At 38.6% G+C, this 288358-nt stretch overlaps 2 protein-coding genes across 4 annotated transcripts; one reads left to right on the forward strand and one right to left on the reverse strand.

The window, feature by feature from the left end:
- The first annotated feature begins 36035 nt into the window (after positions 1–36035).
- Positions 36036–206344, forward strand: FBN2 (fibrillin 2). 2 transcript variants are annotated; one of them, XM_086479915.1, is made up of 66 exons: positions 36036–36271; positions 37112–37194; positions 40902–41000; positions 41581–41676; positions 44068–44163; positions 74492–74689; positions 83920–84045; positions 94238–94363; positions 96389–96541; positions 97311–97544; positions 98394–98531; positions 105813–105932; positions 106461–106586; positions 107242–107364; positions 108453–108575; positions 117395–117547; positions 118434–118487; positions 122295–122420; positions 125321–125446; positions 134828–134947; positions 140025–140162; positions 141395–141445; positions 141939–142064; positions 145035–145262; positions 147811–147936; positions 151295–151423; positions 152935–153060; positions 153748–153873; positions 154700–154822; positions 154941–155066; positions 158940–159065; positions 160133–160255; positions 161669–161791; positions 163456–163581; positions 166279–166401; positions 166777–166899; positions 170385–170546; positions 171609–171677; positions 172323–172448; positions 173565–173690; positions 174253–174405; positions 179221–179289; positions 179826–179951; positions 181373–181498; positions 181917–182042; positions 183654–183770; positions 185703–185831; positions 186149–186268; positions 188504–188629; positions 188868–189020; positions 189602–189667; positions 189960–190085; positions 190192–190311; positions 191059–191181; positions 191617–191748; positions 193120–193245; positions 195540–195746; positions 196395–196520; positions 197124–197246; positions 197398–197514; positions 198172–198300; positions 199906–200025; positions 202493–202724; positions 203402–203565; positions 204396–204403; positions 205970–206344. In XM_086479915.1, the coding sequence occupies exons 1-66, from the start codon at positions 36036–36038 to the stop codon at positions 206342–206344; spliced, it is 8721 nt and encodes a 2906-aa protein (XP_086336041.1). The 2 variants fall into 2 exon arrangements, with proteins under 2 accessions (XP_086336041.1, XP_086336042.1); XM_086479916.1 differs by lacking the exon at positions 204396–204403 and adding an exon at positions 205398–205405.
- Positions 206345–222015: 15671 nt separating this feature from the next.
- SLC12A2 (solute carrier family 12 member 2) lies at positions 222016–269364 on the reverse strand. 2 transcript variants are annotated; one of them, XM_009949393.2, is made up of 26 exons: positions 269251–269364; positions 266839–266914; positions 266127–266222; positions 264190–264329; positions 262498–262608; positions 259369–259477; positions 258803–258930; positions 258631–258715; positions 253264–253412; positions 248263–248370; positions 247134–247257; positions 245610–245711; positions 244223–244378; positions 243022–243121; positions 239008–239119; positions 236725–236865; positions 236410–236516; positions 234330–234409; positions 232826–232966; positions 232102–232149; positions 230384–230506; positions 230082–230193; positions 229486–229572; positions 227171–227306; positions 225929–225996; positions 222016–224974 (listed from the first exon to the last, which is right to left on the reverse strand). In XM_009949393.2, the coding sequence occupies exons 2-26, from the start codon at positions 266903–266905 to the stop codon at positions 224839–224841; spliced, it is 2766 nt and encodes a 921-aa protein (XP_009947695.2). In that variant the 5' UTR covers positions 266906–266914; positions 269251–269364; the 3' UTR covers positions 222016–224838. The 2 variants fall into 2 exon arrangements, with proteins under 2 accessions (XP_009947695.2, XP_086336122.1); XM_086479996.1 differs by lacking the exon at positions 232102–232149.
- Positions 269365–288358: the final 18994 nt, after the last annotated feature.

Consider the following 288358-nt stretch of genomic DNA (forward strand, 5'->3'; position numbering starts at 1 on the left):
TTCCGGACTACAGTATTCAAGAATTCCACAAGTTTACTCTGAGTTCATGAACTATTTTCCTCTTTATAATTGAAGGCATTATTACAAAGATAGCAAGTTCAGTTATGTACCGGTAAATTTAATTCATCAAATTGTTCATCATCTCATGAAAAAGCAATTTAATATACTACGTATATCCTTCAGGTTGGAAACCTGATTTATTGCAGGGGGAGGATAGTGTGAATTTCTCAATTTCTTTTAAACCTGCTTTGCACCTTTCTTTCCTCTGAGTATATAAAAATTCACTGCTTATGAATTCTCTATTTGGGCTAAATAATTTAAGCTCCTTACAAACACTATTACAGTAAGAGAAAAGACACCATAGGAATCCTTCATTAATTTATTGCATTCCCAAAATTAATTTAGGAACCTGACACCTCCGTGTGATATTAATTTGTAATAGGGAGAAGGCATCCATTTCCAGAGTGTTCAGGTAGCTGATTGCTTGTTTTCTCTCTTTTTGGGTTTCCCCAAATATATCTTTTCTTGCTTTCACATCTGGTCCTGATTATCCATTCTTCTTTGGGAAGGAGTGGTACGCACTTCACAGTTTCAGACCCAGATATGGCTTCTTGAAAGTCTTTACAAGGCTGAATCAGAATCTGCAGTTTCAGATAAGAGAGTCAAAAGCACTATATAGCTTTTCTGCAATCCTGTTTCTACTACACTGAATTTCTGACGATAGTGCTGAGTCGATCCACAGTATCATAGGTACAGTCAGTCTACATTAATTATAGTATCTGCTACAGAGGAATTATAAATATTTAATTTATTATCTTCAAATGTTATTTGTAAGATTGTAAGTATCTAATTCCTATGTCTTGGGATTATTGAAATTAAATTGCAATAAAGTGAGGAAAAGGTGAGCCTATTACTATCCAGCAGTGTTCAGCACAATGCTCCTGGGCCTGTTTAAGCACTTGGCCCAGAAAAATAGATAGAAATCCTCTAGCTTTTATCCTCCAGGGAAACAGCAGCATGGGAGAAACCACTCTTTCCATCACACTTTCTGACCCTGCATTAGATCAGCTACTTCCAAGCCAGAACACAAATAACTCTGATTATGGGAACAAGAGGCACTTGCTTTCTGAAGTTCATGGTCCAGCTGATCTATGGCTTCTTGTCTGTTTTTGATGGTGAGGCTAGGAGGAACGGATGCTATAGATAGATTGAGTGTGTCTCTGTTCTTCACACACAGGATGTTCTGCAGCTTTAGTGGGGTCTGCCTAATGGTGGTGAGGAAACTCTTTGAGTCTGTACCTATGGTGTGGCATTTCAGACCTCTGTTACACAGTGTGGGTTGTAGCTCTCTTCTACTTTCTATCGTGCAGTACTGTGGCTAGCAACAAGTCAGGGTTACAAATTGTATTTGGAAGTGTTACTGAAGAACTTTTAAGATGCTACACTTCAGTCCACAATTAATTCTTGTAGGGGAATTTGTTAGGTGCACTTGGTCATCTTTTTAATTCCTTTGTGAATTCACAGAAGTCTTTTTTCTGGCTCATTTCATAGGCTGTAACTGTTGATACTATAAACAAAGTTTCCTAAAGACAAATGTCTGTGGGACTCCACAGAAAAAGGAAAAAAAAAATTCTCAGATTCCTCAGTATGTCTTAGCAGCTGCAGTAGTTGGCACTGACTGTGAAAGCTGTGCAACATTAAGTTTTACGGTTTTGTAAGCATTTCAGGTACCATTTTATACAATTCCATTGCATCAAGATTTCCATTATTTTTGGCAGTACATCCTAAGGAATGTCTGCTTCATTCAAAAGTAGAGCTCATGCCAGCCTCAAACTGAGGTGAAAAAAAGAAGATGGGTGTATGGTGAACTGTGTATGAAGGGGATACCACATTCACAAATCACCCTGTGCTTACAGAGGTGCTCACCATGTTCACCAATCACCCCATGTTTAAGGAGATCCTAATTTTTATGGCATGTTGAAATCACTTGGGAAATCCAGTGACTTTATTTGTCAGAATTAAAGGTTTTACAGAAACATTCATTCATATAATTGCTTTGCTTTTCTTTGTTGGCTAATATGCTTGTAGGAGTCTAAGCATCATTTAGAGATGGAAAACTGGCTTCACTCAATTTAAGGAAAGGAAAAAAAAATATCTTCGAGTATCTCTTTTACTGAAGCACCTGTTTTGGGCAAAGCTGCGTAGTGTAAGATTTTGGCTTAAAGTGTTTTGTAACCAACCAAACTGTTGGTTTGGATGATGTTAAAGAACTTCTTTAAAGATGCTTCTTAGTTTTATGTCTAGACTTCAGCTCTGAGGTCACTAAGCAGCTGTATTTAGTGGCTGTTGGCACACTTTTGTACTTCAGCAGAGGTCTGAATAAGGAAATCTGAATGTAGTGTACTGCTGATGCTACTTTAACACACTGTTCCTTTGCTCAATAAAGGGTTAATTGTGAAAACCCTGCAACAAGCTATGAAAACCTTTCTTCAGCTTAGTTACACAGTTGCCTTCGTAGAAGAGCAGAGAAACCAAGTCCAAGATCCTTCTTCTGGATTAGCTGTTCTCCTGGGAGGAACTAGAAGCTGTGTACACTTATCCATGTTTAAGGTTTAAATGACCATTAAAAGGTACATTTGGGTGGGGAATGGGCAGGAGAGGGATGCACAGTTGAGGGCACAGAGTGGTGGCTGTTACTATCCAGAAAGGTTCATAACTTGTCACTTTTCTTCATGCTATTAGTGTACTCCAGGAGTAATCCTGTTGAAATCATTATGACTTCTCATACGATTATAGGTCAGCTTGTGTCAGTATGTCAGCACCTGACCCAAAGGAAAGGGAAAGATGTCAATAAGACATTTTTCATTTCAGTCATGAGCAAGAAAAAGGGTGGTCTTGCAGTTAGAGTAGGGTAAGGACTACCACTAAAGTAAGCAAGGGTACAGTTGACTATTGTCTGATGAGGGCAGAGTCCTTGTCACCTGCAATGGACGAGACAGAGCCTAAACAAAGATCAGATGCGACTGACTCTATTTTTCCTTATATCTGTTCCCCATACTTTACTGAAGTTATGGTGATATAAAGGAGAAATACATTATAAATTGTTCTGTCTTAAAAATCTCAAAACTCCACTTGGTATGTACAAGCAAAGATTAATATTAATTTGAAAGGCAACATGGATTTGTCAGAAGCAGAAGATTTACCTGTGTTTATTCTTTCCATAATGGATATTCACTTCATTCGCCTAACTTCAGGATCTGAAATAAAGGCCTCCAGCAGCTCTCCTGTTTCAATTTAATCTCCGAAATGCTGATTTCAATGGCAATTTCATGTATCTTCAATACTCAATTACAATTTTACATATTTTAAATAATTTATTTTTCAAGCTAAATAGATATATTGTGAGGAACTGTGGAATTTTGAAATACTGACATGTTTTGAGTGATCAATCCTTCCAAAGCATAGATCCACCCCAGGAAGAGCAGAGTATTTTTATTTAAAACTTGTCCCTTCAAAAAATATGTAGGAAAATTTAAAATTCGTTGAAGATTTTTTTTATTATTGAAAACATTGAGACTTTCTATTAAAATAATAGTAATCTGAATGCACAAATCTTGATTTAGAAGTACTGGAATGTTACCTTCTAAAGAAAGGCCGTAGTTCCTTCATTTAATATCTCAGTTTTCATTTTTGTTAAGAGTCCTGTGTGTAGCTGTGCTGTTGTATCTCCCACATATGGTATGCTATGGCCAGGGCCTTTTGATTGTGTCAGCTGTCCTGTTCATGAGTACAGAGGGATAAAAACATTCTAGAAATATTATTGCATTATATTCAGTTAAATATAATTTGGTATCTTAACCCTTGCTGAACTATTTGAAGGTACATTAAGAAAAAATATGGGTATAATCTGTAAATATGAGTAACATTTTCTGTAGGACAAGAAAATAAGAATACTCTTTTTCCCAGCTCCGTTACTGTTAGCTGTAATTTTGGAAGTGTTACTCCCGTGTTAATGCCCACATCATGCTTCAATACAGTGTTGTTGGCAAAACACAGCACACAATATTGAGCATACTGAAGACAATTTTCTTGATACAAGAGTTTGTATGTGGTCATTATTTGATAGCTGTCTCTTAAAGTGACGTATCCAGGATGGTTAAAGACTTGAAATTACTTTGGTGTATGATACCCACATGCATGACTGCATTTATTTTAGACAGAGTTTTTATTTAAAACTTTTGGCAAAGGCATGTATAGATAGCACAATACAAATCTGAGGCTGTGCAAGTATGCTATAGCCTGTTATTGGGCATAGAACTTTGACACATAGAACATTGACACATAGGAAGTGTCTCCTCACAGGTACAGCCTAACTTGTTGAACAGTTATGTATGCAAGTTTCTCCGTTGGAAACAGGTAAATCATTTCCTGGGTTTTTTTTAACACATGCATAAAAGCAAAGTTTCAGACACTCAAGACCTTGAAGACTTAAATGAATCCAAATATTTTGTATGTCAGCTACAACAATGTTCATCAACAACTAATCCCTAAATTCCAAACAATATGCTTCTTACATGGCGAAGATTATGTGTACTGGTTTTCACTGGGACACAGTTAATTTTCTTCATTGTAGGCCATAGAGTGCTATGGTTTTGATTTGTGACCAAAACATTGGTAACCACCCATGTTTGAGTTGTGGCTTAGCAGTGCGTCCACAGCATCAAGGCCTTTTCTGTTTCTCATGCTGCCCCACTGGTGAGTAGGTTGGGGGTACACAAGGAGTTGTGAGGGGACACAGGTGGGACAGCTGACTCAAACTGACCAAAGGGTTATTCCAGACCATATCACACCATGCTTAGCAATAAAAAGCAGAGGGGAAGAGGGAGGAAGGGGGAACATTTGGAGTTATGGTGTTTGTTTTCCCAATTAACAAGTGGTGAAGCCCTGCTTCCTGGAAATGGCTTAATAGCTGCCTGCTGATGAGAAGTAGTGAATTTTTTTTTGCTTTGCTTGTGCAGCTTTTGCTTAGCCTATGAAACTGTCTCTACCTCAACCCACAAGTTTTCTCACTTCTACCCTTCCTATTCTCTCTCCATTCCCACTTGGGGGGAGTGAGTGAGTGGGTGTGTGGGGCTGAGCTGCCTGCTGGTGTTAAACCACAACATTATGGAATCAAAATGTTGCAGTATTAGCTACACAGTCGTTTTTCAGATTTAATAGCCAAAGGTACTTGAACTTCACTTAACCTGGATAATTAACTTAAATTTTGGACCAATGGCTCCTAGATAATTTGCACCAACATCATTCTTAAACCTCAGTATTTTTCATGCATCACTGTCCAGCTTTACACTGCAACTAAAGTCAATCAAAAGTAATTAACATCTAGGCATTTTAGTGCTTACAGTAGTTCTGTAGGGCAGCCACAAACTAGTTACCATCGCTGTACAAATCAAGTGTGGGAATCACAGTTCTAGACCAATCTAGAGAGTTTTTTCATATTAGGCTTTAACTCTTCCCATATGAGACCTGGAGTCCACTTTTTAACTGCATCATTTAATCAGTGCAAAAATCCTCACTGATAAAATTTAAAATCTTCTTCCACCTACAATTTAGATAACACCATACATACAGGTTTTATGGTTAAAGCAACATGCAAGCATATTTTAGATCAAGAGCAAGAGCTACATTGCTTCTTTGAGTTTCTCCAACACTCCATTTCCATTCAACATTCTCATAGATAAATTTGTGCTTAAGTTAAAGTCTACCATTCCACCTGTCCTGCAAAAGGAAAACAGCTTATGTTCTCTACGCACACAATCTGTAGTATGGATGGACAGAATGTGCTCCAAAATAAGGAAATGCAAAAAACCAAGCTCTACTTGCAGTAAAACAATACTATAAGACTCTGTCTGAATTATTTCCTTTTAGATTAAAGCAAAAAAAAAAAAAAAAATCAAAAGTCTCCATGAAAGTGATGTATTTCTATCCTCAGTTATATTGAATCAGCTCAGAAAATTCACTTTAACATTTAACAAGACAGAGGTCAGTGGAAAAATATCTCTTTGGCAACCTGTAGCAACATAATTTGTGCTTTTCACCTGCACGTGAGCTCTTTTCACTGGAAGATTCAGACCAAACAGCATGTAACTAGGGGTGAAGAAGTAGCAGGGACCAAACATGAGCTGGAATGGCGAATGCATTCTTAATGAGCTTTGCTTAGTGGCATTAAATGAAGTGTGATATCCAGGTCATCTTTCAGTCCATGTTCCTGGTGAACCAGACTCTGATTTGTCTAGCAGAAGGCAGTTTTTGCCCTGCCTGACTTTCACAATTTTCTCAGCTGCAGGTTGAGGAATTGCTAGAACTTGTTCTTTGGGATACATGCTTTCCTGCTCCAGAATTCTCAAATAACTCTCAGGACAAAATGCTAATAATTGTCAAAAAAATTTTTGGTCTTGTATTGTATCTGCCTTGTCAGGGCAATATCTTCTTGTTAGTCTGTTGTGCTCAGGAGGTATTCTGCCATGCAGCTGTAGGCAGCAAAGTTTGTTCACATGACTGCAAAGGTAAGACAAAGTACAAGCAAGATTAAATGCAGAGGAGAGCTTTACTTTTCTTTTTTAGTGAAAATTTAATTACCAAACGCAAAAGTGGTCTGATGTGTCAGCCTCACAAGACACTCTTAGCCATATTCCTTTCCATTTCCTAGGGACAAGTGTTTGGTATACAACAGAAATACTCATAGTGTGGAACAGAGACTTAGCTGATGCTTGTATATACCAGGCTTGAAAGAAGGCACAAGAAAACCAGGGAAGGTGGCTGTTGTATTACGAGTAAGGATGTGACGTTGCCTGTCAGAGTCCTCTCAGGGACTTTGACTGAGGCAGTTTTGCGAAGCCACGTGTTGGAGTTAATGTTTGCCTGTCAGAGCCCTCTTAAGGACTTTGACCAAAACAGTTTCGCCAAGTTGCAAATACAGGTAATTTATCGAGGCGACAGATATAATGAGTACAGAATTGCCGTTGACAAACACACTTAGTGCAATAGCACTAATATAATACTGGCTAAGTTTTCCTGGGTATTCTTCACCAGGGAGAAGGCATGATACTCACCGAGAAGGCGTCCTTATCTTGGCCGGAGGAAGAGAAGCGAGAAGCAGAGCCCGTTGACCATCTCTTCTAGGTCTTCAGTCCTCTTCTCCCAATTTTTACTCCTTATTCACCCCCCCCTTTTTTTTTCTGTAATTCTTTGTTTCCCTTCCCATGGGTTACCTATAGCATGATTTAAGTGGAGAGCTGAGTAACAGTCATATATGTATAGCTAGATAATCAAGCAAAGGTTTCACTCTAGGCATTGTGGTCTCCAAAGTTTTGTGCTGAATGTGTTTTCCTGCTTGGTCCCTCACTCTTTAGCCAAAACACAGCCGTCTTGCCACCACAAGGCTCCATCTTTCAGCTGTTATCTCCCCTTGAAAGGTTTGTAGAAGGGAGAAGCAGATACCAGCATTCTTAACTTTTTGCTGGTTTTGGCCAGACAAACAAGCTGCTCAGCTCTCGTCCTTGCTCCATCCAGGGCATGATAAATACATTGCCTTACATTGCTTAAGTCGAACCTTACAAGCCTGGCATTCCTCCACAGCAGCAAGGTCACATTATTGGTGGATTCTGGTTAGCTTTTGCTGGTGATCTATTTCGACTGACTGTGAAGTTGCCAAACTAGGCAATATATGACAGATCTGTAATCAGTTGTACAACTGACTTGAGTATCTGCTCCACAGTGTGCATTTCACCCATTCCAGAAGTTCCATTTGTCCTTGTTCAGCGTCTTTCTCAATGTCCATCAGTGAATTCCCATGCGTTTAGCATGTGTGTTGAAAAGTATTGAATGTTGCTGACTCTAGAATATTTGAAATGCTGATTTCAATGCAGTCAGCAAGACCAACAGTTACATTACACAATACACTCCTTAATTTCTTTTAATCATGTCAAATTTTCAGAATTTTTACCCATGGGGGAAAAATGTGCGTTTGTATGTCCCACTGTCGTTTGCTTAGTTTTGTTGTTTGTTGAAACTAAAGGAAAAAAATTTGAAGAAATTGTCACATCTATTTACAATAAAAGTACAGAAAGCTTCAAATAAATATTACATATCTTTTTACCATTTGAGACTAAATGAATTTATGTAGAGATGGGTGGAAAAAAATGGAATTTTGCTACTTACTAGCTTATAGAACACTTTTACCACCTGAGTTTTTGTTTCCTGTCAGAAGGCAGAAACTAAGTTTTCAGTTTGCAACAAATGAACAAACGAATTAGTCCTCCCCAGAATCTGTTGTAGTTTTTTAAGCTCTTCTTCTTCAAGTGAAAGAGAAGTTTTATGGAAAATTCCTGGACACAAGTTGAAGTCAGTAGCTCACAGTTAAATAAATTTGCAAACTTTATATGTGTGATACATCTTAATCTAGCCATTGGGAATGTGATCTACATCGCTAACTGCACGCAATTTAGTAGCTTCTGTATGCTATTCTTCCAAACAGGTGAGTGGCAAATTCCTAAGTACGGTTGTTTCAGTATCATATTAATTATATTTTTCCATCATACTAATCTAGTGCCCTATGCATCTGCTCCTGATTGCATAACCATAACATTGGAACAGGCTGCCCAGGGAGATGTAGAAGCCCCACCCCTGGAAAGAGGGGCAGCCCTAAGTGCTGGCCAAGCCCTGCTTTCGGCAGCACCTGGGGTGTTCTTCTAGCGCGGCCGGTGGGGTGGCCTCTGGTTCGGAGGTGAAGAGGCCTCAGGGCTGCCAGCCCTCCTCTTTGGTGGTCACCGGAGCCCCCCAGGGGAGGGTTCCGAGCTCTAGCTGGCAGTAGATGGATGTGCCATGGCCTCCTCAGGCTCCTCCTGGGGCTCTTCTTGCTCCCCGTGGATAGGAATGGGGACAGAGGAAGGACCTCCATGAAAAGCAGCTGCGGAGGTGGTGGGGATGTTGTCCGCATTGGTTCCTTCAGGGCTGCTGGAGGGGTCTGGGCCAGGTGGGGGAGACCCTTCTTGGGAGGCAGCAAGGCCACAGGCAGCCACAGGGCTGCCCTCCTGCCCCCCAGCAGCATGGCTGTCCTCCTGCACCATTGGACAGCAACAATTATAAGCTGGTGCACAAATGTCACTGCACGGTTTTGGAGGGAGGCTCCCAGCAGCTGCACCAGTAGGTCTTGATCCAGCCCAAAGAGGACCAGGAGGGGGATGACGAGTTCCTCCACTACGTCTGCCCGCGAACGCCCTCTCCCAAAGGTCAGTTCCGGCTCCTGACACGCCCAGGTTAGAAGGGGCTGCAGGAAAGTTGGGTGGTCCCGGAAAAGGGATGTCCAAGTGCTGGGCCAGAGGTCACCCAGGGCAGCTGGTGCTCCACAGGCTGTGGTTGTGTTACTGCAGGGCTGTGGGCAGCTGAACGGCCAGAAGCTCCTCCTGCCTGGTGGCCGAAGACTGATGGTGCTGCAAATGGTGTGACGACATGCTCCTCAAAGCTGTTGTCTGCCCGCAGCGATCGACTGCACTCTCTTCTCAGAGAGAGGGCACTGGAGCTTGCTCTCAGTAACAGAATTGGTGGAGGAATGACAGCACAAATCTGGCCTCCTCCCAGCTGTCCAGGCATATCAGACAGTGGTTCTCCAGCTCCGTGGCCATGCTCTCCCCTCACTGTGGTGGGCTGGAGGGAGTTGGGGATGTTGAGCTGCTCCCTCTCAATGCTACTGCAGCAGCCGGTGTCATGCTAGAGAAGGAAGAGAGGCCACGGTCATTGTCTGGGCTGGGGAGGGGTGGCAGAAATGCCCAGACCCCTCAAGAAGGACACTCTCCCAGCTCCCCAGGATGAGGTATCCCTGCCCAGGTCACCTCTGCTGCTGGGAGCGTGCCTCCTGGGTGCCCTGCCAGCTGCCTGAAGCTGACAGGGCAAGGGCTAATCCTCTGATGGCTCTGGCGTTGGGCACAGAGAGCTGCAAGGAGCAGCTCCCCGGGCAGGACACCAGCACCAAGAGCTTGCTCAGCACTCCAGCCTTGTGTGCTGCTCAGCCAGAGTGTGGGCAGAAACCAGCTGGGTGGGACTCAGCACCTGGATACCAACAGCGAGGAGCACCTGGTCACAATCCCTCACTCAGTGACATCGCAGTCCATGCCTTGGTGGCAACAGAAGCCATGGGCCATCCTCACCCATGGGGCTCGCCCCAGGAGCTCTGCAGCCCCAGCACACGCGTCTGAGGTTACCCCAACGCCACCGCCCCCTCCATCCCCCCATCTCTTGCCTCGTGCTCTGCATTGATGTTTCACGCCAGTCACCGAGGCCTCGGCCGTGTCTTCCCAGCGCCCGTCAGGTCACTCTGGCCATGGCAGGCCTCTCCAGGCACATGCAGCAAGAGGGTTCATTGGATAAGACCTTGTGCCTCCCTGGGAGGCTGCAGGACGAGGTCCCACAGGCTCTCCCTGCACCCCAGCACTGCTGGCCAGCCCTCTGGGCTCCCCTGCTTCCTCCCAGGGGGGGGCACTGACAGCACTTGCCTTGCTCTCACAGGTTTTCTCCTCTTTTCTTCCCTAGTCAGAAGGCACAAGGGTGATCCTCTCTGCTCAGCACCCGTCAGGCCTCATCCGGGCACTAGGGCGCATTTGGGGTCCTGGGCAGGAGGGAGGCTGACAAACCAGAGGGGCTCAGGGGAGGCAAGGAGGGCCTGCGGGGCTGGTGCTGGTTCAGCATGGAGCAGAGAAGGCGTCGGGGCACCTCACGGCACACCCCGGTGCCTGTGGGGAAGGCATCAAGGAGATGGGGACAGGCTCTTCCCAGCACTGCCTGGTGGGAGGGTGAGAGGCGGTGGCATCTCCTGAAACTAGAGAGGTTCAGGCTGGCAGTAAGGAATCAAACCCAAAATCCCTGTGGATAGGATAGGGTAGGATAGAATAGAATAGAATAGAATAGAATAGAATAGAATAGAATAGAATAGAATAGAATAGAATAGAATAGAATAGAATAGAATAGAGTAGATGTAACGCGTCTGTGTGGCAAGGTTTTGGTAGCAGGGGGGTTACAGGGGTGGCTTCTGTATGAAGTTGCTAGAAGTTTCCCCTATGTCAGACACAGCCAATGCTAGCTGGCTTTAAGATGGACCCTCCACTGCGCAAGGCTGAGCCAATCAGCGACAGTGTCTTTCGCCTCTGTGACAACATATTTAAGAGAGTGAAAAAGTTGTTGTGCAGCAGTAATTGCAGCGAGTGAGAGGAGTGAGAATATGTGAGAGAAACACCCTGCAGACACCAAGGTCAGCGAAGAAGGAGCGGGAGGATATGCTCCAGGTGCCAGAGCAGAGATTCCCCTGCAACCTGTGGTGAAGACCATGGTGAAGCAGGCTGTCCCCCTGCAGCCTGTGGGTGGTGGAGCAGATGACTGCCTACACCCCGTGGAGGGCCCCCACGCTGCAGTAGGTGGATACCGGAAGGAAGCTGTGACCCCTTAGGAAGCCTGCACCAGAGCAGGCTCCTGGCAGGACCTGTGGCCTGTGGAGAGAAGCCCACACTGGAGCAGGTTTGCTGCTAGTGACCTCGTGAGGGGGGCTCAGGCTGGAGCAGTCGGTTCCTGAAGGACTGCACACCATGAAGGAGACGCACGCTGGAGCAGTTCATGAAGAACTGAACCTGTCGGAAGACTCATGCTGGAAAAGTCATGGAGGACTTTCTCCTGTGAAGGGGACCCTACATTGGAGCAAGTGAATCATGTCAGGTGTTCTTCCCCTGAGGAGGAAGAAGCGGCAGAAAACAACAGTGTGATGAACTGACCACAACCCCCATTCCCTATTCCCCCCTCTGCGCCACTGGGGGGAGGAGGGAGAGAAATCGGGATCAAAGTTAAGCCCGGGAAAGAAGGGAGGGGTTGGGGGAAGGTGTTTTAACATTTGATTTTATTTCCCATTACTCCTCTCTGAGTTAATTGGTAATAAATTACATTTTCCTGTGGTCGAGTCTGTTTTGCCCATGACAGTAAATGCTGAGTGATCTCCCTGTCCTTATCTCAACCCCACAAGCCTGTTGTTATATTTTTTTTTTCCTCTCCCCTGTCCAGTTGAGGAGGGGGAGTGATAGAGTGCCATTGGTGGGTGCCTGACATCTGGCCAGGGTAAACCCACCACAGTAGAGTAGAGTAGATTAGAGTAGAGTATGTTCAGTTGGAAGAGACTACAACGATCATCTGGTCCAGCTGCCTGACCACTCTAAAGCTGACCGAAAGCTAAAGCCCATTATTAATGGCATCATCCAAATGCCTTTTTTTAAGATACTCACAGGTATGGGGCATGGGGTATTGACCACCTCTCTAGGGAGCCTGTTCAAGTGTTTAACCACCGTCTTGGAAAAGAAATGCTTCCTAATATCAAGTCTGAACCTCCTCTGACACAGCTTTGAACAATTCCCAGGTGTCCTGTCACTGGATCCCAGGGAGAGTAGATAAGCATCTCCCTCTCCACTTCCCCTTTTCAGGAAGCAGGGGAAGCTGCCCCAGTGCTGAATACAGCGGGATAATGACCTCTTTTGACCGGCTGGTTATGCTGTCTTTGGTGCACCCCGGGATGGCGTTTGCCCTCCTGGCTGCCAGGGCACACTGCTGACTCCTATTGACCCTGAAGTCAACCAGCACCCCTAGATCCCTTTCTGCAGGGCTGCTCTCCAGCCACTCCTCTCCCAATTTATACTTGTGCCCAGTGTTACTCTGTCCCATGTGCTGAATCTGGTATTTGTTCTTGTTAAATTTCATTACATTGATGACTGCCCAGTGCTGCAATACATCCACATCCCTCTGCAAGGCCTCTTGACCCTCAAGACAGTCAACAGCATCTCCCAGTTTAGTATCATCAGCAAACTTACCAACTGTGCATTCAACTCCTCTTCTACATCATTGATAAAAATACTGATCAGAACTGGCCCTAGAATTGAGCTCTGAGGAACACTGATGGTAACTGGTCACCAGGCAGATGTAGCCCCGTTCTCTACAACTCCTTGAGTACCGCCATTCAGGGCCATTATTTGAATTTAATATTTTAACAAGACCAAAAAACTTACCTCTCTCTTTCCTCTACTCCCATATCCAGCTAATGAAGTTTCCTCTAACTCTCAAAGAAAGGATATAAAAGTAGCAAACTTCTAATAAAGGAAATAATATATAACGAACGTGAAATAAGCAAGGAGTGGAGAAATATAACAGGAAATTAAGAAACATATCACAAAAAAGCTTTAAAATGTTGACATAAACCCCGTTATTTTTTCAATAGCTATTGCTTGAGTAAGACACTACAAATTTCTTGCCAATTATTTTTTATTCCTTCTGTCTTAAATACATGTATATTGTTTTAATTTTTCACTGATATTTTTTGAACATTTTACTTTTTTCTATTATCTTTTTTTGTACTTTTCCTCTGTTAATCTGCTTCATTAATAATTTCTTTGATTTTTCCTTTTCATCAGTTTTCCTTCATTAATATCTTTTCTTTCTCCTTTTTCTGGGCTCTAAAAAATCTAGATTATCTGTGTTTCAAGTCTTTTTGTTTCCTTTGCATCCATTTGGTGATGAGTCAATGCCTTAGCTGGAGTGAAAGGAAACAGATTAACCCAAGCATGATGTAGTATTCTTAAGGCAACTCTCTAAGAGAAAAGTATATCTAAGTACAATTCTACATTTTTAAGCCTGTATTTTGTAAATATTGAATGTAAAACAATGAAATCCTTTCAAAGAGTTCAATAATAAGTGAATTATAAGTAGATCCTTATAGTAAGGTAAGCAAATAAGATTGCCCAGTTATGAGATTAAGATGCAAAAAGATGCTTGCCTGGGAACAGACAATCAGAATGTGACAGAAAAAAGAATTATTTAAATAAATCTGGTAGATTTGTTGACTCTCTTGAATAGGTGTTGCCTTTTAAAGCTTTTCCATAAATTGATTTTAAATTGCTTTTCCTCATGATTTTTTTTCCCCTCTGGAAAGATTGAACTTACTTATATTTCTGGGTTAGTTTTTTCTGCTCAAAAAAAGACACCTTTCTCTAGGGTTTTTTTTCAGCAGAAGGGCACTTTACTTGATATGTTTGTATTAGACTATATCACTTAAAACAATAATGTCCCTTAAAACATCATTAGGAAGGATTAAAAGAAATCACTGTAGTACTACCGGCATATGCTTTTAAGTCACAATAAAAAAGGGTAATTTTATCACTTTCCATCACTGCCTGTCTTGCAAGTACAGATAATGAACTGTGCTGGAGAGAACTGTCCTCTTAGTGGCTGGTGTAAACAAAGTGTGTTTTAGGGGGTTTACTCCTTCCAGACACCGATGCCTCTTACAGGAAGAGAAAGCTTTCAATAACCCTTACGTTCTCTTAAACAAAGACTGAATTTACCTATTATTTTCAATCTTGTCATAACTGTGTGCCAGCTCTTTTTTACCCAGGAAATGCTGAATGCTGTGTACCTTGGTAAGCTGAAGTGAGTACACAAGATCCTGTATTAGCAAGATTTAAAGTTCATTATGTAGTGGATACAGTGTGAGTTTTGATTACAACTAGCAGAACTCACAGAAAACCAGTAACATTATCCGTCTCAAAGCTCTGTGTGTCAGAGTATGGCACATTATCCTGCACCACATGTAGCCATGGCATTTGTGCCGTATGGTGCCTAACACATCTTTCCCTGCTGGGGCCGTAAGACTATGCTTTTCCCCTGGTTCTGGTTCACTGCTCGCAGCACACAGAAAACTACCACCAGATCTAGCAATAATACACACTCATGTCTGCAGTCTCAGTTGAAATACCAAAAAATCCAGACATGAAAATCAAACTTCACAAAGTAGTAGAAAATACTTAGTAAGGTGCAATTCTACACTGGCAGAAGAATGGAGCAGACGATCTAATCTCCTCTCGCCTCTTTGTTACTACTTGTTACCGTTGTTACTTCTCTGCTTTTTTGAAGGGAATTGAGTTACTTTCTCACTACCAGAAGCGGACCCTCTAGAACAAGAGCATCATATGAGCAGCTAGCACACAGAAACTTGGGCTGAGTTTTACCTTTGCAAGGGCTTAATAAAGGACTACAATCTCCAGATATGTCATCTTGACCCTTTACAATCAGAGTTAAAAATTATGTGATACCATAAATTAATAGCACACAACGATGTGGTAATATGCAGTACAAATACTTTTGTAGTTTGCACCGAATTTGAAGTTTCCTCCTATGGAAATAATTTTTACATTTTGAAACTGTTAAACATGTAAATTTATAGCTCAGCTATAACATGAGACTGCACCTGTCAGTGGTCACAGCTCAGCAGCAGAGTGTAGCACTGGCAAGGGAAATGAAGGTGCTCAGCACCATCCTAGCTTACACCACAATGCAGCATTCCCAGTTGCCACTCTCAACTGCTTACAAAACTTCAGTCTCCCATAGTTTAATTCTGTATTTCTTCAAAAGTTTAGCTGACTGAAACTCAAAATCTCCATATTCTAGGATTTTGGAGGGCAGAAATACCCATGTAATAAAGGGCTATCTCTCTAAAGCAGGGGTTTTTTACACCTAAGTAGACATAAGACATTAAAAACTTACATACGTTTAATTTAATATAAGAAATAATGTATTGCTACTGGAAATTACTGATCAGAAAGACCCCCTCCTCCCCACACCCACACACTTCACTGTCTTGAGTAAAACTGAAGACGTGGGATTCTCCACTGTGTATGCAAATTTCTCTACTGAAGTTTATATATTCAGGACAGCTATTCATATTTTCTGAATTCAGTTACTGCAGCCAGAACACAGTAATGAAATCTCATCTGAACTGGCTGTGCACTCACTACCTTGGATGATTTCAAGGTCACTGAGACTGAAGTGATAAATGAGTTGCAATGACTCAAAACCAATAAATCCCGAGCTCCAGATGAGTTTTATCCAGGGTTGTTAAAGATACTGAGAAAGAAGAATGTAGACTAGTGGCAGTAATCCTGGAAAATTAAATTATTGGGAAGAGGTTTGGAAGCTACAGGAGAAATAAGACTGACATACAAAAATGTAGTAAGAAAAATACTTAAAATGCATGCAAAATACATGCAAGAAATTTGCACCTGGTACGAAACACCTGCCAAAAATACCGTTAGATAATAAATAAACCCCTCCAGAAGATGCGGCTTAGCTTAGGCCATTCAATGGCAGGCTTCCCACCCTGAAAAAAAGACTCCCTCCTCACCTTCACACACCCTCCTGCCCCCCATTTTCAGCCAATATCATCAACTGCTTCAAGAGTAGCCCGTTAAACCCTGATACAGGCTGAAAGCAGGATGTCTAGGGCCTTCCAGGATACCTCCAAGAAAATGCATTAATAAAAAGAAAGAGGAGGACCTCAGCACTGCTGAATTTCTTTGCACATTGAATTTCTCCCTCAAATGATACCGGATTTCTAGGAAAGAACATTTTAACAGCATTAGGATGTATTCTATATGTATAACACATGTGAAAATCATAGGCAAAACCATGTGGTTTTTTAGTGTCACCTGCCGTATTTCCTTCTGTAGGTTTTATTAGCTCTAACAGCAGTAAGTTTTTGATTTTTTTGAATGATTCTGATAGTCTTTGACCATTTTCTATAATTGTAGATACTAAGAAAGAACCTAGAAAATTACAGAATAATTCCCTGGTTGTTGGCCCACCTATGGCAAGGAATGGCAAGCCCTTAAATCCCATGAAGGAAATTAACAAGAAACCTTTAAGCACATGGGAGGGATGAAGTAGGCCCCAGAAATCCTGGGAATCTGCTGTCTGTGGGCTGAGGGATGCTGAGGATTGTCAGGACTCAGTGAGGAGACCAGCAAGCTAGTAGAAACAAATGTGAGCAGTTGTTTTCCTGGGGTGTTGGTGGTTTGGTTTGGGTTTTGCCTTGCTTTTGCTGCTCTCTAGGTTTTATTCTAGGCTGATGCAAAATTCAGTTGCTAAGCCACGATAAGTCTCCTGGGTTCAGTACCCTTCAAAAGACCTATCTTGCCCCCCTAGTGTGTTGCTTTCAGCATCTAGCTGTTGGTTTAGTGTGTTAATATGGTAAGACACAGATTGTAATGATAGAGAGAAATACAGAGGAAATTGGCAGTATGGAATATGAATCGATATTTAAGAGAAAATACTTATGGCAAAAGCTAGAGATAGCAGGAGGAAATTTAGACTTCATCAGTAATCAGAAAAATCCTGGCAATATTACACAGATGAGAAATGGAGGGACTGTCCTTTAAGGGGGAAAAAATAGAGATAATATACAGTGATGAGATATCGTTCACTCAAACAAACACTAAAGAGATAGATACTAAATATCATCTGCTAAAGTAGTTTTTCAAATCAGATCAGTCACAGAATGGCAGGGGTTGGAAGGGACCTTTGGAGATCATCTAGTCCAACCCCCTGCTAAAGCAGGTTCACCTACAGCAGGTTGCACAGTAGTGCATCCAGGCTTCTTTTGAGTATCTCCAGAGAAGGTGACTCTACAACCTCTCTGGGCAGCCTGTTCCAATGCTCTGTCACCCTCAATGAAAAGAAGTTTTTCCTCATGTTCAGGTGGAACTTCCTGTGCTCCGGTTTGTGCCCGTTGCCTTTTGGTTTGTGCCTGTTGCCTCTTGTCCTGTCACTGGGCACCATGGAATGAGCCTGGCCCCATCCTCTTGACATCCATCCTTTAAATATTTATAGGTCCCCTCTCAGTCTTTTCCAGGCTAAACAGACAGAGTTCTCTCAGCCTTTCCTCATAACAAGAGATGCTCCAGTCCCCTAATCACCTTTGTAGCCCTCTGCTGGACTCTCTCCAGTAGTTCCCTGTCCCTCTTGAACTGGGAGGCCCAAAACTGGACAGAGTACTCCAGATGTGGCTGCACCAGGGCAGAGTAGAGGGGGAGAAGAACCTCCCTTGACCTGCTGGCCACACTCCTCTTAATGCACCCCAGGACATCATTGGCCTTCTTGGCCACAAGGGCACATTGCTGGCTCATGATCCACTTGTCTACCAGAACCCGCAAGTTCTTCTCCGCAGGGCTGCTCTCCAGCAGATCGACCCCCAGCCTGTACTCGTGTGTGGGGTTATTCCTCCCCAGGTACAGGACCCTACACTTGCCCTTGTTGAACCTTGTTAGCTTCCTCTCCGCCCAGCTCTCCAGCCTGTCCAGGTCTCGCTGAATGGCAGCACAGCCCTCTGGAGTGCCAGCCACTCCTCCCAGTTTAGTATCATCAGCAAACTTGCTGAGGGAACACCCTGTCCATTCATCCAGGTCATTGATGAACATGTTGAATAGGATCGGACCTAGTACTGACCCTTGGGGAACACCATTAGTTATAGGCCTACAACTAGACCCAGCACCACTGATCACAACTCTCTGAGCTCCGTCCTTCAGCCAGTTCTCCATCCACCTCACTGTCCAGTTGTTTCAGACAAGATGTACCTAAAAGTTTCAACATGGTTAGCCTTGGTAATTTTTGCTACACTGAAAGAATGGGGAAAATCCAGGTATGTGGAAAAAAACATCAGTCAGTACTGCTAAAAGATCATCAGAGTATACAGTCGAGTGGATTACAGGTTTAACTTGAGAGTTAACTGAAAGTAAGCAATGTAACAGATGATACAAATTTAAAATAATGAAGACTTCCTCAGCGATATAATTAATATAGTTAGATATTATATATATGATATATATAATTAATTCCAATGTATATATTTATGTGGAAAACTCGTCAACACTATATTTTGCAGAGCTGATGGATAAATTAACTGCATGTGTAATATTTCAGCATCTATAAGCCATCTAATGTCATACTGTGTAATACTGATCAAAAGATTTAACAAGATGTAGCATCCATATAGTACAGCATACAGATTGAAGTTGGCCAACTGAAGGATCTCAAAATTCAGTGTTAATGGGACTTTTTTACTGAATGTTACTCTGAAGCTTATTTCTTCTAATGAAGCCGTGCAAAGACCAGCACCTACTGAGGACTGGTACTGCCACATTCACAGCTGGTGAGGTAGCAGCCTGGATTTCATGTAATCAGATGCTGCATGACGTCTACACACAAAGCATTTAGACACAAAGCATCTAGACCATACAGCAGGATAACTGTATTTGGGAGAGCACAAATAAGGAAGACTGTGGGAGGTAATCATATCGATACAGAATTTCTGTGTGAGTCTACGTACAAAATTCTGGCGAGAACAGGGAGACAATAGCAGTGTTTAAATGGCCCAGCTGGGGTTCTTGAAGGTGTATCTTACAATTCAAGCAGCCTAGCAAAGAGAAAACCAAGAGAGAGGGGAGTCCTGTTAGTATAGTACTGCCTAATTTCATTTTAAAAAGAGCATAGGGTGTTGAATGACACTAAAAGTTTGATTGTATCTGTAACTAACTCAAGGAATGTTACAAATGTGAAATGGAAAATATTTCAGGACACACAGTTCAACATTTTGAGGTGATAATGCCATTTATAATGTGCTTATTTAAACTGTCCATGAGTTGATGTTTATGTCCTTCAGACTATTTGCTTTACTCTGGATATTTTGTAGTTAATTTCTTTACTTTGTCTTAGTCTTTTTAATCTAGTATAGCTGCAGCTTTTGATGTGCCTAATTAGGAGAAAACAACATTTTTTAAAAAACCCCTAAAGATACTGTTGTAAAATGACAAAAAAAAAAAAAAAAAAAAAAAAAAAAAAAGTAGAGATTCAGGAATAGTTCCAATGTCTGAAATTAAATGCATTTTTTTTAAATGTATTAAATCTCAATGTGATAAAAGAACACAACTACCAAAATAGTTCAGTATAGACAAAGTACAAGGTGAAAAGGTAAAGAGTGAAAGATGCATCATATAAAAGAACAGGGTTTGAACATGAATAGATTTGTATTTTCTCAATTGTATCTCCTCAAAAGTTGTTTCTTTGTCACAGTTGGAATATGGCTCTGAATTCATCTAGTAGTTGACCAGCAGCATCCCTGTAGTCCTTATGGAACTCTTGCCAAGCTAAAGGGACCTTGTCTTCCCCAGTAAATGAACTTTCCTTCCTGTAAGATATTACAGGTCATTGTTAGGTGATTGGTCTATCTTACTACAAATAAGAGTTTCTCCTCCACTGCAGAAGCGATCAAAGGTAAAAATCACCGAACTAACTTTACTTTTGTGTACAATATATTCAGAGTTATATTAGCTCCGTGAACTTCTACCAAGAGGATGAAAAGATTGCCCTGAATGAACCTGAATAGGGATGAAGTCTGTCCTCCCTGAACTGTAGAAAATAGCCACCATTTGGTATAAGAAAATGCTATCAAAAACCCCACAATTAAAATCATTAACTTAAGAGACACAGAAAATAACCCCAAACCTAGCAGTTTATATTATTTACTAAAGCATCAATAATAAAACTTTAATAAAAAACTAGCTATCATTTCTTTATGTAATACCTGAAGCGTCACAGAATTGTTCAGGTTGGGCAAGAGCTCAGGAGGTCTGTAGTCCAACGTGCTCCTCACAGCAGGCTCAGCTCTGACGTGTGACCAGCTTGCTCAAGGCATCACACGTCCAGGCTTTAAGCCTCAAGGGATGGAGCCTGAACAACATGCTCCACTGCTTGGCTGTTCTTACAGGAAAAAATGTGTCCTTATATCCATGTCAGGGATCAAAGCACCATTATCTCCATGCAAATAATCTCTGATCTGGAAAGTGCTTACAGCCTGCTATTACAATTCTCACAGTGAGTGTAGTACATGTTGCCTCTGAATGTAGAAGACCAAAGTTGCTTATGCTGTCTTGGACAGAAATTATCATGGTAGCAGACTTCATGAGTCCAAACCTACAGTTCATGGACACTATGTCAGCACAATCATTTCAGTAAGAGCTAAAGTCCATGTCAGGAATCAACATGCCATCGTATGAATCAACTGAATGAAAAGAGTCTCTGGTCTGGAGAATTCCTGAGGCCTGTTATTACAAATGAGAAGAGGGAAGGATACTTAAACTGAATATGGGCCTTCATGGGAAACCAACAGTAGCAGGGAACTGGACCTTTAAAAGGGGTATGGTGTGACTGAAGAATCTGTTCCTTCCTTTCTTTTTGTGGAGAAATCAAGTCTTGCAGGAAGCGGACAGCTATGGGCATCCTTAGTTCTGAGCAACTTCTGAACAGCACAGTGTATCGGAAGTAGCCTCTGTCCACCTCTTTTGTTAATGCCTGTTGTGTCTTGTTCTGATACTGCAAAGGCCTCTTTAAGAGGTCAATACCGACTTTTGTCTTTCCCTTTACAGTCAAAATTTTCAGTGCTACTCTGGATTAACACGAAGACATTTCCTACCCAGATACGACTACTCAGCTAGTTACTCATAAGCCTAAAAGAGTTTGAGCTGATTTGTGTTGTGGTTTGAGCCTATCCAGCTGGCAACAAAAGCACCACACAGCCATTCACTCACCCCTACCTTGCCCTCTGAGGGATGGGGAGGAAAATATGCAACTAAAAAGGCTTGAGCATCGAGACAAAGGACAGGGAGGGCTCCCTCACCAGTTATGGTCACGGGCAACAGACAGACTCAACTTAGGGATAACAACACACATTTAATACAAACAACCACCACCATCAAGGATAATGAGAGACACAACCAGGTCTTAAATACAACACACCTTCCCCCCCACCCCCACCCTTCCGGTCTCCCCGGGCTCAGCTCTGCTCCCTCTTCCCCCCCAGCAGCGCAGGGGGCAGGGAATGGGGGTCACAGTCCGTCAGGCACAAGGTGTCTCCGCTGCTCCTTCCACCTCAGGGAGAGGGGCCCTCGCAGCCCTCCCCTGCCCCACCGCGGGGTCCCTCTCCCGGCAGACAGCCCTCCAGGAACTGCCCCAACGCGAGTCCTTCCCGCGGGGCCGCAGCTCCCCAGAACCCCCCAGCGCGGGGCCCTCCCGGGGCTGCCGCCCTCCCACCGACGGGCGGCTCCAGCGCGGCCGCAGTCGCGCTCTGCTCCGGGCCCGGGCCCTGCTCCTCCGGCCCGGGGCCCTCCGCGGGCTGCAGGGTGACCTCTGGGCCACCGCTGGGCTCCAGGGGCTGCAGGGGCTCAGCCGCCACCCCACCGCGGGCCGCAGGGGAACCTCTGCAGCGGCACAGCTCCCCCTCCCCTTCCTCACCGACCGGGTGTCCGCAGGGCTGTCTCTCTCCCATCCCCCTTCGCTCACCAACACAAACACACAAAACAAAGACAGCAATCAAGCCCTTCTTTCACTCTTCAACACTTACTCGCAGAGGTGCCATTGGTCTGGCCTTGGCCAGAGGCGGGTCCGAAATTGGAGCCGAGGGAACTTCTCAAAGACTCTTAGAGGAGGCACCTCTATAGCCCTCTCCCCCACTACCAAAACCGTGCCAAAACCCCGTCAGACACCAAACCACCACAATTTGTCTTGGCCTACCTAAAAGATATTTCAGTTTATGTAGTGATCATTTATTGAGAAATTTAACCAAATTTCCTCTTCAGTTTTATTTTGACTAGGATGATAAAGGTGATCAAAAAAGCTGCCCAGACTTTTTCATATACTGAATTGGGACTCCATTAGAACATCTCCAACTGCCCCATATCTTTATGTCTTTCTGTGCATGATGAACAGTGTCCTAGCCATCACTGTGTTTTCAGGTGCCAGAGTTTCCTTACAAGTCATTTTAGTAAACTGAGTTCAAACTCTATATAAAGTAGAGAATTATGAATTCAAAATATTAAATTTATAATTCCAATTAGAACTAATTATTCCATACTGTCAGAAAAAACATGGTATTACACAAGACGAAAACTGAGGAAAGGATCGGATACATGTGTGTTCTTACATTGTCAGATAAGCAAGACTGAACTCTGGTAATTAAATGCACAGTGATTAGAAAAACATTTTCATTTTGTTCATATTGCTATGTTGACAATACCATAAAGAATGATAATATTAGAGTAAGGGGGTGAATCACATTACAGCAGCAAAAGAAAAAGGCTTTAAACTACTTTTCATATAATCATAGAATGGTTTGGATTGGAAGGTGCCTTTAAAGATCATCAAGACAGGTGCCTGCAAAGATAAAATTTCCCACCTTCTTCCCCTAACTATGTTTAGAAGGATTGTCATCCTGCCTGCCATTCAGACCCATAGTCTCACCATCATTTGCACTTTGCATCATTTGTACTGCATACGATGCTCCATCAGTATGACTATTGCTCTTTTTCCTCTTTGGAAAAATAAATCCTAAAGGTATCTGTAAAACATCTTTTTCTTTCCCTTATTCACTCTCTATATATTTTCAGTAAATAGCTATGGCACATGCATAATGAGTCCACCTGTCAAGCGTACCAATATTTCTTCTGTGCAGACTCTCCTAGATAATCCCTGCCTCTTTTATATTGATTGTAATATTTTGCTATTATGAAACTTTAACTCATCTGTTTATCCCATGCTTGCAGAACACTGTCCTGATCCATTAATAAAGCCCCTAGATATCACTGTAATAATATAAAAAATAGCAACAATTGTAAATAGTAGATTAATTGTTTTACAATTAAGATGATCTTGAATGACACTCAAGTAATTTGATAAACAGGTGGCAATCAACAGATTAGGGAGAAAAAAAGATGTTTTGTAAGTTGCTGAACTTCAAGAATATTGGATAGATGTTGTGTTCCTTCTTCTTTTGGCATTATCTGGCTACAAAGAACATTCTAGAAAACACTTCCACAACAGCATTCTTTCAATAAAGATAACTGAACTACAGCATAATAAAAACGTATGTTATAGTGCAGTGCGTAAGACTATAATGACAAAGAGGATCTGCTGCGTGAGCAGGTGTCTGTCCTGACATCACCCACATTCTAAGTGGCCTGAAGTATCCTCACAGGCTCAAGTACAAATTTTGTTTGACTATTAGTTAAAGACCACGTCTTTTTGGCAACAGACCTCTGTGCGACCCTTGAGCAGTGATTTAAGAGAAGTTTTACTACACTATGTTTACAAACAGGAATCGTATTACCAATCGTTGAAGTGTAGCCATCACTGGCGAGATCCAGTACACACCACAGAAGAATGAACATTATGAACAAAGCAACTATGTTGAAATCTGCATTCTCTCAAAACTGAACTGGGATGTGCAACCTGAAAGTCTGAAAAGTTTGTAACAGGTTCACCCATACCAGCATATTCTGTCCTTCTATTACTCTAGTCATTCCCATCTATGGCTGGGCCAATGAATTTTCTCAGGCTGGGAAGATGGATATTGGATGTTTTCTACTGTGGCATTCACATATATTTTCCACTACTGAAAGTCTCTTTAAGGTCTGTGCCAATGGAAATCAGTGGAGAATTTGGCTTTATTTTAGCTGCTGGTCTGAAAAGCTCTATCATGGTAGTCTGAAAAGTCTTTGGTCTTATACTGCTCAAAGTACCTTCTAGGCTAAGGTAAGTATTATCACATTTTCTTTGTTCAGTTTTCTTAGCTTTAACTGGAAATTGATATCAAGTCTTTCTAAAAAATATTTACATTTTACACATATAAAACCATATTCATGTATTTGCACATATATAAAAACAAAAATATGCTTTCTTCCTAAGCTAAGGAGAAAATCTAAGAGAAAAAGCTGTTCATATTTCTGGTGTGCATTTTGAAAAAAAAAAACAAACCTGAAGCCCAAACGCTAGGTTTTCTAGACTGTTAAAAATATATGTATCACGGATATGATGCTTGAATTAGCAAACACAGGTTTTTGATTTTAAAATGCCAATGGCAAGTTAAAAGAAGACTATCTGGTCAAAGAGATCAATGACTATTTTTCTCTGAATGAAAAACACATATTCAATCTGTGAAATGTTCTACCGTAGGCTGAAGGGGAAAGGTGTGTAACTAGCATTTCCTTTTCAGTCTAAAAATTTACAGGAATGCAACAGCACATCTGTATGGAATTAGCAAGGCTTCTCTCTCTAATACATTGAGATCCATGTGACTGCAAATCTTGAGTCTATAATCTTGAGTCCAGATTTGTTTTACCTAATAAAAACATCAGGACTGGTTGTACCTTAGGGTCCAATATTTAAAAATAGTAAAATTATATGTCTAAGGAAATAAAAATATAAGCAGACTGTTTCATAGTATTTTTAAGCCTTTGCATCTTTAGATATCTGTTTAACAGGCTGTGTGTAGCAGGCTGTATACCAAACCACGTACCTGTATTTGCAGGCACTACAGCTGGGTTTGAGACCATCAGTATACTCAGAAAAATCCTTCTTTTTGGAAAGCCGCATTACAAACATTTCTGCTGACTGTCAGTTTTCTTATGGAATTTGCACTGGTATATGACCTATTCTTTTTCCTTCCATTAGTCTATACAAAGGGCATGCTGTATGTAACATGCCATAATTACTGGCATAGTGTTGCTGGCATAAGTTAATGCAAAGTTTGATTTGTTCTAAGTGGTGTCATCACAGATTTTTGAAGCATTCCAGAATGATTATATATATATATATGAAATAGATATGTAATATTCTATGTAATATTATATATTATACTTTTATAATAGAATTTATAACAGATCACCTCTGTGCCTGGGAAGATCATGGAACAGATCCTCCTGGAAGCTGTGCTATGGCACATGGAGGACCGGGAGGTGATTCAAGACAGTCAGCATGGGTTCACCAAAGGCAAGTCCTGCCTGACCAACCTAGTGGCTTTCTGCAATGGAGTGACTGCTTCAGTGGACAAGGGACGAGCTACGTATGTCATCTGTCTGGACTTCGGCAAGGCCTTTAACACGGTCCCCACAATGTCCTTCTCTCTAAGTTGGAAAGATATGGGTTTGATGGGTGGACTGTTCAGTGGATAACGAATTGACTGGATGGTTGCATCCAGAGAGTAGTGGTCAATGGCTCAATGTCCAGATGGAAAATGGTGACAAGTGGTGTCCCTCAGGGGACCAGTGCTGTTTCATATCTTCATTAATGATATTGACAGTGGCATTGAGTGCACCCTCAGCAAGTTTGCTGATGACACCAAGCTGGGTGGTGCAGTCAATGTGCCAGAGGGACAGGATGCCATCCAGAGGGACCTGGACAGGCTGGAGAGGTGGGCCCCTGTGAACTTCATGAGGTTCAACAATGCCAAGTGCAGGGTCCTGCACCTAGGCTGAGGCAAGTGCTGGTAGCAATACAGGCTGGGAGAAGACATGCTAGAGAGCAGCCCTGTGGAAAAAGACTTGGGGGTGCTGGTGGATGAAAAGCTGGACATGAGCCCTCAATGTGCACTCGCAGCCCAGAAGGCAAATCACATCCTGGGCTGCATCAGAAGAAGCATGGCCAGTAGGTAGAGGGAGGTGATTCTCCCCCTCTACTCTGCCCTGGTGAGACCCCACCTGGAGTACTGCGTCCAGCACTGGGGCCCACAGCACAAGAAAGACGTGCCTTGTTGAGGTGTTTCCAGAGGACAGCCACAAAGATGATCAGAGGGCTGGAGCACCCCTCCTATGAAGACAGGCTCAGAGAGTTGGAATTGTTTAGCCTGTAGAAGAGAAGGCTCCAGGGGGACCTTATAGTGACCTCCCAATATCTGAAAGGGGCCTATAAGAAGGCAGGAGAAAGACTGTTCACAGGGGTTTGCAGCAATAGGACGAGAGGTAATGGTTTTAAGATAGAAAAGGGTAGATTTAGGTTGGACATCAGGAAAAAGATCTTTAATATGAGGGTGGTGGATCACTGGAACAGGTTGCCCAGAGAGGTAATGGAAGCCCCATCCCTGGAGACATTCAAGGTCAGGACTGATGGGGCTTTGAGCAACCTGACCTCGTTAGAGATGTCTCTGCTTATTGTAAGGATGTTGGACTAGGTGACCTTTAGAGGTCCCTTCCAACCCAATGCATTCTATGATTCTATGATATTTATTTCTTTATGTGTTTTTAGCATGGACTTTTTTTAAACCTCCTGAGTAATGATGAGTTTCATATATTAAGACTATGCTGATTTGAACCTTACATAAATTTGGCACCCACCAGTTTCAATTTGCACTGCAGTGAAAATTACCAGCTTTGCCTTTACCAGCCTATACACTCATAGGTATGTGCCTATATAAAGGAACTGCCATGATAGTAATTTATCAACTTAACATTTCCATATGTCTTATAGCACGCAACGAATCAAAGTCTACCTCTATTTATATTCCATAAACGTATTTTAATTTGGTAAAAATAAAAGTTTGATTCTAATATGCAAAAACAATGATCTCATGTCCATCAGAGAGAATGAACACAAAGCAAACACAAGATATTGCTGTTTATTAATTTCTTCTGAATTATTTTTATTTAGATACCGCTACTGCTTAGTTTGGGGCTTACCAGAGATTCTTGAGACTGCTGTCAAGATTGCTTTACTTTTCTGATTCCACAGATGAAGTAGTATTTAATAAAAAGAGAGAGCATAGGCTTTAAGAGTGATACAGCCAGAGTCACAGTCAGTACAAAATTGCACCATTTACAAGAATGGTAGAATTCAGGTGAACTGAGATTTGGCTGCAACTCTGAAATACTCTCCCAGTTCATCCTTGTTGTTTTTACTTAAAACTTTACCTTCACGTGGGCACGCAGAGGCACTGAAATGTAGAACAGACGATGCTAAACATGACCTCCAGTTTTTCAGATTGCTAATTTGTGGTGCAACACTTATGTGCTTCTAAGCAGCAACTCCTAGAACTTCACCACTGGTTTAGACAAAGCATCAGTGCACAAAGTAACAGTGGAGATGTTAACGTACTGCATAATAAATATTGTGTATGCTTTTAGATAGATGAATAGCTAGAGGAATGTATATTTGAACATGTCATCTCAGCGAGATTTAGGATACTTGAATCCTCTTTTTTTTAAAGATGTTGTTAAAGAGAATGCTTAAAGGGACCTATAAAAGATCAAGTACTTTAAATAACACAGCTATAAAATTATTAGAGTTTTTAAATAATTAAAACCATGTAGTCCAGATGAAACTTCTCTTGAAAAACTGAGGCCTTTTATGTGCTCTACCTACAAACTCCCCAGGGTAGAGTTTCTAGAATGAAGACAAATCAAACTAATTATAACTATAGATGGCTTCCTGGAATCTGGTAAGTACTGCAGTAGCTATATGCTTTTTTCATAGACAAAACAGAATATCCAAGAATCTCTGTCGTGTTTTATATTTTATTTAACTTGATTCATTTTAAAATAGACACTGAGGTGCTTGAGCTCTACAAAGGGATGGTTTCAACTTCCTGTTTCATTTAAGACATATATACAGACCTTATTTCCATTGCTAATTCTTGCACACAAAATCTAGTTAACCTTTTCTGCATCTAGGAAAAAAAAAAAACAAGAGAGAGTGATTGGTTTGTTGGTTGTTGGTTTTTTTTCTGTTTACTCCTCTCTTGACTCTTTCCCTCTGAGAGACTTCGAAGCTTAAAGTAGGATTTCATTTCTGGTAGCTGAGATGTCTAAATTAGGATCATTTCACTTTTGTTTTTTCTCATTTCAAAAAAAGGAAAATCTGTACGGCATGGTCCACCTTACCTCTCCCATGCTAAAATGAAAAATCCTCAAATAACATGAGGTTTTGCAGGCAAAATAGTCAAACCAGTCCTGGAAGGATGTGCTAAGATATTCTGCCTTGTTTACATTTTCGTATGTATCATAAAGGTAACGTATCTGCCATCCTAAAGTTACACCTAATTTTCTCAAAAATCACACATTCAAAACTAGCTTTTCTTTTTGTAGCTTTGTAGCACTAAAAGATTTTTTGTTTAATTGCTTGGAACAGTACTTTTATGATGTGTTTCAGTACTGTGATGGCTTTTTTCCTTTTTTCAAATTGTTGTCTTACATCTTAAGTATCTTCCTGTTTTTATTTTATAAGCCCCACTTTATGGTTTCATTTCTTCTTGTCAATATGCTTCAGCTAATGTATACAATTTTTCTTGACCTGCAGTGAAAGCATTAGTTTGAAACCACTGCTAAAATAATTTTGAATTTTATAAATTATAAACCGGCAACTCCGCAAGGTGATTGGTCTCTATATTGTATACGTAAGGGACTTTATGTTGAGGTACAATATCCAAGGTCCTAACTGTAGAGCAATTAGAAGTGAATTAGTCAAAAATATAAATCGAAATTTCTTCTTAAATGGTTGTAATAGCCTTTATATACATTGAAATTTTACAGATGAGCACAAGACGGAAGTGATCATAACTATTTATTTCTTTTTTATTGAGAATAAATTTAGAGCTGGAATAAATTAGTTTTCGCTCTTTTTGCTTACCAGTTTTTTTTTGTTGCTTACCAAATTATGGGCATATACCAAATCAGAATACATATTTAAAGAGAGGAAAAAAGAATTTAGGCCAACTAGTCTAATTTCCTGGCCTGAAATAATGCTGAAAAAGAAATAATTCAAGTTTCTATATGAAAACAAGAACATCAAAAACAACCAAGAGAGACTTGTCAAAAGCAAGCAAGACACAGGCAGATTACAGGGCAGATGGATAGAACAAAAAAATAGATGTTGTCTACATTATTTTAGTAATGCTTTGGAAACAGTCTTAACTGTCATTCTTCTAAACAAGCAAGAAATCAGTGTCTTGATTAAATTATACAGTGAAAATATAGTTAATTATAAAGAAAGGAGAGCAGTGATCAGGAGCCTATTGCCAAGGACTATGTGTCAGTTTCAGACAGACTTGTACTCATTACTTTTCAATATGTTTTTTTTAAAGAGGAGATGACAGAAAATTTCTTCCATTTTCAGATTGATGCCAACCTGGAGGGAGCATAACTACACTGGAGGACAGGACTAGAATTCAAAATTATCTGATAATTTAGATAAATGACAAAAAGAAAAAAAAGAAAAGGTAAAAAAAAGAAAATGGAGATCAACAGATTGAAATACAAGTGGTTTTACTGTTTGAGTAGCACTGCTATAGAAAAAGATTTTAGTACTATAGAACACTATAAGCTAAAGTTAGTAATAACATCAGTACTGTTTTGAAAAATACAAGCAGCCTGTAGTCTGTAAACATTGTTGATTTTAGGCTGTAAAATAAATTAATTACTCCCTCCTCTCTGGTCAGCTTTGGCACATTCTCTCAGCTAGAGAATTGTCTTGAGCTTTGAGCACCTCACTTGAAAAAGGTCAGCCCAGTAGAACAAATCAAGGCAACAAGAATGAGTGAAGATCTGGAAAGCCTGGAAAAAGACATGTGCTGGTTTAGTCAGAGAAGAACAAAAAAAGGACAGAATTATATTCTTCTGCACGTAACAAGACACTGGACATAACAAGTCAATTGGGAGGTGTTTAAAATGCAGAAAGCAGGATTCCTATTGGATGTCTGGAAAACATTTTAGTGTTAAATCAATGGCATCTGTAGCAGATCACCTGCAGCCCTGCAGGTAATACAGGTTGTAGCTGGGTGGGTTTTTTTGCTTTACAGCAGAAAGTCATCTGACTTTCCAAGGTCTTTTCCAGAAATACTTTTTAAATGTTTATGTGGTGAAAATACTGGAAAAAGATACCAGATGGAGAATTGGCCCTGATTGAAAAGGTGAAGACAGGGAGCATGCATTAGATGAATGAAGATGGAATGGCTGGAAAGAATCAGAGAGATACAGAGAGCTTCTGTAGTTAAGAGACATTTCTGTCAGCAATAATTTATGTAAGGTAAGGCCAGAAAGGAGAAGGCAGCAATAAGTAAGGTGCAAAATCAGACCCATGGAATCAGTTTTTTATATGGACAGACATCACAGCTTGAACACGTACTTCTGGGGAAAGAGAGGATGTAGTAAAGCACGATATGGAAGTTACAAAACTGAGCAACAGAAAGTTTACAAGATTTGTGTTGTGTTGTTTTGTTTTGTTTTGTTTTTAATAGAGGAAGAGGACTGGCTTAAAAGGACAAGTCCAAAACCTCAATTTTTACAGTGTTTATTTTAATGCAACAACTAAACATTCACAGGAAGATGTCAAAAAGATAGCAGGACATGTTAGCCTGGCTGAAGTAAAACAGTTTGTCAGAAATGAGTGGTGTTTAGAAGTCATCAGCATACAGATAGAGTTCATTCAGATGCCTCAGTTCTTACAGAACTCCAGACCCACTCTAGCCTGTTTTCCATGGGATTTAGTTTGTGGGAGCCCAGGGTTTATTTGGAAACAACAGATAATTTGTAATTTGCTTTGTTAAAAGTGGAACAAAAAGATGAAAGAACAAAACTATTTCACAGGCATTCCATTCAACGTGTTTATAACTTCATAATTTACCATTTGTCAGTATTTTCCTATTTCTCAGTGTGCTGTGCCCCATTTAAAAAGATGTTTCTGTTTGGAATGGTCAAAAATAGCAGTGGTAAGAAGTCCGGTGAAAGCATTTGCCCTCTTGTCCAAATCAGGTATACTAAAATAATACTGAAAAGATGCATATGCTTAACAAGCAAGGAACCTGTTTATACAGAACAAATCAGTTGTGTAGGTGGAACTTGAGATGCAATTAGAGAAGAAGAAAGAAAAAGCAAAATATTTACATATTCTTGAATGACTAGATTTTTTTCATTTATTCTGGTCCTGTCCTACCTATTTTTATCAGATGAACCACTTTTTATCTAGAATCAAACTGGACCAGAGAAGAATTGAAAGAATTATTCAAGCACTTTTTCCATGGAGGAAGCAAGAAGTTGCTCATGAATGCTTCCTGTAACACTTGTTAGGGTCAAGCACTCAAGATACATCCCTTGCTACCAGTATACCCATGTAGAAGGACCAGCAAACCGCATCCTGTACCTGTATATATCCAAGTGCTTAGATCTGTGAGCTGATGACTCTGTAGTACACCATATGCTATGGTCCTAAAACTGGTATCTGGCACTTAACACAAAAAAGATAGGGCCATGCTCCTGAAACGTACAGAAGCACAAGTTCACATGTTTGTAATTATGTCGTTTTTACTGCTGTGTCTTAGTTATGAAATAAAACAACATAAAATAACCAACCAAACAACACCCCTCAAACAAACAAAAAAAGCTTTATCCTACTGAAAAACTCTTTAAGGCAAGTATATTCTTTTACATCAAGCATTTGTTGTAATATATGTGATTTATGCTTTCAATCTATGGCCTGGGGTAAACAGATGGGCCCAATGCTGCAGCCGCTTTCACTAAGTTTAAGAGAAAACTCCGTAGGACAGGACCAGTCTACAATAGATTCAACTGCTCTTAATGCTGTGGAAGGAAAATAGCAAGACGTAGCATTAAGAAGAAAAAAAAAATGGTGTTTTTTAAACCTGACATTCTCTTGTAATTTGTACTTTTAATACCTGTACTGATCTAGGCATTCACCATTGGGTGCTTTTAATGATTCAAAGTAATGAATAGCTGAGAATGTTTTTAACTGACAATCAAATGTGGCCACTGAGAGACATCATTTTTAGGACTAAAAGAAATTATTTACATTCAAGAAGTCTAGTTTAATTAGATCTTGCCCTGACAGCCCACATTTTTACTTTCTTTCCACATGCCAAAATAGTAGGAGTGCCTTTTTTAAAAAAGAACTCCCACCCTTTTTTGGGAAGAAAACGGTCAACCACATGGGAAAAATGTGGATTCTAAAATAATCCGTATTATGAGTTTTTCTCTGGGAATATTTTCTGTATGTAAATGTACACTTACCCGTTTCACGAACACCCACTACATATAACATTTTGAACTATTTTTATCAGAATTGGTCAGACTTGAAGTAGAACTTCAGTTAGAGCAATGTAGCCATCATTCATCCTTCTGAATCAGTGACATGATGTCAATATATCACAGCATCCTCCACGAAAGAAGCTATTCTATTTTGTACCAGCTAGGGACTAGGATGGGAGGCAACCTCTGGGATCATCGAATTTAAATGCTTTTTAAGAGGTGGGAGATACAGCCTATGACATCCTTCCTGATGAAATCTAGTTTCAGCCTAAAAGTACTTACAGTTTTGAGTTCTACTTTTTCTAATGCAGAGCTGTATTCCTGTCTTATTTAAGAAACTATTCAAATTGTAGCACTAATTTCAATTATCATCATTTTATACTTTTTATTTCCTTCTACAATTTTCCTTCGCTATTTTTAAAATAACTGCTGTTAACTAAAGAACCCAGACCCTTTAGCAGTGGTTTTCTTCCCTTGACTGTACTAGTGGCTTTTATGTGCAGCTAGTCCAATTTTAACATATCTTTTTGTAATGTGAACGATCAGAACATAATCACTATTTCTGATCATTGTCTTGTAACCTTAAAAAGTATTAATGCATCCCTTTCTAAGGAAGATAGATTTGTTGGTAAGTACCTCATTTGCACGCATACTTACATGGACCATTTATATCACAATCTTATCAGAATTAAGACTCCTTGTTATTGAATGTTTTGTAGTTTTGTGTGCTAGTTCCGTTCAAAATTCTAGAAAGGTGTTACCTAGTCCTGGTTTCAGTGCATCAGGGTCTTTGAGTCTTAGAAATCACTTTAGAAACCACTGGTAGCTGCTGCCCATCTGCTTTTGTTCCTGTGCTCAGTATATACAGTTTTGAAGGAAAAAACCAATAAAAAGTATATGTATCTTGGCTTTGAACCATAATTTCCCCCCCCCCCCCATTTCTAGTCCACCCCGACTGTATAACTGGTTCACTATTTTTGTTGTTTGTTTCACTGATTTTTTTTTTCCTTAAGATATTCTTGCGTTGTCCTTTTCAAGATGTAGCTCTGTTTAACTTCTGGGAATTACTTCTTTGTGCTTGCTGACATCCAAGGCCCTAAGCTTATCTCAGATCAGTTCTTTCCTTTTTATTCTTTGTAGCCTGCCTGCTTGTTCTTCGAATTTTTTCTTGAGATAATTATTCACACAAACAGGTACAGAATCCTTCTCTCTCCCTGGCTTTGCCGGGCACATTTCATCCATGACAGGTTTAACAGCTTCTGCTTTGAAGACATTCCAAACTCACCTATACTCATGAGGTTCCTGAACTCTTCTACCCAGTTGTCTTCATCAAATTGTTCCTTCATTAAATACTTCCCTTAGTTTCTCAAGGCTTTACCTTTAAAAATTCAGGTCCTCCCAATCAATCTTATTTTTGCTAACCTTCCAAATCTAAATAAATCACCTTCTGAGCAATCAGAATACGGATCTGCAAGTGGAGCCTCTGTTAGAGCCACTGGACCTTCCAATTAGGACAGTGACTTGAATAAGGGAATGGCTACATGATCTCTTAGCTAGTGGGTTTTATTTCAGAGACAACAGAACATGGCTTCTGCTTCTCATTCCACAATTAGAAGTGCCTGATAACATGGACATGGAGCTAAAGAACCTTTTATTTTTCTTTTCTTTTTTTTTTTTTTTTTTCCTTGTTTTAAAAGGCAAAGAAAAAGTTTCCTGGTTGCCGCAGTGCGCCACGGTGTATACGGTGAGGTACTCGACTGCATAGCTGTAATTCAAAGCGGTAACTCTTCCCAGATGATAGAACCAGACTGCGTACTGTTATCATCAGGAGAACCCACAGGGAGCACTCAGGGACTTTCAGCGGGGACGTGTCTGCATTGCTTTTGTTTGCTTTTTACTGGTGGCTACTCAACACATGTAGGTAAATGCATCGGTTAGAACTTAAAAAGTAAGTACGAAATTAGCCAAGCTGGGTTTTTTGCATTCCTTTTAAAATGCTTACGTAGAGAGAAACAGCAGGAGGAAAACAAGTAAAACTTTAAGGTGTGCACTTGCAAAAACTACTGCAAAAAGGTATCTGCGAACTCGCATAGCTCAAAGTCTCTTAGCTCTCAGCACTTTTCAAGCGTTCTGAAGACATTTTTCAGCTTGCTGACACAAGCGCCGACTCCGGACGCCGGCCCGACCCACACCGGGGCCCCGCGCGGCGCCGGCCGCCCCAGCGGGCGCTCCCCGCCGCGCCCCTTGCCCTCCCACGGGGTACGGGGTTCGGGCTGCTTTCACCCCCGCGCTCGGCCCCGGCCCCGGGGAGGCTCGCGGAGGGTCCACCGCCGAGCTCCGGCCTACAGCGCCGGGGCCTCATCCTGCAGCTGGGACGCGGGGCTTTCTTTCGAACCCCCGGCACCTGTCCATGGAGCGGCTTTACTTGCCGGTCTCTCCGCAAAGGGGGGACCGTATACATGTCACGGTGCTGCTCCCAGGGCCCTGGGCGGGGAGGGGGCGCCGAAAGAAAGCGCAGAATTCCTCTTCGGGTCAGCTCTACCTGCACCGCTTCCCTTCGCCCCCGCGCCCCTCCGGATCTCCGGCAGCCGCCCGCCCCTCGCTCCCCTCCCCCGCCGCCCCCTCTTCCCGGCCCCCGCCGTAGCCCCACGTGTGCGGCGGCGGCAGCAGCGGCAGCCACTCAGCTCCGCTCCGCTCCGCTCGGCCGTTTCGGCCCCGCCCGCATCGTCCGCCCCCCCGCGAAGCCGCTCGCCCCTTCCCCCCGGGGCCGCCGCAGCACCGGCCGGGAGGCACCGGCCCCGCCTCTGCCCCGTGGCCTCTCCCGCACCGCCAGCCGGCTGTGAAACCGCCCCTTGGGCTTGGCAGGGGCGTTCGGTCTCCTCGCAGTTCGTGTCGGCACATTTCTCCGGAGGCGGTCATTGTTAGCTATCATCGTGTTCTTGTTTTTCCTAGGGAAATTCAACGTGGTTCTGTTGGGTTTACTTTTTCGGGGGGGCGGGGGGAGAAAACCTCAATCAACCCTTTTTTTTCCCCCCTCTCTTTGGAGAGAGAGGAGGGGATGCAACGTGGACCCCGCTGTTCGTATCACGGTGTCCCGCTGACGGCTGCGGCGGCAGGGCAGGCTGGGGAGGAGAGAAGAAGGAGTTTCCGCGGCTGAAGCCTTCCCCCGACGAGGAGGAGCGGAGCCGTGCCCGCCACCGGCGGTGCGGGACAGGCACACCTCTCCCCGGCCTTCCGCCCGCCGCCGTTTCCCACCGGGGCAGCCGCAGGATGGGGAGATGGCGGTGGCTCTGGGTGCAGCCCTGCCTCCTGTGCCTGGGCTGCCTGGCGCTCTGCCCGCAGGCGACAGACGGGCAACAAAAGCCGCCGCCGCCGCCGCTGGTCCGCCCTGCGGCAGGAGCGGGCGGTATCTACCCCGTCGCCGCGTACCGGGAGGACAGGGCCGGCAGGGCCGGCGCCGCCGCCGGTCGGGTCCGCAGGCGAGGACAGCAGGACGCGCTCCGCGGGTAGGGACGCGCCGCGCTCGGGTCTCCACCTTTCGCAGCCGCAGCCCCTTTCCCCGGTGCCCCTTTCCCCGGTGCCCGCTCCCCAGCTGGCAGCCCCCTCCCGGCAGCCGCCCCCCAGCGTCTCAGACCCGAACCGGTAGTCTCCATTTTTGCCTTCGGTACCTCCTGCTTTCCGGACCCTTTGTATGGCAAAGGAACTGTGATTAATTGAACGGGATCTTCCGTTCTCGGCTGTGAAATATGGTCTTTTAATTAGTGCGATGATATTAAAAGCAGACATTGTGTGAGGCTCCGTTACAACTAACAGATGTACCACACTGGGCTTTTTATTCAAGCATGTTACGATTTTAAGACATTTGGCTTCTACTGAGAAACTATGCAAAAATCTCTTTTTTTCTGATGTTTGGGGGAGTTCTTGGTAGTTTGAATTGGTTTATTAATTTTTATGACCAATCATCCCTTCTCTCTCGTGTCAGAGAGCAGCATGAAGCCAATTTTTATAGCAAGACTTCTAGGACTGTATGTGAATGCAGAGCCAAACTCATCCCTTGCATATCCTTGGTAGTTCCACCGGGGATGAATATGGCCTGCTGTTTTCTAGTCTGCCTCTCCTCTTTATACTAACTAGTGGAACTAATACAAAATAAAATGGCTTGGAACAGCTTCCAGTGGAGGAAGATTTTGTTCCTTTGGGGAGGATTTTTTTTGGACATCTTTGCTGTACACTTTTTTTTGTTTCGTGCGGCTGGTTTCTCCCCTCGTGTGTACGTGAAACTTGGGATTCTGTTTACACTGATTTGTATTTTTGTATATACGTTTATTTGTTTCTCTGTGTGGCAGGCCAAATGTGTGTGGCTCTAGATTCCATTCATACTGTTGCCCTGGATGGAAAACACTCCCTGGAGGAAATCAGTGCATTGTTCGTAAGTGTCCAACTTCAAGTTTCTACTGCCCAAGGGGTAACAATAAAAATAAATATTCTTCTGTGAATTACTGCTGCATTTAGTATGAGAAGAAAATTCAGTTCTGTCTTTTCCCTTATTTTTAAAAAGGAGGAAAAAAATATGGATTTACAGGTCCACAGTTCTTGTAATTGAAAGACTGGCCAATTGCTGTATTTTCTTTGGTGTGGTCATAAGAGGCATATCTCCACTTAGTTTTTTTAAAAAGAAGAAAACAACAACAAAGGAAAAAGGAAAAATACCTTCCATAAATCAAATAATCAACTATAGTAACAGGAAAAAAAAGCACCAAAATGCCTTGATATAAAGCAAATTAGATTTCAAGTTTTGTGAAACTTCCATGCTAGGCTTGGAATTACAGACAAATGGAAAACTTTTTTACATCCAGGGTGCTTATTCTCTTGGCTGTCATTTTTCGTTGTGTTTCAATAGCTATAAAGTGTGTAGACTCAGATTACTGCCTGGTCACAGTAGGTACAGTGCCTACAGATGTGGCTGTTGACATGGCTTGGCAAAAAAAAAAAACAAAACAAGGTGGGGGGAAATCTGCTCAATACTGTGATTAGGGAATGTTGTCTACCTAGAAAGGAGATAGAGATTTAAGTTGAATTTTCTGTCTGTAGATAATAGGTGGTGTTAGTTACGTGCTTCTTACAGTCCTTGAATTTTAATGTGAGTCCGTTCCCTTTCATCCTAGCCTGTCATCATCTCTTTGCTACTGTGTATGCTCAGCCTCAGAATTCAGGTTCAAGAACGTACTGCAGTGAGGGTCTTTGTAATGCTCCATCTAACAAACTACAGGTATCCAGATCTAAACTAAGGAGGGAGTGGGTGATAAGCCAAGATCTGCCGGACTTAAGGTGACTTTTGGGCTGTTCCCTTATGATTCAGGACTATCAGCCTGTTTGCATCTCTTCATTTTATCATGAGTGAATTTGCCTTGCTAATATGTTTCATAGCTGTGCTGTGTATTGCTGATCTTCATCTAAGGTTGACCTAGTATTTTCTAGCAAAGGTTGACCCTGTCATTCAGAGGGAAATGCTAGTATCAATACTACTGTGGAATAAAAGGAGCTCCTCAAAATGTTCAGTTCACATTTATCATCTCACAGTATTGGCTTATTTGAATGTAAACCAGGGTTATTGAAATGGATTTAGGCTGCCTAATACGCTGTTTATGGGTTTTTCAAATTCAGCTGGGTAGCTAGCTCAAAGGAAGCCAGGGAGAGACAATGATTTAGATGCTTTCAGAAAACCTTATAAATTAAATTGTGACTATCAGTGCCTCTTAAGGACCTTGGTCTCAGGTCTCTTCACATCGCAGAAAAATCTTTGACTTAATTTATGTGCACAAAGGACACCTTCTAGCTCCTTTTACTTACTGACGCTCAATTGCAGCTCTCTAACATGTTTGAAGGGTGAATGATTTTGCCAGACCATCTGTAAGATTGGCTGTGACACTTTTCTGTGTGTATTTTTGGTGAAGGTTTAAGAGCACAGATTTCTATGCTTACGTAAAACATATGTTGAGATGATGGTCCCCTTAGAGCTGTTTAGCTAGACAAAGCCTGCACAGGACGATGGACAAGCTAGCAAACTTCTTATTGGAAATTCATTGATTATAATCACTGAAGATTGTAACTGGGGATTTTAAAGTATTATTTCATGAAGGGAGATCCATTCTGACCTTACAGTGTTTTCAGTTGATAATGTGATGATGGTTGTTGGCAATCTGTGATATTTATGATTAAAAGTGATCTTTTATCTGAAAAACAAGGGTCTGGTTTGGTTTACTTTTTCTTTAAATAAAATAAACTCTACTGATGAAAGCATATGTAGAATATGCTTTCAGTTGTAGGGCTTTCAGTTGTTGAAAAATTATTCCCTAACAGGAAGTAAACTAACAAAAATGGTCTAAGTGTGGACCTCGCTTAATCAGGAGATTGAGCTATGTTGGATAAAGATGGACTGAGCAGTGATATCAGGAAAACAGCCCTGTCCCCTGTGTTTGTCAAGTGCTCTAAATCTGAGTTCTACATCTGCTAATGGAGAAAGTATTACATATCAGTCAGTGGTATTTCTCTAATTTCAACTACATAGCAAAATTCCACAAACTCTGTCACCTCTCGTGCCTTCACATTTAGGGTATGGTTATAGGGGAGTTTAATGGAAAGTGTAGATGATCCACATTGCATCTTTTGATGCCCAAAGAGTGATGCCCAAAGAGTGGTGTCAGTGGACCACTAATGTGGCTTTGTCTACTTCTCTCCTGTAAAGAAAATGTGGCCTTTATGGGAGGGAGTATATCAGGGAGGATATAGGTGTACAAAATCTGGTGTGGTTTGGTCCATGTTTGGCATCAGTACAGAGCTTCTGATTTGATGGAGAAGAGGTGAAAGGGACCATGTAAATTTCACAGGACGCATGTTTGAATTCTACAATGGGGCAAGAAAGCAATTTGCTTCCTTATGGGAAGCATCTCATTTATGTATGTTTTTCTAAACCAGAAGTGAAGCACAAGCATTCTGGGAAAGGTATTACCTTGCTTCCCTTTTTTTATGTATATATGGCCATGTGGTTTTTTTTTTTTCCTTTTTCCTTTCAATGTGTGTAGACATGTTTTTTAGGTAATTGGTGTATTCTTGGCATATTATCTACCAGAGTTATTTGTTCCTTTTGTTGTCCTTTAGTGGGGATGTGCTTCCAGGTTATTTGATTCTCTCAAAACACCAGAGTTATTTTCAAAAAACCTGATTCTTCCTTGTTTTTTTGCTTTACAAGCTGTCTCTTGCACAATATGTGTTTTTTGATGTCCTCCTGTGCCGTACTGCCTCTTAACGTTTAAGGCTCTCTGGTGGTGCATTTGCTAATCCAGCAGATTATTTAGAGTCATTCATTTGGATCTCCTTTAGAATCCAGATTTAGTCTTTAACTCTTTTCTGGTTGTTCATTGTGCGATGGACCCCTCTTGGCTGGTGAGTGAGAAGGGAAGGCACGACTAGTGCATCAGGAGATAGCACAATGGCATGCATGTTGTGCTGATGTAAAATGGTGTGGATTGGCTTCCCTGAGATTATAAAGTTGGTTTCTAAATGAGAATGTGGAAATATTTGAGTACAGAAAACTATATTTAGGGAAACTACAGAAAATCTGCAAAGCCCAGCATGTGGACATTGGCTTCCCACAAAACAGCTTTGTGTAAAGGGCGGATAATCATAGACCCTACAATGCCTCTAAAATAGCAGTTGTAAGAGAGAAGCCGTACCATAAATTGACATTTATGATCTATATTGTTTATATTCATACAAATCCTGGATTCTTGGTAAGGTTTTCTACAGGTCTTGTGGTCTAAAATGTATGATTTTAATAATTTTATATTACTCGTGTAATAGAATGATATTTCTGATTAGGGAAGGACTTGATTATCTGGTTTCAGTGGTCAGACCAGTACTTGAATATGCTGTATTCAATTCAGTTTGTCGTTGAATTTGTCAGAGATACTGATTATACCAAAATTCAGTTTGCTTTATTTAAGTTCCTTTGCGTGTATATTAGCTGTGCCAGTGAAGTCAGCGTTCAAGTGTTTAGGTTTTTTTAAAAGATTTTTCCTGTAGTTTAAGACTACAATTACTGTTACTCACTGTCTTTTTAATTGTGTTCCTCCTCAGCGATTTGTAGAAATAGCTGTGGTGATGGATTTTGTTCTCGACCTAACATGTGCGCTTGTGCAAGTGGACAAATATCACCTACTTGTGGATCGAAATCTAGTAAGGGCTTACTATATTTATTTTCATTAGAGCTTTCATTTTTAGTAATTCTCTTTGAGTGTCAACTGAAGATAGCTACGGTGTAAATTCTTTTAAAATAACTTGTCATTACTGCATACATGCATGTAACTTACACTTCTATGTATCTCTGTTTTTTTGATAGAGTTTGATATACCATGTGTACATGTTTACTCTGTGTGACAAATTGAAAAAAATGTGTTTAAAGAGATAAGCAAGTTTAAATTTAAATGTGTGTGGTATTAACATTTTCATTGAGTCCATTTTCCTCAGAAATTAAGATTTTACAGCTTCCAAGATAATTAAAAGTTCCAAGTTGCTAAATATAGTAATGGAAAATGTAAAAAACCTCTTCATGGTTGCTTTTAAAATAGTGGCTGACTCTTAGCTACAGCTTGGACGGCTTTGGTTACAAGAATACCCAAGTGTACACTGAGATACATAGCATTTATTGTACAAAGCTCATGCCTCCTTTCAGATGTCTCTGTTTTTATCCACTTTTGCTTCCCAATGTGGTGTTTTTGCCTAACACTGTTGTCTCTCTGACTGGGCTCCGCTGCAGTACAACAGTGCAGCATCAGGTGCATGAATGGTGGCACATGCACAGACGACCGGTGCCAGTGCCAGAAGGGCTACGTCGGAACTTACTGTGGGCAGCGTAAGTAACAGCTCTGTGGCATCTAAAAGTAAATCCATCTAAGTCGTTCAAGTTAGCCTTCTTACTTCAGGTAGGGTGGGAAGATAAAGAAGCCAGTAGGCTGAAATACAGTGAAAGGTCTTCAAGAAATTTAATGCTGTTTCATGCTAGAGTGTTTAGCTGAAAGTCAGTTCATGCATGAAGTGCATTTGTATTCTCTAAAATTCAAATTGGGGATTAAATTCACCAAATAGTTTTGGAAAATCATTTGGGAGCAATGGCAGTATACATCCCGCTCTCCTTTTCTTACCAGATGACTACTAATTTTTCATTCTCTTTGACAAAGTTTCTCCATCTCAGAAGAACAGCCTAACTGCTAGGTTAAAGCATACTTTTTCTGTTTTCTACTTGAGTAAGGAAAAAGATTAAATACAGTTCAAAATTTTGAATACTGTTTTTGTTTGGCAGACAAGCTAGAAAGTTAATTATTTGCACAGCTCTCCCTATCACAGTACAGTGTTTACAAGCTATACGAATTTAGCAAACAATAAAATCACTAAAGGCTGCAAGGTTGAGGAAAGACACAGAGTGTGTTCTGAGGCCAGCTGGCTACTAATTAGCTGAGAAATGAATTGCCGAAGGGAATCTGAAGCAACTAGAGACAAACAAAAGGCAACTATGCAAGGAACAGTTAGACTGAATAGCGTGGAAGGCCATCCTTTTGTCTTAAGTCATTTTTGCAGATACTGGAGAGCAGTCTTATTCTTGCTTTATTTCTACCTAGATAAATTCTCTAAAATTTTAGGTAATAATTGTAATCCTAAAATGTGACCTTAGTCATAGATTTACCAGAGTTGCTCGTCCCTTCCTGCTAATTTTAAAGTACTGGGTCAACACCTGAATACTCTCATACGGGGCATATTTCCAGTGAATAAATGAAAAGAGGATTGAATTTTCAAGCAGTGGCTCTGAAGCAATCAAGAAAATCTGAACAAACTGTGGAGACTGGTCTCAGTGTATAGGATAGTTAAAATTTCAAGTAAGACTGTTTGTCTTCTAGATGCAGTATGGAATGAATGTCTGAAAATTGTAAATATGTTTTTATTTCTTTTTACTAAAATGTAATTGTGTCTTAAATCTACTGAAGTTAATTGTCTCACTCAAGTGTCATTGTTCATTAATTCAGTAAAGTTACACATGCAGATAATTATCTTCATTTTATGGACAAGATACGGTAAAAAGTAATTCAGTTTTATGGTTCTTGATAAGAAGTAAGGCTTTATCACCTTTCTACATAACAGTATATTTTATGTTCCCCATTATGACATAGGAGGTGTGTGTACATTTTTTACAGTTTGAAATACTTACCTTCTCTGGGTTGCAGAGGTTCTTTTGCGCTGGATACTCAAATATGTTACAATGCCACCTTCAACCTGGGGAGACCTGTGTAGGAAAGCAGCCCAGAGACTTGTAGACCAAAATCTCTTTGCTGTTGTTCAGAGCCACTTAAAAATGGTAGGGTTGTCCTTTGAGATTAAATACTTTGATTTGGAACATGTGCTAATTCTGAACAAGGCTATATGTCCTGGAAGCAATGAGCCTGAAAATAGACAGAATTGGTTAGTTAAAGCACTCTCTTAATGGTGTTTTTCAACCTCGCTGAAGAATTGTCTTCCTTTCAAATTGAGAAGATTTCAGTGCTTTGGCAGGAGGCTTTGTTCTTGAATCACACCATTGATAAATAGCATGAGTGGGTGCCCCTGAGTCCCACAGCTGTGAAGTACCTTCTCCATCTATATAAACTGTGGATTTATACCCCCAAAAAATTGTTTCATTTCTTGTTGGGATCTTTTAGGAAACACAGTTCTTGAAGGTACTTAAGATGAGCTAAACCAGTAATTCTTTTCCTTTGCTCTGAACATAACTTCTTCTTCCAGCAGTATCAACTCTGAGAGCTGCATTATCTCTCTCTCTCTCTCTCTAACTCCCCAGGCCTCCCTTCTTGAAAGGTTTGTTGCTGTTATGACTGAATAGCACAACTTAATATACTCAAAACACCTCAAAATAGTTGAGTTTTTGTATGCTGACTTTGGTGATGGATATAAGTTCTTACAATTACTGGCTAGAGCTGTACAACTGTTTAAAAATATATCTGAGTTAAACATCTGCTAAGAATCTGTGCTGAATTGATCAAACAGCTGCTTGCAATTAGCATTAAACAGGTGCAAATGGAATTTGACTTGAGCAGTCGTTGTTGGTGATGATGGAGTAGGAAGGAGATCAGTTTGATCTTCAGGTTCAGGAAGACTTAGCACAGTTGAGAGGAAAAAAAAAAACATTTTTGAGTATTGCATATGGTACTCTTTGAAATATCATTTCTGTAGCATTTAAAACTTTTTTTTTTAATTAAAGCTGTCTGTGAAAATGGCTGCCAGAATGGAGGACGGTGTATTGGACCTAATCGCTGTGCATGTGTCTACGGATTTACTGGCCCTCAGTGCGAAAGAGGTAAAAGAAATAAGGAAGGAAGGAAATTATGAGCAGTTATATGCAACAATGCAGTATGTACATATTTTATGCTGTGTATTTTCTGGCAGAGCCAGTAAGCTTCCAGTAAACCATTTATTGTTCATAATTTTAGAAAGTGCCTTCGTTTTTTAGTCTGATAGCCACATTTCAGATTGGCAAGTACAAACCTGTCACAACTGGTTGGAATTTAAGCTAATTTAGGCTGCTTATTTTGTTTGTGTAATAGGTAAAAGATAAGCTACATGAAAAAACTTTACAGCAAAATTGCCAATGGTGTTAGAATTGTGTAAGTGTAATTAATTGAAGGATTGTTTTTCTGTATAACACTTCTCTCGTAAGAGGAACTTGGAAGTTATTTGCTGTGGGAAAATAACTACTTATATAGGAGAAAATTGGAGAGAGAGAACAAAAATAACCAGTTACTGTAATACTGAGATCAGTCCCTAAAACGGTTCTTATTCAAGACAACATCTTAGTCATAGCTTAATTTATAGTGCTTTCATGAATTGAGGACTAAAATTTTGTGGAGAAATACCTCAGCCTTCTTTTATGGGCTTAGAGGTACTGTCAAAGTCAGTTTTAATGGTGCTGAACAAAACATTTTTAGCGTTACACTATGTGATTAGCACACAAATAATTAAGGTGCTAAGTCCATATATAGTGATTTGGAATAAACCTGCTTCCACTCTCAGAAATCTATACTTCTTGCTTTTTAGTAAAACAGAGCATTGTTTGTATTTTGAAACCAAGATTGTAGAACTACAGTAACAAAGAACTGCTCAGCATTAGGTTAATTGTAGAACGTATTCTGTGTGCATCAAACTGACTTCAAATGGATTTTTAATGAGTGGATATAGTAAGGATTGCTTATGAGAACAATAATGTTGTATGTCCTTTAACATGAAGTTTTCAAGAATAATCAAAATGATGCTGAAGAGTTTAGCAGACATACTGTGCTTTGTCTTCCTCCAAATTGGTGTGTTTGCATATGCATGTTGTCATCAGAAAGAGTACTGAAGAACTGAGCAACCGTAGTGTGAAATGCTGAATACTAGTATGCATTGTTATCTCGCTACTTTAAAATATTCAAAAGATTTTCAGTACTGAAAAGGGGGATGGAAGCTTTACATTAATAGAAAATAGAATCTCACATTCTTAATTCACACTAGCCGTGGATGAGACACCCACTCAGGGCAGAAGTAGGCTTCTTAGATTGATAACATAATTTAAATCAGAAAGGACCTCAACAGGCCATCTAGTCCAATACCTATTCAAAGTAGGTCTAATCAGATCAGCCTGCTCAGTTCCATATCCAGTCAGGTTTTCAACACCTCTAAGGATGGAGATTCCACAACATCTTTGGACAACCTGTTCTACCCTTCCACCCTCATGGTAAACACAAAGCAAAACATTCCCTAATATCTAACTGCAATTTTGCGTGTTGCAACTTATATTTCTTGCCTCTTGTCTGATTGCTGTGAGCCTCCACAGCAATCCTGTATCCTGTGAACAGGTAGTTATAGGCAGCAATAAAGACCCCTTGAAACCTTCTCAAGGCTGGATGAACTCATATCCCTTAGCCTCTCCACACAGGGCAAGTTCTTCCGCTCCCTGACCTGTTTTGTGCCTGCCTGCCACGCCCCGCCCCCCCTTTCTTCAGGATGTCCATTTTTTTTTGTTTTATTGGAAGTCTAAAACTGGACACAGTACGCTGATGCAGTCTTGCAAGTGCCAAATGGAGCTGAAGGGCCGCTTCCCTGGACGGGATGTTACACTCGTCCTGATAACAGCCCATGCAGCTGGCCTCTGCTGCAAGGGTAAGCTACTGCTTCATGTTCAGGTTGTTGTCTACTAGAATCCCCATAACCCTCTTCTTAGAGCTGCTTTGCAGGAAGTCAGTCTCCAGCCCATGTTGTTATTATATCCCAGATGTGAGACTTTCTTTGCTTTTGCTGAACTTCATGAGATAACTGCTCATTTTTTCTAAGCTGTCTGGATCACTCTGAGTAGCAGTCCTGCCCTCCAGCATGTTGACTGGTGCCCCAAATTTGATGTCATCTGCAATCTCGCTCAGAGTGTGCTCTTGTACTATGAAGACGTTAAACTGTTGTTTGTCCCAGTACTTATCCATGAGGGACTGCACTGGTTTCCTGGCCTCTAATTGGACTTTGCTGATCACAACTCTGAGCGGGCAGTCCAGCCCATTTTCCACGCACTTTATCTGTTGTTCGCTTATTCACCAATCACGATCTCTCTATGGGAGTCTGTCTCAAAAGCCTTGCACAACTCCAGCAACATCCACTGCCCTCTCCTTGTCCTCGGCACCAGTCACCTCGGCCTGAAAGCAGTGATGATATTTATCCTTGGTAAACCCATGTTGGCTGCTCCCAAACACCTTGTCATTCATGTGCTTGGAAGTGGCTTCTGAAGAGAGTCCTCTGGAATTCTCTGTTTCAGATTCAGCTCTAGAATGCTCAAAGTTGTGTATAATTGGGAAAATATCTTGCACCATTTTTTACGTCTGTTGACTGTAAACTGGAAATAATTTCCATGTAGATGAGGGAAATAACTAAACCAAACACTGAAAAAGGAGTTTTTGTTTGCTATTCCAGGCTGTTTTGTATACCCACTAGATGTCACAATCAACAGAGAAATGTAAAGGATGAAGTTGTTTCTTTGTCTCTAATTGCTTGTCGCTTTCATTCTTAAAACCTTTCTTACAGACTTCTATTCATCGCTGTTGGTTTTTGCTGCTGCATGTTACATCCAGCCCATTTTCTGTAGTTGCTTCTTACAAACCAAGCAATGTTTTATGTTTTGGTTAGTGGGGAAATAGGAAGCATTATTATGTTAAAAACTCTGTTAATATTTACAACCATTTTCAGAAATATGTCTTTGTAGAATGTACATCTGACTTCTAGCTAAAATAAGAGACTACCAAGTCTGTCAGTTTAGGATGAGTTTTCAAGGGATTGGACACATGTTACGTTGCATTATAGTTTGAGCCTTAGTTCAGATGGAGCTCACATTTGTCCAAATTCATGTCTAAACTATGTATCCAAGATGGATGGTAGTTATAGCTGAACTGTGTAACATCGTAGAATTGTGATATTGCAATTGCATTCAGATATTTTTTTAATTAGTGCCCAGACAACTTGGTGAGCTTGCTTTTTGTCCCAGACAGAAGCAATCATTCCTGGTTAAGATTTGCTTCTATTCTCTGACTAGATTCAGGACTGTGGAATCGTGTTAATACATAGGACAGGCCCCAGCTGTGATGATGGCTCAGAGTTGTGAATAATGATGCTTATACTTGAAATAGGTTGACTTGTTTAAAAAATGCTAGTACATCTGGGTATTGCAACTTAACTTTTGTGGTGGTGAAAGCATTGAAGTTTGCTTTCTTATAGTTCATTGTGAAATCTTAAGCTGCAGAATTCAAGCCATATAAAGGGATTAAACACCAGTATTTTGTCATCCACATTTCTTGGCTATCCTTGAAAGGCTTTCAATTCTATATGTAGAATGCTATTTTATATACGATTTAAGCTACATTACATGGTTATTTGGAAATTGAGTTGTTTTAATTCAAAGTTTACATTTCCTTACTTGAAATTGGTGGCAGTAAGCCAAATTTGTTTCTCTCACTGTCGCAAAAATATAACATAAATGTAACATATATAATTGCATCTCTAATTTGCATATCTAACATAATATAATATGCTTTTACAACAGTGGACAGGGCTAAGTAAGATTTCATGTAGTCTGTTATCTTTGTGTTGCCTAGATTTTCTCATAGTCAAAAAAAGTTGTTGTTAGTAATTATTGTACTATTATTCAGTTAAAGACAGATTACTCCTATGACTATAAAAAATCTCTAATATAGTAACTGTAGATGTTAATTTTTTAGTGATCTACATGAGCTGGAGTACATGAAAAAACTGTAAAAGATACCTTAAGTGCCTATTCTGTTCAATTGTAACTTACGCTTCTAAGCTAATAAGAAGTTTATGCTTCCAGCAAAGCACAAAAGGCAATGATTTCTTCATGTGTTGGTTTCAGTAGCTGCCTGTAATACTTCCCAGTAAGAAGTGCCTCTGTATTTTAATTTTAAATTGAGTTTAGCAACAGTTCATAACTCTTTAACTAACATTTTGTAGTTTAAGGTTATATGAACCTCCCTTGCAAACCATGTCAGAGTTATATTTTGTTTTGTTATTTTTTTTACATCACTGCATTTTAAATGCATACTTTTTATTGTTCTGTAAATTAAGTTCTTTTAAATTAGGTATTTTCTTTCTAATATAGAACATGTGTAGCTTTCCTTCAGATTGGCCTCCCAACCTTAGTTATATGATAAAACGTGACTGCTTGTTCAGCTATCTGGGCTCTGAGCAGACTAATTTCCGGGCTGGAGACAGGAGGCTGAGCAGTAACTAGTGACTGGCATGATTACAGTATTTAATGTGAGACTTGCTGCTGGGTTAATAAGAAAGCAGAACCTGGGGAAGGGAGCTCGTGCTTTACTCTTTCTAATGTATACAATGACCTTTTGTATTTCCTATCAAAGTCTGTTCTTTTGGTCAGCTTCTTGTCTTTGATTTGTAAACACACAAGATTCAAACATTTGATTTTTGTCTGTTTTGTTGTGGGGTTTTTTTGTTAAGAAAAAAATAGGTTTTGAAATTTTGCTGTTGAATTTTTCCCAGTGAAAAATAACTTAAAAAAAAAAGAGACAGATTGTTTAAGAGGCCTCATCCTCAGTTGTACACAGAAGCGCAGTTTTCTCTGGCATGACCAGTTCCTTTGGTTTCTCAAGACTGTCTGAGCAAATGGTGTTTATTACTGCACATGGCCTCTGCATTTTTTTTTAATTGATGATATGTAGAGGTATGAAGCTGTGGAAAAGCAATGGTGTTTTCTTCCTTCTTTATTGAGGGTTAAAGGGAGGAAGAAGCACTGGGAAAGGAGAACCCTGTCACTGATCTAAGTTTGCCTTCATCCCATGTAGAAGGAGAAAGAATAGTGCTCGCTTACACTGCACCTCAGTGACTTATAACGGGAAGCAAAAGGGTTTGGACTGAGTAAAAATGCATAGCTTGGGAAGAATATCCTTTTGAAAAAGGCAGAAGATTTCAGATAAAGCTATCAAACTTGAGCAGGTGAGAAAAGAGGAAAAATGAAGAAATACAGTAGTTGAATATAGCAGGAGAACTTCTGAAAGGGGGAAGGTTTTGGGTTGTTCTCAGGAAAATCGCTGCTACTATGTCTTAGCCCAGTGTGTTTCTTGCACCTAATATGGCCAATACAAGTGTCTAGACACTTTCTCTGACTGTCTGAATTTTGGAATTTCTGTCTATCAAAGTAGCTGAGAGCCTGTACCTCATGACAGGTGCAGTAAATCAGTAGTCAGGGCAGCTGCCTCCCTACAGGTTCTTACTGGGTTAATAGGGAAGACTCTGTGTAGATGCAGCCAGGTAGTCAGTAGAAACCCTCCTCTGTGCAAGGCAGCAATTTTCATGCCAGTTCTGCAATGCCTGCAAGAACTTGGCCCATGCAGTTGAAGAGTCCTGGAAGGGACAGCCACGGAGTAAGTTAAGTGTCCCTGGGGTTGGAGATGGGGGTGTTGCAGAGGATAGTGAAAAAGTTTGGGGCAGAGGATGTAACTGAAATAGAGGTTCATTTTCTGAGGTAGGAGAGCATACGTCTAACATCATATTTGAGATCAGTTACCTTTATCTAACCCTCCCTGACAGGAAAATAATCAGTGATGATCCTATGTCTAAGGACAATAGAAAAAATAAAAGGGGGAAAAAAAGAGGAAAAAAGAAAAAGAAGGTTTTCTTCATGCTGGGAATAGGATGAAGAAATTAATCAACAGCACAGAGAAAGGGGTAGAATAAAGCAAAAGGCATTCTCAGTGAAAGTCTTAGTAGTATATACTAATAGGCAAAAGAGGAAAGAACAAATTAAACAACTGAAATGGACCTGTACTGAAACTGATTTGCACTTAAAATGTATAAAGATATTTTTGGATAATACATATGAATAAAATAAAGCTTATTTAGTGAACTCACATGATTTTATATAGGACTCAGTACTTCTCAAATATATTTTTATTATAAAGAAAATGTACCATTCATATTTAAGTCTGTAGTGCTGCTGAAGATGCTTATGTGTCCTTAAATGACAGTGATTAGGTGTAGGTGAAGCAAGGAGGGAAAGAAACTATTCTTTCTTCTGGCAGGTATTCGAAAGATCTTTTAACTTTACACAACTTTTCCCTATCTGTTGATGGTAACAGTACCATGAGGAGAGGTATATTCAGATCTTGTATATTTGGTCTTACCCCTGTAACCTCGTAAACTGCAGGACTTCTTGCTATGCAGGCTATGGCAGGTTACATTGAAGAGGTTTCTTATTTTTGCTGTCCCCCAATGACTGTAGACTTTGTTAGGTGCTTAACAGCAAAAATGTTCTTTTGATCAATGAGCTCTTCTTTTTTTTTTTTTGTAGGAGTTGTGGGAATGTAACTTTTTAATTTTGCTGTTTTTTGCTTTATAGTGCTGCTGTAGTGGCTACCATTAGCCTGAAACGAAATAGAGGTTCTTTGTGTGCAGTAGGATGTGTGTGTGTATGTGTAAGTGGGTGCCTGCTCTGAAGAGCTAACTGGACAAAGGAAGTATTATTACTCTCTTCCCTGCCCCCAAGACAGGCTGAGGCATGCAAGGTTGTTCCTTGTTGAAGGCTAAGCAGGGAAGCTTCAACAGACTTAGCAATCAACCAAATATCCTGAGTTTCAGTCTGAGGTTTAACTGAGGGGAGTCATCCTGCCTGATTTATTAAGGTGGTGTAAGACTTGAATTTTGCGAGCTCTAGGAGTGAGTATAAATGAAATTGCAGGGCATTTTAGGAGATGGCAGGAAGAAAGGTTAAATAAAAAAATAATTACTAAATGCTGCTCTCAAATGACAACAAGCATTCTTCTTTTCTTCTTGCCACAGGGCCGTGTGTTCTGTTGTCTTTTTTTTTCAGTGCACAGTAAATGCAATACTTACCTGCTAACCACCAGTTTGATTAATTTTCAGTCTGCTTTTAGCCATTGGGAAGTAGAGCATATGGTCTTCAGATATTTTCTGCAAGTTTGTAAAGGAGGCATTCAGGGCCTGTTGAGTGAAGTAAAAAAATGAGTTCTGTAGCATGCTCTAACTACCTGGTCCTGGTTCACAGGGGGTGTTTATCACTGCTGGGGTAAACACAAGAGTTACATGATCAACTTGAAGTCTAATTTAACTAAAATCAAGTATAATCAATTTAACTAATAATAAGTTAGTGGTAGTTTAAAGCTCTACAAAATATTATTCTTCCTAAAATTTTCAATTTTCAGCATGCTTTCCTACTTACTTTATTTTCTAAATTTTCTGTTAAAAAATGCTCGTCAGCTTTTCCCACATACAGTGGAAAGTTGTTTATAAGCAAAATGCCACAGGGGTGGTGGTATTTTTAAAAAAGCTTCAGTTTAAAATAAAAGAACACCACCTCTAGTTTCTCTTGCAGATAGTAAGAGATAGCAATTGCAAATACCTGCAGCAATAAGAGGTAGAATTTTGTCTGAAAGGTAAGTACCTGATTCAGGAAAATATGTCAGATTGTCTGTGTTAGAAGAACCTGCTGGTTGTTTTCGTTGTTGGCTTGAGACTAAAGGTGTCATCAGATATTTATAATACGTACAGTTAAGTGCAGTCCCTGTTCAGAGAACTCCTTTTCCTTCTATAGGTTGAGACCTGTAGATACTTGCATACATCAGTCTTTTATTCATTACAGTAGTTCTGAAGGGAAAATTCAGAAAGCTGCTTTCATGCTCTTAGATATCAATAGCTAGTACAGGACTCTGGCACTACATTACATGGTTTTGCCTTCTGTCATCATCTCCAGTAACAAGGTTTTCAGACTTTCCTTCCCTTGCCTTTCATAAGCTGACAAATAGCTATCTAAAGCATTAGAAACTGCACAAGATGTCTACAGAGTATGTTTATTTGTTGTTAGCAAATATCTGAAAATAACTCTTTTCTAGCTGTGCAAAACATTTAACATTCTGCAATTCAAAAAAGGACATGGATAACACTGGACATGCCATTGGCTGTAATGATTAAGAAGGTAGTCTAATCCCAGTCAGTATCTTTCTCTGGCTTCCCTCTTTTCCTGCCTTTGGGTACTTCAGGATGTCACAGTTAGTATTCGCTCCCTCTTGCCTACTTTTCTTCTGGTTGCATTATCATAGCCAGCCTGTTAGATAAGTATTTAGCAATGGATACAGCAAACAAAGTCACTTTATGTTGGAATATGTAGGATATTATTAGCATAGGAAGTTATAGCCAGGAAGGGGTCGATCTCCCAAGTAACAAGTGATAGAACAAGGGGAAACGGCCTAAGTAACAAGCGATAGAACAAGGGGAAATGGCCTTAAGCTGCACCAGGGGAGGTTCAGGCTGGGTATTAGGAAGAATTTCTTTACTGAAAGGGTTGTCAGGCATTGGAGCAGCTGCCCAGGGAGGAGGTGGAGTCACCATCCCTGGAGGTGTTTAAGAGACGGGTGGATGTTATACTTAGGGATATGGTTTAGTCGTGTTGATAGAACTAGGACAAGGGTTGGACTCGATGATCTTGAAGGTCTCTTCCAACCAAAACTATTCTATGATATACTTGTAAGTTACTTGAATAATTCTCACAGTGAGTGTAGTACATGTTGTCTCTGAATGTAGAAGACCAAAGTTGGTTATGCTGTCTTGGACAGAAGTTATCATGGTAGCAGACTTCGTGAGTCCGAACCTACAGTTCACAGATGCAGTGGTCAGGGACCAAAGGGATCAAAGTGCCATTGTATGAATCAACTGAACAAAATGAATCACTGGTCCGGAGAGTTCCTATGGCCAAATGAGAAGAGGGAAGGATGCTTAAACTGAATATGGGCCTTCACGGGAAGCCAACAGTAGCAGGGAACTGGACCTTTAAAAAGGGTATGGTGTGACTGAAGAATCAGTTCCTTCCTTTCTTTTTGTGGAGAAATCAAGTCTTGCAGGAAGCGGACAGCTATGGGCATCCTTAGTTCTGAGTGACTTCTGAACAGCACAGTGTATCGGAAGTAGCCTCTGCCCACATCCCAGTTCCAAAAGCCCTGAGAAACTATGTTGAGGAGTATAGAGCAGTTACAAGTTCCTCCAAAGCTGAAACTGGGGAGAGAAAAAAAAAAAAAAAAAAAAAAAGAACAAACAAAACCCAAACCAAACTGAAATATGAACGACACTATGTTACTATCCACAAACAGTAAGCACCAGCAAAAGAAAAGGGTGAAAATCCTTCAATGCAGCAGCCTTGTCACTTTTTAATGTCGCTGGTTTTGAGGCACTTGAAAACTAGTAACTTTTCAATTATCTCAGGAATGTGACAGCTAAGTATTAAAATGTTATAGATGTGGCGTTATTGCAGTTTGTCTTAGAAATAAAAGCAGAAATTTTATGCCTTTAAATTCAGTCTCCAAAAGGAAGATGAAAATACAGATTTGAATAACATCTTCCAAGATTATTGAGAATTTTCACCAGAGTAAAATGGAGCTCTCCTGCAACCCAGGCACAGGGAAAGCTTCTTCTGTTCAAGTCAGGGTTTAAAAGCGAAGCACTGTAACTACGCTACTCCAAACTGAAATGGAAGAAAGAACTAGCAGAGGTGTTACACCTGTACTTACGGCAAATAGATATATTTTCTTCATATATATATATATATTTAAAATCTGTCTTGGAGAACTAATGTTTTCTAGTACCTACAGGAGGAACAAGTCCAGGAGAGCAAAAAATACCGTTTTTTTATGTGTCAGGTAGGACTTAGACTGGGTTGTGTTGCACATGTGGAGATTATTCACTGAAAAGTAAAACAAGGGTCTGATAATACAGAGCAATGGACCAAAATCATAATTTGAAACACTTTTCATGTTGTATAGAGGTAATATATAAACCTCTATATATTATCCAAGAACATTAGATGAATGAAAAGAAGCTCTTGAAAATGCCTGGAGAGGAAGTCGCAGCATACGGGAGAGTTGTACAAAATCAAACCAAAGGGGCAGTCTAACCTAGGATCCTGTCACTGCCAGTAGTCAGCTTAACAGGAAAAGTGGCATTTCCCCAGGTTTTTCCCTGGGGTCAGATAATCTTGTGGGTCAGTATTTTTCTGAGCAAGTGGCATTGTAATAATTTTTAACACCTTGTCATTCGTTTTTCTGTGGTGCTTGTGACCAGCTTTGTTTGTCCCTTTCCTCACTCCTGAGGATGCATGAATTGACGTGGGTCTCGGTATTCCTTCCAGCATGAAAGTTAGTCTTGTACTTCCCAATTCCTCTTCCTTGTTTCTTCCCCATGTGAGGAACTTCCCTTTTGTTTTGTGCCTTGTTTTCTTAAAGAGCCTATGGATGAGGTCTTTTGGATATCCCGCTAGGCTGTATCTGCTTCCACCTAATAGGTGTGTTGATTCCTTAAGGAACTACACTAGGTATATAGGGTTTGATTCTTCTTTCGCAAAAGCCACATAGATGCTTATACAATGCTGTACTTACCAGTATTTCTACATCAGTTAAAACCTAGCTGTTGAAAAAAGGAGGCTTATGGCATATTTCTTGTCCCTGAATGTTTTTTGAATTCAAATTGGTGTTGGGATGGGTTTAGAAATGGAAACTACAGGAATTCTGCAATTTCTTGCCTTTTATTCTTTTTTAATGTGAAGATACATGAATTTCAGTAAACTTGGTAATAAAGTCATGCTCTGGCTCAGTGGGGTCTATGTCTTCCTTTTACCCTTTGACTTAATCTGCTTCACTGGCTTATGTTATTCCTCTGTTTTTTAAACTGCAGTCATGGATTCTTTGTAGAGAAACAAATACTCTTGGGAAGGTTCCACTTCCTCCAGTTCTTCTATATGACATTTTTTCTACTAATATCAAGTTTTGAAAAGAAGTCTTTAAATAGAAAGCATTTAACTGTCCTTAGAGTACAGCATGACAATGCAAGAGCGAGATAGTCACTGGTTTCCAGTCTAAGTTGTTTTTTTTTTTAAGACTTGCGAGTCTTGATTGAATGACTCAAAAAGTAGTTTTGTTTCACATCCTTAGTCCTTGACCTGCATGCTGACAGTATCCTTGAGAAGCAATTGTTGCAAATATGTGAACTAGGCAGAGGCTGTTAGTCCAAAGATCCAGTGTCTCAGAGTGAAGCCTTGGCACATACAGGTGATTACAGGAAACCGAACAGCCCCTGTGGTGGGTTGACCCTGGCTGGCAGGTAAACCCCCCACCACCACACTGCTTGCTCACTCCCCTGCAGTGGATTGGGGGAGAGAAACTGAAGGGCAAAAGCTGAAAACTCATGGGTCCAGATAAACAGAGTTTTACAGGTGAAGCACAGTGGTGCACCCAAGCAAAGAATAAAGAATTTATTGGCTACTTCCCATCGGCAGGCAGTTATTAAACCATTTTCTGGAAAGCAGAGCTTCAGCATGCCTAACAGTTACTTGGAAAGACAAATGCCATAACCACAAACCTGTCCCCTTCCTCCTCCTTTCCGCCAGCTTTTCTTGCTGAGCATGAAGTCAATGTGGTATGGAATATACCTCTGGTGAGCTTGGGTCCACTCCCAACCTCTTGACCACACCCAGCGTACTCTCTGGGCAGACAAGAGTGGGAAAAGGATAAAGAAAGAAAACCTTGACACTATGCAAGCAGTGCTGGTGTGTTCCTGACACTGTTTCAGTCACAGATCCAAAATGCTGCACTTCTACCAGCTGCTGTGAAGAAAATTAGCTCCATCCCAGCCAGACCCAGTACACCTCTGAAAAAGTTTCTCAGACAATGTAGATTTATAGTGGACTTTTTATTTAAGAAAACAAAGGAATGGATAAGAATTTTCCAGAATTTGGCTTTAATTGAAATTCACATTAATTTTTGAAATTAAAATTAATCAAATTAAACAATTATTAGTGAGGCAAATTGAAAATAAATTGTAATGCCATTACTATGATTCTCGCTGAAGTTCTATGTGACAGTTTTGTATGATTCCACTGTATTGAGCATTGATGGCCTGGATTGTTTGTCCTGTATTCACAGTTTCAGCTTGTATCATAACTACAAATCCGATAATGTTGTGTGCTTGATTTATCATACATTTATATACAAAATTAATCATTGAAGGGGGTGGGTGTGTGTAAGCTTTGTTATTCCAGTTGTTACCACATGGTAGTTCATCTGAGTTCTTTTATAAAAACAGGTGAGAAAACTGAGAAATGCTGCTGTTCTAACAATAGTCAAATAATGCCATTTTACTCATTTTTACAATTTCTCAAGGCTGTGTGAGGCGATGTTGAACCTGTTCTCTTCCCTCTAACTTTCAACCTGTAAAACATGAATAGTTCTATATAACGAGTTGCATAGCATAACAAGAAGAAATCAATGTGTATATGTATACTAAGATTAAAATTATTTGAAAGGATTTAGTTAATAACTCGTATAATCATAGAACTCATCATCATAATTTGTAAAACAGTAGAAGAATTAACTGCATGGTGTTTGTTGTTTGGGTAGAATGGAAAAAATGTTGCACAAAGCATATAACTGACAAATATTTTGTCAAAATTATGAAAAGGAATGTTTGACAAGAAAGGGATTTGCTGTGAGCCCTTTGGGAGAACACTATTTTTTTTCCTCCTTTAGAAGCTGCATGCTCAGGCTGGTTTGCTCTGCAATTCCTCCCAAGAGCTAAGGAAGGTTTGAGTGGTCTGGATTTTCTGGTTGTTCAAAATGTGACGAAGTGAAGGTGTTATTTGCTTGAGTTTCTTATTTAAGAACTTGGAAAATAAATGATAGATAGACATAGATGACAGGTATCTATTTTTCCACACAATGGAGAGTGAAGTGCTAGCAGAAGTCTAAAGTAGCTTTATTTATTAGTTTTAACTAAGTTGGTAACAATAAAATGTGATTTCATTGTAATTGATATTTAGATTAAGTGTTATTGGATCAATATTAAATGTTTCTAGTATAGTTATGACTTTTTGTGGTCTAGTAAAGGTAGAAGAAAATGGTGACGTTTTCAGACAAATATCTCCTTGGGGACACTAGTTTGTAAAAGCCTGTTGCTGACCCTTTTTTAGATGAGACTTTATAGAGAAGATTTTTCATTATTTAATCACTACCTTAAAATTAGCCAACTAATAGCCAGCAAAGTGTTCAAAGCATGACAAGCCCCAAAAACCCTGCCAGAGGAAGAATTTTCACAGCAAGCTGCAATTACTGTTTGTTACTGTAAAGTGACTGATGTTGGTCCTGTGTAACCCTACTTCTTGCCCATAGAAAAGATGTTTTGATCGAGGCAGAAGAAGGGGCTTTGGTAAGTGATGTCTGTGATTTCTGACAGTTGCTGGAGTGATCATTCGCACTCATAAACCAGTACAGGGAAGATGATTAATGCTGTTTCAGCTTCGTGAGACATCAGGTTGCTCAGAGATGGGCCATCATCATGAGCAGTGTAAAGCTATCTTTTTATCTCCACTTAACAAGGTATCCACGGTTTCAGTGTAGCACTAGGCATAACTGGATTTTTTTGTTCTTTTCTGCCTGGATAATCCTTTCACTTCATGTCTACTAGTGTATCTTAGATTATGAAAACTTTTATGATTTTATGAGTATCTTACAATATAAAAATTATTTAAACTACAGATCTTCACATTAGTTAAGCAAAAACCTTTCTAACCAAAGAACTTTCTTTTGTTTCATTTTCTGAGACAGTAGCTTTTAAAGGAGTAGTGTAGTTTTCTTCTGGTGTAATTGTATTTCAGTAAATTTCCTTATTAATGCCATTACCCTCCAAAAGTGTAATGCTATTGCTTCACAGTGTTACAATTTTACAATTCCGTCTTTATTGCCAGTCCTCTGCCTGAAGTTAGCCTGTTTATTGTACAAATCAAACATACAAGGTTCAAAGTTACAATGAACTGAACCAAATGCACAGTTATGTGTGATGCATGCACATTTCTAAAGTATAACACCATCACAAGCAATATTTTTTAAAATGCTTTCATATATTGTTAAAGTTTTGTGGGTACTTTAAAAATACAGCTGCGTGATGTTTTTCACGCTGCCTCTTCTCACCCTTCATATTTTAAGAAGAAAAAAACAAATATTGAACAATGTGTTAAATGGATTAGAAGAGAAAGGGATGGGGACTGCCTACAGAAGAAGTAGAAGAAACCTAACTCAGAAACTTGTTAACAAATCCAGCTTTGTTGAAATCTAGTGGAAAGACTTCTGTTAATTTTCAGTCGCGTTAGCTAAGGCCTCCCAAGGAGGAAAGGAAAAGCTCTTGAATGGGATATGCTTTTGCTTCTACATTGGTTTCTAGTATCAGCTGAAAATACGGTGACATACAGACACCGATTAAACACGCTTATGGGGATGCTTTCTGAAGGAAGGGCTGGAGGGGAAGATACCTCTCACTAGACTGGTTTACATAATTAAACAAACCAGACAAACCCTCAGTCTTTTCAGATGTCATAAGGGGACACAGGCCCCAATTACTTTTCTGTTTTTCTTCAACTGTTTCAGCTTTATCTAATAAAAGAGCTTACCTTTCTGTATACATTTTAGGTAAAACTATGTGTCTAAACTAAATAAGCTATGGTAGTACAAATTCTTTGAAGATACTTTTCTGGTTAAAACATTCAAGGAGCTAACCCATCCTCATCAGCAGTGCTAATTCACTTTTAAAAGCTGGAAACAAGAAGAGATGGAAATCTTAAAATAATTAAAGTGGTATGAAGGATTAGTGTTTGTCCCTTGAATTTTTTAGCTCTGTGTAAGGACCTGGTTGATACTTTGTAGTCAGTTGTTTTTAATATTTAAAACAATGTCAGGAACTTTTGAACTGTGCTACATTAATGAATTGTTAAGCTGAAATTGCTTCATAGCAGAAAGGGTCATAGAGGAAAAGATTAATCGAAAGAAAAAGCAAACATAGGCCTTTATTGTTAGTATACAGGCAATGAAAATTTCAAACGACTTTATGCTTTGAATAGGAGGTTCCTCTCTCTTTTCTCGCCCCACCCAGGTATTGGTAGCAAGTTTCCAGTAATCTGCACTGTTTGTTGTCAGCTGAGTATTTAAAAAAATATCCTTTGTAAGAGAAATAAGAAATGTAAATTAAAAACCATTTTCACACATTGTTAATAGTCTTGAAGAGAATTCTGTTGTTAAACTGTTCAAGCTTGTGGGGTGTGTTTTTAGCGTTAGTTATGTCATTGTTCTGGTTGGGTTTGGTGGTTGTAGTTTTGATAGCTATAAAATTATTCCCAAATTTTAATATATATAATTATATATTATTATTCCCAAATTCTTACACAGAAGTGTGCAAGCAAGCGTAGTAAAGGTATGCTAACCTGCTGTACTGTTGACAGCGTTGTGTATGTGTAACTGTGTATGTTTATATATGCATATATATTAAAAGGGTATTTTGTATATTTTAAATGTAAATAATATAAATGTGTATTTATGTTTGTATTAGAATGATCTAACTTACCTGTGTAAATCCCATGAAGAGGGTCATCATATAACACAATTGAGGAACTGTTGTTTTACCTTTGGTGTGTGTATGCACGTCCTGTGTACACAGAGGTACCAAATTAGAGCTGAGAGAGAGTGAAAAGAGGGGTTTGAATATTTATTTGTGTCTTCTTTTGTAATATTGTACTGGGGCTCAATGGTTGAATGAGAAGTAAAAGAGGAAAAGTACAGATATATTGTTCAGTAACACCTGAACAGTTGTTCTCCTGGGAACTTGAATTTGAAAAATAAAAAATAGGAAGATTTTTTTGTTTGTTTGTTTACTTTTCCCTTAAAGGGCATAGTCATTCATTGTAAACCTTCTATTTGTTCTGATTAATAAAAAAGGAGTTAAATCAAACTGTGTAAATATTGAGCCAGGAGTACGAGTGTGGGGGACACAAAACTCTCTGTGCCTCTGTGGTTGGGGGTTAGACAGATGCCAGGTATTTGGAAATAATTTTTTTTTCAATTTTCTTCCCCTGTGTTTTTGCATGTCCTGATATTTTTGGCTATGTGTGTTCTGCTATAACCTCTAAGACAAATTTTGTGTTCAAGATCAGATTTTACAAAATGCAGAGGCCCTGAGCAACTGACAGATCTAGCCTTCAGAAGTGTTGACTTCCGAGTGTCTTTCACATTTACTTCTGGTGAGGGTGAAATGTGTAGTGTGTATGTCCTTCCTTCTTTGCCATGACTTTGTTGTCTTTCCCTGTGTACAACCTTCCCTTAATGGAGTGCCCTTCACAAGACTGATGGCATGCCACGGTCTTCACTCTCTCTTCTTCTGACAGAGAGATGAGAGTCTCCTGTCTCTGCAGATTCCTAGGGAGCAGCTGAAGCCAATAAAAATAGACTTTTGGGTTCAGTCCTGCTCTAAGTCTGGCAGAAATCCCAGAGAAGCTGCTGGGAGTTTTGATTAAGACCAGAATTCAGGTTAGGGACCACTGTTTGCATTTAAATATGTATCTTCTGGTTTTTCTACTTAAATGCTGTAGCACTGAACTGGTCTATAAGAACTAAAAAGGAGAAACTGAAAGACAGAGCCTAGAAGACATTTCTGTTGCTCAGCTTGAAACAGTAGCTTCGTGTAACTGGTGAAAAGCATATTGGACTTTAGAATTAGTTTTAATGATTTTGACAGTGAAGTATGGCACAGCAGTTATGTATCAAAGAAAATGTTTTGTTTCAAACTATTGTTCAATTTAAAATTAATTAAATATGAAGGTTTGAAATTCTTTAAGTTTGATCTCCTTCAAATTTTGAACCATATCTGTCTTCATAAGCATTAGTTATGCAATGTCTTAAAAGCTATAGTTGCTCTAGTAAAATTCTATGGAAAAGAATAATCTGGGTATTATTCTAATCCAGGCACAGACTTTGCTGAGGCCAATTAGGAGCACATTGTGCCCAGGCTTGCAAAATACTGGAGTGACAAAAATAAACTGTTTTATTCCACCTCAGAGTAATATCTTTGTACATGAGAAACAGCAGTAAGTTGTTTCTTCATTGAAAGAAGAGGTGAATCCTCTGAATTAACTTCTGTCCTATATTTTGATGGTTAAAAGATACCCAGCTTTATAGTTTCCCATTGAAAATACTGTATATGCCAAAGAGGTAAATCTCTTTTGTTTTGCTGAACAAAAAAGAGAGATCTGAAGAAGAGGAAACTATGCTTCTGCCTCTCCAAAGAGAGAACTCTAGTGAGTAGTAACTGGCTGGGATTTTACTTTATTCTCAAGTCAGACGAAGTATCAGGATAGTCTAGATGATCATCTGGGGAAATGTTTCTTGCAAGCTAAATGTGATTTTATTTTCATTTTTTTTCCCCCTCAGACCAATGTGTGAAATAGTTGGTTTTCCTACTTGCATGAACAATTAACAACATTGCATTTCAGCTGCATGTTCGTGGTTTTAATTTGGTTTCTGATTTGCTGAGGCTTTTTGCATGTTTTTCTTAATTTATGGAGGATTTGGTTATGAAATATTTTCTCTCCTCCTTTTGTGAGTATAGATGCATTCTGAAGGCCTTGCTAAAATGGATACTCAGAAGAATGCAGATAATGGGAAAGACTCCACAGCTGCAGTCGTTCACTTTTACCTAAGTTCAGCAGAGGCTCCATCATGCGTTAAGGCGCCTAACTTTGTTCTGACTCTGGGTTTTGGCCATCTTGGGGCTAACATGTAAATATAATCTCCTTTTATGTCTTCCTTCTTATTTTTGACCTCACAAAGTAGTACACAAATTGTCATAGGGTTGAAAAGCATTAGGCCACTTCTCCAATTTAAGCTACGTATAGTTGCTTTTAAATTTTGCAACTATGTAAAACTAAGCATTTCACCTTTGCATTGTCCTGACGGCTCTTTTGCACTTGGCTAGCTGAAATATGTCCCAATATACCATGGTGAGATCAGAGTTTCTGAGAATGATTAAGTATTCTCTGTGTACCTCTTCTGCAAACCCTTCTCCATGTGGGTAATCTTAAAATGCCTCACTTTCATTAATGGGAGTGGTTTCTGGCACGAACAATGACACTGAACTCCAAAGCGAGGGTGTAAGGGTGTGTGTGGGAGTCTACAGTGTGCTCTTTACACTGTTCTTCAATACTCTTAAAAGTTTATCACATCTGCACACCTGAATCTTTACATTTCCTCTTTGCTGACAAGGGATTGTGTTCCTTTGAGGTTAAACTGAATAGCAGTGATTTTCTGGCGTGGGGAACTAAAAACCTGTGGAAGATGTAATTGAAGTTTTCGTGTGGTGGTCCAGAAAAGTAGCATATTTTCTTTCCAGGCATATAGCAAGGTATTAACTTCTTAATTGTTGGGATGTGAGGGAATTAAAGAATATAATGTGCATTTGTCTGGCTTTCCAGAGTCCAAGTTTTAATGAGTAATATCTTTTTCTTCTCATCATATGGGCAAATCTTGTCTTGTCAGTGAAATCTGAATGCAAGGTTTTGTGCAGGGTACAGAATTTCAATAGAGGTAAGGAGGATCCTTTCTGTCATTGAAAATCAACCATTCAGCAGTCAGGCTGTAACAGAAAATCTTTCTGCGTGCCCCTGTTCCACCTACAAAGCTTTGTTGGTAGTACAACGTACTCTCACAGTGAGGTTTTAAATGGCCTTGGCTTCACTCCTGTTTTCTGGTATTAGTGTACTTAGGTCTTACCCTTGACTGTATGGTGGAGAGGAATATCTCTGGTTTCACTTCCATTGAAGTTTTGAGGTTTGGGGCTTGGGGCTTTGGGGACGGATATTACTACTTGTGCTGTAGTCCTGAAGGAGCCTGGTTGTGGACCGAAATGCCAGTATTCTGGGAATTCTTTTAACTCAAAGGAGAAACACAAGAGGAGAGAGCAGTAGGCAGCATTGTACGCAGTTACTTCACTGCATTGACTTTTGTAGACGTCTCAGCGAAGTAAAGATGTAAGAAGCTAGTGTTAGGATAGTGGGTATGAACTGCTGAATCTTGCAAAAGATTATTCTTGTGATTTCTTATCTCCATGTACACTTTGCACAGGGGTAATTCAGCCTGTAACTTCTTGTGATAACTGATGATAAGTATTTAGTTGTGTGTCAGCTTGTGTGTTAAGTATTTGCTCATAGAGGTATTTCATTAGAGTCCAGTATCCAAACTGGGATGGAAACATTATATAGAATCATTCAGGTTGGAAAAGACCTTTGAGATCATCAAGTCCAACCATCAACCCTACTCTACCAAGTACCCCCCTAAACCATATCTCCAAGCACCACATCTAAATGACCTTTAAACACATTAAGAGATCATGACTCAACCACTTCTCTGGGCAGCCTATTCCAGTGTCTGACAACCCTTTCAGTGAAAAAAAAATTCCTAATGTCAAGCCTAAACCTACCCTGGTGCAGCTTGAGTCCGTTCCCTCTTCTTCTATCATTAATCACCTGTGAGAAGGTGAGCACCTACCTCTCTACAGTGTCCTCTCAGGTAGCTGTAGAGAGCAACAAGGTCTCCCCTCAGCCTCCTTTTCTTAAGACTAAATAGCCCGAGTTCCCTCAGCTGCTCTTCATAAGACTTGTTCTCCAGGCCTTTCACCAGCATCATTGCCCTTCTCTGCACTCTCTCCAGCACCTCAATGTCTTTCTTGTATTGAGATGCCCAGAACTGAACGCAGTACTCGAGGTGTGGCCTCACCAATGCCGAGTAGACGGGGACGATCACTTCCCTACTCCTGCTGGCCACACTATTGCTAATAGAAGCCAGGATGTCATTGGCTTTTTTGGCCACCTGGGCACACTGCTGACTCATGTTCAAATGCTTGTCAATCAGCACCCTCAGGTCCTTTTCTGCCTGGCAGCTTTCCAGCCACTCATCCCCAAGCCTGTAGCATTGCATGGGTTTGTTGTGGCCCAAGTGCAGGACCTGGCACTTGGCCTTGTTGAAGCTCATCCAGTTGGCCTCGGCCCATTGATCCAGCCTGTCCAAGTCCCTCTGTAGATCCTCCCTACCCTCGAGCAGATCAACACTCCCACCTAACTTGGTGATATCTGCAAACTTACTGAGGGTGCATTCTATCCCTTTGTCAAGATCATTGATAAATAGGTTAAACAGAAGCGTCCCTAGTGCTGACCCCTGCAGAACACCACTTGTGACCAGCCACCAGCTGGATTTAACTCCATTGGTCACCACTCTCTGGGCCCGGCTGTCCAGCCAGTGTTTCACACAGCAGAGCGTGTGCTCATCCAAGCCACGAGCAGCCAGTTTCTTCAGTAGAATTCTGTGGGAAACAGTGTCAAAGGCTTTATGGAGGTCAAGGTAAACAACATCCACAGCCTTTCCTTCATCCGGGGAGTCATAGAAGGAGATCAGGTTCGTTAAGCAGGACCTACCTTTCATAAACCCGTGCTGACAGGTCCTGATCACCTGGTTGTTCTGTAAATGACTCGTGATGGCACTCGGGATGATCTACTCCATTGCCTTCCCTGGCACCAAGGTCAGACTGACAGGTCTGTAGTTTCCTGGATCCTCCTTTTGGCCTTTCTTGTAGATGGGTGTCGCATTTGCTGTTATCCAGTCCACTGGGACCTCCCAGTTAGCCAGGACTTCTGGTGATTGAAAGAGGCTCGGTGAGCACATCCGCCAACTGTTTCAGTGCTCTTGGATGTAGCCCATCCGGCCCCATAGGCTTGTGTACATCAAAGTGGTGTAGTAGGTCACTGACCACTTCCTCTTTAATTGTGAAGGCCACATTCTCCCCCCCGCCCCGCCCCCTGTCTTCCAGCTCAAGGGCCTGGGTGTCTAGGGAACAACTAGTTCTACTACTAGAGACTGAGGCAAAGAAGGCATTGAGCACCTCAGCCTTCTCCTCATCCTTTGTCACTGTGTTTCCCCCTCTGTCTAGTAAAGGAGGAAGGTTCTCCCTAGCCCTCCTTTTGTTGTTGATGTATGTATAGAAACATTTTTTATTGTCCTTAACAGCTGTAGCTAGGTTAAGGTCTAATTGGGCTTTGGAGTCTCCTAATTTGCTCCCTGAATAGCCTCACTACCTTTTTTCAGTCCTCATGGGAGACCTGCCCCCTCTTCCAAAGGTCATAAACTCTCCTTTTGTTCCTGAGGTATATAGTAGCAGGGCTTGTAGAAGTATAAAGAAACACATACATTTACAAGAATCTCCAACGAAAATTGGAGACCTTGCTGGAACCAAGATTGAGATGTATTTATTTCCCAGGTTTTTTTCCACACTTGAAATTTTGTAGCTGTCTGTGTATGATACTGCAGTTGCACATGGCAACAGTTTCTTCCAAGAAGTTTGTAAGTATATGGAAATACTTTGCTTCTAAAAGCAACTGAATTCCATGGATGACAAAAGCAAACTGTTTCCATGTTTTTATCTTTGCTTTTTTTGTGTAAACTTTTCAGATTGTTTTGTGCTTTAAAATAGTAGAACTATTTTCTTCAATGTTCAGATTGATTACAGAAAATTGCATTTTATTTCATAAATACTGATGATTACCTGGTACTTTGCCATTGTTTCCCATGTGCTAGCTGTGTAAGAATGAATTATTTTTAATTAAAAAAAATTAAGATCTGCAGTTAATACTATACTAATACTTCTATCTGCTTAAAACTGACATAATATCAATTATATTAAAATGGGTGTGCAAACCCTGGAATGTTGTTTTTGGAAAAAAGCTGCTTTCACTGCTCCAACAAGAAGAAAATGAGAATGTGCTTGGAATGGACATGACAGCAGTAATGGTGGAAACTGGAATTTTGCTAAAAGCTACAAAGCCCACATAGACTGCTGCATTAAACAAGCTTTTTTTCACTTCTTTCATTTAGAGCTTCCCTTCACTCCCTTTTTGGTTGCCATGTGTATATTAAGTTGCCTAATCAATTGCAGGAGTTTGTGTGATGGAAAGTACTGCATCACAGGAGCTGGTCGGAAATGGTCATGTGGGACCAGTAGAACAGTAGTAAAACTTCAACCTGAAAATGAAAGCTGTCAGCTGTATAAAAATGTTCAAGTCTTTATGATATATTTAACATAGATGTCCAAGACCTTTTTCAACTGAACTGCTCTTCTTCACGATTATATATCGAAATAAATTTTATAGTTCCAGACAATGACTAAAGAACTTTCTGTGGATGTTTCTCAACTTGTGAGTTATCCACAATTTTAAATATTTAAAAGACTTTGAAGTTCCTTGTTTATGTTAATTGTACACTTAATTGTATTAAATACTTAATTAAGCACTTGACACACGAGTTTTCTTTAAAAAAAAAAAAAAGGGTCAGGGGAAGGAGGCTCAGACTTTACTATTCAGGCCTTGGTTTATGTGAACTTTTTAGTTTAAATAGCTGTACTGCCCATAGACTGTTTTTTCCAAGAGGAATTAATAGCTTTGCCAAGTCTCTTTCATTTTCCAAGAGACTAGCTGTCATTTTCAGCCAGCAGTCTTTTTTCCGTAACTTGCTGGATATCACCTTTGAAAAAAATGCTTTTTATTTATATCACGCCTGAATCAGTACAGTTTATCTAACTTCCTGTTACCTTTGAAACCTCCCTTATGGTGAACCCTCAGTGTTGGCAGCTAAGCATTACTGCAAAAAGAACAATTTACCATGTTAGGATGATTAAAATATTGAAGAAAAAACAATTTTAGCTAATCTTTAATGAAACAAACATAGGTACCTTTGTAATGTTTAAGTATCTTTTTGCATGCTGTTACTTGTGATCTGCAGAAGTTGGAGTTGAACAAGAAGAATAGTGTATGCCTATCCATACGTTTCAGATTTGTGATCTGAACTCAAACACGATTATGAGTATTACCAACACTTTCATACTCAGATGAAAAGTTAATCAAGGAAGGCCCTGATCTCCCACTTTTTGGAAACACAAGGTTAGAATCAGTGGGAGAATGGCATATGCCCTGCTCTTCAATCCTGCTGATATTATGGTAGGAGTCACACACGGTGGGATTTCCCATTGCAGGAAGATGGAGCTCGATTATACTTTTAATTCTTGAAACATTTAGATTTCACGTTGCAAAGGGGAAAATTCAAATACAGTTTCTTTGAAAAATCTCATCAGTAATCAAGGAGTAGATGCTGCAACATAATAGATGCAGCAAAAATAAGTTTCAGGTTTCTGGAGACTTTTGAATGTTGGTGAAAATTATTTGACAATAAAGTTCCTGGTAGCTCTAACAGCAAGTGCTACTTTCCAGCATTCAGGTCTGATGTATTAGATTGTTTAACTGATAATGTAGGAAATGGATTTTTGAGGTGTCATTAGTAATAATAAGCTGTTTACTCTACTTGAGCCTGCAAGTAAGGTGGTAGAAGTTGAAATTACTTATTTTCTCACTTGGTCATTAATATTTGCTAAATTATACTCATGGGAGAGAGGTTCAGTAAAAAGTCCTTGTGAAAGGCAAATTTGCTTTGTAAGGAAGTGAAACAGATTTATCAAGTATTAGGTTTTGTTCTGTAATTGAGGGTTGGAGAAGACCTCCTCCTTCACTTACTCCTCATGTGTTTCATACTGATCAGCATGCTTAATGTTTTCAGTATTTTATTTTTAGTAATGAAAGTATCAATAATCCAAATAGCTTATAAAGAAAAATGTTTACTTCCAGACATTGCTTCCTCATTTAGTTATGGTTCTATGGAGGTTTTTTAAAATAAAAAGGATGGAAGAGACTTCACATTTCCTCCTAATCTTTCTAGCACTCACAGATGTGAAATACAGGATTTGTGATAATATGCCACTCCAGCATTGCAGTCTATGTCCTTTTATCCTTCTGGAGCTTTTGCATAGGCTTTGTGTAGTTGCAGGAGACTACTACTGCACCATGAATAGTACGATTGGGCTTTATACATAAGCAGTGTGTTGGCATTGGGAGCCTTCAGTTAAAATTTCAGTGTGCTTTCCCATGAAAGGAAACTTTCATATTGTTCCAGGTAACTTGCAATGGACTTTCCAACATGTCTATGTGCCTTTTTACTTCCCTTTTTCTTTATGTCTTACTTTTTCTCTTTTTAGTTACCTGAGAAGAGGTAAAATTTTCATGGGCAGGGGTAGTTAGTTAACACAGTATGAAACTGTTGAGGGCAAGACAGTGACAAATTTCAGATAGAATTTGGATCCTTATATGTGTACCAAAATATTTTAATGTTTTTTCCCCAAATGACGAGAAATGGTAGTTGGGATGTTAAACATTATGTTTCAGGTTTTGAGGTAGTGAGTGGAAAATTAGTGTGGCAGATTATCCCATGTGTGCTTACAGCAGGCTTTTTATACCTTCATCTGAATCATGAGGGTTTGGCCAGAGGTACAGGAAGAAAAACAAAATAAATAGATATTGGACCGTATCCAACAGTAGAATTCTTACATTTCTAATGCTTGTGGCAGTCTCCCTATCAAATAGTCTTTTTTAAATTACAGGTAGAAGTAGAATAGACTTACAGTTTTTTAAAAAGGAGTTAATGGAAAAGATCCCAGGAACCGTGATAGTTGCATAGTCACATTTGTGACTACAGAATGCACACTTCTATGAGAGAATAGAAATGCTGTAGTATAGTTAAATTTAGAAGTCTAGTATGCTGTTTCCAGGGTGGTTTTTTTATGTTGATGGCAAGAAAAAAGCACTTCTTATTAAATTTAATTATATTAACAATTTGGATTGTTGTAAAGTTTGTCATTCATAGAATCATAGAATAGTTTGTGTTGGAAGGGTCCTTTAGAGGCCAACTAGTCCAACACCCTTCAATGAGTAGGGAGATCTTTAGCCAGATCAGGCTCCTCAGAGCCCCATCCAACCTGACCTCAAGTGTTTCTACCACCTCTGGGCAGCCTGTTCCAGTGTTTCACCACCCTCATTGTAAAAAATTTCTTCCTTACATCTAGTCTAATTCTCCCCTCTTTTAGTTTAAAACTGTTAGCCCTCATCTTATCACTACGCTCCCTGATGAAGAGTCCCTCCCCATCTTTCCTGTAGGCACACTTGAAGTACTGGAAGGCCGCAACAAGGTCTCCCCAGAGCCTTCTCTTCTCCAGGCTGAAAAACCCCAACTCTCTCAGCCTGTCCTCGTAGGAGAGGTGCTCCAGCCCCTGATCATCTTTGTGGTCCTTCTCTGGACTTGCTCCACCAGGTCCATGTCTTTCCTTGTGCTGAGGGCCCTGGGACTCGATGCAGTACCATAGGTGGGGTCTCACCAGAGGAGAGTAGAGGGAGAATCACTTCCTTTGACTTGCTGGCTGCACACCTTTTGATGCAGCCCAGGATGCAATTTGCACATTGCCAACTCATACCCAGCTTTCCATCCACCAGCACCCCCAAGTCCTTTTTCCACAGGGCTGCTCTCAATCCCTTCATCCCCCAGCCTGCATTGATGCTGGGGATTGCCCTGACCCAGATGCAGGACCTTGTACTTGGCCATGTTGAACTTCATGGCGTTCACGTAGTCCCACTTTTCAGTCTTGTCCAGGTATCTCTGGATGGCATCCCGTCCCTTAGGCATGTCAGCCACACCACTCAGCTTCATGTTGTCTGCAGACTTACTGAGGTTGTACTGATACCACCATCTCTGTCATCGATGAAGTTATTAAACAGCACTGATCCCATTACAGACCTTCTTCAAGTCATGGTGCATATTGAGTGTGGTCTTCTGAGGTGGAAAAAAAATATGCATAACACGTATGTGCTGAAAATCACTTTCTTTCACCAAAGCAGTTACATTTTCTAAGCAACAAATTATTTAGAACGTGTTCTAACATACGTTCTTTTTGGCAAGATTATACTGGGAGCAATCCTGGGAAAGGAACAAACGAAGAAACACCTAACAATAAGACTAGAAAACTAGTATAGAAAAGATGATTCATTCATAAACTCTGGGTTTTTAGGGTCAGATGAACCATTATAGTAATATAGTCTGACTGTATGAAACAGACCATAGAATCCCACATGGTAATTTCTGAATCAAATCCACAGCTTCATTTGAAACTGCAGGGTGTCTTCAGAATGGCATCTAGTTTTAGTACGTTTGCTTCCCAAAAGTAAAAATATACTATGTGACTAGAGACCTTTATGTAAACAGCTGTACTTTACTATTAGCCTGAACATTCCTACCTTCACTTCATATTGTAAAATCTGAAGTTTTCCGCTTGGCAGAGAAGACCAGCCACTACTCAGATTCTTTACCTTTGGACTTTGTTTTGGATAAACTGAATGGATAAAGATTTTTAAAATGGATATATTTGTTATGGATAATATTTTTAATTACATTTTTTTTTAAACATTAATATTACTATGAAGCATGTTTCTGAAATCTTAAATTATTCTTCTGACTCTTTTGCATAATTTTTCAAGTTTTCCTGTACCCTGTTTGAAATGCAGTTGTCATAGCTGTGTGAAGAGCCACTCTTGCTGGATGCAGATAGCAGGTTACTTCCTGTTGCTATCTGGAAATGGTCTGCTGCTAGGTTTGTGATGTCTGTAGCCCAAGGTGATATAAGCTGCATAGTCTTTTAGGACCTCAGGATCTGTTGCTTATATGTCATTGTTCTAAAGTATCATTCAGGATCTCAGCATTTTGGGTTGAATTTATTTTTATTTGTAAATCTGCTTGAAAGTTTAATAATAGTTTTGTTTCTTCTTCTACTGTTTAAGTTGCAGTAGTCAGATTTTTAGGTGCCCTCCTGCAGACTTACACTGATGGAAGTTGCTTGGTTATAGAGCATGAACATTGTGATTTATGCATTCTTTGTTTATTAAGGCATGGGTACATACATATATAGGTTTCCAGAGCATATGTTTCTTACTTAATAGGATATATTAAGCAATGGGTGTATTAGTATCACTCCTTCTTCTATGTAACTCATTCATATTCTCTTCCATGAACACTCTTTGTAGTCTGGTTATATTCTCTAAGCTTTCTTTCAAACACACTCTCCAAACTGAACTTTTCATTACTAGGGTTGACAGCGTATACACATCTTATGTCTTATGGGAAGGTAATGGAACTCAGATACAATCACAGCTCAAGTTTAAGTTCCAAGTTCAATCTTGTCTGATTGAATTCTGAACCTGAAGATCTTTGGCCAGAATATTCTTGTGGATCATGAACAATTACACAGAAGAATACATAATTTGTATTTCTACTGCTGCTGTAACTGCTTCATATTGTCCAGAGACTGGTCCTATTAAAAAGTGTACCTTGGAGAACAGATACTATACAAATAAAATACTGTCCAGTAGAACTATTTATTTTCTGAATAGGAATTCCAGAGTGAGATGGGAGATCAAGATTATCAGTCTTGGTGAATGCAAGCTTTGGAAATTTTAGATATATATAATAAATCATTATTTGATTTCATTATAGGGGCATTCCCTTGTGAAGAACTGCACTTCATTTGATTGCATGGAGTAAGAAATGCATGACCAGCCATCAGGCTTAAGTTCTGCAGAGGAATTGCAGATAGAGTAGCTCTCCAGGAAAAGATGTGTGACTACCTGGGCTGATGCAGAATACAACTTCAGAAGTGGGACAGGATTTGGTATTCCCATACAGATCTGTGTAGATCCAGAAAGATTGTGCTGCCTTGCACTACTGGAAATTTACTTTCTTCTGCTAGTGACTCTGTTTTCTAATGGGACTCTCAGTGTTGCTAGTGGCTTGTAAATGATCTTTTCAGGTTTTACCCACACACGTTCTTTTGGTCTTTTTCAGCTTCATGTTTTTGAGCGTTTCATTCATGAGGAGTCTAAACTAAATTTTCAGGAAAGCCTAGACGTTATTGGTCTGACTGCAGTCACCACTTGGGCAAAAATTCTGCAATGTGCAGGTTACAGTCAAAGAAGCGGCTGTCAATACATAGAACAGACCCACAGACTTTCCCAGAATCTGCCTGTTGTTTGTACTTCTGTCATTAATGAGAAAATGAAATTAACAGACTCTTTTTAATTGTTTGTATTACTGTTGGATTAGCGGTGTATGTAACTTGAGCGACATTAGAATGGGTGTCTGCTCATTAAGCAGTAGTAAAATCTTTTTCCATGCATATGAAGCCCATCGCTTTAGCTGCATGACATAAAGAATGCTTTTACAGATAATACTAGGCAATAAATTACAATACAGCTATTTGCTGAAAAGCGCAATACTGTTTTCCAAGAATGAAATAGTGTCATTGAATTCAGTAGTCAAATTCTCATTTGTTTTTACCAGGGTAAGGATTTAATTCCATTTCTTTCAGTTCTTAAATTCTGAGCAGTTCTGGTTTTCTTCTTTCATCAGGCTGACTGTTGCTGATGGTTTGCAGGTGAATGCAGTCTGTCATGTATTCCCTTCAATCTTTGTGACATCTGAGTAAACTTTATGTGAAAGAACTGTATAGTTGTAATCTGTGGTGGAGTCTATTCCCTATCCTTACCACTTAACTAAAATCCAGACAAGATTACAGTGAGTTACTGGAATTTAAATCTTTGATAGTTGGAGTTTGTGTTTCAAATATTTGTCATTCTCATATGAGGCTATAGCTTGATGAGATCAGTGTCTTCTGCTATCAGTCATCAGGATCTGTATTTATGTTAAAAAATCAGCTTTCTCCAATTTGGCAAGGACTTTGGATGGGATGAAACTGAGACCGTTATAAAGCTGCTTGCCTTCCAGTACGTTGGATGAAAGATCACGCGAACCTTTTTCTAATGGACAGGATCTTCTTTTTATAATGTGCATATTTTACTAGACTACCTTTGTGGCTCGGTGGACACAGGGGAAGCTCAAAGGTGTGATTGAAAATTATTTTCTAATGAAAATCAAGAAAGATGAAAATTCACAGTCCTTACTGCATATTTAAGATCTTTTACTCTCCTTTTACTGTTAGGCATTTTTGTTGTGGATACTTATCTGCTTGCTTAACTTTATTTAAAGTGAACAGCCCAGCTGAAATTAACTGCCAGTCTGTGCAAGAGTCTTTCCCAGACTGGTACCTGGGAACCTTATCAAAGAAAGGGAGCAGAACATTGACTTCTATTTGAGCTAGCTTTTATTTTAAAAGTCTCGTGCCTTAGTGCAAAGAAAATGAAGTCTCACTGGGAAGACCGTTTTCTCCCTTTCCAAACATGTCAAAACTCTTGGTTTTATTCTTGAGGATGAAAGTATCAAGTTCTAGAAGGCACTGATTGTCCCATTTTAGCTTGATTGTGAGACGAATTGCACACTAATGAAAGTTTGGAAGACAGTGTTCAGTAGGAAAAAAAAGGAGAACAGGATGGGACAGCAGGTGTAACCTCACTGTTGTGCCTTTTTTTATGTGACTGAGTCTGAGTGGAAGCTTTGCATTTTCTTCTTTTTTTTCCCCCTAACTTAAAGTTTCCATAAGGATATGAAATCTGGCTTAGAGCAACCATCTGTTTCTCGTTTGTTCCTAGAGAATTTCAGGTAATTGTTGTTCCCGGTTTGTGTTGCCCCATAAGGTCAAAAAATATTTCTCATTATACAGGTTGAACATTAATGAGCTAACTATTTACAAGAATTTGACTAGAGTATATTTTCATATAGTTTGTATATTGTATTAAATGTACTCAGTATAGCTTGAATAGGTTGTATTATGTCATGTTATTCCTCTGAAAATAAATTGTGGTTTACCAGTTAGTCCTCTGTAGGTAGCACTGTTTTGCCCTAAGCATTCCATCAGGAATGTTGATTCTATGATGGTTGCTAGCATGAGCCTTGATCAGTGTGCAGCGAACAAAAGTATGGCTTCTGTGGTCTGTAATTCCCTCCCATGAATCGCAATGAAGTAACTTAGGAACAAGAAAACCAGTTCCTAGTCCTTGTTTGCTTAATCTGATCTGCTGTTTTGATTGGTTACTTGTTTGTTCGTAAAACTCATTTATTATGGATTTTACTGGACACATTGTCAACACACAGATCAATTTTAGGTCCAGCTGCCTTTCGTTAGTTACATCTATCAGAAAGAAATAAATTGGAAGAAAAGATAACCTTGTGGAAATGTTACCTTCAGTAGAAGGTGTAATACTACTTCTCTAAGAAATAACATAACTTAGATTTCCAGGTCCTCTTGGAATTTTCTTAATATAGGTATCTACTGAATTAAAAATTTATTCCTTCTGTAGTTACTGGTAGACTCTCTTATATAATACAGTGATCTTTTATATTTTCCAGATTACAGAACAGGCCCATGTTTCACACAGGTTAACAACCAGATGTGTCAGGGCCAGCTAACTGGAATTGTTTGCACAAAAACCCTCTGTTGTGCAACCATTGGGCGTGCCTGGGGTCACCCCTGTGAAATGTGCCCTGCTCAGCCTCAGCCATGCCGTCGTGGCTTCATCCCTAATATTCGCACCGGAGCATGTCAAGGTAAGCCTTCTGGTTTCAGTTGATAATGGGGAAGACTTCTTGCGTTGTATCATCACTATCGTCTGGCCAGTCACCTGGCTCCTCATCGAGGTTGTTCGAAATGTCCCTGTCCTTGTGCTTGGGATCTTGTATTAGGGCCTGCTCTTTAAGGGCATACACAGTTCTGCCCTGTTTCTCCCAAGTTAGCACTGACCTTCTGTACTGCTTTATCTTCTACTGTCTTCTTGTTTTCTCTGTGTTTCTGTGAAGTTAAACCTTGCATCATCAGCTGCATCTTTTGCCTTTGCACCTTTCCTTGTAACCTTTCAGTTTGAGCAAGCAGTTCTCTTTTTGTCTTCCGATCACTTCTTTTCATTACAATTGGCATAATAGCATACACCCAGCATCTTATGGATGGTGCCTTTACCTTTTCCATCTTCAACTTTTCACTGTGCCAGGTCTGTGTGGCTTTTCACCTGGTGCCACTCAGACTGGTAGTCTCAGACCCAAGCATTGTCAAAGCAGGGCCAGGGGGGGAATCCCATGCTTACCCAAATAAACCTCTACCCTGTTATCCTCGGACCCTGCTCGCTGCGCCATTTTGTGTCCCCCCTGCGAGTGAGGACTATTCTGCTCTATTCCAAAATTCTCAATAATCTGCTCAACAGGCATCACTTGGGTCCCAGGAAAGTATCCTTACCCTGCATCCGAGGTGACAGGAGACCACCAAGGCACAGGCCCACCCTTCCTTGGAAGCACTGGAATGGGGTTCTTGGGGAGTGATTCGCCCACCCTTCCTGGCAGTGTCTGGGCTCAGCGCCCAGTGCTGCCACTGCGCTGCTGCTGGGCCGGCTCGAGCCCAGCAGGAGGGAAGGCCAGACCCGGCCAAAGTGCAGCCCCTCTGTCTGGGTCACCTCCCTGCAGAGCGTGGCATCTATTAACAGTGCAGGGTGAGGTTAGTGTTAGGGCTGAAACCAGATGCTGTAAATCGGCACAGTTCATTGAGGCTGATTATGGTCTGTATAATTAAATAAATTAACAGAGAGACCAAAATTCTTTTTGATCAGTCAGTCCTCGGTCAATCTGGGGATAAACTGAGGTTCAGATAATTTTGGGTGACAAATTTATTTTTATTTGTTTGTTTTCTGATTTCGTGAAATGTCTATGTACTGTTCGGTGTCTGTGCACCCCTCTCTTATGGCTTCCAAAATCTGCGTGAGGCAGACCAGCTGGGCTACTGCAGGCATTGCATGCATAAGCAGATCACTGTGACAGACTTAAGATCATTCTTAGTAAAGTAATAAAGTGGATTAGAATGATCTGCTCTCAGTTTTCATAAAGGTGATTCCTTGTAATGCTGGGAGAACTTTCTAGTTTAATTTCCGTTTACAAAGTAACAAAAAGGGGGGTTTTAAGTACTTTATAAAAAGTCCTTAAAAGTAGCAGGATTTGTTCATCTGTATGTATGTCTTAGCAAGAATTTCTGTTAGGCAATTCAGAAAAAGGGCTTTGACACTGTCTCCCATAAGGTGTTAATGTACGGGCTGGATGAGCAGATGGTGAGGTGAATGGAAAGCTGGCTGATTGGCTGGGCTCAGAGGGTGGTGATTAGCAGCGCAAAGTCTAGGTGGAGGCCACTGACTAGCAGTGTACCCCCGGGGTCCATGCTGCATCCAGTCCCATTTACCTTCTTCATTAAAGAGCTGGGTGATGGGGCAGAGTAGTACCTTTAGCAAGTTTGCAGATGACACCAAACTGGGAGGAGCGGCTGATACACCAGAGGGTCATACTGCCATCCAGAAGGACCTTGACATGCTGGAGAAACGAGTTGACAGGAACCTCATGAAAGTGAACAAAGTGCAGAGTCCTGCATCTGAGGAAGATCAGCCCTAGGTGCTAGTATTGCTGCATGCTGATGGTCTTGAAAGCAATATTGCAGAAAAGGACTTGAAAGTCCCAGTGGACACCAGGTTGAACATAAGCCAGCAATGTGCCGCTGCAGCAGAGAAACCTAATGATATCCTGGGCTGTGGAAGAAAAAGTATTGCCAGCAGGTCAAGGGTGGTGGTCCTTCCCCTCTCCTCGGCACTGGTGAGGTCACACTTGAAAGTGCCATGTTGAGTTCTGGGCTCCCCGGTATAAGAGAGAGATGGAGCTGCTGGAGAGAGTCCAACCAAGAGCCACAAAGATGATGAAGGGACTGGAGCATCTCTCCTCTGAGGAAAGGCTGAGTGGGCTGGAACTCCAGCATGGAGAAGAAAATGCTCAAGGGGGATCTCATCAGTATATACAAATACCTGAAGGGAGGGTGCAAAGAGGACAAAACCAGGCTCTTTCTAAGTGGTGCCCAGTGACAGGACAAGAGGCAATGGGTGCAAACTGAAACACAGGAAAATCCTCCTCAACGTCAGGAAACATTTTCTTGCCGTGAGAGTGGCTGAGCACTGGCACAGGTTGCCCAGAGAGGCTGTGGAGTCTCCATCCCTGGAGACATTCAAAAGCCATCTGGACGTGATCCTTGCCAACCTGCTCTTGGTGTCCCTGCTGGAGCAGGGTGCTTGGACCAGGTGACCTCCAGAGGTCCAGGTCCCTTCCAACCTCATCCAGTCTGTGATTCTGTGAAAGGCATCCTGATTCAGGCAGCTTCTGTTGCTCATGTTGTTATAAAAGATTTCAGGAAAGTTACTCGTGACTGCTTCGAAAGAGGCTAGGTAATGTCCTCCTTTTCTCGCTTTCATTTCCCTCTTCCTTCTCTTTCAGTCTTCTCAGCAACCCCATGTGTTGTAGCATTATTCTTAGTGCTGCCTGCCTCTACACTGAGGGGTTTAAAATTGCACAAATCTAGTAAAGTCAGTTGTTTGTTGGCTGTATTTCTACTTCAGGTCTCCTGTTCTTGGTAAGAGTCTTCTATGAACTTTAGTTGAAAAATTGAGAGAAAATCAAGATGTTGTAAGATTTTTAATTCTTAGAAATTAAACTTTGAAACATCTTTTTGGATTTTTCGTTCACACAGTGGTGTGGTTGACCTGAAACTACAGTTGAAGCTATTAGCTCAAATTTGTATCTATGAAACTCCACACAGCATTATCTTAGCAAAGGCTTTACTTAAATACTTTATTTAGACACTTAAATACTTTATATACTTAAATGTACTTTATTTAAAATGCTTAGATTAGTTCTAGGCAACAATAAATCCCTTCATTTTTCTTAATTTCAAATATTTGCTTTCATGTTTTTCTGTGGTTACACTGCTTAAAGCGTCCAAATTATACCGAGGAGAAATATTCAATTGCGCTTTTCCTTATATGTCAGAAATAGGCCTCTGTCTGCATATAACAGCTTATGTTTCACTATTCATCTTGAAGTGATTAGTGTATTTTAGACATTCTTTTCATAACAATGTCATAAACAGACATAAACAAACAGCGTACTACAGGCATGCACATTGGTTACAGTCTCCAAGTCAAAATCTTTTATGTGACGAAGATAAAATTGGACAGATAAAATGAATTCTGAAAACTTCTCTGCCACACTGATCCTGGCATAGCTTCTGGGGCTTCATCTAAATTATGTGAGAGATTATTGGAGCTCTTTGGCACCCATGCGCACAATGCCGTGTTTTCTTTTTCTGCCACCTTGTTCTGTGTGGCAAATATTTTTAAGTTACGCAGTTAACATAGTTGTTGAATTCTAATGGGAAGCATATGAACAATGTGGTAGTCTGTGTGATGGATGAACAAAGGAAGTTTAAACAGCCATCATTTTTGCTACATTTTTGATATATTATTACTATATAGGAAGATCTGGTTGTATTTATGTCAATAGGAGTTAGCATGTAATGTTACAAGATTATGGTAAGGCACAAACAGATGAAGAAAAGTTAGATTTTTCTGCATGGAAAAGGAGAGACGAATAGTTTCTTTGTTCCACAAAATCATTGGCTTTACTTGCGACAGTCAGTACAGTCCCTTTTAAGCTCTGAGTACTGGTAATTCCTCCTGACTTAAGTTCTGTGGTTCTTGCAGCTTGATAGCATGTTGTCTACTCTGTTGTGCATTATCAGACCACTCTACTGGAGGAAGGGACTGGATGTAGCACTTGGCACTATTTACCTTTCCAAACTCCTTATTAGGGTACAAAGTCTGTAGAAATAAGCTGCAGGATTTTGCTACAGCTAGGTCTGAAAATTCTAGAAAAAAGTGATACAGCAGTATTGTTCACAGAGGGTCAGAAAACTCTCCCAACCATTGGTTGAGGTAGAAAGTCTAGGAGGGAGCCAAGGTGTATGATGAACAGACAGACTGGGACTGAGGTACTTGCTACTACACTGCAATACTGCAAGGAAATATAAACAGCTCTTAAAATTTCTGTGCCAAACTCATCCTGACAGAGAAAGGTGAGTGCAGAGTTTAATCCAAATAGAACGAGTAAAGGGTGGCAGATTTGTGAGTTGTACATAGACAGAAGCTGCAATAACAATAGCAGGTATGACTGCACAGAGGTAAACTGTGAAGAAGAAAATAAAGGGGTCAAGATAGAGCTCTAGGGGGGTGCTCCCAAAATTTTAACAAGAGAGGAATATTAGCCATTCAGGAAACAGTTGTTAGCCAAGTGTGATAGCTCCTATCTGATGAGGCTTCATTTCATGAAATAGAAAAGACTAGCATGAAATATTTTCTCTAAGTGTTTTAGAAACAAATATAGGGATCTGGCTAATGCTTTTCTTTCTGCTGATGGCATCAGGTTTACAGAGACTTTTATTAAAGGACCACGAAACCCCTTGGTATTCAGTAAAACTGTATCTTTGGCACATATCAATTAGACCAGAGTCACTCAGTCCATAGTTTGAATGCTTGGCATTTTTGAAGTGAAAGCTTACATCAGCAGATGGCCTAGTTCAGGAGTTGATATGAACAAGTCCATATCAGTAGAACTTGCAAGCCTTACTATTGGAAAATAGGTCATAATCTCAATATACATTAAATGTCACAGTGTGACAAGATGCAACTACTTAGTATGAAGTTGCTCCTACTCTTCACAGGATATGCCTGTTTTAATCTTAGTGTATCTTAAATGGCTCTTTAGCACTTTTTCGGGATTAGTTATCTCTGAGTAATGTGCTTGTATAGAACATTATGGCAGTACTGTTATTTCATTATTACCATGAACAACTTCTAAAAAACAAAAGCAAAACAAATCAAAATTCAAATTGTTTGGTTTGGTTTGGTTTTGTTGTGTTTTTTTCCCAACACTTTCTATTCTGTCATTGCTTAAACAGGAATTGGAGCTGTTCAGACATCCCACTTCCCAAGAATTCAAGCAGGAGGAACTTAAATGTTGCACTTGAAAGTACTTTATTGCCATTGCTAGACTGCCCTAAGAATAGCATAATGGCAGAAATCCTTGCTGGATGTTTCCTCAGTTCCTCCCTACATGCCTCAACAGTCCATTTCTCAGCTACACTCTTCCCCTTTGGACAGTTAATATTTTGCACTGAGGAGAAAAAAATAGTCCTGGCTGAATACCTTTTAAAAATATGATGGTTCTTCTTTCTTCTACCATTGCTGACATTAAGTATATATAGATATTACGGGAGATAATATCCCTCCAAAAAATCTGTTGTATAGTAGGAATGTACTGTACATTAAATATTAAATATTAAAGACACTGATGTGGACTGGACGAAAGAGAGAAGACAGTTGAAGGTTCAAATGCACAATGGAGGGTGATAGATGATAATTTTTAGGTAATCTAGTGTTTGGAATTAATGTGTCTGGTTTACTGACAGTATTAACAGTGTCATCTAGGATCCCATTCTGCTGTCATGAAAATAAGTATTAAAATGCGGTGGGGGGCGGAGGGGGAAGCTTAGTGTTGTTTCTCTTGTGTGTTTGTATTTGTAGTATTTCTGTTATGTAGGATGCAGAGGAAGAACCAAGAGTTTTCCGTTATATTGACAACCAGTTTACTTTTTAGTTCCCACATGCCATATCCATTGAAAAGAAAATCCCCATACATATTATAGGTAGAATTCAAGAGAAAGTTTGTATTTGGGTAATTGTTACTACTACTATTGTAAGTAAAAACTGCACTCTCCAAAATTTGTGTGTAAAATCTGAGAGGATTTGTTTTTCCTGAGCTTTTTGGTTCTTCAGAGTTTTTTGAGAAACTCATGAGAAAGGGAAGCTGAATTTGTCTATGTTTTCAAAGGTACGTGTTTAAAGTTAACTATGCAAATCCTGCAGGCATTTTGCAGAAAAAAGCTCTGCAAAAGCAAAGAACCTTTTTTCGCTTGCCAGATATTATCGAGCCTATGAACACATGGAAACATTCTACCTAATCTGTAGCATATTGAACCTCCATGTATAGAACTCTATCTAAAGAGTTATTTACCTAATTTTCTGTTTATTGTGTTAATGTAGTTGGGATTTAAAAGTGTGAGTAAATGGATAATTAATAATGCTAAAACTCCTGTGTGCCTTAGCCTGACTGTCACAATATTAAAAAAAAAATAATTTGCAGGATCTTGTATTTCATAGTGATACCATTTGTGTTTTCTTCACTGGACAAGCACTGTACTGTGTTGCATAATTGGGATTGGCTTTTCAGACTTCAGCAGACCTTGACATTTATTTGTCCTTTTAAAACTGTAGGGTTGGAATTGAAAAATTAATGGAATTAATAGATCTTAAAATTTTGTTCGTTTCAAGGCTTCAGTGATACTTTTTTGTTTTTGTAAAGTATTAATTTCCTGCAGCTACTGCCATTAATTTGCTATTACCTGTCATGTTTGACTTACAAAACTATGAAAGATACATGATGGTTATTTTTAACCACTGAAATGCTGACACAGTTGGCTTAATTTCAATAAGCATTAATAAATGACACAAGGCACAGGCATACTGCGTGTGATGAATGCATTTTGAGGCCCAAGGGTCGAAAGACAAACACCATATTAGTTTTACTTAGAAGGATGATACTAGGTGGGCTGAGTGTGAATAAATGATGGAACCCATCTTCTGTCTAGATGTTGCTAAATCATGTCCAAATTCCTTAAAGTACCTCAGGGATTAAAAGTTTGCTTTCCAGGTAAACTGGATTACACCAAGCACTAGTTGTTTAGAAGAACAATGCTTGCAGGAAGTTTATGCTTCTGATAAAGCCCTTAATCCATTTATAATGTTACATTTGGACACCGTGCTGTGCTGACTAAATCAGCACAGATTCAGGAACTGAATGCAAATTTCTCCAGCAACTGTACTTATAACCACGTCCAGTGGTTAAAAAAAATAAAAATAAATAAAAATTACCACATCCTTTGACTATGAGCAGTTATACCTGCTTAAATGAAAAAATGAATGAATAGACAAGGCATATATCATAGGTTTTATGTATAGCACGAACACGAGGAGTAACAAAAACTGAGAAGTACTATAATCCACAAACTCAAGTGGAAATTCAGTGTCTTGTAAGGGCTTTGATGTAATGAACATCCTCCTGGAGAGGAGTATTGTATTCTACTATCAATATGTTTGTCCTACCCCATCTGTATCTTGCTGTTCTCAACATTTATAGTGGCAAAGAGCTGGTTGTGGAAGGGGAAAGGTAGAGAGAAAGAAAATGAACATGAATGTGGAGAGGAAAGAGATCCTTTCTGTTGCATAAATAAAGTTTACCAGCTGCTTCATTTAATAATGTGTGCAAGCTAAGAGGCAAACTGAATAAAAATGGAAAATAGGGTAATGGTTAAAATTCTTTGTTTGTTTGGCACTAATGAAAAATCTGGGAAAAAAAAAGATGAAAAATATTTTTCATAAAGGCTTTGAAAATATGGTAATTTTAAATAGGCATTTTAATTATGATGGAGAAAGGAGTGAAATAAATGTGGTTTTTTTTAAAAAAATAGGCGGTGTATAGCTTTAACTCTGTAATTGAATTCCATACGGAAGTGTAATCCAAGAAGAGAAGATAGAAATTGACCTCTGCACGCAGAAACTCTTTGGAAGCCATGTGGCTCCTTTTTCTACAACTTGCAAAGGACACTGTCCCTTAATTTCTGTTTCACAGTGTGAAGAACTAACAAAATCAGTTGATTTTTACTTCTTCTGTGAAAAGGCAAACTGACAAGAAGTATTCCCTGAAATGTCACAGAAGAGCTTCTACAGGTTTTGGAACAAAACTTCCAGGCACTCACTCCTCTATGAACATTAGGATGCATGTGAAATTTTGTTTTGAAGGAATTAGTATGGCTGCTTAATTCTGAACTGTCTGATAGCTACCGATTAACTGAACTTTTAAAGAGAGCTACTGAGAAGCTAAATACCCACATAACAATGTGTACATCATGCACTGGTGTAAAGCCTGTTCACCCTTTCCTTGTGTACAAAGAGTTTCAGTCTGCTTTAGCACTGATTATTTTGTAGAGGCCTCTGTGATCCTTGGTATTACTTTAATTGCCCATTTGCACTTACACATTGAGTCATGTGATAGTTTTATATAAAAACCTACAGAAATACAGGATGTTTTGTGCATTAAAAAAATGAGGTGGGGAACAAAAAACCCAATACAATTTGAACTGGAAATAGCACATAATAAAATACAACGGGAAGTTACTGAAAGTAAGATGTAAAGTAAAAATGGTAATATATTTTGTAAGAGCATTTATTTAACTTTGACAGTCCAGCGTAAAGAAATCTGTGAAGTTCTAGTCCTGCTTGCTACTTCAGTAAATAAAGTTATGCAGATCATTTGCCGCGCAACTTATGCTGGCTGAATAGCACCTATTTTGTATTGACTTGAGTAGTTTGACTTCTGTTCAGAAAGAGTATCTTGCAAGATTTATCGTCTCTAGTTAAGTTGGACAGGAGAGTAGTCCATATGTACGAGTAGAGATCCTTTCAAAATAAGAATCTGCATTTTGTAATGGCTATGTGTAAGGAACAGTCTGAGGGCATGGGATACCAACAGTGAGTTGTGTACTCTTCTTGCATATTTAAAGCTATTTAAGGCATAAGTCAATATATGCAATACATTTTGAGCTGATACAGAGTCGAATACAACATGCATAAAGGTCTGAGTCATTTACTGCTGTTATTGCTATATCTTATATTGTTGCTGAAGTGGAGAAATGGGCTGGGGTTTGCTGTGGTTATTTTAAAGAATAATTTCAGACCTCTGTCTATCAATAAAAGCCATGATGAAATTTTGTGTCTTATGTCAAATAATCTTTCTTTCTTTCTTTGTCTTTGTAGATGTTGATGAATGCCAGGCTGTCCCTGGAGTCTGCCAAAGAGGAAACTGTATTAATACAGTAGGTTCGTATGAGTGCAAGTGTCCTGCTGGTCACAAACAGAATGAGGCAACTCAAAAATGCGATGGTAAGTGATGTTTTCAGAGAACATACCTAAGAAGTGGTTAAGTAAAGTATTAGACCGCTTCAGTAATGAAGGAAAAGGTTCTGAATAGTTGCAGTGTCTGATATGAACAGTCATAACATCATTGTACTGTGCTTTTTGTTTCTTCTTCACAGCATCGTCTGTTTCTCCTTTGCTGTTCATATTTTGCATTAGATGTTCTTTTTCTGACTTGTGTGGGTAAATACAGTGTTTATCCTGTTTAAAAATTTGCAACTATTGCTAAAGAGTGTATCTGCATATAACGGCAACTGAGTTATTAGGATCGTATTTGTTTTCTCAAAAATGTCCAAAATATTCCAGTAGAGGTAGGTATTTTCAGCCTACTGACTACAGTGAGAAAAGCAAATGTGGCAGTTTTGGTAATGGATGCAAGAAATTAATGCTGTGTATAGTTTGTGTTGAAGAGCTCAGGTAAGTTAAAAATGCGTAGGAAATGTCCTTTTTTAGATGAAAAATAAAATAGATCATGTTTAATAAGTGTAGTTTAATAAGTGTAGTTTAATAAATATAGACCATGTTTATTTGGTAAACATATTGGTACAAATACGAGCAGCAATTCGGTATAGTTCAAAGTAATGCGATAGAAAATTGCAGAGTTTTTGTGAGTTTGATGAAGACTTCACTGATTTGAGTGCATTTGCCGTGCCTTAAAGCAATCGGAACTCTCAAACTTCATCCCAACCAGCAGGTAACTTCACATTCAAGTTACACAGATAAGGGGATGGCTTGTTCAAGGTTTTGGCTTGTGGTTAGGTGGCAATTTTAATTATGTTACCAAATTACATTATACTCAGTGTTTAGTTACAAACGAGTACATGGTTTGTAGCCAATTTTGGAAGTTGTCTCAGAGTTTTCCTTAGCTTTGCCTACAATATAGAATTCAGAGAAATATTAAGTAATACAATCAGTTTGAAAGATCACTTTTTTATAAGTGGAAACGTTACATCTGGTGTTGTTGCAAGTAATACCAAAGAGTAAGTAAAAATATATTTGAAGGTATTTTTCTCTGGTCCTGTCCTCCACCTTCTCTTTTTTTTATGTTGACTATCTTCAATTTCTGCTCAGTACACAACGATATTCCTATCATGAGTTCTTGTAGGGGAAACCTGTCTATATCTTGTTAAAACCTTCCAAAAAACTGTTTGCAAGAAAGAGCTGCAGCCATAGAAAGGGAGCTATTCTTACCATGGTTGAGGAGAAACAGAAGTAGCTTGTGTATGTATCTGTGCATGTGTGCATGTATATCTACCTAACTGTATACAAGAGAATGCTCATAGTATCCAGCATATACATGGGTTTAGGGCTCTGTGGGGAGCAGTCACGTTCACGGGGAAAGCAGGCCCATTTGAACCAGTTTAGAAGTAAGAGAACACCAGGAGCCTTGCTGGGAAAAAGAATCTCTCCGTACCTTGAAGACAATAGAACAGTAGAAGCATTGTAGAGCAATAGAAGAGAATGGCACCATCTCCACATCCTTCTGTAGGATTGAGGGATAAACCAGAAGGCACTATGTGGAGTGAGGAATCCTACAAAAGCAGATGACTGAAAGGGAAATTTGTAATCAGAGCCACTTTCCTTGGGAGAATTAAATCCAAGTCATTTCATCTACTCTGTGCTGCATGGCAACCTGTGAGGAACAGAGCTACGTGTAAAGCGGGCAGCACATCCTAGTAAAATCTTTAATTTTTTGTGGGAGTCAGAATGGGAATGTAACCATAGGCAAGAGGAAATGGGATTTTTCTTGCCTGGGAGGCAAACAGGAAGGAGTGGCTTGTTAGGATACAAGAGATTTGTAGGCCATCAATAAGGAATCAGCATGTAGGAAGGAGAATTGTAGTTAGAAGAAAAGGAAGAGGGCAGGGTGCTTTATTTTTCCTTCACAAGGGCCCTCCTTTGGACTTGCCCATGTTGGAAAAAGTGGAAATGAGGTACCTGAGACCACCTGTCTGCCGCTCCTGCTGTTTTTAGAAAAGAACATCATGCTTATCAACTTGTGGCCCTTTATTTGGCTTCTTTCTCCTCTCCACCGATGTGGAAAGAAACCCAAAGGATGAAGCATCACTTTCCTTTCATTGCTAACTGCAAAAACCCCAGCTGCTGGTGAAATTGTCTGCTGCTCAATCACTGACTCTTAAAATTACAACCTCCTTTTTATTTCCTTATTGAGTAGTAATGGTGAGGGGTGCAAGGGCATTACTAATAGATGAATCAGGACACGAAGTATGAAGATGTGTAGTAATAATCCAACACTGTTTGGTTTTTTCCGATATTGGACTGTAATCATTTGGCGAGGTAAATTGGCAGATATCATTAACAATTACATGCAACTTAGTTTATGACTAAGTTTGTGTTACAATGTCTGGCACTTCTGTCAGGTCAGACGTGATGCGATACTGATGTATATAGGTAACTTGTGCACCAGAGCTAACTTGTATCCTACCAGCTCAGAGCAAGGCACAGTGAACACAGTTAACCTGCCTTGAATCTGACATACACCTGACATGATTAGTTTTGTTAGTACCTTAATGCTATCATTAGCTTCTAAGCAATGTACTTCTGCAATGGTTACACAACATTTAGGAAGTGAATAAGCATCTACTGTTTGCAATCATTTTGTTTTATGTTGAATATCAAAAAATAAATACAGTTATTATGATTCTGAAAAATTCTGGCAACCCCGTTTATCTTTCAGTAGAATTCAAGCTTAAGTTTACTGAGCATCACAGCATAAAGTACACAAAATTCAGAACCATTTTATTGTAATTATGCCATTAAATATAAACAACTATCAGGAAAAAAAAATTGCAGATGTTGAATGTTTTCTAAAATGTGGCTGTGATGCCTTAGTTTAGAGTGGATTTGAAAATGTTAGGACTGTAATCAACTCATCATTTCAAAGCTAAAGCCAAACCAGCTGTAATTGCTAAACAAACGTGTAGTGTATTTGATTGTGTAGGCAATGTATAGATTAGAAATGTATGCTTTGTTATTTCTCGTCGTGGATTTGTGTTGTCAGTTGCAAGACATTTTATTGGAAGACATCTGTTCAAATTGGTATTCTTTGAGTTACATCTGTTTATTTTGTTAGGAATTTTTCAGCTCGAGACTGTGTAGAACTTTTTATAGCACTAAATGCAACGGTTAATTTTAGAGAGTAACTCAGGTTTTTTGATGAATAGTTATTTATCCTTGTTCACTAGAAGTCCACTTGCTTTTTGATTCTCTCAATCATGATGTCTTTATTATTAGTCCATGAGACTTGTACAGGAGGAGTAGGACAATACTGCCATTGCCCAAGACAGATGTGGAGGTGTTAGTACTAAAAAAAGGCATTTCTACTGTGACAAATGTATCATCAGATCAAAGACAGAATTTGGATATCTGTTATGATGGACTACTGTCTCAGTTCCATAAATGAAGTCTGTGTTCTGATGGTGTCCGTAATCTGCACGTGGCAGTGCTTCTGCTTTACTGCTGTTAACCCTAGAAGAGCTCCGTGTGAAGGAGACCTCAAACCTCCTCTCAGGCAAGCATGCAGTTAAAATACATCAAATAGCTTTCTTCATAGAGATCCAAAAAATGCAGATCATTTTGTTTATGTTATATTTCTGCCTGGCGTCTGCACTCCAGCTTTGATGCCAAAAGGAGAACTTACTCAGTGATAGGTTTCCTTTCTTCTAAAAATTGTAATTAAAGCATCCTTTGCATTCTACTTCTTTAACCTATCTAAATCTCTGATTTAATTGTTAAAAATGTTATTCAACAGTCCTCCCTGATAATATCCATAGCAAAAGGTGAATGTATTTTTAACACATACCTGCTTAAAAATCTGTGATGCTTACGGGACCATTGTGCAAGTGAACCATGATCTGCAGTCTGAAATATTTGCTGTTATTTCATAGTTCAGTAATCAATGGGCTTTCATTTCCTTTGTTGGCAGCCTGCTCCAGAACAGGTCATGTGCTCTGGTTTTGTTTCTTCTAACCCTCTGCCACTTCTGCCTATGGCAGGAGCTTTTATGCCTGTGCCAGAAGTTAGATACTAATTAGTCCCTGGTCACAGCTTCCCCACTAGCTTCCCTAGTCACATAATTCCCTGCAGTGAATTATGCAGATAACAACTCGCAGTGCCCAGTTTGTACTATTTTTTTTCTGGGAAAAAAAAAAAAACAAAACAAAACATAATGAAACTGTTACTTGTCCCTTTCCCCATGCTTCACAGCCAAGGTGGTAATGCCAAAATTGTACCAGTGTAATACTGTGCTTACATTATTCCTAGAATGGAGCAGAGAGTGAAAGCCAGGCCATAGTTTTATGCATGCATTTATTTTTTTTTTAATAAAGGCTTTGAGACTTCATAATCTCTCAGTGTGAGATTTATAGGATAAAACTATAGCCAGTTCTTCAAACAATTACACTTTCAGTTAGTGGGACTGGTCATTTGAGTGAAGTTTACATTGTTTATATGTATCTGGATTGGGGCATTGGGAAGGATATAAGGAATTGGTCTCCTGTGAGTTAGAACCTTGTAGACAGAAATTATTTAATAGAAACTGCATTGTTTTAATGAAGTTTTTTGTATAGAACATTATATAGAAGTGATGTAGTATGGAGTATTCTACTCAATCCTCTCCCTTCTTTAAGTATGGAAAACCAGATCAAATATTGCTTGCTGGCTACAAAGGACAAAATCCAAGTTGGAGTCAGTAACCAGGCAAGGTTCCAGTGTTCAGAGGCAGAGGCTGGAATCTAGCACTAACTGTTCAGACTTTCTTTGTTTAACTGTAAGTCTTCTACTTAAGAAGGAGGAATTTGAGATCCCCTGCTATATCCTTTGCCCTTAGACATCCAGATGTATTTTGTGGGTTAGGGTTTTTTCTCCTGTTGTTCCTCCTGGAAACAATAGCTGTTGTTAGAATAAGTAGGAATGTTTGTGTTGCGCTTTTTATGCCTTAATGGATTTTGCTGGAACTGTGCAAAGCAATAAACATTTGTTTGCATTATATTTGTTTGCATTATATTCCCATGTTTCTTTTTTTTTGAAAGAAATCGGTAAAAAGCCATGTGTTCGGCTAATAGGATTTATTTCGAGCCAGTTTACATGACAGCTTACTGACACTGACCTTTCAGAAATTAATGGCAATTATGTATCAGTAAAGAGGGTTTAAAGGATTTCCAAAGAACCGGAGAACAACTTGTATGTGTAACTGCGTGTGTATGCCCACATGTGTAGAAATATAACTAGGTAGCTTAGGCTATTTAGGAAACTACGACCTTTAAAATTAATCCAGCTCAGGGTTCAATGTTACTGATTTTATTTATAAGCTTTTTTATATTCCTGGTTTATAGACTTTCCACAGTAGTCAGAACAACTCCTTCTACTACTAGACAAGTCATGGAAGGATTCAAGGAATGGAAAGAGAGCTGAAAAATTTTGAAAAGGCCTTTACAGGGTTTGTACCAAATTCCAGATATCCAGAGCAGTAGTGTGGTGTCTTAACTAAACAAAAGAAAACCCCAGACTCTTCTCTTTTTTGGCCTAAAAGTTTCAATATAGAATATATTGAGTATTCATTGTCTTTTTGGGAATGAAATTCTGTTCATTTTTAGGATGTTATCTTCCAGAATTAATGGAACTTATATCTAGGTGTTGTTCAGAGATGGTTTGTATATAGATAAACTGAGAAGAGAAAAAAGCTTTCAGTTGTGCTTGCTGGTTTACATAAGAAGTGAACTACTACTTATTAGTACTTCAAGGATCTAGTGGTTGTGTTCCACTGACTTCTCAAATTGAAAATACATCATGTTCCTTGACTAAATGTAGGTAGTTGTGACAGCTTTTACAGTCAAAGGTACTCCAGGAGGTAGCAAGCCTCTAATGCTCTTCCAAAAAGATACGTTCCTGTACTGGTGATGTCAAAGGGTTAGGACTATGTAACACAGGCTAACTTTTTTTAAAAAAAGCATGGCACCAAAATGCAAAGAACCTTTTAAAAGAAACGGTTCTATTTCTGGTTTTCCTGCCATAATGTATAATTTCATTACACTGTGTGTTATTCAGATTTGATATTACCATGTATTACTATAGACTAAAACCGTTTTCATTGAACCTTTTTTCAGAACTCAGCAGTTGAGCCCTTTTTCTGGTACTTTTAATTCAGTTATTCATAAAATCCTGCTTACTGTAGTAGTAAAAGTCATGAATTCTGCATGACATGCAGCCAGGCTGGGTTTTTTTGGCAGAAGCTCACCTGTTAATACTCACACCTGCGAAGTTTATGCCCCACATCTAAATTGTTTCTCACATTGAGACTGGATTTCTCATCTCATATGCAACATTGGCACCACAGCCATTCACGCCGCCTGTCTTTTTCACTCTTAAGACAGCATCTCCTCTTTCTATCTTCAGAGTATTTTCACTGAGACCATTAATTTTTGTATTTTGGAGGGGGGAAGGGAAGAAATTGAATAACTTTTTCAATCAGCCATCCTAAAAATAGCTCTTCCTGAGGTACAGTCTCAGATTTTCCAGTCAGAGGTAACAGAGATCTTGTTGAAAGAACTGCACATGCAAGAACCAGGGAGTGCGAACAAGAGGTGGAGATTTAGCTCAAAAATTAGAGAAACAAAAAATCCACTGGCTTGGTACTGCTCCAATAAGGAAAAAAAATATTCTTCCACAAGGTTTCTCTGTGTTAATTGGTTAAAAAAATATTTTTCTCTCCACATGGAGAGGACTATGGAGTCTTCCTTCAGCTCTGGTCACTGTCTTGATTTCAGGAAGGTACTTCCTCCCTTCCCAGCTCCCTGTCATTCTTGGACAAGAGCCCTAGATAGTGTTAACTTCCTGTGCATGTAGCCAGGTGAGAAGGATGGTCTAAGTCCTGCAGCTTTGCAGAAGTGGCTAACTATTTCCTTCCTATGTCTTTCACTTGCCAGCACTACAAACACGACCTACTCATTACCTCAATGGGTTTTGTACAATACGACCAACTAGTTTGGAATTTGGTTTTCTTTGGTAGAAGATCAGGTGTTGTGTTCTTGTAATTAAGAATACTGCCTTTAAAGTAGCAAACAAACTCTGTGCCAAACAGAGTGAAAATGAAGGTGAAATTTTCAGTTTTCGAGTGCCTGCTGCTTTTAATAGTCAGGGTTTTGTAGATGTATTTTTCTTGTGGGGTTTGGTTTTTTTTTTTCTTGTGTATAGAAGCTGCTGGGGTACCTCAGTTATCAAAAAAAAAGAAAAAAAAAAAGAAAAAAAAGAAATGGTATGAAACCTAGATTTAAGACCTACTCTCTAAGAGAGTGACTGATTGAAACAGATATTTTGAAAATGCTATGTAACTAGTTCCTAGCACAGGGATTCTTAAATTTAACTTGCTTATGTATCACTAGTGGCCGTTGCTACCAGCTTTGTGCCATCCCATTTGTGTGTACGGCATTTGCAAATTGTGATAACCATGCTGGTGATATCTTTATCAACGTTTCGATGCCTCTGAAATCTAGAATTAGTCTTGGAATTTATTTTTGAAACCTCTACAGTAGTGATGAAAAAGGGTAGTGTAGTATTTCCTTGAGATCAAAGGTGTGCATCAAAGGATGGTAAAATAAGGGGGTTAACTTGCATGAGCATCCAGTGACTCTGGCATCGGGAAGGTGTCACTTTCCAGAAAAAGTAGGCTCTTCCTGCAGAGTCCTGATTTCATCCAATTTTCTTGCCTGTCTTTCTGACATGATGTTTCAGACTGTGTGTATATACAGAAGACAGTATTGGTGTTTAAAAGACTTAACGGGTTACGAAAGACCTGTACTGCATGAAAGACCTCAACAAGACATGCAGACGGTTCTGGTTCTGATTTACACACATGGTTTCATTTCATTGGATTAAATCAGATGGTAAGCAATTCACCACATTATATATACAGTCTTCAATACAGTAAATTAATGCAAGATTTCAGAGATTTCCTGGGGAATTGTTTGGTCTTGATTTATAACATCATTTGCAATTCTGGAATCTCTGCAGTGGTAACTATGAAGTCTTAAGTGAAAGCATTATTTCTTAGAAGTGTTTTGATTTGGCAAAAACGACACTTTCTTTTGTACATACTTGAGCAGATATCTAAAATGTGGGGAATAGTTGTCATCGTTTTGTAACTATTTTAATGTAAAATTTAATATTTGCGTCATCTGAAATGCTTAATAAAAAGACAAAATTTTCACTTCCTCTGATTCTGCTTCATAGTGTAAAAATAACCAACAAAGGCTGCAGGATGCTTATATGTATGGACTAGTTAGGAAGTTTGAGGATGTGTTACCTGTAAGATAAATTGTCTTTTATACAGTGACACTCCAAATGATGTGCCACTGGGAAAGGGTGTGTTTTATTCTTATCTTCACTTTATGAAGGACAATTTTCACATTCTTAGTGGCCTCATGGCAAAACTGAATTTTCCTTTCAGTACTTGAATGTCCTTTGTAGATTCATATCTAAAGGGAGTTCTTCATATGTGGACCTTCCCACAGTGGGGAGTTACCTTTTTAATATAGTCCCTGTGCACACCAGATTGTTTTGGCACTCTTCCCTTTTCTTTGAGTTTTCAGTGTGGAGAATGTAGCAAGGGAGTGAGGAAAATATTCATCACATAAAAGCCTCCTAAGAAATAATACCTGCTAACCGAACGACTCAAGCAATCATTCATCTCAAGAGAATTTCTAGAGTGAGAGGTCCAAGGAAATTATAGGTCTGTGTAAAAGTGCAAGGAATGGTCTGTGGGATCCCAAGGCTTTCTTACAAGGAATGTGAAGACCTTCACAATGTTATCACAAGATAATTTGTTATACGCTCTTTCTGATGCTTCTCCTATGCTGTTTGGCATGAGACAGTCTGGGTTCAACAGTCTGACTTTTTTGGTTTGATTTTTGTTTTGCAATATGAAAGCTGATTTAAATTAATACTGTATCCAGATTTTTACCAAGAAGTTAAGACAAAGTCTTGTACCTATGACTACTTTGGTACCAAACTGTGCAAAACCTGTGATATCATATGCTTCCAACTAGAAAACATAATTCATCTCAAGCTAGTTAGAATGTTGACCCACATTTTCCCACTATTTCTTAGAATACCTCCCATATTAAACCTGGGCAACAGTTCATACACACTGAAAGCCACTTGAAAAGCTAATGTACAGAGGTCACTTAAAGGCAACATTAGATTACTAAAATGAACCCTAAAAATATTCATATGACTAAAGATTGTCATAGTTGTGGAATGAATTGGTTACTTAAAATGACTGGTTTGTATAACTGGTTGTGATACAGTCTTTACTCTCATGCTGTTCTTCCCGCTTGTATTTCTTCCATTCCAGTTTGCTCTGCTGTGCTTTAAATCTCTAACAGTAGAGTCAGCCTGCCTCCTCCTGTTGCTTCTCATTGCCTCAGCTCCTCATTTTCTTTCCAGTTTGTGCTGGGACAGCACATGGTGCTCTCAGTCCTGGTGCCAAGTGCCCTAGCAGCCCCTCGTTACATACAGAAGCTCATTCATCAGCTTGGTGACATCTCACTTTATATGTATTTACATACAAAAGTGTTTCAGTGTTCAGATGAGACCACTGCTTTTAGTTAGCAGAAATATTTGAGTGGACTAAAAATATCTGAAAAGAAGTAAAAATGCAACATTTGATTGCGTTTGAAGAGCTTGGCCAAAATTCTTGCTTACAGTTGGAGTATTAGAAGGCCAGAAGGCAATCAGATCTGATGAGCAATATTTCTGTAGTCGCAGAAGCCCAGAGCTGTCATGCTTGGCTGCTGTACCTTCCTTCTTCCTTCAGCTCAAGAGCAGGATGTGTATTTTGGTATTGCATTGTCGCTGTTGTGTGCTTCTTAGAGATGGCGCTCAGTATGTGTCATTTAGAGGAAATCCCAGGTTGTTTTCACATGCTTTGTGACTTGAAGTGGTGCACTCCCTGAATGTAAAAGCAAAGCCTCCATTAGATGGCAAAAAAAATACTGTTTGCAGTATGCAGACACCAGCAATATTATTCAATCCGAATTGAATAACAACTTCATTTCAGAAAAGCTCTCTTTCCTTCTTTTTAATACATTCAATATGTTGAAGTGCTCTGCTAATTATCCTATGTCCTTTCCTTTTTGGATAGATATTGACGAATGCAGCATCATCTCAGGAATTTGCGAAGGTGGTGAATGCTCTAACACTGTGGGAGGTTATTTCTGCATCTGCCCACAGGGTTATGTCTCATCTGCAGATGGCTCCCACTGTATTGGTAGGTATTCCGCCCTGTAGGCTTTCAGAGCTCTCCAGGTTATTAAGGCAATTTATATACAGCAGCAGAGCTTCTGTCCCAACCATCTAGCACTCCTCCCGCCCCGCCCCATGAGCTTACTGTGTGCTAACTCACTAGTATCTGTGATCCAGTAACTTAAAATGCATACATCCTCCTACTTAAAATTTGTTAACATCCTCTGTGATGATGATTTCTACTGCAACCATCTTTATGTAGATACTAGATCCCTCTGTGTTGACTGTGCTGTAGACTGAGAACTCCTGCCTGAGATCTGGATCTTCTTAGGAAAAAAGCAATTAATATCTCTGTGTTGTCTAGGCAAACATAGGAAATGTGAGTTGTATTTGTTTCTCTAACCTGCATCTGATGAAACCAAAAGCTAAGCTTACTTTGGTTCTAAGGGAGCAAACATTTATCCTTACTTGGTGTTTCAAGTTCCGTCTCATGTAAGTTAATTTAACCTTTAGAGACCATATATAGGCACATATATAGACTCAGAAGGCATTAAGTAGCGTATGCTGAGGTGCCGCTAATTTGACTGGAACAGATAACAGAACTAAACAAATACTCAGTTTCCGTAGTTTGCATCTTTTACCGGACAATTTATTTAAAACCTGTTTCTATATTATACCAAAGATGTATGCTTATTTTCAGATGTAGTCATTTCTTTTATACATCTGCATGTGTCAAATAAATGGTATGAACCATTCTAATTAACTAAAAATACTGCATACCATGTGTAAAAAACATTAACAATTGCTAATGATAGCGTCTTTTCTAGATCTCATGTGCTGCTTCTTATTACAGACATCTCAAATCACTTTGTTCTCATGTTGGGAATGGATGGGAATTCTGAAGGGATTTCTGAATTATAGATAAATGATGTAAGCTGGTAGCAACGGAAGACCTACAAGTGATTTCACGTGGATAATTGTTTGTACAATGTATCCAGCTTTTGTTATCCAGGTTTGCCTGAGTGCCGAGCTTCAAATACATTCTGGCTGGCCTCAGGAATGCTGAGAATCTATGACTTCCAATATGATGAACATTTCTATGGATTTTGCAATATTTTACAATCTGATTTCTGAAGTCAGCTCCCAAAACCAATTGCACACAAATCACATGCCGTAGTCTGCCAAGGCAGGCCCTTACGTCACAGCGTCTCCTTCCCTTAACTGAAAATGTGTCTGAAAGTTCTTGTGCTCTCAAATGTTTATAGTATTGGCGTATGATTTGTATACTCCAGAAATATAATTTCTTCTTTACGTACGAGAAAAGTGAAAAATGCAGTCCTTATTAAAAGAAACTATTTTATTCTTTGCATTTTGAGACAAATACCTGCTTTTAACCAAAATATGAGAATGTGCTCAGCTATTGTGATTAGTATGATGCCTTTGCAAATTCATTGAGCTTTTATCCTAGTCAGCATTCAGGAGTGTGACAATAAAAGATCTAGGATGCATCCTTGAATGAACTAGAATATAATAAATGACATTTATATAGAGTAGTTTTCACATGGCACTACTAAAAATATTGTTGTACAGTCTGTCTGCTGAGCAGAGCAAACTGCATAATATTTCGTCAGATACATCTACACCAAGGAAAAATTCATTAAATTAATTTACTGATGTTGCTGCTGTTACATGAAATTTCTTGATTTTTGCCATAGTAGGCTTTTTATCTATTTGTATGTAGTTTCTATTTGTATTGCTTGGTATCTTCTGCGTCATCTATATTTCCTGTTAGCTTAAGCAGACTTTAAGATTGCATGTTGGATTAGTGCAAAACTATTGTCACTGCAAGTACATGATACTGCAGTAAACCAAATCTGGAATGCATTGGTGCTGATCACCTCAGTTAATTACTAGGTGTGTTTTGCGATATTTGGGGGTTTGTTATATTGTTGGGTTGATACAAAACATTTTAGTCATGTGAATTGAATAGAGGAAAGTAATTTTGAGAGTTCGTGTTACTTTTTTTTTTTTTTTTTAATTTAATTTCCAGCTCAGAGGGCAAGTACATGTTTCTCCAACATAATGAATGGCCGCTGTACCCAGGAGCTTGCTGGTAGGTTCACCAAAAGGCAATGCTGCTGTGAGTCTGGCCAGTGCTGGGCCATCAGGTCAGTTCCAGAGATGTGTCCTGTCAGAGGATCTGGTGAGTGGCTTGTGACTGATTGATTTGTTTTCTCCTTGCTATCCATTCTAGTTGGGATGGAGGTCACTGGAATATTTTAAACTGCTTTAAAATGTAGGCTAAATGGAAAAAGAAAGTCAGGAATTATATTATTATTCATTCCTGTGTTTTTGATACTGATGTTACCATCTGTGAACCATTTTTTTCTGGTCCATGATTGTTTCGGACTAGTTTCTTTAACGTCCTTTTGTTGACTTTGGAAATAGTTCTTGGGAAATGGGAAAGATTTTGTGGTCAAGCTCAAAGGGGAAATTACTCTGAGGGTCCATAGTTCATTTTGATTTAAAGGAACAGCTGCTCTCTTCTTCCATTAAATTTTGAGTTAGTTTGAACTAGAAATGCATCAGTATTTCATTTATTCTTTCAATTCTGCTCACACAACAATAGTCCACATCCCTAGTGAAATGTATTTTCAGTTTATCTGTATCAAGATCTCTGAGTGACCAGGGAGTTACAATGCTGCTGGCAACACATCAACAAAAAGGTTTCAACAAATAGCTGTAAATTACAATATTTCCTTTTATTACTTTTAGTGTCCTTCCTTAAATAACACCTGTCACAATCATGGGATCCGCCTGAGATTAGGAGTTGGAGAGGGAACACATAACATCAAAGAAACAAGGAGTTGATGTTCTGGTTTTTGTAGCATACCAAGATCTGTATCTTCCTTATAAGCTGACTCTGAAGGGTTGATTTATTTTACGCTTCTCTGTGCATTCCTGTTTAATAGATGAACACCGCAGACTTTGTGTGGATGGTGCTTCTACTGGAGGTGGTTCCAGAGGTGGTGGGACAGGAGGGAATGAGTTCCTTCCTGGTGGCAATGGCAATGGCTACAGCCCAGGAGGAGCAGGATTCATTCCCATCCCTGGAAGCAATGGTTTCTCCCCAGGTGTAGGTGGAGCAGGGGTAGGGACAGGTGGTCAAAGTCCCACTGGAAATGGCCCAGTAATTACAGGGCTAAGTAAGTACTTGCATGGTTCTGTCTTGTTTCTCTCGGTTTTTTAATTCCTTCTATTTTTTCCTATTTTTTCTGCTTACTTTTAATCTGGAATTGATACGCTGTTTATGTTTAACACATAAAAATTCCTTTGTATCCAAGCACATTTAAGAGGCCCCAGTTGATACATTATGGAGTTCAGGAGCCCTTTTTTTAGCAAGAACTCAGATGTAGAGAATTTTTCTTCACTTCAATTATAGGATGCTTGAGCCTGTGCTGCCCCTGCTGATCTGTCTTGGTCAGCACTAATGAAACTCCAAATTTCTAAGTGTTTTCAAAAAACCACCAGGGTTTAAAAGAAATTGTTCTCTTTCGTTGTTCTTCCAAATGTAAAACTTGCCTATTCTGCAGGAACACTGCCTTGACTGAAAGCCCAAGGGGAGTAATATTCAGAGGGAATTCTCATATCTGTAAAGTTGCTTATAACATGTGTAAACACATGCCTAGGATCAGAACCATAAAGTGCAAGGAATTTTATTAAGTACACCAAAAATGATAAACATACAGAAACAGACTGCTTCAACTTTCACCCCAACTGTGGTTTATTCATGAGGCCACTGACAATCTCATCAGGCTATACACGTAAATGGTAAATCATAATTAAGACTGTGTGTCTAATGTGGTTTTTGTTTCGGAGAGCTACTGGTTCTTGTTAAGTTTACTGTCATGTCAACAGATATTACTTGGAAAAAATAATTGATTTGGTGGATATGTTTATGCATCTGATAACATACTTTCTGAAGCTGAGTATAATCTTACTATTTAGTTCTATTTGAAAATATGAATATTTGTCTCATGTTCTGTTTTTGTTAGCAATACTCAATCAGACAATAGACATCTGTAAACACCATCCCAACCTTTGTTTAAATGGACGTTGTATACCAACCCTGTCTAGTTACCGATGTGAATGCAACATGGGATATAAACCGGATGCAAATGGGGATTGTATTGGTAAGTGCACATTTCTAAAATCCATTATTCACTTCTAAAATGCTAATATTTTTCTGCTTTAATTCTGTTTCTTTTTTAAAAAATGCATCTTCTTTTTCTCCCACATGCATATTAATTTTAATTATATTGATTTTGTGAGAGTGGAGAGAACATGATATTGCTAAAATAATTTAAAACCTTCATGAGAGTTATGTTTCCTTAAAAAAAAAAAAAAAAGATATCTTTAATCGCAGATATTGGTATTGAGTATTCCTGTACTTAATGGATTTTGTACATTTTTGTCTTCACATTCGGTAAAGTAAGTTCTGTTCTATGTTCTCTTGTTATGCTCGCATAGCTCTGTTTTTGCTGCAGGAGTTAATGTTGAGTTATGTTCAAGATAAGGAAGGGTAGATTTTTTGTTTTACCTACTTGTAAGGATGAATGACAGTTTGAAAGACACCAAGTCATTAAAAAAATGCATTAATTAACTTTTGGCTACATTTGCGTATCATATGAAAACACTGAATGCTAACATTTTCCAACAAGAGCTGAATTTGGGAGTATGCACTTCTATTCAGTTACTGTGGTCTTCACTCTTGCAGTGTCAAAGGCTCATCAGGTATTTCAGGGAAGGTACAAAATTTGGGGTTCTTGTGGGATGGTTGTGTGGAGAATAATCCTTTATGCAGGATACAGCTTAATAAACATAGGATCCTAAATAGAAAGGTCTGATTGTATTTCTGATTTGACATTTGCTTGCTGATTCTTTATAAAGGGATTCGAGATCTATGGGTAAAAAATATTACACAAGAGCTTGTTAGTGATAGGCTTTTCTCACCAAAACTGCACTTTTAGAATCAATTTCTAGCATGCCTGTGGATTAGAGGAAAATATGGAAATAAAGTAACACAGAAAATTGCAGCTACACAAATGCTTAAAAAAGATTTCTAATCCAGGACTACGCAGTTTACAGTATGCAAGTGAGAACAGTACAGAGAGATTTTGGCATACATGCAGTACAGTGTGTATCAACCAGCAGCTGAGCTGGGAACACTGCATCTCTGAATTGCAAATTCTTCCACCTCCCGCTGAAATGCAAACTGACTTTTAGGACCTGCCTGCCTTGACACCCTGCCTTCTGGAAGAGTGAAATATGACGACTGTTCAATAGTGCTTTTCCTTTGATGTCCCTGTTTCCTACTATGTTTAATGTCTCTGTTTTCCTTTCTCAAATCAACATTATCTACCGCATGTGAAAGATTACGGGTCCCCTTAGCTAGATTATTCGCTTGTACCAGAGAGGTCAGTTATAGCTACATCATTCCTGACGACAGTTTGTACACTCTGTTAAGAAATCTCCATTGATGGAGATTCCACCAGTTCCCCAGGCAGTTGCATTGCTCCAAAAGTCAAATTTCCAGAAAGTTTTGAGAATGTCTAGTCTAATTTAAACACTTACTTTGCAAAAAAAAAATCAGCTCATTGTTTCTTGTGTTATCCATATAAGGAAAGCAGGTCAGTATCTTTCTCTTTGCACTTCTCTGTACTTAAAGACTGTTGCGGTTCTTCCAAGTTGTCCTCTATGATACAGCAAGCCCAACTTTTTCAGTTTTTTTTTTTGTTTGCGTGAGAGTTTTTTGTACCTCTGATCTCTGGCTGGGAAATTCAAGAGGCTTGGTCTCTTGCTGCATCCTTGGGCCTTAGGAGCTATAAGTGCATTGTAAGTGGGGAGTGGGAGTTTTATTATAAATCTGTCTTGCATGGCTGTTCTTTCTTTATACTGTAAAGAGTGAGAGCCCTGGAACTTCTATTCCCAGCACTAAATTTCACATTGCTGAAATCAGTAGTGTTTAACTATGGTGGACCTTGAGTCTTGAAATGTGCTCAGCATGTTCTGAAAGCTGTTTCTTGATGAAATCTAGTTCACAGCTTATATTCATATTCTTTGTTAGTTGGGGGGCAAGTTGAAAATATCATCGGGGGCACACGGATGTTTGTTATCTATTTGATAACACACATTATATTTATTACATTTTTATTATTTTTGCTTTCTGAGTTCAAATGAAGAAATAAAGATGAGTAATGATAAAAATCTAAATATATGATTGTACAAAGCTAGCAATGGAAAAAATGAAAGGCCTTTCTAAACTAGTACTTTTTGGGGCAACCATCCTGTGTTTGAATAATTAAAAAGCGGTGATAAATAATGTTGTGGTAGAGCATGATTATGATAAATGCTTGCTCGTGCTTATGAAGAATTATTCTGCATGAAAAAATACATTGAAAGAGCACATAGCTGTAAAGAATGAGCCTGCATACCATGGAAAGACACAGTGTCATCTGTCCCTAAATCATTTCATAATAAGGTAAGAAAAATTCGACTGAGCTACTTTGTGCTTCTTATAAGCAGATAGCATAAAGATGGCATGTGATTAAGAATTAGTTCACTGTGGCATATGAGATTTGAATGCTTTTAAACTCACAAAGCCCTTTTTTCAATTTGTGAAGTAAGGAAAATAAATGGCAACGCTGAGGTAAAAGTTAGTATGGTTTGATATTAGTACAAGCATTTGATTATTAATCAAGTGCATATATTGATAATGTGACATATGCAAGTTAACAGTCTAGGAAAAAATGAACTGTGGAAATTAAGTCAAACCGAAGCAAATCTTGATGCAGATGACGGGGTTACCTCCTAAGTAAGAGGTAACTCCAGATTAAATAGTAGGAATTAATAATACTAGAAAATCTTAGGTAAGTAGATAAACCAAGGCCTCACCTGAGCTTGGGTGACCTTTTAGACTTCTGCTTTTAGTGAACACCAGTTTCAATAACCACCAGCACAAAAGAAAGGTTCAGTGCCTTTGGCTCCTTTTTGGCTTCCCAGCCTAAATGACCAGGTATTAATGTACTAATTTCATCTGAATGTGGCTTTTGGGATTAGTCTAGAACAGGATTTAAACTCTGTGGTTGAACGTGTTGTGAAATGCTTCATTTGCACTTTGTGCCCATTTATACTTAGGTTGCAGCAACTAACTGTATGGATTTAATTTAAACTTTTTTATTTTTCAATTTTATTTTTCAATTTTCCTTGAAGAAATTGCGCATGAAAAAATGAAGTAGGACAACCAGCTGTGGTTTAAAAGGCCCATCAGATTTACATCCCTGGGTACTGGATTTGATTGACAGAAAGATATAATATGTTCTTAACAGCTGGCTTGCATTCAGTCACTTTTTCTTCTGTGGTGTCACCCCGTAGCCCACTAGCCTTGCTGTTCACCTTGCACTCCAGGCTTGTGATAATAGTCAAGTTGCATCTGATTTTCAGTTTGAGTGCCTGAAAACTGGGAGACTCGATTGATAGGTGCATGGAAAAAAAAATTGTTGACCTGTTTGATTCTTTAACACACAGTTACATGCCCAGGAAAAAGGTGTCTTCACTTAGGGAACTTAGTCTTGAGTTTGTAATGTACACCTCAGCATGAAACAGTAGCCTGGAACTGAGGCAATTTTAGATGCACTGGCATCAAAACAAACATTTCAGCTGGTTTAGCAGAAGTAGAATGTGCTGTGCCAGCTACAGCAATATCCTAGATTGAAAGTGGCAGGGAAAAAAAAACAATAATGGCTTCTAGCAAGTTTAAGTCTCATTTCACCTATTTTTTCTGTGTGAAAAGAATCAGTCATTACTGATTATTTTGACTCTTCAGTGGTTTGCCTTTTCAGTAGCTGCTTGTATTCAGAAGACCTTTGTAAGAGAGTATAATTTATGAATATTTATCTTAGATAACACAGCTTTGTTTCATTGTTATTTTCTAATTGTATTATAAAGAAGTAGCAGCAGTATCTTAAGTGCCACACTGAATTGGTGATTTGTGAATGGTAGTTGCTATAAATCACACAGAAAGTTGTCTTGGAAATGCAGGCAGAAACTTAACTGCATGGAATTTCTGTGTGTACTGGTACATATTAGATTAAATTAAATGAAAGACTTGCTTGAATCTAACTCGGATACTCTTCTCATTAATAAAAGAAGAATCTTGGGGCATTGGGGCAGTTACATTTCACTGCATGTGGTAAGATTAATGGTATACAAATGAACACTGCTTCCATACTTCTCTGTCTGTCTGGCTGCCTACTCCCCAAGCAACAAGTTAAAAAGCCAGGAATTATTAGATATTGTTGTATGGATTTAAAGAAGTTTTATTTCCAAATTATCCTGCCAAATCAAAAAATAATGGTGTTACATACTGCTCTCTGACCTAAACTTGTATTATGCTGCTCTCATGATGGATCATGCCTGATGGGTCAAGGACCATAAGTGTGCAAAGTGATCTGACACTGAATGGTCAGTCAGTCCAAACTGATAGACAGCTGTAATATTATTACCTTCCCTTATTTCATTCTGTTTATAAAAACTATGGATAAAGCTGTAGAGACTTTGAAAGTGGCAGCAAGCTTGTAGCTGTGCTGTCTTGAATTTTAGTTGTTTTGCAAATACAAATAAATCTTCATATGTTAAATTTTGTGTGTATCTTCAGACTGGTTGCAAGAAGTTTTAAGAAGGTGTTGGAAGTTCCATATTGTGTGTAGTGAAATTCTGACAAGTGTTACAGATGAGACACTGAAAAGCGGAAATAAGTGCTATGCAAGTGGTGAAAGAGAAATATTTGACATTGAAGAAGGGTGTGCTGGGAGATAGAACAAATGGGTTAAATATCTCTGTCTCAGATGTTTCCTGTTTATACTGCTGGAATATGCATGTTTGGAATGCAAACTCAAAGCCAACAACTCCTTTATATTAACATATATTTGCCATTTCCCTCTTTTATCAAGAGCTTATAAAAATAAAAGCATCTTAAGATGCATATTTTCAATGGAAATTATCTGATGCACATGGCTTTGGAAGGATTTTCTAAGCTTAAGTTGGCTATTTCATAGAGGAACACTGCATTCCTGCTGTACAATTTATAAGTTAGTTTACAGTTAAATCCATTTCTAGCATGAACATGTTTTCTTTAACAGATGAAGCAAGTTGAAGCCTATAATAAAGAAAGTCATAAGTGCCATTCTCTGTAGGAAAACTAAACAAAATAGATGAATGCCATATCTAGTATTTCTAAGTTCCCCCTGTCCTCCCCAATACTAGAACAAGATAAATATACAGTAAAGTCATTTGAATTAAGACAATTGACAAAACATTAATGTGAAAATGTGATTTAGAGTTTGACATTTTGTTAGTAGTTGAGGACTTTGTTCTGAAGGAATTATGTGCAATCCTCCTTGACCCCCCATATCAGCTAAGGACTGAGGAAAAAGTACCCAATCTAGCACGTGTGAGAAAGAGCATCCCAACAGCCAGGCACTGAAGAGAAGCATGAGAGTAGGAAACTACTATAATTACATAGAGGTCTACTGCAGTATAGTTACTATTTTCTTCATTGTATTTAACACTGAATTTCTCTTATCTTCATTCTTCTGGTTTTACTGGAGTGGTGCTATCGGCTGCTATGCAAATGTGAATGAGCTAAATATGCGTGAGAGGAGGTATTTGATTCTTCCATTTGTTTTGCCTTCATTCATTTAACTGTTTACCCAAAACAATCTGATTGTATCTAGGCACCAAGAGTGCTGTAAACCAGCTCGTTAAATTTGGGTAAACCCAGATGTCTTTGATATGTATATTCATGCTATTGGTTTTAATGCTAATTGGCATTAACACGGTAAATCCTGTGGAATATATGGTCTTGTTTATGGTTAGATTAGAACAAAACTTAAACTTCTGCCATTTTTTAGAATCAAGTCATTGGTGGCACAACACTTTCTAGAAGTACATGTTTATTTAACATATAAATAGTCTTAGAAGTTTAATTCTCTTTCCATCCCATTATTTCCAAGATGTAATGAACTAAGTATTAGAACTTGACCTGATAATGGATGAGTACAAATGATCAGCAAAACTGCCCTGTGTTTTCCTGGTATTTCTGATAGCGTGCTGCAAAATGCATGGAAAAATCATCATTACTAAGAACTGATCAGCAGTGGCTTTACTTAGCCCCAGCTTCCTATGGCAGCTTACAGCCAGATACCAGAAACTCCCATAAATCACCATTGACTTTGTGGTATTAAAGCCTACCTAAATGAAGAGATGAGTAATTTCAGACCTGTAAGGGAAATGGAGGTTATAGCTGGAGGGAAAAAGTCAAATTAGCAAAGGTGATTGATGAAGAAGGAGGGATTTCATCAAGGGATCCATTCAGTTTGTAATCTGTGAATTTAGCTGTAGCAGAGATGGGCTGGTCAGGTCATCCTGTGGTAGCTGCAGGAGAGACTGAGCCAGAAGTTCTGCCTGCCAAACCAGAGGGATGCACTCGCTCTGCTCCTGGGATCACAGAGGGCAAGGATCCTGAAAGGGTTTAGGGGAACATAATAGAGAGGAACAGTGTTATTTTAGAGCTGAGAATAGCTGTGTCAGGCCAAAGACACATCTGACTCATTGGTAAGCACTGGGGGTAAAATTTGGGAAGGATTCTTGAAAGGAGTTAAAAGTTTTCAGAGCCCTGTGTCAAATGGGAGTTATTTCTGAGCAGTACCTAAGATTTAAAGTGGTTAAAGTGTGTTTGATAGCACTGAAATACCAAAAACCTTTGGAAAGGAGAGTAATGTACATTGTAGAGAAGGGCTAGATGAAGTCTGGCATTACTCAAATGCAAGACTGCGTTTGATGATGTTTTAGGTTTTGAGGATGCCCCTTGGGCATAAATAATTGAGATGTGGTGCACAGACTGTGGTCTCATTAAGAATCCCTCCTGCCGGTATGTGGCTCCTCCTCACATTTCTATAATAAACCTGTAACATAAGGGGGGGGGGGGGGTGTGCTGTTGGATTTGCTCTGATTTTAAAATGCCAATTTTGGTTTGTATTGGGTTTATTCCAAAGAAGGATGAATAGTCATTCAGTTAAATGAAACTATGTTGAATAAAGTGTTCACTTTCACTAGGGAACTGTCAGATCCTCTGTCTCAAAAGCCTCTCACATAGTTTTTCTTTTGTCTTTCAAGGTGCATATAAATGATGTAGTAGCATTTCACTTCTTAAAAATGTCTGCCTAGTTGGACTAAGAACAAAATTATTACTTTCCTATCTACTTAGGAAAGTAATGATTTTGCACCAAGAACAAGTTTTAGTATTTAACATTTGACTATTAGTTACCGTCTTTTTCACCTAGAAACTTCTAGATTTGAAAAAAAAATATTGTATACACTGTGAATTCTCTAATGCTCTACGGTGCTGTCCACAGATGTTGATGAATGCACATCAAACCCATGCTCTAATGGAGACTGTGTCAACACACCTGGTTCCTATTACTGCAAGTGCCATGCAGGCTTCCAGAGAACTCCTACCAAACAAGCTTGCATTGGTAAGAAAATTTGCTTCACTTCTTCTGACATTGCAGGTGTTGTGATCCCTTGTGACAGATTCCATTTAAGTTCAAAAAATAGTTAGCAATATGATTTCAGTAAATCTCATCAGTTTTTATATTAATTGCAGCTCTAGTTCTGGGCTACCATTCCATTTATTCTGTTGTCTTTTACTGTTTATCCATTGTTCTGTAATATCTGTCACTTGGCCAGGGAATTCCCCAGCTGGGAGTTCTACAGAAAAATCATGAAATAGAGTGTATATTTATGTAGGTACACGGATGACATAAAGTAATTGCTGAGCATCCCAAAATGTAGCATTTGTTGTACAAGTCTGTAAAATAATATTTTTCCTATCTCTGATGCAATGAGAATAAATTCTTAACCGTCTTTGGAAAAATTTTTCTAACATATTTAAATAACATGCCAGTATTTTTCAAAGCGGTAATTGTCACTGTATATGTTTTTATCTTACAGTAATTCTCTGATTGTGTGATTTTTTGGGGTTGGGTTTTTTTTTGACTTAGATATAGACGAATGCATCCAGAATGGTGTTCTTTGTAAAAATGGCCGATGTGTAAACACTGATGGAAGTTTCCAGTGTATTTGCAATGCTGGGTTTGAACTGACTACAGATGGAAAAAATTGTGTGGGTAAGGACTCTTTTAAAGAGTGGCACAGGCATTAGTGTAGTGATTCTAGAAATTGTACTCTGTAATACAATTAAGGATCATTAAGGATTACCTTTTTTGCAATGAGGTATGACCTGAGGTGAACTTAGAGCCCCTGCATTCAAATAGTTACTGTACAGAACTGCATGATTTCAAAGAAAACTTGAAGTAATTTCTGTTTCTGAAGCTACATCTCTTGTCAAGAGTCCCAGGTAACTCAGTGCCAGGAATAACATTTTTCCCTAAAGCTTCATAGCAAGTGCTCCATGTATCAGCACTGCTGAAGAAATAACTGTTTTTAATTTTGACTCTACTGTGTCAAAAAAAAGCCTTCCTAGATAAACAACAGGGTCTTGATTCTGTCAGGTGACTGAAGCTTTTTATCCTCATGTAGAAAGGTGTACCCTGTTCTTCCATACACAGTCTGCTGAAGTATGCAAAGTAACTGATCACAATGGGAAAAAAAATTTGCTACTTTGTAGAATGAAAACTCCTGAGACACTTCGTCAGAGTTATGAGTAGAATTAAATCTTCAAGTGAAGGAATATGTCATATCAGTACTAATAGTTTATTTTTTACTGTGTCATCTTCTGGAAGGTGAGGAACTATAAGCAGTATTCTTTGCAATATTTTGCAGACCATGATGAGTGCACTGCTACAAACATGTGTTTAAATGGGATGTGCATAAATGAAGATGGGAGTTTTAAATGCATCTGCAAACCAGGATTTATTCTGGCTCCAAATGGTCGTTACTGTACTGGTATGTAGGACTGAGGGGTAACACATTAAGGCAATCTTGATTGAAAATGGCTTTTCCTGTCCATTCATTCATGCAAGAATGGCAATCTTGTCACATGGATTAATATCATACTGAGTAATACCTTACTAATCCATTACAGTAGATTTCTTAAGCTGCCTAGACTAGAAATAGGTCTTTAACTTACAGAAAGAACTAACTGAACTATTTAATAGTATTGCTACAACGTATGATAAAGTAGCTCTTGAAAAGTCATGGAGCATTGTAAATGCAGGAAAACACGCAGGCTCTTCATGAAATGGTAAAATGAGCAACAATATGGGCAGTTCAAGAGGTTTGAAAGATTTGACATTGATGAACACACACGACTATATTTTCTGCATCATTATTTTGGAAATTCAGAGTGCGTAATACTTAAGACATTGTATTTGCCACATAGCATTACCAAATTTTTAAAGTGCGGTCATTGAAAACTTACATTAAACACTTCAAGAACAGAGTCTGATTTAGCTTCAGTTTAAGTAAACTAATGGAAGATACCTGTTGCTGCCAGTAGAAGTAGGTTTGGGCTTGAGTAATTTCTAGTAAGTGTAAAATCACCTCAATTTTTAGTTTTCTGATTTGAAGTTGAACCATTTCTATTGATTGTGGTTTTCTTAATGAGCATGCAGCTAGGCTGTTGACTTAGGTAGAAACTGATGACCACAGAAAAGTTCTTCAAAATTAAAATCTACTGTCATATGAGTACTCTGTGATTAATAATTCCTTAACCACACTTTAAAGCAAAGTTATAGTATCATAGCATGGACGAAGGGCAAAATGTAATCTGAAGTGCCTCTAATCTGCTAATCCTACAGTTTTTCAAGGGGGGGGGGGCGTGTGTTGTTGAGGGTTGGTGTGGGGTTTTTTAATGCGCAGCTGGATTTTTAATTAGTGTAATTCCAAGATGAGATTTTTGTTAGAAACAAAACAAGGATATGATGGCAATTCATCTGCTGTAATAAAGTCATTTGGTAATATTCTAAAAACATTAATGGTAATCTTGCTTAAAAACAGCAAATAGATTGGTGAATTGTGTTGCCTCCTGATAGATATTGATGAATGTCAGACATCGGGAATTTGCATGAATGGTCATTGCATAAATACTGAAGGATCCTTTCGGTGTGAGTGTCCACCTGGCTTGGCTGTTGGGGTTGATGGTCGTGTGTGTGTAGGTAAGTGAGATGGTTTTTTCATTTAAAAGCAAGTGGAATTATCAGGTTGTCAAATTAAAGAAATGCATCAAATGACATCCTTCTAGATAATAATAATAACATCAAACCACAGAGGATCTGTTCTAGGTTAAATCTCGAATATTTGTCTTTTGTTCTGCGATGTGTTTGTGTTCATGTATGTGCACGTATGTGTATGTATGTATACTCATATTTATATTCAATTGTGCATCATCCACTCCAAATCACTTAAACAGGTACATATCTTGGTTGTGACATGGACTTTTTTACACTTCCCTTTTCATTTCTTTCTCTAATGTGAAAACATTTTATTATCCCTGAGCTATAGCATTAAAAAAGAAAAAGCTCTAGCAGGAGAAATAGTGAAAACTAGGTGGATTTGTTTCTGTGAACTCAAAGAGTTGTTAAGAATTATTAGAAAATCTTGTCTTATGCTATTCAATAAACCTAATGTTTAAAGTCAAGAAGCTTAAATTTCTCTGTGGAATCAGAGTGGCACCATCTCTTGTTTGTCTGTAATTCCTGTAAATTAAACTAAGAGTATTTACTCTTCCTGGCATCTTTTTTTTTTTTTTTTGAGGCATATCTTTTTTTAGTCTACTGATGAATATTCTTTTGTTGTATAATCTGAACTGCAGCCTCTTGTCCCCTCAAATATTACTGGCTGATAACTAAGAGATTTCTTCACCCAACTCTACCCAAGAGTTCTAGCGTAGCTTCAGGGAGCTCATCAGAGAAGAATGGAGCATTTTCAACCTGATGAAGATTAAAAAGGGGTAGAGGGAAAGAGGTATTTAGTCCCTTGTTTTCTACTGATTGCTCGTGAAGAGGGTGGAGAGAAGTATATGTTTTACAAACGTTTCTGAGAGTGATGGGACTACATTCACTGGGGCAGCAATACTACAAATTTCCTTAAATCAATTTAATCCACAGGAGATGGCATCTTTCCCTTCTTTATATCAGAACATCAGTTCTGTATCCCCTGAGTTTCTTCTCTTCTAGCTCATGAATGTGTCATCATCAGGCATATTGGTGACTCAGGGCTCAGTTGATGCATAGGCATGGCTTCAGCAGGCAAATGCACCTCAAATAGGGCCTCCTTGAGTGAAAAGCGCATCTGTAGCAGCATCGTAACACATTAGCTTCACTTCTGGTATACAGCCTTGTGTGGTAGATGCTGCTGGTTACTGAACTGCTGTTGGAGCTGCTGTTAGATCAGGCCAGATGGTTATGTCATTACGTTTGACAGGTTCATGAAGTATTAAAGGCAGAGAGGAAACAATTGGCTTAGCTCTGCAATAGTGATATATATTAACCAGTGCTGTGACTGTTCTTGGATGCATATATGTCTTATCTGCCTATGTCTTATCTGCATGTGTCCAGATAAAGGAAAGATGGGCTTCATCACAGTGTTTGGAGGTTAGTTCACACTAAAGGGATGTGAGATACTACATCCTTGTGTTGCTATTATCAATTCATTTAAAATAAAATTTTAAATTATGCATCATTCTTTAATGTTCTTTAAAAGTTCATCATTCCTTAAATAAGATCTAATTGAAGTATTCATTCCTATCAAGTGTCTGTGCAAGCTGTCCCTTTCTGTTACCACTTCAGTTCAAACAATGCATGATAAAAACTCAGAATAGCTTAAAAATTAGGCTAATAAAAAGCCAAAACTCCTTCTCAGCCAGAACACAAATATTTTTTGTTTTAAATAAATAGTAAGCAAAACTGTACTAAAAAAAAAAAAAACAAAAAACTTGTACAAAAGCAAGGTTTGTTCTCTCCTATACAGTAGCCAAGTTGTTTTCTTCTGGTTTATTAAGTCTTGGAGAAAAGCAATGAAAAGATAAAACAATGAGAAAAGGCTTGGTGTACTGTTTTTTTTAATATAGGACTTTCTCTGTTTAGTGGCACAGCAGCAAAACCAGATTTGAGTACAAGGGGTTCAGTACCTTTTTTGTGGGCCAGGTTGGCCTCATCTTTACCCCTGTCAGTAATACAGCTGCAAAGAATCAATGCAGTGCTCAATTTTCTGTGCTTTTGTTTACCTAATGCTAGAACCACAGTTCTAGCAGTTAAAGAGCTCACAAGTTGCCCATGAGCTGTGAACAGTATTTTTTATTAGAAATTGTTCAGCTTTACATGTCACATAGCTTTAAGGTTTACCATAAATGCTTAAATTTTCAACAGCGAATATTCTTAATATGACAAAAATTGCAAGGTAGAATCATGATTTATTTGGAAAACTAATTTTTAAAATATTATGTAATTATCCCAGTCATAAAGTAACATAGGCAATTTAGAATCATAGAATCATTAGGTTGGAATAGCCCTCTGAGATCATCAAGTCCAACAGTTGACCTAATACCACCATGTCCCAAAGTGCCATTTCTACACATTTTTTGAACACCTTCAAGGATGGTGACTCCACCACTTCCCAGGGCAGCCTGTTCCAAGGTTTGACTACTCTTTCAATAGAGAAATTTTTCCCAATATCCAATCTAAACCTCCGCTGGTGCAATTTGGGGCCATTTCCTCTTGTCCTATCACTTGTTACTTGGGAGAAGAGGCCAACACCTGCATCGTTACAGCCTCCTTTCAGGTAGTTGTAGAGAGTGATAAGGTCTCCCCTCAGCCTCCTTTTCTTCAGACTAAACAACCCCAATTCCCTCAGCTGCTCCTCATAGGACTTGTGCTCTAGACCCTTCACCAGCTTCGTTGTCCTTCTCTGGACAAGCTTCAACACCTCCATGTCCTTCTTGTAGTGAGGGGCTCAAAACTGCACACATGCCTTTCATGAACCCATGCTGGCTGGGCCTGAGTCCCTGGTTGTCCTGCACATGCCGTGTGAGCACCCTCAAGATGAACCACTCCATAATCTTCCCTGGCACCGAGGTCAGGCTGATGGGCCTGTAGTTCCACAGATCCTCCTTCCGGACCCTCTTGTAGAGGGGTGCCACATTGGCAAGTCTCCAGTCATCTGAGACCTCCCCTGTTGACCAGTACTTCTGATAAATGATGAAGAGTGGTTTGGACAGCTCCTCTGCCAGCTCCCTCAGTACTCTCAGATGGATCCCATCTGGCCCCATAGACTTCTGGGTGTCCAGGTGGCAAAGCAGGCCATTAACTGCTTCTTCCTGAATTACAGGGGGTTTATTCTGTTCTCCATCTCTGTCTTCCATCTCAGGGGGCTGATAACCTTGCAGATTACTTGTCTGACTATTAAAGACTGAGGCAAAGAAGGCATTAAGTACCTCAGCCTTTTCCTTATCCTTGGTGACAATATTCCCCTTCTACATCCAATAGAGGATGGAGATTCTCCTCAGCTCTCTTTTTGTTGTTAATGAGTTTGAGAAACTTTTTGTCATACCTCATGGCAGTGGCCAGGCTGAGTTGTAGTTGGGCTTTTGCCTCTAATTTTCTCTCTGCATGCCCTAACAAGCTCCCTATACTCTTCTTGAGTTACCTGTCCCTCTTCCAAGAGTGATAAACCCTCCTTTTCTTCCTGAGTTCCAGGAAAAGTTCCCTGTTTAGCCAGGCCAATCGTCTTCCCTGCCGATTCGTCTTCCAGCACACAGGGACAGCCTGCTCCTGCGCCCTTAAGACTTCCTCCTTGAAGAATGTCCAGTCTTCTGGACCCCCTTGTCCTTCAGGACTGTCAGCCGAGGGACTTTCCTGACCAGTGTCCTGAACAGCCCAAAGTCAGCCCTCAGGAAGTCTGTGGTTGTGGTTTGGCTGACTCTCCGAACTTGACCAAGAATAGAGAACTCTATCATTTCATGGTTGCTAAGCCCAAGACAGGCTCCAACCACCACATTTCCCACCAGTCCTTCTCTGTTTGTAAACAGTAGGTCGAGGCACCTCCCCTGGTAGGCTCCCTTACCAGCTGTGTCAGGAAGTTGTCTTCCACATGCTCCAGGTACCTCCTGGACTGTTTCCTCTCTCCTGTGTTGTAATTCCAGTAGACATCTGGTAAGTTGAAGTCCCCCACAAGGACAGGGGCTAACGATTGCGAGTCTTCTGCCAGCCGCTTGTAGAATGCTTCATCTGCCTCTTCCTCCTGGTTGGGTGGTCTATAACAGACTCCCAGCAGGGTATCTGCCTTGCCTGTCCCTTCTGAAGAGCTTATAGCCATCTATTGCAGCCCTCCAGTCATGAGTCATCCCACCATGTTTCTGTGATGGGGACCAAGTCATAGCTGTCCTGCTGCATGGTGACTTCCAGCTCCTCCTGTTTGTTGCCCATGCTGCGTGCATTGGTGTAGACACACTTAAGCTGAGCTATCGATTTCACCCCCAACATTGGCATGCCACCCCTGGGTCCATCACTGGCGGGGCTTGTTCTGTCCCCCTCCCCCCTCAAACCTAGTTTAAAGCCTTTTCTATGAGCCCAGCCAACTCATATGCATGAATCCACTTCCCCTTTCTAGAAAGCTGAACTCCATCTGTCGCCATCAGGCCTGGTGCCATGTAAACCTCCCCATGATCACAGAAGCCAAAATTCTACCAATGACACCAGCCTCTGAGCCACGAGTTAATCAGGTGTGTTTTCCTGTTCCTTTCAGTATTCTTGCCCGCCACTGAAGGGATTGAGGAAACCACGACTTGTGCTCTGGAACCTTCGAGCAATCTCCCCAGTGCCCTGAAGTTCCTTTTGATGGCCCTTGGATTTCTCTGCAATCTCATCACTACCAACTTGCATAACCAAGAGCGGGTAGTAATCAGAGGGCCGTACCAGACTAGGGAGTTTCCTAGGTCACAGGGAGGCAGCAGACTTCCCTGTGGGATGGGTCTGGTCAACATTTTGGGCCATCCATTCCCCTCAGGAGGGAATCACCAATGACAACTACCCTTCTTTTTTTCTTAACAGAGGCAGTCATAATGTGTGGGGCTGACCAACTCTCAGTAAGCAACTTCCCAGATGGGCTTTCGTCTAACTCCTCAATATTGCATACATAATATTTCGCATATTACATAACAGAAATATCCTTATACATGACATTTAGAATAGAATTTCTGGGCCAATCTACTGTTCAGCATTTTATGTGTATATATATATAATGTATATTTTTATATATCTGTATGTGTGTGTGTTTATATATACATACACATGCTGTGTTAACAGGAATTCTCTGTCTGGCTATTCTGTTCCTTATATTACATGAGCTAAATGATACATTTCAAACATTCTGACTGGTAAAAGAGTGTTTGTAGTGTGAAAGTGAGTAAGAAAGATACATGGGGCTTCCTTTTAACAGTGTTCAGACAAATGTGCTAGGCAATTCACAAAAATGTCAAATCAAAGAGCCTACAGTCCAATTGTCTTACTCTTATTCAACCTGTGTTTTCCTTCTGAGTAGTGCCATTGATTCTGGTGGGACTATTCATAAAATAAATTTATTTTTTATTTAGTATTAGTAAGTATGGCAGAGTCAGTCACAAAATATTATACAAGTTTGGAAAAAAAAATACAGGAAGGTGTAACAAATGCTTGGAAAAGGAACAGTTAGATAAATATTCAGAACCAAACTAGTGTTTGGAGGCGTTTCAGGTTTGGGTATACTTCTAACTGCAGCTGCGTGCTCATATACCTCAGCTAGCTCTGTGTGTTTGTGTATTACCTCAGAACTTATACTGAGCTATGGCTATAGCTTTGTGCAATGTTGTGTGTTCTCTGTTGAGACACTTTTAATTATAATTCAGTCTGCAGTATGCATCTCTGCCCAAAGCTATAGCCATCAGGGACAAAATAGCTACATTTTCTTTTGCCCTGGTTATTTTGCAGAACTATACCTCAAAGTGCCTGTCATAAGCATTGCATGATTTGACCTTCTAAGGCACCTGGATGGGTGCAGTGACTTTCCTTGAGATTAGGTCAACCACTGGTCCACCCGACCTTGGCCACAAGTCATGGTGATAATGTTTGCAGATGTTGAAGTGCTACACCACAAAATTTAAGAGTCTAGAAATGCTATTCTCTCTCTGGGAAACAGTGGAGTTTCCCATAAACAGGTACATGGTTACAGCAGCACCAATGCTAAACTGTGATTCAGGCATAAAATAATTTCTCCAATGTTCTGAAATTAGTAGCCAAAGGCTGATCAAACTATACATGGGGAACGGCGCAGGTTCATCAGTAAAGTGCATGCTCAGAACTGTCATGGCATGGGGAACCTGAGCCTGATGAGGTGCCTACAGCAACTAAGCCATGCACAAGGCAGTGCGTGTCCTTCTTATTCTTGCTATCAGTATGGGAAGCAGAGCCCAGGGAGGACGTTCTTCCTGTCATGATCGCTATTTAGGTTCTGGAGGAGCCAGCTTGGTTCTTCATCCTGCACAGGCTTTGTGGATCACTGACTGTGTAGATAAAACTAGTTAGGCAATCCTCGGCAAATTTCCTGTGCTGCTTTTATAAAAACATTGGTTTATGTATAAAAGCACTAGATCTCTTCTTATGCAGAGAAGTTGCTTAGTACATCTGTAGCTTCCTCCAGCTGCTTCCCACACTTCACATCTTTGAAGACCTTCCTACAGAGTATTTCTTTCACACTTTCCGATCTTTTATCCCCCTGCAGTTTTCTTCAGTGTTATTTCCTTCCTTTGAATTGCTTCTCCGTTCTCTCCCAGACACATAACTAGGGAGAAGCCTTTCCTTCTGTGACAGGGCAAAGATTGAAGCCCATGTACTTCATGACAGAGCATGGCAGAGTGGCATCTGGACTTGTTAGAGGTGGAGGGAAAGGATGTGATGCAACTAATTATTTTGCAGAGTACATGAACAGACATTTCTTGTGCAAAAATTCTTGATTGTTGTCAAGCATAATAATGTTTTCCTGCTGTCAAGTGCAAGCAAATTGTACTGGCTTCACCTAGACTCTTGGCAAGGAATAAGCCCTGAAATCTGGGACACATTTAACTGTGCTCCAGAACTATCAGTTCCATGGGATACCAAAAGCAAGAGAAAGCATTTATGTGCAGGCAATCCTGTTTTATAAGAGCCAGCTTACAGCACTCAAGGAGCAGGCAGAACACATAAGGAATTGCCAGTTCTTAATTGGATTGGCACAGGATATTCAACATACACTTTAAGGTGTTTCATGCAACTTTTCTTTGTTGTTTTGGGGTCATCTTCTAAGTAGATAATTGCCTGAATTCCCTCAGACCCTACTCAGTTTCTGAGTGCACTCAGGCTTATCCCTGCCACAATGTATGGTGGTTTTACTGGGAGATTGACAAGGAGCATAAATTGAAGCCATGTTCTGGCCTGGTCCATAAAGATGCCTGAAACAAAGAGTATTTGTGTAGCTCTGACAACTGTTTCTAGAAGTATAGGAGTCAAAACTAAAGGCTATTTACACTATCTGTGTCCTGCAGTTCTCAACCAGCCATTTAGGTGGACTGTCCACTCACATGCTTGGTAGAAGATCTCCAATATTATCCTATAAGCAAATAGGAAAAAAGGCATCTAACCATGTAATGACCAAAAAAACCCAAAACAAAACACATAAAAAGCAATTTAAGAGACATTCTCATAGTTTTCAGATAAGTATAGCAAAGTGAAAAATTAATCACCACATGCTGATTCAAGCTGTTCTGTGTTTCTTACTGAGATATGTGTTGGTGGATTTACAAAGCTGCTCTGGTATGTGGGTCATCTTTGCTGGTCCTATGCAATGCTTTTAAATTTGCTTACAGTATGCTAGTCTAGGTGGTTTTAAAGTGCTCTGGAGGGAGCTCGGGGAGCTAACCATTTTGGGAATTGGCCTTCATGCCGTCAGGATTATTATCATAGAATCATAGGATCATTTTGGTTGGAAAACACTTTTAAGATCATCAAGTCCAACCACTATCCTAACACTACCAAGCCCACCACTAAACTGTGTCCCTGAGCACCACATCTATACGTCTTTTGAGCATCTCCAGGGGCAGTCACTCCACCGCCTCCCTGGGCAGCCTGTTCCAATGCCTAACCTCTCTTTCAGTAAAGAAATTTTTCCTAATACCCAATCTAAATCTCCCATGATGCAACTTGAGGCTGTTACCTCTTGTACTGACATTAGTTACTTGGGAGAAGAGACCAACACCTGCCTCACTATAACTTCCTTTTAGGTAGTTGTAGAGAGCAATAAGGTCTCCTCTCAGCCTGCTCTTCACCAGGCTAAACAATCCCAGTTCCCCCAGCCTCTCCTCATATGACGTGTTTTCCAGACTGCTCATCAGCTTCATTCCCCTTCTCTGGACCTGCTCCAGCACCTCAGCGTCTGTGGCATCCAGCACCTCAGTATCTTTCCTATACTGTGGTGAGGGGCCCAAAACTGCACACAGTACTCAAGGTGTGGTCTCAGTACTGAGTACAGGGGCACAATCACCTCCCTACTCCTGCTGGCCACACTATTTCTGATACAGGCCAGGATGCTGTTGGCCTTCTTGGCCACCTGGGCACACTGCTGGCTCATGTTCAGCCGGCTGTTGACCAGCACCCCCAGCTCCTTTTCCGTTGGGCAGCTTTCCAGCCACTTACCCCCAAGCCGGTAGCGCTGCATGGGGTTGTTGTGGTCCAAGTGCAGGACCCGGCACTTGGCCTTGTTAAACCTCATAGCATTGACCTCAGCCCATCAGCCTGCTGTCCAGGTCCCTCTGCAGAGCCTCTCTACCCTTGAGCAGAGTAATGCAGATGTAGCCAAGGTACCCATTTTGTTGAACAAATTTTTATTTTTTTTTTAGCTGTCATTGAGATAGTATACGTACACTTCACTCAGCCTAAGGAAATAAGTTCTTTCTTTGCTTGCGCTTTCTTAGATACTCATATGCGTAGCACGTGCTACGGAGGCATCAAAAGAGGAGTGTGTGTCCGTCCTTTCCCTGGTGCTGTGACAAAGTCTGAATGTTGCTGTGCCAATCCTGACTATGGTTTTGGAGAGCCGTGTCACCCCTGCCCTGCTAAAAACTCGGGTAAAATCATTGTGTTTCTTTGAATACTACAGTGAACATACAGACCTAAAAAAATCTTGTTCAGATCAGGTTGTTCATCTGTTTCATGCCTTAAAGAGAAGTGAATAGGGTACTTAATGGACTTGTACACTGATTCTGAAAATGGTTCTTCCTTTAAACAAAAACTCTCTGGTATGTTATATTCAGCGTTCGTGTTTTTGCGCATTGTAACATTTGAGGTGAACCTAGGTCCAGAGCTGGCCAGACTGACAAAATTCAAGAAAAGGACATGAGTATGTTATGGATGAAGTTGGGTCCCTGAATTAAGTGTTGGTTATAAGTAACAATAATTTGAAGAGAATAAGCAGATTTCTCTGATGAATCTGTAAATTTCCTAGTCAAATCAATCCAGTTTAAAAGAGCAGCTTATCTTAATTTTAGAAATCTGTATTGCATTTTATAAGAATCAGTTCTCCAAATAAACTCGGGGATTGATTAAAAAATATCTCTTTAATATAGAACTTGGACAGTATTTCCATTTAGTGTCATTTTCTGAGACAGCAGAAAACTATTCAGAAGAAATGAAGTAACACTGGCATTACGGATGAAAGCAGTAACTTAAGGACACAGTACTGTCAAAACTAGTGAAATAGCTTGATTGTTTAATTCTTGTTATCAAATTTCATTTTTATATATATGAAAGGCCAGAGTGGAATGCTACTTGATGTATTTAGCTATATTATCTATAAATAGTTATTTCATGTGAACACTGGCATTTCATTAGTTACATTGTAGAAAAATTATTTTGAAAAAAAGTTCTGGTGGATCTGGTTTAGGATTAAAGAAGGTGAAACACTGGAAATAACATTTCCTTTTTTCCCCAACATCTCTTACTTCAATTGAGCAGCTGAATTCCATGGCCTGTGTAGCAGTGGAATAGGTATTACTGTGGATGGACGAGGTATGTTGCACATTTTCTTTAACATATATGATTCAAGGTTAAAAAAAAGATAGAACTGTATTTTTCTTTAGCATACTAGAGTGGAGTTTTTTGACTCAAGATTAATATGTTGATGTTACTATTTTCACTACCAAAGTGCAGTAATTAAATGCTGTCTAAAGAAAAGGTCAGAATTAATTCTTTACAACATTGCATTTTGCCTGACCCTGACAAAAAGAAAAAGAAAAGTTATCCGTTTTTAAGTTTTGACCTGTAGTTTATTTTTTTAAGAATAGGCATAAGACCTTTCTCCCTCATTTGGGGAAATGACAGGAGCCACTTGCATTTGCGTTGATAGTCAGTCAGTTAGAATAGTTTTAGAGCAGTTTTTCATTCCAGATCCAGTGTTCACTAAATGGACCATTATCATGGAGGGATCATTTCTCTTGTGAGTTAGAGTTGGAAGGGAGCTGACTAAAAAACATGCTGCTAAGGAAGAGTCCTGAAAGTGAGCACTTGCATTTAGTACTGGGAACTGTAAAGTTCCAGCTCCTTTTTCTAGTACCACAGGGAAAGAGATTTAAAAATAATAGCTGAGCCACACCTGAAGTGGAGGCAATGCATGCTGTAGCTGCCAAATAAGTATAGTGAGTTGAAGAAGGAAAGTTGGATCACCGCATTATGATTTGTTGCTTGATAGTTCGCTGATGAGTTAATAAAGTTGCAGCCAAATTAAAGCAGATACTGTACATTTAATATTTCCAGGCATTTAATTTGTGTAGCTTTTGTCCTTGTTGGTATTAAAGCTGGCAGTTCAGCAGAACTCAGAATGAGACCCTCTGATCGTTGTCATTAGTAGCAGCCTACATAACTTTTAAAAATAGTACTATAATAAAAGAAATTCTGTTTCTGTTCAGTACTGTATGTGTATATGCATACTTTTTTCTTCTCTATGAGCTCATTGCTTAACATGTTGCCAAATTTACAATTAACTTGAAATCCATAGACTTGGTAAATTCTCTCAGTTTTCTTTTCAGTGAATTATGCATTTCCATTTTGAAGAATCTCTAAAGCTTATGGAGAAATAATGGCAGTGTACCATAATGTTGTAGAAACAGCATCCTACCCTGAGAATTTGCATGTAGTCCGCTAGGGAGGTTATATGTTCTTTTGGATACATGGGAAATACAATTTCTCACTAAAAACATAAAACCAATTGTGGTCTTTACCAACTGCATAATAAAGGCTATGATTTCTTAGGGATTCATGTCTCAACTAAAGTCCTTCTTTGGTTAGGTTTCTAAAGAAAACCCTAGAATTTTCTGTACATCTTGTGCAGCGACCTTACTTGCAGACAATTTTCTTGCTGCTACTCCTATCACTGCTTATACCAAGGGACTTTGCCAATTTCACTTTCTAAAGGAGAGGAATACTGATCCCACATTCAGTCACTAATAAAAATTCTGTTGTGTTCCTCATGCATTCTCATTATCAAGAGTGTGTAGAATACACTTCGTCAGTGAAACTCTTGCCATAGACTTTATTTGACTTTTAGTTGATACATAGCTTCTTAATTAGACTGCAGTCTGTCACCACATCCCTACTCTTCTTATTCAGCTTTTGATTAACAAGCTCAAAATCTTCACATCTTCATGTGAGAGAAATCTGGATATAGGTGAGGACAGAGATTCTGCAGGCTGGTTCAGTATAAAAAGTGACAGGAAGGGCTGGATCTTCTGAAATCATTAATTTGATAAGGAGAGATAGAGTCATGCAATTGCGTGGCTTGTCCCCAAAATACAAAAAAGTTTAGTACACTACAGAAAACTTCTTGCTCAAAAGAAAACATAAAGCTGAAATATTATGCTAATGGATGTTTTCTTATGAAATTTTCAGATGTCTCATAGCTTTGAGTTTAATGCAGGGGTAGCATGATTTTTCCAAATGCATATCTGAATATATGTAAATCATGATCTAAACTACAGTATGATTAAAGAGGAAATGTCCTTTATAAAAAGGTGAGCAGTGCAGGTATAAACCAAGCTTTTTATGAAGTCACAGCTAGGCCAGAACCCCTGCTGTTCTTTCCAGGGTTTGGAAAGGGAACTGTTTAAATAATGGTCTTACCGTATGGGAAGAAATAACTTAATATTGAAAAACCCTCTTTTCCTCAGAGGCAAAAAATATTAAAACTAGCCTGTTCCTGTTCTTATAGTTCATATGAATATTTTGGAATTTTCCAACTACAGCAGAAATTCTATATGGGACTGTAAATTCAGGGAATATGTATCATTCATCATCCTATTCTGTTGATGTGAGAAACATTTTAAATTTCCAACAAGTGCTATAATTTCTATAAGGCTGAGTATGCTGTGGTATTGACCTGTGCATTGGTTCTGTATTAGGAAAAGTATTATTGTCACCTAATAATTTATAGCTTGTTACCTAGATCCTTAAACCACAGGCACTGAGTGTGTAGGCTAGATATTTTGCATCAAGGTGTACTTAGATACACATAGTTCCCTAATGATTTAGGTTGGAAAGGGTATCTGGAGGTCATCCAACCTAGCCTTCTGCTCAGAGCAGGAGTTACTTCAAAGTTGAATCTGGTTTCTCAAGGCCCAATTGAGTCTGGAAAATCTCCAAGGATGGAGTTCCCATAGCCTCTTTGGGCAGCCTGCTCTAGTGCTTAACCACTCTCATAGGGAAGAATTGTTTTCCTGGTATTCAGTTAAAATTTCCCCTGTTGTAATTTGTAACTGTTGTCCTTTGCCCTGTCATTGTGTGCCTCAAAGAAGAGTTTGGCTCCATCTTCTCTGTAACCATCTATTAAGATCAGAGAACTGCTATTATGTGTCCCTCTCATCTTCCCTCTTGCTGGCTAAAGTCCAGGTCCCTCAGCCTCTACTTATTCATCAGGCACTGACCCTGCTAGGGGACTTCAGTCACCCTGACATCTGGATAAGCAGCAGAGCAAGCTGTATATAGTCCAGGAGACTAATGGAATGCATGGAGGATAGTTTCTTAATCCAGGGGATAGACAGCCCAACCAGAGAAACAGCATTAGTGGACCTGTTGCTTACCAATACAGATAAACTGATTCGAGAGGTCAAGATTGGTGGCAGCCTGGACTACAGTGATTGTGTGAACCTCATGGGCCCACTCCTCAAGCCTGTCAGTGTCTCTCTGGGTGATATCTCTTGCTTCTAACAAATCAACTGCACCACTCAGCTTGGTGTCATCTGCTGACTTGCTGAAAGTGCACTCAGTCCCACTGTCTATGTCAGTGATAAAGACATTAAACAGTATTGGTCTTAGTATGGACCCTTGAGAGACACCACTTGTTACTGGTTTCCTCTTGGACATTGAGTTGTTGACCATAACGCTTTGCGCATGACCGTCCACCCAACTCCTTATCTTTCAGTCCATCCATGAAATCCATTTATCTTTAGTAGAGAGAGAAGAAGGTTGTAGGGGACCCCATCAAAGCCCTTACAGAAGTCAAGGTAGATTATATCAGTAGTTCTTCCCTTGTCCACTGGTACAGTCACTCCATCATAGAAGGCCACTAGATCAGTCAGGCATGATTTGTCCATGTGAACCTCATGAAGTGGCCCAAAACTTGATGCGGTGTTCCAGGTTTGGCCTCACTAGTGTCAAACAGAATGGAATAATTACTTCTTTCAGCCTTCTGGCTGCACCCTTGCCATACCCTTGCTCTGAATGACAGTCCCAACATCCAGTGAGTCAGATGTTGTCCACATCTGTCACAGGATCAGGTTTTTCATGTCTTAGTATCTCATAATCTTCTGTGTTGTGTTAATGCAGATATTAATGAATGTGCATTGGATCCTGATATTTGCTCCAATGGAATTTGTGAAAACTTACGTGGCAGCTATCGTTGTAACTGTAACAGTGGCTATGAGCCTGATCCTTCTGGAAGGAATTGTGTGGGTAAGTTGCTTGATTTTTTAATTATTCATCACTATATTGATGCTAATTTGAATTGACAGAATTTACGTTGCAAGACATCTACTTAAAGCTACAATGAAAATGCAAACAATCTAGTGAAACTGCTTTTCTCAGTCACTGCATAGCTAGTACTCTTCCTAGTGTATTTTTCTCTTATTTGGCAGGGAGTTATTACTGTTTGGGAATTGTAAGCAGGAAGTATCAGTGCAGGTTAGGAATTAATTTTCTCAAAAGCAGGGATCAGTTTGTGTTATATTTTAATGTATAACATTTGTCAAGACCACCTAAAATGTGTCCCTTTCAAGACTGGATAATAATTTGTCAAGAGCTGAAGGTCACGATTTTGCATGATGTAATGTAACAGATGGCTATCATTATCATAGTGAATGATAACTGGTGGCCTGTGTACAGAACTTCTGCAGTATGCAATAATTCTTGATGTCCTTGAGTTACAGGACAGCAGAATGGATTGCTGCACCCTTAGTCCTCTAATTTATGAAGGCTTCAACTCGTGAAGGAAGCAATGAGCCACTCTTAGAAATTCAAAAATCATGTCTGAACAGTGGGCTCAAGTGTAACAGCTGTTCTTTTATTCTTCAGAATTTCAGATCACCAATATACAGGAATGATTCATTTCAGAAACTTCTAATTGTCGTTTGTAGTTTGGTTTGGGTTTATACCAGACTGTTGTTGCAATATCTAGATACATTTTCTACAAGAGTTTAGGAATACCCAACACAAGGTACCTATGGTAGACGTTTGACCTTCTGTCTAATTAATTTTATTATTCATGATCATAACATGAAATTCAGTGTTTTTTTCTTTTGGGAGTTCTTAGGTTTGACAAAAAGTGTATTATACCATGGATACACTGTACAATAATATCACTTACAGTCCTGTTATAGTCCTGTGGTTTTAAACAGAAAGCTGAAGTTTGTTTGTATTAAAAGCTAATGGAAATCTATCTGAAACCATTCAAGTCTTGAGTATTGTCCTACTGTCTGATGTGTTTATATTGGGGAATTATTGCTCTGTGCACTTAAAAGTTTACTGAACTATTACTGGTGTTTGTGGTCAACAAAACCCCGCCATTTTTGGTAGGGAAAACCTGGACTGTGTAACTGTGGTATAATTTTAATACCAAACATTCCTGCCTAGTGATGCAAAGCAAACACAAACTAATAAAAATGTTTCTTCTCATCTGCTTGACTTAAGGAATTTTACAGCTAGTTACTTTCTAAAGGCCCTAAATATGACCTTTTGTTAGGAAGGGCACTGCTGAAGGAAACTGTCAGTGGGTTTTTTAATTACTTCACGTAATACTGGTTTTTCAAATGGATTTTATGGCAAGGGATTTTGTTTATCTAGTTATACTTGAGATTACATTAAGTGCTAGTGTAGGTATATGTCTGTTTAATTATTTAAATAAAAATACAGAATGCTGACTGTAAGGATGCATTTATTATTAGAGATGATAATTTCTGCACTAAAGAATTTAGTTATGAAAACACAAATAAAGGGTTGAAATGTTTTAATCAATGATACAAATTATGATCTGCCAGGAAATAAAAATGGTCACCAAGCAGAATGCAGACAGTATTTTTTCCAGTTTTAAGTGTTTTTAAAGCATGAGCTATATCCTTTTAGTCCAAATATGAAGTTATTCTGTGAGATTCTAAGGAAATAATATGTTCATAACACTTCTAGTTTGGGTTAAAGGATTGTATGACAACAAGCTCAGAATTAAACTCTATTGCTCTTGAAAATGTCAAATTCTAAACCCATCCTCTTTTACTTAGTTAATATGAGATGAGGTTAGATTTAGGGCAGGTTAGTTTAGGAGAGCTTCTTTATAGCTGCCAAACTTAAATCTTGGATTCATTGTCTGGGGAAATTTAGATTTTATTATCTGAATCCTAAAGGAATTTATAAGCATAGTTTGCAAAATCTAATGTGGTTGGGAAACCAAAAGCCTCCAGATTGTAATTATATTGCATTCTTGGTTTTTGTCTTTGTTTTTAAACTCTCTAAAAAATCTAAGTGATTTAAGATTTCAGTTGCAGTGTTAAATTTGGAAAATCAAGTAGTCAAAATATAGGACACACCCTTAGACAGGATGAAGTGTCAGTTTTATCATAGCTTATCCTGTCAGTATTCTATAAGCTTAGGTGTTTGTAAAGTATGATGGGCATTAAAGGAAAGTAGCTTAAATTTTTTTTTTTTTTCTTCTTAAAAATAAACAATACAACGATGAGGAAGATTGACTGCTTTGTATTAGCATTATTTGCAGTTAGTGTAAGAGGAGTTCAGTGAGTGATGTTAGTTTATGGGGTTTTCCTATTCAGTATGCTTGATATCCTGGTCTAAATCATAGGGGTTTTTCTTAATGCAGGATACTTCTGGAGGGGAGGCACATATGAAGGAGTACTCTTGAGATGTCTACCGTACGTGAATTGTACAATTTAAATTTTAACGCACATAGTTGCTTCATGGATAACAAAATCAATTTTTGCCCATAAAAATTCTGGTTTCAAAGCAAATAGACCTTTGTGAAGTTGTCATGGTAATAGAATCATAGAATTGATCCCAAGGTCATTCCAGGGAAACATAATTATTATTTTAAGACTAACCGTGAACTATTTTTAGAGCCTGCTAATGAAAAACTTCAAAAGCAGAACAGAATTTTTGGTAGTAAGAATCTGAAAATGAATTAGACTTTTGAAACTCAGAATTGGCATTTTTCCTGGCTTAGTCACTGTAGTAGAAAACTGCATATCTGGCAACCTAATTGTTGCTGTAGAAAGCAACAGGAGCTACTTGTGGAGATGAAGGCATCTCATGACATTTGCATTCATTGGTATGCCTAACTCATCTTTTTGCAGACATCGATGAATGTTCAGTGAACAGGCTGCTGTGTGATAATGGGCTCTGTCGAAACACCCCTGGAAGTTACAGCTGCACTTGTCCAAAGGGTTATGTGTTCAGCGCTGAGACAGACACATGTGAAGGTGAAAAATCTGCAAGTTGTGTTAATTATATAACATTAAAGCTGAAAGATCACAAAAGATTCAGTGGTGATGAATACCAGAGAAAAAGACAGAACTAAGATAGTGCGTAAATCATTGCATTCCTTTTGTAATTTCTCTCCAGTATTTTTTAGTGTGTTGGGTCTTGCCATTGAATTTCTTTCAAAGTAATCAGTTCATTTTCATATAAAAATATTTTCATTTCCTTAGCTAAAACACTTTTAAGCTGGAATAAAGTGGAATATATACTTGCCTTTGATCATGTAGCAGGGACATCTAGTCCATCATTTAATGAAATGTGTTTATTTTCATCACAGAGTCTCTTCTTTCTTTTCTCCAGTCAGTCTATGGTGATAGTTAATTCTAGATCAAATTCTGGTATTTTTGATACTTCATGTGATGTTTGAATTCCAGGATCTGGATATTATTACTGCCTGGCAACATTAAAATTGTCCTTTATTTTTACAGTATAATCAAAATTGCTTTCTTCTATTACTAATGGACACAGATGTTAGATCAATGAAAATGTTACATAGCAGAAACTAATGACAAGTTTTAATTATAAAAAACAATAAAGCAAGGCTGTACAAAAAAAGTCAAAATAGAAGCATTAGCTTTTGTCTCAATTTTATTATTTAGAGTAGTAGAATTTTACTAGTCTTTTGCATTATTTTTTATTTTGTTCCATGTTCTGTAAATCTCTGTTATTGTTAGAAAGTTTTTATAGTAAATAGTCTTGCATGTGAGTGAGTGATGGGTAAGCTGTAATCCTTTATTATGGAATACCTATTACACGAACCAGTGTCATCATCCAGATTTGTCTGAAGCAGTGGAAGACATTATTGTCCCCAGCTGTTTGTTATTACTGAACAGACAGAAGTTACTGCCATACAGCTAAACAAACATATAAAAAGGAAAGTGGAAACACTCTGTAAACTATTCTTGCTGTGTAGGATCAGTCAGGTTAACTTACACCATTTCCTTAGCAGCATATGCTGAACAGGCTAACTTTGCACTGAAGCAGGTGCAGAGCACTTGTGTGCTCTTTGCCACTTCTCAGCGGAGGAGTGGAAGCAAGCAACATGGGGGGGCCAGTAGTGTTTTGAGTGTCTCCAACTGTTTGGAAATTGCACATGTGTTTACATTCAGAACATCTCATGAAATGGTTTAAATTCTGGCAGTATCAAGCCATTCACCTTTTCACCCTTTCTGTTCAAAAGAAGTTATGTTCCTTTATATTTTAGTACATGTGTGTTGGAGAAGTCACTTTTAAAAGTTAAAATACCTTCCCTGTACATTACAAATTAGTAGCACTTGTTCGGAGTAGGGCTCTTCTTGTATCGTACCCCCATGGACTTACAGTCCTCTTTCTGCTAACTACGTTGTCTCAATGCCTAGTATCTATCCAGAATGTTCAGGCGAAATATGTTCTTCAGGGTCTGTATATATGTTTAGTTTCCATGCACTGAAAGATTTCTAGCTGTGAAAAGAGCTTATTGTGTGCACTTAATATACATGTTTCTTATGGAATCCTCTAGACAGAAAAACTGGAATAGTATATTAAAGGGAGATGTTTGTTACTAAATGAAAAGGTCATCAACTTCAGAGCATAGCACTGACCAAAAGGTAGATGAATGAGATGCCAGAATGCAAACAATCTAGCCAAAATTATTTAAATAAAATGTATCTAGATTTTCAAATATAAAACGTAAGTTTGGTTTTTAATGGTAATAATAATAGTGATATTAATATAAAGACTCAAAATAAGGATTTGACAACAACAACAAAAAGTGGTTTGGGAAAAATGTGATCTTTTCTATTGTCTTCTTTTGCAGTGTGTTTCCCCTTGTGCTAGAAGTTTGAGGATCATGATGTAGTGAATCAAATCTGGGAGTCCATTATCTTAGATTTTTTTGTGAGGGAGGTATAAGTGGAGAATTGCATGAGGGAGAGTTATTCTGGAGTGTAAATGAATTTGCTAGTTCATTTGAATTAATTGTTCGTTGAGGAGAGGGTGACATCTTTAGGTAGCATTGCCAGCTGATATTGACCATAAAACCATAGTATCAAAAAAAAAAAAAAAGTTACATTTAAGATAAATTAGAATTTATAGGAAAGAATATGAAGAGAAGATACTAGCAGAAATCCAGATGGCAGGCATGTCCCCTCTTAATGACACGTTACTGCATTTTTCTAAGGAATGTGACCACTTTCAGGTTTTATCTAAGGGAATTAGGTGCATTCCCAAAATTATCAGTTTATGAATCAATTTTAAGAACATGAATAAAAAAACAGTGTGATTTGTTCAAACTAACATATTATAGTCCCTCTGACAGTCATGTAGTGATAGAGCAACTGAGCTATTTCACAACTAAAGCCAACCTGAGCGTGAGGTAGAAAATGCACACAGAGTTTATTTAAGTTGCTATGTAAATTAAAATCTATTTTATCGTGAAAGAATAGTTACTGAGATGATCATTCAGGCTCATTAAGTAAGGCTATTTGGGTTTCTATTTGGTGAGTTTGGTGAGAATTAATGCATTTACTGTTGTTGTCTTTTTTTAACATTTTTTAGATATTCATAAAAGAACATGCATCTGTACATGTTTGCAATATTTGTACTGTGGCTGCTGCAAAGACTAATGAAAGAGCATAATCTGATATTCCAAAAGATTCCAAAAAAGGATAGATCTATCCTTGTCTCATCTCCCTTTCATGGTGGTCATCAGGTTTAGCTCATTACTGAAAAGGAGGATATTTTGCCATTTTTGTAGAATAACAGTGACTGTGATTCTCTTGGCTGTATCTCATAATCCTGTATGAACTCTGAGCAATGAGCTTGTGATTGTGTATGAATGTGCAGTAATATTTAAAAGAATAAACCTTTTTTGTTAATGGAAGAAAAAATATCCTGTTTTCTCCCTTGGGGGAAAAAAAACAACAACCAACTGATCATGAACTAAAACTTCAGATTTGTAAGAGTATTTCCTTTCTGAACATAGTTCAGTATAATGACCCTAAAATAATTCTGATTTTTTTTATTGTCCATACAGCAGAATCTGAAGGATTTTCAATTTCTTTCGGTGTTGTTATCTACATTAGCTTACATGCATAGGTCATGAAGAATCTATCATCTTCATCCTGAATCTCATAGTTAGACTGATATTTAAATTTAGCTGATCAGGTAAAAAAGCTGATCAGGAGGGGTTTGGCACAAAACTGTCTATAAAACCTATTAAATGCATCACATTTTTTTCTAATATTGAGTGGGTTGGCAGTAGAGGAATAAATGCATCTCTTTCTGTCTAAATTCTGTTTTCAAAGAAACACTACATAATTTGTTTTGGAGTTACAAGTTCACTAGTTGTAAAAAAATTCTGTAGCCAGAAGCTTTGTGTTGTGCTCTGAAAATGCTCTGATGCTTATCTTACCAGTATATTTTTAGTTAATATAGCTCCCATAAGAAACTGTGAAGAAACAACAAAACCCTTCACTGTTTTCATTTATAGTTCAATTGAAATTTTTTATCAATTTGTTGTGAGGAGTGGGGGAGTTGTTTGAGTCTCCAGAGTCTGTGGAAGTTGAGATTTTTACAACAAGGTCTGTGGTTTAGATTGTGTTTCCAGTGACATAACTAGTTAAATGTAAACCAGATGTGCTTTGAGGTTCATTTCCAGGAATGTAAAGTGGACTGTTTCAATTTTTGTTTCTCTGACATTTACAATGTACACTCACTTCACTTAAGAAAAAAAAGCCCTGATAAATATTTTCATGCATAGTGGCTTTTATTTTAAAATATAAACCAGTATTAAAATCAATTTGATTTCTTGCTCACTCTTTTTGAAATTACCGTTTAATATTATAATAAGAAGGTGTATAAAAACAATTTTTGGAGTTTGTTAATGTTGTGCATATGATCCTTTTTCACCTGATTCACCAGAGCACTAATGCTGAAGTGCATTCATCCTTAACTTTTTTTCCCCTGGGTGATGGTTTTGGGGAGCAGTCAATGCAGTATTTATAAACCTGTTAATACCCAAAAGCATTTGGATTGTTTTTTGTTTCTTTTGTTCTTTTTCTTTTTTCCTAGCATAGTGCTGAAGCATGTCAAATGCAGAAAGTAGCAAACTGTTTTTTCAGGGTTAAGAGGCCTAGAGCATAGTCACGTTATTTTAGAAACAACCAGAATTTAATGCCTTCAGATGTGCATACCCTAATCCTCAGTGAAAGCTGCTGTCCCTCTTTCTACTCCATAGAGCGAAGTGGGATGAGTATTCCTTCACCTGCGTCAGGGCAAAGTGAAATGAGGAGGAGTATGGTTCCATGCTACATCTTCCCTCACCCCCAGTCTTGGCAACCAATTTCTGCAGTTCTCATCCCAGAAGATGGAAAGTGACTATTTGTCTGTTGGGTCAGTGAGAGGCTGGCACTGGCACTTGAGAACAGTAGAAACTGAGACTGCAAGAAAAATGAGGAGGAAGGGCAAAAAAGGAAAGCCTCCTGCAGACAGCAGCAACCTCGCAGGTTGAGTCAGCTGTTTTGCCAAGGAGCATATTTGATGCAAACTTAAGTGAGGATTTAGACTATGTTGTCTATATAGTCTATATATATTGTCTATATATTGACCAGCAGTCAGTACTGTGTCCAGTCCTATTCAACAGATTCATCAGTGACCTGGATGAAGGGACAGAGTATTCCCTCAGCAAGTTTGCTGATGATACAAAACTAGGAGGAGTGGCTGACACCCCAGAAGGCTGTGCTGCCATTCAGCGAGACCTGGACAGGCCGGAGAGCTGGGCGGAGAGGAACCTAATGAAGTTCAATAAGGGCAAGTGTAGGGTCCTGCACCTGGGGAGGAATAACACCACACACCAGTACAGGCTGGGGATCAACCTGCTAGAGAGAAGCTCTGTGGAGAAGGACTTGGGAGTTCTGGTTGACAGCAAGTTGGCCATGAGCCAGCAATGTGCCCTTGTGGCCAAGAAGGCCAGTGGTGTCCTGGGGTGCATGAAGAAGAATGTGGCTGGCAGGTCGAAGGAGGCTATTCTCCCCCTCTACTCTGCCCTGGTGAGGCCACATCTGGAGTGCTGTGTCTAGTTCTAGGCCCCCCAGTTCAAGAGGGACATGGAACTACTGGAGAGAGTCCAGCAGAGGGCTACCAAGATGATTAGGGGGCTGGAGAATCTCTGATATGAAGAAAGGCTGAGAGACTTGGGGTCTTTAGCCTGGAGAAGCCTGAGAGGGGACCTCATCAACACTTACAGATATCTAAAGGGTGGGTGTCAAGAGGATGGGGCCAGGCTCTTTTCCGTGGTGCCCAGTGACAGGACAAGAGGCAATGGGCACAAACTGGAGCACAGGAAGTTCCACCTGAATATGAGGAAAATCTTCTTTACTTTGAGGGTGACAGAGCACTGGAACAGGCTGCCCAGAGAGGCTGTGGAATCTCCTTCCCTGGAGATATTCAAAACCCACCTGGGTGCACTCCTGTGCAATGTGCTGTAGGTGAACCTGCTTTAGCAGGGGTTTGGACTTAGATGATCTCCAGAGGTCCTTTCCAACGCCTGCCATTCTGTGATTCTGTCTGACTTTGGCTTGAAATGGAATTCTTCCAGTCTAGAAAGTCGTCAGTTCTGACAATGGTTTATCACCTTTCTGTTCTTCCCCATTTTTGCTCACCCATATGCTCAGTTTGAGAATTTTTCTCTCCTTTCACTGTCTTTGGGCAGAGAATGAAGAACATGGCCCATGAAATCAAGAGAGCTGCTTCACTCTTCTTAAGGTGTTGGAACTTCACATGGCCCCTCCATCTCCCCTTTACTCACTGATCTTTGGTTGCAGTTTTAGGGACACTGACTTCCAGGTCTGGCCCTAGACTATTTTTTGTTGAGGTTGGGTTTCTTGTTAACTCTGAAAACCTGAAATACAAGATGTATTTTCCTAGAAGAAAATTGAATGTAAACCTAACTTGCTGAGTATGAAGGAGAATTAAAGATAGTCGTGGTAACCTGATATTACATCTACAAATGTGAAGTATTTTAAGTTTCCTGCATTTTTTTTATATTCTGAGTATGATTGAAGTGATGTTTTGCATAGTAGCAACTATCTGCTTATTACAGTGTTTTGTCTTGCCCCTTGGTTGTGTATGTGCAGATCTGTCTGTGATTGAGCTGCCAGCTCTTAAAACCATGTGATTTTTTTCATGCAAATCACCTGTTTTCAGCTGTCAGTATCTTTAGGAGACTTCAAGCGCTTGACCTGTAACTTTCTTCACTGGGTGCCTCAGTCAGACTAGATTTTAATTTCCCCATGAAAATACAGACAAAACTTTTTGTTCATTTCCAAGAAAATGTTGATTTGTGTATTTAGAAACATGCAAACCTTGTGAACTTCTCTTTAAAAAGCTGTTGCTCCTCTATGCCATTGCAGACTGAAATATCTTGAGTAGGTTTTTTTGTGTCAGTATGGCACTTTACTCTGAAAAAGTGCTCAGATGAGGCCAAGTTGTATCTTTTTGCATGTGTTCGGTGGCATCTATTTTTAGTGTCCAAAAGACCCAACAGTTCTGTGGCACAGATTATGCCTTGTCCCTCATGGGAATTTTTCTGAAGTCGCATCTTAGCTAAAAGCAGGGAAGAGCACTTGCAACTGTCTGGGCAGAGAATTACCTCTGCATAAAAGCAAAGATATAAATGCAGAGACTGATCAAAGATCCCTCTGACCCACAACAGAGCAAGTATACAACATTACTTTCCAAAAATACTCTCTGAATCCCTAACAGTTGTGGTTTGAGGACTTCCGACGCCAGAAATAGAATCTTTACCTTATGCAGACCTTGGTGAATTTATCTTCCATGTACTTGTCCTCGCTGCCATTGATTAATGCAAGCCTTCAGCATCCTAGAGCAAGGATTTCCAATTCTCCACCTGTAGTGCAAAGAACCATTTCTTTACTTGTTTTGCTACCAGCCAGCTTCATTTGGTGTCCCTTTGTTCTTGGACTTTAAGAGACAGTGAACATTTGATGCCTTTGACAGGGAGAAACTATACACAGCTTAAATTTTAGCGAATTTGTCCTGTCTTTTCTGATTTTCTCATTTTTTTTAAACCTAGCCAAACTGCTGAAAGCAAGATCGCAGATAGAAAGGAAGAAAAAGTGTCTTTCTCCAAGAGCATTTCTGTTCTGAGAATTATTTGATGTATAGTGCATATTTAAGATTACTTCTTTATCTCAGTGTTATCCGTTTCTAATTGTGGAACCAGATACTTCGTTTCTCTGCAAAAGCAGCAGAGACTTCTCCACTATGAGGTATTGCTGGCTTGGGAGAGAGTGGGAGGCAAGGGAGGCAGGGAGCACACCTTGGACAATAAAACCTGATGTAATAAAGTGTGAAATGTATTCATGGGGAGAAGAAGAGTTGCAGAGCAGATTGGTAAGCCATTCAGATTGCCAGCTCGGATACAGAGGGACTTAGAGCTTGCTCTGTCAGGACTAACTGGCTTTCTAGATCTACTTGATTACCTCCATACTGCACTTCCCAGCACATCAAGCCAGTACAGGAGCAATGCCAGACCTGGCCTAGCCCTACCTGGTTATTCATCATAGAATCATAGACCTTTGAGATCATCAAGTCCAGCCATCAACCCTGCTCTGCCAAGTACACCCTAAACCATATCTCCAAGCACCACATCTAAACAACCTTTAAACACATTGAGGGATGGTGACTTAACCACCTCCACTTTCTGTAGTAAGATGGCTCAGGACCCCACCTGAGACAACATAACCAACTGTGTCTAAGCAGGCTGTTTGCAGAGAAACATGGAAGCTCTGTCTAGTGCCCTACAAGACTGCTAGCCCAATCTAGGATGGGGCTTACTGGCTTGGGTGTTGCCAGTGCAGTTAACTCAGTACAGCCAGCCATCGAAGTTCTGTGGGTGTGTTCATGTAACACTGTCTTGACGTGATAAGGCCTCCTAGATTTTTGTATCTCTGCATCTGTATATGATTAATGCATAAACTGGGTAATCTACAAGTTTAAGAGTAGACTTTACAAATGTAAAGCTGTATCACTGTTCAAAAACTTGCTAGCATTCAAGGACAAGTCCTGTTTGCTCTTGTAGGTGATTCCATTAAGTAAAGGGACTGTGAAAATTGCCTTTTAAATTAAGTGCTTACTTTTGAAGCGAGAGAGCACAGTTTCCTAAGTTTACAGACCTCTAGGCATTTTCCATCTCTCTTTTTTCTTTCTTTTTTTTTTTTTTTTTTTTTTAAATACATATTTGGTATGTATTTTAAACACGTATTCCTTACTATGATGCCAGAAGGTCATGAAAGAACACATCTCTAGTGAAATGAAGGCTTGATGCAACTGGTCAAATAGCAAATTGTACTATTTTCATGACTTCTAAAAATAAGGAAGATACTTTGTCTTGAAAATTATCTCTTGATGCTCTTAATGTTTCCAGTGCTTAACTAGATCCTACTTTAATTTATAACTGATTTAAATCAGGCTATTTTAGTTTATGGATATGACATTATTCCTCAAGCACTACTAGCAAACATAAGCAAGCACTAAAACAAGCACTAAACAGTTTTATTTCTGGCTCACCGACTGTCTAGTTAGATTAGATTGTATGGCTTCATTCAGGACCCAAATCAAAAAATGAAATTGGTTGAGTTCAGGAAGAAATGGTGGATATGCATCTGCAACTTGAAAGAATTTGCTAACATTGTTTTAATCTTAAAACTGATCTCACTTTTTAAAAAAAATCAGCAAATAATACTGTCTGCAAGGGTCCTATTCTTACACGTGAGCAGGCTTAAAAACTCAAAGGGGTATTAAATAGAAGGAGTTAGAGGCTAGAGGGAAGTACCATTTACAGTATTTGTTTCAGCTCCTGTTTCTTGAATGCTTTCCTGAACTAGAGGATCGCAGCCAGGATTGTAATATTTTGCTTCTGACAGGGCTTTCTTAATTTTTCCAAAGCCTCATGGAGCCATAAATGACAGGAACAATAAGGCTTTTGTGCACTATGTGTTGTGGCTGGGAATACGTTGGATTGTATGAAAAAAGAGTTTTGTTCTCTCACAGGAAAAGTAATTGATGCTGGAAAACTTCATAGTCAAAGTTGTTGGAAAATACTGTCTTTGTAGAAAAGAGCCGTTAACACTTTCAAAATATGTGCTCCTGTACATGTGCACATGCGTGCTACCTGCCTGTCTCTGTATCTTTTGAAAGTCATTCTGAGAGGAGGTGGGGCAGGGCCCAAATATACCAGGCAGTCTTAGCAAATCATCGTCCACAGCATCATTTATACTGTATAGAAGCACATTCTAACAGTGGCTTTTGTTTCTGGATTATAGATATAAATGAATGTGAAAGCAGCCCATGTGTCAATGGTGCCTGCAGGAACAATCTTGGATCTTTCAGTTGTGAATGTTCACCTGGCAGCAAGTTGGACCCTACAGGACTGATATGTATTGGTGGGTATTTCTTCCTGTTATTTTCCCTTTTTCTTACTAACTTGAAAAACATTTATCATATTGATTAATTAAGTAATTAAGCAAGCAAGTAATGTATTTGGTTAATTTCCCCATGATAGCAGACAATATGTCTAGTTCTGTAGGTAAGACCAAAAAAAACACATACTAATTTGATAGCTTCCATGGGAGCAGGAACAAGCTGAGAGAAACATCACAAATGAGGATGTCCAAACTATGGTGAGAATGGTGAAATGCAGGTGTTGATTGGTGAGAGAGAGTGGGAGTTACTAATTACTATTAATAATGATTAATTATTATTAATGAGAATTAGCTTGTCCTTTGGGAGAATGAGAGTATGAGTAAAGCTGTAGGTGATTGGTCTGGTAGCTGAGAAACTGTAAAGCAGAAATACCCACTCAGTTCTTTGGCCACTTTTAAGTCTGAGACAAGAAATAGGTAAAACTGGAGGAACATCTACTCAAATAGTGATAGGAAAACACATGGCTTCTTGGGTTCAGGACGTTCTTCATGAAATGTGAAGACAGACATTCCTAGCTGTAAGGAAATGTTAATGGCTTTTGCATTATAGCACAATCTCATACTTTACCTCTTCTGTAGGAAGCTGGTAAAGGTGAGTCGGGCAAATCTGCATTTGTCGGGATCCCTGTCCATGTAGCAGACACACGAGTATTGTCTTATTTTTACATATATAAATACATAATATATATATACATAAAAATGTTAGCATCCTTTGAGGATTCTGTTGCATTGAAAAAAAGCAGAGCATTGCACAGATTTTGTTGGAGCTAGCAGCAACAGTTGTCTACAAGATGTCACTTGCATTATCTTTGGAAGCTAATCATTAATGTTTTTTTTTTCCTTGCCTTTCCAAGAAAACTCAAAGGAGTAGAGACATCTGTACTTCTCGAATGATCACAATCTGCCATTATTTCATTCTTAGTTGTTTAACATAATTCAAGTCATTGTAGGATATGTGGGATAAATTGGATTGGAGTGCCATTAATAACTGGATGATGTGAATTTTAAATGTTCCTTTTATTTTAAGATGTATTTGTCTGGTGTTCTTAGTTTCTTGCGTCGCCAAGATTTGCTTAAGATAGGAAATTGAATGCAAAGACTCAAGTTTTCATTTAATGATGGAGTCTGTCTGTGCCTTAATATGTTTTTTATGTGAATGTTACTTACGTGCCTAAGCCTTCCCTTAGGTTTCTTTGTAGCATTGCTGGCCGGTGAAGTTTAGTATTTTTTTTGTTCTTTTTTAATTGTGCTAATTCCTTGATATCACCACACTAACCTGTACTTTTTTGTACTGCTTGTTTTTAATCTTGTGTTCTCACATCCAAGGGTGCTACAAGTTCACTAAGGGCCAAATTATAACAATGATCTGGATTTACTTTGCAAATGGTTTCCACTGGAATGTACACAATGTGAGGTCCCATTTGGCCTGAATATTAGTGATAAATAACATAAAATGTAAACAAAGAAAAATACCTGGACAGTCAGATAAATTCTGAAGAATAGGAGTCATCTATGTACTGGGAGCCTAATCATCAATTTTCCACATTGACCAAAATAGTCTCAGAAAAACTTTTCTGTAATACAGATGAGAATATGTTAGGACAGAAGGTTCGTAAGTACAGCTAATGCAAGAGGTACAGTTTTATACTGCTAGAGCTCAGTTGTATGTTTTCCTGTCTTGGCAAATTTCCAATGGAATTCATAGTGATGAGGGGAGGGCAGACTGGATTATTGAAAAGTGAGTAAGGGGTTGGCAGTTATAAGTAGTTTACTGTGTGAAAAACATGCAAATGTTGTTGTCAAATGTATGCTATTTTAAATCTCTACAGTAGAGCAAGTTATTTTTTCCTATAACCACTGCAGTGAAGTACTTGAATATATTTGTCTTAATTTTTTTAGCAGATTGCTCCTGTAAAGCATTCCTGTAGCATCAAATTCGAAAAGCATATGCCAAAATATAAATGTACAGGTAAAATAATGTTGTGATTTGGGAATATGTTGTGTTTTTCGTAAGAATGATCAAAGCAAGGTAATGGCAGATTCTGACCCCTTTCTAGTTTTCCTTTAGTTTCAAATTTCCTGTCATGTCAGAAGCAGAATCAGTCCTACATTAGAAGAGTAAGTTTTCTTCTTTTCTTTCATGATGATGATTAAAATTATTGAACTAAAAAAATGGCAGAAAATGTGTAAGCAAAAGCACATTACAACAATATTAAAATAAGAAAGGATTAACATAACATCACTTTTAATTTTATTTTTACAATTTATTGCTCCAATGTGTTTGCTGCTACTTGGTCTCGTTGCCAGTTTTCACTGTCTTGTGGACTCAGGTCATGTACGGCACATTAGATTAATCGTATATGGAGAAGCTATATGGCTGATGCATGTTCTTTACTCAGTTTGTGGATAGAAGACTTCAGTCTGTCAGTTTCTCTGGTTCCTTTGCTGAGTCTACTTAGCCTCAAGGAGGAGGGACCAGGAGGCCAGAGCCATTTGCATCCATATTACTTGTAGAAATCGAGCGTAGATGTGAGCCGTTTGTCTCCTGTGAGCTTTCCTGGATAAAGAAAAAAAAGACTTGCTGAAATTACAGTCAGAATTCGAGTCACAATATTTGTGCTCAAATTTAAGCTCAAACTTCCAGCAAATGAGGGTTCAGCTATTCAGCAGTTATAATAAAAGCATTCAAAAAATATGTTGATCTATTTTTGCATTTCTCTTGCTTGCATACTGACAGCGTTTGCAATATTGAAGCTGTGGAATCATTTTTGAAATACATCTGTTGGTGGTGCAAGTGTTGCATGGCTATTGAGAAATGCTCGTACAGTAGGGATACTGCCATTTGTGCATGCTTTTTGATATATGCTCTTAATATATGCTTTTTATGCATGTTTTAGTCAAGATCTGTGGAATTCATATAGTGCACGATAAGTAGGCTGCCATCTGCCTGTAGTATGCATTCTTCTTCAAGTCAGAATCAAAGAGATACAGGCAACAGAAAGCATACTTTGATGCTGCATAACTTTTTCACCATTGTAGATTTTGTCTGGATAAAACAGATTATGTAAAATAAAGGAAATTAACTCATAGACTGAAAAAGATAAGACAAGCAGACTTTGGCAGGATAATGTAAGTGCAGCTGGTGTGAGGGAAGTCACCTGTTAATTTGTATAGTTTAAATAATTTTTGAAATACTGGTGTGATTTTTCTACCTAGTAAAGTTCACTACTGAAAATAATTAATACTGAGCTCAAGAAAGTTCTAGTGAATAAAGCAATGGAAGCATTTACATTTTGATAACGTAAAGCAGAGACATCAATGTATGGCCAGCAATCTGGATGTGGCATAAGAGAGCATCTAAAGAACCTATATTCCCTCTCTCTATCTTGGTCACTGAATTTGGAACATACGATGGCCAGGGACATGGCCATCCCATGTTGGCTGAGAGCCAACCCAGCTAATGACTGTCCAGGTTTTGTCTTTGGTCTTGGTATGTTAACTCAAGTCTTGACTGTTAGCTAAAGCTGATCAAGGTGTGGAAAAGTTGCCTCTTCCACTCTTCTATACCCCTCGTTGGTTTGTGCACTTGTTTAAGTGTGGTGTTCTGCCCCACATGTTTGAGACCAACATTAACCTAAATTATACTACTGTTGTACTGTTAATGAAGTACATTGTCCCAGTTTCTAGGGCTGATTCCAGTCATCTTTTTTTTTTTCTCTTATTTTAGCCAAAGAACGTTTATGTTCTCTGGGGTCTACGTAATTTTATAATATGACAATTTTGTAGAAAAATTGAGGTAGTTTGAAGAAAATAACCTGGAATGATTCTATGAGGTATTAGTAATATTGATCAACAGCACCTAATAGATGGTCTGGCTTTTTGTACATATAATATATGTAAATCTTAGAGCCAAATCCTATTCCTCTTTCATTAGTCATCTCATTAAATTCATCTGGGCCACTTGCTTAGCTTTGAACTCTGAGTATGCACATGCATTTAAACTCTACCCAGGCTGACCTCGCAATCTGGGTTAGATCTTTACAGACTGCTTGTGCTAGCTGATCACAAAGGTTGCTGTCTCTTCAAGAAATTGTATGCCTTTCAAGTGTAACAGTGTAAAGGTACTGAAAAAAGGTTCTCTCGGTACAACTTTTGAAATATATAACAGATTTTGGATTTAACTGACAATTTAAAAAACAGCTTGGGCACTGAAAACATGGATTTTAAGACTTGGAGATTAGAGTACCTAAAAGAGAATTTCAGAGGATTTCAGGCAGCAGAGACAATACTTGTGGCTGAAAATCTCTCCTCTGCTCCGTGACCATCTAGCCTGGGCAGCAGGTGCTGCCTGACATGGCTGGGCACTTAGTGGAACGGGTTTGCCCTGAGCTGGTCTGTGTTCCCAGCCTGGCAATCCAGTTTGTGATTCAGGAGCTGGGTGTGCTGGGGCCGAGCTCTCAGGAGCATGACCTAAAAGGAGTGATCGTGTAGTATGACCTAAAAGGAGTGCTTAAAGGATAGCTAATGCACCAGCAGAACCAGACCCCTGAAAGAATATGGCTCACCCCTGTCCCACACGTTTTTTTCTTTATTTCCTTCCTGGCAACCTTGAAGGTTTGCTGAGTGAGAGAAAGGCAAGAGCACCTGGATTTCACAACCCGGTGATTCAGGCAGTCAACTGGAAGGTGGAGTCCCAGGTTGTAACCTCTGCTTTTCTGGTAACTTGTGTATTTTAGACTGATCAGTCACTAGATAAAGTAAATAAATGAATCCACTGTAATATCTGGAGGACCTCTGCTAATCATGGGACCTGGACTATAAAATGCCTCAAGCAGTGTGCTCTATTGCTCACTTTTAATATAGTGCTATTCCTTTCCACCACTTCTAAGCTAAAATGTGTATAAAATTACTCTGCTGGAACATTTTCTTTTAAAAGGAAGCCTGCACTCCCTTAGTACTTTGTCTACTGGTGGCATGAACATGGCATGCCAGCTCTTTTTGCTGTGACAATTTTATATTGTTTTCTATTCTGCTGCAGATAGCCTGAAGGGGACTTGCTGGCTTAACATCCAAGACAGTCGCTGTGAAGTCAACATCAATGGTGCTACACTGAAATCTGAATGCTGTGCTACCTTAGGAGCAGCTTGGGGCAGCCCATGTGAGCGATGTGAATTAGGTATGCTCTGATGTCCTGCATCTTTTGGGAGAAGAGAGGAAGTACCACTAGATAGATTCTCGTCATTTTCTCTATAGAAAACAAACAGACAACACAAAAAAAAAACTATGAAATGGAGTTGTCTTATTTAGCATCACTTGTAATCTCCACCATCAGAGATTATTCTAGTAACTTTGAAGTTACCAGGAAATAAAATGTGAATAAACCTTTTAATTTCATCTCCACAGGGACTGTGCATTGGGGTAGGGAAGTAAGGACTATAATAATAAAGTGAAATATCTGGTAAAAGTCTTGAGGGCTTTTTATGTTGCTAGCTGTTAACACTTTCCCAGCTGTTTTCAAACACATAGTTTATGTACAATTATTGATTGCAGAATAGTACTGCTATTAGATTACAGGGCTAGGTCTAGAAGTTGGAAGCAGGAATGCTAACTGTGCTCTAGTTGGTGGAAAAAATACTGTGCCACATTCTCCCCATGAAGTTTGGATAACGCCACCTGCAGCTGAACCAGTGTCAGGACATTTTAGCCTTTCATTTTTAATTGGAATGATAACTGTGGGCACATGTATCCCATCTAACAAGCATGGTGCAAGCAACATCCAACAGACCTCTTAACCGTGCAGTGCAACATCGAGCAAAGATATTACTTTGGACTCCAGGAAGCAGCATGGTCAGGTTAGACTGGTAAAACTAACTAAAACCTAATCAGTCTAGAGAGCTGATTAGTTCAGACTAGGTACTTTTGGCCATTTAATTTCCTATTCTGTAACTAGTTAAATTTCAGCAAGCTTTCAGATCACTACATCATGCTACATTTTACATACCATATCCTAAAATAATGTTGTTGCTCAGATCCTTTATTAAGCTGCAGTGGAAAAAAAGCCATTAGTGATAACTGGCATCACTAAAGCTTTAAATCTTCAGGCAACTTTACAGGAAATACACCTTTCCAATGCATCTGAGTGAAGAGATTGATATGATTAGATGCTGAGCGTTCTGGTCTTCATTAGAGAAAACACATTAAAAAGTAATTATGATTTAATTTCCTCAACTATTCACTCATTTTAAGTAGCATGTATGAGTCAGTACTTTTTTTGATTGAGGCTAGAGCACTCACCGCCTTATACAGTCAAATTAGTAGAGAATTCCAAAGATACATTTATTTTTAAATTATTTACTCCTATATTCTTATATTCTAAAGCAGTGATATATTTTTCTGGCTTGATTCCAGACACGGCTTGCTCAAGAGGATTTGCCAGAGTGAAGGGTCTTACCTGTGAAGGTGAAGTTTTTGCTTCTTACTCAAGATGTCGCCTTTTTTTCTTAATAAAATGGAAATGAAATAAAAGGGGATTTGTTATATTGTTGTTTTTGTCAGACATAATCATACTGACCTTAGATTAATGTTTTTACAAACAGTTACTGACTGTTGGGAAGTGTTATGTTACACTGTTTGTTGGAGAATATCAAAAAGATACAAAGAAAATGGAACTGCTCCTTCAAAATGCATTTAGTCTTTTTAGTTGTTGCTTTCTCTCAGCCATATCCATCATCTTGTCTTAAAGATGAGAATGTGGCATCTTAGTGTCCTGTGACTTGAAGATCCTGCAAGAGCCCTTTGAGACTGAGACAGATGCTTGTTCAGAACAGTGTTCAGACCTTAGTACAGTATGGATGAAATTTCTTGATTTCTTTCAAGTAGCTTAGATTCTGAATAAAGCTGTATCTGTCTCCTCCAAATTAGCATGTAACTCAACTCTTTGTTTCCCCAACAGATGTAAATGAGTGCGATGTTTTCCCGGGGGTTTGTCCCAACGGGCGGTGCATTAACAGCAGAGGCTCATTCCACTGTGAGTGCCCTGAAGGACTGACACTGGATGGAACAGGGCGAGTGTGTTTAGGTAAGAGCACACTTAACTCTGCCAGCTTTTTAGCTGTGTCCAACAGTTGTCCAAAATTGTTCTCAAAGGGTTGCGAAAGGATATTTAGTTTGTTTCTGAATTCCTTCAAAAGCAGTTTGTTAAGTGTATGTTTTAGTTTGGGCCTGCTTAGATATCAAATGTGTGTGCCAGTTCAGGGAAGTTAATCCGTTGGGGGAATATGAATGTGTTCGGAGTTGATTTGCTCGCAGTGCAGTCGATAGGTTTTGCTAGAGTGCTACCCTACCCTACTAGATGGGAGCTAAGTAGGATAAGCGGTCAGCTGGTCAGCCAGCAGCTTGTAACACAGTGTGAACAGTGCTCTTCTCTATTGCTATCTAGTCATATTGTGAAACTCGGGTACTACCTTGTAGCATGAATATGCTGGTGAAAATTGGTCTGTATGGAAGTAATCAAAATGTGTATAGCTAAAAATAAGACTTCATCTTTGTTGTACAGATTAGTATCTTCTAATGACAAAACATGATGTCTGTGAAGACGTATTTCTCTAGGGAATACTTCAGGTATGAAAAATACTGAACCCCTGTGTAAGTCCAAGAAAACAGAAGTATCCTGTAGGAAGTGTAGTTAGTGTTATTAACCTGCATATTTAGAAATCAATGGTTAGAGATGAAAAAAGATAAAATGAGGATACCAGATGTTTAGAATAGATTCTGGAATCTATATGATTTTTTCTTACCAGTTCTAAGTACTGTAAAAATATGATTACTGACAGTATTGATTTCTTTCGAGGAAACAGTGCAGCAGAACAAAAAAAAAAAAAATCAGCCCTTTCTTCATGTCAAGGATTTTTCTGCTCTAACCTTTATTTTTTTATTTCAACAGTGTTCTTTTCCCTCAAGCAAATTCAGATTTAAGCAAACACTTTTGCTTTAATTGCACTATGCCTTACCAGTAGCTGACACAAATAGTTACCAGGTTGTGGCGGCTTTTAATGTGAATGTAATTTTAGAGATATTTTTTTACATTAAATGGAATTTTGAAATTAAGCGATGTGTATAATCATTATGAATTTCTCAGGAAAAAGAAACAATTCAAAACCAAGTCTGCCCAGATGCACATATCTGTTATGTTTGTGCATATCATACACAGTTTTGCATGTTAAGTTTTACTTGATATTTCACCCCGCCCCCAAACCCCCCCCCCAAACTCTGTTGCCAGCCACTGGCATTTGTGGCCATCAACTCTGTATTATTTCCTAATGAGAAATTTGATAGGGATAGGTGTGAATTTAATTGTCATTGATAGAGATGATGAAAACCTGCCATTTTCAAGCAAGACTCAGGATTTCTTTACCCTCAAAGCCATCTTCCCTTTTATTATTTTAATGAAAAAATGACCTTTAAGGTTACAAGATATGTGCCTTCTCCTGTGCTAAACAAGCACTGTGCACTATGTTATTTCTGAAATATGTTTATTTTCTGAAGGATCTACTACAGTGATTTTAATGCAAACAAATATTTATTAGCAGTATGCTTGCTGATTCTCTGGATATGAACATAAATACAATCTTGATGTGGAATAGTTTACAGAAAACCATGAGTATTCTTTGAACAATTTCCATTTATTATACTTGCTTCTAAATTATTTGTCTTCAGATGTCCGTAGGGTAAATTTATATAAAGAATCTGCACAACTTTGAAGGTCTTGTATGGAAAACAGTTCAGCATCTCATCAGTGTTTTTAGATCTTACATCTTCTCCAAAGCTTTTTGCGCTAAGCATTTAAGAGTTCTGTTAGGTTTGCTAAAGCCTAACTTCCAGTCCAGTATATCATACGAAACATTGATGCTTACATTTATCCTGATAATGCGGCTTGACCTCCAGTCCATTTCAGTCACGTCAAAAGGGTCTAGAATACGGACATAGAACAGAATACATGGTGTGTCCTTGTGATCTTCCTTACACACTGAAAATAACTCTCTTTTCCTGAACAGCATTGAGCTTTCAATACATTTCTCTATAGTATCACAGACATCTTCTCTAGCATTGTGTAACTGATACTGTCCATTTCCCACGATGGGTATTTTTTGCCAGAATTTTGGAAATTGAGCATGGAAATTCTCTTGTGTCTTAGAGATTAACGTGCAAAGACTTAACCCATTTTTATACCGATTTTATATTTTAACAAATACTAAAAAAATTTCTAAAAGTCTTAAACTGTTTTTCTTTACTGAAATACAAATAGATAAAAAGTGTGGAATGTACTGATACTTTCAAAGGGGTTATTACTGTTATTTTTTACTGTATGTGAGATATAGCAAAGCTAATTTTTTTCTCTGTGCAGACCAGTGTGTGGTGCTTCTCCTGACAGTTGGGTATGCAAGTACAGCTTTTACTTGTACGCTTGCTTGACGTGTCTTTTGGTTGACATGCTTTTCTGTGAATGGGACCCTTGAGTATAACCGTAATTAATTTTTCTGGAAACCATATTGTTTTCTCCTGCTAACTGGTGTTAAAGTAAGCCTAACAATGGACAGCAACTTCTTTTTTTTTTACTGTATTCCTTGTATTATTAATTTAATAATATAAACATAGGTAGGAATATTTTTTTTAACAAAGAATGCAGGTCAATTTGTGAATGAGACTACCAGATACAGTAAAGAAATATATGTCTCTGTCTTATCAAATACACATAGAAACTTGAAAAGCACAATCATGTCAGAGTAATGGTATATCTTCGTCTTGGGAGATAACAAAAGAAACACTTGTGCTTTTATGTGGTACAACATAGATCCAGAAATGTAACTGTATTGCAATATTAGCAACTTCAAATGGTTGAACATTATGGAGAAGTGTAGAGTCTTGAGCAGAAATCTGTCTCCCAGAAAATTGGCCTCACGTGTACTTGTGCCTCAGAAACAGATGCTTCTGAAAAACAGAAAACTTTAGCTAAGGGTAAAATGCCTATTTGTTGTTGTAAAATGAGCAGATATTCGCATGGAGCAATGCTACCTGAAATGGGATGAAGATGAGTGCATTCAGTCTGTGCCTGGCAAGTTTCGTATGGATGCCTGCTGCTGTGCTGTGGGGGCTGCCTGGGGCTCCGACTGCGAGGAGTGTCCTAAGCCTGACACCAAGGAATATGAGGCTCTGTGCCCCAGAGGTCCTGGCTTTTCCAACAGGGGAGATATTCTAACTGGCAGGCCATTTTATAAAGGTAAGGGTTCATTCATGGATCTAAGACATGAATGGTAGGCACATCTGGGTGAATATTCTAAAGAAATGCCAGGATTTGTGTCTATGTTTGTTACATACTTGCAATGAGAAATGTTATAAAGATGTTTGCCTGAAAGAGCGGACCTTACTGTCCACTTACAGTGGGAAAGTCTCTGCTTGCATGATGCCCAAGTGTATTACAGGAGCCTAAAAGAAAAAGTTGCAAAGTTTGAATTTGGTAAGGTGAAAAAGGAAATTACTATGACAGGACTGAAGGGAGGGGAGCTCTAAATGATGAGAAAATATGCACCTTTTTTAAGGTAGTGCTTTGCAAAGACTGAACTGAGGGTCAGATGAAGTTCCATAAAGTCATGGAGTTAAGGTGTAAACATATACTAGAATTTTGCCAGAGTTCTCTGAAAGAGAGACTGAAGAAGGATGCATTCCTTCTGTGATTTGCAGAATTAAGAAGTGATTGAAAGGGAAGGGTCTCTGTTGCATTAAAATTATAAGGGCAATGATAACATGGAGCTGCAGTGATAAAGAAGTAAATAAAAGCCTTTTGTCCGGTTTTTACTAGCTTCATCTACTGTAGAACAAAAAATTGAAGAGGCTGAAAAGTACTAAGGAACAAGGACTGAGATATTTTAGATGACTGAGATCTGAGAAGAAAAACTGTAAATTTCTGTGTGTAGAAGATGAGGTGATCTGGAAATGTTTTAGTATGTTATTTATTTTTAAAACGATGTGAAGCATTTGTCTTGAAATATTTTGAGTTGCTTGAGAAAACTTTAACAGTTTGGACCTCTGCTTCACTGTAAGCTCTGATTTTCTGGAGTTACTTATCTCAGCCAAAGCTCTCAGCGGTCAGTGGTGATATACTAAACAAATAAGGAATTTAATACTAATAATATTGTTTATTAAAATTTATTTAATTAGAAATAAAAATATCTTAGTTATTTAATAATAATAAAATCGTGTCTGCTCCAAGATTTTTTGTAAGGCTTTGCTTCTTGTTTCTGCTTTTGTATTTGGAACACACCTTTCTTCCATTCAAACTAATACATAGGAGAGAGAATTTTGTTTCCTCAAAGATGATTCTTGGATAAGGACATTTGTCCAGCAAATTATACCATAGAGTGTAAGAAAAGCACATTCAAGTTTGTAAAAACTGTTGCAGGGGTGCATATGAGAGAGGCTGACACACGGAAACCCTTTATTTGTCCCGTGCAAGGTACTTTTAACAGCCTGTGTTATCCATCTGCCCAGCAAAATGTATTTAGAAGGGGTGAAATATTTAATTTGAAATTCTACAAAAGAAAAATTACACTTTTCTGAACTGAACTCCAGATATCACTCTGGCAATCTCAATTTTAAAAAAGCCCCAGTCAACCAGGTAATAATTACATCTTTTACAAGTTGTCTCAGGACACTGTGAATGTTGTTTGTGTTAAAAAGCAAAACAGAGCACATACTGGCATCCTGGGCAAAAGAGTCTCAACTTGAAGAATTTCACTGAATTTAGTTGATTGTTGATTAACATACATTTTTAAATTACTGGTTTGTGTAGTGAGAAGCAAAGAAAGCATGAACAATTTAGTGGGTAGGAAAACATCTTTTCTCCCTTACTCCCAGGCTTGTCTTCAGCCCAGCACCTCTCCTCCACCCTTACTGGTGTCCAGCCCTGCTAGTCCCATGGATGAGGCAGTTATTACCACAGGGCCTTGGGGACTCTGCAGTGGTTTCTCTTTGTCACCCATTTGTGGCTTAGCCTTTTGTTTTGCTGATTGTTTTTCCTTACTCATTTCCTGTGCCCTGGCATGGGCTCCTCCATGGGACAGAGGCCCTCAGGGGTGTTCCTACTCCAGCATGGATTGTCCACAGCCCGTGCTCTTTCAGGATGTCCCAGCCACAGTCTGGATTACTCATGTACTGTTGTCCCTGGGGGATGTCCCTGCCCCAGCATGGATTACCCAAGGTCATGGTCCCTTAAGGATCTCCCTGTCCCAGCAGGGGTTGCATGTGGGTCACAGTCCCTTGGAGGCGTCTCTGCCCCAGCATGCATCCTTCATGAGACACTGTCCCTCAGAGTGTTCCTGCCCCTGCTTGGATCACCTGTAGGCTACAGTCACTCAGGCATGTCCAGACCCTGTGGTGGGTCACCCACAGCTCCAATCCCTCAGGGATGTCCCTGCCCTTCTGTGGGTCTTCCACAGGCTGTGATCCCTCAGGTGTGTCTCCACCCTGACATAAGTCCTCCAGGAGTGGCAGACCCTCAGGGGTTCTTCCTCAGACGTGGAGTTCTGCCTTGCAAGGGTGCATCTCCAGTCGTGTCTCCACAACATCCCCTCCTGCTTGCCTTCTCAGTTTCATTTTTCTGTTCTCCTGACCTGTGTAGAAGGAGGCCATCCCTCCAGTTCCCTGCAACCCAAACTGTGCATTTTGTGCCCAATACAGCTGGTAAGAAGAAACAGGAATTTCTCATTAATTATATATATTTTTTTTGTGTGTGGTTAAAAATGTTATTTTCTTTTGTTTTTATTTCATAGATATTAATGAATGTAAAGTGTTCCCTGGTATGTGCATAAATGGTAAATGCAGAAACACAATTGGAAGTTTCAAATGTAGATGTAACAGTGGGTTTACTTTAGATATGGAGGAAAGAAACTGTACAGGTAAGTCTTTCATTTTCCACAGTTTCTCCTAGGATAATAGAATAGTCCAGGTTGAAAGGGACCTCAAAAGATCATAGATTCATAGAATGGTTTGGGTTGGAAGGGACCTCAAAGATCATCCAGTTCTGGGTTGGAAGGGACCTCAAAGATCATCCAGTTCCAACCACCCCTGCCATGGCAGGGACACCTTCCACTAGACCAGGTTGCTCAAAGCCCCATCCAACCTGGCCTTGAACACTTCCATGGAGGGGGCAGCCACAGCTTCTCTGGGCAACCTGTTCCGATGCCTCACCACTCTCATCATAAAGAATTTCTTCCTAATGCCTAGTCTAAATCTACGCTCTTTCAAGTTAAAACTGTTACCCCTCGTCCTATCACTACCCTCCCTGATAAAGAGTCATTCCTCATCTTTTCTGTAGGCCCCTTTTAAGTACTGGAAGGCTGCTATAAGGCCCCCCATGAAGCCTTCTCTTCTCCAGGCTGAACAACCCCAACTCTCTCAGCCTGTCCTCAGGTATTCCAGCCCCCTGATCATCTTCATGGCTCTTCTCTGGACCCGCTCAAGCAGGTCCATGTCTTTCTTATACTAGGGCCCCCAGAGCTGGGGCCTCACAAGAGCAGAGTAGAGAGGCATAATCATCTCCCTCAACGTGCTGGCCACACTTCTTTTGATGCAGCCCAGGATGTGATTGGCTTTCTGGGCTGCAAGCACACACTGTTGGCTTATACTCGGTTTTTCATCTACCAGCACCTCTGAGACCTTCTCCCCAGGACTGCTCTCAAATGCACTCATCACCCAGCCTGTATCTGTGCTTGGGATTGCCCTGACCCAGATGCAGGACCTTGCATTTGGCCTTGTTGAACTTCATGAGGTTTGCATGGGTCCAACTCTCCATCCTGTCAAGGTCCCTCTGGATGACCTCCCTTCCCTCAAGCCTGTTGACCGCACCACACAGCTTGGTGTCACCGGCAAGCCTGCTGAGGGTGCACTTAATCCCACAGATCATCTGTTCAAACCTTTTGTGGGAAAGAGAGCCTAGATGAGATTATCTGGCTCCCTGTCCATCCTGAAAACATCCAGTGGTGGTGACTCTACCGTGTCCCTGGGGCATTTTAAAGGAACTTGCACTTGATGCATAGTTTGGTTGTCTGGAAAGAGTGTCATTCATTTCCTTCAGTTTCTAAGAGCTTAATCTTTGGACAGAATGGCCAAGTGTCTTAAGTTTTCCTTTTAGAAAGTGATTCTTTAATAAATGTGACATTCTTCTTGTAAACGTAAATTAGGAATTTTTTTAATTGTTGTTAAAGATGCTCAGGTCATATTCTATCAGAACAACCTGAAAAATCAGTAAGGATCACCAGCGAAGCCTAGTTCAATGTTTCAACATACAGATTAACTTGATACTCATTCCTTACTATCTAGTCATTGTATTACCAAATGAACTTAGAGAGTCCAGTGCAAATTAATTTTCGTTTAGATTTGATAGCCAAGTACACACAGAAGCATCTCTGCAATTCTGACATCAGTGAAATGTTAATACAAGAAGAGACATGCATTTAATTTAAAAGTTTGATATTTTGTTATTTACTGCCTGGAAAAGCTGAAACAGAAGATAAGATTGATAGTTTTCTGGTTATGGGAACCTGGACGCCTGCATTGTGGGTGGCTCTGTGCTGAAAGGGAAAGAGGTTTTGTCGTACCACAAAGGCGTCTATCAATGAGTCTAAGTAATACGAAGTGTGGGTGGTAAGGCATGTTAACTGAGGTTGGTCTCGATGTTAATGTTGCTCTAACTGGTGATTTCCTTGTTTTTATAGTGATTGCATTAATGAAAAATGCATTTAACAAACTTTATTTCTGAACTAACAAAAACAGGTCAGAAAACTACCTACAAAAGCTTTTTTTGGTTCTGTTTTCCATTCAAAGTTTGTTCTGATGAAAATGTTCCACTGAGCAGCTGTAGAGAACCAGGTTTTATTAAACACAATGACTTTTTTTAATTTTAAATTGGCAACAAAATGTTTTATAAAGCCTGCAGGAGGCCAGATACTCTGTCACATCCCAGGCCCCCCACATGGGTTGCCATCTGACACCTCCACACGTCTGTGTGTGAGGACTGAAGTATCTTCACCTGGCAGAAACCTGGCCATGGGGAGTGACACAGAGGCAAAAGAGACTCTTGCATGTAGTGAAAAAAGAACTGTTTTAAATCTTTAGCAGTTTCCTTAGTTAAGCTTATACTTGACTAGTTTTCTGCAATTAAGGAAATGAGTCTGCTACCCAGCTCACCAGCTTGCTGTGAACATCTTGATGCTCTTCTCTGATTCCTTGCTCCCTGGACTTCTTGGATGACAGAACCAAGCGTGTGCCCTCTCCTGGACTAATGTCCTCATTGTTTCAGATATTCTGTTATTTTTATTCCCTGTAAAGACTTCATGACTTCTTAACATGTAAGAATTAATGGCACAGTAGTGAATGAAGCTGAAGGTAGAGGGTATAGTGGAGAACATGAAACAAAGGCATTGAATCCTAGTTTACCCCAAAAACACTGGATCGGCAGCAGAGCAAGGAAGAGAGCAATCTGGAAATATGTGAGGTGGTAGCACATAGCAGGCTATCCAGTTCATCTTTTCAGTCCTTTCCTTCAACACTGCCCTGTTTCGTTGCATCATATCCAAATTACAAATTCCTCTTTAGCTTCGTGCCTCACTACTTACAAAGAGCTCTTCCTTCTCTTCTTGTTTTACCTTCTACAAATCTGCTGTAGTTTTCCACAGTAAGTTTCATTCAACCATATCTAATAATATAACCAGTGAACTGTAAATCTAGCTTTCAATGGAGCTACTTTAATTCCTAATGGAGAAGGTATATATAAGCTTGTAATGCTTCTACTGGATAAATCATAGAATCACAGAATGGTTTGTGTTGGAAGGGACCTGAAAGATCATCTAGTTCCAACCCCCCTGCCATGGGCAATGTCTTCATAATAAGCAATTTAATAAATAAGCAATGGCACTGTAGTCATGGAGTCAGTTGGTACCTCTGTAATAATAAAAACTCAGAAGTTGTTACAGTTAGTCATTTCCTTAGAAATCTAACCTTAATGACACTTAATGGATGCCTGCTTGTTACATAGTTTAATCTATAGTTGAGAGCTCTGAAGGCATTGCATTATGAATGTTTCACATAATCAGATATTCCTTTAAATGTTAAATGAATGTCATTTTTCTCTGTTGATTTATATACTATATGTGATTCTGTAGAGTTAATTTATAATTGCCAAGTGTTCACTTCTGTGAAATCAGGATAACCTTAAGCTCTGTTTGATTTTTCTACCTCTCCATTACTGTAAAATAGATATTGATGAGTGCCGGATCTCCCCAGACTTATGTGGAAGTGGTACTTGTGTCAACACTCCTGGAAGCTTTGAGTGTGAGTGCTTTGATGGTTACGAAAGTGGATTTATGATGATGAAGAACTGTATGGGTAAGTGTTTCCAGGATGACCTGGAGTCGGTCCATTTACTGTACAAAGCCTGACTGTACTCTGTACTATACTGGCTCTGCTTCACTCCACACTTCGTATGTATAATTATTGTGACTTCTTGGACAAGTGAGACAGATAAACAGTTTATAGGACAGATAATTGAACTATGCATATAACTTTCTTGTTCTTTTTGCTAATTACTTTTACACATTCCTGTATAGATATTTCAGAATGGTAGCAACTATTCATTCATGTAGTTTAAAAATGGTTAATGAAGGATCCAAACATTTGATAAAATTAGGAATAGAAGGCTGGAGTTTCAAAACTAGTGTAATTCACTTTTCCTCGAATTTTCTAGGACTCAGGAAATTCTGAGAGCATTTCCTGCAAAGTCACGTCTTTTTAATCTGTCTGAAGTTTAACAATAGATATAGAGACACCAAAAGTTGCTAGCCACCTTTAAAAATCTTGAGTTGGTATTGTGGGGTACTTCGTGAAATACATAATGAAATAATATGTAGTGAAAATAAAAAGTCTGAGATTGTCATCTTGATGAGACTAAATGGGTCCTCCTCCTTACCCTTCTTGAAGATTGGATTGACATTTCCTTCTCCTCCCACCCTAAAGATCCTTGCCTAATTTCCATGGCCTTTTAAGGATGGTCAGGAGTGGCATCAAAACTGCATTGGCCAGCTTTCTCTCAGCAGTCATGGGTCTTTTCCATGTCCTTTGTCAGCAGTTCCCTTTCCCCATTACCCTTCATCTTTTTGCTGCTGCTGTTACACCCTTCACAGCCCTTGCCAGGGTGAACTCCTGGTGGCTTTGGCTTTCCTAACCCCATCCCTGTACACTCAGACAATGCCTCTGTATTTCTCCCGCATCACCTGTCCTTGCTTTTGCCTATTTTATGCTTCCTTTTTGTGTTTGAGTTTTGTAAGGAGCCTTTGTGCTTGTCATTGAACTCAAATAAGTGATCCTATGCCCCTGAGTGCCAGGAGGCCATGCAGGCCTCCTGTGTCACCTGTACTTGATTTCTTGCAAATTGTGATGGTTTTAGATTCCAAAAGTCAGCAAAAATCATTGCCTGAATCACAGATGAACACAACAAAGAACTTAAACTGTGGAACCTGAATAGCCTTCATGAAAGACATAGTACAAATACAGAGAATCAATACTGTGTGAAGGAGATACCTGTAACATATAGGCAAGGAAGCAAGATGTCACATAAATAAGTGGAGAGTACGTGTCCTGTGTCTCCTAGAATACTTAATTTTGAATGATGAGTTTCTGGTTTGCCTGAGAGGAAAAATAGTACATTTTAGAGTTAATAATGTGTAGGGTTTTTTATTGGCACTGTTATGCAATATGAGGAAATGAGCAGCACTGCTTCAATGAAACATTATTTTATTTCTGACCTCCAGATTTCGTCACTTACAGACATTGAGCATTGCTTTTGTATTTATCGCTCCTTAGTAATGATTTTGTATTTGTTTATCGTGGTTTCTTCACAGATATTGATGAATGTGAACGCAACCCTCTGCTGTGTAGAGGTGGCACATGTGTGAACACCGAAGGGAGTTTTCAGTGTGACTGTCCTTTGGGACATGAGCTGTCACCATCACGTGAGGAATGCATAGGTGAGTTTCAACTCAGAATAGTAGTCTTCAGCTTCCTAAGAAGAGTGGTCATTTGTGCTATGAAAACTTCTTGTCTCTGGCAAGGATGTGGTCTCAGGAATGTCTTACACAAATTCATGCTCCTCCTTTATATGAATATCTTCAAATTAAAACCTTATAACAGATCCTGTAAAATCTCCAGTGCCCTTAATGCTATTGACTTCAAAGAGGAGTATTTTATCAGGGCTCTTAGGGATTATTTAGTAACTCAAAGGACTGTGCCACTCATGATGGCAGCTTTCAAGTAAAAGACATACAAGCACAAAGTGAATTTCATTCCTATAGTCACAGAAAAGTATTGTCCCTTATTGAAATGCAGCTCTCCTTTTTGCACGTAATCACCAAAATGGTGGGGAAAAAAGGCAAAAACCCATAATGCATATTATTTCTTTTGTTTCTGTTTCATGCATCATTGCTTCAAGAAATGATTTAAATGAGCAGACTGTGCAATTCATGCTCACAGACCAGAAACAAATCTTTGGACAGTGGCTTAAACATACTGTTCAGAGCTCCGTACCTTGAACTGGAGCAGGCTAAGCATGAGAAAGAAGTTGAAAAAGCCTGAAAGCTACCAGTTTAAAATACTGCCTCTCATCCTTTTTCTCTGGCATTTGAGCAGAGTCTGCATTCTGAATTATTCTTTTCCAGATGTAAATGAGTGCTCGTTAAGTGACAATCTCTGCAGAAGTGGCAAGTGTGTGAACATGGTTGGAACATACCAGTGTTCGTGTAACTCTGGGTACCAGGCTACTCCTGACAGACAAGGCTGCATAGGCAAGTGTTATACACCTTCACCTATGTATTTGTGCTTCAGCGTATATTCTTTCCTCTGTCTTTGGTTTTATTTTATTTCTTACCTTCCTTTTGAAGCTGAGCAGGGCCAACTTCTCATCTGCTATTAAGCAAATCATGAACTATCATGGACCTTTCTTTTACCTTAAAAATATAAAGAAGATATAAAAAGATTGTTGCTGTACTGAACTCTGCAGAATACTTTGAGAGAAAAAATTCTTATGGTATGACTCCATTAAAATCAGAAGCTTTAGCTAACAACCAGAAAATATTCCTTGATTTCTTGATCAAGCAAGAACAGCCCCATGCATTTAGTTTCTCTTTCACTTTTTCTCCTTATTGTGTACATCTTGTACATCCTTCACTATAGTAATACTGAATTATGTGGTTGTCATCACATTGGTAATGAGAACAGAGGTGTTGAGAGTTTTTTTTTATTTGTTGGTTTTGTTTATTTTTTTTTCACAAATATAAATTTTTGCTACATTTCAAGCTTTAATGAAACCTAAATTTCTGAGGGCTTTTCTTTCTTTCCTTTCCACATGTTGTGTTTTGCACTTTTTTTTTTACATCTGTAGTAATACATATGAACAGAAGCAACAACAAAAAGTAGACAGTTGCTCCCACAGATGAAAATGTATTTGAAAGAGAGAAAGCTGAACAAAATATAAATCAGAGACGGTAGAGTGAGAATAAAAATTCAGAATCATATCACTGATAAACTGTTTCATCTGTTAAGTAAAATGGCAAGAGAAGATGACTTTTCGTTATAAAAGTAGACTTACTACTGCTAATATTGTTTCCCCAGATATTGATGAATGTATGATAATGAATGGAGGCTGTGACACCCACTGCACTAACTCAGAAGGCAGCTATGAATGTAGCTGCAGTGATGGCTATGCTCTCATGCCAGATGTCAGGACATGTGCAGGTAGGTTTTAATATCTTAGAAGTTCCAGCAGCGTATCTTTCAGCCGATATGACATGGTATTCTTTTAGCCGATCCGTACCAGAGTGACAGAATTATTATCTGCTTCCCTCCCCCCCAGATATTGATGAATGTGAAAACAATCCAGATATCTGTGATGGTGGGCAATGTACTAATATTCCAGGGGAATATCGCTGTCTCTGTTATGATGGATTTATGGCTTCTATGGACATGAAAACTTGTATTGGTAAGTGGCTGTATGCACCAAATTTAATGCAAGTCTAAAAACTCCGCAGCTAATGTTTTAGAATGTTTTGCTGAATCCTTAAAAATGGGTATTGAAACTATGTATGTTATAAAACGTAAATGTATAGGTCTTTCTTGCCTATCAGGCAAGATGTCAGGAAGGGTAGAAGAAAAAATTGAAAAGTCCATAAAGATGAATCACATAGTTCCAAAAATAGGAGTGATTTAATTGTAATTATGTGATTCCTCTACAATATCTCTATTGACGTTGAGTGTCACAGCATTTTCTTCTGTCTCTTGTAAATATTTTAGATTACTGCTTCAACTAGAGAAAGTTATGAGTAATTATAAAGGAAATTAAAATAAAACTATCTCCTCAAATTAACCTAACCTGTTTAGTTTATCTTGGTGTTTATATGAAGTTCTTACCTTTTATATTTAATATAAAGTTTCATATGTATCGTATCGATGTTATACTAACAAAATCTTTTTGTATTTTGTGAGCATCTGTTAAACAAACCTTCACTTCGCACGTGTGCACATTCACACAGACACACACACTGAGGAGAAACTATGTGTAATGCTGAGCAAAGCTGGCCCGAGCTGGTTTTGTCTCTTTTCTTCCACAGTTAGCATTGAGTTTCAGATTTTCTTTTCACCTTCACTTTTGTGTTATTCCAGGTTCTTGTTTTCAGTTTTGCACACATACCCATGTTTACACAAACAACTTGAAAGTTTAGAACAGATCTTTTCATATTTTTTTTTCATATTAGCCATCTTATAGCTGTAAAATTGGAATTTTTTTCTTCATTTTATGCACAACTGCTCTTAAATGTTCTTCTCTAGGAAAACAGTATCTGATATTAAGGTTAGAAACCTACAGTGAGAAAGTGTGAATTTTTGCCATGTAATTGCTTTCCTTGCTAATAACATCATCTAGTTTGTCAAAAAAAGCCTTTAGGGTAACTACAGTTTCTTACTGGACCTAACTACTTTTAACAAAGTACTTGATTTTTTTTTCAGCAGAAATATTTGCAGTATCTTATATTTATTTGACAGTATACTGTGAAATTAGATGATCTTTGACATTTAACTAGTGAACTTGGAGCTGTTTGAATGAAGTCAAAAAGGTGTAACTCATACTAAGACTATGTTTTAGCTAAAAGTTTTTAACCAGATCTTTAATTATAAACTATTTAGCTTTTAGATGAGGTAAATTCGGGAATAATGTTAAAGGCTTTTATTATAGTCGAAAGCCTATTTTGAAGATTTAGCGTGCAGCATAAGAATCTAAATCACGGTTAAGGTACAAACTGCATTATTTTTTAGGAGAGATTTTCTTCCTAATGGAAAGGTTTCATCATATGTGCAATACTAAGTGAAATTGTGAAGAACAGGGAGACATCAGTAGCAAACTTGCCTCTCTCTTGAGACCAGTCTGCATCAAGGCAGCAGGTGCTGAACAGTCACATTGTTGAGGTGTCTGGGAAGGGAATCTGGCAAACAGCACATTTACAGTCCTGATGCCCTGTTTTTCCTTGTGACTGTTTTGTTTGGGTTTTTTTAATATGGTTGTGGGAGAACTTTCCTGGTTGTGGCGTATCACATATTCTTTCTGCAAGGGTCTTTCCCCACTCCACCTGCAGCCTGACTTCTCCTTGAATGTTACCTGTGTGGTGGCTTTGTGTCTTTGTATGTGCCAGAGATAGCTCTAACTTCTGGAAGATTTTCTTCTCAAGGGCATACTCTTAACATCTCTGCTCTTTTTCCTCTCCCAAACTGGCTTTCAGCAACACCATTAGGACAATGGTAATTGACCTTTTCTTTCATTCCCGCTTAACCTCAGCTTTGAAAGACATTTTGATTTTTATTCCTCTCTTGAAATGTCTTGAAGTTTCTTTCAGCATCTTTCACCATCAGAGGGACTTTGTTTGTTGTCAGCAAGGAGTTTGCCCTGCCACACATACATAGACACTTGGGATGATTAACAGAAATTACTTCCTACCTATATATTTTCTAATGGCTTAGCACAGTAGTAGATATAGGTCTATACCAAAAAGCTGCCAATGATTCACAGGCATTCTCCGACACCTAAATGGAAGGCTGTGCCAGAGCTATTCATAGTCACGAGCTACTAAGAGAAGGAATTTGAAGTAACCTTGTGGTGCTAAAGAGTTTCCTATTTGATACGCTTCATAGTTCGGGCTTTTCCAGTGGGATTTTGGAAGAAACAGGTAAATTCATATGTTCCAGGGGTATCTCAGCAAGCAAAACTAGAGAGGTAAGTCTGCAGCTCCTGCAACTGAGGAGACTTAGAGCCTGGCAGCTTTCCTTTGCCACATAGTGTGACAACTGAATATACTAGGGAAATGCAGGTTGCTGTAATGAGAGTATTTAGAAGATCAATGAAATCATTTAATAACAACACATTTGCCAATAGTCAGTTCTTAGACAATATTGATGATTGTCACTGCACATACAAAACCTTAGATTTTAGCAGTCATATTCTAAATTATATGCAAGTATACAATACTACAGAGCTGTTATGGTAGTTTGCATTGACTGGCTTCCAGCCCTTGGAGTTACTTAGTCATAAAGTTCAAGGTGATCAGGCTTGAGTCGTTTGAGACCTGGAGCTGAAGTGGATCTGTCATCTCCAATTTTTCATGCTTGTTTTTAGGCTATTGCCCTGCTGACAAGAGGGAGGGCCCCTTCTGCTCCTTGTAGGGCTTATCTTGTTTTCTTGTCTTGCCAGTCATTCTTCTGGTGTACCTGTTTCCTGCCTATACGTAATCCCTTGTGCTTCTGCTGTCCTTTTTCTGGCAACTTCTGTGACTCTGATGTGTCCTACATGCAGCAACACCCATCTTTCTTTGTCCTTTTGGCAGTCTTGCTCACGTCCTTAGGCAAAACTGTGTCTGGCTGTGCCATCACAGTGTTACACAATACTTACATGCTAATATTACACTATTTTAGCGTGCTTATATTGGGGTTTAAGGCAAGCTACTATTGATTATGTCCCCATTAATACACTTTTAATTTATGTGATGTGCACCTCTGCTTTGGCTGCCTCACGTGACATACTACTTCACTCAAAAAGACAACTACAGATATCACAAACACCTTTTTGTCCACAGTCCAGTGACTCTCTTTAATGTCATAATATAATACTGTTAGTTAATATCATTTCAAGGGACAAATAGAAATAGTGGACAAGGTATTTGAAAAGCTCTTGAGCCATATGGGCCCACTGCAGTATGACTTAGAAGACTCATGTGAAATTCCTGAGTTACCCGCTTGACAGGTGGCCAGTTCTAGTTTGTTCTTATTCCAGTTTCAGTGCTTCATAAGATTCAATGTCTTTCATAAGTGGGTCTTATTAAAAAAATGGATTGAATTTACTTTATTGTTTTTTATAATTTTTACAAGTGCTGTTCAGAGGTATTGACAAACTTGTGTGTATCATTATTCAATTTTAAATAGTAGTCAGAATGTGCAAATTGAAACCTGTAGATGAGATCAGTACAGGAAAAACTAATCAATTTACTGTATAAATTCTTCTTTGGAAGAAAATTATAGCTATATTATGATCAAGAGTGTGTTTTAAAAAAATGCTTTAAAGTGATTCTTGTAAGAAGCAATTGACTTCATAGTCCAATAATTAGCATTCTAATTAGAAGACATTGGTATTTGGACTATGTTTTTAGGGAACTAAAAGAATACAGAACAGAATGGCTGAAATATATTACGGTGAAGATTAATAACATGTCATAGGGGTGGACCATGCTTCTGCTAATTTCATCTGAATGAAAGATGAAGAATGCTGTTAAATGACAGTAATGTTCAACTAATAATGAATTTATGTGACTTACAGATGTGAATGAATGTGATTTGAATTCCAACATCTGTATGTTTGGGGAGTGTGAAAATACTAAAGGCTCCTTCATTTGTCATTGTCAGTTAGGATATTCAGTCAAGAAAGGAACCACTGGATGCACAGGTAAAGCAATTTTCTGGCATATATGTCATGGTGCGCACATATGTTGATTGGCTTTCAGTTAAAATAAATGCACAAGTGTTCACACACAAGTGAGAGATGGGTATCTGTACATAGTAGTAAATATAAGAGTAAGTATTTTATGTTTGTCATCATGTATCCAGAGTTTGAAAAGGTATGTATCCTTGTATCAGTATCAATACGATATGAGAGGCCACTTATATAGCGGTAATTTTAAAGGCAAAGTTTTTTTCAGTACGGATTGAGGGAATATCTGTGGTACAAAACATAACTTGGATGGGTGCATTTGTATTAGACTATTTTATCAAAACTAATTTGTTAGACATACTTAAAGTATGAACTCATCTGTCAGCTGGCACTGCAGGAAATGACCTCGTAGTCTTAATAACAGGAGAAAAAGAAAAAGTAAAAGAAAAGAATAAAAAAAAAGTGATGATATAAAAGGGAAAGTACATGCCATCCTTTAGCCCATGCTAACAAAATTTTAGAGAATCAAAGAATCATAGTGAGTCAGTATCAAATGCTATGAGTTCCTGTGATAGTTAAGGGGTACATTGTCTTCTGCAAGCTGGATCAGCTGCATTCAGGAACCTAAGTTCATCTAAAATTATTCTTTTCGGAAAGTTGACATTTCTCCTATAATTTAGTCTTTAAGAATTTGCTCTATAATTACTAAAATCTCAGGCTAATAGTTTTTATAACTGATACATGCCCGTGCACCCAAAGATCTTGTCCCATTTTAAGACATATAAAGATCAGCATATTTAACAGGTCTGGAAAATAACTTTAATTTCAAACTGAAAAGCAGTTGTAGGAAAGCAGACTAATTTTGTCACGTTTGCAAACAAAGAATAGAATGAAAATACATTTGTCACTTTTTTATTAATGTATAATACAAAGTAACTTGCTTGAATTATTCTGTAGTCTTGAACATTTGTTTTTAAAGGACTGCAAACCTGCACAGTGGAAATAAGGAACATGTAAAAGGAACATAATTTGTAATATTCTGGTGCTGAAGTAAATACTAATAGTTTATTTTGTGCTTGTAGATGTGGATGAGTGCGAAATTGGTGCTCACAACTGTGACATGCATGCCTCATGTGTCAATGTACCAGGAAGTTTTAAATGTAGTTGCAGAGAAGGATGGGTTGGAAATGGCATTAAGTGTATTGGTAAGTATACAGAAAATAAAGCTTTTCTCTTCTTTCTTTTTTTCTTTTCTTTTTTTTTTTTTTTTTGTTTTGTTTTCAAAAATGAAAGTATATAATGTGACTGTGTGATTACTCCATTAGAAACAAAGTATTCTTCTGTCTGTAGCACTCTATGGTTAGATGGGTATGCAAGATTCTTATGTTTCAGGGGTTTGGTTTTCTGAGAAAAAAACTGGTTTTGCCTCAGAAGTCTATGTAACATCTTACTGAATCAACTATGCATTTTACAACGTTTGCATACAAGTGCTAGAATGTGCAGAAAAAAAAAATCAGTTAAAAATAGAATAGAATTTGTTTTGTGTTTTCCTGCCAGGAAGGTATTGTTTCTGTTACTTAATACCGTGTTTTGTAATTGTCCTGTAGTATATCTGCTTTATAGGCCTTAATGTAAAGCAGATTGGACTTCAGGTATGGGAAACTTGATCCTACTTTTGCTGGGCTGCTGGAGTAGCATCACATCCCCTTGCCTTCATTTTTTATTCATTGGTGTGTAAAAGATTGTAATAGTAACCTTTTTTTTCTGAGCATTTGGGGATCTGTGGAACAGGAGTTTCATTTAAGAATTAGGCTTTATTGGTATAATATGTTAAAGAAAGAGTACCATATTATGAGATTTTACTGCAGGACAGATTTTCTAAGCTTTTTAAGCCGTATTTGAAAGAAAGGGGAACGCCCTCTGGTCTTTATTACTGTCATTTAATTAAAAATATTTGAGATTCAACTAAGTAAATATGAAGTCCCATTTGAAGGAGAAAACTTTTAAAAAGTTTTTACAGCAGCATCCTCGTAGTTAGAATAGCTTCTGGGTATAGACCACTCTGCAGATGCATGAGAAAGGACTGTCAACTACCCCATAGCACTAGCCAGTGTGCCTTGTATGTCATGGACCCATATGGCCATTCCCATCAAGCGTGCCTTTAAGGGGAGGGAAAGTCTCTTCTTTTTTATTTTTCTTTTTTTTTTTTTTCATCCAAGTAAATGAGAGAGCTTGCATTAACTTTCATGATGTTACACTCTTGTCACATTCTTCTGTTATGTGGGAAGGCTCTCCGAATATATGGCAGATTTTCACCTCTATGTATTTCTTTGTTTTATTGGTTCTTTAACAGGAAATTAACATTCAAGCAACACATCAGCTGGGCTCCATCTGTTGGTTTGAAACATTTTACCCAGTCTCATGCATTTGAATTTAAAGGAAGAAATATTAAAATTAAATCACAATATATTAACCCTTTATCTTCTAATGAGAACTTTGTATATTTATGGTGACATAAATAGTCTTTGCAGTTGCACTTGTTAGCTTGACAGTTAATTGTAAGCGAAGTACACTGCCTGCTCTGTTACTGCTTGCAATGTCTTGACCCTGATGTGCAGATCTTGATGAATGCTCCAATGGGACCCACCAGTGCAGTGTGAACGCTCAGTGTGTGAACACCCCAGGGTCATACCGCTGTGCCTGTGCAGAGGGATTCACTGGGGATGGATTTACTTGTTCTGGTAAGAAGTTTCTGTGAAAGCAGGCTTGTCACTGATTGTTTCTGTTGTATGGAAGCTTTGCAAATTAGATCTAAGCCCAAAGTGCAAGATAATAAATGCAATAGTGTCTTTTAAGATCGGGATTCTTCCTATCTGCTGAAGAAATGCTGACAAAGGCAACTGATTGTTCTTTTGATTTGTGTGCCAAATCGGATCCACTGGTCCCTTTTGTTGGGAGAAGTTCCCGTCTACTTCTTCGTTTTTCTCTTTCTGCTCCTTGTCCTACTCTTCATGCCAATTTTTTTGAATATGCCTGTGCTGCTTGCAGCAGCAGGCTCTCCAGTCAAGAACACAAAACACCAGCTCTCTTGTTATCGTTCCTGTCTTGTACGCCAGATCTGTCTCTGGTAGGGAAGGCATCATCTGTTTTCCACTCACTGTGTTAGTTGAACAGGATTTAATCATTAAGTAATCATAATAATTAATAGGACTTTCTAAAAAGAAAAACAAATTACAGTTGAAAAATATTGCCCATGACCTCTGCCTTTAAATTTGTTGGTAAATGCTCACTATTAAGAATGAACATTGTTTAGCACACATCAAGTTATTCAAAGTAAGCTGACATGTAAAGGATTGTATAAAGTGTAAATATTTTATATTAAACATTAATGGTCAAGTACTGAGTTACTGGTTTCTTACCAGTTACAGAGTAGAGATGCAACAGTATCTCTGCTCTTGACTTCTAACATGTCCTGTATGTGGTCAGCAAATTTGAAGGTTTGAAGGAATGCATCCTAATGATAGTAAAATAGCTAGAAACTAATATGAATTGATTCATTATTAGCTAACTGGCTAATTTTAAATCAAAATTAATATACACCTTAACAAGACAGTCTTCTGATTAGTATTGTATTTTTTTTTATTTCAGAATAAGGATCTTCAAATATTACTTGTTTATGTGGTTCAAGTTGGTGGTTTATGAACTAGAACTTTCATCCCTATTATTAACATACTGTGTTTCAGATCTTCTGTTTTTTTAAAAATCACATGGGACACTAGGGATTGGCTAATAAAATGAAGAAAGTATATTGAAAATTAATTTGGACAATCATAAGCATATCTGATGGAATTATGAGTCCTTATGCAATGGTGAATGTCTGCCTTTGTTATTCTGCTCTTTTATAGCTCTTAAAAAAAAAAAATCTCTTTTGGGCTGTACTAGAAGAGTCCCCAGTAGTGTGCAAATGGTAGTTGTAATGTTCAAAATCTTCAAAGAATATTTTACAAAATGCATATGAAAATAATTCTCTATGTATGATTCGCTTAAGAAAATCTGCCTTTTGAATGTGTTTTATGTTAAAGTAACATAGCAGTATACACCAGGAGACAAAGTATTCAATTTATTTATCAGCACTAATAGTATTGAATCTGAGAACCTTGCATTATTTAAAAAAAAAAAAAATAAATGAAAAACAAGGAGTAAGGAATCATGGCAGGGTAAAAGGAATAATTTTAGAAATTACATTATGTTTGCTTTTCTCCATTCTTTATCTTCAGGTGTAAATGTTTTTGTTTATGTCGACAATACTCAACAGCATTATTCTTTTCAATATAAGGATAATATTATTTGTATTTTGCTAGTGAAACACATAGAATATTTCAAAGAAATTTTCTGTCTTCCACAGATGTTGATGAGTGTGCAGAAAATGTTAATCTGTGTGAAAATGGACAGTGTCTGAATGTCCCTGGTGCCTACCGTTGTGAGTGTGAGATGGGATTCACTCCCGCCTCAGACAGCAAGTCATGCCAAGGTAAGCCACTGGTACTTCAAGTTCATTTTCTGAATTTGGACTGGCTGCTATAAAGCAAGCCAGAAGTGCTGGAAGGTGTGATTTCTTCAAGCAGGGATTATTTTGCAGTGTGACTTATGTTGAAGGTAGCTTTCACCTTTTTATGAAGTTTTCCTGGTCTTGGTCCAAAAATCCCACAGTAGAGGTTTGGCTCAGTAATCTTGGGGTTTTTTTAATTATTTTTCTTCTTTTTGTCACTAGTGAATAGTGCATCGAAAAATCCTGTGTTCATCACTGTTTTATTTAATGTGTTTACATAGGAGACACAAGCAGCATTAAGTGACCTCATTTGAAAGAAATGTTTTCAGGAAATTGAAGTAGGCAAATCACTGGTCTATTTGACAAGTTTGTAACACTCCTTAAAATGCATACTGGAGATTTTTTTATTGTCACCTTTTCACTCTCAATATTATACCAGATAATCTGAAGCACAAAAGGAATTATTATCTTTCTAGTCCAATTCAGCTTCTATTCCCTGTTGTGTCCTTATGTCTTTTTTTTTCTTTAATAAAGAGAACCGTATATTAGATAAAGTCGTTTTAGCTGGTGCTCCAAAGCTTTTTAACCTATTTCATATTTAATGGTGGAAACCTCATAATGTCTTAGGAAATTAAAATTCTTGATGAGCTATTAAAAACAGATTGCAAAACGTAATCTTTAAAATTCAGTCCATAACTTGGCATATTCAAACATGCAGGTCTACATGTATGAATCAGATTTCTAGCTGAAGAAGAATTCCAGATGCTTCTGGAAAATTAGCTACACAACTTTTTTGATCAGATCTGTTAACATTTACCAAGTATTGTTAATCATCTTTACTGAATTTCTCAGTGCAGCTCAGTTAGTTAGTCATGTTATAGTCATGCCAATGTTCTAATAAAAAAAACCAAATAAATATCAGCTAATCAGTGATTTGGAAAAAACTATGCTTCTAATTCTTGGGACAGCGGGTCACCAACATTTGGCTTTTCAATTGGTCTACAATGATGCTCTGAAAAATAAATTGAGTTTTGGAAGAATGCTTGACATATTACTGTGTTTCCAACAGAGATCTGAAAGAATTCCATGGATTAAATTGTGCTGTTGGAGGACTAAAAGATCTGGGTGCTGAATACTTAGAAGGGGTTTTTTATTTGTTTGGTTTTTTGAAGTTGATATATTAATTTGTCCTATGATAAGGTGACTCCTTGGCTGATTTCTTCAAGCAAGGGACAAAATCCAAAGCCTAGATTTAGTACAACAATTGTAATATAAATAATTCATCCAATTGCTTGAGAAATCCCTTGAGATATCAGTACATGAACTTCTCAATGATAGAGTCTTCTCCATAACTTTATAAAGCTTCATCTGAACACAAGTTGTGTTCATTAACCTGATTTGTAGGTCATTCCATGGCTGTCCTCCAGGGTACTTAGAAAGCTTGCTTTAACTTCCAGTTTAAATTTACTCAGGACTGTTGCATATTAAGCATTTATATTAAATTTCATTTTCCCTTAAAAATTTCTCCTCTCTCCCCCCCTCAAAAGTTACCCCTTCTCATATGTTCCTGTAAAGAGGCATTATACCACTTCTCAAGCTTTGGCTAAGGCAAGCAAGCCAAGTTCAAAATAGGTATTTCATTAATCATTTTAATATTCCTTTTTTACACCTTGTCCAATTTTAGTTCATCACTCTTGAACAGAGCGCTGTACGCAGAATTTCAAATGAAGATTTAGCTGTGCATTGTAAAACGATATTAATGCTTTCCACTTTCCTGTCTCTGCTAAAAATAGCTCCCTAATACATGCTAGAGTTGCATTGGCTTTTGCAGAGCTGCTCTATTTTGGCAGCGCAGAAACCTTGCTATCAGACAGTTTATGCGTTTTTTTTTTCCCTCTTATGTAACTTACCTCAACTCAGAAGTCCTTTCTAGTTTGTGTCTAAAACCACAGCTTTGCAGTCTGAGCTGTTAATATTTAACTCCTTTTCTAGCACAGTAGTTGACAAAGTCATCTAATTTGCTGTCAGTGTCTTTTAACTTTATTTCATCTTCAACTTGCATGAGCACACAGGCAATCCTTGAAGTGCATCTTAGCTCACCTGTATGTAGTTACTATATAACTGGTTTAACATGGTCTTGAGAAAATTATAGATAATTCTTACTTCCTGTATTCTTTTTTGCTGTATTCTTTCTCCAAGGAGATGTAAGTAACTGTCAATACCTACTCCCTCTCTTTCTTCTTAGTATACTTTTTTTCCCTGAGAATGGTATTTTGAAATCTTAATGGCCATTAGTGAGAAATGTTGCGGACTGTGACCTAGGAGATGGCTGGCACATTTGTATGGTGTTATGCTTCATTCTGTTTAATGCACGTTTTGAAAGGAACTTACTGGCTTTTTGACTTAGCTTTCATTTTGAGTCCTGAGAAGTCAGTTTTGCTATTTTTACTTCACACTAGGTAAAACAGGAATAAGTAACAAGCAGCTTAGTGGAGAATGGCTCACAAATCCCTAGCTATAGCATTCTGCACAAAATGAAAAGTGTTACTCAATGTTACTTTCTTAATTTTTTTTTTTCAAGTTACATGTGTCTTCATTTGCTTTTAGTAGTACAACATACTATTGTAATATTAATATGGTAATGATATGGAACTTTCTGTTCTTAATATATCACTTCAGATATCGATGAATGTGCCTTCCAGAACATATGTGTATTTGGTACCTGTAATAATCTACTGGGAATGTTTCATTGTATCTGTGATGATGGCTACGAACTAGATCGAACCGGGGGAAACTGTACAGGTATATTTCTGTTCAGAAATATGTCAAGACTTACTGGGTTTTTTTAGTTGCACCGAGTTAATTTAACGATGAGTTCACAAAACACACATTGTATTCTCTTACAACAGTGAGAGTGCATTTTTCCCCACTGAACAAGGTAGATTTGCATACTTTGGAGTAAGTGCTTAAAAATGGAACAAAAAGAATGGATTCTTAAGTATGCAGCTGTACAAAGGTTAATCCTAAACGTTCAATGAATTGTTAGTACTTCTTTTGCTTGATTTCGGCTAAAACATCACTTGCATTTGAAATTTTATTGTCCATTTTGTCTTAAAAGGGAAAATTATTCTTCTCTGCCCAGTGAGCAGATTTGTAAACATAATCTTCCTATTTTAGATATCGATGAATGTGCCGATCCCATTAATTGTGTTAATGGTCTTTGTGTAAATACTCCCGGAAGGTATGAGTGTAATTGCCCTCCAGATTTCCAGCTGAATCCTACCGGAGTGGGTTGTGTGGGTAAGTAAAAGCAACCTGAAGCACTACTTTAGAAATGACAGCCACGGTGACTATTTTGATGCAAATTGGGGTAGCAAGACAGAAAAACTATACTTCCACATGCTGCGTATCCTGTTATATCGTTTTCCAGAGGGGAGTTAATTATTTTAACTGATAATGGTGTTTATATTTTCTCTAAAAGACACTTTCTTAAAATTTGTCAAAATATGTATTATCTGCATTTCCATTTTCCTGACAGTCAACACTTTTCATTTAAAAAAATTGTTTTTTTCATCCTACATGTGTCTTGAGGGAAATTTATGTGCTTAGCTTAAGTTTAAACTGGAATTAAAACTGGTTGGTTGCCCATTTGTCTGGAAATAAAGTAAAAGGTATGTTTCACTGTAGTTCTCCCTGGCTTACACAGACTTATAGGGAATTTTCATTACTTTTGCCACTTGCTACATGATATGGGGTTGTCATGTGATAAGAGTATATATTAGCAGTCTAGGGAAGTTTCAGGAACAGGGCAGTTGAGAGAGGGGCTAAGGTTCAGTTTCAGTCAGTGGCAGAGCTGGAATCCACTTGCCTGTCTGTGGGAGGAGCTGCAAGCCTCAGGTGTGCACTTTTCATCTCTCTACAGCCTGATTCTATGACAAAGTGCAAAAAACACTCAGTGAACATTCAGCTTTTGTTTTTGACAGGGGCAAGTAAAGCCTCTGCTTCCAATGAAATAGGATCAGAATAAGGTCCTAGAAATAAAGCCCTAATTCATGAATGAAATGACACTTTAGTGCCTGCTTTTTAAGAAGCCCTTGAAGAGATGGGGCATCATGTGCAACTAAAAACGTATTAGTTACACTATTTTGTACAATTATAGGCATCATTGGGTTTTGAACTTCTGTTCTTTCACCAGCAGTTCTCATTTGTAGTATTTCCAGGGGGTTAAATGATTTTGTATGCAAAGTGGAAATGGGGAGAGTTGCCATTCCAATGCAGCTACACTAGTTCTGGTTCTGGATTATGCAGTCCAAAGAGGGAAGAACTGAAGTTCAGTTTGCTTGTGATTTTTTATACTCCTAGGACTGCAATTCCAAATTGTAACTTCACTTGCAGTGACCTTTGTGTCACTGGCAAAACCCCAAAACGTTTTCACTCTAAGCTTATAGTCATTTGGAAAAAAAACCTCACAGAGGCTAGTAAACCTCACCAAGAATAAGGAAAGTTTCTGGGTTCTGGAATGCACAAGCTGTACTGAAAAATGTTCCAGTAACTTCTTGTCAAAGGGCAGCAGCTTCTGTTTCTTTTCAATAGCACTATCTCTTGCACACTTGAGCAAAAAAAGGTGGAGGAATTTGAATTCCAGTTCCTTTCAGAAGAAACAGAAATATTATCCTTGGCGAAGAGGGACATGGTGGCTTTTCAAGACAGTTCATGTGAGGAGTAACTGAAACGTAAAAACTCTTGATGGACTTGGTATCAATATTCTGCTAGAGAATTCCAGGATCTGCCTTCGTTCCAAGGTCTGTCATCTCCTATTGTTCTTAATGGGCCTGAGGTCTTGGGCTGAAGCTGTCTTCCGAAATGGTCATTGTTTTTCACTTTTCCCAAGAAGAAGGACGAAGCCAAATCTCTTCTTGGCTTCTCTTAAAAGGCAGATGTGTCGTGCTATCATGAATGAAGAGAAGCATGCAGTTCCTCTGAGAGCAAGAGGAGATAGGTATTCTCAGAATAACCAACAATCCAGTAATTTGGGTTGTTCCAGCTCAAGTCCAAAATGAGAACAATAGGATGTGCCTTTTTAACAAGGCAGTTCGTTTTACTGTCTCCTAATATCATCTTTTTTTTTAAAAGAAAAAAGGACTTCCACTCTAATATATGCTGATCAGTGATCTCGGGTAAATCTTGCCTCTAGGGAGATAAAGATGTCCTGCTTGAAGTTTCTTCTCTTTCCATCAGAGGCTCAGGGTAAAGAACACATATGTTTCTGCCACTCAATCCTTAATTGAGTATTGTAGCTTTACAACAGCGTGCATTTATGGCAATACTGAAATTTGTTGTAGAATATGTGGGGCCCGGGAACACCCTCTTTCACATCTCTGCTACAGTATGTTCTTAAAATTGCAGAAGGATTCAGCCAAGCTTAAATTTGAATAAATTTAAATCCTTTGGAAAGCTTGAAGATTTTCTCTTGATTGATGTTAAGACCCTTTAAAAAAATTCAGTCTGAAAATTAATGCAAAGTCGTGTTTTCGTATTACACATATTTAACTAACTTGAGGATCTTGAGAACAGACATTTCCTAAAAATTCAAAAAGTTACCTTCAAGTTTTTTTCATAGATAGGTCCTAGACCTCAGGGTAATTAAAAAAAACATGTCATATCAAGATGTTTGTTAAATTTTGAAAGTATGAACTACCTACATTTATCATACTGTGTTCATTTTATTCCATTTAAATTGCTAAGGGTGTATCATCTGGCATTTGTTGAAAGCAGTAAATTAAAAATGTGGTATTTCTTGGTAAAATATACATTTAGGAAATAATTCAAAAATTCATTTGTAATTTTCTGAGTCATACCAATACCAGGAATAGTAAAAATGCAAAAAGATAGTGCAGCCTTTATACTACGAATTTATAAAAAAATTTTTGAGTGAGTTTCTGTGGTTCTTTAGAGGCAACCTTTGAGAGCATGTTAATTCATAGAAATTATCTTTAGAATTATAATGCTACTCTTGAGGAAATTAATTATTTGGCTGTAATAAGAAATACTATAATACTTTACTGTCCTCTCATTTCTTTATGTTTATGACTTAATGTTAGTCACTTTCCATTTATAAAGAACAAGGAGACAGCATGTGGAAAAAAAACATAGCAAGAAAATTCATTAACTTTACTTCTCTTAGATTCCTTGTTCATTCTACTGACACCAGCAGTTGTCTAAATCATTAAGTTACAGTTTGGGTGAACTAATAAACTAATCTTCCCCAAACCTACTGCACATTTAGATTGTTTGTTTCCATATTAATTATTTTTGAAGAATGTATTTGGCAGTGGAAGAATTCTTTCAGTGACACAACTTTGTTCTGTGATTCCATAGAAAAATATGTAAATTCTTCTAATTCCACATGAAAGAGTCATAGCCTAGTCACGTTCAGAATATGGAGAAGAAATACTAGCAGCAAATGGCGTCAAGGTTTCTGATATGTTCTGGAGTGAAAGACTGGGAATAGCGTATGTGGTATATTAGAGTATGGTCTGGCTTTGGAAGACATGCAAACATTTTAAACTCTTCTCTGGGTACTTACGAAGCTGAAGCTACCCTTCTCCCTGTTGTCTCTCTCAACATCAGTAACGGTCAATGTACATGAGTGTTTTGAGCTTGCCAGTGTCCAAAAGCACAATGTTATCTGCATTCCTGCTTCTAGATATGAAATGTTAAAATGAATGCCTGCAGTTCCCATGTCCCATTGTGTGCAGCTGTAGTCACCTGTGCTTTGTATGCAGATAACCGTGTTGGCAATTGCTACCTGAAGTATGGACCACGTGGGGATGGGAGCTTGTCCTGCAACACTGAAATTGGGGTTGGAGTCGGTCGTTCCTCATGCTGCTGCTCTCTGGGAAAGGCTTGGGGAAACCCTTGTGAGACGTGTCCCCCTGTAAACAGTAGTAAGGAAATGTTCTCTTATTCTGCCCTTCTGCCTGCACACCCCCCCCCCCCCCCCCCCCCGCTTTATTATAGAAGATGCTAACAAGGTATTGAAAAAGTATTTGAAATCTTTTACTGTGTTACTATACATTTGTCATTGAAGAAACTGATTTTCTTCATGAGATAGTGTTCTGGGACAGTTATAAAAGAAAGCCTCCCTGCTGCTCTCAAAAGGGTGATGCAGAGGTATGGACGTGAGTATCAGAAGACTTGTCCTTTAGTCTTCTGTGACTGACTTGATGTCTATTCTTACAGTAATAATCAGTGGTAACTTCAGAAGGCACCTCCCACTGGCCCAGGCCCACGTACTTTGGGTAGTTTCAGGCACTGTATTTTTTTTGCTTTTACCTTCCTCCCATTAAGAAAAAATGAGATGCTTATGTGTCTTAACAATGGAATGGATTGCATTCATCTACTAGGAATTTTTACTCAGCCACGCTGTGTTGGTGGGGAAATAAAGAAATTAATAATCCTTAGAACTCAAATCATGCCTTTAATTTGGAGAGCTACAGTAGTTCTCAAAGGAACAGTGTTGGTAACTATTTCTAAGTCACCCTTGAGTACTTTCAAACTATTACCTGATGATACTTTTAAATTTTGTACAGCTTTGAAGTTCTTTGAATGAATAATGCAACACAAATGTCAAGCATGTTCTTAACAGTCTCACAATAGTATGAATTCCAATTTTAACACATATCTTTATTGATGGTATACTGACATTTCGTATTAAAGAGCTACTGAAAATGGAAAATATGTGCATTTATAAGGGCACAATATGGAGAAAACAACATTGTGCCTGCCTTAAGAGTAGCTGAGGTTATGGTAATACTTTAGAACAGAACTCTTAATCTTACCTTGATTTTCTAGTAATGTAATGCACTTGCTTTATTTACTGTGAATAGGTCAAGAAGAGTGGAAAATCAAGGAGTGTAGGAAAAAAAGACTCATTAAAAACGCAAATGAATTTGTGTTAGCGCTTTGATCTTCGTGTGACTGACATGCTCTCTCTTGCTGTACTTTAGCGGAATATAATACTCTCTGTCCAGGGGGAGAAGGATTCAGACCAAATCCCATCACTATTATTTTAGAAGGTAAGTTTATCATAAATGCCTGTTATGGCTGGTAATAAAAAAAAAGTGTCATCTTAGGAGCCAGGTGTACAGGAATTGTATTTTGCAGAAATCATTACATTTAGTGCAAAGCAAAACCCTCTGCTAATTTGAACTGGACAACAACATGATGAAAAGGCATATTGTAAAATAATATTGAAGAAGTCCAACAATGTTTCAGCAGAAAAATAAGCTGATGCATACCTTTTTTGTGCCTTCTTACTGGAATTGGCCTTTGAAATTGGCCCCTGAAGGGTAAGTAATTTATGAAAATTATAGCTTATCAGCGGAAGGTATAAGTTTCCGGAAATATTCGTTGGACAAGGAAACTCTGGTTACAATGAGTGTGCAGGAATGAGGAATTAGATGCCAAATTCCTGTAAACAGTAATGGAAGTTGAACTCCATGGGCTCATCAAGCTGAAACATGCTCCTGAAGAGCTATTTAAGTGGAATAGAAAGAGCATCTCATCCATGCTTTCAGGAAGTGCAATTTAGGCACACAAAAAAAGTATCTGTGTGACAGTTAAAAGCTACCAGTTGGTAAAATTTCAGGGGAGTATTTAAAGTTTCTTGTTTCTTTTCAGTCTGAAATGAAAGTATGGTTGGTTTTGTTCTCTGTTTTCAGACATTGATGAATGTCAGGAACTGCCGGGTCTCTGCCAAGGTGGAAATTGCATCAATACTTTTGGCAGCTTCCAGTGTGAATGTCCGAAAGGCTACTACCTCAGCGAAGAGACAAGAATCTGTGAAGGTTGAATCCCTTGAAACCTCCTACTGTATCACAGTGTAGTTATTGTGAAAAACACTGTCATTTTTAGTCGTAAATCCATAAGTGGATATGGTACCCACACTTTTACCTAACATCTTCTCTAAAATCATTATCTTTGGCACCAGTGATATGATTAATATAAAACTTGAAATGCAACACTTATATATACTAATGTTTATTTCTATGTGATAAATCTCATCTATGTGTATTCAGTAAACTAAGGTGGTTATTCTTGATTTCTGGCTTCTCACTTCAACAACTTGTATCTCCTGCTAGTTTCACTACACTCCCTGTAATTTCAGTAAGAAAAGATGTCCTCTTCGCAGTATTTCAGAGTGGTAGTTAAATTACACGACATAACGTAAGGTTAATATTGGTTTTCCTTTGTGTTTGAGGTTTGTCATAAGTGTTAGAATCAAAAATGTAAAGAATCTTTCATGACTTTCCCAGTTTGTAGTGTTGTAAGTCAGCTTCCCCTTCTTCATTCACTTCGTAAGAAAAAAAAATTGTCTCCATTCAAAACAGACGCTGTGGATCCTGATGCTTTGCTAAGCTCAGGTGAAGAAAACCGACCAAACTGGGTTTGAAATTAAAATTGTATGGGCAAAAAAGGCTTACATCCCAAATACCTTAAATAAGAAGGTCCAAATAAGAAGGTTAGAGCAGCAAGACTATGTGATTATTCACCTTGCCTATTTCTAAACAGAGTACTTAAAAGGTCATTTCTCAGTGGAATAGTGAACACGTTAACAGAACTGAAAAGTGACAGTAACATTCCTGCAAGAAGAGGGTGTGAATGTCTTTTGTGGAACTCATTGGGCACAAGGTGGTCTAGTTTCAATGACTGAACAATTTTGAATTTATTTAGGGTATTCTCTTGTACTTCACTGGCTAGACTTAATAGGGGTTAACAATACTGCTTTCCAGCGGCTGTTACGATAGCTACTTAACCCAAATCTGGGATGTACTTTCCAAGATACTGTTTAAATATTTTTGTTATCTTAGTGTGATTTGTTGTGGTCATACTTCCTAGAAACATTTGCTAGGACTTGGTCCTCTTTTCTCTTGTTAATTATAGTGGTTTTGCTTGGTCTCTAGATATTGACGAGTGTGTTGCACATCCTGGTGTCTGTGGTCCTGGCACCTGCTACAATACTTTGGGGAACTACACCTGCATTTGCCCACCTGAATATATGCAGGTGAACGGAGGACATAACTGCATGGGTATGCAAAATGTCATCTTTACTAGAACTGTAGGAATATCGGACTATTTTGGAACCAGACTCCCTGCTTAAGGTTTTCTTTTAGATGAGGCCGGTTCTAAAGCCTTGTACTGCTTTTTCCTAGCTTTAACTCGCAGACAGATACGTCATGTAGCCAGGAAAGAGATCCCAGTGATTGACATGCAGTGCTCAAGTGCTTTTATTCCTTAACAGAACTCAGAAAGCTTTTTTTATTTTCACTAGTTGTTTCCAAATGGTAGGGTTTACTATAAAAATGGATCTGATGAGCATCTACAACGTGTTTCTGATTTCTTGGAAATCTTCCTTTTTCCCCTTTGTGTTATTTGAATGAAAACTGAAAATATATCAAATTTCAGATGACTGTAAAACAAAGACTGTCAATTATTTCAATGCTTAAATTATTTCTGAGTGCATCCATGCATGTTCTTGGGTTGCATTCAGAAGCCAGAGTTAATGAACCACTGTCTAAGTTGGTAGGGAGTTGATACTTACTTCAGTTAGTTTGTTGGTTACTTCGTAAGTGATTCTTTTCTCACATCTAGACATGAGGAAAAGCTTTTGCTACAGAAGCTATAATGGAACCTCCTGTGAGAATGAACTGCCCTTCAACGTGACCAAAAGGATGTGTTGCTGCACATATAATGTTGGGAAAGCCTGGAACAAACCTTGTGAACCATGTCCAACTCCAGGAACAGGTACTATAATCATCCCATTTTGTTACTTTGTTTGGTGATCTGCTCCTTTGACCTATTAGCTAAAATAACATTTCAGCCAAAAAAAACCTTTGCTGTACTCGCAAACCAGAGTGACAATACCCTGCCATCCTATCACTGGTTGGATTAAGTCTTGGTGTGCTAAAGAAGTATAGGTATTTATTCAGTATTTTTAAGTGGAAGAAGTATCACTCCATATTGACTGGAAAGATACAGCTTGAGTAGTTTGAAGGCACCAATCATACCCCCTGGATGAAGAAAAAGAAATTAGGAAGAAAATGCATATTTTCTCTCACAGCTGCCCCTGAAGGCAAGGCTAAGGGAACAAACTACTGTCAGGTGTCGCTAAGATGAATGAAAAGGCCTGAAAAGTACAGACTGACCTTCCCAACAGCAGCAGGAGTATGTCAGCCCTGTAACTAAAAGGATGTTGTAAGACAGGTATCTGTAGGTAGATCTAATTATTGAGACTTTTATTGAGACGTTTTTATAGGTGATGGATCTCTATACAATAAGTATGCTGTGGTTGATTTATTCTTTCTTTCTAACAAATACCATGGCTTTCAGAGGTCTTGTGTGGATTACTTTCAGTTATTTAGATTTGCCATCAAAAGTCCCTGTTTGGGTAGGTAAGACCCACCAGGGTGGGGCAGTAGGCATAAGCAAATTTTCTAAATGTGTGATTACATAAGACCCATCTCTAAAGCTGTCACTTTGAGGTTTATGGAAAAGCAGTCATCAGGCAGTAATACTGGGGTTGAAGATGCTGACTGACAGGAGGTGCCAGCTGTCTGGTCTGTCTTCAAGGATAATTAATTTACGATAGTATAATTTAGTTACTGCATAGTTGGATATACATTTATCCTGGTACTCCTAATCCATCAGAACAAAAAGACTGAGTGTCATTACTGACTGTAGTGCCTTTCTAGATTTTTCAGTTGTATCTCACATCTGAGCATGATCCTCTCCATTGGTTCTACATTTCTTCTATTGAAGGTGATGAACTTGCAAAAGCTCAATAAGCAGGATATTGTAAAGGGAAGTAAAAGTTCCCTTCTGTAAAGGGAGGCGAAAATAATAAGGTATAGTTCTTTTTCAGTTAATCTTTGTGGAGTTCCTTGCCTGGAACAAAACAACCTTGAAAGCTCAACTCAGAAAAATCATTGATGGGAGAATCACCAACTTGAAAACCTGACAGTAGCACCTGGCCTTCACTGAAAGATTTTTACATTTGCAAAAAGATAAAAGGTGCCTAGATAAAACTAAAAACCTCAGGTGCGTGTTCAGTACAAACACATTTTATTGTTTAGTTGACTTTGCCCCAAGTTTACTGCCACTAAACCCATAACTCTGGTGCTGCATCATTTGTGATGTTAGTGTAAAGAATGTATTACTTTCATTCCAAGTGGTTTATCCTGGTGACATAAGGAAAATAGCAGGTAATTTAGGAAAGACTTTCCCCCCCAAGCAGTAAAGAGGAGGAAAATGGGACTGAAAAGAAAAAACAGCCTCTTCCTTTTCTTTCTTAAGTAGGAGGAAGGAGAATGATGGAATGTTCCTAGCAGTCAGGAATGGGAGATGGAAATAGGCTTGAGAGACGAAATACATGTTTGCTATCACAGAGAGCTCATAAAGTTCTTTCCCATAGTCATTTCTCAGTGCTATAAAATTGTCATCATGATGACAACCTGATGAGAAAAATACAGCAAAATATTAGCAGGGAATCATGCAATTAATATTCTTGGATGGAAGCAAGAATTCTGCTTTTAAATTGGTAAGACTGAAGTTCTTAAAAAAACCTGCAGGTTTTAAAGATTTGTTAAGACAACTTGACTTAGCCTGCAAGCATTTACGGGGTTAAAATATTTCCTGAAATATTTCAACATTGCCTTGTTAGCTCTTCTAAATGCCTTTAGTGTATTTGGTGACATGGTTGAACCTTTTTTACCATGAAAAGAGATTGTGTGAGGGATCAAACACAAATTCCAAGTGTAAATGGTTGAATAGCTGCATTTGTGTGCTATAATCAACTGTTCTGAAATCTGCGTGGGAGCTACATATCACAGACAGGGGTTATGATACACTGACCTTAACTGGTTTGCTAGACTGAGCCTAGTAGCTCATTAAGAGCATTATTCTGCTCTGATGAGAATGATACTGTTCCTTTAAATAAGCTTCACATGCCAATGCATTTGCATTTTTTTTTCCTTTGTGAAAAGGAAAAAGAGCTCTTTCTTCCTTTTCATGCATTTATGCTTGTAAAAACCAAACAATACAGTCTTTACTACCTAAAGTCGTCAAAATGACTTTAGGTAGTAAAGACTGTATTGTTTTGTTTTACACATTGTACAGATCATAACCATTACCATACAGAATTTAATAAAAAAAAATCATTCTTGTTTGGTTGGGTTTTCACCCAAAGAAGTGTAAAAAGCTGCTTCACTGCTAAGAGGTAACCAAGTATTTACAGAGCTCTTTCATGGTTTGATCATTTCTGGAATGCTTGACCTCAGAGAGGTTTTTTCCTGTTAATGTGTAGATCTTTTTGTCCTAAAAAATAATATAGTGATAAGTATATGGGGTTTTGAAATTCTTTTTAAGTTATTGATGCAAAGTCATACTTTCAGAAAGTAAATCTGGCATGTTTGTGTATGGATAATTTGGCACTGTATATAAATGCATCATCGTACAGTCCTTATATGCTCTTTTTCTACACAGTACAAACTGAAAAAAATACAGAAAAACTCTATTAAATGGAATGTGTGGAACATGTAGGCAGCATAACACAGAATGAAAGAAGGCCGGCAACCTTTAGAGCCTCTTCTTTGTCTTCCCAGCCCTGATGTGTTGTTACCACAGGAGTAGGCTATCATCACCCATAGAGACACAGGGTGGTGAACACAATGCCCTCTTTTTTACCTAGTATGTCTGTTTCGCAGGTTTACTGACAGTGGTAAATGGCATAAAGCTCCTTGCACAAAAGAACAGTTTTCTAACCCTCAAATCTTATACGTATTAATATAAAAGAGAAGGAAATTGCTGGGGCAGGGAACTCTTGTGACCCAGTGTTCTGTACTGCAAGAATAACCTCGGTAGGCATTAAGCAATCATTAACAAGAAGACAAACGAAAGAAGAAAATGCTGAAATTCAGATATACTGGATCCTTCTTGGCTCATACAGAAAGTAACAAAGAATGTTTGAATGTAAGAAAAATATTTTGCCAAATCTCATTCTGAGCAATGATAAACTACATTTCTGAAATTTTAATAAATAAGAATGTTTGGTGTAAGGGAGACAAGAATTATTCAAGTTATAACCCCAGTGGTTAAACTTTACAAAACTGTAAGCTACTGAAGAGCTGCCATGAAAGTGCAGACAGTCAAACAACGCAAACTACAAGCAGCAGAAAAATAAAATATCACCGCTCTAAATTAAAGATCATTAGACACAGGAAAATGGAAGGGTGCTAGAAGAGATGCCTAATAATTTGTCTGCATTTCAGGTTTAGAGCTGAGTTAAAGGCAGACTCCACATGCTTCCTCTCATTGGGTAGATAATGGGCTTTCTGTGGATCCTCAGCAGCACAAACTGTGGACCAAGTGCTCATGAAAGTCTCCAGGTGTTATACTACTGGAACCTCTTTGAATTTTATGTCAATGGGACATTTTTGTAAATTTTACCCACATTCTTTAGAAGGTTATTTTACTTTGGGTGTACAAATACCTAATGCATGCTTTGGAATTTTTCCTTAAGAGTCGTTTGGAAACTTAATATTGAAAGATACTTAATATTTTTTCTGGAAAATTTGAATGCTGATATGATCTGAAAAGGTGCTGAAATAGCAGCTGCATGGTTATTGTTTGCAAACATATGCTTAAAGCAAACTATTCATTCAAACTGGTTGTGTCTTCACATTAGAATTATTTTGCCTCCCTCAAACAAGTGGCTTTCAATACACAATTCTACTGGTAGTCAGTATTTTACAAATTTGACATAGTTACAGTTGTAGGCCTGTCATTTTTCATATTTCTACATAGATCAAAATTTATCACTGTACAGTAAATGTGTAATACATTTTATTCTGGAAAGCACTGTTTTACCAGTAAAATCTAATGCCAGTATAGATGCAATAATTAATAGATTCCATGCTAGAAATTTTTCTCTGTATGTTGCAAATCCACTCAACTTCATATACCTTGCTTGGAAACCCATAGGTTCATTGATTTTATAGTTCATACTGTGCATTTCCCATCCAGAAGATGCTCTGGTAAGGAGGATATAAAATGAGCATACCAAAACAATGTTTTGGGGTTTTTTGAGCAACCTTTTTTAAAGCAGAATGTCCATTCCACTCTACAGTTTAATGTAACTAAACTGGAGTAATCTCTGCAGAAAAGAACAGAGATAGTGTGGTCCAAGAAGGCTAAGTATGCGTAAGTTACATTCATTTCTTCCACCTGAAACTATTGCTGCAGATTCTCTCTACAAATGTCTAGAAAGCAGGAATAAACTTTAAAAGGTAAGTTATCAAAGAATCAAAAACTGAAGTGCTGCTTTCTCAAACCAGACATTTACTTCTGTGAGAGTCTGCAAAGAATTGAGAGATATATGAATTAGTGTTTCACTTTGCATTCAATTATTGGCAGTCTGAATTTTCAATACAATTTGTATGGTAAGTAATGGCTCTTCTGAGTAGATTTGGCTTGTATCAGCTTTTGAAAAGCTGAGACTACAAGTAATTCTTGGGAGATTTGTAAATATTCACTAAAAATGCATTGTTTTCTGTTCTGCTCTAGCTGAATTCAAGAACATATGTGGGAACATTCCTGGCTTCACTTTTGACATTCATACTGGAAAAGCTGTTGGTAAGTTTCACTAAACTTAATTTAAAACAAAAATTGTTTTACTTAAGGTTGTTGCAGATGCGTAATGGTACCAAAATGAACATTTCATATAATAAAGTTTTAATTTCATTATGGAGTTACAGTGGTGACATAAATTGTGAGACAAATTTTTGTATAAAATATTTCTGATTTATATTTTTTATTTCTACATTTTGTTATGCCGTTTTGCTCACCCTTCATCCTAGTTCATGGTTTTGAGTTTTAATTGGTGAGATAAAAAGTTTTGGTTTCAAAATTGTTGTGGAACTTATTTGCACATATGTAACAGTCCTGCATCTTGTCTAATATATAGTATTACTCTCTTTTGATCAGTTCCTGAACTTCGCATAGTTTATTTTCTCTAATAATGGTCATACTTTTAGGTTTATATCCTGTATACAATTTCTGTAGATTAAAAGGAACTTGTCAACTCACTTTTAAGCATAGTGAAATTTAGAGTCCAAGCAGTATATAAAGCCATGAAGTACTGTTCTTTGACTAGCTCGTCTCACTTTCAGACATTGATGAATGCAAGGAAATCCCAGGAATCTGTGCAAATGGTGTTTGCATCAATCAGATTGGCAGCTTCCGCTGTGAATGCCCCACTGGATTCAGCTACAATGACCTACTCTTGGTCTGTGAAGGTGATTTGAAATTCCGTTATTTTCTACTTAGCCCCCATAAGCATGCTTATCTTAAAGGGAATGGGAACATTTAATTCACACGTTCTTCAAAACCTAAGAGACAGATGTGAGCTTTTTTCTAGTTTTTAAAATATACAGAAGTTTCTAAAATTTACAAAATTTTACAAGTTTGTAAATCAGTTTTGTGATGTGCTGGCTGGGGTTAAACCGTGACATACATATGCATATGCACTAAATAAAATTTTTAATTGTTTTGTGTCAAGCAATTCACCAACTCCTAAATAGGAAGTAAATTCATAGAATCACAGAATGGTTTGGGTTGGAAAGGACCTCAAAGATCATCTAGTTCCAAACCCCCTGCCATGGTCAGGGAGACCTCCCACTAGACCAGGTTGCTCAAGGCTCCATCCAGCCTGGTCTTAAACACTTCCAGGGATGGAGCATCCACAACTTCCTTAGGCAACCTGTTCCAGTGTCTCACACCCCTCAGGGTGAAGAACTTCTTCCTTGTATCTAGTCTAAACCTGCCCTCTCCCAGCTTCAAACCATTCATTACCCCCGATCCCTTCACTGCAGGCCCTTGTAAAAAGTCCCTCCCCAGACTTCCTGTAGGTCCCCTTCAGGTACTGGAAGGCTGCTAGAAGGTCTCCCTGGAGCCTTCTCTCTTCCAGGTTGAACAAGCGCAATTCTCTCAGCCTGTCCTTGTAGGAAAGGTGTTCCAGCCCTCTGACCATCTTGGTAGCCCTCATCTGGACTCGCTCCAACAGCTCCATGTCTTTCTTGTGTTGGGGGCTCCAGTGCTGGATGCAGTATTCCAGGTGGGGTCTCATGAGGGCAGAGCAGAGGGGCAATGCTTTTATTTAATTTTATTTAATTTTAGGAAGGAAATTCAATGCTTCTGAAAACTTACTCAAATAAAAGTTTCCTTAATTTTTTCCATCTTGTGTGTTCTTCTACAGTTTATAGGTAGAGATATTCATGAAAGCTAGTAGTGCATTTTTGTTTGTCCTAAAGTCAATAGTTTTGTCATTGATATTCAAGGGTCTTGTGCTGACGTGCACCTTAAAAAGCTAGCAAACTATGCCACTTACTTACTATTTCAGTTCAAAGGCAAAGAGGAACATTTCTTAATAAGTAAACTAATTTCTTTAGGCAGATGTTTAAAATTGCAAAGCTACTTCAATGTGTAGTAAGATGGATTTGTAGGATCCTCCTTCATCCAAAAGGTGTGTTATGGATGAAATTGTATTGATTTTGCTTTTCTTTTGAATTTACGGCCCAGGAGGCTGAAGGTCTGAATATTTATGCATTGTTGAGGACGAAAGATTCATCTTGCACGAGGCAGACAGTAGTCTAAATTTTAGGCAGAAGAAACTATCTTGTGGTTTCTGATGTCTGAACCATGCTTCTTGGTATTTCAGATATTGATGAGTGTGGCAATGGAGACAATCTCTGTCAGAGAAATGCAGACTGTATCAACAGTCCTGGTAGTTACCGCTGTGAATGTGCTGCTGGTTTTAAACTCTCACCCAACGGTGCCTGTGTTGGTAAGAAATCAGTTGACTTTTCTCATCTGTTTGTACCTAATCAGTGGTATGTGTGTGGTTTTCTCAAAAGGGGGGAAAAGCATCATTTATTTTCTGTTACCTTGCTTATTCTACTGTTTTATGTAACAGTTTTCAATTTATAGCCCTATTTCTCTGTAGAAAGGAAGAAAAGGCAGAGTAAAATTTTTAAAGAACATCTTGATGTATCAACCAAATCCTAACAGTAGTTTTGATCTCGAGGAGTATAGGCAAGAAGTTCCTATAAAATGAAGTTTTGTTATGATTCAGGTTTAGTTATGGGTGATTTTGAGTCTGGTTTTAATAATAATAACAGATAATAATAAAAGCATGTTTGTGTAAAATGAATGAATAATGAAAGTCAATAATATGTACCATCTGTTTTACATTTTTGTTACAGATCGCAATGAATGTCTGGAAATTCTTAATGTTTGCAGTCATGGTTTATGTGTAGACATGCAAGGAAGTTACCAGTGCATATGTCACAATGGTTTTAAGGCATCCCAAGACCAGACTATGTGCATGGGTATGGAAAGAAAATGCTTTTGTGTGTGTTTTGTTTGTTGGGGTTTTTTTTGGTTTTTTTTTTAAAGGGGAGGAAATGAGTCCAAATTTTCAAGGAGATTATAGTGACATTAAAAAAGTGATTAATACATTTTTGATTTTTGTGAATAAAGTATATGAAGTTGTCCTTGGAGTGGATATATCAGTTCGAAGGGAAAAAAATCATAGATTGTCAGATATAGCTCCGTGTTACTGAAGAATATATTAACCCTGTTTTCACAAAAATACATCATAGTGGCTTATTTGACAGAGAAGACTATACGGCAATATCACAGAGTGATAGAGTTTAGAGATTAAAAAAAATTTTACAATTATTTAGAAATGTATTTGGTTCATGTTTCATTTAAAAAACAGAATCCTACCTTGAGTGTAACTTAAATCTATACTCATTTTGTATTAAAACGATGACATGATAGAGGTAATAGAAGAAATAAGTTTGCAAAATAAGTGTTTTTCTTGTTCTTTTGTTGTTTCATAATCAGTTCTACAGGTTTTAAAAAGAAAAGGTGATGCCTATGTGAATTTGGTTCTCTTTGAGAAAAAAGTAAAAAACTATTCTGATTTTTGAAATAATGATCATCTAAATGTCAATTCTAAGCTATAGAGAAGTTCACTGCCTTCTATAATAGGACTGTTGCAATTTCAACTTTAAACAAATGTTTAAAACGTTCACGTTGTATTACATATTCATATAACCCTTGAGTTTTCTCATATTTTGACTAAATCACGTTTGTCAAACCATCTGAGGAAGGTATTTGGGAAAGTGACTTGTATTAAAAATGCAAAATTTTGAGAGCCTGGTTACTCAAAACAATAACTTAAGTCATTCTAAAAGTAATTTTAAGAATTTCATAGTATGACATACAAATCTAGGCAATGGAAATGATCCATATGACAAAATGTTTACCTCCTGTAAATAAAAAAAAAAATTCAGAAAGTCTACAAGAGCTAGGAGAATAAGATCTAAATACCTTCCAGATTCCCATGAAGCTCCAGAAATTACTGAAACACGGCAGGAAACATTGCATTTTAGTGACTTTTAAAAACAGATGTTTCCAAGAATTTGTAAGCAGTCTTTATAATTCTGGATGTATTATTGATATAATGTGTTTACGTATATAAATTGATTTGTTAACAATGACTCAAAACTCCTTTATAGAGCTTTTTCAACAGGTTTTCGTGGGCTAAGAGTAAAATAGGTACATAAAATTTGAAATAGATCCAAGGCTGTGATGTTCAATCCTGTATACTAAGTTCTGATCACTAGCATACATTAAGAAATTAAGAACTGTTAGTATGAAAAATAAAAAGACAGAGTGCTTTGAGATACTGCACATGCATTTACTTTTATCTTTGCAGGTAAAAGTATCTTTTATTTTAAAATATATATAGAAAATGTGTTATAACATTTTCCTGTGTGTACCCAGAAGCTCTAAAAATCAGTAGTATAAATAGAAAATGTGACACATGGAAGGAGAGACTGAGGTTTAGAACATTGTGCCTGTTTACAGATAACACATTAACACATACCTGGAAAATCGGTTCCCACGTACAGTTTTGTTTCTCTTTGCAGATGTTGATGAATGTGAACGCCATCCATGTGGAAATGGAACCTGTAAAAACACAGTTGGATCATATAACTGCCTATGTTATCCAGGATTTGAATTAACTCATAATAATGATTGTATGGGTAGGTGATGTAATCCGAACTTTATTTTCATTGTGGCTGAGCTTGGTATGCCGAGGAAGATGGTATATAGTTAAAACTCAAACAGAAAACAGGTCAGTGTGCTAAGAAAGCTAATTGAGTGCAGTAACTGATAGTGTTATCAGCCCCAGAGATTACTCATTACTATCATTTTTTAAACTAATTAAAAATACTTTTTACTAGCCAGCTTGAGATAATGTGGACCCTAAATCTCTGGATCACTGGCACTTACAGTTCACTGACATTTTAATGCAGGCCTCATCTCCATTAGATTTTCTGGGTAATTACATTCTTGACTACTGGTGCAGTCCATAGGCAGCACTCACAATAAGCATACATTATATCACACCGCCAGCGTTGCCTCACGAATTTAAAATCATTTCTTTATTTCACCGTATTACCTGACACTTTCACACAGAGTGAAAGAGGAAGCAGATGAGCATTAAGAAAGTTGGTACAACTGGTTACCAAATCTCTCCTAAGATGAACTCTGCTTATACAGGGTTTATACAGGCCTTGCTATTTCCTATTCCCTAAAGCACAGGACACCAGAATATCTGATGGTTTGGGACATTTTAAATTCCTGGATATTTGTGATAAAGCAACTAAAATCTTCCTGGGCTGAAGAACAGGCTCGTAGGTCTCTGGAGATCCTCTCCCTTGTGAAGAGCATAAGCCAAACGAAAGGAAGGCTTTACATTCCTTCCTGCTACAGAAGGAAGACAGAACAAATCTATTGGTTCCTTTCCGGTTCAGGAGATAACTGAAATGTCTTAAGTAAGTATTTTAAACATTTTAAATCCTTTCCTTGTCCAGGAAAGAGAAAATTAAAACCTACTTCAAGTAAGAAGAGTCTGCAGCCAAAGAATGGCACTATTTGCCAGGGAAGTTCTTTCCCTTGGCAGTATAGCTGCCAGTCTCCTGCCAGGAGCATCCAGTGCCTCTACTCCAGGCTTGTGCCTTCAGGAGGGCTGAGGAGACCAAGCAGACTCAGGGACTTGGCCTTGTGTTAGCGCTTCTCTTGACAGCTTGGAGACCCTCAGGACTTTCTCCCAAACTATCCCAGTCATTTAAAGGCAATTTAGCCCATCCCAGTATAATACTTTGGAGGTATTTCTGCTTGTAGAGCTGTAACACAGAAGAGATGCACTTTGGAATAGAATAGTAACACAGGCACAGCTGTACTGGCTGAAGTACATCTTTTTCAGGTACCTAATGCTTCCAAATCTGAAGCAGACTAAAACCTCTTCAGTAAAACTGATGTTAGTCTTCATCATTCAAATTCAAGTACTGTAAACCAGTGAAGTGTAACTTAGTCTTACACCATGATGCTTATCCAATCTTTTTCATTTATTCTGACCATTTCTCATCTGTATTTTTCTTATGCAGTGCTCCTTTAAGTCTGCATTATTAACATAACTCTTCAGACTAATAAGCATTTTCAAACCTCATTTTCAGAACTGTTATGAAGAAGAAAGTCATACTGTGGAAAGGAAATGACATATTCTAAAATTTGAAAATGACAAGGCAGGTTTTAGGAGGAAACTTGAGTGCATATAAATCCAGATAAAATCCAGAACACTCCATGTAACATTTTCTTTTCTGTGTGTGGATTTAGTATCATATAGTCACTTGTCAGTAATTAAATGTCTGCAGATGCAGTAGTGGAGGTAATGCTGCAAGTTTGACAATTACATTACCCTATAAAAAAAAAGCATTGCATAAATAGAACATCTAGAACATCCATCATAATGCACCTGAGTGACTGCTGTTCCCTTGTTGCTGCAAAATTTGCTTTTTCCACAGAAATACATATTGCAACTTGAGTGTTTTTGTAGCATACTGTAGATACTATGCTAGGGCTCAACTCTCACTTCTGGGTTTTTTTGTTTTTTGTTTTTTTTTTTTTTACAGATATCGATGAATGCAGTTCCTTCTTTGGTCAGGTGTGCAGAAACGGACAGTGTTTCAATGAAATTGGTTCCTTCAAGTGTTTATGTAATGAAGGATATGAACTTACTCTAGATGGCAAGAATTGCATTGGTACGTATGATACCACATGGAGATATTGAAATACTGATTAGCTGAAATAATCAAACTATCAGCTGCCGTCCAGAGGGAAGCACCACAGTCTGAGTAAGTGTTAAAAAAAAAAAAAAAATAACGTAGTGACTTTAATGAAAACAGAGTAGAAGTAACTGGGTTTTGGAATAGTTGTTGATCTTCAAGCCTTTAAGTGCCTTAGAAAAGGAAAATGAGAAAAGAAAAAAAAGTACAGTCGTTTTCATGAATAAGGCTGTTTTGTTACCATAAGAATTACATGATTCTAAACTTTTCTTAATTCCCTCTACTCTCCAAAGATACTAACGAGTGTGTGGCACTACCGGGTTCATGCTCTCCTGGTACCTGTCAAAATTTGGAAGGATCATTCAGATGCATCTGTCCACCAGGGTATGAAGTAAAAAGTGAAAGTTGTATGGGTAAGGCAAATTGTAATTGTTATTTCTGAACAATTTAAAAATTAGAAATAGTATGCGATTCTAATTTGGTGGAAAACAGTTGTACGCTCTAACATTTGTGAATGTTGCCCAACTTAAAATCATGGTGACGTGACATGAATAAGAAGGAGATGTCTCCAGGAAAAGTTTTTAAAAATGGAAAGCAAGCTATCTTGTACTGTATTGTACTGTATTTTTACATTAACTTTGTCATTAATGCAAACAAAAATATTTACCTTTTAAAAAATACTATTTTGTCTTTCAATCACTTTTTCTCTTCTAAATGCCATTCATGAAACAAACCAACCTCTGTACTGTATTTATGTAATGTTTACAGAACGGTAATTATTGGCAATCAATGTGTGAATTAAGCTTCTGGTTTCGGAGGACTAATAAGTTTAAAAATCTTGATAAAGTTATGGAGCTATGCGAACAATTGCTTAAATTGGTTTCTTCTAACAACTGTTTTCGTGTTTTGTTTTCAAGTGCTGAGATTGACAGGAGGAGGAAAAGCTGTTTGTTCATATAAGTCCTCTTTAAAGCCTTGAATATCGTACAGGAGCTGTATGTCACACAGTGCATTAAGATTTGTTGTGGTGGAGAATGAGAAATCCAATTTACAGCTCCCTTTTCAAGCAGAACAAAGAGTAGGACTACTGTGAATTTATCGGGCATTTGAATTAACTTTGTGGGGCACCTGGCAAGGAAGGTGCACACAATTACTTTTAGGTAGCTAACCTAGAAGCCATAGGTTTCTGCCTGGTCAGAGAACAAAGCACCTGTCCTCCTACTGTGACTATATTAAGAAATATGGTTTTCAGTTTAAATAACTAAAGTTATCTGGTGTGGCACCCCACGCACACATTCATACAAATAACTCACCATAATAAATGAGCAGCTTGTCCTTGTATGGACTGAAACAAACACTGGTGAAGGCATAAAAGATTTGACCTATAGCCACCTAATCTATATGGGAGCAGGAACTGGATCTCAGGAACCTTTTTGAATTTTTATCTTGAACAATAAGATGCATTTTCTAAGTCCCAGAGTTCTCTCATCCTTTTATTTCATGCCACCATACTCAGTTTGCCTGCCAGCTTCATGGTTTCATTTGGCAGCAGCTGTTCCAAATTAGCAGTTATGTTTGAAATTAATTCAAATCATCTACAGTTGTAAAATCATGAATTTAAAATGAAAGCTTTTGTTTTTTTCAGGAATATCACTGTTTATGGCCACTTCAGTATCCTCACAGAATTTATTGATGTTTTTGACAGTATCAGTGACTGCCAAACAAATTTTTGTCCAAACTGAGTAAAAGGGACTAAATTGCATTATTTTCTTCATTCTGCCCTGTGTCCAGAAAATTTGCAGCTAAAATTCCTAGAAAATGTCTAGGTAATCATGTATGATTGTACTAATACTTTGATTAATATTATGACAGCTCTTGAAACATACGTTCCCCATTACTTTCTACCAATCTTATATGCAAACAGCTTTATAAGAATTCATTAATTCTGTCTATATTGTAAAGGTTGGCAATGGCTAGATTACTTTTTGAGCTCAGGGTGATTATATGCAGGAGAAACCAAAACAGATGGGAGCCACAGAAAAATTCTTAGTTTTCACTTGCACGTTTAATATATTTCCTTTCATTTTGTCGGAATGAAAGGGATTAATATTCTAAATTAAGCAATTGAACAGGAAAATATTTTAAATAACATATCAAGACTGGCTGTGAAAGACTGGTAACTATAAATCCAAATATATAAATATAATCATAGGTTGCCGTCTACTAATAGCTAGCTATAGTTTCAGTTCAAGAATCAGTCAATCAGCATGAAAAAATCCCAATTTAATTACAAAGAACCCTCAACATACAGATTTTTAAAAAGTCATATTTGGATATTTTATGTTTACAGAAAAATATTTTTTCTCGTGAGAAATGTATCTTCTCCTCTGTTTCAGTCTGAAAGCATTTATTTAATGTTTATATTATACATGTGACAAAGAACAGAGAATGGTATTTAGAGATGAAAGTTATGCCAGTAAAATGCTCTAATTTGAAAGAGTTAGTGGAACCTTCAGGCTGCTTTATCTTTTGGGGACTTTATTGGAGGAGCACCTCATGCTGAAGTTAAATAAATTAATAAAGTCTTTCTTAACCAAGGAATTCATAGCTAATGGGGTTACAGTGAACATTTTCTCCTTTAATTACAGATATTAATGAGTGTAATGAGGATCCCAACATCTGTCTCTTTGGCTCTTGTACGAACACTCCAGGAGGTTTCCAGTGCATCTGTCCTACAGGTTTTGTGCTGTCTGATAATGGACGGAGATGTTTTGGTAAGTTAATGATGAAGGAATATAATACCTTATTCTAACAGATAACAGATACTCTGTGGAATGAGTAAAAAGGGACCTCTGCAGGTCCCTTCCAAACTATGCCTTTATGAGGGTCGGAAAGTGCTTTCAAAATAGTATGAAAAAATACAGGCCTAGCATTATTCCTTTCAGGGCTAGACAGTCATGATCTAACCAGGCAGGAGGTGCTAGCTCCCCATAACTGTATTTTCTTTTTTAGATACTCGCCAGAGCTTCTGTTTCACCAACTTTGAGAATGGGAAATGCTCGGTGCCAAAGGCTTTCAACACCACAAAGGCAAAGTGTTGCTGCAGTAAAATGCCAGGAGAAGGATGGGGCGATCCTTGTGAGCTCTGTCCAAAGGAAGAAGAAGGTACACATCAAGATTTGAAATAAAGCCTTTTTAGGTGGGAGAAATAGAAGACCACATTTGTGTTGTACCTTTTAGGTCATTAGAAAGAGAGATCTTTTTGGCATTCTCTCTTAATGGACTTTTTTAGAACCATTTTCAGGTCAACAAAAAGAATAAAATTAAATAGAAGAAACCACAGAAAAAGAGAAATAATGAGTTCTTGGTTTTGCTGTGTAGAGAAATGAACTAGTAGCCTCCATCTGTAGATCTAGCCAGCTTTAGGGGAAAGAGAAGAGCAAAATGGGACAGATCCAAGAATCCCTGAAGTTGTCAACAGTTTTCAGTTCTTGGTTTTCTCCAAGTACAGAAAGGGGAAGTCACCAAGCACGTGCACATGGAAGCTCAATGAGTTCCAGTGCTGCTTCCCCAACCTAGAGACAGTGTTACTTTTGCAAGTACTCGTCTGGCAAGACAGCATAATGACCGTGATTTAAACAGTTGACAGTTTTGAAAGAAGTGATACAGAACATCTTTGGATGGCTTTAACCATCTGTCATGGTTCTCTCTCTTACTCCTCCTTTAAAAAAAATATACCTCTACAGTTGCTTTTCAGGACCTGTGTCCATATGGTCATGGAACTATTCCTGGAATTGATGATACACGTGAAGGTAAATATTCTTTTTCCTAATAATTGAAAAAGAAATTATTCATATTTAAAACTAGCCTTGGATATTATAGTATGTGTTGGCTTTACTTCCCACAGCCCCAGGTGACAAGAGGGTGACCTTTAATAAATGTGGACCATTATGAACTGATAATTAAAAGATTACCTTTGAAATTGCATGGCTAGAGACAAACAGAATAGGGCGCTTAGTCTTTTTAAAATGTTTTTCTAAGACTTTATATAGAAATGCATCAGCTAAGTGATTGCTAATATCTTCCTATCTTCCTGCTTTTTAGATGTGAATGAATGCCTTGAAAGCCCAGGGATTTGCTCAAACGGTCACTGCATCAATACTGATGCATCGTTCCGCTGTGAGTGCCCCATGGGATACAACTTGGATTACACTGGAGTACATTGCATTGGTGTGTCCATATTTCACAACTTATAAGAATTGTAAGACTTTAATTTAAAACACATTTTGCAATGTGTCCCAGTTCTCTTCAGTTTGCATTTATTCATTATACACAGATACTGATGAATGTTCAATTGGCAACCCATGTGGAAATGGTACGTGCACTAACGTGATTGGCAGTTTTGAGTGCAACTGTCATGAAGGATTTGAGCCAGGTCCAATGATGAATTGTGAAGGTAAGTTTATTTTTTTTCCTTTAGTTTTTGTCCAGTTCTCAGTATTCAAATTATTTATTAACCAGCCCTTTGGTGCTATAATAGCTGGGAGGAAAAAAAATTCCTCTGCTTGAAATATGTCATTGAAAAAGAAGTCCTGAATTGATTTGAGCATTATTTTTAGTTTTTCCCAGGATTTCCCAAATTTTATGTTGTTTTATGTTAGGTTATTCATCCGTTTGTTAGAAAGGGGCAGGGGTCAGGGGTGGGGGGTGGGGGGTGGTAGTAACTGTGATCTTCTATTGGTTTTGTTAAGTACGTCTTATTTTTCAAGGTGTGAGAATTGTGTACAACCATTCTGCTATCATCAGATGCTGATCAGGATGCTTCTTACAGATTTTGTATTTTATGAATCATTAGTTTGCGTTCTGAAGCAAGAGTTCATTTTTTTCAGAGTTGGGAAAAAAGCTGACATCACACAAAAAATACATTAAAAAAAAATAATATAATAAAAATTTTAAATAGGCCTGTCCCAGCTTGTTATTCTAAGCTCAAGTAGTTCCATATTTATTGTGCCATTATTTTTAAGCAGAGCCTTGATCAGTTTTCTCTGGCTACTCAAAACCAAACATCCACAAGTTTCTGATTTGAATTACAACATTTCTGGTACTTTTTAGATGACAAGAGAAGCACAGGTATAAGAAAACCTTCTTGGTGATTGTTTTAAAACTTAGTGGAGAATGATTATTTTTGTTCCTTTCTGTTCAGATATAAATGAGTGTGCTCAGAATCCCTTGCTGTGTGCTTTTCGTTGTATCAACACTTACGGTTTCTATGAATGCACATGTCCAGTCGGCTATGAACTAAGAGAAGACCAAAAGATGTGCAAAGGTAATGACTGACATATAAACTTTTCCCCAACTTCCATCACCCTGTGCTGGCGAAAGCATAATCCAAATATTTCTGTGTGTCTTGCATTCATTCTCAGTGGAATGTAGCAAATAGCCCAGCAGGTGGTGATTTACTCTCTCAGAACTCATGTAAGAACCAGTATGTAGTGTTTTTACTATCGCGTGTACCCCTTGGTGGGGATTGTAAAGCTGAGAAGGTCACAATGGTGAAGTTCATCTTTAACATGGCAAGGCAATACAGCTCACAAAGACTAAGACAATTGCAATTAAGCATAGCTCTCAGATTTTTCTTCAGTGCTTATTAGTTAGGGAAGTCTGTATATGCTTTTGCTTGAGAAAGTTCTAATTGTCTTCAGTAACTGAAGCTACTGGAAGGAAGCTCAAACAGAAAATACTTTTTTTTATTTTTTTCCAGATCTAGACGAGTGTGCTGAAGGTCTCCATGACTGCAAATCGAGAGGCATGACGTGCAAAAATTTGATTGGTACTTTTATGTGCATTTGTCCTCCTGGAATGACCCGGAGACCTGATGGAGAGGGCTGCACAGGTAAAGCTTCGAAAGAGAAGATGACATCTACTGAAATACAAACAACCAAACACATGACAAATCCTCTGTATATGTACATAGTAAACTAGAAAACAGCAGTTCATAAAGAACACTTAAAAGATAGCTAGTGATGCCCAACCTCTTAAACTTCCTTTTTAGTTTCAAGGTGTGCTGCCATATCTGAAAGTAGTTCTAAATGACTAATAAGTATTTCAGAATAAAAACTCTGGGTTTGTTCCTTTTGTTGTAGAACAAAGTCAGAAAGTTTTTCAGACAGTTGTTAGATTTAAAAATATAAGTTGCCAAACGAAAGAGACCCCATTTGATGAGCAGGAAGCAAAATTATTATAAATAAAAAGTTTTATTTCCTTTAGCATTAGTACTGTTTATAAATAATGTGGTAGTTCCTTAAAGAATTAAAACTGTAAGATTCTAAAACAACATCTAAAAGCCATGAAGAGCAAAAGATGTGGAAACTGCCATAGTTCAAAATAATACTTTGTCTTGTAAGTAAACAAACAGCTTTCCTCCATCATTTTCTCAATTAGGTGAGGCAGAATTTTGGCAAATTTTGCTTTCTTCTGGTACATTAAAAAAAAAAGACCATTCCAAAGTTCTTTGACAGAAGTAGCTGAGGCTGTCATTGGCTTAGAGGAAAAAAAAAGGAAAATTAAACATCCATCTCAGTGAATGCTTTAAATAAGAGTATATTAAAAGTGTTCCTTCAGCAAGAGAATGACTACTCTCTTTTATAGATCTTTATGATTCTTTTAAGGGGAAATAAATCTGTATTAATAAGTTTTTTTTTACTTTTTTTTTGCCATGTAATGCTGCCTTTAAATCACCTGAGGTTTTATTTTAACTCTGTGAAGGTGTGTAATTGCTTACAGTACCTGTACCATTAGTTGTGCAAGAAAAGACACTAAGATTGTTAACTGTTTCAGGGAAATGATGTGTGGACTGAAATGTGACTGACTGCAGAAGAGGTCAAATGTATTCAGAGATTCTTCATGATTACAAAGTGAAATTTTGTTACTCAGATCATGCATGTATTCCAATTTTATTTGAATGTTACTTGCCAGGTAAAAGTTATGACTAGAACTTGTTCTGCTGCAAGTGTTTCCTGCTTTTTGTTATAAGTGGCAAAGAACATACAAGGATTAAAGCTTTTGGCCTAGGATGTAGTACATAAAGAATGGAATAGGATAGTGTTACTAGGAAGATCCTTTCCAGGCTTAATTGGTTGTTGATTTTCCACTTTTTGCAAATATTTTGCAAATATTACACAGAATAATTAAAGCATTCTATGAGTCTGATAGATTTCCTTGTAACAGTTTTTTGGTGGTTTTTTTTTATTACATTTTTGCAAAGATGAAAATGAATGCCGCACCAAGCCAGGTATCTGTGAAAATGGTCGTTGTATGAACATTATTGGGAGCTACCGATGTGAATGTAATGAAGGATTCCTATCAAGTCCATCAGGCATTGAGTGTCTCGGTAAATGTCTCTTTCATATACATTACATTTTACATTAAAGTATAAAGGATGCAGAGTGTAAATTAGGCTTGTGAGTACCTAACAGCTCTCATATCTACAGAAATGAAATATTGATCCTTATTAATTAATAATGATAGGCATGTGGAGCATCTTGAGAATGTCAGCTTAGTCCAGCAATCAGAGGCCTCACACAGAAGTGTCTAAATTCCAAAGGACATAAATATGGTGCTGAGTAACACTATCCAGACAAAATACAAGTATTTTTAAAGAAGAAGCAGAATTTAGTTACCTTAGATCAAAAACCAGGTTGCAGAGCAAAAGCAAGTGTTTGCATATTCAGAACGTGATCTTAAGCACCACAATACTGTAACTAGGCATCTCAGTTTTCTGTACCTTTAATTCAGACAGTGATTATGAATACAAAATGTTAGGATTTCACCAAAAAATTGCAAGATACTTTAAAAAAAATTGAGGCAGGCCTGCACATTAAATGATGATGAAGGGTTTTATACTCATCAGCCTCTATTTCCTTTTCAATATGTTCAGACTTGTCATTTACACTATAAAATTGATTGTTCCCGTTTCAGAAATCAAACCTGCAAAAACTTACTTTTTCATGATCAGTGTTCAAGTGTAGATACTTCAAAGTGTTTTATAATAGTGAAACTGTATGAGTATTTATTAGTATTCCTGCATCAAAAATACTTGTATATAATCTTATGAAACCAGCCCCTCTGTAAATTGTCATCAGTAATATGCTGACTTCACAACAAAGCAATAGCATTGGAAGTGCAGGGTATTTCCTAAGGATTAAGACCAGATGGAAAGAGGATGCTACAGTCTGTTAACCCCAGCCAATCATTAATGCAAATGAAATACTGTGATTGGAAGTTATTATTGCTTTCTTATATTTAATATATGATTTTCTTATTATTTTCTGAAAACTATGCTTTGGCTTAGTATGCTCATTACTGCTTTTCCTTTAGGGTTTCCTGGGCCAGAAATTACAATAAAAAATGAGACTGGCAGAAGAAAAGTACTTTCTTCAGAATTAAAGTCAAATATTAAGTCTTAGATTATATTATTTTAAATATATTGTGCAAACCTTTATACTCTGTTCACATTAAAATTTTATTCCGCATCTCAAACTGGGGACAAAGCATTACATGTTCTTCAAGTCATAATGTGCATAAAGACCTGCACAATATACCTGTCTAGGAGAACAGAAATCTGCTGAGTCTTGCAGATTACTATAGCAAACATGCTGTCTCACACAACTGACACTTTCAGTGAGGACAGCTTTATTTGATGTAAGCAGTTTAGTTACCGGGCACCCAAAGTAAGTTTTGCCTATAACCGAAGTTCGCATATTACCTGATTCATGTAAGAAATGTACAGATTCTACTCTTTATACTTCTAAGAGAAAGTCAGCCGCGTCTTGATATACACATTCTGTGGGCTCTGAAGGATTTTAACTGTAGCTTTAAGAAAAAAAAATGAAAGCTTTCATTTAAAAATATAAGCATCTTTCAGACCACAGTTGACAATGTCTGCATTTTAATGAACAAGTAAAAAAAGTGACACAGCCTATTTAGAAGATAGCATCTCTGCAATATTTAGTTTCCATTAGTTTGAAGGAAACTCATAGGAGCTGAAGTTTTGCTCCTCTTTCATCTGACAGATATTAACCAAAAGGTTTAAAAATTAAGGAAAGTAGATTTAGAAAGGGACAGATCAACAGTAAGGCCATATAATTTTTATTTTTTTTCCCACCCAACAAAAACTAGGAGTGCCACTGAAAAAGTACTGTATTGTATGGACACTTAAGTGCTAAAGATTTTGTCATTTAAACCACATCACAATAATTATGGGTGATCAGACATGCTATTTTGGCAAGTAAAACAAACAAATAAAACAACCTTCTAACCCCACTCCAAGTAAATCATTCAAATGCAAGTCAGACATAGGCAGATTAAGTGGAACCCACAGCCTCTTTTACTATCAAGCAAGCTCACCAGATATGCCCCAGGGCACAACTTTCCTGGAAGTAAAACTTTTATCCAGCTCATGCAGGTACTGAACTTCAGTGATGTCTGGACTACACTTGGAATGGCAGCAGATTATCAGAAGACACAACAAATCTGAAAGGCTAAGTCAAAATAGACTTCACAGGCTGGTGGCTAATAATCTTCTAGTGCTTACATGTGTTGACAGAGAGCCAGAATAATACATCAGATGACTAATGGATCAGATGTTTATCTTCTACTCTTGATCTCCCTACTTCTTCCTTACAGATAATCGCCAAGGGTTTTGCTTTGCTGAAGTTTTACAGACAATGTGTCAGATGGCTTCAAGCAGCCGGAATCTTGTCACTAAATCTGAGTGCTGCTGTGATGGAGGCCGGGGCTGGGGTAACCAGTGTGAGCTCTGTCCACTTCCTGGAACCACCCAGTATAAGAAACTCTGTCCACATGGACCAGGCTACACTACAGATGGAAGAGGTATTTGCAGAGATGAAAAGAGGCAGAAAAGGGGAAAAGAATATGCTCACATATTTGAGAAAACGCAGAATTCTCTTTGAAGTTCCTTCGAAGAATTTCCTGCGAAACAACAGAGTTTGATTTTTCAAATGCTGCTGAGAGACCAGAAATTAGAAACACCTTTAAACACTAGTTGCAACCAGAATACTCACAGCTGTGCAGAGTTTTCAGGGTTGCGGTCGAAAAAAAAAAAGCTTTTGTAAGCTGATCAGCTGCATACATGGCAAAGGCAGCAACAACAGTCTCACTGAATGCTTTGCAGTTGCTATTTCCACACAAGAAGCAGAAGCTAATGTACATTTTTAAATTGTGCTGAAAACTTTTTGACATCATGTAACTGGTTGTTAGAAAATTCACTTCTTTGGGTTTTGTATTTTGCATTAGCAAAACTGGCATCTGAGTATCCAATAAATTAGGAAGGTTTTGATCCAAAAAACAGTAATGAAAGTTTGAAGAATATTTGACTTTGAATTCAGATCCATTTTTAAAGAGAAAGAAAGGGTAAAATTCCTATCAGAAGCATGATGATGAACAACTCTGAAAAATGGAAGAGAAGAAAAAAGTCAAATTTGAAACTGAAAGATGACATATTTAATATTTTCTATACAGATATTGATGAATGTAAGGTCATGCCAAACTTATGTAGAAATGGACAGTGTATTAACACTATGGGCTCCTTCCGATGCTTTTGCAAAGTTGGCTATACCACTGACATAAGCGGCACATCTTGTATTGGTAAGATTCAGCATCTTAATAATCAGCTGATTTTTTATTTGGTACATAATGATGTATCAACCTCTGTAAACCTCTGTATCAAAGCAGTTTTTTTCTCTTTATCTCTTTTATCTCTTTTCTATCTTTCTTTTCCTAATATGCACGTCTATTTCTGTATTTCATTTGCAGAAATTGAGAAACAAGCTTTACTGGCAATATTCCTGCAGTAGAATGTTCACTGAAATACGTTTCAGCTGTATAACCATTTTGACTGACAAACCAGCTCATTACTTCATGGTCTACATTTTCCCACTTTTCTGTTAGTTAACACAAATGTATGATAGTATGCCCAAAAGTAAATACTTAGTCCTTAGATGGAAATACTAATGCCACTGTCACTCTAGTATATTACTCTTTCAAAACAGTTTGTCACTGTAGTGGCAATTGCATAGAAACTCCACAGCAACACATCCATAGAGAAAGAAATGAGAACTCTGAACAAATGTAAAGTGGGGGGTTTTTCTACAAACATTTTTCTCTTAAATATAGTGCAGTTTAGAAAACACCCCTCAAAGGCAGACAAAGAAATCAGTACAACAGATACTTAACATTTTCTCTCTTTAGATCTTGATGAGTGCTCTCAGTCTCCTAAACCATGCAATTTTATCTGCAAGAACTCAGAAGGGAGCTATCAGTGCTCATGTCCTCGGGGCTACATCCTTCAGGAAGATGGAAAGACATGTAAAGGTAAATAAAGTTATACACAGTAACTTTTAATTTTGTTGCACCTTGACATAAAAGGAAGTAGTTTTGAAGTATGATATTTTTATCAAGTTAGACTAAATGTACTTCTATTATTGTTGACTTTTCTCAAGACAACAACATGTCTTACTTTCAGATCTTGATGAATGTCATACCAAACAACACAATTGTCAGTTTCTCTGTGTCAACACCCTTGGAGGCTTCACATGCAAATGTCCACCTGGTTTTACACAACATCACACAGCTTGTATTGGTAAGAAAAACATTACCTTTCTTGCATCAGTTTTTCTATAAGAACAACATTCTCAATTCTCATTCATTTCTTTTGCTCTGTATAAACAGAAAAAATACAGAGCAATAATGTCAGTAGTCCAGAAAACAGATTTTGAAAAGCAACAACTATAGCTAAAGAAAAATCAGCCTATCCACCCTTTGCGTTTTCTTGGTTAGTGAACAGTTGTACATATTTAATACATGTTGTTATATTCTAAGTGGAGGCAATGGGGTAAAGTATTAAAATCTGATTTAAAAAGTAGTTAAACAAATACAGACTGCATTTTCTCTTTTAATAGATACAGATGTCTTTAGATCTTAAGCATATATATGAATCTTGCCAACTGAAACTGTTTTAGTTCAGCTAAATTTCTGACATTTTTCCACTGTCAGAAATTACATACCTGTGTCTTTCATACTGATAACTGAATGACAGCTTGCACTTCGAATTTATTAATTACTCATAGCTTTGCATGAGTCATCAGGTCATCTGACATTTAAATATGAAAACCTACAATTTCAAAATAAACTGTTGCACCTCTGTGGATTTCAACCTCTTAAGAAAAGTTATATGAACCTGTCTAAAATTATCCCACAAGGTACACCAAGCTTCTTCTCTCTCCTCTGCATTTTTAAGATAACAATGAATGTGGTTCTCAGCCATCGCTTTGTGGATCAAAAGGAATTTGCCAAAACACTCCTGGGAGTTTTACCTGTGAATGTCAAAGGGGATTTTCTCTGGATTCTACTGGATTGAACTGTGAAGGTAACTAGCGAAGGTCAAATTTTTTTTATGGTGCGAATCTTTATGTCTGTGTCTGGTGAATCCTGTGATGTCAAAGACAGATAAAGCAGAACACCAGCCATAGTAAAAGCAAATACCATACCAAAAAGAAATAGGAATGGTTTTGAGTAATTTTAAGCATAATTGTATGTAAGAACATACTGCCTGAGTAATTTTTACAACAATTAGCATAAAATGTCACTTTTTAGCTGAACTCTTGAACAATTGTTTCCATGCTGCCATTTCAACTTCACACAGGTTTAAGCATCTAAAAGTCTAGTTGTTTCTTCTTTTTCATTTTCATACAGTCAAAACAGAATCTGTCTACAATTTTTGTTTCAGCTAGTTGCAGTTATCCACCTGAGGGTATCTAAGATAAGATTCTAAATTCCTTACTTTGAGTCTTCTACCATAGAGATACACATTCAGAAGGGTAATTCACTACAGTTAAAATACAGATTATATTGTTGCTACATCTCTCCCCTTCAGCCCAAAAGGGACCCCCAGTCAGGAAATCTGTACTTTGAGAGCTCCAGACTCTTCAGTGGGCCTCAGATATTGAGCAAAGAAGAAATTAAAAGGCAGTACTAGGCCATGTGACTGCTGAGAATCAGAAATGCAGAGGTATACCTGCACAAACTTATGATATCTCAAAATATCAGCTACCTTGATACAGCATTTAAAACAGGAATAGACTTTTAGAGCTCATTTCTATAGTAACAGTGCAGAATATACACAGCCAGAAGTTTTAGAAAGCAGTATCTTCTGTCAGATTACTTTGTTCTCATAAAGTAGATACATCCTTATTGCATACTTTACCCAGCACGTACGAAACACAACACTTAATTATACATATCAAAGCATTCACAAGTTACATACACAACTAGCACATCGGAACTGCTCTAAATGCTAAATGACAGCTTTCAGTTCCTGGCACGATGGTTTTCCGGACCTCAGGCTTTGGGACATCATAGTTTCATTAAATTTGTTTCAAACCGTGGACAACTAGAGTGCAACTTAGAACCTGTGATATCATGCATGATTTTTTATTTTCTATCAGAACAGCACACTGTATCTGACACATTAAGCTGCTTACAATCCACTTATTTCTTATAGCAAGCACTATTTCAGATGACTGAATTTTTACTTTTTTTTTTTTCTTTGTGGCTTTGTCCTTTATTTACATATCTCAGAGATTTTTAGATGGCTTTTTATTAATTGTAAAGGTAAGCACTTCCATCTAAATTTGGTATGTATTCGAACACTTCAATATGTTCCAGGAAGCTGAAAGCTTAGTCCTACATAGTTGGTTTGAAAACTGAGATAACTGTAGTGTTTCTTCTCCACATCTGAGTAGTGTAAAGGCTCAAAACCTCCAATTGTATTATTGATAGATAGAAAGAACATTACATTAATTGACTTTCAGGCTTTCCAAAAGACCAACCTGAATGGTGCTTCTATCTTACAGCAGTATTCCTCTGCCATAAATACTGGTGTTTCAATTATTATGATCAAAGTCAGTAACATATTTGGCAATGTATATAATTGTGTAATCATTCATCTTCTACTTCTCTCCTAATTGCAAAGATGTGGATGAATGTGATGGAAACCATAGGTGCCAGCATGGCTGTCAAAACATCCTAGGTGGATACAGATGCGGATGCCCACAAGGATATATTCAGCATTACCAGTGGAATCAATGTGTTGGTAAGGAAACAAACAGCACAGAATACATTTAAACAGCCACAGCCTCTCTGGGCAACCTGTGCCCCAGTGTCTCACCACCCTCAGGGTGAAGAATTTCTTCCTAATGTCTAATCTCCCCCCTTTCAGTTTGAAATCTTTACCCCTCACCCTATCACTACACTCACTGGTAAAGAGTCCCTCCCCATATTTCCTGTAGGCCCCATTTAAGTACTAGAAGGCCACTATAAGGCCTCCCCAGAGCCTTCTGTTCTGCAGGCTGAACAACCCCAACTCTCTCAGCCTGTCCTCACAGGGGAGGTGCTCCAGCCCCTGATCATCTTCATGGTCCTCTGGCAGGTCCATGTCTTTCTTGTGTTGGGGGCACCAGAGCTGGACACAGCACTCCAGGTGGAGTCTCACCAGAGTGGAGCAGAGGGGCAGAATCACCTCCCTTGACCTGCTGGCTGCACATCTTTTGATGCAGCCCAGGATGCAACTGGCTTTCGGGGCTGTGAGCACACATTGCCGACTCATGTCCAGCTTTTCATCTACCAGCACCCCCAAGTCCTTCTCCACAGGACTGCTCTCTATCCACTCATCACTCAGCCTGTATCTGTGCTTGGGATTGCCCCAACTCAGGTGCAGGACCTTGCACTTGGCCTTGTTGAACTTCGTGAGGTGGGCTTCGGCCCACCTCTCCAGCCTGTCAGGGTCCCTCTGGATGGCCTTCCTTCCCTCCAGCATGTCAACCACACCACACAGCTTTGTGTCATCAGCAAACGTGCTGAGGGTGCCAAAGGTTAGGACAAAGGGTATGCAGACACAAATCTTTTTTTCCTCTCTCCCACTCCATCCATACACATATTACTCCCAACATAAATCAATGATATAAGGTAACAAGAAAACATACTTATCCTGTTGAAACCCTGTGTGACAAGAAGTTTTCCTAGTAAGGCCTAAATTCTGACTCCCTACTCCTCAGAAAAATCTCCATCTTGGAAAAGTAGAAAGATGTTCATTGAATTTGTGAAAGCATCAATGTAAGTACCTCTGCTGGGGGGGATGTGTGTGCGGGAAATAGAAAGAAAAAAACCCCCACCTTTCCTCAATAAGAATCACTCACCATCATCAGCAATTTGAGAATAGAAACTATAATGAATGGGAGAAAAAAATATGAACATAACCATTAAGGGTTTCCTGCTTACGAAATACAGTCTTAAGACCAACATTAGTTCTTTGGGCAGGGAACAGGGACAAATTAATCAGCTCAGCAGTTTTATTGTAGGCTTACCCCATTCAAACTATTATTTCTTATCTATATTTCATGAACTAAGCTAACTCCCATACCAAATGAAATGTGGGAATTTATTTTTAATAAAAAACAACACACACCCAAAAAAACCCCATCCTGTACTGTTCATAGCCACCATAACAGGTTTATCTTGTCAAGTTTGCTTTCATAGTTCTTCATCAACACTGTCATAACTGGAGGATGGCTGTGAGCACTGCCATACATTTCATATAGGCTGATCTTACTGTTCTGATGCTAGACATATAAATTAGTTTATTACACCCATTTTACATTAAGCAGCACACCAGGCAGTTTTTTTTGAAGTCCCAACCCCCATCATCACTCCTTTCTTAATGATGCTCTACAGCAAAGAAAGCAAAGGACTGGGGTGGGAGTAACAGTAACACACCATGAACAACTCCCACAAAATTCCAATTCAGAGCTACAGTCTCTGAATATTAAAGATAGTCTTCAAATGAATGTGTCTCCTAGTAACTGCAGGCAAGAATGGTAAAGTACACGCTAATGGTATTGGAGAGGAAAACACATACAGGGCAACAGTACCTTGGTAAGATAAATAAAATAAGCAACACATGCCAACTATCAAAACACAATCTTCCATACAACAAGCTACTTTTCTCACTCATTTTTCACAATATAGTCCAGAACTGAATCAGTCACATTGACTGGAGAAGTCATCTTTTCTGTATCTTAATTCAACACCCACAATGTGAAGACAATACTTTCTTTTCTTTTTCCCCTCACAGAGCCTATAGGTTTCCACTACAAGTATGTGCTAACTTCACTTCATCACTAGGTGCACAGGAACACTGTCATGGTTGGAGTATGACTGGAGTTCCAGCTCATTTCTCCTCTGTGGATTTATATGGTAGGAGTGTACCCTGCTAGGGGAACAAGGACCTCTAAGCAAAACAGGAGACATACCTTGAAGGAAGGGGGAGCATTGAGTCAATATAAAATTAGCAGTATCCTAAAATACCTTTACAGCCCAGCTATATGTGTTTGGGACATTTTCCAATGCACTTTTTCTTCAGAGACCAATTCTCTATGGGGTAGTGAGGTCAACGAAGTAGCAGAGCCCTACGACTTGCAGATGTTCTCATTTGTTAGCTACATCATGCTTGCCTGATGTCTGTCAGATTAGAAGATAGCAATATACTTTTGTTTGCTTACTAGATGAAAATGAGTGCTCCAATCCTAATGCGTGTGGCTCTGCTTCTTGCTACAACACACTTGGAAGTTATAAGTGTGCCTGCCCATCTGGATTTTCTTATGACCAATTCTCCAGTGCATGCCATGATGTGAATGAGTGTTCTTCTACCAAGAACCCCTGCAATTATGGTTGTTCCAACACTGAAGGTGGTTATCTTTGTGGCTGTCCACCTGGCTACTACAGAGTTGGACAAGGGTGAGTATCTGCATACAGTCATTCGTCAAAGACACATTCAGAAGGCTATAAAAAGGCTGGACCCTAGTCAGACTGAAGAGCAGAGGTGCAAATGAAGGACAGGATACTAAGTCATCCTTTCTACTACCTTTGCACACAATAGCCATAAGCTAGCAAGAAGGATATGTCTATGCATGCAGTGTGACACTTATTTTAAATCTAGTATATAAGCAACATTAAACAATTAGTTCTGCTTTCTCTCCCAGTATCAGCCCAAGAACTCCTTCACAAACCTGCTCAATGAGGACTGTTACTGCATAAGGATAGGTACCATCTACACAGAGATAATTAAGAGTTTTAAGCCACACTGATCAACCCAGAACATTAAACACAAATTAACATTGTTCTGTTACATGACAATGGCTAAATTCTTCAGTTCCAAAGTTCAGGGAAGGCTGGTTTTGTTTGGTTTCTTTGTAAAACTTGTAAATGAAATTAGAAAAGCCCACAGGCTTCAGCCAACAGTTGTATTTCATTCAGTATGCCACACGAGTGTGAAGAAAATTAGTGCAGACTTCCTGATGAGGGAAGGGAAAGGAAGGGGAAAAGACACTGTGGTACAGATTATATACACTCACTTTCCATTTAACAGGACAGTTCATGAAACATTAACTAAAGCAGATGTTTTTATTCAACAGCCACTGTGTCTCAGGGATGGGATTTAACAAAGGCCAGTACCTGCCACTGGATGGAGATGCTGATGAAGAGAATGCTTTGTCCCCTGAAGCATGTTATGAGTGCAAAGTCAATGGCTATTCCAAAAAAGACAACAGGAAGAAGAGAAGTGCTAACGATACTGTACGTACAGGATAAATAAGTACTATAATGTACTTCGAGGTATTTTCAGAGATACCATACTCAACACTATCAGTAAATGGAGGGAATTTTTTAACAGGCTTCATTCAATGGCAAAAATCTTTTTTCCCCTACCTCAGTGGTTTTCACATTTGGGTCCTATTGACAGGAACAACGTGACAATCAGTGACAATCATATGAACAGATGAAGTTTTTAAAGAATCCTTTGTAGTGCAAGTTGTGTCTAGTTCCTCAAAATACATTTAGGGAAATAATTTTTCATATAATTACAGAGAGCTAGGAAACTGGTCATGTCTGCAATCTCTTCTGCTGTCAGGAGGAGACTGGATGACATTTTATGGTCTGGACAGCTAAAAAGATCTTCTTGCAGATCATTTTAGTCTAATTGTCTACTCCATGGGTGCTCACAATTGTGGGGGACTAGAGTCCATGACCTAGCTGATACACTTAAGTCCAATATTTGCTGAGGGTATTTGAGAATTACACTTCAGACTTATTTTTTTTTTCTTGCTGTGCTTTGTGGGCTTATAAAAAATAAGTTATGGGACTTTCATGAAAGGACAGTCCTACTTTTTACACCTTTTAGCTGCTTTTTTTCAAAAGTTAGAAGAGTATACCTGTGTATCTGTTATCTGCATTATCCGTATGATAGGATGTTGTCTTGTAGCATTAGCTCAGTCTTGAAATCTGCAGTAATGGAAAACTGACTCAGTTTAGAGGTGGGGACACACAGAGATTTTCCTTCAGTAGTACAAGGGCTGTGTAATGCAAACAGGCAAAATGCAAACCCTCAACTAAAATGGTGAAGTGTGCTAGCCACACAAGTTACATTGAAAGAATGGGGGAACAAGTCTCCTTTCTAAAAGGGTAAGAACATAAAACAATCCGGAAGCTCCAGGCTTAGTACACACTACTTTGCATGATGCCATCAAAGCCAGTTCTTGTATTGGCAAAGTTTCTAAAGAATCTAGTAATCCTATAATTTCTGCTCTAAAGGTTATAGTGTTGGCACTTAAAATCTAAATGTCTGATTTCCCCACTCACATCCACACTTCCCACAAACATCCTCTTTCCCTCAACGCAACTCTGATTGGACTTGTTCCAGTCTAAATTCTGTGGTCAACCCACCACAGAAATACATGGATGTTTTGAAAAATATTTTTTCTGTTGCACAGTTAATTTCATATCTAGTTCACAACTGTTGTATCTTGTTAATACATTTTTTTATAGCATTAACCTTTTCAGTTTGTAGTACTTATAACTACTTGATCAGTAAAAGTGAAAGGTTTCACAGCCATAAAACTATGGAAGAAAGAAATAATCTCACTGCTAATGATGTCTATGAGGTGCGGTATTTAAAACAATACAGTACTTGCTCCTGTCCACAAATTCTCCTTGTTTTCACCATGTGTTTTTAATTACATTACATATTAGTGCACATATGTACTGACAAGTGATTGGAATTCCCTCAGAGAGAGAAATCTTTTGCTATCTTTACAAGTGTGAAAGAGTCTTGACATATAGGCCAGGTACCTCACTTAGTATGAGGTTTCCTAAAGAAGACTACATCTTACGTATTTTTGTAGAGCACTTTCAAAAGCTGTTGTTAGGTGGCTTTCCTAGAAATGCACTCATTCTCACCCTTTGCCTGCAACTGAGTTCACAGCTAACACCTCTGAGCAGATTCACACCTGCACATAACCATACTGAAGCTCAAATTAAAAAAGAACATGACTGACTTGTCAGAAAAACAATGCTTTTTTCCACACTCCTTTCAGTGGTCCAAATAGGATGTAATTGAACAATGTGATGTACTAGGCCATTCTGTAGAAGGCTAACAATACAACAGCTCTCTCTTTACTTCAGTTTCCTTTGTAATCACTGTATATATGTCACCAAATGCTGAGCCTGCTTGTTTTTAGAAGCCAGGAGTCATTAAAACAGTTTTACCAGAAGTTTCAGGTAATTCGCATACAGTGTTGTGGTATTTCTGTGATGTTCCCCACTGAAGTCGATCATAAGAACAAGACTGTGCCTCACCTACAGACTTTACTCCAGTAGTAAACATAGGTCACTTCTTTACATGGATTTTGCAAGCATGAAGTTAAACAGATTCTGAAAACAATCTGAAATCTGAGCCCCCTCTGTAGACCTGATGCTGTAACTTTTAATTATCCTGTTAAGCCTGTGTAAGAAGCCTCTAAGATTTACAGTGTATATTATGTGGAATCAAGCAGTTCTTCCAGTTGGAAAGGATTTAGAATTGCTTCTTTCACAGTTAGTTTTGGACAAATGCAGAAACTGTTAATAATCACGTATTATTCTTCTCTCGATGCAAGTGAATATCTCTTTCTCTCCTGCTCTAAACAATCTTTCCTCCTTTACTTCAGATTGAGCAGATTAGCTTGGGAAGCCTAGACATGGACAGTCCTTTGAAGATGAGAGTCAACATTTCCAGGCTTGACAAAAATGAGCATCTCCTAGAACTCATGCCAGCCATTGAGCCCCTTACCAACCACGTGCGCTACATCATCTCACATGGCAATGATGATGGCATCTTTCGAATCCATCAGAGGGATGGACTGAGTTATTTGCACACAGTTAAGAAAAAGTCAGTGCCTGGAACTCACACACTGGAAATCACTAGCATTCCTCTATATAAGAAAAAGGAGCTAAAGAAACTGGAAGACAGCAACGAGGACAACTACCTCCTAGGAGAGCTCGGGGAAGCTCTCAGAATGAGGCTGTGGATAGACCTCTACTAGCCATCTTCCAGACTGAGTCAAGTTCTTCAGTCACTTCTGTTCACCTGTCTACCCACCTGAGCATATCTGCTTTTCAAAGGCTTTGAAACAGTCACTGACTTTTGGGGAAGGAAGGGAGAGGGGAAGACCTCTTTCTTTCCATCCTGTCGAGACTGCAGAACCACTCTTTAGGGTGGTTACCTAAGGGTAACTTAAATTCTGCCATCGCCAAAACTTTGATTACAATGGCGATCATGGTTACTGTATCTTTTATATAACCTCAATTTAAAGTATATTAAAAAGCTAAAGTTCAAAAAGTCATCATATGGCACTAAATGGCAAAAAAATGTGAGCTATTTTTTTCCTGTTAGCAGTCTGTAACACTTTGGGTATTTTGCTATAGTTCCTAGTTAAAAAAAAAAATATAGAAGTTTATTTATTTTTAATGCAGTAATATATGGAGAAAATAACAAATTATGTAAACAAAAAGGGAAACTTGCTTGTTTTTCTTTAGATTTATAAATTTGAGCTATAATATTTTAGAGGTACTTTCTTAATTAAAAAAAAAAAAAAGATTTGAAAGACGTTTCCTTTTGTATTTGGGCCAGTCATCTAAATAGTACATAAGTAATTTTAAAATGTATCAGAGCTGAAAGAGCACTGTACTACATCTTCTGGATATTCTAAAGTGCTCTTGCAAAACTTAGGAGTATTCAAAAAAAAAGAAAAAAAAAGTCTTAAAGGACAAGAATTACAATATCAGTCTCTGCAGAGATTGTATTTCACAGCAGCTCAATAGGATTGTATTCTGAATCAGCCACACCAAATAATGGAAGAAGAGGCACAACCACTGTAGCAAAATACCTTGACTGCTTTTAATACCATTAGAATTGCAGAACCAAACTGTACTGTACTTCCTTCCAATAACCTCAAGGAACCACACATGCAACGACACCTCATTCTCACAAAGGGTGCTCTACAAACTTGCATTACTGTAGGCAGCTGAAGAAAATGTTTCTCTGAAGGGAACACATGATGTGTCATACTGTTTGGTGCTGGCTTGAATTAATGGTGCATTTACTAAAAACCAAGGGCTATATCAGGACTGCCATATGTGCAAACTAATTACGCAGTGCAGACAAGAAAAATGTGTATTTGAAACCCATTTGTTAGAAGTTTCGCTAATACTGTAGTTATACACCATACGCCTCATTTTATCATAGCCTATTTTGTAAGAAAGATGTTTGTACAATGAATTGATATTTAGTTTCCTTTAGTAATTTTTTTTTAAAACGTCGTACCATTATGTGTTAAGTGTATGTCTCAATGGTGCTTTTTGTGACAGCTGGTGCCTGTAACTAGTCATGTAACAGAATTTCATATGTGAAAACAGCTAAAGCACATGCTGACTCCAGATTGTTTGTGCTGACCAAAGATTATATCAAGTTATACTCAGTGATTTTTTGTTTCTTTTCTTTTCTTTTGTTAAGTTTGGGGATTTTGAAAAGAAAAAGAAACTTTGTACATTTTTAATCAAATGTTTGTAAGAAGAAAAAGTTTTGGTTAATGGTCTGTATCAGTAAGACAACACTTTTCTTGCAATAAAGCTTATTTTGGGGTAATTTTTTTTTTTTTTAAATGTCAGTGTTTTTTACACAAAATAAATGTCCAATTGTAAATCTGAAGGATTTCCAAGCAGAACAGGAAGATGGTATGGTGCAAACTCTTCTTCACTCACATGTAAGGTTATACAGCATTTGCTGACTTCGTTTCTATCATGACAGAGCTGAAACACAGGAATTAAACTGTTCTTACAAAGTTAAAACTCTGCCTCAACTCTCTCAAAATCTGTCATGTATTAGGTTCAAGTGAACTGGCCTGGCAGAAGGTTTATGCATGTAATGAGGGCTGAAGGACCATCATGATTTAACTAAATTTTATGAAGTATGCAAGGTTTCCACTAAGACCTCATAACATAAGCTACACTGTCTTTTTATTTGATTCAGAGTTAAACTGGTGACTGTTTTCAAGGAATAGCCTATACTGACTGTATGTTTTTGTCATCACAGCAATAACAGCCAGAGAAAGGGAAATCAGAGACACTGGGTTAATCACTGAATTAAGATTCAAACTGCTTGTTAGACTTAGACAGCCTGCACCAGCAGAATTAGCCCTACATATTCTATTGACATTCTGGAGGAGTGGCACTCCACAAGTTAATTACATTAAAAGCCAAGTTGTAGGTCTAAGGTTCTAATTACTGGATGCAATAAGAATGAGTTTCCCTAGTGTTTGAGAACTTTTTCAGCACAAAATTGCTTTTCCCCGTGCTTTCAAAGATCCAGGCTAACACTTCTGCCACCCTGCTACCCTCTCCTCTTTCAAAAAATATTCATAAAGTAATAGAAGAAATACATGTTTTGAAAGGAATCATACACTTAAATTTCACTCAAGAAATAAAATAATCAGGAATTATGGCATGGTAATTGTTTTCATAATTACTGATTGGTATAGGTAGTTGGTATTACTTATTTGGGTATTCCTTGAAACCTACATATGCATTCAGATTTATCTGACATTTAGTGCATGAGTTTAAACAAGACAATATGAAATTGCCTGGAACCAGATTTATTTGATATTACCTTCAGATACAGTCATGCAAGTTTCATTATGATTCAAAGCTACTTCTGGGTAAAATGACTGACATCTACAGAAATAAAAAAGACCTCTAGAGGTTTGATAAATATAGCCAGTATGGCACTGATTTCAGACTTTACAACTGTAACAACTGGTTTCCAAGAAGGCTATTCTGTGTCCAAAATGGGAGCTTTCCAGGAAACACTTATTGCAAGAAAAGCCAACAGACTGAACCCAGTAGAGCATTATCCTTTGTTGCCAACTCTGAAAAAAGGAGTTATAATAGTAGCAACACTCTTACTAATGAGTCCTCTGAGGCTACAAGTTCTGGAGGATTTTATTGGTAGACAAAGATTACTTGCACGTGCTATACACATTTAGTAGATTTAAAGCCCTTTTTTTCTAAAAAAAAGAAACTATCATCAGATAACACCTATGTTAACTAATCACACAATAAGTACAATGTACAAAAAACCAATACTTATCGCTTTACTAGAAAGGCAGCATTAGCCTCTACCATCTTAAAACTGACAAGACAGTTACAATATCCAGAAAGAAGTCACCACCAGCATCAATTCCAGATGAAAAAACATCTGGGATTAAAAAGAAAAAAAAAGCCCAAACAAATCCAAAATAGAGCCACTTCCTTTCCGCCCAACATATCATAGTATATGTTTATATACTCATTTCTCCAAACTCTACCCTTCAATAGCCTCTAGCATTTTAATTTTAAAAAATTTGATGAGAAAGCTGACTACACATGCACAGAAAGCTATGAAACCCCAAAATCTGTTGCGAACAGTACAATGAAAATTGTCTTGCTATTTAAGAGAGGCTGCAGTAGAAATCTTTTGGCCTTGCAAGGTCCTGCACCTGGGACGAGGCAATCCCAAGCACAAACACAGGCTGGGTGATGAGTGGACTGAGAGCAGCCCTGAGGAGAATGGCTTGAGGGTGCTGGTGGATGAAAAAAATGAATACGAGTCAACAATGGGGTGTGCCATCACTTTGATACCTTGAAAAGTACTTGTTACCCAAACATGGATTTTGGCATCTAAAATTCTGATCTCCAAGGCCAAAGCAGGAGCTCAGCAGCACTTCCATGCATCAAAGTGTGTCTACACTGTACTACAGTATATCCTAAACAGAAGTACCCAGAGCTAGCTAAAATCTAGCTAACCTTAGAAACCACTGCTACTTATGACACCATGAAGAAATTATGAAAAAGTGACAGAGTGGACATTATTTATAACAAATGAGAAACACAGGACTCTTCCTCAAAGGTATGAACTCCACTCAGCCATATGAATAGCAACTGAATATGCTGAGGCACTAAAACTCGGAAGCATACATAGATCTGTAGTAACTTAAGGAAACAATACCCATGTATTTAAAAGTATAACCATTCTCACTTTTTCACCAGCAGGAATATTAAAGCACAGGGAAAGCTAAGACTGCCAAAGTTCAGACAAGAAAACTGCTAGACTGGAGCACTAGGTTCCTACTGTATCTGAATCACAAAAAGAAAGGGAACAGCACTGTAGCAATTTTCTGGTGCACAGTATAATTTAAATCTAAAAGTCTAAAGATGTTCTTACATAAAGTAAATCTGAAATACTTTTATTAAGTTTCCATTAACAGTAACATGTCATCTATTTTTTTACTACTGGCAGTATTACATTACTGCAGTTTTATCCAATTCTGGTATTACTATGCGACTTACATGCTTACAGAAATACTTATTTCTATACTTCATCCTATAGCCTCTCTTTCCCAATGTAGACTCAACAAAATCCTGTCAGTTGGCACTAAGAGTTGCTCTGGGACAAGACTAGTAAGAAGGTGCCAAAAAACCCCATAAAAATTCCAAAACAAAACAAAGAACACACATATGCACATAGCTACACAGACACTCCCTCTTCACTGTGATGAAGAGAACTGATGCACTACTATCTCTGCTACACCAGAATTTTGGAAGAATTTTGAATTTTAGGCCAGATCACCAAACAGACAGCTGAATACCAGATATATACTCAAGGCCTGGCTTGTGGTTTGAAGCCAAAGAATACACACACATTCAAGAGGACAGGACCCCAACCCCAGTACATTTATTTAGCAAAAATAATGCATTATCTATCTAAGCGATGCAAATAGAAGGTCCAAAACCTGGATCTCTGAATTCTGTAAAATAATTGCCATATCTCTAGGTCTTAGTGTACTTCATGTGGAGATAGCTTATGGAAGTTCACTATTCTCTCTACTCCATGCTCTCACATCTGTATTCATCACTGAGAAAGAAGGAAAAAGGCAGAGGGGGGTGTGGGGGGTGTGGGGGGTGTCAAATACCCAGCAGGCCATAACCTTCAAGTGCACATTAAATTTTTTTGAAAAACACTACTTTTAAGATAAAAATCAACATGCAGATCAACCATATCACTAATTGAGATGTAAAACAAGGTGGGTTTTTATCTCCCAGGAGTTTTAAGTCATAAACCAAAAATTAAATATAAAAACCTGAGAAGATCTGACATTTGTTAGCTGAGAGACTTGAAACTGGCAGTTAAGAATCAAGATTCAGCTTGAAATGCCTGTCACTAAATATATCAATTGGTGCTCAGAGCTTAGAAAAGACAAATCAGAAAAAAAAAAAAATTCTCTACAATACTTTTAAGGCCAGACTCACTACTGAGATACCTCAGCTCTATGTCTCTCACTCCTGATAAGTAAGACTCACATCACCAGACAGTTTAGTCAACAGCAGCCCCATCTCTGGAAAGTGTGATGTGTTTCTCAACAGGACTCTGGATTTTGTAGAAAAGCATTTTTCTGAATCATCCATTGAATCCTTGGACACATAATGCACAGTACTTCAAGCTTTTAATTTCAGTATGCCTAAAACTCAGTGAAAACTTACAATGGATAGTTACTGTTATTACTATTACCAAGTACTGTTATACCGATCAAGACAGTCTTGAATGAAAGCTGAGCTTCATTGGGATAGCTCCTAAGGTAGCCTATCTATTAATATTATTCTATGGAAAATACCAAGTATACCAGATACGCTGTTAACTACATGGATTGAAATTCCTTTGCCTGCTTACCGTATGATGCAAAGAAACACTATTTCTGAGCATCCTACAGAATAATAAGATCCATTCAGTCAAAACAGCTAAACAGCAGCTGTCCTGGAATCCAGTTTTAAAGCCAAGATGAAAGTAGGAGACGACTGTTTGAAAGGAAATTTGATAGTTATAAGTCATTTTTCATCTGCTGAGAACACAGATGTAAATTGTATAAATGTGCCCACTTTAAAATACAAGCATTTGTGGAATATGGTGCTAACCACAGATGAGCCTTGTATCCTTCTGAATGGAGTGAGTTACATCTACCACTTCCTCAGTCGAGCATCCTCTCCTGAGAAGAGAAGCAACACTTGCTTCATGCGATACTGAACAGAATATGATAGCATTACTCTGTCACTTTATTGATGTGAGTCCAACAGGCTATAAGGCACTTCAGTGTCTTCCCACTCTATCCTTTACTTTTGAAACATACTGAACTGGCTCTTGTGTACTTGTGTTTGTATTTAACATCCTGTATACTCCTGTATGTTCCCCAACTTCTTTCAGTGAAAGGAAAACTAAGCTACCCTTCATCAGGACATGTGTTCTTAGGGAAAACACAGTCCAGAGGAAATGGCCAAGAAAAACAAACCACAGTAACCAACACTTGAACTGAGCACCAGCAAAGCTAATAATTGAAAAGCTCTTGTTCCCACAAAATTACATTAAAACCCCACTAAAACATTGCTGCTTGTGAGACAACAAGCTGGTAAAAGAGAACATTAAATGGGCCTCAAATATGTATATAACTCGGTATGGTTAATTAAAAAACCCAAACAAATCCATGCTTTGTGGAAAGCGGTAATTTTTTTTTATGTTTCTGAAGTTTCAAAACCAATATCCCCAGAAAATTGTGTCATACCTATATATCCACAGAACATGTTTACAATCATAGTGTCAGATTTACCTTCTCTATTGCTCAGACAATACTTTCCAAAACGTATATAATAAAAATGTCTTCTAAACATGAGAAGGAACCACTCTTCATTCTCTCAGTCCTTTATCTCTCTTCAGACTAACAACAGCAACAGGTAATACTATATTTTTTTTTTTTGTGAAATAACCATCAGCTGGTTGGGAAAGCTGCTTAGTTTTGGTTTTGTTTAATATTGCTACTTAATTAACCATCTACTTAATATTTCACTTTCAGCCATCAATTTTTTTAAAAATTGTTTCTCAGTTTCCTAGTGTCACAATTTCCCACATATTTTTCTCTATAACGTTCATAAGTCTCATCTCCAAAAACAGTACACCCATCATCAATCCACATAAATTCATAGAGACTCTGTCACTTGCTACTGTAGTAGCATATCAAAGAACTATGCATTCAGACGTTGAGTGCAGTCTACACCAAACAAGCACCCAAGGATGAAATCTGGTTATGAAAGCAACCAAGAAGAAATCTTCTCAAGTGAACAAGACAAAAAACAAGATTTGTTAAAAAGCAAGAGGAAGCAGAGTCTGGAATATTGTCCACATAAGCTGCCAAAACCCCAAATTTTCAATGATGCAAGAAATATCAAGTATTCCATAACTAAATGGTTAATTATGAAGGAAAAAAAAAAAAAAAAAAAAAAAAGATGAAAAACCATGAGAAAAAAAATAGCAAAATGCTTTAAGCACTTCCATAGTACACTGTGCTTTGTCAAAAAAAAATTATATGCACAGAGTGTATTTATACACTCTACACACCAGCTCTGATAGAAAATTGAAATACCAAGAAAAATAAATCAGAATTTTAAGATGATCACCTCCATTACAAAGTTTTTCCTTCAGATGCACCCTCATTTGAGTAAGACCCCACACCTGCACTTCCAGGTATCCTATAATACTTCAATGCCTTTTTACGAGAATTTACCTTTCCACACTTCCAGAAGAGTGAGAGAAAATCATGTGACAAAGATGTGGCCTTCCTCCTCTTCTACGCACTCATCTATTTACCCCCAATTCTATTCCACAGTTCATGCATCTTCTCAGTCTGTCCCTTGTGTCCTCACCCTTGTAAGGGTAAGTAATTGGAGTTACCAATTTTCTTCTCACACCCAAAACATGTGCTACGCTAATCTCTCTAATCCATGTTCTATCTTTCTTCGGTGAATTGAATGTGCTAGCTAATGGTTTCCATTTAAATTCCCATCCTGTAAAAATTTTCTTATGACACTTACAACATCCTCTCCAAATCAGAACTCAGAACCACAGGATCTCATTCACAGGCATTCATCTTCTGCCACTTGGCTTTGACGTGTTATTTCACAGCTACTGTAGTGGCAGACTGATCTAAATTTTCTTGACTCTCAAGTCCTAAGTTGAGGCATGGGATGTCTCCAACATTTTTGCAGCTGACCTTACATTCCTTTCTATTCTTCCAACAGCATATGTATAAAAGCCTCAGAACATACTTGAAATAGACAACTGGAAGAAGCCACCTGATCACAGGCTCTGTTACTTACAGGGTGCTTTAAACAGCAGTATCTGTTGGAGTGCCAATACAGCTGGGAAAGCAATTCAAGAGAGTTCCTGAGTGTCTTGGTAATAATTTCTTGATGCAGTTGCTCAAAAAGCCACCTAGGACAAACTCTCTGCTGAATCTGTTTTCTCACAAGAAAGAATTGGATGGGGATGTGAAGACCAAGATCAGTCTTGGCTGCAGCAACTATGACAAAGAGCAGAATTTAAAATCCTGAGACAAGTAAGCAGGACAAAAGGTAGAATTACAGCCCTGGAATTCAGGAGAGCAGACTTTGGCTTCTTTTAAGATCTGTGTAGCAGCTTCCCACCAGAGACTGCTCTGCAGGGCAAAGAGACCCAGAAAAGCCAGCTGATCTTCAACAACAACCTCTTAAAAGCACAGGAACCTTCCAATCAGACCCAAGCATGGCAGAAGGCCAGCAGAGATCAAACAACTGCCACATGCAATCAAACACAAGTACACAAAAGCTGGATGCAGACACTGGCTGCCTGCGAAGAATACCAGTACATTGACCAAGTGTACAGGGATGAAGCTTGGAAATCCAAAGCTCAGCTGGAATTGAAACTACTGAGAGCTGTGAAGAACAACAAAACGGGCTTCAGTTCACTTGCAGCGAAATACTGAGGAAATAAGCAAGTCCAGCATAGTCATCCAGGTGAATGGTGACTGGGCTGGAGCACACAACATGTAAAGGGAGATTCAGAAAACAGAGTTCTTTCAGCTTAAGAGAAGGCAGTAGGGAGATCTTTTTCATGTCTTCAATAACGTAATGGGAATGCATTCTTCCTGGTGCATAACAGGGTAAAAAAGGCAACAGACAAGTTGCAACATGGGAAAGTGTGATCTGACCATGCTTATGGTGAAGACTTGTAATCTGAATACTAGAACAGATGTCCAGAAAGGCTTAGAAATACTAAAAACTCAACCTGACAAGGCCCTGAGCAATCTGATATACCTGGAGCTGCTTTGAGAAGGGGGTTGTGCTAGATGACCTCCACAGGTGTCTCTCAAAACAGTTTATCTTACAAGTATGAAAACTCCCCAAAAATAGAGCCAGATATCTTAAAACCTTCTGTGTTAGTCCTGGAAAACACCTGGGAGCCTTGTTTTATAATCAGTTCTTTAAAAAAAAGCAAGAACAAACAATGCACATACCACTTCTTAACATCACAGTTCTCTTACTAAAGGTGGGAGAGTTAAAGAATTTCTCTAATGCTTTTTAAAGTCAAGAAAACTGAATTGTACCCTAGCCATAAATACCTGCTCACTAGTGGCTCACCTGGAGGATGAACAAAACAAGCTTCAAAAATCTGTCACAGAATCATAGAATGGCAGGAGTTGGAAGGGACCTCTGGAGACCATCTAGTCCAACTCCCCCACCAAAGCAGGTTCACCTAGAGCAGGTCACACAGGAACGCATCCAGGCAGGTTTTGACTATCTCCAGACTCCACAAGCTCCCTGGGCAGCCTGTTCCAGTGCTCTGTCATCCTCAGAGGAAAGAAGTTCCTCCTCAAGTTCAAGCGGAACTTCCTGTGCTCTAGCTTGTCTTGGTGCTGCGCACCACTGAGAAGAGCCTGGCCCCCTGTCAATGTGGCCTGTCCAGCCCCACAATTACTGCCATCATGAAAATCTTAAGTCTTAGGAAGAACCTTGTCATTCCTTCAAGCTCCATATACCACGGACCAATTTCAAAGATCCATACATATATCGTAGCGAAGCCAGTGAAACCCCATGACATCTTTTCCTGCTTTTGGTTAGATTTTGGAAGTAGATAGCTTGGAACTTACCTTATGTTTATGGACTGAAGGAACAAGCTGTGTTACGTATTTGATTTTTCTTTATCAGTAACAATTCATTATCGCACATCACAGAAATGTTTTAAAGTTAGAAGTAATTACAAATAATTAATTTAAAAGTGTTTCCCATTAACAGGAAGAGAGTATATTCCTAGCATTCACAGCAAAACCTAGGAATCAGGATTTGATCTGAATTCTAAATCTGCCATTGAGCCACTTCTGGCATAAAAGCTGCCACAGAATATGGTTAATTACTGTCAGATCATGGACAGGACTACAAACTCAGAACCTATTGACCTTTGTTTAGAGGCTGACTACCTATAGTCAAAGCTACAGTAGTAGAAGATGCTTTTTATTACTAAACTTTCCTAATCCTGGGAAAACGAAAATTTCTTTACTATGATGCATTTGGAGTGATGGTGTACATAAATATTTGCAAAGACAGACTCCAAATCCTAAGTTAATACTGGAATGTTGTGTCTGGGACAGAATGAGTTTTCTAGAATGACCTAAGAGTTGCAGGGTTGGCCAATAGTACAGAACAGAAGTCATCAGATCTGTTTTTTGGCTAGAGAGGATGCTCCGTTCCCAGAGTTCACAAGTAATCATAACCTCTTTTTTTTTTTTTTTTTTTTTTTAGTACCCATTGGAATTGTTTGCATCATGGTGACTCGCAGGTCCCAGCTGAGACTCAAGCCTTATTTTCCTAGATGCTTACAAACATGGCAAGAATAAGAAAGCAGCAATTCCCAAATGCAGCAACACAATTAAAAAAAAAAAAACAACATGATGGATCGAGTGCTTAGTAAGGTTTATCATGTATTTGCCAAAGCTTGAGTTTTCCCAATAAATCCTACCATGCGTCAAATACTGCTACTACTAGTTGAAGGATACAGAAAGATTTTAATGAGGATAAAGACTCTCAAAATTAACAACACTCAACTGCGCAATCAAAAGCAAAATGAAATTCTGTATGAGGTTAGCCAAAAATCCTGTGTGAAAGCCCACACTATTCTGTGGTTAGCCTTGATTTCTTGTGTTAATACAGTGAACGGCTGTTGATGGTTGACTCCATAAAATTTCATTTCCTTTGAGGTACAAGCTCCTCTCAGCAGGCACTGTGCTTTGACCTGCTATGATTTCTAGATTACCAGTGTTTAAACGACTATGTTTTACTACAAGCTACAATGCTTAACTTTCGTGCTTGTATTTTTGCACTTTATATATGCTTTGATTTTTTTTTTCTTTACCTCCACTACTCATCAGAGATGAGTTGCATTAAATTGACCAAAATATTTATAAAACACATAGGCTAACACTGGATCATCTGGCACGGGTTTTGTACATATATCCTATTCCCTGCTTCATGTATAATTTTTTAAATACTGTTCTAAATGTTATTAGGTGATCTTTAAGGTCCCTTCCAACCCATACTATTCTATGATATGACTCTATGATAATCGGTAACAGTAGTACAAGCGAACTGCTCAAGATTCCCTGTAATCTGCAACACTGTGGTTCAACCAGCCAGCCAGGCAATTCAGTCTGAAAGAATGAATGCCTGTACATCTGGGAGTAAGGATGTTTCATGGTTAATCCCAGCTCTCTGATTTTCAGCCAGAGCCTGTGGAAATCCTTTGCTTGTGACTCCATTTTACCATCTGTTTTGCAGAGAAATTTAATTGCAGAGACATGTTCCAAGATTTAGTTATTAGTTGTAAAACACTTCAACAAAGTTATTAAGCTTAATAAGCTTGGAAATGCCTAGTGCTACACTACTCCACTTCCTCCAATGCTTCGAACAGTCAGTACCTGACTATTTTGGAATTATATAAAGCTTTTATTATCTTGCCCCTACCTCTGTACTTGCAGAAGGTGGTGGATGTTTGTCTTGTTACTTACGAAGCAAAAACACCTTGTTGAAATGTTGTGGATAGCTCTGAAGCTAGATGGGCCATGTCAGTCTGTTCTATTTTCTAACATCTCTTCTCTGCCTGAAGCATTTGTCCTTCTGCTCTCTAAGATTAACACTGCTGGAAACAGCCACTGAGAAAAGCAAGCATCACCCATTGCTTTATGAAAGGGTGGTTACTTGGTAGTAAAAAGGCTGTTTGACCCCAACAGGCATCATCTGCACGGAGATTCCTGCATCCTAGAGAAAAAAAATCAGAGTATTTTTCCCACAGTGGGCTGGGGGGGGGGGGGGGGGGGGGGGGGGGGCGGGGGGGGGTGTGAACTAATACTAAACTTTTCTTTGGTCCACAGTCAAAATTATGACAAATTTAATGCAAAAGAATACCTTTATGCTGATACCCGTTAGGCTTATGCAAAGCCCACGAAACCGGCGGAGCAGCGCGGTGGCTCAGGTGTGCCCCAACACACAGAGAGACAGCAGTGCTGCCTGGCGCCACCGCCACAGCTCTAGTGCCCAGGAAACTGCACGGAGAAAGTATTTCCTTCTCCTTTCACTAAAAATCATGTTGTATAAGCAGGATTTTGTAATTATTACTCTGGAATTGAGGGACTGTGAAGACGAGGCACCCAGGCCCTGAACCTCACACCAGAATTTGTGTTGGCTGCTGCTCGCCAGGGTCAGCGTTCCCCAGACCCTCACAGCGGAGAGGCGGAGCGGCGAGGCTTTTGTTCTCTCACGCCCAGGTGCTACGGCCGTGAGAATCCGGTTAACCGCGTGGTTTCACAAGGTTTCCCCGAAGGGCAGTAACACGCACTTCGAGCACACACCACCGCGCATGAGCGCGAACACCGCCGCACGTATTACAGAGGGGCAGGCTTGTGCCAAGCCAGCACGAGCAGCATCCGCGGGGGCCGCCCGCCGCCCGGTACAGCCCGGGACCCGGGACGCTCCACACCTCACGACGACGCCAGCCCCGTGGGCAACCCCCCCTCCGCCCCGCCCGTAGCCGGCTCCGCGCAGGCGGCTCAACTGCCGCCGCGAGCGACAGGACGAACCGCCCTCCCCCCCCCCCCCCAGCGGCCAATAAGAGGACGAGAGGAAACGCCTGCAGCCAACAGGAGCGCGGGGCTGCCGGGAGAGGCGGTGCCGGGGCGGGGGCCTTAATGGCGCGGCCCGAAGGTCTTCAGAGCGGGCAGGGGCGAGAGAGGGCCCACTTCAGGCGGGGGCGGTTTGAAGTTAAAGCTGGCATTGGCCCGCGCCTTCAACCCTGAGCGATCCCACGTTCCCTCTCCCCACCGCATGGTCACATGCAGGTAACGCGGCTGCAGGCTGGCAGCTTCGCAGCCCTGGACCTGCCCAAGCGCAAGCAGTGCAGGCAGGGAAGGGAGCTGGGCTGCCAGAGGGCGGGGTGGAAAGCAGGTCACTGCAGCTACAGAGCCAGCCTTTTCTGGAAGAGAGAGAGAGATCAAGGGTGAGACCAGTAAAGAAACTGCTCTCACGTTCTTTTTTTGCTGTCCATTCTGTGCCTGCTCACACCACTAAGAACCAGGGATGTCAGCAGTCGGCATGGGCTTGACTTAGGCCTGATCACAGAGGTAGCTTCTGGTTGTGCGCCCTCTCAGCAAGTTAGATAGAGCCCAAAGGACAGAGTTCAGTTTCTTTGTCATTGTGAGATGGACCTTTGGGCATATGAAGTGCCTTATGTTTCAGGAAAAGTGAACACAACTGCTTCAACGTTTACTCTTCTATTTCAAAAGTTAACAAAGTGATGATTCCTATTGGCTTGTTTCTGCCTTCAGTCATCAACCTCCACCAAGTAATCCACAGCCTTGACTCTGAAAACCCCTTCCACACCATGCTGTTAAGAGGCAGAGTAGCAAGAAAGATTTGATGATGCACTGGAAAGGGCACATAAGTTTTCACCGTGCGCCAAAGGGAAGCAAGGCAGTGATACTGAAGCAGAACACCATTCAATGCCTCCATGGTCTTACAGACCTGAAGCCTAGCTCCCACTGCAGCTGAACATAAACCAGGTTTTAGATGTAGAGGCAGAATTTACAAGATCTCACAGAGGTTATATGAGAAGTGTAACTAGACTAATAGGGCTAAGATTTAAACCTAGGTAAAAGCATGCTTCTTGCTGGGTTTTTGCATTAAAGCAGCAAGGGGGTTTGGAAGCTACGAATTTTGTTTCAAGAGTAATGAAGAACATTCACTCAGGGGCCCGCTTTCCTGTTTCAAAACAAAGCCAAGACAGGTTGCTATGCAGCATGTATCACTGTTTGATTGTGTAGCCAGGTGATGAGACCAACCTCAGTTTTCAATTTTTAGCTTCAAAAGCGTATGTGAAGTCACTCACCTGTGAATTCAGCTAATGGTACTGTGTCATTATTTAGATCAACCACTTCTCCAGCAAATCAGAGAATCTAGAAAATACATAACCTTCTCTACATCTTTACATGCTGAAGCAGGTTAGAGCCAATGCCATAGAAGTTGGCAGTGCACTTTTGTCCTGGTTTGGCTGGGGTAGAATCATAGCCCAGCCATGCCAGGTAGGCTCAAGTCAGCCAGCACAGCTGACCCGAGTTAACCACAGGTATAGCCCATTCCTTAATGTCATGGGCATTATAAAGGGGGAAGGTTTGCTGAGAAGAGAGCTCCTGTGGGGTTCCTTCTGCTCCTCCTCTGGCTTCTCCCAAGGACTGCTCTTCGGTCAACTGTGGCAACTGGACATTCATTTGGCAGAGTATATCTCTGTTGGTATTGGTGGTGTTTTCATTAAATCTGTTGCACTTCCGTCCATGTGTCTGCTCTCCTTTCCCCCGATTCCTCTCCCTGGCTGGTGAGGGGTCACCAGGTGATAGAGTGACTGTTACAGTTTAGACTCGGGTACAGGCTAAGCATAGACAACTTTTAACGAGAGCTCCCTTTCTACTGGCCTCCAAACATCACTCAAGGCCTAGATTTAAATGCATGGAAAAAACTTCAACAAGTATTTAGTAAATTAAGATATATAGTAGAGATCTGAATTAATAGAGGTTAATTTTCAAATAAAAAAATGCTCAAGTCACCCAGCTACTCTGTGAAACATCAGAATTGATGAGGTTTAAAAGTTCTTCAGTGGTTCTAAGTATCATTCAATATGAGAAAACAACTTGCTGTTTCTCATTACGCTCTTAAAATGTTGATTTTTCAACTAGTTTGTAGCTGAACATACATCAGTGGAGTTAAGGCCAAACGTGTCTTGCTTACAAGCAGCTCTGCACCTGAATCTTCCAAGTTATCTTCCCAATGTATTTCCTCATATCCCAGTGGACTACCATTTTGAGGGAGAAAGAGGAGTTAAACAGTCCTTTGCTGTATTCAGACACAAAACAAATTGCGTATGTAATAGGAACAAGTTCTCAGATACTCATGTTCCAGCTTAAACATACCCCATATTGCAGATAGGTCTGCATTGTCTGGTTAAGTCATGACAAATTTTAGAGAGTGAAAAAAGGTTTATTTTTCTTATGCAACCATCACTGTTCCTAACACCAGCAGCAGCAAACATTCCCCCTAAGAACAAAACACTTGTCTCCTTACACCAGACACCTGAATGGCCTTAAGTTCTACTCATGGTCCTATGCAAATTCCACAATGAAGGTCAGTATCAGATGTGTGCAATAAGCATGTTCATGTATCAGAACTATTTTCAGCACATTTACCTGTTGAAACTATGAACATTATTATTTCCTATCCCCCACCAATAAAAAAAGGCTTTGTTAGACAAGACAGTTGTATTGAATCCACTTCCTTTTATTGCAGTGACATCCCCCTGGTACAAAGTATTAACTGCAATAATTACGTTAAAACATTAGAAAAGCATTTGTGTGTGACAGTTACAGTACAGTATCAAATCTTACATCTTCAAACCAAGTGGGCCATTACCCGCTAACACGCAAATCTTTAAATTATTTTTCAGTTATTTTTAAATATGTAATGTCAGAAAAAGCATATAAAAAGAATGTATGTAAAAAGGAAACCTAAATACAAATATAAGTGAACAAATAAATAATTGATTTTTTCCAGCTATTACTCTTTCTAAATCCATACATAGAAACCTAATCTATAGAAGGTATGAATTGCCATGTATAAGTGATTTCATTTTTCAAGTAATTAATAACGATTGGAACATAACTAAATTTGGCGTCAAAAAAAGCAGAAGTTGGAGTGACTGCCACTAACTGAACACCTGTTGCAAACAATTACCATTAACTGTTGAAATTTTAGTGTAGCAAATAATCTTGAAACTTGACCTTGTGCCTAGCGTTAGTGGACTTCTGAGAGTGCATGTGAAAAGCATCCTATGTTATTTCACAGACATCACCTTAACTATCCCCATATGCATTTTTAGATACATTTTATATAATTTTATACACATATATGCATGTATACACACACTTCATTTGGTTTCTGTGTTACAGATCACAAGCAATGGTTTCCCGAATGGGCAAAAAACCTTTTAAATAAGTGTACCTGTGCACATTTTTTATTTTAGATAGCAGCACTAAGTCCATGTCTTACTGTCTGTCCATCTGTTCAAAATAATGTAACCCACAAAACAAGAAGAAATATGGTAATGATTCCATATTCACAATGTGACATCCTTATCCCCAAAAAACACTGTAAAACCTTTAATTGATACGTTGGTAAGTTTGATGCCCACCCCCTCACCTGGAAGGAAACAGCATTTTTACTGCAAACTGTCTTACAATGTTTATCATAACAAGCTGAGTTCATGCTGGCATCAGTTATCTCACACTTAGCAGCAAAACATGCATGTTTATCTTATTTTTCTTTAAAATTAAATGATTCAATAGTCTCTAATCCAATTGACAGAAACAGCAAGAAGATTTTTCGCCATTTACCAGGAACTTGAAAACAGTGTATACTGCACTGTGTAGAGTATTTTTATCTTTACTCACAACTTGAAACTCTATGTTGCCACACAATGATTATGCTTTGTCCTTCAAAAGGAAAAGTTACATTTCAATTTGATCTTGTATTTAGCATAAAAATACACCTTTTCTATGCATCCTAAAACGAAAGTCACTCAACCACTGGTAAACTGATCCAGTAGCATGTCGAATGCTAATATCAAAAGCTTGTGAAATGTTTTTAGGCAATCCTTTCTATCCAAAATATATTAGGAATTTAAAAACCAGTTCACATTACTAACCTTTATACAAAGGCTCAAGTGAAATTTCTTGTGTAGGTGTTCATAGTAGACTTAAATTATGAAATTTTCAAAATATACAATGAAAGGGCACACAAGATTGGCAGTTTCTTTATTGAACATAGAAAATGTATAAAGTAGGATGTATGGACTAGATCTAAACTGCTAGACGATCAAACCTGAGTATTATTTAATAAGACTAAATGTATTTTCTCACAACTGAATGAATTGACCTAAAAACATCTCCCCTAGTAACTAGTGGTCCTTTTAACCATTTGTTGAAAAATGTGAGAGAACTGTAGCTTTTACATTTCCTATTGGATAGCAAGATTCCACATAGTGTTTACTGTTTTCTGTTAGATAGCATCACATTGCTTATATTATCCCCATTCAAGCCTTAAGTTGAGTTTTGTTTTAAAGTAAGTTGAAAGTGACACCAAAACATAATAGGCCAAGAACTAGGACAGGTCTTTTTCTTTTCTTCTAATTTGTAGTATGATAAAAAGCCTCAGCCAGTAAGATGAATTTGGTTTCATATTAGAGCTAAGACTGACCAGTACCCTTCACCAAGGTAGCTAATGTTTGCTGTGTGTCTCAGACTAGTGCCGAAGTAGTACACATCGCCAAATTTGACAAAAGGATCCTCTCTGCTAGTAGAATTAGTTTTATTTTAAGTGTTACAACATTCAGTAGCACGAACTTTTGACAATAACATCAGGAATTTGTTTTAGTTCAACTGACCTGCCCCAATTCTCACCTTTAAATCTAACAGATATAATAATAAAAAAAAACCACCCAAAACTTTCTGACAATAGAAAACATACAGTACTAAGAACTAATAGCTCAATGGAAGACTGAAAAGCAGCATTTATTTTTCTTGTAATATGGAAGAGACTAGGAACTAAAGGAAGTCTGATCTAAACTCTTAGTTGAAGGCAGATTTTGACATTCTATATAAATTTACAAAATAGGATGTATGGATGAGATTTGGTTAATTTCAGAAGGCACCTCAAGGCTAAAAGGCTTTTATAAATCTATAATCCTTTCATTGATCAAAAATAAAACATTTTATTGCTGCTATTCAAGTAGCAAAGAAAAAGCTTGTCATGTTCTTCAGTCTAACAAGGAATCCTCCCCCATTAAGCAAGATTAAATTACAGAAAATACAGAATAAAACTGAAGATGTCACAACTTTTGAAATACAGTGACTTTCCTTGTGTGCTTTCAAGTCAGTGAAATAGTGAAAGAAGAGTCACTTTTTGCCTTTGTGATGTTAATAAACTATAGACCACGTCAGTCACTCTCCCTGGGGCACTGAAGTACCATTTCACCATAGCTGTCCCATGTGCAGTACTTTTAGGAATAGAAGGTAAGAACACTCTGATGATTCCCACGGACAAGGAGAATTGGTGGCAGATCTTTAGAAAGAGCTTCTAACCAGGCCATGTACAGTGCACTTGAAACCGCACCTTTTCGTGCAACTGGCAAACTCCTACAATTCACAAAGAAAAAAAAGCATTCAACAGTTAGGAAAAAAACCTGGTGGAGTACCAGGCATATCGTATGAATATGAAAGCATGATTCTGCAAATAGGCAGATATTGTCAAATTGCCTAACCTTTTTAGGTTTCGTTTTCTTTCCTCAGAATTCAGTTAATGAGTTGAGATGATCTGAATGATTATCTCAAATCTAATGATCTCAAACACCACAGGACTTTACATCTATTCACCCCTCACTTTTGGCCTGTTACCACCATTTTGTATTCAGGTAGCTTCATGGAGAATTCTACTCAGTTAAAGACAGTTTCTTGAAAGACTCTAAGATTTTTAAAATACAGCTTTTTTGTACAATGTCAGGTTGGTGCAGTCTAGTATTCCTTCTCAGAATCCTACCAAAACATGCCATACTCTTTTCTTTTGAAAAAACTACTGTAAGTCTATTTGCTGTACTCAAACTTCACTTGCAGTAGTACTTCATGGAGCTCTGAAGCAGGCTCCTAAACAAAAACACAGCAAAGAAACCTACAATCTGCATTCTGGTTGTTTACACCAAAATTAATTCCATGGAAATCTATCATCAGGATATTGGCCTACCTTTATCTAGAGAGATTTCCTAGAAAAAGAACTGAAAGGAAGGACCTGAAAGAGGGGGGAATAGTTGCATGTGGGAGAGGAAGGAATGTGAGAATCCTGAGCCGCACTACAAATGTGGAGGAAATAACCTAAAGGAGCATATCCAGAATCACGGAACTACACAGACCATTTTTCATTCATCAGTATAGCAGGTCCATACTTCTAGTAAATACTTTCAGCACTGAAACCTCCCTTGACTATTTCTGTACTTTAATGCCAAGGCACAGGCTTCTTCCTAACCTGTATTTACATATATTTATATTTCAAATTCAGTTCTGTATCAATTAGGGCAACAGTACAAATCATTTACTTACATGACAATTATGTTAGCTGTACTTGAATGTTCTTTCAGCAACTCATTTAGCCTAATCTGGCGATAAGTCTGTAATTAAAGTGAAACTTGTTAGGAAGATCTTTTATATAAAACTACAAAAAGTTCATTTAGTCAAGAAAAATTAAAAATTTACAATCGATTAGTATGAGTCATTTATAGAAAGCATGTACTTCCACCTCAGTTTGGCAACTTGTTCACTTTTCTGAAATACCCCTGGTTGCAAAGCTAGGAAAGAATAAAGCAGTAAGCTTAAAAATGTGCAAATAAGCCAAGTACCAGGAAAGCTAAATTTAAGATAGTTATTTCAATAATGATACCATCCTCCATAGCTTCTGGAAGCAAGAGCCCTTTATGCTCCCTTCAAGGTGCTTTTAACTATGTACTATAAGCTCATAGTGAGCAGGTCTTACAGAAGCGAAGCCCCATCTTCATTTGGAAAGCCTGTCTCCATAGTGGGCCTCCCATTTTTTTACTACCCTATCATCAGTAATTTTCAGTTCTCTTTTTCCTCAGTAATTTTCAGTTCTCTTACGTAAATTGTTATGTAATTTATTTTTTTAAAAAACAACCTTCAGTGCAGAACGATTCAGCATTCCCATTTCTCTACTGCAAATCCTCACACAAGTTTTAAACACCCAGACAGGAAAAAGAAGATAAGGGTGGAATATATACTCAGGACTATCTTGAAGAACTTCAGATAACAGAAACTTTAACCAGTCTTTCTTTAGATACTTGTCTGTATCTGCATCCTGTTACAGGACACTACCCAAGCATTCCCCATAGAAGCACTTGAGAAGGAATATCTCTGATGTCTCTATAGTGCACAATTGCCTGGGAAAAATGTCAAACTTTTAATTGCTCCTTAACACCACAATTAGATGTGGTATATTTTGGTTTTCTTTAATAATGAAGCAAAAAAATATTAGTTTGGTCCATAAAAAGACCAACAGCTGAATATAGACTATTCTATTCTATATTAACTGCTGAGACACTGCAAGAAGGCATTTTTAGCCCGCCCACCACAGAATGCAAAACAGGTTTGTTTTTTTTTTTTTTTGTGAACCGTCTGAATGGTTTTAGATGCTGCTTTCCATCAGCAATTCAAATAAACAGCTATGGAAGAGAGAGAATAACAAGAATTAACTCATTGATATCACACCCACAAATGCAGTAGGAGAAAACAGTTTAAAAACATTTAATGTAACACTAAAGAATACAGAACCTTTGTTTTGTAAAGTTCAAGTTCATGATCTGTTATCCTCCACGGCTCATCATCCCTCATTTTATCTACAACTTCTTGTTCTTTATCATCTTCATGAAGTCGGAAGGGCTCTATCATTTCTTCAAAAGCTGCAATACTGGAACAATTAAGTGAACAGTCATATTATAACAGATATGAGCCTATATGTCAGCAATAACTTTCATGGTATCAGAAAGTAAGTTTTATTACCATGTAAAAATAAAGGGAACTGAATTTTTTTCACTGCAAATTGCAGCTAGAACATCAGCTATTTGTATACACAAACATTATAATACAACAGGGACATCTGTAGGAGCTTTCCCTGTTCATCATGCAACTAAATATAAAGTTTTAGCCAGTTAAAAAAACCAACCAACTCTTGCTAGAGTGGAAGAATACTACCTTTGAAAATGTATGGCAACTAACAGTAGCTTCTTCAGAATTAAATTTGAAAGACAATGAATTTGTATGTCACACAAAAAACCCCTCAGCTATCAAGGCTCACGCTAGTGCCATTAAGATTTTGGCTTTGATATTTTTAGTTTGCTTCTTTTTAATCTTTCCAATACAGTCTCAGAGCCACATTCAAATGCAAATAACCACAGCCATCTTGTTTTGTCTTCCTGCTGCGCTTGTTAGAGTATGAGGTGTTTCTTTCACTTGAACTTTACCAAGAACTTTGAAAGAAAGCCTTCTGAAGACCAAAGAGGCATTCACATCTACTAGAAAGAACAACTTACATTACCCTGCTTTCTCTACCCACGTTAGGATACTTGAACAGCAAGCAAAGGCAGTCACAAGTTATGAAAGTAACTTGTCCTAGAATAGTCACAGCATGTGGAGATGTAACAAAAACAAGTAAGATTTTTAGTGGAACATACTGAAATGTATGCCTTACATCCAATGAAATAACTGCATTTTGATGCTATTTGAATGGGTTTTTTATAAAGATGACAAGGTACTGCCAGTCTTCTGTGGTTGCAAATTACCATATGGAAAGTTTAACAAACTTTAAGGAATACCTATTAGGATACGTTGTAATAGCAGTATGCGTAACGTTTTAGCTTCTGGCTAGTTAAACGCTCCCCTTAAGCCCATTTTCTAACCAAGATATTCCCATTCGTCCAGGAAACCCCCACACTACTGAAAAAGCATCTTTTTTTCTACCCTTGGTGGTCTATCACTGAAGTTAGCAGATACAATGACTTCAGCTTCATTAAAAGGGAAAACCAAGTGTGATCTGCTATTTTTTGGCTGAATAAAAAAATCCATAATTAACCATACTTTATTACGCAGCACAGCAACTGTTAAAAATAGATCACCTTCCTCCACTTAATTTACAGCTATTGTTAATGCCAACTGGTATCTTAGAAAGGTTTTGAGTATATAGTGGGGAATGTATCCAGAGAGATAGAAAAAAATGCTCTTAGAACAAGTAACTCATGGATCACCTCTATGAAAGAAAAATAATTCCCTGTAATTCTACGATCTCAACTTTCTATGCAGAAACGCGTGCTACCTCTAAGTTTACACATTTCACAGGCTCCCAGGAGCAAAGACATCCAAACCCATCAGAGTGCCAGTTCAGTTGCTTGATATATTCCATACATTTAAGAAAGATAATTAAAAAGCACAGTATAAAAGAATGCATATTAGCATCTTCCATTTACTTAAGTTGTAAAACAGTATTTCCTAATTTGCATGACATCAAATTATTCAGATACATGCATAGCCACGTAAAAGTTTTTTACAACTTCAACATCCTTGCACAGACTTGAAGGGAAAGGAGGACAGTAATTTTAGATTTATAAAGAATCAAGATATGCACTGAAAGCCATCTACAATTAGTACTTTTTAAACTTGAAAATCAGAAATATCACATGTATGATCATTCCTGTGTAAATTACAAGTCCAAGCAATTTAAAAAAGAAAAAATAAATCAAGCTATTTGAATACCACGCTTTGTTACATTATCTAAGACTCCAAGTAAGATAAAGACCATTTAACTTTTTGTAAGCATTTCTCTTTTTAAAGAAGACTGCTCCAGACAAATTGAATTTTTTTAAACTGTATTTTTCTAAATTTACTATTACAGTCAAGGGCCAGAGGTTTAAAACCCACATAATTCTGTGTTCTTGGATGTAGGAGTTATTGCTTAATTAGTTTCCTGCATTTTTATGAAACACTAGATGTCATAGGAACAACTCTACCAAAACTGTTATATAGGAAAGAATGAGGTATTCTAAATTCATGAAGAATTCAACTAACAAAAAAGTTGGTAGTTTTTTGAGACTTACTTTTCTTTCTTTGGCTTAGTATTAATATCCCCAAGAACCATAATGTCAGAGAAGTCAATCCGAAATTTGCTGAGCAAAGTAGCCATCCTGTATCAGAAAAACAAGCCTTTATGCATGATCAGATTTTTAATTATTTCACGGGGAAAACAGACAGATGTTTGGTAATAAGAACACTAGTTTAAGAAAAAAAAAGGCAACTTAAGTGTGGTAGGAAAAAAAGCCAACCAAGTTGACCTGGCATACAGCTATAAATCAACAACTTGCTTTGGAAGAAAAAAAACCCCAAAAACTCCAAAACCCAAAACATTTTAAAAACATACAACTAAGAGAAGAGCTCTCCCTTAAAGACAACCTCAGAAAACATTTGAAAAAGAAAACGTTAGTGTCAGATAATGCTGCAGAAAAATTAGTTTAAGTTGAGGTATCTCATCCAAACCAATCTGAGAGAAATGGAACTTTTTTTGGAGAAAGTGAATAGTGTATGATTACACCTCAAGCAAAGAACAGCTGAAAGAAGGTTACTAGGAAGATAAAGTAATCTACTGTGTAACATGCTCTACTAGTATTTGAAATGAAGTTTTTAAAGGTAAACTTACGCTCTTCTGTCATGATCAATCCTGTTTATTTTTCCACCAATGAACACTCTGATCTTACAGTCTTTCCACTTCTTCTTGGTTGTAAGGAGATATGGAATCAACAGTGTCAAACCTGCATTTTGATCAGAATTTGAGAATGATTCAGAAAACATAGCATTATGTTACTGTTTAATAGTATGGATTTGTAATCTATATATGAACTGACTGAAAGATGTCTATGGACAATTAATTCAAAATTAATTCAAAAATCACTTCAATAACTCTTTTTTTCAACATTTGATTTGAAGTATAAAGCACATTACCTCCATCATCAAAGAGCCACCAGACGTCAATATTGCTTTTGCCTTGTTTCTTTTGAAACTGAGTACTAGCGTCAAGAAGTCTTTGGTCAGCCAAGTTTAAAGGAGAAGATGGACTCTTTGAATCTGGAAAAAAGTATGATGAAATTTTGGTTTTGAACTGTTTTGCTTAATCACCCTGAAATTCATCAAATGCAACTTTTAAATACTTTGTGTTATCTCCAAGTTTAAATAAAAATTGTTTATTCCCCCCTAACCTGACTCCAAATTTTGATTGAATAGATATAAACTGAGCTATATTTAAGGAGTCCGCCAACTCGTATCTTCAGCAGTTAAAAGATTTAAGTCTCCAAGTCACTTAGCAGACATTTGCAAATAAAGGATCTGTAAGATCTGTCATTTGCCTGGACCATTTAACCAACCTTGCATACATACTTCAGCGCATTATGTCATACACTGTCACCAACTCTTGCATATGACAAAACACCCCTAAAAACATGTAGATACTAATTTACAAGTAAATACAATGTCCTAAGCACTTTTCTTCTTTCCTTAAATCCATTTTTCTTTAAGCATGTGGTGAAAATAAAAGCTAGTTCTGCATACTGGAATTTTATCTTTTGCAACAAGTACTGTTTTGCCTGTCCAAGGCTCTGAAGCACAAGATAGACTAATTTGCATAATCAAGTTATTTGATTTGCTGAGAAAAAGACAACAATGGATTTTCAAATAGATTAATACAGGTAAATATATTTTTTTAAAACTACAGAAAAAACTAACCCCATTCCCTCAACTAAAACCTCAGTTTGGACAAGATGCAGGAGTTTGATATTCATCTCAGTCTTTATTTTATTAGGAATTTTTAAATTTAGAGCACTTCTGTGATCTGTGACTGATTTACATCAATATACTACTTTACTGCACACTGGGACTTCTTCCAAACTGCCATCCTGTGCTTCAACATGTAATCTCACTTTCCATTATTAAAATGTAACAGCTTCTAGCTGTTGAAATTATGAAGAAAATGTCAAAAAAGTTAGATGAATCTTAGTCAAGGCAAAAGTATTTGCTTAACTCAGAAAAGTCTGAAATAAACCAGGAAGTGAAACTACTCAATTCATCTCTCAAAATGCTGTTTATTTGAATGACTACTTTGCATTATTTCAGATGTTAATCTCACTGAGTGGCTATATTATACCTTAATTTCCAAGCTATTGAACAATTCCAAACAACAGAGCAACAACTACAGCCTTAGAATATCTACTGAATAGACTGCAGGAGGACTTTCCACTATACCATTAGATAATATTTCCCTTACTCCTAAACCAAGTAAAGACCCAGACAAATACCTGAAACACAGAGAACTAAGCCAAGCTCCTGAACACATTTCAAGTGTTACTTAAGAACCGAAGTTTAAAACAAACAAAAAAACATCCCATATATATATGTATCTATATATGTCTTCAACATCTGTATCTTAGATATTCACAAGCCTTTCTCAGTAGCAACTTGTTTTGGGAATTTCCACAAAGTTGCATTTTTCCACAGCCTAATACCTAAAGATGAAGCACATTTCAAAGCAGCTATGAAGAAACAAATTAACATTGCATGGTTGATGTTTTCCTCTCTCTCATATATAAGCGTAGAAAGGAGTACAAAAGGAGAACTGAAATTAACGATGTGAAAGAATGATTTAACACAAAAAGATGGAAAATGCCTGCCTTTTTTCAACAGTGGTTGTGTTGGAGTCTTTCCATCCTCGTCCTCCTCTGGAAGATTTTTAAAGATACAAAATAAAAAGGTTAATTTTCTTTGTGATGTTCATGAAAACACTACTAGTGCATATAAAAAAAATTAGAAAATAAAGATGTAGAATGAAATGGATTTTCATACGAAGAAAAGCACACAAATGCAGTCTATCAGATCCAAAGAACTGTACTTTAAAAAAAAACCCCAACAGAATCACATTGCTCACTTAACTATTAAGTGACTTCAAGCTTTTACTTTAAAAAGAAGAGGAAAGTTGGTTACTGCCATGTCAAAGTATCCTGAATGATTTGTGTTTGTTAATATGCATGTAGTATTCTAGACTGAGGTGATCTTCATAAATTTAGCAGCTTTCATTCACACTTAATATATACATGTGTGGCACAACTCTCAAACAATTTTTAATGTCTGTCAAACTCATTTACAAAGAAAATCCATTGTAGGTCATTGTAAAATGTCTAGGTCCCTAATTAAAACAGGTGGTAGACATACTCGTAAGCTCTAAAACAAAGTACTTAAGTAATTAGACACCAATGGCTAGAAAAGCTTAACACACTTCTATTCCAGAGACACAAAAAACCCTTAAATAATTCCTTAATGAGAGGACAGAGGAACTGAAGAGTGAATGAGAGAGAGAAAGAGTGAGAAGTCAAATTTCATTGCTAACTAGCAAGTTACCTTTATGCAGAGTGGGAGTTCTTTCACTAGATGATGGAGCAAAAGCTATAGAAGTGTCTGTCTCAGCCTTCTTGCTATAATCCACTTTTACTATGACATCCTTGGTACATGGAGATTTTTCTTGGGATGACAGTAACTCCTCTGAGAAAGCAAAGAAACACATTATAAACCATTTAGTTGTTCCAAATCGTATCAATAGAGGTATGTGACTACACTGAGATGGTTCACAGTTGGTCAAACTCTACTGCAACTGTTATGCTATGGCAAAGGAGGAAAGAAGAAAAAACAAAAAAGCAGAAAACAACAACAAAAGATCTTTTATGAACTGCTTGAGAGTACAAAATAGCTCCTCCTCAGAGTAGAGCTGCAATTTCCTGCTACCTCCTCCACAGATTTTGGATGTTGATTGCATTACCACAGGCTAAACATAAAACAGAGCTATCCAATACTGAAGAAGTACAACCAGGAGGAAAAAAATTTACTTGGTGAAACATTTTCTGTTTCCACTCTTAACTCCAAAAGAAAGATGAGCCCTACACAAGGTCCAGACAAAGTTTGTCTCAGACAAGATTTTTTTCCCAGGTTTGGCTTCAGTAAAGCTACTTCGTAGCTGTCACAGTTAAAGCAACCTCACAGTCCCCAGTGGATACTATGGCTCTTCTGACACTTTCATGTTAAATTATCTGGTCTTCTCAGTAGTGCTGTTTCCGCACTGCAGGTTCACTCTTTGCCGTTCCTCATACTCCTTTACCCTCTCGATCAGTGACAGGCTCTCTGCCTCTCTCCAAATCCTAAGACATTCATATGTTTTCAGTGAAGAAACAATCCTCCCCTCTTTCAGGAGATGTCCCCCCACAAAGCTTGTATTACAAGCATTTTGCCTCATTGTAGCAATGTCGTATACAGCAAACTGTATAAACAAATTAGATATTATCCATTGAGTAAACAATTGCTGCCAAAGCTCACAGGCTTCCTTCACTGTTCTGCTTGAAATTTAACTAAAATTATACCATTTGTCTTAAAACAACTACCTAAAAGCATAACGAAATCTACATTGAAAATAGAAAACCTTTCCAAACTTGAGACAGGACTACTGCTGAGGTCTTTAAACTAGTGTGTGTAGAGGTTTGCAACCCACGCCAGATCCGTAGCATTCCTGGATCATGCAACACTTGCACTTTCATGATTTCTAGACTTGGCTCCCAAATACTTGATACCAGCTTGGCAGCCTCTTTAATTTGTTTCTCTAAAACAATAAATCCTTGGGAAGCAACTATATACAGCTTAAAAATACAGAAAGCTGAAACACCCAGAAAACCAAGTTCTATTGCTGAACATGGGTTATTTTTATTTTGCATTTCAGACTTCCTAATTTCAGTGAGTTTTATTCTATAAGAAGAGTGGTATTTGATTTTTTTTTTATAATTTCATTTAATATTTTCATAAAGCAGTATTAAAAGGGAATTAGAACAGCTATTCACCGATGAAACAAAATAAATCTTACCTTGGCCCTGAAGGTGAGAAATGTCCAGGCCCTCCTTTAGGCGGATGACAACTACACCATACTGAACATCAAAGGCATCACTAAACAAAAAGAACAAAAATAAAATATTTTACAACTTTTTCTTTCCCAAAGGACGTACACACCCTCTTTGAACAAATTCCATTGATTAAACACTGCCATTTAAACTCCCAGATCATAAATGTGCGTTAACAATTTCAAATTCCACACTAACTGCATCAGTGAAATGAACACCATATCCTGAAAAGCAACACATGGAAAGGATAGCTATTCTCTCTCCTCCCTCTCTCTCCTATGTAAACAGCAATTAAATAAAAGCAACATGAACAGGTCAGGCAAGTTCTGCACAGATGATTATAGACACATTGAGAAATCTAAATTTTTATTTCCCCCATCAATAAAGGGATTTATTTTGGGTAGATATCCTTGATCTGAGAACTAAAAATTTCTGCCACCTTTCCAAAACATTTGGGTTTTAAAAACACCTATGAAGCTGTAGTTTAGAATCAAATTAGCTGGAAGTTAGCTATGATGTGCCTATTCCCAGTATATCTGATGGGGAAGAAAGCTGCTCCTTTAAAAATAAACTAAGAGGGAAAACTTTATTATTGTAGAAACAAGCAAAAAGCCTGAATAAATGGATGAGTAAAAGTGGAGTAAGATGAAGGACAAAACGCAGCCCCAAGAAAGAAGACAGAAAAACACGAACTTAACCACATCATACATTTTGCATTAGCCATTAATCGTCAGTCCTTTACATATAAATACCTCACTACAACCAACCATAAATCAGAGAACTCCCTCCCATGTCATTTCCACGGACAGAATTTCTCAAAATTTCACTCATTAAATACTTTTCTTTAGAAGTAGTAAGACTTGATTAGAAATATTCAAAGTAGCACCATATTCTATAATAAATGCAACAAGAAAATGAGGTTGATTTAAAAAGAAAATGTTTTGTCCATTAGTGAACATTTTTAATTCATTATTTGTAAATCTGTACAGATTAGATGTGTTTCTGTTGTGTGCTTCAGAAACTTTCAATTTTCCAGAGATTTTCCAGAAATATGCTTGACCTAGTTACTACCTCCTGAGGTTTCTCTTTTGGCATGTGGAGAACCACATGATGACATGGCCTTGACAGATCTTCCAGCACACGCCATTCCAAAATAAAATAGGAAAAAAATTAAAAAACAATAACTAACCAACATGTGTCCTTAGTTTTCACTGCATTTGGTGCTCCTGTTTTTGTCTTAAGCAACTGGAAGAGTAAGAAGGTATGATTTTTTTCCTTTTCTAATCCCTGCCTGTAGCCCCCCACCCTCTCTTTCTTTAAATGCACAGCAAATGGGAAGTGTAAAGCACAAACGAAGCAGGTTAAGCAGCACACAAAGAAAACAAAAAACCACCTTGTCTAAGTGCAAGAAGCAAGTTTTGGTTTTCTTAAGTGTTTGTAGCACAAGTTACTCTATTAAATTTTTCAGCTATAACTGGTCTGCCCTTCAGTACTGTCCTGCCCTTCAGTACTGCCAAATTACACTGGGATTTCCTGTCCCACCTCCTTTCTGGCTACTCTATTTGAGTGTCAGTGCTGTGTATCTTGTAAGTAAAATATTTATTGTAAGTAAAATATTTCTTGTATATAACAGCAACGTTTAATGAAGACAGAACTTCAGCATAAGAGTTGATTCATTCTCTGCTACACCCTAGCTGTACAGAAAAAGTGTAGGAAACACACTGATCTCAATAGAAACTATTTTTTAAAGAATTCAGCAGACTGGCACTGTCTCTAAGACAGTAACTCTTAAACCACAGACCACTGCCACAACTCTTTCTAGATGTAGAGTTATTATATAGAAATCTGATCTGTTTAATAGTTTAAAGACTTCCTTATTAATTTCCATATCTGAAAAAAAACCAAGGTGTTGAAGACCACTAGATCAGCAATATGGAAAATCTAACTCTACCTGGAAGACAATTCATGCAACTAAGGTCTTCTTGACTTATTACCAAATGTACCAAAATGGAACATAAGAGCTACACCTCCGCATTTTCTACTTACTGGAATAAATTGATATAGGTTTCAACATCTCTCATGTCACCTTGTCTCCAGTTTTTCTTAAATCCAACAACAAGGGTGTTAGGCCTCATTCTACCCAGACCAGCAGCCTGAGAAGAACAAAAAACATTTTTTAAAAAGCTGTGTTATTGAAACAACTAAAAGTTCTACTGTTTTTTTAAGCAGAAAACAAAGTATTTTTCAAAGTTTTAAGGTAATTTTGCAAAATAAAAATACTTTGAAGTATAAAAACAAATCCAATTTTGATGTTCAACTTCACCAGTTTCCAAAAAAAAAAAAAAATTGAGAGGGGTGTACCTGCATTAAGTATTGTCCTCCATCCCTTAAGTCCTCTGCATGCACTGGTGCATAGAAAGCCTTCATCTTGTTTTTAATTAGCCATCGCTGGTATCTAGCCAAATCAGTTGACAGTTCCTTCATGGCTTGCCTTCGAGGACCCTTTCAAAATAACAGAATAAAAAGAGAAGAGGGAACAAGAATTGTGAGCATGAATAGTAATAAAGTACCCTCCCTTTTTTTAATTTCGCTGCTAGAATCAAATTCAGAATTGAAGAACTTCAAAACATGCTTCCACACCACCAAAAAAACCCCAAACAACAAAATATGAGCATTATCATCAGCAAAGACTCTCATTTTTAGGAAGAGGGCTGCTCAAGCTTTAGCAATCCTGGTCCTGCAGAGCACAACCCACTTCTCCAGCAGGTGGCACAAGCTTGTCCCCAAAAGCGTAAGGTAGTTTTAAAAGGAAAGGGCTTTGTAATGAAACATACATAGATATAAGATGACTTAATATTAGCCTTTATGGGAATATTTGTTTCGCGCTGTACAAGTGTGCCTCTGTATGTACATAATTCTAATATGAAAGTCTTTGTTACAGTAGTGTTAATTCTGCAGTTTTATGTTGCAGTCAAGAGTCAGCTCCTCTTTTAAATAGTTTCTTTTCATTACTTCCACCAGGACAAATCACTAGATGTTCCTTCTAGACATCGAAATGGAGAATACAGGACAAGATATAATCAAGAACACAGTAGCCCACTTTTTGCAAAAGGATACAGACTCTGACAAAATGGTCAGAATTAGTGAAGAATAAGGTAGCATCATCCTTGCAGGACAGCAATTTTAAATAGAGATAGGCTATGTTGCCAGAAAATCTCTAATCAGAATTGCTTTCCTACAAGAAGGATGACACTACTTTATTCTTTTCTGTACAGCCCTACTTTTGAAAGATAGTAATGCCACCTGTGATATCTTGCCTGTCTAGTATTACTCAGTTTCTGTCTTTTGCACTCACCGAAATTTTAAGTTTGTATAGACTGGAATTAAAAGAATTAAAGTTTCTGAAGATAAAACTGGCCAATATCTGCTTAAAATGTATGTTCTGTGGATTGCATTACCTTGATTTGCTCTTATCTGTTCATTAGATCAGAAGCAAGCCATATTTAGTAAGTATGGTAAATTTAAACATATTTAAAAATAATCAATCTTCATATTTAAAGTTACACTTGCTTAAATGTTTGTAGTGATGTGACAGAAAAAGTCTAGCCTTAAAATACAAAGCTAAACCACACAATCCAATATGCTAAAACGTATTTAGCAATGTTTTTCAGAGATGTAACAGCCTCTCTGTAGCTAACTGAAGTTTTGGTACAGATCATAGTATGACAGCCACAGTTAAGACATTACAAGACATAACTCATGACAAGTGTGATTTTGAAGGACAGTTACTTGACGCTTGCTTGCTTCCCACCACCCCAAAACCTCTACAGGTCTGCTGTAGAAGATACTAGTAGTAAGAGCTGCTATAATTATCTCCTTGCAGAACAACCCTTACATACCCCCAACCCCAAAAAACCCCACACTCTTATCCTGACAAATACTACAGGCTGGGCAGAAAGGGAACAGGAAAGGAAATACCTGTTCACATTACTGTTTCACCTACCAATGAAATGAATCTGATAACTAAAGGAATAAAAGACTACTTGAAAGGTTAAAAGCAGTTTTTCACTATTGGCTAAACTGATACTAAATTTATTGCTCAAGAAGGTTTATTTTAGACCAGGCTTTGTAAGAAATCTACACAGGAATCAATCTAGCTGAAACAGTAACACTGAGAGGAAATCTAGCTGTATACTGCATATCATTTTGATCGACTGCTCTGTCGAAAGCATGAGAATATGTGAGACTGTATGACACAAGGACAGACCCAGACTGTAATCCAATGTTCTCCTTACTCCTACAAAGCTTCCCCAGCATTTAAGCATCAAATGATCAAAGGTACTAATTTTGCAAAGTTTCCCCACTTAGTATACCTAAGTGGAATAGTGATGACCCATACATTAGTGGATCCTACCAGTAAATCTCTCTTTTTGCACTTCTCAATGCTATAATGACGCTTTCATTTAAAAAGGAAAAAAAAAACCCAACCCAAAAAAAACCCCAACAGCCCACCTCCAAAACACATCAAAAAACGCCACAAAAAAAACCCATACAAAAACGAAACATAAACAAAAAGCAAGTAAGTTAGAAAAACCCAAACGCACCAAACAAGGTAACTTTAAAGTAAAGACAGAATACACTTACCATATGTACGTGGCCACAGATCATCAAGCCCACATTCTTTGTGAAAGCATGGACAAGGTGAAGCAAAGCTGGACGTGCATTTGGAGCACCTGTCATAATTAAGCACTGAGGTCTAGAATTGTGAATAGATAAGGAGAAAAAAAAAGGTTGGAATTAATTTAATCTGGAATTGGTGGGGGTGTTTAATAACAGAAGTTTCTTCCAAATGTTTGCCATAAGAACATAATTGTCACTAGAGAGGTAGTAACCTCATCTACTTTTACAAGACTATGTTAAATCAACAAATATCAGTTCTTTCACAACTGCCAGCAGACCTATGATTAAGCGGTTCCAAACTTAGTAATACCACCAAATCTGAAAATTTAGACACTTTAAAACTATCAGAAACCTGTTTTAGACAAGACAAGGTCAGAGGGATGAATTTCTTCCCCCAGTTTTAAGTCGCATTTTCTAGTACAGATTCTTCTATGCCCAACAGAAAAATGTGCATCATATGCTTTTTTGTAAAATTACTGTCATTCAGAAGGCAGAGCCAAACAACTGCTAGTGAGTTATTCTAGACAACTTTCTAATCAATTTTAAAAGATGAAGTGTCCAGACTTCAGAATTCATTTCAGGAGATAATTTTTTTCTATCATAAGGGTCACCTAAAGTAATCTGTCTCAATCTTTATACCAGCTCCAGTTCATTTTCCATATTAGAATCATAGAATCATTTATGTTGGAAAAGACACTTAAGATCGTAAGAGTCCAATGTTAACCTAATACTGCCAAGCCCACCACTAAACCATGACCCTAAGCACCAAATCTGCACATCTTTCAAATACCTCCAGGGATGGTGACTCAACCACTTCCCTGGGCAGCCTGTTCCAACGCTTAAAAATCCTTTCTGCGAAGATAATTTCCCTAATATTCAACCTAAATCTCCCCAGCACAGCTCTCGTCCTATCACTTGTTATCTGAGAGAAGAGACCAACATTACAAGAAAGACATTGAGGTGCTGGAGCATGTCCAGAGAAGGGCAACAAAAGCAGTGACGGGTTGGAGGAAACAGGTCTTACGAGGAGCAGCTGAGGGAACTGGGGATGTTTAGTCTGGAGAAGAGGAGGCTGAGGGAAGACCTTATCACTCTGTACAACTACCTAAGAGGAGGTTGTAGCGAGGTGGGGGTCGGTCTCTTCTCACAAGTAACAAGTGATAGAATGAGAGGAAACAGCCTCAAGTTGCACCAGGGGAGATTTAGATTAGACATTAGGAATAATTTCTTTACTGACAGAGTGGCCAAATATCGGAACAGGCTGCCCAAGGAGATGGTGTTCAGAAAACGTGTTGATGTGGCACGTCAGGACACGGTTATAGCAGGCATGGTGGCGTTGGGTTGACGGTTGAAGTTGATGATCTTAGACGTCTTTTCCAACCTAATGATTCTGTGATTCTCACATTGCCCTTGCTACTTGCTACAACCTCCTTTCAGATAGTTGTAGAAAGCAACAAAGTGTCCCCTCAACCTCCTTTTCCCCAGTTCCCTCAGCCACTCCTTCTAAGACCTGTTCTCTAAACCCTTCACCAGATTCATTGCCCTTCTCTGGACACGCTCCAGCACCTCAATGTCCTTCTTGTAGTGAGGGGCCCAAAACTGCACACAGTATTCGAGGTGCGGCCTCACCAGTACTGAGTACAGGGGCATGATCACCTCCCTACTTCTGCTGGCCACACTATTCCTGATACAGGCCAGGATGCTGTTGGCCTTCTTGGCCACCTGGGCACACTGCTGGCTCATGTTCAGCCAGCTGTCGACCACCATCTCCAGGTCCTTTTCCGCCAGGCAGCTTTCCAGACACTCATCCCCAAGCCACGGGGTTGTTGTGACCCAAGTGCAGGACCTGGCACTTGACCTTGTTAAACCTCACACAGTTGGTCTTGGCCCATCAATCCGGCCTGTCCAGATCCTTCTGTAGAACCTTCCTACCCTCAAGCAGATCAACCCTCCTGCCCAACTTTGAGTGGTCTGCAAACTTGTATTACAAATAAATAAATATTGAACTGCTCTGGTTTAAAATATATCTCTAGAACTCAAAACATTTTTTTCCTGTAAGTTAGAAACCAGTATCAGGCAAAAACCAGTTCTCCTAAAGTCACTGTACCTAAAACTGACTTATATTAAGATCTCTATCTCCTTAAGATAACAACTAAAGAAGCTTAAAACTCAGCAATCTATATACTAGCCTCCGAAACAGAAGAGCTAAAGTACTTCCAATGCAATCCTGAATACATAATGATCAGCACAGCATTCATTTACTATATTGGCACAAGCAGAAAATTACACTTGGTAAGAATTCTCCTGTGAAGCTTGTTTCTACATTGAAGTTTGCAACCCAAATTGGCTCACAGCAGACAGAAGTGAGGTTGCAACACTAACCACAGTTAGGTATTGAAAATTATTTAATGCCAGCCGTTAGATTTGCATTATGGAGAGTCTGAAAATTGCTGTTTTTGATACCTAAGCAAAGAAGTTTCTGAACATAGACTTTTTTCCTTTTAACAATGCAGCTTGATGTAATAGGTAATACAGTGTTTATAAATAAATCAGCGATTTTAACATCACATTAGGATTTAGGACTTCAGAAAGAAGAGCTGTTTCATAATTAAACTTTCAGTTCTGTGGTTTATACCTACAACAGCCAACTCTTCCCAGTTTGGAAGCTGAAAGGTATACTAATACATTTATAATTCAGTTTCACTGTCATATTCTTTCAGATTATGCTGGTACCTATCATGATGATTGATAGATATAATTTCAGCTGTCTGTATGCAACATAGACATTGTACGTACCTATCATGCACTTCAAGAAAATGTGGTCACTTTCAAGAGGGCCTAGGGGTCAGAATTGGAGTATTTTCCCAAATAACAGGAAATATCATAGATCTTTTCTGTCAAAAACTGTGTTGCTCCCAGGCTCTGCATTCTGGACGTAACCTTAGAAAATGGCACCTGTATCAAGAACCTCTCCCTGAACTCACTCCTTATTAAAGTCAGCCCCAAGTATGCAAAGTCTCCCTTCATACACAACAGATTTTAGTAGCTGGATTCTCTTGCCAATAGGCTGAACATAACAGAATAATACATTTCTTACAGCTGCAAGGGATGGTAGAGATTTGCTAGACTAAGTGTCAACACTGTAAATCCTGTGCTGAGCACAGGCAGCATGTAGGAGGAATCTGCTCCATGTGAAAAGAGACAGGTCAACAGAACCTCCACCCTTGGAAATACTCAAAACTTGACTGGATATGGCCCCGAGTAATCTGATGTAACATCAAAGTTGGTTCTAACTTTGTAGCTGGATCTATGGCAAGTCAGCTGAGTTTGGGATTGGACAAGACCACATGGTAAAGTTATGTTCAATTTATGACTCTTTAATTTGGAGTAACTAGTTTAAGTCAATACTTTTTTGAAGCATCTTTCTTCTACAATAGCTTATTCCAGAAAAGTGGCATAAATACTATAGGATAGAAAACTGCCTTCTAGAGTAGGACCTTCCTGGGTAGCCGTGCTGGCAGACAACAAATCAGTCCTCTTCTTCAGTTGTATGAAAAACACTCATGTAGCCTGTTTGCCATTACTGAAGTGCAATGAAAGCATATGTCTAAGGTGAAATAGCTGGTGTTGACGACAACATTCACAACATACACATCTTGGGGATTTTAGGTTAGATCAGTTTTATCACAAGCATGTAGACTGAATGATCATCAGCAGTTTGGAGCATATCTTCCAATTCAGTTTCATCAAAGAGGAATGTAATTCACAGTTCATGATGCAAACCATGAGGCATCTAACACTAAGCAGACATCATCCATAGATTTGCTTTCTAAAGTGCACTCTTAATCAGAAATAAAATGCTAATGTAAATATGTCCAGAAGATGTCCATTGTGCTGAAATTCAAAATTGTTATAACCCACAGGAGATGAACAGGCATTTACATAGTAATTTCCTATGTCTTTAATATTAACTGTTACCTAAAGTTTTTCACATGATCTTCCACTCCTGAGAGCCGAATAGAATGCTGTAGAGCATTCAAGTAAGTCAAAGCTTGTGTTGATGATCCCCAGTTCACATCTGTTGGAAGATAAGAAGTTCCAACGTTTTATCTAAAAGCTGTTCATTGCGAAACTACATGATCACAAAATGTCAAATACCAATAGAAAACACAGGAGATTTAAGCTACATCTTGGTACATCCTACACAATACTAGTGTCAAACTCTACAGCTAAATAGGCAATTCTATTTAAAGATAACATTTCTGCAGAATTTTTAGCGAACAAGTTAGAGTTCAGTATTTTATAATTACAGGAAGAAAAAATTGACGGTTTTCCCCCCACCATTTCAAACATTGTAACAACTTCAGAGTCAAAAAAATAACACTTCAGGGAAAAAATGCCATGCTTAGTTATTTTGCAGCACAGCAAAGGAAAAAAAAGTGATCTCAAAGCATTGCCTAAACAAAGTCAAATGCTTTCAGTGTAAAAACTGCTAGACTAAGCAGTTCCTTTTAAACTATTATTTTTACAAGGAAATGAAAAAACCCAGTATCCTCTATATTTGTACCCACAGACATCTTTTGATAGCTACAATGAATTTATCATCCAAATACTCCATAATCTTCATAGCCCCAGATGTGGGTTTTCCCTTATTTTCAACTTTAGGAACAGTTTTTGGTTCAGTTCTGCTCTATCTTGCACTTCTGATCATGCACTGCACTTAAAAGGAAGAAATTGTATAAATTGTTGTTCATAGCCATAGAAATGGCTTACTGAAAAAAACACCATTCAAATCCCTTTTCAATTTGGAAAGGGAAGGGAGCATCCTCTTTCACTTCTCATCCAAACATAACACGCTTTCCTAGCACCTTTGTTGCTGCAACCCAAGCTCTTTCCATATGCATCTTTTCCTCCAATTTTCATTCCAGTATTTATGTCTAAGTGCAAGGCATGAAGCTTGATAATTTGGGAGGAGGGGGAACAACAGCAGTGACTATACAGGCATAATTACATTTCATTACAACTAAAAAGCATGAAACAGAAGTTTTAACTAGTCAGCCAAACAGAAATACATTCCCTTTCCCGCCCCGCCCCCCCACCCCCCCAAAGGCCATCACTTTCTCCCTTCTTCTATGTCCCTCTTCCACCCACCACAACCAAAAGAAGCCCCTATATATACCTGGTTTCTTGTAAGTGACGTAAATGTAGAGTCCAAGGACTATGACGTATGTTAGGAGTGCTGCCCACCAATTAATGACAAACATCACAATGCAGCATAGAATAGCTCCAACAAGAGAAATCCACATATTGTAGTATTTGAAAGCAGGGCGCCAACCTAGTCAACACATAATTTGGAGGTTAGAGTAGAAAGGAGGGGGGAAATTCATTTAATCGCTACTCCAAGAGAAGGAAGGTGCTATTCCTCTTTTCCTTCTCCAGTGTTCTGCATCACATTTCATGTGAATGTGTGACAGTTTCAGTAATGTACAGGATAAAGACTTTGGCACATTTATGCTTTCTATTTTCCAATACCCTTCAAATGAACTTGCATCTTTCTTACATAGACACGTAAATGTTCCTAATTTTGCCCTGTAAGAGCATATCTGAAAAGGACAGTTTGAAGATGCTCGTGCCAGCGTATCTATTGATTCAGGAACCTTTGGCAATAGCTTGCCTGACAATTGATTTTTGCTTTCAAAAGGTAGCATAACGTGAATCACCAGCTCATGACTCACTTTCTCACATACTACTAACTCTTTCTAGTTGTGTATTTTTACTATTTTCACACAGCCAGAAATCTTCACGACATGAAAGAGACAGATATATCCAAGACGAATTTCAATATGTCAAAACATTTGACTGTTGCTGTTTTACATCCTTATTTGTCACAAGTTTATCCAAAATCAGGTAAATACACATGCACATCCCCATTAAGACTCTCAATATTAACAAGTATTACACACAGAATTGTTGTGCAGAGTTAAGCACATGCTCTGTCAAAATAATGATTATCTACCAGTTCAGCAACTTCAGAAGCTTTTAAGGGCATTATTTCAGTACAAATGCATAGTGGACTGAAATACATCTGTTCTGCAAGTACTCAGTTTTGGCTTATTCCTATAATCCAGCTAGCCTCCCACACCAAAAGCTATGAAAATGTGGCAATACCACCTGCAATTCCAGTGTCTTCTGGACTAGAAGATGAAACATATTAACAGAGAAATCCAAAGATGACAAAAGGGTGGTTCTTGAATGCCAGATACTGAATTAGCAAGAAAAATCTTTCTCCCAGAGTTTATGAATAAACACTAAATTATCTTACGTTTCCTCAGCAAAGATGACTAAATTAGTATCTCCCAAGCTCTACTGCATCACTTAGTCCTCAAAATTTCAGAAGACGCAAGCATACAACATATTATGCTTGTAATTCAGATGCACCATGACGTCAAATGGATATTTAAGAACTAAATTAAACTAAACATTCATTTATATTGTTACCTTTTACATTGTATTTATGCATAAAGAAATTGCAGGCTAAACTCTCACCCCCAAAATGTAGCTCCTACCTGGAGATTTTGCTAGAGAAGCATGGAATACAGAGAAGTTAATTAAGGCATATGAGGCCAAGAAGAAGTTAGAAATAATTGGAGCAATGACGTTCAGTTCAGCTGTAAAACAAAACAAAACAAAAAAGCAGGCTGTTATGAAAGGTATCATCCAATGTCTTTTTAGATTCCAGAGTACAAAATCTGCTACAATCGACCTTATTTTATGATGTACTCTAAGGAGAAGCAGTTTGTCCTTTCTGTCCACAGACAGAACTATTACCTTAATGGTCTCTTATTTACACAGTTACGTTATTTTCTAATAGTCAGGAAGTGTAATGTTCAGTTTTAAAAATGTAAACATTCTTCCACATTATTAAGTGCTGCAGGACTGTCACTTTCGAAGCTCTACATACTTTCTCAAAAGAACTGAGAAAATTTCTTTCCCATCATGGCCTGATCAAACAGTGCACCAATACACCAGGTTCTGAAGAACGTTAAAACTGGTAGAGCATTAATACATCTGCAGCACGTCTCTAGGTCAATTCTCAAACAGCAAAGAACAAGATACTAGTAAGTTTAAGAGACAATCCACTATGGCGAATGGGAACACCAGACAAAGTTAGTGTGAGCAATGTGACAAACATGTTCAGCTGCCTGCATTTTAACTGAAAAGTTGCATCAATGGAACTAGTATAGTGTATTATTACAGACCAATACCATCACAACAGTGATAAGTACAGTTTCTTCAGTGAAAGAGACAGAAGCACCTGATGCTCTCCCCTCCTTGAGGCAGCACAGTACAAAAACATTTGTATGTGTACTCTCACCATCAAAAAAAGTGATCAAAATGCAGAATGTGCTGTGTTAGTCTGCAAGTTTCTACTTGTTGTAATCAAGCTTCTAGTCAGCATGCTGCAGTAGAGACATCATGGGTACACTCTGTGCCTTAAGCAGATTTGGGGGAGGGATGAAAGACCAAACTGGGAAAAGAAGTTTAAAAGCACTGGTAGAGGACTCACGGATGGACACAGCACAATTAGTTTGCCAACTACATAGTACATATGTAATTCTACCTAAACTATATTTACCTTTAGCAACAGCAGCAACAGCACTCATCTCTACTGTTTGTAACTTAACAGAAAAAACACACTTTAAAAAGTATTGTTCATGCATTTGCCATTTACTGAAGCTGTTTGTAATTATTAAAAATCTGAAATAAACTCTCATATTTACAAGATATAACATCTCTCTACCTCAAGCAAAAGATCTATTTTCATATTGATTGACAGTACCTAAAGACAGATACCTGCAGTCATTAAGTGCAGTATTGCTACAGTTCAATTCAAATTTATTGCAATTCTAGACAGAGTTACATCTAGAAGACAGGAGAAAATAACCCTCAGAATAAACAGATTTAGAATCCTGGCTTAGAATTAAGCTGTACATTAGACCTCTAGGACACTGTCATCAAGTCATGATATGGAATAGAATGCTCTGCAACGGACAAAACGATATTGAGATTTATTGTAATTTCAAACTAACCAATTAGTATGAATCCAAGAGCAATTAAAAATGTTAGAAGATATCCTCTCAGTGGTTCATTGTTCTTCCCATAGCCTTTAGCAAACATCTGAAATCCTGGATAAATGTTGTCCTTGCACAAAGCCTAAGAAAAAATAAAATTCAAGAGTCAGCATGCATTTTGGTCAAGATGTATCCTTACTAATGCTGTCCCCCACAGTATATTATCTTCCTGAAAAAAAAAAAGTTTATAGCCACCATGTACTAATTCTCAGTTATCTTTGCATCGTGACATTTTGCATTTCCAATATTCTATTCTTCAATATTTTCTATTTATACGAACAAGCTTTGCTCTTCTGTAAGTAATTGACTATTTTACTTTACTGGTGTCTTACAATCACAAAGAGCCTCTTCTTTAGAGGCGATGTTTTCTCGAAAGTGGTAAGTTTGCCCAATGCATACACTAGTTCTCTGCGTCAATATTTGTGCTTCTACTTTGCAACAAAATCTCTTCTATGTTTGGTTCCCTACTGAATTTTTGGGAGAGAAGGTCATTAAAGGACACTAAAGTTTTAACCAATTAAAGAAAGCTTGTAAGACAAAGAATGAGATTAAGTTTTTCAAAAGAAGTTAAAGTAAAATACATTCAGGAACACCAACGAAATAAATTTAAATTATTTATGTGAGAAAGGGTACACAATTATTTTGATAATGTATTCTTTGAGGAGTAAGGATTCCACAGCTACAGGTTCTACTTCATGCTGTCTCCTTCTGTGATTACCTTGAGAAATCAACTAATCTGTACTCTTTGTATGTGCTCCACATACAAAGTCAGATTTTTAGTTTTCTTACTTAGATCAAAAAAAGGTCTAAAAGAGTTTGTAGATTCCTGTAATGTTAGCTACACCACAACTAATCTCTAAAATACCCGGAAACACATGAGATCTGGAATAAATTATAGTCTAGCTAAGTTCAGTAACAGTAACACACTGTTTTCCCATCCTAAGCAACAGGTAAATGAGGTCAATCTACTGATGTCAACTGTTATGAATCATGGTAGCAATATGTCAGAGTCCCCTTCCAAAAATCCTGATTCAAAAGGTAACCAAAATTATTCTTTAAAAGATTACAGGTTTACTACCATACTTACCTGGAAGATCTTAGGTGCACTCACAAGAGATGCTAATGCAGAAGACAGGGTGGCTGAAAAAATACCTGCAGAAATCAGTGGTGCAAATCCCGATACCATGCTCATCACCTGAAAGCAAAATAATTATTTTTTTAAAAGAGTATGAACAAGTATTCTATACAAATGGATGGCAACATTAACTACACAAAGAGAAAAATATAATACTGTGTACCATCCACTAAAAAAGCTGTTTGAGTATCATGCATTCATATCAATGAATGAACTAGGGACAAATCAGGAGACATAAACGGATTCTAATTTCAGAACAAGACAAGATGGCTTTTCACACAATGTATAGTCCAACCATGTAACTGTCAGGTCAAAACAATTAACAGCAAAAGTCTCCAAGGACTCATAAAAGGATTAAAAATAAGTCATCGAAGAAGAATACATTGGAATTTGTTACTAATATTTTGACTAGCCTACCATCAAGTAACATGGTCTCAGAAAGTCCAAGTGACAAAACAACTGAAATTGGGAAACATCTTGAGAAAGCTGATTGTCTTTCTCAACTTCTCCATCACTCTAAGTTAGGCTTGCTTCCCACTCAAAACCACAAGGACAGGACAAAGGTCCTTCCTATCTCCCCAAGATGACATCCTAGGACATCTTTGTAACCCAGCGATTGAAATAAAATATGCAATTCTCAGTAGACTGGATGACTAACAAAATGATAAATGCTCCGTAAGTTAAGTGTAAAAGAAGAAAGTTGACAGGACATTTTAAAAAATCCCGAATTAGATTACCAAAGTAATTTCTGTCTAATTGCCATATAGCCTAAAGACCCTCTTCTACCATTCTACTGATTACTTCCGTACCATAACTGCATTCAGCTTTGCATATGTGAAGTGAATTAAGATACAAAACTATGTATTTTAAAAAAACAATCACAGTTTAATAAAGTGCTTTTCTTTAGGAAGCAAAAGCCTAAACTGCTTGAAGACAGCCAGTGTTTAAGAATTTTATACCATCTTGAAAAAGCTTATGTTTTCAGGCAACGGACCAAACTCACAGTGCCTTTCAAACACAACGTGTCAGAATGAGGTTCTGCATCATTTGCACAGATTACTTGCCTCTTTCATCCTCGCAACCTCACCTACAGTATCAGGAAAGGAACTGAAGGAAAGCAAGAAACATAATGCAGAAATGTCCAGTTTTTAAGTTACTGTCACCTGAAGTTGTAAAATTTAGCATCTAAAGTGATCTTACTAGGTAGGACATGATCTCAGAAACAACATACAAGTGACTGATGAAGTTTTATTCGTATTCCTAGGGCTAAACGAACGATAAAATTTAGCTGTTTTCTCCAGATCAGACTGACAGAGACTGCCGAGTCTCTCAAACAGTCAACTGAACCTCTACGCTACATCAGGTTTCATTGATCAGTCCAAAGCATGCCTTGCCTAAAAAGAGAAATTAAATAATTGCAGGTACATAAGAAGAAAGTGAAGTAGCTGTCATAGTAGTGTCACAAACGAATGAGAGAATTTCATGAAGTGTATTTGTAGTTGACAATGAAAAAAGGTAAGATAGGCTTTTATTCATAGATGAGTAAAACTAATGACACATACATTAAGCTATCCCTCCTACGCCCAGGTTTAAGTTACTTTTATAATCAACAGAAAAAGTTACAGTCGTGAATGCCAGTTTGTAATAACCCTAACACTACATTTCTAGAAAGCTGAGGGTGTAAATGCTTTACTGACAAATACATAGCAACGTAATAATCTTCATAGAAGCAGTATGAAAATTTTCTTCCCTCCAAGAATGGCTTGATCAATCTTCCCTGGAAGGACCTCTTACAGACAGAATCTCTGTACAAGCCTCCACCACTTTTCTTCCCATTTGATTTAAAACCATTGTTATTTAGAGGCCTTCCCTATACTACACTTGCATCAACTTTTTAAAATTTAGTTCTTACAACCTACTCAGATTTTATATTCTCTTTCTACGTTCTGTTCATTGCCTCCATCTATTTAAACTATCTATTTTTGAATGTTACATCTGTTTTATATATTTGAGAGTAATCAGAGTAAGATGTATGCAGACAATGTCTGTCCATTTTAAAAGCTAGTAAATTACTACTTAGGTTACTCATGTAAGAGACATTAGGAGGCTGCTTCTAAGCTAAGGGAACAAAAGCAGAACCAGATCCAGCAGAATCAATATGCCATGGTGTTAAACACCTCTTCCTCCTCACTGCAAGAGACACACCGTAATCCAAACCTCATGACTGCAAAACCGAGGAGCCCACCTATGCAGTTAGCCATAGCACTGAGATTTTCACTTTTGAAAGAACATACAGAATTGGAAAGACAGATGTCTAGTAAGGATTGCCCTATTACCACTGGTGTGATGAGATAGATATATAGTTACTGCTGATAAGGGATCATTATGTTTGCTTGGCATTTACTGTTTAGACAGTTCAATAAATTTCAAACATTTGGGATAATGAAATATCATAATTTGACTACAGTTTCAGTTCTTTGGTCCAGCCATTGTAGAGTAGAAAAAAACGCTACATGAAAACAAGCAGCAGCTTCTTTAAAAGTTGAGATTTTTATAATTAATATGGACAAAGCATTGTTCAACTCTGCCCTCCCCTAACTTTTTTCAAATTATTTACAGCTGCCTTCCTTTGTAGGAGGAATGTTTTAGTAGAACTTTTACACTTTTTCTGGAAAGGAGTTCCATGCTGCTTTCAACTTTCATCCAAAGTTGACCAAATTCTGCATTTAAATCACCTAAAGTTGTAACTTATTCTAGGGAAGTTCCTGGCTGAGGTTACAGAGGCCAAAACAAACTTCTAAAATCATTCTTCTACCAGGTGACAGCCTGGGCACAGAAACATAACTGATACTGAGCAGAGAAATATCCAAGGCCTTTGAGGACCTGTAATTCATTTGCATAGACTACAACAAGAGCTAAAGATGGTCTTTCTATGCAAGTCTGACTGTCTTACCTGTCTCACAACTGTTCTCACTTTTTCTTAGCATCATCTAAGCTTTTCACAGGTAATTCGCACAAATCACCCATTTACTGCCGAACACATCCAAAACCCAAGCTGCCTAAGTACTAACTTCAAATTAATTCTTTGCCAAAGGAATTGAATGCAGCACAAAGAGTACTGAAGTGATAAAAGTCATCAGACTGTGCACACAAGTAAGCTAGCACTTTCAACTCAGAACCTGCATGTTTACAAGCTGTAAGACAAATACAACCATCTTCATTCACTTTAGGGATTAATTCCTGTTTGTAAAGTACTTGTTCTCAGTTATTTAACCTACAGAAAGAAGTTACATTTGTATGAAGAGCTTGAGACGTACACAAGCTTGAAGCTCACACACACACATACACCATGACCTGCATATAAAAAAAGAAAATCCCCTTACAGCTACCATTCAAAGCCACTAAGTTGAGGGTAGTTCAGTTAGAAAACAAACAACAGTTTATCTACAGGTAGACAGCCTCTCATGCAAACGATCTCCTTCTGACACCTTTTTAGAATATAGAATCTGACTCTTCACCGAGACCCACAGCAAAAGCTTTGAGGATGAGACAAAAAACAAACAGCAAGGGAAAGTCCAACTGGGTATTAGAAAAACAAAATTCCACAGAGAAGATGGCTAAGCACTGCAGCAGATTGCCCAGAGATGCTGTGCAGTCTCCATGACAAAGTTTCCAAAACCTCAACAAAAAGAGAGGCATTCTCTGTGCAGCCCCTGGCCTTGAAAGTGAATCCTCCTATTCAGAATCCACTAGTTTTTCCACAGAGAGAAACAAGAATGATTTGGGAGATGGAAGTACTCTTTAGAGCAAATGGTAAGAAACTAGAAGATTAATGACTAATTTATTAGAAGTACAAGCAACATTTATGGTAAGCAACCTTACTGAAGTTGTAACTTAAAGAAAAAGATACAATCAGAGCTGCTATTCTCAGCTGTACATTTGATTACATACTGTGCGTTCTTTCGAACTTAAACAAAAGTCTCATCAGATTTTGCAGAATTATTCCCACAAGAGCAATTATGAAGTGTTTCTAAATACAGACTTTTTCAAAACCAGAACAAAGTAACACCACACAGATGCTCAAATTATTCCACTATAAAACCTATTTTACTCTGTTAGAATGGTCTGCACTGCAACATTATTTCAGCATGTACAAACTAGGTTTCCACCCAGCTTTGCAGGTAAGGCTGTTAGCCAACCATATAAGTAGTATATGTAAGATGTACTTCTGATCAAAAGCCACAAGCCATACACCTTTTTCATTAGTGGATTTCTGCTTAATCTCTAGCCAATTTTTTGTAAGCCTATTAGAAAAATTTGGGGCAAAGATGGACTACCACAAAGCAAGTTTAAGTCAATCGACAATAAGTATGCTTTCCTTCGTTTCTTCCAAACCCTTACCAATAGTTCACAGACATCCCAATTACCTGTGAAGTACAAGTTGAAGACTGAATGACCTCATGACTTCTAGAGGATTTTTAAATACAGTAACATCAGGTTTTATGAAAATTCACAACATTCTTAGCATGGAAAAGCATACTGTGACAAATACATAAAACACTCTTATAAAGTCAGCATATTTTCTATGAAACTTGAAAAATTAAGGAACAAGTTACTGACAGAGACTATCTATGATTACTATGCATCACTACTGAACAATAATTACTTCTATCCACACAGTGATTACATTCAGATATCTAAAGAGACAATGTTGCAGTCCCTAACCTACACAGTTTACTCAGAAGAAGAGTACGTATTTATACCACCTGTGTATAAACACCCAAAAGTTTAACATAGTTACGTTGCTCTTCTACATACTAGCTAAAGCGCACCATTTAACTTTTCCAGTTAAACCTTATCTTTATGGAGATAGGCATTTTTAGCCTATGATTTTTCTTAATATGTAATTCAAACACAAAAGCCAATAAACAGATTTAGGAGAAAGTTTTATACCTGGAAATTGTTCATCAGCCCATACTGACACCCTGTCTGACAGGATGAAAAATTATAGTTTAATTTGCAAGCTGCAGTAGTGCAATTTGTCAGCTCGGTGACAATGGTGCTATTAATGCTCCCTGTGGCATCTCGAACAACACAGGAACCTAGAGAGGACACAAAAAAAGGTGTCAGACTGAACATGAACCTAAGGACATGTGTCAAGCCCAGTTCCCTTTTTATGTAAGTGTATTCTCACACAGCAACATTAAAATATGGCATTTACATTTTTAATAGTGAAGATGGCCTTAATACTGAAATGTTAAGAACAAATACAAACAACTGAACTAATTACTTTCTTGGCTGAGATATCTTCAGGTTTTTAATAAATCTGAGTAATAAGAAAATGAAAGTTTTAGCACAGAGGTAAACAATGTCAATAGACTTGCAAAAGCACAATTTTAGATCAATGTACTATTTCCCTGAATCATGAGTTTCTGTATAGCTCTTTAATTGAAGTTAGTATTATGCACAACCACTTTATTTTATAGTTTTATCTTTTTGCTAGTTTTCCTAAAGGAACATATTTTTGGATGTAGAAGTATGTAGACAGGTGTGTGTAGTGTTGCAGTTATTTCTTTTCAAGTCCATATGGCTCAGACATTTGAAAAACAAAAAACCAACAGAGTAGTTTGCCATGAAAGCCCGTTGCAAGCCATTTCCCAACTCTTAAACAAGCCACCTCCTATACGAAAACCAAAAGCCACAGTTCCATTCTTACCACATTTTTATAATTAAGTTTATCACTTAAACTGCTGTCTTCAATTCATTTATCAGTATTTGTAATTTCACTGGTCAAGAAAATTGTGAAGACACAGCATTTCAACCCTTAAAACTAAGAAGTACTGAAAAGTCCACAAGTTCTCGTCTTCACGGTTTCTTGTCTCAAAGGACAAAACTTAGAGTAGACTAAGTATTATTTGTAAGGTTTAATAGTTGAGGTAGTCAATCGTTTTGACACCAGCAAATATTTCCAGTAATAGGAATTAAATACGGAGTGGGGAAAAGTGAAGTCTACACAGCAGTAGCCAATAGAATTCCCTTAATTTGGTCTTTTAGGAACATGAGTAACAAGGAGGTCCTGGGAACTGAACCATGTGACTACCAAGGAACTAAACCACTTACTTGCAAAAATAAGGAGACACAGATGTGCTGCAAGCTTAAGTCTCTCCAGTAATAATCTCTGTTATTTATGTAATTTGTCTCTTTCATTGGGAAAATTAATTCCTAAATACATACACCATATTTAGATTGCTTCTGAGCCATAAGAACTTTATTAACAGTCCCCAGTAACACCTGGTTCTGGTAGGTGGACATTACTTTCCTTCCACTTTTCAGATTTATTTTTCAGTTACTTATTAGGCCAAACTGGTTAAATGTAAAGTAAGCATTTCCTATACTGATCACTTGTCTTCTCACAGGGTATGTGGAGGGGCTGGGGTGTTTTGTTGTTGCTGCTGTTGTTCTGTTTTAAATGGGATTAAAAGCTCTGTAAGAGAAAAAGTTTCTTCTCTTCAACTATGCAAGTACTGGCCTCAGCCATCCAAGCAGTGTATAATGGATGTGACAATACACTTAACTAGTTGAACTATTTGTAGATAACATTCTGTTGGTAATAGATTGCAGTGGCAGTCCCATAACATTGAGCAACCCCATTAAATAGCTACAAGCACACTATCATAGCCCTCCTCTTCTTCATGCCCTTTTTCATAGTTCAGATCCCACTGGTTGAAAGGTCTTTCACACATGGAGTCAAAGTATGACAAAAAGGAACAAACTATGAACAAACTTATGTGACCCTTACTATGAGAGAATGCAAAACAGAAGCCAGCTGGGCAGGCTCCATTCTCTGCAGAAGATACTTAGATATAAGTAAGAGTCCAGACATCTAATATAACCTTCATTCAGAAAAGCTTTATTTAGTTATAAGATTCTGACAACAATTTCCCCAAGAAGTTCGAGGTCTTCTTGCCTGTAAAAAGCAGGATTTCACCTCTTCATAGAATCATAGAATGCACTGGGTTGGAAGGGACCACTGAAGGTCACCTAGCCCAACAGCCCTACAATAAGCAGGAGCATCTCTAACGAGGTCAAGTTGCTCAGAGCCCCATCAAGCCTGACCTTGAATGTCTCCAGCAATGGGGCTTCCACCACCTCTCTGGGTAACCTGGTCCAGTGATCCACAACCCTCATATTAAAGATCTTTTTCCTAACATCCAACCTAAATCTACCCTTTTCTAGCTTAAAACCATTACCCCTCATCCTATTGCTACAAACCCTTGTGAACAGTCTTTCCCCTGCCTTCTTATAGGCCTTTTCATGTATTGGAAGGCTGCTATAAAGTCCCCCTGGAGCCTTCTCTTCTGCAGGCTGAACAACCCCAACTCTCTCAGCCTGTCTTTGTAAGAGAGGTGCTCCAGCCTTCTGATCATTTTCATGGCCCTCCTCTGGACACAATCCAACAGGTCCACATCCTTCTTGTGCTGGGGGCTGCAGAGCTGGATGCAGTACTCCAGGTGGGGTCTCACCAGGGCAGAGTAGAGGGGGAGAATCACCTCTTTCAACCTGCCGGCCACACAGGATGCGACTGGCCTTCTGGGCTGTGAGTGCACATTGAGGGCTCATGTCCAGCTTTTCATCCACCAGCACCCCCAAGTCTTTCCACAGGGCTGTTCTCCAGCATGTCTTCTCCCAGCCTGTATTGATACCAGCAGTTGCCCCAGCCCAGGTGCAGGACCCTGCACTTGGCATTGTTGAACCTCATGAGGTTCACCAGGGCCCACCACTCCAGCCTGTCCAGGTCCCTCTGGATGGCATCCCATCCCTCTGGTATATCAGCTGCACCACCCAGCTTGGTGTCATCAGCAAACCTGCTGAGGGTGCACTCAATGCCACTGTCAGTATCATTAATGAATATCAAATAATGCTGGTCCCAGTACGGACCCCTGAGGGACACCATTTGTCACCATTTTCCATCTGGACATCGACCCATTGACCACTACTCTCTGGATGTGACCACCCAGCCAATGCCTTATCCACTGAACAGTCCATCCATCGAACCCGTATCTCTCCAACTTAGAGAGAAGGATGCTGTGGGGGACCACGTCAAAGGCCTTGAAGAAGTCCAGACAGATGACATCTGTAGCTCTTCCCTTGTCCACTGAAGCAGTCACTCCATTGCAGAAAGCCACTAGGTTGGTCAGGCAGGACTTGCCTTTGGCGAAGCCATGCTTTCATCACCATTTATACACATGTTCCTGCCAAAGTCAAATAAAGTTTTGCCATGCTATAAGCCTAAGAAGGTTAACAGACCATCTATATCAAGTTCTCCTAACTACATGCAACCAGCAATAATTCCAGAGATACTACCCTGAGTCCTTCTGACTGTAGTGGAGAGTGCTTAACTTCTCCAGTGCTACAAGCAGCTACAGTTAGGCTCTCATTCATTAGTTTTACTTCCCTGTGTATAGAAAGCATGCCTTAACACTACTCAGAAGTTTCCATTTTTTATTTTCCTTTGTTTTTAAAGCAGTAAGTGTCTTTGAAATACGTCTTTCAAGAATTTTGATATAAACATTACTTATGAAATATTCATCCTGCCACCTGCACATCTGCATTAATCCCTTGCTAAAATACGAAACTGCACACTTTCTCTTCACAGCTCTGAAACAGGCTGCCTAGCTCTAGCAGTAGTACTAGCCATTTTCCCCTTCTAAGCCTTCTCTACTCAGTCGCTTAACCTTCTTCCTTACTACAGAGCATGCAAATACTGAGCTAAATGCAGAACATCATCTTCCCCTTCAGACATGACTGCTCAGTGACATTTACTAGTCCCTTCAAAGTTTTAATAACTTGCTTATCACTACTCTGGAAAATTACAGTCGGGAATAGCGTGCGGGTAAAGGAATAAAAGTATTTGTATTGGTCCCATTCCTGACCCAATGCTTCAAAAAAAAGCTAAAATTTCACTCATATCATGATCTCTGACTTCTGCAGTATCACTGGCCTTTTCTAACTAGCAGAATTCTAAGTGTAAGTTATAGGAGGCAGCTAAGGCAGGACATTTCTGATGCATCAAACAATGCCATGTTCAGTTGGTTTTGCAAACTGTTGCTTTTGCAATATGAAAAGTGGTTTTTTTTCATGTTTGAAAGATGATCAAAGTATCCATCAGCAAATGAATATTAATGAGTATTTTGCTTTCACGTGGGTTGAAATTCTAAAGTATTCAAATCTGGTACCAGAGGTCCATGTGATCAATCCAGTTAGGAAATAAGCGTAGGTCATTATGCTGCATAAAGTACAGTAACTACTGAGCAACTGTTTGGCAGAGCTACAGTACAACGTTAGCCAACAGAGGCAGACTAGCAAGACTGGTATCTTTGGAAAGGAAGTATCATTAGATCAATGGTACTCTTATAAAAGAGAATTTCATTCAAAAGACAGTACAGCTAAGATAAAGCAAGTTCCTTCATATAAGAAAACTGATTACTGCTGCCAGAAACTGATTTATGTGACACAAATATAAATACTTCCAATAATAGGCAAGAAATACGTGTGATATGATTACAATCTTATGTTCTTCAGGTTACTAGAATTATTTATTGGTGGGAAAAACCTGGTTGACCACTGGTGCTCTAGAGTAAAACAGATATAGAGAGCATCGAACCCCCAAGGCAACTTCTACAGATAATTTCAAACTGCTGTGGGGTGGGGAAGACTGAGAGGTCATAAAAGACTCCGATCAGTCTACGATTGTTTCTCTTCTTTCCACATGAAAATAAAACTACAGAGAACGTTTCTGAACACAACACTTCCGGGCTGGGCCAGATGAAGGCACTAATCACACTCCTCCCTCTATTGGGGAAATAATGCTCATGCATCCTCACCAAATAGTTGTTTGATCTTCCCACAATTTAATTCAGACAAGTAGCTGACTACCAGAATCCTCAAACCAATACAGGTGTTTGTCAGTGAGTATTTTCTGAAAATCCACTTTCCTAATCCGGGGATTACCCCACTGCTAAATTGTAAATCTTTTGACATAAATAACTGCAACAAATGAGGAGCCATCCATACGAAGTCTTTTGTCATCTTTAGTCTGAAGCAATCACTAGTCTTAGAAAAATATCACTCATTTTAGGGAACTAAAACCATCTGAAAATTGAACCACCAACAATAAAAATTCCACACCTCTGGGTATTACTTTCCCATGGATGAAAATCAATTACATAATGACTTTACATAACGAATTACATAAACCATATGAAAACACACCCTCAGAATGAATATGAAAGAATAAAGTTAAAAACAATCTCTATTTACCTACAGATACTGCAATTCCTACGTAAACCAATGTAGTAATTAAGATGGCCAACAGCGTTCCTTTAGGTATGGCTGACTGAGGATCCTGAAAGAAAAATGTCAGTGGACAGTGATGACAGAGATAAATGTACACTCAGTGTTTGTGAATAATATTTGCTAATTCACTACTCACCGCAAGATCACCTGAGATATTTGCACCAGCAAGTATGCCAGTTGCAGCAGGGAAGAAAATAGCAAATACAGAAAAGAAAGTTTCCTCGTGTCGGAAATCTGGTCCAAAATTCTCCATAAATATTTCAGCTGTAGAAAAAGATTTGTCTATCAATATTCATGAACCTAGAGTATTAGACCATTCCAGCCATTATTAGTTCTGTGAAAGGTATGAAAGTCACAGCTGTATGGCTTTTTCAAAATTAAGCATAGAACATTTAAGTCCTAATTCATCCCTTTGACTCAAAATAAAAGTCACCACAGTAAACTTGAATAGACTTTAAAACCAAAGAAAGCATTTAACAGTACCATCCAGCTTCTTAAAATTTTATATAATCGATATTAAGCAGACAGGACCAGCTTTCGGCCCAATAGCTTTAAGGAACAAAACTGCAGAAGTTGAAGAAAGAAACAGAAAAAAAATCTCTGTAGTTAAGTAGGACTACAAGCTATTTCAGACATTTAATTATGACAGCATGCCTCCTCTCTGCAAAGATACTGTTTACAATACTAACTGTTCCAACATACCTTTATAACCAAAGAAACCTTTGGGCTTCTTGTAATCCAACGGAATAAATGTTCCTATGACAAAGTCTCCAATAGCAAGTATGAGGATCACCAGTAAGACTATCTGTGCCTGAAACATAATGATTGCAGTCAGGCAGAAGAACTTGCTGCTCTTTTTCAGTTTCAAGCTTCAATGTTGTGTTCTAAAATTTAAATATTTACTTGATTCCAAATTCAGCTTAGTATTCCCAGTTTGATTTCCACAAATAAAGGTGGCAAGCTGGAGAGAACATGCACCGGAATTTTTTAATTAAAAAATAGAAATCCTAAGTTTAATGTCCATTTAAAAGAGAAATTTGTTTTTACCATATCCCTCAAAGTCATACTTTTGAAGACAAAATATGCAAAAGAACCATTTTCTCTGTAAGCCTTCCAGAAGGAAGGGACTCTAGTGGACTGAAGAAATTCACATGAAAAGAGCTAAAAGCACACTAATGCTAGGAGTGTTGCCTTATTAACCATGAACATAATACTCTCCATAATTACTTTAGTACACGGTATTTGCTTTACTAAGAGTTTTACTACATCAGGAAATCAAACAGCTTTTGTGTGCAGTGGACTAGATTAATTAAATGCTCATGTTCTCAACCCTTATTTATGAAATTAAATTGCAGACTACCATAATTACTTGTTAAATTCTAGTTTTCTTGAGACTTTTTTCATTCCAACCTAGATATTTTAGCCACTGTTCAATAAAACCATTACAAACACTACACTTGGAACAAGCAGCACTTTAAACCATCCAACTCCTCTAGAGTGTGAGTAAAGATAAATCTAGGCATTGATGAGATGGTTCAGGTTTTACATTTAAATAAGCAACCATACTACCCTGTTACCTTTTGTGTTTTTTGATTCCTTATAATGGATATGCCAGTGGCTTGGGGGAAGCTATTCGTAGTTTCAATTTTTCTTCAGGCCTAGGATCAGAACTTAACATGCAACAGCACTGTGGCATTGCTGATTGTTACAAAACAAAGCTTTCAGTTCACACACAGCCTTGCAAGAAAACCAGGTAGTACAGCAATACACAGAGCCTGACAGCCAAGAGCAGAATTAGAAGACCACCTGAAGAAACCAGTTTGTGCACCATATTTAGATGTCTCCTTTGCCAAGCCTAGAGAATAGGTGATAGGTGTAAGAATGCAGCTAGGTGCTCACAGAAGTCATCAATAAGCCCAGAGAATTCAACATGAAGTTACCACAGATCAATTGCCGCAAGTGGATTTATCCAGTAACAAACTTAGCTTCTCTCTGAAACTGAAAGCATTCTCCAAGTATCTTCTCTACATTCAAAAGTCTCAGACAAAGAATGGGCTTCTATGACTTCAACACAAGGAGTTGAGTGGTAAGAGATCACAAACTCTGAAAAGTCATTTTTTAAGCAGGCTTCCCTGGAATCCCAGTCTCTCTTAGCTTTTATATCTACTTTAAAGACATTACTATAGAGTCCCCTTGTCCCATTTTCCAAGGCATTCTCCAAGGCATGGGGAAGGCACAGGAGAACATCACAGATTCTTCCAGAGTAAAGTATTAGTGTTTTGCTATGCTAAGCTGTATGTTAACCTACATGAAGTGCTTGTTTGACAGGTTCAGTTGATTACCATCACTCCTATCTACATTCTTCCACGAAGCAGCCAATAAGTCTTGATTTTTCCATTGAGCACAAGATTTTTGAAATCTACCTATTTCCTAATAAGGATGATGCTGCAGTGATACCACAGTTCAGGTTTGATATAGAAACATTAAACAACCAGGGTATTTCTATGCAAGCTAGTGTTACAGAATTGCTCATGCTACAGAGTAAAAGCAAAATACTTCTTGAAACTTAAAGTGACAGTGGCCACAGGGTTATCAACAACTAATACATTCAAAGGAAAAACTAAATAGTTGAGATTAAGGAGGACAGTATTGTTCGAAGTCAGGTGCATAAAGATACCGTTACAAATTGAAGTTACAGTGAAGGACTACCCGAGAAAGGTGAACTATTTTTATGGAAGTGTGCTGTTCGATTCAGAAGTTCATGCCAAAGTCAATTTCTGTAGGTTCTTTAGACCCAGGTAATACACTTGATCTTCACTTCCTTTTTCACGAACGCTATTTCTAGGGCTGGAAGCAAGAATGAGAAAAAACCCACTCTCATTTCAATTATGAATATCATAATTATCTTGAACCAGGAGCATAAGAAATTGTTATAAGAGTCACATGAAGAAGCTCCTTCAGTTGTTTCTTACTGCAGAAAACAGCAGCTATTGTGAACCAAATATCAAATGGAAAGGAAGAACAAGTGAGGCTCTTCACAATTACTTTTGAGTACACTATAGTCAGATATTCAGAAAAAGCCTATCAGCTGCAGGGAACAGCAAGCAAGCTACACTGCCTAGTAATGCAGAGCAGAAAACTAGTACAGCAACCTCTGTATGAAGGTGTCCTAGGATCTGTACATGTTTGTTTCCACATTCAGAGATGACCTAACACTGTGCAGCCACAGTAAGATGAGGAAAGTAGGTTGTTCCTCCTACACATTCATCACCACCAATGTTCAAAACAATCCTCAATGCTGGGCCTAGTGACTGCATCACACCGTCTGGCTGTTTCCAAGTGAAAACAAAACCAGAAGAGAGTGGAAGGGAAGGTAAGAATACTGGTTTTGAGCCAGCAGAAACTACACAACTTCAGACTGGCTTCAGCTCCAGCCCTGTATTTTCCATCCACAGAGCTCATCTGAAGTTCCCAGTGAAGGAAAATTCCCATGCTAATACTCTTACCTTTCTCATTGTGCTGCAGTAGCCCAGAAGAGGGTAATACTGTTGACAGTGTCACTAAGAATAGATTATGTTGGTTTTTAGGTTCTCATAGATGCTTAAGCTACCAATGAAACAAAGCTGTCTAAGGTCTGAAATGCTGTCCAGACCTGCACATGCTAGCGCTAGAGAGAGAGCTATTATATAAGAACTGCCCATTGACTGACTTCTAAAATACCATACATGCAATACTGAGTGCACTAAATATATTCAAAATAAGTCAAACAGTTGAGGTAGAAAATGGAATAAAAATTATGAAGCAGAGAATAAAAGAAAAGGTGTTTCTTACTTTTGCTTCCCATTCCATTCCAGCAACGGAAATACCCAGCAATATAACCACAGTGATAGCTCCTATGATTCTGATATCATTCATTTCATCAACCATCAATGTTCCATTTTCCTAACAAAACAAGCAAAAAAATACAGTCATATACTTTATCTACTTATCCTCCCTACTGCAGAACAGCATTTTATTGACTGTAATTTATTAATAGCGTTAACCTCTATCCCACACACTTACTCATTTTAAATTCCCTGCGTGAACACAAGTAATTTGGTTTTTGCCTTGGTTTAAATCACTGTATCTTCTAAATGGAAACGATCATTCTTATTCATAGCCTATCCACAGACCACATAAAGAACAGCCTGTCTTCAACTGCCAGAGAATTAGATTAATCAGCAAGGCAACTGCTACCATATATATATTTTACTTGTTCAGTGTTACTCTTAACTCTTTTAACGTACTCCAAACTTCTTCCCATCTACAAAAAGTATGTTTGAGTTCTTCCCAGTATCACCTTTAATCAAAAAATCTAACAGACAAATAATACTTGGTTGTGTTTAACTTAAGGAATTGTTTTTAATAAGCAGAACTCCTTTGAAAATGAGCTTAATATAAATGACTATCACTTAAAAGAAACAGTTCACTAATAAGAATCTCAGCAGTAACAATTTATGATTCTGCATCATGTATCTGCATCACCACTCTTCTCAACAGACAGCTTGAACCTCACCACAAATTAGACATTTTGTTTTTTCAGGGAGACAAACAGTGTGGGAAGCTTCCATTTGACACCAATGATTTTTTTTTTTTTTTTAATCAAAAAAGCTACTGAATTACAGTAGTATTTTACTGATGTATCATTAGTAACCTTGTACCTCGTTCCGTGTCTTTGAACTGGTCAGGGCAACCCCCAGTATCAATACAGGCTGAGGGATGAAGTGAGATCAGTGCTACGGAGGACTTGGGGCTGTTGGTGGATGAAAAACTGAATATGAGCCAGCCATGTGCACTCACAGCCCAGAAAGCCAGTCATATCCTGGGCTGCACCAAAAGCTTTGTGGCCAGCAGCTCGAGGGAGGTGATTCTGACCCTCTACTCTGCTCTGGTGAGACCCCACCTGCAGTACTGTGCATTCAGCTCTGGAGTCTTCAGCACAAGACAGACAAGGAGCTGTTGGATGGCCCAGAAGAGGGCCACAAAAATGACCAGGGAGCTGGAGCACCTCTCCTATGAGGACAGGCTGAGGGAGTTGGGATTGTTCAGCCTGAAGAAGAGAAGGCTCTGGGGGGACCTTACTGTGGCTTTTCAATACTTAAAGGGGGCTTATAAGAAAGAATAGGGGCAGACTTTTTAATAGGGCTTGTAGCAACAAAAGAAGGGGTAATGGTTTTAAAATAAAAGATTCAGACTTGATATAAGGAAGAAATTTCTGCAGTGAGGGTGGTAAAACACTGGGACAGGATGCCCAGAGAGGTGGTAGAAGCCCCACCCCTGGAAACATTCAAGGCCAGGTTGGACGGGGCTCTGAGCAACTTGATCTAGTTGAAGAGATCCCTGCGCATTGCAGGGGGGTTGGACTTTAGATGGCCCTTTAAAGGTCCTTTCCAACTCACACCATTCTAGGATTCTGTTATTAGCTGACAGCTCAAACTTGCATAAAGGTCAGTGTAATCAATATAACCACTATCATACATATACCTTGAGCAGCTCCACAACTGTCTCTGCAAAGCCAACAACATACATTGCTACTGCAACAGCATTGGCAAATGCAAAAATCAGACCTATGGCACCACCAAACTCTGGCCCTAGACTTCTGGAAATTAAGTAATATGCGCCTCCTGAAAGAAAACAAACAAAACCACTACATGAGAGATCCTAGGAATAGACAGTCATCAGATTTAAAGTTTATATGAACAAGATGTTATTTATTCTTGCATCTTCCCTGATGTATTAGAAAACAACTCAAAACTCAGTATTTTATGCATGCTGAAGCTTCAGGAATACATTTCAAGTTTTTAAGAAAAGACACCAGTTGGAACTAAACCACATGACCCATGCACTACATCATATTATTCAGCTATGCAACCAGTTCTATAGTTAAAAAACAAATTGTAAAACACAAGAAGCCCAGTAATACTGCTGCTTATTTCAAACTACTCAAAGCATTTGTACAGAGTTCTACGATTACACATTTTCATTAGCTATAGTTCAAGAAACTGGCCAAGTAGATTGTAATAAGCCCACTACAAGTTCCAAACTTGACTTGTTTCTTAAAGCTCTGCTGTTAAGGGAATTTTCTGCCCTCCAATGGGACTCTCAAAACAGTAGCATGGCCACTCTGTTTTTCAGAGCTCATTCTTTGTATTTTTGAGTTTGACAAATACAGTATTATCAAACCCCACATCTGACAACTGGAAAACTATCTACAGCATTAGAGTAAAATTAAAAAATGTAACAAAGCACATTCCTACAACTTAAGGCTAAGCTTTCTGGAAGCAACAAAATCCTCCAGCTCCAGTCTGAAGTAATTTAGTGCACATTAAAAATTTGCAACAGGAAATCCTTAATTTCTCTGCATTACAGTTCTTGCGCAGATGTAGGTACTCAGCTTTGACATACTTTGCAAATAAGAATAACATAATGAAAATATTACTGTAATGTAAGATTTACATAGGAACAACTGATTTTATTCTAGAGTTCTTCCCATTCTCAAAGTTTTCTAATTAAGTATTATTTTGCAAGAGTGACTCAAAAAAAAAAAAGGCTCTCATAGGAACAGGAAAATATGAGCTAGCTAGATAGATAGATAGAAAACACAAGTTAAAAAGAAAGGGCATTTAGAAACCAAGCTTGACATAATGTTAAGATTCATAGCTTATCCTTCCCATTCGGTCTGTTTACTTTGTGATAATGAGGTTTTTCTCTTCATTCTTAATCAAGAGAATATTATAAGCTTCTATTTTCATTCCATCACATTTTCTACAAGCAGTCTTGTAATATCATGAAGCAGTTTCAGCATGTCAAAAGCACCAACCACTTAAAAACTATTTTGTAGGAACTGCTGACAACAGCACATAAACTGTGAAAGAGAATGAAAACCACCATCATCAGGAAAGCTTGAGATAATCAACAGTTTGGAGAATTTCTTTTGTGTATAAAATAATCATGACAGAACAAGAACATGCCCTTTTATATGCTCTCATATAGATATAGCTTACCCTTTTATGGGATGTATTTTTTCATTAGTAAGTTTTATTTCAGGACAGGAACACATACAAGCACACATGCACACTCTTAACCAACCAGTGCAGATGTAGATTAAGACCCTATTCATTCCTGGATATGTGTTTCTAAAGATGTCTGTATTCCAAAAATTAAGAATAGATAATGTTTCTTTCACAGCGGAAAAGCAAGTAGTCAAATCAAAATAGTAGGCTAATCATGAACTTTCCATTAATCACATGACTGTTTAGTCAAATACAGAACATACGGAAGACTCTGCTTCTAAACCTTCCCTACACTTCATCCAAATTGTTTTTCCCTGAGCTAAAAAAATGGAAAATAAGACATTCCATCCTTAAGGTGTATGCTTCAGAGTGGTTAAAGATTTAAAAGCTTTATGAAAGTAGGTTTACCTCCTCTTACAAACCCATTTGTGGCTATCGCTGAAGTAGACAGTCCTGTAATAGTTGTCACAACAGTGGCCATTCCAATAACCAAGACAGACAGACCTTTTGGAAAAAGAAGGTGAAAAAAGGTGGTAAATCCAGCAGTATTAAAAAGTTTAAGTCTTCATCTTAACTTGGTTTACAGAATTAGTCTTGCAAATACAACACAAATTGACTATGAGTGGTCTTGCACATTCAAGCAAAAGGCTTCTTCACTCCCCTTTTGTACAGCGAAGTTTCCAGGATACAAACAAAACTGGATAAATATCCTTTTTAATTAGCAGGGTAAAAGCTGTATCCTAGAGCTTCAAGGAAACACGTGCCCTTTGCAGATGAGAGATTTTCTGTAATCCAGTACTAAGTTACACCTCTGAAGAAAATTGTTTATATACCACACAGTCTATACGCAGATTTTAATAACCAGAGATCGAAAAGTTTATCTCTAGAGTTCACTGAAGGCTTACAAATGTTAACTTTAAATTACGTATCTTATAGCTAAATGAAAAAGTCCAAGTAACTTCATACTGTTTAAAGTTTTGGAAGGTGTAAATTACCCTAAGAACTGCCAATATTAAAGTAATTTTCTATCCCTGTTTAAAGTGTAAGCTCAGGATCAACATCTCCTTTGCATCACATTTTAAAAAACACTGAAATAAAATGATAGCATTAGTACACATACCTATCCCAGCTTGTCCTACAATCCATGATAGTCTGATGAAGAGCATCACCCCCCAAATATTTAGCATACATCGTACCTAAGACAAAACAGAAATTTTAAACAGGTTAGGTCTTGCATCTGCAGTCATTTCCACTAATGCTTCATTTCAGTTTTTGATGTTGTCAAAATTACCTTGCAGCCTTTCCTCACCACTTTTCAAATAATTTCACAACAGATTTTTTAATTAGACAAGTTTAGGTTTGATAAAAAAAAAGGGAACCTAAATATGATTAAAAAGTTACTACCTTGAACACAGATAAAGTTACAGTACTTCAACTTCTGACACTTACAGTAAGTCTTGACCAAACAGTAAAAATAATTTAGATCCCAACCCTTCGGATGAAAATTCATACTATAGAATACATGGGTAAAAATAAGATTGTGAGGTCTACAACCCCAGTTTAGATCTCCCACAAATCTCCCCCGAAAAATGCACTAACGCAATACCCTACTAAACAACTCAGTCTTTTTTAAAAAACAAACAGCCCCCACAACTTCCCAGCCCTAGAACTTTCATATCGTACAATACAGCTGCACACTAACAGGATGGGAGGGGGGGTGTATTTTCCCATCCTTATATTTTAAACTCTTAGTCCTCAATAAAATCGAGTTTGCACTGTACAGAATTCAGACAGAAGACTAACAGCAGGTCTTAGGTCTCTCTCTTACCTAAAGAGTATGTTAGCAATCCTACAAAAAATTTAGTTGGTCATTAGGACTAGAAGGGAGACAAGGACCTCTCCAGACCACAAAATTGAAGAGCTTACAGAGATTTAAAGAGACTTTTGCAGAACGTAAATCACCTGAGCTGGCAATATTCACCCAGGTGGCTTAACATCTACTAGGTAACATTAATTGCAACTTTCAAACCCCTGAAAAGGAGAACATCCTTGAAACTTTTAAATAGGCTTTGGAAGAAAATAGTGAGTAATATTTATCCTGTAACTCTTCAATACTTAGAATTGTTCTTACAAAAATAGTACAATACAGAATTGGGTTTGGAGAAATTCAAAGTCAGCATTAAAATTAACAAGTCTGTTCCTGGTTGGGGTACATCCACCAAAGCCCATAATACCTGTTCCACAGCTACCACAGGCAATTTCCTGCTCCCAAGATAGGAAATGTGGCTACTTCAAGACTCATAAAGAATTTGCTAATACACAGTGGAAGCTTGCTGAACCACAGTGAGGTATTCTGAATGCTCATGGGATGGGACAACCCTGCACAGCCCACTCTCCACCACCAACTCTCTGCGGGGACAATTCTGCGCAGGTCAGCAGATTCCGCTGGTTCGCCCTACCGCACAGCGCCGTGCCGGCCCTGCCCGCAGCTCCGGGTGCGGGGAGGACCAGTCCCCGCCGCTGCGGTACTTCTTCCCCGTCTGCACCATGTGCGCAGCAGTACCAGCCTCGCGTACACACGAGTGGACTCGGGTCTAGGGCAGCTCAGCTCAGTAGCGCTCAGGAGGCCGGCTTCCCCGCTGCGCCCACCCAGCGCTGCCGCCCGCCCCCTCCTCCCCTTACTGCAATGCATGCTGCAGGCACAGCAAGAACAAGCTGGTGGGCATCCCCCCACCTCCGCCTCCCGTGAGAGACCGCTCCCTGCTGGGTGCAAGGCGCAGGGACCCCTCCTGTGCTCAAGGGCTTTGCAGAGCTCGCCGTGCGGCAGAGAGGACCAGCAGAGCGCCACACCATGGGGAGGACTGGCAGAATCTGCCAACCCCCGGACAGTGTTCCCCGTGTAGAGCTGTCGCCATGCAGAGCTGTCCCATTCCACCAAACAGGGGCAGACTCAATTTTTTCCACAATGACTATATTGTATGTAGTCTTAACACTGCCACAGCTTAGAAGATGACAACTTTTTTTAACAGGTTCAACAAAATTTAAACACTTAATCCTGGTCAAGTTTTGCCATATACAGGTAGGTACTCTCCTCAACATGTTATTTTTTGCTTCTCTAAAAATAAATAAAAATTAAGTTTTCTAACACTTCAGTCCAAAACTTTACAGATCCAAAGTGAACACACATTAAGTGTATTCTCTCCACTTGCATTTGTCTTTTGTTACTTAAGATTCACATGTAGTTTTTCTACTGTATATGAATATTTACATAATCTTTTCTCTTCCTGGAAATTATGCAACTTCGAAACTATAAAACCTGAGCTAAGAACCATGATCCCTTCAAACCTGAAGTCCTGAAGTGTATACTTCCTTAAAATTCAGTACAAGAGCAACCCTTTCTGAAGTTACAGTATTTTTCCACATCTCTCAAATATAATCTTTTCTTTACACAGCACTATCACAATCCCTCTCTAAAAAGGTTACTAGAAAGATTATATCTGTAAGAAACTAAAGTACAATACATCAAACTTACCAGTACACCTTTTATCCACCCAAACTTGACCACCCCTTTACTATCAGGTGTGTAAGTGGCAGCTGCTTCCCCAGCTGGTGTGCCTTCCTCACCATTTGCATAGCCATCTTCAAAGGGCTCCTTGGAAACACAAGAAAAATTTCATGTGATTAACAGGGTAGAGAGGGCATTTAATGTTGTAAAAAACCCCACCTATTTGTGCAAACAGAAAACTTAATAACACAGCAGCAGTTTTAAGCTCTATGTTTTTGTTCCTTACATGAGGTACATGTCGTAAGATTTCAAGGAAAATAAAACAAACTTACACAGATGACTTAGGTATTCTGCTTCAGTTAGAGCAAACTGTTAGCTGTCAGAGTAGTAATTATTTTTAAGAATCTGTTCTACTGCCCTAAGAAACAAACATCTGGTCTTCTAGAAAAACAGCTATAGATTTCAAATGCAGCAGCTGCTACAGCACAGGAAGTTACTGGTCTCAGCTACAGCATTTCCTGTAGCTCAGACTTAGCTTTCATTTGATCAGTTTTTTAGGAAATAAATTATTCACTTGCCTGCAAACTATTCTACTATTCATTGTAAGGTGATGCTGCTAGAAAGGAGGGTGGGAGAGTGGCATTTCAGGGAGAAGGAAAGAGAAGTCTCTTCTCAAGCACTCCTCCCTGTTTAAAAGAGAAGGATGGCAGATGCAGAAAACATCAGCCTCACAGACCAACTTGTGGCTTTTCTTCACAATTCGACACTCAGCCTTACAATGCAGAAATCTTAAGTGTTTGATATATATTAAAAATTTATGTGTATATACACACACTTGTTGCATGCTTGCTTTTCAGGAGGTAGTTTTATTTCACCAAGCCAAGCAAACGTTTAAACTCCATTATTTCCTACACTTGCTGCAAGAAATCCGCAGAAAGCATTCTAAGCAAAGTATGTTAGTTATCCAAGGCACCAAGTATAAAGAATGAATATACTAGAACAAACCTGAATACCATTCACAGAATACTATTTAACAAACCAGCTCAAGCAGTATTTGTGAAGCAGCCTGCATCCCAGAGGGCTTAAAAAACATTTAAGCAATTAGAAGTTCAATCCCAATGAGTTAAACAGCAAAACTCTCATTCACTAAGACACAAAATAGTCTGGACCCAAATTATGCTTTCAAGAAATATGTTCCCTGCTGAGGGGACACAGCAAGAAAGTTTAATGTAAGATATTTTACTAAATTCCTCCTGACAGATTAATACCAAATATTCCATCAGCACAGAGTCCAGAGGGAATATTTATAGAACTGTCAGTTATGAAGGGTGTCATCCACATCCCCTTACAATCAGTAGTAAACATACAAACAGATTAAAAAAAAAATCAGATTATGTTGACCTTATTCACAGGTCAAATTAGCACAGATTCATGTCAGTGCTCCTCTCACCAACTCTGCATTATGAAATTCTCATAGAAACAGGCACATTTGCACACATCTGGAGATCCTCTATGGCATAGGCTTCCCACTAGTAGGCAGAAACACTATCACTTTTCAGATCTTTACCTTTTAACAAATAGCCTTCTTAAATAGTAGGCTTTCTTGTCTCCAGAAAGCATTAAAAAAAAAAAGAGATATCTATGTGTTATATACATATATATTTTTAGATGCATGTGTGTAATATACATATATGTATATAAGGTGTCATATATATTAAACAGAGGACAAAAATAAACATAACTGGGAATGACACAGTTTGCTGCACTGCAGCTCTTCTGGATAGAGCCGAACTACAGGCTGTAACTTCTTGGGAGATTTGCACAGCCTTTAACCAGATGAATCTATTGATTTGCTCGTTATCTGTATTCAGGCACTCAAAACCATATCAAGCAAGAAGTGGTGTGCGATCCATTTAGAGTGGTAAGAACAAAAGTGAGGACCAAAAAAGAGAATTACCATACTGCTACATTTAAGATTTTACACAGAATTAACTCTAGCATCTCTATGTCAAGAAGTAGAATAATAATTAACTAGTTTTAATTTAATATATACAGCTGCCAGCCACTCATTTGCTGAGCGATTAACAAAGTAACAGCCATGTGTCCACCAAAGCACAAGGAGACACAAGTGTTCCTAGGAATTGTGGGTTTCTGACAAATGCATATTCCCAGTCAGATTATTGTATACATTACTCTGTATGAAGTGACTCAGAAGAGAAACAGTTTTAACTGGTGCCCTGAACAACAGCAGGCCTTTGAACAGATAAATCAAGAAATTGCACATGCAGTATCCCTTGGTTCAGTCTGAACAGGACAGGACATTAAAAATATACTCTATACTGAAGCTGGGGATAATGGTCCTACATGGAGCTTGTGACAGAGAGCACCAGGGCAGACTCAAGGTCGACCCCTACGATTCTGGAGTTGAGGCTACAAAGGCTCAGAGGCTGACTATATTCCCACTGAAAAAGAAATATTGGCAGTGTATGAAGGAGTTAGAGATGCTTCAGAAGTGATTGGGACTGAAGAACAGCTCCTCGGGGCACCGCAACTACTGGTGCTGAGCTGAATGTTGAAGGGTAAGGTTCCACCTACTCATCATGCCACTGATGCTACCTGGAGTAAATGTACTACCTTAATCACACAGCAGGCCTGAATAGGAAATCCCAGTCGTCTTGGAATCTTAGAGGTGATCACTAATTGGCCAGAAGACAAAGACTTTATAAGGCCACCAAAAGAAGCTGTGACACACTGCTGAAGCCCCACCATATAATCAACTATCAGAAGATGAGAACCAACATGCCCTGTTTACTGATGGATCCTGCTGCCTCATAGGAAATCATCTGAAGTGGAAGGCTGCTGTGTGGAGTCCCACACGATGAGTCACAGAAGCAGCTGAGGGAGAAGGTGAATCGAGTCAGTTTGCTGAGGCAAAAGCCATCCAGCTGGCCTTCAACATTGCTGAACAAGAAAAGTGGCCAGTACTCTGCCTCTATACTGACTCATGGATGGTGAATGCCTCATGGGGATGGCTGAAACAACAAACACAATAACGAGCAGCACAAAGGTAAACCCATCTCGGCTGCTGCACTGTGGCAAGATATTGCTGCCCAGCTGGAGAAACTAGTTCTAAGAGTATACCATGTAGATGCACATGTACCTAAAAGTTAGGCAACAGAGGAACATTGCAACAAACAGCAAGTGGATCAGGCTGTGAAAGTGTTCCAAACAGATCTAGACTGGGAATACAAGGGTGAATTATCTCTAGGCCGGTGGGCCCATGACACGTCAGGTCACCAAGGAAGAGATGCAACACACAAGTGGGCTCAGGACCAAGGGATGGATTTAACTATGGACACTATTGCACAAATTACCCATGACTGTGAAACATGTGCCACAACCAAGCAAGCTAAGCAGTTGAAACCTTTATGGTATGAAGGATGATAGTCGAAGTATAAACATGGAGAGGCCTGGCAGATCAATTACACCACACTCCCTCGAACCCATCAAAGTAAGCGTTACATGCTCACCATGGTAGAAGCAACCACCGGATGGCTGGAAACACATCTTGTACCTCATGCCACTGCCCAGAACATTATCCTGGGCCTCAAAATACAAATCTTGTGGCGACATGGTACTCCAGAAAGAATTGAGTTGGACCATGGGACCCATTTCAAAAACAGTCTTATAAACAGAGGAGGTTTACTGAAGAGAGGAAGTTCCTGTGAGGGTTCCTCCTGCTCCTCCTCTGCTTCTGCTGAGGACTACTCTGACAACAGTATATTAATTTGGCTAAGTATTTTCTGTTTGTACTGCTGGTGCTTTCATTAAATCTGTTGTACTCAAACCTACAGGTCCTCTTCTCCTTTTCCCCAATTCCCTTCCCTGACTGGTGAGAGTTCATCAGGTGATAAAGCGACTGTTACTTTTAGCCCCAGCTACAGGCTAAACGTAGACACCAGTATCTAGTGTAAGAGACAATTAACTTGCTTCAGCATATGAACATGGCTGGCCAACTACTGGTAGAACCTGTACACATTGAGAAGATGACCTCCAGAGGTCACTTCCAACCTCAACCATCATGTGATAGCTACACATTTTACTATAGTTCTCAAACAAGTCCATAGCTCAGCCTGTTGTATTCTGGGAAGGAGATAATGGATCGCACCTGGTATTTTGAGTTATCAGTTACCAGATCAGCTCCAAGATAGCACACTATGAATACAAGAAAAGTTTTGTTCTGTACGTCTTGTCTCTCCACACCATGCAATATTTCTTAGGAATATATTTTGAAGCACACACAAAATGTAATAACTGAAAGGTTATTGCTGGTTATCAATACTAGCAGGTGCCAATAAGCCACCATCGAGAACAGATATTACAGAGCGTGGGCGCAAAAGAATTCCACTCTACAAGGCTCCAAGTTCAGCCCTTTAATGAGACATTAAGAAAGCACCACTGTGGTCTCAGTTGTAAATAAAGCAAGTGTAGTATTTTTCATGCCTGTGCTCATCAGTAAACAATGCTTCTACTCAAGTCACATACTGAATGGGAAAAACATACACTAGCACTATTTTAGAACAGCAATACATATACTATAAGATCTTCATAAACAGAAAAAACACTAACACACTGTGGATTTGGAGGGTGTAACGAAAGGGGAAAGAAAATGGAAGGGTTTAGCATTTCAGATCAGAAATGCTCTTATTAACACAACTATTTAATCAAAATAGTGTCTTACCTAATCAGTCAAACTTAAGAGTTATGGTGTTCACTTGCAATGTTAAAGGGAAAATAAGATACATTTACATGTTGACAATTCAAATACACTAATAGGAATTTAGCCAAGAAACAGTTAAATTCTATTCCTACACAGAGATTTTCATTGCTGTATCACAGTGCACTGAAAAGTACAGATATCTACTATTTCATCTCCAGTACTGGATCATAACAATAAGGTATTTGTGCCAATTGTGAATAGCCTCCACATTTATTAGAAGTGGATTAGTAATGAGAAAAGACTCGATAGCCAGAAGAGATCTGAGATTTTTTCACACAGAGCTTGAAATATACTGGTGCATGGAAAACCTTCTCATCAGTAGAAATTGCTATTTAGTTTTACTAAGAGTTCTTGATAGCAGTGGAAGTTATGCAGCACATTTATTGTGGTGAACTTACCGAGATCCCATCTTACAGGCAACATACTTAGGCTCTGTTGCACTGTATGAGGTGGTACCAGAATAAACATACATGAAGTCTTCCGCTCTTGCTTCTTTTCGAGTAGCACAACACTAAAGTCTCAAGTAAATGACAGGACAACTAGCAAGTCTATATCTAAGACTACATGGTTTTTCTTCAAGCAGACTACTTTCTTTGCTGTCTCTTGATTTGACACGTCCCAGGCAGTAAGTAACTTTAGCTAATCCTTCCTATTGCCATTACTCTTGTGCAAAGAGAGAAGGCCAAAGAAGCACCTGAGACTAGAGCACTTAACTGCTCTTTTTCCAGCTCTCAAGTTTGACCAGTTACAGGTTTAGCACATGCCATATAGTATGGGCTTCTCCTCACAGAAATTCTTTCCAGCGTTACTGCCCAGCCCTTCACTATACCATAACAATTTTCTGTTTCCATCTCCCAAAGGTTAATTTTATAGGCACCACCATTTTTAAGAAATTCCCTTTTGTGGAAGGAAGCAACCAGTAAAATGTATTGATCCAGATGTAGTATGCCAGCTGTCTCAACAATGGAAGAATCGTTACTTGCAGAGATTATGCTCCTAAGTAGCCCAACTCTTTAGTTGCACACAGTTAAGACCATGGCTACTCAGGTACAGAACTAGACAGTACAGATTTTCAGAGTTAACACAGCTCAAAACAAACAGAAGAAAAGCTTATGAACGTTTGGTTTTGCTTCTCTAATTCAAACATTCTTCAGCTAGAGTGTGCATAAAATAAAAGTGACAGATTAAAAAAAGTTATCAAACAGCAGCAGAACTACTAAACATTTTGCCCCAGAAGATGCTAACACTTCCCATGATTTTTAAAGACTACAAATCTTTTCTTGGAGGAGCAAGCCTTCCACTTGCCCTTCTGGAATGAACTTTTGGATTTTCCTCCCACCTCACCTGTGGGTGATTTAATAACCTGAATAAAGGTCTTAAAAAGTGTTAGATGTATCATACGCATAGAGTAACTGCATAGAATAATCCTGCTGACATAGGTGTTTACCTCTGATGCAGCAGTGACAACTTTTACAAATGGTTTGTACTGATACAAATTTATTTAAGTGTGATACTGTACTACCAAAGAAATAAGCCAGCTCTTACGTGTTTACTGTAGGACACTAAACTGTATCAACCATATCTATTGTTTAAACAGTGCTTCTGTAGCATGCTAATGTTTGTTTCCCAGTTTGTGCCTAGGGGTCTTTGCTAAGCTGTTTTTGCGTTTTAATGCTTTTATCTAACCATTGATGAAAGAAACCAAGAGCACTGAGTTTCCTTTCCAAAATGTCTAAATCTCTAATGGAATGGTGACAAGCATATTGCTGCTCAGGGACAAGAGAGTCCTGTGACTAATACTTTATCAAGGAAAGTCTTGAAATGTGATTGTCTGACTGAGAATACAAATTGAATTGAATTCAGTACCTAAATATGCAAGAGAAAAAAATAAGTTCTCATCAGTCTTTGACTTAGCTGGTGACACCAACTACTGTTTGTAACCATTTTTTCAACCAAACTGTTCAAACTGGCTGAGATACTGTTGTTAACTTGCTCTGTAGACTAACAACAAATCACAGTGATTTTTTAATACTAAGTGTGAAAAACACCTCTGCCAGGTCTGACAGTTTAAGTGGGGTTTTTTTGTAAGGGAAATAAACAGCTCTAAAAGAGTAAGTATCTTACTCTATGTAACACACTCTTAAAGAACAGTCAGTACTGTCATAGATAGGCTATTTTGTAAACCGGTAACACTAGCAACACTGTTGTTGACAAACAGCTTTCTTCTCTATACTGATCTGTTTCACAAGTGCTAATCTAAAACTGTTAAGATATCCTCATTGCTTTCATTTATACCACAATTAAGCCATCCTCCCACTAAACCCCTGAACTGTGCAGTAAATATCAATATCCAAACCTGACTGAAACAGTTACTGCCTAAGAAACGTAATTTGCTATTTAGACCTAACAAGAAGAATCTTGTTAGACTTAGGAACTGGAAAGTAACACAACTGAAACGCAGTGCCTAGGAAAGCAAAGTAATAAGGAAAAGACCCATATGCTGTCTATATCTCTCATTACCTTTGAAAGAACTCTTTCTGGCCTACCCTAAAGACTTTCAGAAAAGTATCACCTTGTTACACAGTAGGAGTTGCACAGAAAATATTACAGAACCAGAAAAACAATTCTGTAATGAGTAAATCAAGAACTAAAAACAATCTGTGGTAGACCTGAACTTTAAATATTGCATGCACTTCTAGTTCTTCCTCATCAGTCCTCTACTGGCATAAGGATGGTGATAGCGTTATCATGAGTTAGTATGGAAACTAAGAACTAGCGTGCCCAGCTCTCAGTTAATGCTTCGTAACAGCCCTTAGTCTGATGAAACATCAGTGGAAGTGCAAACTCTAGAACTGATTCAGGAGGTTATCACTTTCTAAATCTTAATTACATCACTAATGTACATCTTGCAACCGATGTAACAGTCTGAATCTTTGGTACTTCAAACAGGGTGATAATCCAAGTGGACAGTTACCTTTCACTCAGATTGCTACTCACAAAGAAAGCAGCTTCCACAGACACCTAGAACAGTTTACAAATCCTTCATAATTTGTTAGTTAAAAACAAATTTATCAAGTTGGCAAAAGAGATTCAGGTGTTCAGGTTTTTCAGGAGTTAGATGGCAACCTTGAGCAATTAGTATTGCTACCTGTGGGAAAAACCCAGTCAGGTAGCACACACAAAAGAAAACAGGGCAGAAGACATGTTCAAGATATCTCAGTCTGCTTAAACACTCCTAGCATTTTCTTTAAAAAAACAAACTGAAAAATCACACAATTTCAGGGAATATTGTTGATGGCAGTTCAGAAAATTTAGCAGTCATATTAGATCATATACTGTTTGGTTTTAAACCAGGAATGAATTATAGCAAATTTGCTAATAGAATTCCTAATTCCCACTCCTTGTTTGAAGCATATGTAAAATGCTGCTACTATACTGTGGTTCTAGTATCTTTAGAGGCATAACCTAAAAAAAGACTACTAACTCATTAAATGGCACCCAACAGTTACCTACAGCAACAGGAGATAAATTACCCAGATAAAACATGATCTATTCTTAAAACTCAGGATTCCTTGGAATCAAACATGTGCAGCTTCAACCATTGGTTACTCACCTCAATCAAAGGAAATCCTTTCCAGGTCTGGAGCCAAGAGACCAAAACTTCAGTGCTTTGGCTACGATACCTTCTCTACAATTACAAATTTAAAATACAGCAGCAAATACTTTTGGCATCCAGTTCCAGAGATTTTAAAAGAGATTGCATCAAACAAAGAGCTTTAATTTCAGCTTAAGATAACATTAAAGTCTGTTGTACTTTGATTACAGCAGAGCAATTTTAAACAGAAGAAATTTATAGTTAAAATTAACATGTCAACTGCAGAATTAGCCAGCTACAAGTCTCTGCCATCAGCTTGTATTTCAGTGCCTTGCAACTCAATACTGCTTTTAACAGAGAAACGTTAAGCAATATTTTTTTCGTGTCCACCTATGTGTATACATATATTCTGTTTTAAAAGCCACTTTTACTGTAATTCTTTTAAAGGGATAGAGAATCATCCATTCTTCCTCCCAAGTCTTACAAGTAGTATGATGTATTAACCAGGCTAGCAAGATTGATGTATTAACCAGGCTAGCAAGATTGATGTATTAACCAGGCTAGCAAGATTGATGTATTAACCAGGCTAGCAAGATTGATGTATTAACCAGGCTAGCAAGATTGATGTATTAACCAGGCTAGCAAGACTGTTAATCAAGAAACTGACTCAGGCAACTGATCTCAGCTTAGGAGTAAATCATTGTTCTTGCAAGGTGGCATACTTACAAAGGATAGAGAGAAGCCTTGTTTATAAAGCTCATCATAGAATCATTTGTCTTACATGCATACAATTTTTTTGACTGATCTCTAAGCTTATAACTACACAAAGGCTATGGACTTTTCTTTTTAAAGGTGATGATCATCCTCCCCTTCTAATACGGGATAGACACAAATTGCAATCTAGTAAATTTTTGCTTCAAGGAAAAACTCTGGAATAAATTCAGAAATGAAGCAACAGCAAAACCACCCATACTTAAATACTTAAGAGTAATTTAACTAATGAAAATACAACAGAATCTGGTCCTTGACTCTTGATGAACTTCGTTGTCATACTAGTATTTCACAGCCACTAACTTCTCATGTCACTTAAGTAATCCAGGCATTAGAACATTGCATAATATTCCAAGGGTGATCTCACCCCTTCCTCTACCTGCTTTCTCTACTGCACCACCACAAATTTTGAGTTTTCAGCCCTTTATAAGCAAAAAAAAGTTTCAGCACTTTCCTAAGCATCACATCAAAATAAAGTCACTGTGCCTCTTGAAACAGTGACAAGTGTCAACACCATTTGATCTAGCTGTCGTAACATCAGCATAGGAAGTTCAGATTCAAATCTTTGCATTCTTAACAGAGAAGAGCTAGACATATTTACAAAAGAAAAGTTCCAGAGGAAAGCACTGAAGTCTAGACAGCCATGCAAAAGCTGAAATTTGAAAGCCTGCAGCCAGTAGGGTGTTCAAGTAGTTTTTACACATGCCACAGCAGCGAAGTTTTGTTGATGTCTGAGTATGCAAGAGCAGTATCCTATCTGAAATATTAAGTGTTTTTCTTCTCCATATGAAAGCCATCACTTAAATAACAACAGCATTTTACAAAAGCATCAAGATAAAACTCTCTAAATCCTCACATCTCGGTTCATACATTCCTCTTGTAAGCATAGGATGATACAAGTACTCTGGCCAAGCTGATCACGAGAATTAGAGACAAATGAGAAGAGACCTCTGTCCAGCAGTATGCAGTGTAGCTACCTCATTTTAATCAGAAATCTAGTTCTAAGTGTAGTAAGGACATGAAAAAATACATTTAACAGTGACTTACAATAGACTAAACAGCCCATTGAAATAATCCTAAAAATCAATTAAGTACTGCCTGAACTTTTAATGTCATGTCATGAAGCGGTGGATAAGGCTACAGGCACAGTCCCTGAGCCAGCACTGAGCAGAGCTGGTACATACATGCAGCACAGCAATTACCTGTTGCTAGTTATCTTTCCTTCTCCAAATGAACTGCTTACATTTCAGATTATTCATTTTTTTTAATTCAAAGAAAATGGTAAGGCCCATTTCATCTGTAAAGAAGCCGTGATGCTAGATTTAATGTTTCAACTTACTCTGAGGGTTTACATGGTAGAGAGACTCCTAAGACTATTCCAAGAAATACCGCTCTCGAGCTGTAAGCAGTCTGACAATTACATTCAAGTCAAAGCTGCCAAACTGAAGATGCAAGAGATATGCTCCCTTGTTAAAATGGAATTTTTCCCTTTTTTAATGACCACATCCTTTATCAGACACAGATAATGCATCTTAGTTTTTATGCACAAAAAGAAATTTCAGTAGGTTTATCAGGCCTATCAGCATGCTGAAGTGTAGAAATAAATCAAAGACATTCCATGCACTCAAGCTGCAAGACCTGGATAGCTTCCAAAATACTGAAAGGCAAACAATTCTAAGTCAACTATTTAAAAAAATTCTTAGTAGCGAACAAATGACCATATTGTGATTGCTATTACCTGTACCAAAAAGAAGGGGGAAATGGGTTTGTGGTCGCTCATGTATGAATATTATATGGGGCTTTAGGAAAAAATCTGAAGGATACAACAGAAGATGTAGTACACCGGTTTGAATTACTCCAAGATACTGATCTTGCCAACATCCTGCTCTGCAAGAATGTTCTTCAAGAATGAAAATCATCTGAGATCTAATCAAATGCAGTTCCAAAAGTGTGTGTGTGTGTGGGGGGGGAATCAATCTGAAGATGAAGATTAATTCTGCAACACTTTCCTGTTTAACGAGTTGTTCTGAAATACTTACACTGAAAGAAAAGCTGCCCAACTAGAGAGAAGTTACTGCTACTCTTTCAGGTTCTGGTCTTGAACATTGATACTGACAATATGTCAGCTAAGATTGGTTTACTAAAAAAAAAAACCAAGCTTCTCCAAACAGGCACTCTCTCCTTCTTCCTCAGGGAAGTATAACTAGAGAGCTGTACTCTTCTGGTAAACTACAATACCTTTTCTTCTGACATGAGCACTCAAGGCGTTCATAATGCATTGCAGCAGTCTCAAAGGGGTACACGAGACAGTTCATTGGGAGCGTAGGAAAAAAGTATTTTTTGTAAGGTTAACAAAGTACAGAAAGATTTCTGAAAGTGTTAATTTTTATTTTGTACCATACACCATATTAGTATAGTAGTACATTTATATAATCATAGAATCATAGAACGGTTTGGGTTGGAAGGGACCTCAAAGATCATCTAGTTCCAACACCCCTGACATGGCAGGGACACCTTCCACTAGACCAGGTTGCTCAAGGCTCCATCCAACCTGGCCTTGAACAATTCCAGAGATGGAGCATCCACAACTTCCTTACACAACCTGTTCCAGCATCTCATCACCCTCAGGGTGAAGAACTTTTTTGTATCTAGTCTAAACCTGCCCTCTCCCAGCTTCCAGCCATTACCCCTCATCCCATCACTGCAGGCCCTTGTAAAGAGTCCCTCCCCAGCCTTCCTGTAGGCCCCCTTCAGGTACTGGAAGGCTGCTAGAAGGTCTCCCTGGAGCCTTCTCTTCTCCAGGCTGAACAATCCCAACTCTCCCAGCCTGTCCTCGTAGAAAAGGTGTTCCAACCCTCTGACCATCTTGGCAGCCCTCATCTGGACTCGCTCCAACAGCTCCATGCCTTTCTTGTGTTGGGGGCTCCAGAGCTGGATGTAGTATTCCAGGTGGGATCTCACAAGGACAGAGCAGATGGGCAGAATCTCCTCCCTCGACCTGCTGGCCACACATCTTTTGATGCAGGCCAAGATGCGACAGGCCTTCTTGGCTGCAAGTGCACATTGGTGGCTCATGTTCATCTTACCATCCATCAGCACACCCAAGTCCTTCTCCCCAGGACGGCTCTCTATCCACTCATCACCCAGCCTGTATCTGTGCTTGGGATTGCCTCAACCCAGGTGCAGGACCTTGCACTTGGCTTTGTTAAACTTCATGAGGTTGGCCTGGGCCCACCTCTCTAGCCTGTCAAGATCCCTCCCTTCCCTCCAGTGTGTCCAGCCTCACCACACAACTTGGTGTCACTGACAAACCTGCTGAGGGTGTACACGATGCCACTGTCCATGTCGCTGACAAAGATGTTAAATAGCACCGGTCCCAGTACCAATCCCTGAGGAACACCACTTGTCACTGGTTTCCACTCAGACATCAAGCCATTGATCACTACTCTGAGTGCGACCTTCCAGCCAATTCCTTATCCACCGAGTGGTCCATCTCTCAAATCCACGTCTTTCCAATTTGGAGACGAGGATGTCATGTGGTACAGTGTTGAAGGCTTTGCACAAGTCCAGACAGATGACATCAGTCGCTCTTCCCTTGTCAATCGATGCTGTAACTCCATCATAAGAGGCCAACAGATTCACCAGGCACAATTTTCCCTTGATGAAGCTGTGTTGGTTGCCACCAATCACCTCCACATTTTCCATGTGCCATAGCAGAGCTTTCAGGAGGATCTGCTCCATGATCTTGCCAGGCACAGAGGTAACACTGACTGGCCTGTAGTTGTCCAGAGGTCTTCCCGTTTTCCCTTTTTGAAAATGGGGGTGATGTTTCCCCTTTTCGAGTCAGCGGGCACTTCAGACTGCCATGACTTCACAGATATGGTGGAAAGTCACCTAGCAACTTGGTCTGTCAGTTCTCTCAGGACCCATGGATGGATCTCATCAGGTCCCATGGATTTGTACACTTTCAGGTTCTTTAGATAGTCACAAACCTGCCCTTCACTTACAGAGGGCAGATCTTCCTTCTCCCAGTCCCCACCTTCTGCTTCTGCAGCTTGGACAATGCAGCTAGAGCCCTTGCCTGTGAAGACTGAGGCAAAGAAGTCATTGAGAACCTCAGCTTTCTCCATATCCCTTGTGAACAGTTCTCCTGTTTCCTTCTGGAGAGGGTCCACAGCTTCCATACCCTTTCTTTAATCACTAACATACCTATAAAAGTTTTTCTTGTTACCCTTGATGTCCTTGGCCATATTTAATTCTATCTGGGCTTTAGCTTTCCTTACCCGATCCCTGGCTGCTCAGACAACTTCACTGTATTCTTCCCAGTCTACCTGTCCTTTCTTCCATTTTCTGTAAATAATTTTACTAAGTAAATAAACATACACATATTAGGGGTGCATGCTCAAAGATTTTTTTACTAATACGAGTGTACAGTCAAAAGATTGTGGAGACCACTGGTGTATATTGGGTCAGGGAACTGACTCACCACATCCAGTGCAGGATTTTGCAGCTGGGGCATGGGGTGGGGGGTTTATTTGCTTTCTGTAAACCAAATCAGCTCTCAAATACAAACATCAGCACAAGAGACAGCACAAAAGTTTACCCCTTTCAGCAGCAGTCCACACTTGTGCTGTCAATCTACAACCTGTTAACAGTGCTCAGTTATTCCCAACTTCTCTGGAACAAGAGAGAAACAAAGTAGTAAGAGTAATATTAGCACTTCAAGGGTCTCAGTATTCTACAGGTGTTTCAGACTGAAGACTTGACAGAAAGATCAGAACACATATATTCAAGCATCAAGCAATGTAAAATTACAAGATACACACGGTCCTTATAAGGAGGACTAGTATGTTTTACTGCTGCAGAGCAGGAGTACAGGTGCATTGAGCTCCCTGTTTTTCAAAAGTAATAAATGAGAACAGTTACAAATTAAAGGCTTCTAGGATCTCCAAGAGCACAGAGACCAAGACTAAATGAGTTTCTCGTTTTATTTTAGTACAATTAAGTTCAGAAAGAAAATTCAAGTGCTGCTTACAAATGTAAAGGAGAGCAAGAAGGAAAAGAAACTATCTGAATTAAATCACACTGACTCAAGAACTAAGAGACCTACTGATTGTAAGTAAGATTCAGCAAGGTAGTACAATAAAAACTATCTGCAAGACTGTCTTCTCGCAAAGGGAGAGGGAAAGAACTAGTTGTTAGAAGACAGATCTTACATAACATGGTCAACTAACTTGATAGCCTAGAAACATCTAGAATCATCTTTCAGCCTTTTATGCATCTACAGGCTAAGCAGACACAAACCAAGAACTGAAAAAAAAATGATAAACAAATGTTAGAGGTGCAGCAGCTGTTTAACATTTTCAAGAATACATTTTTTGTCAAAAAGGCTGCCATACACAGCCTTTCCACCGTGCTTAAGTTAAACATCTTACATTCTAGCAAAACCCACAACATTCAAGAAAACACAAATCAAAGCCAGATAGTTTCAAAAAAATATAGTCATCCACAGTAAAAACAAACTAAAACCACCCTCAGTTCTGCAGTAAGACTATCAGTAATGTCTTCTTTCTTGCTTCCATATCCAAATTCAGAGGACAGGTACATGGATTTCTGTGTGGGAGGGAAGGAAGGCACATTTGTGTTTTTAAGTGCCTTTGAGTTTTTTTGTTTTGTTTTTTAATTTGGGCTGCGGGGTGGGTGGGGGATGGCGTAAAGATCTTCCTCTGAGATCACTACCTTCTAGACTGAAAAGGAAACCAACTAGTACTCTCAGTGAGTATTTGTTTACAACAACATAATAAAGCTACCAGTAGAGGGCTTGGTTAACGTAACATCTACTTACCACGCTACAAGTGACTGCACAGAAGACATATCAAATCAGAATCACTCATGTTCTGCGAAGTTTATTCTTGAAAAAAATAAGCTCCCCAATTAAGGCAACGCCATATAGAAAAATTATAAGTTAACGCATAGTAGTGGATTACTAAAACAGAGTCAATTTGTTCCCCTTCTAGAACTGTAAGGTCTACGACATTATGGCATGGTAATTTTTACACTGAGGAAGACATAAACACAGATAGAATGTCTTCTACAGGCCATAGCTCATACCTACATATGTCACTGATCTAGGCAAAACAGATATTCCGAAACTTCAAGACAGAAAAAAAGAAAATTAGGAAAAGCTGGACACTTAAATTTTCCTGCTATCTGAAGCCAGATTCCCTCAAGACACCAGAGGACATCACTGCAACAAAAATCTATGTATCATGGTATGTTGTTTCCCTTCCTACTTCTTTCTAATAAGCACCCTCTGACTGCTACATCTTTGGAGACTAATGCTCCTGCAAAGCAATTGCCTTATCTATGAGATTAGAAACTGTAACAGCATCACCAAATTCCCTCTATCATCTCTCTAAAGCAGAGTAAGATTAATGCACACCAATCGGGTAGACAACAGATTGCTCACCTTGGCTATCTGCAACGAAAACAAGACACCCTGCTTGAAATTTAACATGATAGACCAAGATCAGTAGTATGCAATTCATCCACTTCAGAGTACTGCAGCATCACCCAGCTGTGTTTCCACAACCAGTTACAAGAACAATTCCCTTCTTTTCTACTACCGAAGATGCTGTTGGAATTATCCCATGAAACCTGAGGTGGCTAGATAGCTATCGTGCCAGGAGAGCATGATAAACCCTTCTGTAAGTGTATGTGCATCTTCCTCAAACACTGCATCTTCCTCCAACAGTGCTCTTCCGTGAGAACAGAATCAGTAGAAGAGTTAGACATATGAAGCTTGTAAACAAAACCAAGTGAAAAAAAAAGTCTGTTCTATAATTGGCACCAGCATCAACACTACTGTAACACTGCCTCACAACGTTTGTTTACCTTTTAAAAGGAAAAAAGAATAGCATAAACTTTAACCACAAGACGAAATTGCTACACTCAAAGCAGTGAATCTCATGGCTGATGAACACATTTTTTGATCAGTCTTAACACAAAATAACAGCCAACCTTGATGCACTAGTCAAAAAGCAGGGGCATAACAATAGGTCTTCACACAGTGTAAATTTTATGTGATGGTATTGGGATGCTTACACCAGCTGCCCTACTGAGTCTTTGACATTACTTGCCGTACAAGTTAAGCTAGTACAAGAACCACAGTTGAAGAGGGAGCTTAATTTTTCAAGTCCTTAAAAAGTCAGTGAAATATCTTCTTTAATGCCTAGTATTATTCAACACTAGAAACCATTACTGTTAGTCAGCAGAAACTGCAGTCACTTTGGGAATGGAGACAGTAAGCCCCCTGAAAAATGGTGAAAAAAACTTTGTGAACATCTTTCACATAAAAGTACAGCATCACCATGATTAAAAAGTTATCAGCACTCTGTGACCAGAAATCAAGTACATAATCACAGATGTGGTATATTTTATACTCCAGAGATTGGGAAAAATGTAGGTATCTAATGCTATTAGTATGCATGACACACCCTTATTAAAAGCTTTTGTGTTCTCACCATCTTACAAACTCTTTTGCTAAGTCTGAAGTGAAAATAATCATTTCCCTTCTTCATAAGCCTTAAATATGTGCAAATACGTTAATTGCTTTGGAAATTAAACATCCTGTGACACAACAGATTAGATACTACATAGAACATAACTTCTGAAGTTTATATCATGACAGGTTTTAAAATTAATACTTAAGTATAATATCAATAACTGAACTTGCACGTTCCATCCCCCATCTTTGGGATTGGCGGGGTTGCTGCTTTTTGTGGGGTTTTTTTTGCTTCTTGGGGGGGGGGGGGGGGGGGGGCGGCACAGCAGACAGGACTTGACTTTTGAAAAAACATCTTCACATAGGCATCTATCCATACTGCAGAACAAATTAATGACACTTGATAAATTAATAATTTCAGTTAATTGATGCTCACAAACTGTTCTGATAATGGTCCTGTAAATAGATCATCCACAGGTCCTCCATGCCACAACCTACCAAGGAAATTGCTTGCCATGCACTTTTTCTTTATAAAGAAATTACACTTTTGGAGACTATAGTTTCAGAATAAGTTAAGATGCTGCATCAAAATGTCTTAATGGTGTCATAATGAGCTTTCTTGACTGCTGCAATAGAAACTCACTGAAAACCTATCTCCAAGCTTAGAAATCCAAGTGATGTCCTGCTCACAGAAAAAAGTAACAACTTGGTCATCCCACCATGTGCCAGGAGTCAGACACTGGGCGGGTGGGGAGGGAATCAGTGTGTTTTCACATACATTACATAGTTTATTTATAGTGTACCTAACTCCATGCACAAGACAGTAATTGCCACCTTCCATTCCATAACAATTTAAAATCAGACTACAGAACAACATTTTAACTCCATCAGGAAGGGACCTGAAATGTAAGAGTAATTTGCTGTTACGGTTCATAATTATTTTGATACCTAAACTTCCATGTTGCAAGGAAGTATCTTTATAGCAAACCAAACAATTAGTTCTACCAGAATAGATGAAGAGTCAGTTTCAAAAAAAACATACTTGGAAGACTCACCACACCCCCCCCAAAAAACACACATCAGTGCAGAGGCACTGAGCTGCCTAATAATGGTGTGAAACAGGACAGTCTCAAAAGAACTACACATTTTCTCATGGAAATCCAGCTACTAGGAGCGAAAGGTGGGATGAAAAGAGTTCTGGAAACTGACTGCTCCTCAGAATATGAGGATGTGGCCCACATGTTCCTTTATTTCACTAAACCTGGCAGAAAAACCCAGTAGAACCTGGACTTTGTAGAGCAGAGCCAGTTAGTCACCAAGAGGCCATTTTCAGACTGGTAGAAAACAACATTGCAATAGTTCGATCTGGCTTTAGTTTAGTTCTAATAGTTTAATCATTATCTAAAAAATATATCAAATTAATTCCAGGTTCGGCTACAGCTTGTCTTTTAATAAAGTCAGCCTAATACGCAAATGAGCTCACACTGTAACTTGTCTCCAGTAGCATACGAGCTAGTCCAAAATAGAAAAAACCTTGACGCGCACAGCTTCAAAATTTTTGAAGCCTTGATCACGACGCCCTCGCACGCAGGGCTACCGAGCACAACTGAAAAGGCTCCTTAAGGAGAAGGAGCCCCGGCATCTATGCAGCCTTCAGCATCACGCCAGAAGGCGGTCTGGGTCGGTACTGCCTGCGCAGGGAGAGGCGTGCGCTTTCAGCTGCTCAGGAGACAAACCTCTCGTCACTACTAGAAGCGAGCTCATTCTTCTTTATTATTTCTTTTTTCAGCATCTCGTCCAAATATTTCCGTTCACCTCCCAGACTACCAGCTCTCGCAAACCCCAAACTCTCTGTCTGCTGGAAGCGATATGGACCAGAAGCGCGTCTGTTAACACATCCTCGCTAAGCTACCGAGAAATCATTTGCCCGGCAGGCCCACAGCTCCAACTACCTCTCACCACGGGGACTACGTCCCAAAAATACGGGGGGGGACCCCACTGCGTCATTAAAAAAAAAAAAAAAAAAAAGAGAGAAGAAAGACGCAAGCGGCCCGATGCGCTCGCTCAGCCCTCCCCGAGGCTCAGCGAGCTGCTGCCGTTTTCCTCCCACCGCTGCCGACCCGATCTGAACGCGGCCCCAACGGGGCACGACGCGGCGGCCGGCGCCGCCCCCCGCCCGGCTCGCAAGCGCCTGGGGCCGCGGCGGGGGGCCGGCCGGGGGCTGGCTGTGTGTACGCGGCGGCCACTCACCTTGTCCAGCTCATCGTGCAGCTCGGCCAGGCTGGGCCGGATGAGCTTCTCGCCCAGGTCGGCGGCCGTGTGGCGGTAGTGGTCGATGCGGGGCACGGCGTCCATGGTGTTGTGGCCGAAGGTGCGCAGGTAGTAGGTGTTGGTGTGGGTGTCGTAGTAGTAGTGGTGGTGGCCGCCGGAGTGGAGGCTGCCCTCGCTCAGCACCGTGTCGCCGCCGTTCTGGAAACTGACATTG

Source organism: Leptosomus discolor, chromosome Z (genome assembly GCF_034619465.1).
Source record: "Leptosomus discolor isolate bLepDis1 chromosome Z, bLepDis1.hap2, whole genome shotgun sequence".
Classification (NCBI taxonomy): domain Eukaryota; kingdom Metazoa; phylum Chordata; class Aves; order Leptosomiformes; family Leptosomidae; genus Leptosomus; species Leptosomus discolor.

Coding starts and splice junctions, on each gene's coding strand:
- SLC12A2 (XM_009949393.2), bottom strand. CDS start 266,905: ATGCTAAATATTTGGGGGGTGATGCTCTTCATCAGACTATCATGGATT. Junction 258,931..259,368: donor AGGTTTCTTTGGTTATAAAG/GTATGTTGGAAC, acceptor CTTTTTCTACAG/CTGAAATATTTATGGAGAAT. Junction 224,975..225,928: donor ACAGCTAACATAATTGTCAT/GTAAGTAAATGA, acceptor TGTGAATTGTAG/GAGTTTGCCAGTTGCACGAA.
- FBN2 (XM_086479915.1), top strand. CDS start 36,036: ATGGGGAGATGGCGGTGGCTCTGGGTGCAGCCCTGCCTCCTGTGCCTG. Junction 117,548..118,433: donor CTGCCCTGCTAAAAACTCGG/GTAAAATCATTG, acceptor TCAATTGAGCAG/CTGAATTCCATGGCCTGTGT. Junction 181,499..181,916: donor ACCCAACGGTGCCTGTGTTG/GTAAGAAATCAG, acceptor TTTTTGTTACAG/ATCGCAATGAATGTCTGGAA.